The following is a 275,047-nucleotide window of genomic DNA, read 5'->3' as shown; positions in this document are numbered from 1 at the left end:
CAATGCTATTTTTTATTTTATGTTGGATGCTATCCTTTGGTAAGGAAAATCAAACTCAAGAAAAAGTGTACATAATTTGTATCATGTATTGATTGTGTCATTAACTGCCTCCTGGAAATTGCAAAAGAGTAAATAAACCTTGAAGATTATCAACACACACAAAAAACAGCATTTGTTACATTTTGTACGAGCCGGGATGTTTCATGTTCAACGGTGGGAACAAAAAGCTTTACGTTTTGATTGGCACAATAATCCTCCCTGCCACGCAAACACCCACTCGGCAGCCAGGATGAAATTCAGATGAAAACATTGGCCGAGCGGTAGAACGTTATGCGAGAGAAAGCCTTGGACCGTCCCCAGCCGTGTCCCCCCCCCCCCGCGACAACAATGGCCTATCTGCATTTTCATACTCGAACCGCGACTCTTTGTTTGCGCGGTCGCTGGCCTGTCTTCGCCACGGTCGGTCTTCCTCGCACCCTGCTGGAAAAGAAAGAAAAACTTCCATCCAGAAAAAGGGAGTGGAAGGAAGGAAGGAAGGAGAGAGCGAGAGAGAAATGAAGGTCAAAGCCTGTCATGGCTGCAGGTGGCTGGTTTATACCTCCCCTTTCTTCCTCCGCCCGCCCGCCCACCCCTCGCTAACCCATTCTCCACACGGAGCCTTCCCACCCAAACTTGCTTCCCCTTCTCTCACGCTCACACGCATCTTACTATCAGCCGCCTTTCTTATTTTGCTTCTTGCCTGACACACACACACACACACACACACACACACACACACACACACACACACACACACTCACTCGCACACGCACACTTGATTCATTTGCGCATGCTCTCGTGCTGTGCGAAAAGATCCACAGGAGGCTCCCAAAAAGTTCAGGCCGGGACACGTCGTCGAGGGAAAAACGTACGTCAATGGCACTTTAAAATCACGACGGGTGGCTAAATAAAGGTGCAATTGTTTTCGAAACTCGGTGACACAGACTGGTGGTTACTATCTCAAGCGAGAGCATTTATTGAGGCACGCAAACAGCCGCTTCATTCTATATAACCTTTTCTTTCCGCTCAGCAGCACAATTGTGGTTGACCTCCATATGGGCTCATTTTTGTTAAGTCCCCCTTTGGACGTTCCATTGTATCCACCTGTTAAAACCAACTAAAGGCCCGGCCGGGAACCCCCCCCCCCCCCCCCGACGGTGTCATTTACACACATGCTTGGCGGTGGAATCTGCTTCGAGGTGCGCTGTGGTGGAAACATCATTAAAAGTGGTGAAAGACGTAAAAAGGTGAAGAATGGGGATGACATCAGGCCAATTTCACACTTGGCACTCGGACGGCCAGGTCCGAGCCAGGAAGACTTTGGCCTCGCAACGCAGATCAAAGTCCACTGTGGCGAGGTGAAAAGACACCAAACTATGCTAATCCCCAGGACCAATATATTTTAATCTTGTTAGAATACAAGTTAATGCCGCCGCAAGAATGAGAAGCGAACTTGCAAGGCGCCTCCGTCTGGTGCCGAAAAAACAAAACCCCTCAAAAAAGCCTACTGTACAAGCACAAGATGGCGACGAGGTTGTTTGCATTCCAGACGGTAAGGAAAAAAAAAAAAAAAGTGTCGGTGACCGTGCAAAGGAAATGAGTAGTACATTGAGGCCCGGGTTCCGCCAAGCACCTTGGTAACCCTTGATCTCTCAAGTATGGCCAGCCCAGCCAGGCTAGGGCGCTGGTGCCTGCCTGCATGGCTGCCTGCATGGCTGCCTGCATGGCTGCCTGCATGGCTGCCTGCATGGCTGCCTGCATGGCTGCCTGCATGGCTGCCTGCATGGCTGCCTGCATGGCTGCCTGCATGGCTGCCTGCCTGCGTGGCTGCCTGCCTGCGTGGCTGCCTGCCTGCCTGCCTGCGTGGCTGCATGCCTGTGTGGCTGCCTGCGTGGCTGCCTGCCAGCCCAGGTTTGACTGACCGCACAATAGGCCGCGGATGCTTTGGGCAAAAGTCACACCCAGGCAACTCTCATTTCACACAAAGTCTTTGAGTGAGTTGGGGAGGGGTCCATAATTTAACTGGCAGAGGGATGCTTTCCATCCAATCACCATGTTCTGGATTTGTTCGGCACACTTTGCAACACAGCCTCTTGATTTGGAGCACGTTTCTGGTTAAACGCTCTCCCACACGGTCAGTTTCTTGCTTTTGTTTTACAAATGAAAATGTAGAAAAGCCAAGCATGCCGCTTGCGTGAGGGTCAGAGTCGGCTGTCGCTCACCTGGTGCTCGGTGCTGCCGCCGCCGCCGCAACCGTGGCCAGAGCATCGCCACGCAAAAAAAAAAAAGCAGCAGCCCATCCTGTGCATGACATCTTTCTCCAAGGCCTCTACCAGCTAGCTCTGCACTGTGAAAAGGGAAGAAAAAAAAAACCACGTTCATCACGGCAAGGGCCAATGGCAAAGTGTCACTCCGCATGAGTAGGTAGGCCTAAAAATAGATAGTTTGGATGTTTTAAGCCATTGGAAATGGGAACCCAGCTTCCATCGTGAACGTGCACGCAATCAAAGATGGGCGCTTAAGCCAGGCATGTCCAAAGTCCGGCCCGCGGGCCAATTGCGGCCCGTGGTCAAATTTCATCAGGCCCGCAGCCTTTGTGATAAAATCTTTAGTATGTGGCCCGCCGCCATTGTTGACCAGCGCTTTAATACACACGTACCAAAGCTATTTTATATTTATGTCGCAGAAATGTAATCTCGCGCGACCCGGCGTGATTTCACAGCGAGAACATGACTCCAGCTGTCCTGCTATGCGGAGCATGCGCAAGTCAAATGCGGAAATAAACCCGTTGTAAAAAGGGTACGCGCGAACCGGCTGCATGAACCCTGTGTGAAATGTTCATGAGGCGAAAATAATTTTAAACTCATGTAAACTTAAGGTATTTCATACAGTTTGTTCAATGTTATCGTATTTTATGTATTACTTATAACTCCTGTTTAAAATGTTTATGAGGCGAAAATAATTTTAAACTCATGTAAATTTAAGGTATTTCATACAGTTTGTTCAATGTTATCGGACTCTTCAGATATGAATGAAAGGCAGAATTTGTGTTTTTAGAGTTGTTCACATGTGCCTGAGTGGCTTATATTTGGTTATTTTGTCATTTAAAAAATAAAGACAATTGGGAGAATGAAATTTGTTTTATAACAGTGTTTATTTGGATGAAATTGTAGTTAAAAAAATGTCCGAAAAAACTACTGGCCCCCGGGCCCCTTCACTTTATCAAATCTGGCCCTCCTTGCAAAAAGTTTGGACACCCCTGGCTTAAGCGGACAAAGCAAGCTAGCGCAACAACGGGACGTGTGGATACTGAGCGTGTGTTTAGGGCTAAGCACGGGTTCCCATCATGCATCGGGCTAAACCTGATTCAAAAATGGCAGCCGGCCAAAGACGTGGCTTCAAAGACGCACCTTCAAAGACTGCAATCAAGATGTTGCCTGCATTTTGCACACACAGCTGGGCAGGAGAAATATTCACTTTTTCAACAAATCAAAATGGCTGATACACTGTTGGTGTCACGCCTCGTACCCAGCCGTTCCTCCATGTGACTTATGGTTTCGCCCGTGTGCTCGCCCCTCCCCTCCTGTGTGCCCCTGATTGGTTTGATTGTGCTCACCTGCCTCTTGTTACCATGTCATGTATATAAGTCCTGTCTGCCCCCCCCATGCCCCGTCGGATCATTGTCTTTTTCTTGCTGTTGTCTTGTTGTCGTAATGTCTTTACATCTTTTGTCTCACGTCCCTGTCGGTCAGTCATCTTGTTGGTTTTGGTTAGGAAGTCATGTTAGTTTGTTAAGTCATGTCAGTTTTGCCGAGTCTGTTTTTGAGTTCCTCAAATAAACCCTGGTCCAAGCTGCACTTGGTCGCCCTGCTCCATTCCTCAATCCTGACAGAATGATCCGACCAACTTCAGCGACCAGCACATGGACCAACCTCCTCCACCAGCTCCCGTCAGCGACGCCCGATCCACGTCCGTCATCCGAGCTTGTTCCAGCGCGATCGGCTCTGCTGTCGCCGTCGGACTTCACTCCAGCGACACCGGATCCGCGGCCGCCATCGGAGTTCCTTCCGGCCGCCATCGGGCATCGGCACCACGGGATCCGCTCTACGGCCGCTGTCGGACCTCGTTCTAGCGACGCCGGAGCCGCGGCCGTCGCCGGAGCTCCTGCTAGCGGCGCTAGACCCGTAGCCGCCATCGGGCCCCACCGCGGCTGTCGCTGGACCTGCGTCCGTCACCGGACTTTGAGCCAGCCGCGCCGGACCTGCGATCGTCCCTGACCCCACTCCCACAGCTGGGGCGCGTGATGGCTCTTACCGCTGCGCACAGCCTCGCCTTCCGAATGCCGATGATTGCGGTATGGACTTCCAGAGTTGCCGCCGATTGGCGTACGGACTTCCCGAGTTTGCCGCCGATTGCGGTCCATGTCCCCGAGTTTGCCGCCGATTGCGGTCCATGTCCCCGAGTTTGCCGCTGATTGCGGTCCATGTCCCCGAGTTTGCCGCCGATTGCGGTCAATGTCCCCGAGTTTGCCGCCGATTGCGGTTCATGTCCCCGAGTTTGCCGCCGATTGCGGTTCAGGTCGCCAGTGTGTGCCGCGATTGTGGCCCTGGCTCCCTGAACGCCGCCGGTTGCAGTTCATGTCCCCGAGTTTGCCGCTGATTGCGGTTCAGGTTCCCAGTGTGTGCCGCGAGTGTGGCCCTGGCTCCCTGAACGCCCCCGATTGCGGTTCATGTCCCCGAGTTTGCCGCCGATTGCGGTTCAGGTCGCCAGTGTGTGCCGCGATTGTGGCCCTGGCTCCCTGAACGCCGCCGGTTGCAGTTCATGTCCCCGAGTTTGCCGCTGATTGCGGTTCAGGTCGCCAGTGTGTGCCTCGATTGTGGCCCTGGCTCCCTGAACGCCGCCGGTTGCAGTTCATGTCCCCGAGTTTGCCGCTGATTGCGGTTCATGTCCCCGAGTTTGCCGCTGATTGCGGTTCAGGTTCCCAGTGTGTGCCGCGAGTGTGGCCCTGGCTCCCTGAACGCCGCCGGTTGCAGTTCATGTCCCCGGGTAGCTGCCGATTGCGGTTCTGACTGGCCGTTGAGGCCAATTGCACTGGTGCGCTTCCCCCCCGTTTGCTACGTGGGGGTTTTTTTTTTGTTTTTTTTTGGGACGTCGGGGGCCGTCCCCTTGGAGGGGGATACTGTCACGCCTCGTACCCAGCCGTTCCTCCATGTGTCTTATGGTTTCGCCCGTGTGCTCGCCCCTCCCCTCCTGTGTGCCCCTGATTGGTTTGATTGTGCTCACCTGCCTCTTGTTACCATGTCATGTATATAAGTCCTGTCTGCCCCCCCATGCCCCGTCGGATCATTGTCTTTTTCTTGCTGTTGTCTTGTTGTCGTAATGTCTTCACATCTTTTGTCTCACGTCCCTGTCGGTCAGTCATCTTGTTGGTTTTGGTTAGGAAGTCATGTTAGTTTGTTAAGTCATGTCAGTTTTGCCGAGTCTGTTTTTGAGTTCCTCAAATAAACCCTGGTCCAAGCTGCACTTGGTCGCCCTGCTCCATTCCTCAATCCTGACAGTTGGTCCATTAGCTTGCTTTTTTTTTTTTTTTTTTTTAATATAGAGCCAAGTGGCGCAACTCAAGAGAGGTCCATCAAAATAAGCTATGGATATTGAGACTTCCCCCCCCCCAAAAAAAAAAAAAATCGGGCATACCAGCAAAGTCCCAGCTCAGTCGAGCATGCCCAAGCTCAGCGTGGCGGGCGTCTCCCTCCCTCCCCCGCCTTCTCTCACTGGCATTTTAACCGCTGCCGAGGGAGGGCGGGGTCAACGACGGCAATGATGGCGGCGGCACAACACTGAAGAAAGAAAAGACAATACTTGACATTTTGATTATTGAACTCAACTCCAAACTGGTACATAAAGGAGTTGAAAATCTTTGCGGAAATATGATGTTCCATTTGATTTGCTGGTGCTGAATCCAAATAGAACAAGACAGACAGACAGACAGGAAATGTTTCTGAAAACAAAGATTTGCAACTGACCTATAATGTCGAATCAAAAGTCGCTGTCCATGAGAACATTCAATCTCCACTTTTCATTGACTGACATTTAAAAAGTCAAAAAACTAACACACACAAAAAAGCAGCTCTTAAGCAAAATCGAATTGTCTGAAAATCGAATCTTGAAAATTCAAACAATCCTGCGACTCGTGTTTCCGAGCAGGTCAGCGATGACCCGCTCCGCTTGCACCTCGGCCTCTGAAAGAAAAAAAAAAAAGAGAGAGAGAGAGAGCGCGGGAGAGCACAGTGGCTCCTTTCCAACTATATTTGAGGTCAGAGTTCACCATGTCCTCTCGGCAAAGCCGGGGCAACAGGCGAGGGAGTCTAGACAGGTCACGGTATCAAACCGGCTCCCTGCGGTTGCTTCCGGAAGGAAGGAGGGAGGGAGGGCTCAGCCCTAGCTAGCCAAGTGCGGGCAGGGCAGGGTAAACACGGATTCGGGCGCCTCCACCCTCCGCTGATCAAAGAGCGGGGATCTTCCTGGGAGAAGAAGAGGAGGGGGCTGGCTCGGAAGATGAACTCTACGTTTGTGTAATCGAGACGTGTCCGAGGCCCCGATTGTCTCCTTTCACACCCCCAAACGGACCCTTCCGGTGCCACTGATTACATTAGGCAGGACAGACTCTTTTCACAAGGGGCGCTGGGACAAAAGAGGCGCTTCCGCGGCCTTTCGCCATCTGGTCCCCAAATAAGGAAGCTTGAAGAAGGAAAAAAAAAAAAAAAAAAAAAGCCCAGCTAGCGAGAGAAGAAGCTGAATAGAAGGAACGCTATTTCGAATAGACACACGGGACGGGACGGGACAAGACGTTCCGCAATGCGTGGCTTGTTCCTCTTCGCAACGCAAAACCTGGGAGGAAATGAACGGGCTCATTTGTGGCAAAGGTGATGGCGCGCCCTTGATGCTATTGTCAGATGTGAGATGCGCGTACAACAAGGCGCCACATTGGGCCATATTGTCAAGTGGACAATAATGAAATGACAAATGATCTTGTCAAATGCATATTGGTGGCATAAATGCCATTCATTTTCAACGGAATATCCCAATCCAAATACTGGAGTGGCAACATTTCTGAAAAGATTCCAAATGACACCATTGCAGTCTGGTGACCACCATCTTTGGAGTTGTTGAGCCCCGTGAAAAAGTCACACACATGATTACTAAAAGGAAAGTCTACACCCAAATCAAATGGAAACAGATTCATGAATGGGAAAGAGGACAGACAGCTTGGTAGACAGCTTGGCAGGCTCACCTTGTAAAAGCAGATCATATACAGTAGAGTGCCCACGTGATGCCTGCCTGCCTGCCCGCCCGCCCGACCGACCGACCGACTGACCGACCGTCATTAGCCATCGACGCTTCCAGGGGCAGGAAAAACAAAAGGATTTTCCATCCAAATCAGTAGTGCTCAAATCAACTGCTGAGTCATTGCTGTTGACGTCTACACTTGAAATGAACATTTCCATCCAACAACAGAATGAGTGGGACAGGCGGGACCATTCCAGTGGAGTGCGCCGGCCGCTCCCGTACCAATGGCTGTCATGAGTTCTCTATCTTCAGATGATGTATGTCATCAGGGCCTCGCTCATTATTTCGTGGCGCAAACAAGACGGAAAGAAAAATCCGGGAGGAACCTGCTCGCCGTGTGAATCCAAGGAGAACCAACCGAGCGACACGCGGCCGCCGTCTGCTTTCACTCCCACAATGTCGGGACTTGCTACTTATTGAAGCAAATCACAAAATGGACGCTCCCGTGAAATGAAGAACATACTATTCTATTTGGACCATGTAGGTTTGTTTATATTGCTCATGGCTTTGTCCTCACTTGAAAACTTTTGGCAGGAAACGCAGGCGTGATCCCCTAAAAATTCCACCCCTACATTTGGGAGACAGCTCGACTGAGTAGACTCAAGGAAAGGCACAAATGTTATTTAAGTTTGAAGGGACCACCGCATTTGAAATGGTATATACTTGATACCTACCTACATTATTATTATGATTTGAAGAGAACAGCGTGTGGGCGGACGACGGCAGCGGCTTGCCACAAAGGCCAAAATTCAAATAGCACAAGAATGCTTTGCTTCAATCTGGCATTCAAGGTGATTTAAGTCAAGGCACCTGCGGCAAAGGCAACCCAAATGGTCCGACAGAGGCCCATTAGCTAGCAGTTAGCCAAGGAGTCTGGGGCCAGCCATGAAGATGGAGGGATGTCCCGAGGGAAAACGCTACGCTGGTGGAATTTCCGGGGGTCACGTGCTAAGTCCCGTTAAGAGCCTCAAAGCGCTCTTCAGAGTTAAGCACACAAACAAACGTGGCAAAATATCAATTTCACATTTGGCTAAACGCTTTCACACTTGGCGTTCGGAGGAGACAAAACACAGCTCTTGGATAAGGATCATGTTAATGCCTATCAATTAGGATCAAACGAGGATTAAGCGGCACGGTCGCGGCGGACGGGGGGACGGGGGCCCGCGCCCAGCTACTGAAGACCAGGGGTCGCACCCCCCGACTTCATTAGGGCTGACCTTTCCATTGTGTGAACTCGTCCAGGCTGGATGGAGGCTCAAATATGAGCGAGCCTGGCACAATAGGCTCCAAACGTCCGGGGAGAGCCAATAAGGAAGCGCCGCTCGGGCCAGGTGCTTATTAGCCGTCAAGCACGCTTTCGGGAAATCACTTCAGAGAGATGTATGATTTACTCATTAGTCGTGGGGTCAAGCGGCTCCAATTCTGCCCGCCCATCTTAATTGACTCAAAGGTCAAATGGCAAAGAGGGAGGAAGCAGGTATTCCAGGTGGCCAAATAGGAGACATGCACACAAAATGGTGAAAATAGGGGTAAAAAAAATCACTTCATTCAAAAAGAAAAAAAAAATAAAGCCAACGGGAACTCTAAATTGAGGTGAACAACATTTTGCGGCGGCGCCACCGCCGCCGCATCGTTTAGTGAACCACAAATCTCAGCACGTGATATCCGTGGCCATACCATTGAAAAAGGGCCAAAGGAACAGAGAGAGCGTGCGTGGCTGCCTTTATTAGCCGTTAACAATGATTGCAATTGTGCATTTCTGCCACGGCTTTGCTTTTTAGACACAGGTTCAAAACAGCGATTCAGCAAGCGTTGAAAAGAAGAAGGAAGAAGGAAGCTGCTCTACTTTCCTCGAATCCAGAGGTGCTGGAACGTTAACACCCAAAGTTGCCCAAGTTCATCTGAGGCCAAAAGTTTGGGCGTGCAAAGTAAGCGGTGTCAAAACCGAGCCAGGGAGCCAGGGAGCGAGCGAGCGAGGAGTCAAACAACGCTCACTCACTCGTTCAGGCCCGCAGCCGTCTTCTTTGTTGCCGTGTTCTCGATGAGCGCACGGCATTTGCAATGGGGGGCTCAGAGTTTATTTGAAGATGAGAACAGGAAGTAATGCTGCGGCTGTCTGCCGTACGGTGTTCCACGCGCAGCTCCGTCGCAAACAAATATTAGAGTGACTTGAAGTGAAGCTAAGCTTCCCATATGTACAGTACACACACTTTCATTGACAAATTTGGGCAACATTTCATGAGCACAGGTCATTTTTGGCACAGAACTGAAAATCATTGTCTTCCTTTCTGTTTCCACTCTTTCCATTTAAGTCTATTAAAAGCTCTATTCTATCCTATCGGTTTGCTTTCCGCCGATCAATTCAGTCCACTTCGGACTCTTTGAGAACACAAATGCAATACAATTTGCTTTTGAATGACTAAACTAATAACACCTAAATTCTATGGCGATATTTAATATGACCAACATATTACACGTGGCATATATTATCATTCTCCCCATTTTTTGTCTTTGTAATCATATCGAATTGAAAAAAAAAAGTTGGCACATAAAATTTGCTTCTCACGAAGTGATTAAATCAACAACTAAAAGTTTGCAATTTCATACACACATTCTCCCCTGGAAATATGTACAAAAATATTTGTCATGATAGCAGGGATGGAAAACGCGACTATCAAAAGAATCTAAACATAATTGATTGACAAATTGAAACATTTGGTTACACTATGCACACCTTGAACAAGTACAATGTCATTGATGGCTTGTAAAAATAAAAGAACAAATGTATGGATTGTACCAAAAAATAATATCATGCCTCTCCCTGTAGTCATTTATGCAGAAGAGAATTCAAATGGCTCTGCACGACAGCAAAAAAATGCTGTCGTAATGATTGGAATAAAATTTTCAAGTGTGGAATTTATTTAATGTTTTTGACATGCAAAAAAAAAAAATCAAGTTTGAATATTCAGTCAAATGTGCATAAATTAACTATCCACTGATAACGAACGACCTTGCCAAATAACATCTAAATGGTCAGGTTTGAATATTCAGTCAAATCTGTAGAAATAAACAGCACCTTGCCAAATGACATCGAAAATCCAACTGACGGCTAAAATACCAAACGCAGTATTGACACATTTTTTGAAGCAAATTTCAAAATTAAAAATACACACACACACAGGGAGTTTAAGTTTTTATATTAAAAAAAATGAAAGCAATCAGCACTCGGAGTCTTTATTTTAGGGTTGCCGGTCTTTTGTTTTCCCTTCTTGTCCCCAAACTTAAAATGGAGGCCGCCTGTTTCTTTCCCCGCACTATCAACTGACTGCACGGCATAGTCGCACAATACAAAAAGTAAGAGCAACAAATGGCCGCCTGCCGGGTGGGAAACGCCGTAAAATACAGAGCGGGCCTTCATTTCAAATGAGCAACAGCAAAAAAGAAAAAAAAAAAACAAAAACAGTGCCAGAGAGCCCCGCCGTTTACGACAGACAATGGCAGCTGCGGCCGGAAAAAAATAAAAAAAACACTTTGAAATGTGCTCTTGTGCTGTAACTCAGCTGCTTTCATCCAGACGCCATTATGGCATCACACCTCGTGACCGCACCGTGGGCGGGGACTAAAAAGACAGCGGGAGGACTCAGCGCTTTGGACTTGGGACCCCAGTGCAATTGGCAAAAAAGCAAAAACAAAAAGCAACTCAATACAGTCGAAATTCTCGGGTGCAACTGGGAAACAGACACACCTCCAGCAAGGCCAAACACACTAGATACTGAACTGCCATCCATCCATCCATCCATCCACCTCCACATTCCCAAGCAATGTGCTGTCTGTCATCAGGTCCACCAGGGAAATGATCTCATTTCACTTAATTGATCCAAAAATGATACCACCTGTGGTACGCGAGCACCCTCTAGTGGTACGTGAAAGATTTACTGCCTAAATCTAGTACGATTGTATTGCTAACTGCTTGCTAAGTGAGTTGTTGTCATTTCAAACATTCATTTCGGTACACCCCGAGATTTAAGTAGCAGCGTCAAACGAGATCGATTCATCGTCCGGCCCATAATTTTTTTCTTTTACATCGGGGGGGGGGGGGACGACGGACGGACGGACGGACAACAACTGTCGTCGGCCGCTCGAAAAAGTCCAAATAAATAAATCCCAATCCACCAAACGTCATTTTTGCTGCCCGTTTTACATGGTCACACAAAACATCAACGAGAAGAAATACATAACGTCATTTGAGCAATGGGCAACACAATAACATTTATTCATTTTGAAAGTTTGGGAAAGTCTGCAGTGGTGCAGCAACTACCTCCCTCCCTGCCTCCGACAATCATTCCTGGAATTGCTTCTCCCCACTATACATGTAGCCAAAACGGGTCAGCGGAGCTCTTACCAGACGGAGAGCAGGAAGGAAGCCAGGTAGATGCCGAGTGATGCCCGTTCAGGCGAATACGCCGACTTTTCCTAAAGATCAAATGAAAAAACATGAAAGAAACTTTTTACAAACAACACCAATATCTGTGGGTGGAATTGAAAGCCAAATCAATGAATCTGAAGCGGCCACGCCCTTTCTCATCATTTCTGAGCGACAACTTTTCAATAACCCATTGCCGAGGGCTATTAAAAGAATACCACCACGAGTATGCATGCGCGCTAAGTAGGTGATAATCAAGCGATCCTGTCTGTACGAAAATACTAGATGACAAAATAAAATGTCATTGTAATTCAAATAGACCCATTTAAAAACACGCTCCTGCAGTGAACGACATGACCACAGTCCATGTTGGCCACCTGCTGTTCCTCCACATAATGCAAAGAGCAAAGCAGATATTATTTTTAGCCAGACTTGTACAATTTCAATTTTAGTAGTGATGGTATCCCTTTGTTATTTATTGCGCCCCCTTAAAAATAGTACTTTACCGGAAATGAGCAGAGTGAATTGAATAACGTGTCACTAAAAAGTGCCACACAAATGTTGAAGCTAATTTGGTTTGAAAATGTTCTCAAATGAGTTTGACATTTTTCACAACGACGCGGCCGGCGGTGGCAGAAACGACCAGTCAAAATACTTGGCCGCATATTGACCTGCTCGAAAACTGCGTACGCAGAAATCCGAGCGAATGAGACAAAATGACTAGCGACGCGACGTGGATGGCCTTTTGAGCTACAACACAGAGTCGGCCATCTTGGCCCCCTAAAAGGAGGGAAGACTGTGAAGACTGCAGTGGTGGAGCACAAATGTCTAGACAGGCCTGAGGCGGGCGGACACGTTACACTCTTGGATCCTGTTCTGGGCAAAATATTATTATAATAGCTTATTTGTGCCCCGCGGATGGAAATTGAGCATAAAAGCTGTGAAAGGCTCCAACAATTGTCAAACTATACTGATCATTAGGTAACACGCTGGCATCATGGCTTAGTTAGCTAGCTCGCTGAGTTGTTTGCATGCTAGCTTCAACTAAAAACATGAGGAAGAGTCTACGTTGTACTTAGTTGTGGATGCGATGGAAAAGCCATCAAGTCAATTTGAGGACACGTGATATGGAAAATGGATGGATACATAAATGCTGATGAAGTGCATAGACTATGGAAGAAAAATGTGGTTGATGAAAATGTATGCATGTCAACAGAAAAAAAGTGTGGCAATTGAAAGCAATATGAAATGATTAAAAGTGCAATTATGAAGACTTTGGGGACATCTTGTTAATTGCAATAATTAACGTGGAAACGCTTGGAGACTCAACGTGGCAGACTAAATTGTGTATTTGAAGAGAAATACACGATATGCTCTGACTCCAACCAACCAACCAACCAACCAACCAACCATCCATCCATCCATCCATCCATCCATCCATCCATCCAACCTTTTCTCCATGGTTGCTGCAGCGCTGCTCTTTCCATGAACCCTGAACGCAACACGCGGACCCCCTGAGCATACAGAAACAGACAAAAGACACATATACGTTCATCGACAACTCTTCAACACCATGGCCGAGAACACTCGGTGACACAAAGCGTGTTATAATTGCTATGAAGGAAATTTTGGCTTGACGTGAGGAGATCAGAAAAAGTTGAGTGGCGTGGCGTGACGTGACGAGGATTTGCTTGGGACGCAAACTTGCGATCTCGCACCTGGTTCGGGGGAAGTCAATTAGCGCTCATTAAGCGTCGCGTTCGTGCTTTGTTAAAACTCGATTCAAGCGTCGTCCAAAAGAACATTTGCTCCAATGTCACATTCCAGCGGCGCCGTGTTAGTGTGTACGTTAGCTAACTCACCTGTCTGCGCATTCAGCGAAATCTGCTGACGCACCAAACTTTCACGTCTCTTCCTCCTTCACCACCAAAAATACCACAAAACCACAGTCCAGTGGCAGTTAAATCAAATTCCACATTCGGCCAGGTGTCCTCGGTGAAAGGAGTCGAGCTCGAAAAGAGGAAAAGCTCGGGGGGGGGAACAAAAAATCCGTGTCCTATTTTGTCAATTTCAGACACACTCCAGACAGTCTCAGAGCGGCGACGTGCGCGTTCCATCCCGCGCGTGCACGTCGAATGGCGCGGGAAGCGGCGACGACGCTTGATTGACAGCGAGTCGGGCCAGTGGCGGCGCGAGCCACGGCGCGTCGCCCAATCGCGGGGGTGGATGTTCAAGGAAGGGTCTCCGCCCACTCAACCTCCTCGCTGGTGATGAGCTTGAATAAAACAAGCAAAGATGTGGGTCACAGACCATGCAAAGAGGATGAGCTGTACGAGGCGCCATAGATTGTTCGGAAATAATACATGCACATTAAGAAACATAATATCCCCTCCCACCAAAATCAATCAATCAAACTAATTAAACACAGTATTGCTATTTGTCTGTCAGGTTTCTTCAGGCAGTATTCATACAAAATTTTAGGCTTATTTCACAAGTTACCATATTTTTCCTCTCTTGACACTTTTGTTAATAATGCAGTGATACAGATAAAACAACACTAGACCACACACATTTTTGCCACCTGTCTGTCTGTCTGTCTGTCTGTCTGTCTGTCTGTCTGTCTGTGGCATGTTTCTTCAAACAATGAGTATCTTTACTATTTTTACTTTGCTCGCTTTTCCAGAGGTGAACTTGCTTACGATTTTGTGCATGCAACAATTTTGAGCCTGAACTGAATGGATTCACTTTCCTATGGGAAAAAAAAGTGCAATTGTCTCACTCATAAAATCACTTCAAAGACGTTTGGATTTCGTCAGGCATGTTTTTGTCCATCGGGGGAAAATAACAAGTCTTGTCCGCTTTGGCTCTGCACCCCTTTTCTTTTCTTTTTTTTTTGCATTGTTATGGAAAACCAACCGCTGGATTTGGACAGGCCATAATAGAGTGTGACAGCTCTCCCTTTTCACCATTTATTTGGGAGAGAAATAAAAAAATCCTGGGAAAGTGAATCCAGAAAGGAGGGCGATAAATACACTATATTGCTTTCAGGAACAGCTGTATGGAATGAATATGGAATGACCTGACATATGCTATCCATTGCCACGAACAGTCACAAAAAACATTAGCAAAACAACTGATTGTATTGAACGCTGTTTTTCTTGCATTCCATGAATATGCATCATCTGCTCCCTCGATCCCCTCCATCAGCCATCTTTGCAGATATTGACCTGGTGGGTGCCATAAAATGGCTTCCTCCTCACAGCGGGAGCCCATAATGAGGCAATACAATGAGGTTTCACTTCACTGCTCACCTCTCTTTGGTTGTCTCGCACCATCTTTGTTGACCTTTTTCAGCCCGGGAGGAATTTCAAGTGGGGCTAACGAATCGTCTGATGGAAATGATGAATGATGGGGAAGAAGGATGGATATGCACTCTTGTGAATTTTATGACTTGAATTAGCCCAAATATTCCACATCAACATTCGATATATTTATGACCGCTTTGTAGTGCAGGACTCAATCCTTCTACCAATCCATGTTCTATACAGTGCCTATTCTTCAATTGGTACTGTGGCTGAAAAAGTGTGCACACTCTCTTAGAAGTGAGAATAATATGGCTATGTTCATAATTGACTAGCCACGTACATGACATACATTCATCTAAAGTGCCTCTGATTAACAAAGAAATGAAAAGTTGTTTTAATGGGCTTTTTATTAGAGTTGTTATTGATTCATTCCAGCAGAAAACGCGAACTTTGGTTGTGAAAACAGTTGTACTTCCTCACCTCGCCGAGCAAGGTCACTGTTTTTTTCCTAACCCGCAATGAGAACGGAAGCGTGGAGCCCCGCCATGTTTATGCTCGGCTAGTTAGTTAGCAACTTAGCGCGGCGGCGGGCACTGAGCAGCCGCGCGCTTCTTCGTTGCTTAGAAAGCACTACTTGTTCAAATCGCGCATTTTGCCTTTTCGACCTTGTAAACAATACCAAATGTCCCCCCCAGCCCCAGTCTAGTCGCACTCCTCAAACGGAAAGCGCTCGCGCACCATGTCGGCCAATGACGAGGGTAAGCGGCTCTTGCCTTCCTTACGGGTGCTAGGCTGGCTAACTTAGCCGAGCGGCTAACGTGAGTCGTGTTGGCTAGCTGGTTTGGTACCTACACCGAAATGGAGGTTTTCCAATCAAACCTAAGACGGGCGTTACGTTTGGATGGCTTGTATTTGTTTGGATTTTGCTTAGGTGATTTGGTGGATGGCTGAGATTTGGCTTCGTGTAACTCATCTCAATTTGTAGTTTGGCTTAGTTGCGTCGCTCAATGCGTCCCGCGAACGCAATAGCTATCGACCAAAGCGCAATAACATGACTATATGTCAACGTTTTTAGGCAACAAATCCCCACCGACGTCGTTGTTTTTTTACCTCAATGTAGCATGTAATGATCTCGCTCCGGCTTACGACTGAATGGTATTTCATTTGCACTGACACATGTTATTGTTTTCTGAACGCGATGTCACTACTGTTGGCTGTTTTTGTGCTCGTTTCAAAATGCCGTAACATGCTTCTACAGCTTGATCAAAATAGATGAGTAGTACAGTACATGATAAGGAAAATCGCTGTCATTTTTGCAGTCTTTTATTGGCCTGTTTTGTGCTGAGGCATCCCGCCGTTAAAATACTGATGGAGTTGAGGATCTTTATTTAGACTAAAGTAGTTCTTCGCCACCCTCTTGTTGTCTGTCTGCAATTAATGTGCAGTGGTTTCTGTGAGTGATGCTAATTGCTCCAATTCCAAGATCAGATCAAATCGGAAGCCGGTGGATAAGTGGTTGGTTTCCTTTGGATTGTTACGCTTGTGAAATCCTGATTTCCTGAAGGGATATTGCATTCTTTTTTTTTTGTCTCATAGATTATACCTTTGATGAATATGACAAGCCTGGAACAGAGCGCTCACGAAGGAGGAGGGGCGAAGATGATGATTTAGAGAGGTAAGTCATGCTCCCAGTTGAAAAAGACAGTGATACAAATCCAAACCCACCTGAATTTTCTGAGAAGTGTCCAAATACTTGTCTGTTCTCCTCCAAAGCGATTTGGAGGAGGATTTGTTGGAAGAATTTTCACCGTCGGGTAAGAAGGTAAGTCGTCCCCCCAAAAGTCTGACATAGTCACATTTTCTTTCCATGTTTTGACTTTTTCCTGTCACCTCCAGAATCTTTCTGAAGATGAGGACGAAGAGCTGAATGATGCTCTTCTACAGAGCGATGAGGAGGAACACATGAGGTAAGGCAGCTCAGCAATCCCTCTTTTTTTCTTCCTCATGACGTGAAGTGACGTGTGTCCAGTGGTCAGGAAGTGAGCCTCAACGCCACGTACAGATTCAACTACTCGGATGACGCCGTCAATCTGGGCGCCGACGACTACGATGACACGAGCGCGGAGCCGGGCTACCCGCGGGACCACAGGGAATACTCCGACGACTACAACCGGGACACGGTGGCCGAAGACCAAGTAGATTACGCCGCAGACGAAGTGCTCGACATCCAAATCAATGAGCCCATTGATGGAGAATTTCAAGTGAGTCGATAGACTGCATCCATTTCAATTAGTCCGAGATTTGACCCGTGACCTTCACCATCCATCTATTTTCCATGGTCCGCATCCCCCTTGGGGTCTTATGTTTGTATATTAGGATGTCCCGCCGCCCGCCTCTTTAATTAACTTCTAGTTGACCACTTTTGTGTTCTATTGTGTCCGAAAAAGATATCGCTTCCCTTTTGGTGACTGGATTGGAAATCTGTTCAGGGAGGAGGAGATGTAGGTCCCCCACCCCCACCCCTGCTATCGCATAATTTCTCCATCACGCTGACAACGTTTCCGCTGACGGCTTGTTTGGCGGGAGACGACGCTCCGCCAAGCGCCATTGTGACCTTGGTTCTCACTATCTCCGGGCGATTAAGGAGACGCTTTGTGCTGCCACTCGCCGAGGTTAATGCGTGCAGGTTTGGCCGGCCGGCCGGCCGTTTGATGGAGGCTTTTATCCGCCGCATCTGATAACGGCGTCGAGCAGGTGAAAAGATTCTTGACCTTCCTGAGGACAGTCCTATACACGTCCCTGGTGATTGATGGTGAGCTTCTCTTTATTTGCTGGCCTCAACGCTAAGAGGATCAAAGGCAGGCGTCGATCGGTCCGCCAACGTGCACCTGATAGATGTATGGGGGGACACCTGGGCTTCACATGCGTGCGTACTTGTCCGTCCCATCCGACTGATTTTTGTGGCTGGCCCTACACAGTTTGTGGCCCTTTTTGTTTTAATTACAAGCAAGCAAGCCCTACGGCACTCGAATGGCGCCCGCTCATCATTTGCCCCGTGGGGGTGAAACACACATTTTAAAGTGCTTGTCATCTGCTACCGTTGGCATGGCAACACGTTGGACCCGTAAACGCAGCGAGCGCTTACTTTTACACAGCGACGGCACAATCAGATCATTAGATGATCCCTCACTCGTATGAGGTTGGAATAGCTCCTTCTAATAAGGCCAAAAGGTACTTTATTTAAAAAATCTGAGTTTCCCCCTTCGAATCATATCACTTGTCCCTGGAGGCCTCATTTATTTCGTATTGTAATCAATCAGTCTCCTTTATCGAGAATTATCGGCAAATGACGGCATCTTGAGTTCGTCTCCGATTGTCGTATGCAGACTGATGGAGTTTTGCCCTCGGTTCTCTATACTATCATGTCCATCATTTACATCTCATTGACTTTCAAATGCTGTCAGGAATAGTAATGAAGCCATGCTCCCACTGTTATGCTAATTTGCTAGCAGAAGAGGCGGGGGGGGGCACTTGGGCTTTCCCCTCTACACCATTTGTATTTGCCTCTCTGCAATTAGTTCATCTTGTTTTTTTTTAGTATGTAGACTTTTGAAGGACGGAGAGACCTTTTTTCCTTTGCACAAATTCACAACAGTCCCTTTTTCGGCCGCCGGCCAACAGGGCAATGAATATCAAACCTATGAGGCTGAAGAAGGAGTGGAGCAGGAAGTGGCCCCCGAGGAAGAGACTTTGGGGGATGAACAGCAGGTAGCGGCGGAAGCCTCCCAGGGCTTTGAAAGTCAAGAGGTACAGTGCGGGTTATGGGAGCATTCATAGAGCAGAAGCACCTTTCTGCTTGATTCCCTTCCACTGCCAAATGTTTTGATCCCAGGTCGGAAGCGAAGCCATGCCCGAAGAAGCGCCGAAGGAGGATTCCGACGACGACGAGGAAGACGACGGAGACTCCGGTCGTATCCGCTTCAAGTCGGAGAGGAAGGACGCCGTTGTCGTGCGCTTGGCCGATGCCGGCACTAAGCGGAGGAATATCCCCGAAACGCTAGGTAGCAAAAAGGCCTTTTGAAAATGGCCACAAAAGCTTCAATTGAGTGCTTTTATTGTGCAGAATTGTCGGAGAAGGCCAAAAAGGATCTCATAGAGCTGGAGCAGCAAGAACGGTATAAACGGCAAAATCGGTACGGGGGTCGAGGAGGAAGAGGAGGAGGCGGCGGCAGTTATGGCGGATTCGGAATGCACAACGTGAGAGGTGGACACAGAGGACGAATGAATGAGCACAACTTCCACCCAAGGGGCAACATGCGGGTAAAAGTCCAAAATAGCATTTGTATCCCAAATTCTGCCTGAACGCTTTGCTACTAATTGATTGTTTAGTAATGACACAGCTTACGGTCTGGTTCTTTCCTCCTCCATCCCTTCCTAAACATCAGCAGTCCTCTCGAATGCCTCTCCTCCATCTTCCTCACCAACAGCAGCAGCAGCAGCCGCTCCACCTGCTGTCCCGGCCGCGGGGACCCCACCCCTTCCACGAACGCTCGCACGGGCAGCAGCCCCTACAGCCCCTCATCTCCACGCACCGCTCGCCGCTGCAGATGGAGGCGCCGCCGCGACTTTTGGGCTCCCCGCCGGCCACTTTTGGCCATCAACACAACCAACAGCAGCAGCAGCATCATCATCATCATCATCAACACCAGCAGCAGCAGCCGGCGCACCCCAAAAACATCCACATCAACCCCCATTTCAGAGGCTCGGCACCGTCCACTGGGCCAGGTTGGTTCCCCAAAGTGGCAAAATCATGTTTATGCAGGCTTCAGAGCGTGCTGTAAAGATGATACATGACTACATTTCTGCGGCCTGAGCGGGAGCGAAGCAATTCCTCCTTATTATATCGAGCGGCTGCCTCGGGCTCTCTACCACGTTTTGCATTGTAAATGGAGCCCACCGGATCACCTTTTTTTCCTTTTCTCCCCCACGCAATTTGAAATCTGGCTGTCCGCACAAGCTGTCTGGATTCCAATGTCATTTTGTGGGGAAGGCGAGTGACGAGTGAATAGCCCTCGCTACCATTTTTTTTTTCTGGTCTGGTGACAAGCATATTTCATTCCCCGCGATGGGTTTATCTGGCCTGTCTATCCGGCTAAGCTTTGCTCCAACCAAAGCACGTTGGGTTTATTTGATTGATTGATTGATTGATTGATTGATTGATTGATTTGCTCCTTTCGTCGGTGCAATAGTTGTAAGATTCCTTGTAATGATCTGGTCCTTGTCTTCCACCTCTCTGCCGACGGACGGCCCTCCTTTTCACGGCAGCGCCCTTGATGCCTCCTGCTCCGAGCCAGCCTCGGCCTGCGTTGGGCCCTCAAACGTTTCCTGTAAGTAGCAGCCGCACTTTGCCGCCACCGCTGCACACTAGCCAGCTACTCCGTGCAAAAGTATCATCGGTCCGAGCAGCGCTCCCGGAGCCCATTTGTAAACACCGATAGGGGCGGCGTGACTGGAAAGGCGCGATAGGAGCGGCCGGCGGGACTTTCTGAGCGGCTCGCTCGGGCTGGGGCTCAGACCGGCCGTCTCCACGCATAATGGAAGTGGGCTTTAGACTGCCGGTTCAAATTCCCTTTTCTAGAAGTGCTATTTGACTTCACGAAACACGGTCACGGGGCTGGGCGGGCCTCTCGGTCACGTTATTGTTCCTAAGCGCAATTTCACGTGGGCTACCTCGAGTCTTCTTGGCTTGATTTCACTCTCAAAGGATCTGAGCCAGGGACGACTTGAGAGTCATTACGCTTGGGGGACGTAACAGCTCGCCCGCTATAGTCACCGATCGGATAGGCGTCTTTGTGCCTTTTGATACACGTAGCCCAATCCATAAGTATGTTTTTATGTTCATTTGTGCGCCATTGATAGCACAGCAGCTGTTTATTTCTTTTGCCAGTGGTGCTCGCCGGCCGGCAAAAAGGCCTTTTGATAATTCCATTCTCCATGCGCCAATGAAATTGAGGCTGCGATTGCCACGGACACCGTTTGAAATGCACACGCCGGCCGGGAACGTCCCTTTTAGCAGTGGACGTGCGCTCGCTCGTGATTATCATACATTATCATCCCACGGCAGCCGGGCGGGGGCTTTGGCCTCCAGAGTTATTGAACGGAATTTTCATGAGTGCTTTTGAAATTCCTGCTGCTTAATTATTGGGCTCAAATTAGACATTTGCTTCCTGGCCGGCGCCCGAACATCTCCATATGCCGTACATAAGTGATAAAGATCACTACAGGCGTGAATTTCATGCGGCCGAATCCGGTTAATTGACAGCCCGCACGGTCGGTCGCACAAATGCGACGCCACTCCTTAAACGGAGTTCACGTTCACCGTTTGCATTCTTTTTTTGACCTCTCGTTACGATTAGTCCCGGTTCTTCCTGGGCTGCCGAGGGCTCAGCACGGGCGGCGTATCGAACAGCCCCCGAAGCCACTTTATGGAGGATTAGAAGCAAGAGGATGAGCCGCGCTCTTCGAGTCCTTATTGTGAAAGGGTGCCTGTCTTGGACTTTTCAAACACTCTCCCCTCCCTCCTGTCCTTAAGCCTCTTTGATTAACTTTGTGTTAAGCAACTTTTGGGGACTCGCTCGCTCGATGAAGATGGATTAAGCCTCGATAGCATCTTAAGTAATTGACAATGAGCTGGGAGGCGGCGGGCATACCATTTGTGGAAGTGGCACGTGTTGAATAGCAGGTTCATTTTTCAGCAGAGATGAATGTTTGGAAGAACAATGCAGGCGCTTATGAGAGGTAATTGAATTCCAACGAGGGAGGGATTAGACGCTTGTTATCAGCGTCTCCGACCAAGAGAGATACGAGCTGGAAACGTATGCAATGGACAGACACAAGGCTTAAGTGCTTGAAACAATGATGAAGGAGGGCACTTTGAAATCCTCCCGTCCTGTTAGCCTCGACTTTATCAAGGCCCGAGTCGCAATAACGTGGCTTAGACTGATTGGCACGCATGTTCCATCACGAGGCGCGAGCGGCTACCCAAAAGTCCTCGCAGCTTTCTTCAACGGAGGCAAATGATGGCCCCGGGTGCATTTCTTTTCTCATTTCCACAGGACGAGAGTCATGGAAACATTTTCAACAATTAGGCTGACAAACTAATGAGGTCGGGGGGAGGGGAATGTACCATTATGGAGCATGGCAGCAAAGCAGAGTTTTGCGTCGTTCGTTCACACAAAACATTGTTTAGGATCGCCATGGCGTTAAAACTGTGCCGAGCATTTGGATCAGCACGCCCGCCGATACTATTTGTCTGATCCTCGACGCCTTGTTTTGCAAGGCACTGGGAGACTTCCATCATCAGCACATGGCGAATCATTTTGGTCAGCCCCAGCGGCCGCCTCATCACATGGAGCCCTTCAGGAACCAACCGCGTCAAGGCCCCCCGGACAGGGAACCCCTCTTTATGGGAGGTGAGTCAGGTGGCAAGCTCGCACAAAGGTCACCGTGCTTTATTCCCCATCACCGGTGGCGCTCAGGGTGTGCAGCGCTCATGTTAAATGCATGTTAGTCCATATGCTTTGCATTCATAATAATGAGCTGTGGGAAAACGCCAGTCAACACGTATGTACATTACTTTTTATTTACAGTCAATACAGTACTTGTGCTATTTTAGCCTTTCACCTTGATACACCTGCAGAGGGATTTACCTACCCAAGGTTAAAAATTCTGACATCTGTGTTTTCTTGCTTCTGCTTGTCACGCAGGCCCGGAACACGCAGATCCGACTAGCTTTCCAGGGCAGCTCATGTTTGAGCCCAACCCGCTCCTGAACGCCAGCCTGCATCAGCAGCAGCAGCAGCAAATACCCGCTCAGGGTCACATGAGTTTCGGAGCGCCGGCCTTCGGCCAGCGGGGCCCGCTCGGACTGTTCTCCAGAGAGCCGCCGAGACCCGGCCTCCCCCCTCCTCAAGGCCACCAGGGGTTAGTCGGCTTGAATCAACAAGGTCCCCCTCCCAACCAGTCCAGGCCCTTCCTCAGCCCTCGTCAGCCCTTCAGTCAACAGGGAGGCCTCTTTCCTCCGCCGCAAGCCCAATTTGGCATGCAGGTACGAGTGAGAGCGACCGCTTTTTAGAACCAACATTTGTGTGTTGTTTTTTTTTTTGCTCTAATAAGATCCGCTTTTCTTATCGTCAACAAAGAGAGAAATAACAGTTTGTGATAGTCATCTTTCCACTTGATTTATATAACTGATTGCTGTACGTGAGCAGTATTTACACCAGCAATGATATTCAGTGAAAGTGAAGCTAAAGGGAAAGACTCTAGTATTAATTCCACATTTGCAGTCTGTTGAGACTGAGACAAGAGCGCCCTCTAGTGATTGAATCACTCACTATTAACGCTCACGTCACATGGTGGGTCCTAAGGCAAACAATAGATAGATGGATTTGTATTCAAACCAAACTTGTTGGAATGATTTGATGCAGGGCTTGATACCCGGGCCCCCTCCAATTCAGGACTCGCTACCCTCCCATCAGCCCATCCACCAACAGCACCACAGGCAGGAGCTCCTCCACCATCATCATCATAGTCAGCAGCAGCAGCAGCAACGGCTCAACCTCAACGAGCCTCCCCTGCTGCACCACGGACAGAATCTCTTCCAGCAGCAACAGCTGTCGCACGGCGGTCCGAGGCAGGCCAGCCCCCGCCTGCAGAACGTACAACAGCGCAACATGGCCAACAGGCAAAGGATGGTGAGACTTGTGCGTGGCGCTGTTTGCTAACCCCCCTGATGCATAGGAGCAACAAATGTTTGTTGTGGATATTTCTTTTCTCCTTTGTGCAGAACCCACCTGCTTCCAAGCAAATCCACCCTCAGCGCAACAGCAACCTACGGGAGCTCCCCGTAGCACCCGGCAACGCAAACATCGCCTCCCTCGGCGCCGATGTCAGGCCCGTTGCCAAGGCAACGCAGGGGGTGCGTCCCGTGCAGCGTGCCCACGCGCCGCTGCCTGGAGGCGGCAGAGGAAGGGGCCAGGTTGCTGACAACGCCAGCCCGCAGCCCGCGGCCCCCGGCAGGACGGTCATTTGCAAGGAAAGCCCCAGCAGCGCCGAAGCGCAGGTCAGATTTTTCACCCAAAAAGCTATGGACTTGACTTTGATGTGTAGTCGGTCGGTCGGTCGGTCAGTCAGTCAGTCATTTTCCCCACCGAATTTGATTTGAGCATTTCCTCAGTATTCCTGGCCAAACCACTAAATGATTGTGTCAATAATGAGCTCCATTGGCTTTCTTTCCACTCCTGGCGTCAGTCAAACATATTAGCGACTCCCATTCATTCAAAAGCTAATCACATGGTCGCTAATGACAGCAGCCTGGGGAAGCGATCGATACGATCGCTTCATCGTCGGGGGTTTTAACTCTGATTACATTTCAATGTCACGACCTCGCCGATACTCCATGGTAATGTTTGCAATGCGGCGTCCCTCCCCTCGCGACGCAGGACGAGGACGAAGAGACCCGGCAGTACCGTCTGAAGATCGAGGAGCAGAAGCGCCTCCGACAGGAGATCCTGAGGAGGAAGGAGCTGAGGCGGCAGATGCAGGCTGGCGTCAGGAAAAAAGAGCTACTGGACAGGATCAACACGCCAGCGCCAACACAAAGCCAAGCGCCTTCACAGCAAGAAAACCAGCCGGCAGCACCTGCCCCGCAGGTCCTGCTTTTACCGACGTCGCCGCAGCAGCAGCCGCCGGAACAACGTCAGCCTCCGCTGCAGCAGCAGAGACCGCCGCGACCCCAGCAGCCGTTCACTCAGTCGCTCGGTAATCCCAACGGCGCGGCGCCTCGCCCCAATGTCAAGTCACGCTTACAGATGGGAACGGCAAATAGCCAGCAGCCACAAACTCTCCGGCCCGGTCCGGAGCAGCAGTGGAGGCAGCCCCCCCCACAAAGCCCTCTGCAGCAGCAGAGAAGGACGAGCGGGCCGCCGAATGTCAACAAAGCCGGCGCTCCCGACCAGTTTGCTCAGATCCCCTTAAAAAACATTCCCGCGCTGGGGCCTGGCCAGCCCCAGGCTCAAGGACTTAAACCTGGGGCGAAAAGAACGGTGATGCAGCGCGCCAAGCTCGCTGACGGCGAAGGCCAGCAGTTGCCACAAAAAGTCCGAGTGGTCAAACTTTCCGGCGCGGTGAGCAAAGCTTTTCCATTTACTTCCTCCCAATTTCACACACACACACACACACACACACACACACACACACACACACACACACACACAGAGTTATGTCCAGATACAGTAAAGCCCCGCGATTCACGGGGGACAAGGCTAGGTGGGTCTTTTTTACTCAAAAGGTGAGGATGATATTTAGGGCACTGCGTCTTAACGAACAGCCGCTACAGCCACGCGTCAAAGAGAGACTCGTGTGACATTTAGCTGCAAACTTGCGGGACACCTCGTCACGGCTCTTAAAGGTTGACGTCCTCTTATAAGGGCAACGTGTAAAAATTGGGGGGTGGGCGGTGTTCTTGGAGAGCAACAGTAACCCAAAGAAAGCCAAGCAGCATTAGCGCCATTTTCCGCTCGCTCGAGTGCCTTTAATTAGCCAGCAATCTTGATTGAAGACTCGCAAAAGGCCGGCATGTTTAACACTCATAAGCGCTCCGAATCCCCCTCCCCATCGCGGAGGCTGCAGATGAAGATAACTGCGTGTCAGCGCCTTAATGGAAATCCGCGACGCGCCGCATCTTTGGGTGGGGGGGTAACGAGAGATGGAGACGGCGAAAAGATTCTCTCCCTTCCTCATTGTTCCGATGTCATCAACGAGAGCTTGACAGTGTTATCTGTCGCCTTTTCCGCCTCGCCGTCATCCCTCCGACAGCCGCCCCCCTCGTGGAGCCCTCCCTCAGGTGCGAGGCGACAAAGGAACGCCAATCCAAGACCCTTGTAATTAATCTTTGCTGCTCGAAAAAGCAAAGAGAGGGGGGGGGGGGTGAAGCATAATACCTGTGCTAAGCAAGTTGCCACTTTTGAGGATTTGGATGGCTTAGGCAAAGTGATAAGAGGCAAAGTATATTTTCATCAGGGATAATACAAAGCATGGCAAGACACAAAGGAGGAGGCGGCGGTGAAGGGGGGGGGGGGGATGGGCTCCACATCTAGCTGCTGTCGTTCCAGTGTAATGCAGTTTAGGATTTGATGGGCACCATCGTGAGCTGGGATTTCTATAGGGGGGTCTAATCCATTTACTCAAGTCGGGGCGGGTCGCAGATACGGCCTCTTTTCTTCCCGCGTATTGATCTGTCACGTCTCGCCGTAGAGTCCCGCGCAGGAGACGACCTTCAATTCCTCCCCGTGCGCGCGACTTTATTTGCTAATGAGACCATCACCTCGCTCGCCGAGTGGATGGTTACGCAGGAGCGGTGACACGGTGCGGAAAGTCCTCTTCATATTCATTGGATGGGAGCTTTTCACCCTCGTTTTTGTTGCCACCAAATGCCGCCAAGGCCCTGCCCTGTTGGCGTGTGTGTGTGTGTGAAGCGTGATCAAATAGTGCAAGTCAACTTGGAGAAAAATCATCAATTGATTTCAAATAAGCTGAAAGTGACAATGGAATATAAGCAATGATGCGGTTTTGAGAGTTGGCCTTTTTTCCTTGTCCTGTTTGCACTAGGGCTCAGTCCCATCCTGCACCTGCAGCTTGTAAAATCACTGTGTTGTCTGTCACGCATTGCCTTGCAGCCTGGAAAAGGCCCGGAGGCCACGGCTTTCCCAATACAGCAGCCGCCGCCGCCGCCGCCGGCCCCTGGCCAGACAACCCTTTCAGGCAGAGCATCCAAAGGAAGGTCACCATGGGGGGACAACAAGCGCACAGCGCGGGAGGGATGCAACATTTGGGCCGAGGGGGCGTGGGCTACCCGCAGCAGAACAGGGTCTGTATATTGTTCACTTTGCTTTTTGACTCAAACCGATCACTGAAAGCAACCGGCCGGCGCTAGTGGTGAGAGGAGACGGTGTGCCAAGTGTAGTGACAAGTAGAAAGCCGTGTTTCACGGGCCGCATGGGGTCCCCCGGCGGCCTCTCTGCACGCCAGTCAGGCTGCCAGCCTGCCGGCACGCACGCACGCTCGCTCGCTCGCTGGCTGATGCTGACAGGCTGATGCAGCCACCGTAAGCCACCAGCACGCATCTGATGCAATATACCTTTCACTCACGGGCTCGTCGTCGTATGAAGACGCGTGCCGAGGCGTGCGCTGACATTGATGTTCTCTGTAGAAAAGTGATAAGTCAATCACAGCCATGAGTGAGGCGTGCGCGCCCAAGAAAGACTATCTCCTTTCACCGTTGCTCTTCTCCACGTTGTTGGATTCAAGATTGAAACGTCAGCGTGACTGAGAGGGAGGAAAGCGTTTTAAGCTCCCGCGTGCCCGCGTCTGTCGCAGGTGGTCGTGCCGGGCCGAGGAAGAGGGGGCGCCCCCGCGGGTCGAGGAGGTCCCGCAGGTGCCCGACAAGGCCAGAGGGTCGGCGAGAGTCTACGGCGCACCGTCACCATCGAGGGCCTGTCGTCGTCCACCACCGACGTGCAGCTGCAGAGCCTTTTGAGATCTATCGGTCCGATCGAGGTCAGTGATTGGAGACGATGTGTGCTAATTAGGAAGATACTGCGTTGGTTTTTTGTCTGATGAAAATAGAAGAGCTCCTTTTATGTATGGAATAAACAAACCCTCATTGTTTGTGCTTCTGCAACAATCAATCCCAGCTTCCTTCAATCGTTCAGCCATGGCGTTTTCTCGCACAGTCTCACAGCGCCCCCTGTTGCTCGTTTAGTAGCTCGACATACATCCAGCAAGGGATTTCCTTCCCCCCCTTCCGGGGGGTGGGTGAGGTGAATCTCGATCTGACGGCCCGAACTGTTTGTCTCTGTATCTACGGCAGATGTTCCGAATGATACCTCAGCAAAGGAAAGCAATTGCCGTCTTTTCCAGTCCCCAACACGCCGCAAGTTTTCAAATGAGCTTCCATAGGTAATTAGCTTTCTTCCTTTCCTATTATACGAGCGGAACCTCCGCAGTCAGAGTTTGGCCAAATACCTTATTGTGCCTTTCTTAGATTGATAATAACGGAGCCTGTGCTCGTGACTTTTATTTGGAATTGACTAACTTGAGCGTTTGACTGTGGAGGTTCATCTCGCCGCCGTACGTTGCCGTGCAATTGATTTTGTCCGAAGCCCCTAAACGCCATTGTTACGCTCGCCACACAGGCACATGATTGATTTGTCCCACATTGACGTGAAGCTGATTGACGGATGAGGGAAGCGCGCCGCCGCCGCCACCTCAAAGTCAAGGAACGTCAACGTTCTGCCCGCCCACACCCCGCTCCGTGTGCCCCCCTCCCCACCCCCTCGTCGCTGCCGTTTTGGGGGTCAGTTGGCTAGCCGTCTCGTTTGCACGCAGGTGTCGTCCTTGGAACTTGGAACAATCCAACACTACACCGCATGCTTGATTAGCCATTTTTGTATACTAGTAGAGGAATGACGCCCAAGATGAAAGTTTGTGTTGTATGGTACGCGTGGACACTAAGACAGGATAATGGTTGCTCCCCCCCTGAACGTGACCGTTAGGTTATAACATGAAGTTTACATTTAGGAAGAGAGCTCAGCCGGGACGGCTGAGGTTGCGGTAGCTTGGTCTCCGCTCTAGGTGGCAGCATTGCATGGCATCACTTCTGGCTGAGTCAGTGTCTGTCCTGGTGGCCCGCCCTTGAAATTGCGGCCAACATCCGGCCGGCGCTGTTCACTTTGATTCCGATGTAACTGACGTTCCACACAAAGAGAGAGAAAGAGAGAGCGAGCGAGCACCTTTTGCTGCGATGTCAATTTTAGTTCCACAGAAAGTAAGCAAGTGTGATGAATTGGTACTTTTTTAATTGGTTGCTGTGTTTTGGCCAAATGTGTTGAACCCTCCTTGTCTTTGTCAGTTGAAAGTGAAATGGATGAATTCACAAAGGCCTTGGCGAAAGCACTTTTTAACGTTTTCCTTCATGTAAGGCTCAGAATAGCGATGTACGTCACACCTGCTAGCAGCAGCAGTAGTTTTTAACCGCCCTGTAAGGTTCAGAATGATTTCAGGGCAAATGCGTACCATTCAAGCGACCTGAGTTGAGTTTAGTTTTGTTGTGTAGACTTTCCAAAAGGGTCACTCACTTTGAGGGGGCAGCCATTATCCGTGTAGAAATATGACTGACGTGCGGTGCGAGGCATTTTTAGGTCAAATCTCCAGGCGTGGTAAATCTCTCTTACTATGAGTTTGTGTGTGAATGTCAAATGATGAGCGCATTTGTGTTGGTGAGTGGGGAAAAGCAAAAAAGGATTGCTTGAGGGTTCAAAAAAATAAAAAAGATGGCCAATATAACCGTGAGCGAGCGGGTATGTGAAGCCGCTTCAACTTTAGCCTGTGTGACGTCCATGTTTGTCCTGCCTTTGAGCAGGTACCTGCTTGTTCTCTATTTGTGTTCCCTCCCATGCATTTTGTGCCTAACCCTCAACTCTGAGACTGTTTGCCAAATACTACCTCACAAATTGGAAGGGAAGTGCCACTGAATGTTGCAAATTGTAGCCAATGAAATACTAGATTTGTACGTTTCACACAGGAAACAAATGTCACCCGTGAATGTTGCGCACGCAACGCACGGCAATTTCCACGATGTTCCGATTGCTAAGGAAGGATGAGCACGTAGCGACAATTGCCGGCCGGCCGGCCGCCGTTTTCTCTTCTTACTCGGCCGATGATCCGACCTCTCCAAACGATTGTCCCGTTCTGCGGGAAGACTCGAGGTCTTTCCGAGCTAGACGTAAATGTCTTCTGGATTGGGTGTGGCACCGTGCTGGCCGCACGTGCTGGTCGCACGTGCTGGTCTTGGTGCTTCAACTGGTATCTTGCTTGCTATGTGTGTATGTCATTTGGCACTTTGCCCGTACCTGTGTGAACCAACCAACGTACTTTGAGCTATGAAGAATCAATTGGCTTGAACAATTTAGTGGTATTTCCCCTCAGTTACAAAACACACGCACACACACACACCGAAGAGCCTTAATCCAAGGGTACGATGAGCACAATTGATTTGTGGATTGTGCATGCAAAACTTGACTTGTGTATGTTGTACATTTGTTGTCATGAACTGAAACCTTCTGTTTTTTTATTGCGTTTGTTTTGGGTTGAAGTGACATTCTAAAGGTTCTTTTATCCCCCCCTTTGTTCTTCTGTTGAGTGTTTGTGCTAAATCCAGTGGATTTTTCTTTTTCAAGTACTGACCATGCCAGTCGTAATACTTAAGAATAAGTCAGAAACTCGGATTCACATTGAATCTATTTGCACCTTGTTTATTAAGGTATTTTATTTCTTTTTTACACACAATGCACTTTTTCTTTCTCCCCACATGACGCTACCTCATAAGGTTTTTGAAACGCAATGATTCAAACGTTGCACTGTTAACACTTATCCAAAGTGCTTTAACCATTTTTTACAGGGCCATTTGATGATCTGAAATGTTGCTGAACTATTAATCCATATTTTATGTCTTTAGGTGGCTGTCCCGCACAGGTCCGCAGGCTGCTGGTCTTTCAGATAGCGTATTTCCTCAAATAGTGACGTCTCCCTTTAGTGTTCAATTTGTTGCTCATCTTTTTGAAACATGTTAAGTCTCTTGGATGAATTAGTGAGGAGTTACGGTCATCATGAAATGCCTCATTTCAATGTTTTAACAAGGATTGAAACGATGGGTCAATTCTGCAAGGAACACGAGTAGTTTTTTTTCAAATTGACGTCAGAACGCCACCACGTTAAACGTTGCTTTAGGATGCACTAAACTATCAGACGTAATGTTTGTTAAAATGAGATAAATGTTAAAACATTTGTTTGGTGGTTTTTCCTAAATTGACCATGAGTAATTGACGCGCTAAAAATGCTTGGAATTGTCTACATTCTTACGACGAAACAATGTTAAATGAATCACGCGCGCCACATTCAAAAGAAATAGCTTTTAAAAATGACAATGCCATTTGAAATTGCTTACAAATGATTTGGTTTCCCAAAAAGCAATGGAGCCGACCGACACGCTGCTTGCTGGCTGCGTTTACAGCAGCCGCCACTCTCTCTACTAACAACCCAGGCTCAACTTAGTGACATTATAGTGGAGTATTTGAACAAAACTAAAAGCAGATAACGGGATAGTTAGTAGCCCCATCATTTTGCATCTTTTCTCATGATCTCAAAACATCTCTTTTGGATGTGATGTGATGGCATGCATGAAATGTTGACAAGCAAAAAGCTTAGCTTCATGATTGGCAATCATAAGATGTGTTTGCATCCCCCCCCCCCTCCTCACTTGAATTTATCGCCACAGGTGTCGCCGTTTCGTCGTCCTCCGATAATGTGAGCTTTTTCCCCAGGAGCACTTTAGTCACTCAGTTGACAGACAGCAAAGCTTGGCCAGCACCTGGTGTGAATCGACGGTGCATTTTTAATCTTTCACTCTTTCCTTGCTTTTTTTCCCTCCCTCCGTCCCTCCGTCCCTGGCTTGACCGTTGTCCCTGTTCATGAAAGACTTGTATTGAGCAGGGTGGCGAGCCCGCCCCGGACGGCCACACTGGATTTGGAGCAAGCAACTGAGCGAGCGCTTGACGCACGCACGCACGCACTTTTTGATATTCGGCGTTAGGGTGGTTGGATTTTTTTTCTTCTTCTTTTTTGTGAAGCATAACGCACGCGCACACACACCTCACTTTGTGCAAAATCAACTCTGAAGCAACCCGTTGCCAAAGCAGCTTGCCGTCCGTGTATGTTCAAAGTGTGATGTTGTGACATGCAAAACATCAAATCCAATGTACCCATTTTTAACATTTTTTTTATGTGGATGTAGCCAAAGATGTCTATTTTTAAAAAGAGACGTGGAGATGTTCAGTTTGAGATCACAAAGTGGAAACCAAAGAATTAAAAGGCTTTGACACATGAACATCTGCAATCGTGAGTTTTTGTACTTTTTTGTCTTTTCTTACACAATAAATGCAACATGAACATTTTTCTTGCTCAACAGTCCATTTTAATTTCATTCCTAAATCTATTCCAAATGACTTGTTATCAAGTTGACCCGCCGCCGTATCTAAGGAATTTAAAGCATGCACTTTATCATTGATTTGCTTTATTATCAATTGAAAAAGTTGGGCTGTTGCAACGCCAGATAAAAGACACCAGGAGAAACGTGCATCATTGTATTTTTCAGCACAATGTCTTTCCTCCAAAAGAGATGGCCTCAACATGTCTCTCATCCGACCCCGAGCTCGGTATACTGTCGGCAGACGAGCGAAAAGGAGGGAGGACAAAGCGCAAAGGAGCTCTTTTGTGTCCCTTGCAAAAGTCAACATTTGTGACAGTCTCTGGCTCTCAATTTCTTGTTGAGCTGCGAGGCAGACTCCAGGGCCCCCGCCTGGAGGGATTAGACGGGCTGTGTTTACCTGCGCCCAGGAATGCCGCGTACGCTTTTGTATCCGCATGCAGGGGTCACACTTGGCGCTTGAGACGGACCCCCCCCCCCCCCCCCAAAAAAAAAAAACGCCTCACAATATCAACAAATACACACAATCTAGAGCAGGATGTGGAATTTTTGCTCGTGTTGCAACACTTCTCGGTTGAAGGCTTGTCTTGAATCATCTGAGGAATGTTCCTTACATTACTATTAAAGCTGTGGTATCATGGGAATCAAAAGAGTCACAAACTCGAGCAAAGATATTGCTTTTGAAATGTACAGAGCAAATGTACAGAGCGTCACTTGTTTTTTGTTCGCCTTTTACAACGTTTTTTTCCCCACGTTGCACTACCACCATTTTCCACATGGTGTCGCGTTTGGCAAAGCTTTAACCTCATCCGCTCGTCAACGCAACGGCTCTTGAATCCACTTGGCAGCGGCACCGGCAGCGGCACCGGCAGCAGCCTCAATTTCGCCCTAAACTAAACTGGTGACGTTTGAGGTCCTCACGTCGGTTTCAAAGAGCTCGTAAAGCTCCAACGGATCGAACAAACACGCTTTGTGTGTGCCGGGAAGGAGGTTATTTGCAGAGGGCAAAACTCGTCACATTTGACGAGAGCGCTCCACATTTCACAAGCACGCGAAAGGTTTCTCCAAGTGCAATCTGCCCATTTTTGGAAGCCGCACCTTGTTGTTGTTGTTGTTGGCTTCTTTCGTTTATTTCTTCCTTGATTTGCCCTTTCTCACAGACGCTTCAATTTTTTTTTCATCGTTTGCTTTGAACGAATAAGTCCACCGTTCCGACGTCCATTCAAACTGAGACATATAACAACTCCCAAGTTTGAACACGTTTTCTTTATCATCTCTTTGTAATAAACTCTAGATGTTTGTTGTCAACACATTGCCCTGTCATCAAAGTTGTATGCGCTGTCTATATATATATATATATATATATATATATATATATATATATATATATATATATATATATATATATATATATATATATATATATATATATATATATATATATATATATATATTCACACACGCACCATCGCTTGAAAACAATTTCCCTATTATTGAAAATATGGAGGAAAAAAAGAACACTACATTTTAGTACATGTACATGAGTTACTTGTAAATTTATTCAATGAAACAGTACGACTTGTAACTGTTACCGAATTGTCAGAATCTGCATTTAATGTTTTTTCACCAAGGAAAACGAACATGATAAGAATAAAAACAAAAATGGTTGCAACACAAAATAAAGAATGCAGACATGAGGCAGAATATCTGTCCCTCTCTGACAACCCCCCAAAAAAGTATTTTTTTTTTTTTTTTTTTAGTTTTCCAACACTTCCCCAATACTACTGTATTTAAATTAAAATATATTCTCATATCTTTACACTATTTCAAATTCGGTAGCGATCTGTCAAAATCTAATTTACAATTCTGTGTATAAAAATATAATTTATGGAACCCCAGCAAGTTTGTTCTTCCCCCAAAATATAACAGTCAGTGGCGCGAACACACACGCACACACACACGCGCGCGCGCGCGCGCACACACGCACGCACACACACACACACACATATATATATATATATATATATATATATATATATATATATATATATATATATATATATATATATATATATATATATATATATATATATATATATATATATATATATATGAACATTACAACCTGTCAAGAATTAGCTTAATCTTCTGTCTCTTTGCTATTGTTCACTCTTTTTTTTTCTTTTCTTGTTTGTTGGTTTTGCAGTGGACACTTACAAAAATAGATTATGCACTTTTCACCGCAGCCATCAGTTCATGTGAGAATAAATTATTCAAACTTTTTCCTCTCTCTCTCTCTTTTTTTTTAAGGCTCCGTTCGTTCTTTGAAAGGGGGGGGGCGTATCGTCGTCATCATATAGAAAGGTCACAGAAACAATAATAATAATAATAATAATAATAATAATAATAATAAATATGCCATCATCAACTCCACCTGCATGGGGCCTTTGTCGAAGTTTTTTGTTTGTTTGTTTGTTTGTTTTTTCTTCTCTTTTTATCATGATTTAATCTATTGAAGAGTCCTACGTTTATTTTGACTTGTATTTATGTTTTGGTGTGTGGAAAGGTTCTGCTTTCAGCTGGACACGCCGCCGCCGAGTGGATGCAAGGTGCGGGCGTCCAAGAGCCACGTTCCCAAGTGATAGAGCACTTTGGAGTACCAGTGCACGCCGTCCTCGTGCGTCGTGTTCTGGGCCTGCGCGCAGGAGAGCACCGATGACAGCCAATGGGTGAGCCGGAGCGGCGCTAGGGCCCAGTGCGCCAGTTCGTGGCTGTTCACCACCGCGTAGCAGGAAGCGAGCACCCGGTCCACCACCAGCGTGCCCTGCGCGGTCACCGGCGCGTAAGAGCCGACGTGTACCTCGGTGGAAATTCGCGCCACGGTGGCCGCTCGCAGCCGCGCGCCGTCCGGCACCAGCACCTCGTGGCCCGGCCGCACCTGGCTGGCGAACACCGCCGAAGCTCCGCGTGTGGAGTTGTCGACCACGAAGAGGAGATGCGCGGCGGTCAGCGTGATCCGGTGGCCGGCGTCGGTCTCCAGCACCTGGAAGAGTCGCCGCGTGCTCGAGTCTCGGTCGATGAAGGTGAGGAAGTCCGTGAAGAGGAGCTTGCCGTCGGCGTCCGCCGCCAGGACCTTGTCCCCGCTCTGGAGGTCCTTCACCGCCTTGGTGGAGCCGTCCTGGAGGCTCACCGTGGAGGTAGCCGGGAAGCAGCCTCCGGACTTGGCCGCCACCGAGTTTTCTGTCAACGCGCACACCGTTGGACATGACTTGGACGCTATTTGCTGCATTTACTCAACTGCAGATGGAGGAAGGGAGCACTTTGGAAACGACATGATTTATTTAGCGAGTGAAAGCGGAATGTAGCCCGGGCCGGGCCGGGCGGGGCGGGGGGGGGGGGGGGGGGTGGAAGCGCTCATTTACAGCAGAGCGCGCTACTCTTTCCATAGTCGGTACTGCTGTTTTGGTTAGCAAGGAAATAGCTAGCCTCAACACTAAATCTCGATTCCCATTAAGCAGCTCTCTTGGTACTGGTTTGGTGCCAAGAAAAAGGTACTTGGACCTCCTGAAAATGAGCTCTGTTCAATTCAACTTCAATTTGGACATTTTTTTCCCTTGAGGCAGACCCACAAGGTTTTGTGCATAAGTTCCTGAATACATTAAAAAAAAAAGAGCATTCCCTCCGTGCAGGATGCGTATTGGCGACGCTCCACACAGTCTGAGCCCCCAAAAGCCCGGGCTTATCTATTCTTAATTAAAAAAACAAAACAAAAAACAATAAAGAGCAGCCATTGTCATTCAAAATGTTCACGCCCCCTCCCCTTGTATATTTGTTCAGGTGCAGGGACCTCTATGTGACAATTCACACAAACAGGCGACTCACCACTGACTATTTACCCTGCAAGGCTCCCCACTTGTAGATTTGAATTTAAATGAGGGCCCCCGGACTCATGTCCCCCTGCCCGCGCGGCTGCTTTGTGACTCGTCTTGATGACAATCATTTTGGCCTTGCTGGGAGCTCTTCACATACCAGTTTCTAGGAGGAGGAGGGAAAGTGGGGGTCTGGAGTTGTGCTCAGAATTTGGGGGCCTTTTAATCTTCTTTGGAGATTGCCAGACATGAAATAAGGTGACAACCCGCACACCAGATTTGGCCCAAGCCATGGACCATTGTTGGATGGCGAGTCAGTCGCCTGACCCTCAAATGACACGTTGGGCCGGGCCGGGCCCACACTATGATCTCAGAGTGTGTTCTGAATGATTCATCAGGGATCCGTCAGGCAGACTTCAAGTCAATATCGGCCCCTTTCTTTGTTCAGCGCAACCGCACACCATCCTACTAATAACCATAACGGTTTGCTCTGATCACAGACGCGACCTACCTGCTTTGACGGAGCAGTGAATGTGGGCTTTGGATTCGTAGTAGACCCAGTCGAAGCCGGCCTCCACCGCCAGTCTGGACAGCGTGCCGTACTTGCTCTTGTCTCGGTCCGACGTCGTGATGTCCACCGCCCGGCCCTCGTAGTGGAGAGACTCCTCGAAATGGTGGCCGTCCTCGTCCCAGCCCTCGGTGACCCGCAGCTTGACGCCGGGCCACTGGTTCATCACTGAGATGGCCAGCGAGTTCAGCTTGTCTTTGCACCGCTGAGGACGAGACAGAGGATGGCTGGCTGACTTGTCTTTATTAACCTGAACTTTCTGCAAACGTATCGTATTGGATACGGAGGCAAAATAGGCACCTGCCTACCGTAGCGTACCGTAGCGTACCGTAGCGTACCGTAGCGTACCGTAGCGTACCGTAGCGTCCGTCCTTGCAGACTCTGCTAATCCATTTAATCAATCAACACTTGACGTTTACAGCTTGGGAACACACCTTGTAGCTAGCTAGCTAGCTAGCTAGCTAGCCTCTTTGGGGTCTACAGCTTGGGAATGTACTTTGTATTTTTGGCTCCAGAAAAGGGGCTGTTGGTCGCCTTGTCTTGAGATGAGGAACATGCCTGTAACAATTAGGACTGGAAAATGAACGTTGTAGTGGCGAATGGTATCCAAAAGATGTTCCCTTCCTTCTCTGCATGGATGGAGTTGCTGGTGTGATGTTTAAATGTGAGCTTGCATTTTCATTTCTCGGCACGGAGTAGCAGCGTCAGAGGGCACATCTCGGATAAATGGGTGGGGGGGGGGAGCCCACGATGAAATATTGATAAGAGCCCACATTCGCTTCACTGCTCTATAACGTATCGGTCTGCATGAGAAGACCTTTTTTTCTTCTCCATTTCCATGTTTATGTGCCACTAAACACAGCACGGCTCATTTTATAAGGGCAGCAAGTGATAGTCTGGAATAAATCTAAAATCAATAAATAAAGGCGAGGATGCTTCTCCTTCTCCAAGACAACTCTTTTTAGTCCAGCGATATGTCAAATAAAAAGATCACAAAGAGGCTTTTCAGGGACCACTTTTATTCTTCTGGTCCGGCAAAATCGGGGGCGTGACGCGCCTCTTTAAGTCGCCTGCTGACTGACTGACTGACAGCCAGACAGACTTGTGAAATGTCCACAAGGTCCCCTTTTCTCCAACAGTCCACACATCTATCGCCTTTATGTGCATATCCCACTTGTAGAATGCGCTGCATACAAACGCAGAAGGGGGGGGGCATTCTAAGTGAGCCGTAAAGGGCCCCTATTTACGAATTCATCAGGTCGTGTGCCGCAAATCAAGGCAAATTCTGCTCAGCCACCGTAAACCCCCCGTCCCGCCCCGGGACTTTGTGCTTCGGAATGGAGGGGGTTCAAGTTGTCCAACAGCCAAGCCTCTTAATCTGCTTGACAAATGATTTGGTTGGAGGAAACACTTCTCAGCTAGCTGTCAGTGCAAACAGCCGTTTTGACAAGTGATCTCACGCTTAATTAGCCCCTGTCAATGAAGCTCGGCTTGATCATAAAACCAGAAAGCAAACTTCATCCGTACAACGAACACTTGTAGGCTGAAAGGAAGCGACTAATGACTTCATTTCGTGCGCTCTGTTCTGGAAGCTTACGCTGACCGTTCGTTCGGCTCGCGTCAGCGAACACAAAATGCATTGATTCTTCCATTTAAGCTCTCTCCTACGTTCGTGTGTCAAATCCCGTGCATGCCCAAAAGTCCCACCGCGAGCGGCTCCGTGCGTAAAGCCTCGCGCGCAACACCGCCACTGTAGCCGTAATAATCCCCATGTGACCGCGCTTATGCTGCGGACAAACAAAGTAGCTCCTTTTTGCTCTGCACTGGAACTATTTAGCGGGAGAGGCCCACTCGCTTTAGCGGCTTTCTGTTGCAAAAAGCAACAGACATCGCAACCGTGAAATATGCTCAGCGTGGGTGACCTTGGGCTCTTCTCACCAATGATTACACATTGTGGGCCGGCCACAATTTTGCGTCCCCGGGATGCCTGCGTGCGGGCGGGCGTGCGTGTGTGCACGGCTTCTGCGCCGAGGGGAGATGCAATGTTGGGGGGGGGGGGGGGTTGGATCGCGGGAGTGAAACTCGAGCGAGCGAACGAGCGCATGCACGCACGCACGCACGCCCGGCCGGCCGGGGTGAATATTTCATCTCGACTCCTTAGCTCGCGTGTGGCCCTCATCAGGACCACCAGCAATCCCATCAGGACCGCGACGAGCCAAATCGACCTTGTAAATAATTCACCAGCAGGAAAAAACTCGTCCCCCAAAAATGGCCTTTTCTATCAATTTGCGTCTTGATGCATGGTGACCCGGACCCGAGAACCGCCCACTCCCACCCGTTGGAATGACGCCCCCCCCCCCAAAAAAGCCACCTTTAGTCTAAATCCCCGCACAATTCAAGCCAATTTGACTCCAAATTATGCCCACCTTGCTTTTATTTTAATAGGGAGCAGCTGGAGGAGGATACAAATATAGATACGAAGAACAAGGCTTGCGCATGAATATTTTAAATCCACTGTCACCAGGCATGAAGGCCGAGCGTCCCTGACTGTCCGCATGCGCGCTGCCGCGTTGATCCTTTTTTTTTTCAACTCTCTCTCTCTCTCTCTCTCTCTCTCTCTCTCTCTCTCTCTCTCTCTCTCTCTCTCTCTCTCGCTCTCTCTCTCTCTCTCTCTCTCTCTCTCTATATATATATATATATATATATATATATATATAGTATAGTATAGTATATATATATATATAAGTATATAAGTATATATATAAGTATATATATATATATATATATATATATATATATATATATATATATATATATATATATACACACACACACACACACACACACACACACACACACACACACACACACACACACACACATGGGGAATAAAATGAGATAAGATATCAATAAATAAAAAGTGCGGGCTCGGTTTCGGCTGCGCGGAGCCGTGGATAATGCGTAGAGTTCACCAAGGGGCTAAAAAGACTTCACTTTGGAGGTGCGCAATCGGGCTGACAGGGGATGGTGCGTTCGCGGAGCGGGGAAAAAAGGCGGCTCGGTGGCGCCGCGCCGCGTCGCACCGTGCCGCGCCGCGCCGTGCCGTGCCGAGCCGTGCAGCGCTGCAGCGTGCGCGCGTGCACCCGCCTTACCTGAGTCATGAGCCGGTCGGCGCCGGTGTTCTCCTCATCCTTGAAGATGATGTCCGTGTTGTAGTTGGGCGTGAGCTCTTTGAATCGCTCCGAGTTGCGCGTGATTTTGCCCTCGTAGCGGCCGCTCGCCCCCAGGGTCTTCTCGGCCACGTTGGGGATGAACTGCTTGTAGGCGAGAGGTGTCAGCTTCTTGGGGTGCCTCCTGCGGCCGTAGCCCCGGCCCGGTCCGCATCCCATACCGGGGGACACAGCCAAGGACGAGCAGACGACGGCGACCAGGACTATTCTGGTCCACAGCAGCATGTTGATGAACAGGGTGGGGGGTGGGGGGGGAAAGGGAGGAGGGAGAGGGGTGTGTGTGTGTGTCCTTCAGGAGGTGGCCGCCTCTCGGTGCGCCTTTGCCGGCTCTCTCGGTGCCCTTGTCGCTCGCCCCCCTCCGGTTCTCTTCTACGGCAGCAGGTGCGGAAATGAATGACTCGGGAGGGGGAAGAACATCCAAGGAGGCTTTTTTTTTTTTGCCTTCTTCTTCTTCTTCTTCTTTGCTCTTCTAAAGGAGCTAGCTGAAACCAAATGAAATAATGAGAAAAAAAAAAAACCAAACTCGTCGGATGTTCAAGTCGAGCTGCAGCCGCTTGTGTGAGGCGACCCGCTTTTTACTGCTTTGTATTATAGCAGCGATCTATAGCAGGGGAGGGACTTGATTGGCTCGCCCTCTGCATGTTAGCCCACACCAACCCACTCACAAAAAGCAAAGATTCCTTCCTTCCACCTGCGTGTTGCGTCGCTGAGAGGGAGGGAGGCAGGGAGGCAGGGAGAGAGAGGGGTAGGGAAGGAGGGGCTCCTCCATGGGAAAACAGCAATTATAAAAAAAAAAAGCGCCATTTTGCCGCGCTACCCCGTGAACCTTCACGCGCGGCTCTTTTAGGAAAGCCCAAAATGTTCCAAACGTTGCAAAAGTGGCAGAACGGGACAACTCCAAAGCTGCGCGCGCGCGCCCTCGTTGCGCACGTACGCGCGTCAAAGCCACCCAAAAAAGCAACCAAGACTCATTCGCGACCACTTGATTAGTTTGCTTTGAATTCTACTTGCGATCTACACCAAGTCATCATCATCATCATCATCATCATCATCATCATCATCATCATCATTGAATCATTTGGAAGCAGATGAAAAGAAAATTAAGTACGAATAATATGTGCAATTTATAATAATAAAAAAGTCTTTTTTTAAATTGTACGTTTTAAAATTTAAAATGAAACAAATACAGAAGAATGATCTTAGTGCATGTAGTTTTTAAATCAGGCGAAACTTCTATTTGGCGGTGCAACCATGTGACTTCCTTCTCACAGCCAATGCAAACTTCAACATTGAGTAAGAGTTGATCGAAAAGAATGAGAACACGTCTTTGTTTTTCTTTTTATGTCTAAATGTGAGCACGTGACATTTGATTAGCTGGAAGCATATTTGCTTTTTGTGGACCAATGGGCTCCCTCGACCAATGGTCCAGCCAGGTGTGGTCAGTTAGTTAGTTATTGCTTCCTTCTGTCGCTCTCCTGTGGCCTGCTGCAATACAGTGAGTGTTTCTTTTGCTTTCTTCTAAGACAAACATTTTGGATTGACTTGGACTTTGTCCATCGAATATTCCGTGCAAATTGTGTCTTTTTTTGCAAAGACATTCCAACATTTTGCCACCACAAATGTGAAGCAAATGAAATATGGTGGTGTCCAAAAACAACAACACACAGTTAGTGTGTAAAATCATTGACTAGTATATAACAGGAAGCAAAATAATAGTGTGTGCATTATTTGAATGGCAGTCTTTCGTCGCGCTTTGCGTCTCATTAAAGCTCACCCTGGCCGACCTCCATGTTGGCTCGCCGACCAAACTGCCACTCGCCCACGTCGTCCGCCGCCGTCGCCAAAAGATGGCGCGGGCTTGGCGAGCGGTGGCAGAATTTTTGGATTTATGATTCCCCTCCACCCCATTGCAGCGATGATGCCAATTTTGTGGAATAAAAAGATGTTTCAAAATGTTCATTATGTGCTGAATCGATTGGAGTCTTCCTTCTGCCTCGTGGCCAAATTTGACCCTTAATATGAAAGTTAGTGCCGAGTGGAGTAGAACCTTATTTATCATAACGTGTGACGACGTCGAAAAAGTAGCAAAAAGTGCTAGCTCACATTTCACAGGTTTATCTCCTGGATTTGTGTCATTGTTGCCACCTACTGGGCTGGGGTGCAACCCCCACTTTTTTTTTTGTAGGCTGCTTTCCCACAACCACTTGTTGAGGGATTGAGGTGGGATTATTACACCATTGGTCTGAAGGTCGCGTGTGACGGCTAATCCATTTTCGCTTCTTTTCTCCAAACGCATCTCTTTTTAACGAATCAGACAAACATGGTATGAAGTCAACCGATGAACATTTAAGAGGACATGTTATGGAAATTGCTCTTGTCATTTATATCTCTCTCTATATCTATCTATATATACTGTCATGCCCCCCGCACGTCGGGTGAAGGTCCGAAGGCACTTTGGAAATGCAGAAAGGAAATGTGGAGGGAGTCATTGGCTAGCAGCAGTGTTGGCTTCTCATTGCCCAAGGTGAGCTTGCTGACATTTGTTTGGGTTCCGGTCACGGGACTTTGAAGGTAGCGCCGTCGACTTGACTCGAGCGGTCTTCACCTCCTCCTCGGCCACCTCCCCCTGCTCCCTATTAGCACCTTAAAGCCTCCTCGCGTCGGACGGAATGTTTCGTAACATTGTTAGACGGATTATAATGGCGCACAAACATGGAAGTAGTATCAGGCTTTCTGGGTTGTTTGTCAAAGCAGCGGCATTGTGTTGTGAGAAGTAACCAAGTAGAAAAGCCTTTTTTCAGCTAGCTAGCTAGTCGGACTTTTTCCAAATGAGCATTTAGCAAAGCCACGGGTATTCCATTTTTGACAATCAAATGACATCACCTATTTCTTTTGAACATCTGCTATGGCGTTTGAGTTGCCGCTTCTGCTTTCCACTTTGGCCGAACATTCTTTTGCCCCTGGACGGCGGCGGCGGTGCGCTCACAATGGGAATGTCACAATACAGTAAATGTTGGAATCACAGCTATCCGGCATGTGTAAAGGCTTTTTATTTGCTCTCCTCGGGGCCGCTCCCAATACTTAAACATTAAAGGCTAGACAGCCACAGCCACTTTGAACTGAGGTGAAAGAGGGCCAGGGGGTTGGGCTACACAGTGTCTGTCTGTCTGTCAGCCCGTGACTGACACCTGTTACAATTGACAAAAAACTCTCCACTCACTTGAGACAAAAACCATTCCAGAGTGGAATTTTCACCAAATGGTATTTGGCCAGCCAGCGTTTTATTTAGGTAGTCTGTTAGGCTCCGTATGGATGGTCAAAATACTTTCAGAATGTTTTATCTAAGAACATTTCCTGAAATCATCATTTTTACAGTAGAGGGAGGGCAAATAGGACTGGGATACCATCTTCAAAATAAGGACTAACGGTGCTAGCTAGCAAGCTTCAACCACATACTTATAGTGACTTTTTAAAAGGCAAATGCTAGGCTAGCTCACAAACATTAGCCGCTCACCTGCACTTTTCCTACGAGGCTTACCAAACAATGTTTTAGCGACAAAGCAGGAGCAGTCTTTGCAACCTTCCAAGGCGCCCTAACAAAACATTGCTTTTCGTGGCGGGCGCGTCAAAAGGATGTTGACTCGAAATTAGTTGTAACACGCCATCTTGCCAGTGTTTTCGCTTCAGCGTTGCGCTCTGTAAAGCGGCACTAATCCCAAAGCGCCTTTCCTCCAAAACAACACACAACCTTTTGAGAAGTTGGTACAATTCAAACAAGAAATTGCGGCTACGTGAAGGCGCGCTCGCTGGGACGGGGCATGTCGGGGCAAGTCGCCATATTTGTTGGCGTCATCCGCCAGAGGTCAGATACAGCAAATAGGAAGGAAGACGAGGGAGGGCCGCTTCGTCTCGTCTTCAAAGTCACTCTAATGCCGAGCGCTGACACTCGCTTTATGTGATTGATCACGTAGCGACAAGTTGTGATGCTTGCGTTGGAAATCGGCTTGGGTCTCGCTTACGGCCCGTCGCTGCTGGCTGGCAGCAAGCGGGCCGATAAGAAACGCCCGCCCTGTTTCGGACCGGGTGAACGTCTGCTGCAGGTGGGAACCCCCCCACACACACACACACACACATTCCCAACTGCAGGGCAGGCCAGGGAAGTTTAGAAAAGGCAGGCAGAGGACATCAGAAGCCAGACAATCAAAGGCGGCCCAGCCAGCCAGCCAGCCAGCGCATGCAGGTGTTTGACGTCGTGACGTGATCAAAACGTCATTTTTATTCCGCACGTCATTGCGACGTTGCCTGATATAGGATGACGGCCTATAGCGCCGTCCTGCTGGTTCGGCATGCACCGCGCACGTTAGCGTATACTTTTTTTTTTTTTTGAAAAGGTCAAAGGGTTATTTCCCCAAAATCCCCCATTCAGCATTCGGTGCCTTTTTGCGAAAACTCTGGCCACGTCCTCCCCGCAAAGTGACACGGGGGTGCATAAAAGCTCACCCACTTGCTAGACTGGAGGCTGAGCACACAAAAAGCTGTTGAATGTTCTGACTTTGGTGCTTTGAGAGAAAAGTCGTCGGGCGGGGAGGAATGCGGCAAGCCGGTGAAAACGCTGGCTCTGGCGCTAATTGAGTTGCGTGTGGTGATGCCCAGTGGCTCTTATGAAAATCCTATCATCTTGACTTTTTGCCGCAATTGGACTTTCTGCTCGTGTCTTATCTGCTCGTACTCTTTGCTCTGCAGCCCGTAAAAAGGCATTGAGGCCGTCGTCGCTCGTCATTGAAGTGTTGCGTGTTTTTTTTTTTTTCTTCTTCCCGGAATGTTTTTATCGCACGAAACCCTATCATTTTATTGCTGATGTTTAATTTGTCTGTAAAACTGTAACAGTTTGTTGTTCCTATTCTATTTGTTTCATGATTATTTCTCCATTTCTTTTCACATTCAAAGCCGTGATTTTGTTTGGGTTGCTCGCCTATTTTTATTGCAAAAAAGAACAGCAGCGGCGTATTGGTAAGATTGATCCACGATATCTGTGCTCATCTATTTGTAATTTGTGCGCATTTGTTCTTGGAAAAGCCGAAAGATGGGCCGGCCACTAGGGGACATCGTTCCACATGCCGATGTTGTGATGATTTTCATGGAGAGTATGTCTTTGTGTCAAAGGGTGCACGGGGTTCGTGAGGCTTTTTGTCTTTATTGCAGCGTGAATGCTAATTGCGGCTCAGCGTAGCGCACTCAACTATGTTAAGAGCATTAGCGTAGGAGAGGCAATTACCGCAATGATAATATTCAGGCGGTTCACATGGCTGTACAACGTCTACACACCCCTGTTCAAATGTCACCCAATCGGGGGGGGGGGGGGTGTTTCAATATTTCAATTTTGTTTGGAAAATAGACAATCCCTGTTGTTGCCTGCGTGGCTGCGTGGCTACCTGCGTGGCTGCCTGCAGCTCTCTGCAAATCTATCTTCCCGGTTTAGCGTCGAGGCATAAGATGGAAGCAGAAAACCATCAAAGTGCCTTAAAAGACACATGATTTGGGGGGCCTATAGGGGGCACTGGGAGCCCAATTGAATTTTCTGTTGCTCTCGTGCGCCTTTTTTTTCTCCCCGCAATCCAAAAAAAAAAAAGAGGTGAGGACTAGTGAGAGCTGAGAGGTCCGCCTGCCGCCGCCATCAGCCATGTCTAATCACGGCTTGATTGGCACCCCGCGTGGAAAGGGCCTGGCACTTGAGCAGCATGCAGAATAGGAATCACATCATTTGTTCTTTTGCGTGTTTTTTTTTTTTTTTTCCCCTTCTCTTCTCTTCCTGCAGCTTTTTTTTTTGACTCATTTCCCTGTTATTTGCCGCTTAGGTAGTTATCGAAAGCAGAATGACATGGCTTGAGTACGTGTTTGGAAGGCAAAGCTAACTTGATATTCCGTGTCTCCATATGGATAGCGCATGCGTTTGCACAAGAATGGAGCATTGATTTGCCATATGCTAATGTGTGTGTTTTTTTTTTTGTGTGTGCATGGATTTGATTGTGCAACCCTAATATATATGTACATGAGCGTATGTTTTTTTTTTCTCCAGGCTCAGGCCAAAGTAGCCACGCTCCGTACTTAAAAGAAGAAAATCTCATCAAGGCTTTTGAGTGGCTACCGACGATGAGGCGAACTTTGCTCTCGCTGAGCCTCGGCGGCGGCGGCGGCGGAAAGTAACATTGAGCCTTGCGTCTGACTCACGGCACGGGGAGGAAAGAGATGAACAAAGGCCGCTGCCGCTTGTGTGCACGTGTGTGCAGCTAATGTAGCATGCCGCCAGCGAGCGTGACAGAGATGAACGAGCCAACGAAAGAGGAGGGGACGCTTCAACAGCGGCCGACCCTCCGACACCAATTAGCCCATTGATTACGCGCCTGAGAGACGAGCGGACGCGTGTCACTCGGCACCACGCAAGGCGAGCGACAGGAAGGAGGCCCGCCCGGCTTTTTTTTTTCCCCCTCTCCTCCGTGTACCTGGAATGTTAAAGCCGGGGAACAAGAGGCTGCTCCGGGCGAGCCTTACAGAGGCGCTGATCCGTGCGGCGGATGTAGAGCTCCACGCCGACAGTCTGAACGCCAAGAATGGCAGCATACGTGCCTAACGAATCCTGCTTTTCCCAAAATACATCTGGAAGGTGTGAGCACATCTTTTTTTGCCGACCACTCTTTTCGGGCCTCGACGGTGAGCCGTCCAACCCTTTTGCCACCTGGACGAATATCGAAAAGCTCCATGTAGCGTTTTCAAGTTTCCGCGGCTGGAATTGTCTGTCAGACTCGCTCGGGAGAGAGCGCCGTGATTCGATTTGGGGACCATTAGGTGCTGCTTCCGTCCTTCCGTCCGTCCCGAACGCTAAGAGGCTGAGACGGTGACATCATCTCCCGTTGGTTCCGAGTGTGAGCGTGAGAGGGAAGACGCTCGTGGGCGGAAAAGCAAAGAGAGCAATTTGTGAGATTAAAACATTTGTGGCGCGTAATTTCGAAGGTCTGTCGTGTGATGCAGCACACACACACAAACACACACACACGCACACACTGGCGCTGTGACTTTCCTATTGTAGTCTGCAGACAAGGTCAAAAGCTCACCCTTAACGTTCCCACCAGCACCTCCTCCCTCCCTCCCTCCCTCCCGGCTGGCTGGCTGGCGATGATTTGTTTTGCCAAGTCATGACGGAACGCTGAGCAACGTTTCTGATGAGTCACGGCGGCCCGCTTGCGCCTTTTTGCCACTCGAGTCAGACCCAGATCGATCAATTGGAGTTAGTCAGGCATTATTTGTGTTTTTTGCCAGCTGTGGCTAATGATTATGTTTTTTCCCCCCTGCACGTGTAAGCTAGCCTGCAGACACGGCGAGAGGCGCTTTTATCAAATGAAGGCTTCTTCTCATTATTATTATTGAGGATGGATGGCTGAGAAGAAAGTCAGTTTAATTGCAAGGCGCCTGCCTGCGGTCGGGGGATTGCCTGCCGTCGCCAAACACGCCACTCGGCCTCCACGTGTGCTTTCTTCTGGCTGACGTCAGATGGTCATGGCGGATGAATGACGAGCGCGCGCTTTAAGCGGCAGCTCGTCCGAGCGCTCTCTCGACTGCGCTTTCCCGTGATGTTAATTTGTCTTTCCGGAGCTTGAGCATCTTGTGATCATCACCGCTTATGTTTGACTTGAAATTGGAATCTGTAATCTTCCGTGAGGGAGGGCGGGGAGTGGCCCAATTACAGGAGGCCTCCTGCACACCGTCAGCCACACTTTTCTTTTTTTCTTTGAAGGGCCGCTGTGAAGTTTGTGATCATTTTTGAAGCGCCGGTCTTTTGAACACAGGATGCGTTTGGGTTCGCTCGGGGCATTCCAAACTCTCATTGGACAGTAATTTGACAACGTTTGCAGGAATGTATTCTTTATCCTCCATGCGCCATCGCTTTCACCAAGTTGTATTTCTGTATGTGTATTACTGCCCCCTAGCGGCCAAGGTACAAACATCAGCTAGAAAATCACACTACGTCAAATATCATATTTGCCACATTTAATTTGTCATTTGAACATTGTTACCTGGGGTCATTGAAAATGACTCGATTACTCGATAGGGGCCCCCGGACCATCCTTTGGTTTCCCCTGACCTTTGCTGGTTCACTCATGTCCATCCACCTGGCTCGCCCTGATGTAATGCTCATCTTGAGTTTGGATATGACATCATCGCCTCTTAAACCGGAGTGCGCACGCACGCACGCACGCACGCACGCACGCACGCACGCACGCACGCACGCACGCACGCACGCACGCACGCACGCACGCACGCATTTGGTATAATGAAGCATCTCAGCCTCCATTGTTGCAACTCCGCAGCCTTTCACAACTTTTGAATGTGGCGCTAATTTGCTTCACACTCCCAATGAGCATCTTGGGATAGTCTCTTTTTTGCATCAGGCTGCATGCGGGAAAGAAGCAATTACAGAGCGTCTCGGTCTCACACATCTGGCTTCCTGTGGAATTCGCTCAATAATGAATGTTGTGCTTTTTCTTGGGCAGTGGGCTGGGAAATCACGGGAGGTTGCCAATGTTGCCGTCACAAGGAAAGCCTGTGTTTTCATAACACCCGACGTGTCCTCGCACGCCCCCCCCCCCCCCCCTATGACACACGTGGAACATCTTTGATAATTATATATTGGGCTCGCTGTAATTACAGGTTAAGTGCCTCCCCATGATGGCGCGATGTATATATTGACTTGTTTTATTAGCTTTTATCCACCAAGGTTTTACCGTTTGATTGACTGAGCGTTTTTGGTTGCAGGAGGAAATGAAGCCATATGTCATTTGCATGTGTGTATATGGACTCAAATGTCTGGGCACGATTGAAGAGTAATTTGCAAGTAGTGAGAGTCGGCCCGGCCCGGCCCCGTAATATTAGTTGTTGTCACCGGCAATTAGAGATTCCCTCAATGACAGGCCAGCGTTTTACGAGCCTAAAGTGCTGATATTGACGGCGGGATAATGCTAGTTCCCGTCCCTCAGTGTAAATAGCATTTGAGGTAATGAGCTGAGGTAACGCTTGGGAACGGAGAAAGAAAAAAAAAAAAACCCAGTTCAGCATCCAAGCCCTTTGTATAATGATATCATACGAGCGGTCCTCAGGGCTCGATCCCGAGGCCCCTGTATTTCCCATCGTTACAACGATACACAGCAAATGATATTCTGTACACTCTATAAATGCCCTCATTGTTTTCTATTTTGATGTCGTTGAACATTTAATAGTCTTTCCTTTCCAAAGATATCGAACGCTGACTATCAAACAATGCGTTTATGTTTGTCGATAATTCTACCGCGCTCTCCTTTTTGCCCCTCCTCCTCCTCTCTGGCGTACGGCTGATATCTTTCAATCGAGGGCTATGCCGGCCGCGCTCGCAATCACAGCGTCATTGTTCGTCTCATGTTGTGGAAAGCTCCTTTGACAGAGCGCCGTGATGAATCACCTGCGCCGAGGCTTGTGGGAAAACGAGGCCTTCAGATCCCATCGGCCCTCCTTTCCTTTCCTATCCTTCCCTTTCCTCCTCCTTCTTCTGTGGAAAAAACAACAACATTCAATTCATTTGCGCGGCTCTTTCATGTCGTCCTGCGCTCGCGCACACACACGCACTTGTTTTCAAAAGTCCTTTTTCCCTATTGTGGCAAAGCAAATACAAGGCGGCTTTAGCTCCTAAAAGCCAAACGCTTTTACTCGCTTAAGGTGCTGATGGCTTGGCCGCACTGTTGTGCTGGCGGCTTAGAAAAACAAAAACGTATTTCAAAAAAGAAAAAGCGCGGCCGCCAAATGAAGTGGCAAAGGATTCCGATCCCTTTCCCAGCCAGCCGGTGGAAAAACCGATCCCAAAACACCTCCGCCCTCCTCCTCGCCCTTTTTTGTCTTTCAAGTCGCTCGATTTTCTCCCGCCGTCTTACTCGGGGATGGATCCCTTATATCAACTGGAAAGAGGCAAATATAAACTTGCAGACATGTTAGCGTGTGAGCACACGACCTCCTCCGAGATGTTTTGTTCCCGAGCCGCGACACTCCCTACATTAGCATTTGGGTGATAATAGCGGCATGCTATAATTCCACCGACGATAAAAGCAGACAGACGAGGCTCGAAAGCAATGGTGCGGCGGAAGGCTCGCGGCTGTGCGGCCATCACTCAGCCCGGTGCTCCAAAGGCAGACATAACAAGCAGCCTAACACGTCAACAGTCAGACGGTCAAAGCTGCAACAAAACACAAACAACCACACCACATGACTGCACCATTTGCTAGGTCCTAATTGACTTGCCAAATGGTGAGCTTGCATCATGTCACAAAGGAATGAACTATTTCTTCATACTTTACCAGCTAACAAACGGCAAGGACTTATTGGAAGCACTTTGGAAAGTTATAGCAAGCGGCCACACAATAACACGGACACACAGTCGAGCCAGCGAGCCAGCGCTTGGTGAAGGCTTGATAATCCAATGAAATCGTCGTTCATCATGCCATCCAAACGTATTTAAGCGAATTTGCCGCATGTTTTGAACAGTTTGGAAAAGCCTTTTATCCGCCGCCATTGCCGTTAAATAGTGCAGGTGTGCCTAATGAAAAGGCCGCTGAGTGCAGATCTTCCTTTGGTCTTGCACTGAATGCACGCTTTTCCTTTTCTTGCTGCTGCATCACTTGAATGCAGGGGGGCATGTTTCAACATCTCAACAAGGGGCGCCGCTATTTAGTCCCCTGTCCGATGACTTTTTTTGGAATTCTTTTCCCAGCCGCCCTGAATGAAGGAAGGAAGGCGCTGTGTACAATTAAGGCCCTTTTTTTTTTTTTTTACCGTGCGGACAAACCCTGCGCTGTCTGCAGAGCGGGGAGGCCTGACACCTGGGCAAACACGCGTCTGTCATCGGCCGCGGAAGCCGCCGAGCAACCTGCTCGTTCCTTTTTCTTTCTTTTTTTTGTCAGCGCACAAAAGAAAATGCCTGAAATTAATTTAGCACTCAGCATTCATCTTGCGGCGAAGGGCTTAAGGCCTCATTGGGAGCTTGCGAAAGAAGCAGAAAAGGGGGCTTCACGGAAGAATTCGCAGCCGAGCGCGGCTAAGACGTGACATGTCGGCCAAACTATGCGCATCCTGTTAATTCTAATACCTGGGATCTCGGGAGAGGAGCCTCCCTCCTCTGATCTCTCGCCGGCCCACTCAATGCCAGGCCTCTCCAGCCAGCCAGATAATTGTCAGGCCACTGATCCAACACGCGCCGCTTCAGACGCTTCGCCGTGGCGCTTTGGGATGGAGCAAATATTCGGAAAATGTCCCACCAAGCCGTTCCGGCGCGGGTCCGGCACATTACTAGCCGAGCAAAATTGCATTGGGAAAAATGCAATGTACATATATCTATATCTATTCCCTGGTGTTAGCTGAAAATGCTAACTATGCGTACTCCTACGAATGTGTCCAAAATGAGCTTCTAACGTTGAGGCGCTAGCTGAAACAAATGCTGGACGAGAATGCGTGTTAGCCAGCCACTCTCTGAATATATGATCATTATTAGGATAGGAAAATAACAGCGTGAGAAACGGACAATATCTTTTTACAATGGGCATCTTTTTTGGATCGTTCGATTCTCGCTGATATTTTTGTATGCTAATAATGCTCACGTTTTGACATGGAGCTAGCCAACGAAAAGAAGAAAAAAATCCGCAAGGAGACACATGTTAGCCTCTCTATAAAAACATTAGCACGATTAGCATATGAAAATAGCAGCATGAGAAGCCATTGCCATTTGTCGGCTCCAAAAAACGGCGATAGGAAGCTTAGGGAGGATTCACGTCATTGTCCGGGAGGTAATTGACTAATTAAGAATTCTGTCCTTCAATGCGCCACGTCCGGGACCCCCTTTAGCCACCGGGGCAGATTAAGGCCCCCCCCTCGGCGGGCTAATACGCTCCGCTTGTATGGAGCCCACGTCGGGTCGGGCCCGTTGAATGGTGGCTTATGGCGGCTAAAGAGCTGGAGAGGAGGGAATCCTCGGGGGATTACTCTTCACCTTCTCCCTCAAGTGGGAAATCAAAACAGTCTAGAGCGTCTAGGGATCATCCCCAAACACATTCCACAACATCTCAACTTTTGGGCAATATTTGACGCACCCACTGACACTCGGGATTCTTTGTGGACGCTTGCAACAAGGGCCACTCGGAGAGGATTAGCGCCGCTAAATGAAATTGTGGAGCTCTCGGGAGGATTTTGATACAAAAGAGATCCCAATTACTTTGGCTTTTTTCCCTCGGTTGCTCTCCATCGGTGAGAACGGAAACAAGAGCGTGAAAGGGACGCCATTTTCATGTGAAAAAAGTCCAAAGGAAAAGCTTGCAGCTTCTTCACTATTGAGAAAAAAACAAAACACATCAATTTGGTGAACAGGTGGACAGACAGATATTATTATTTTTAATATTCCACTTTTGTGACACTTGCAATTCCACACTGAGCTCCCAGACAACGCTAATATTAAGAAGCATATGAATAGGGTGGATTGGACCTCTGCCTGGCTGCCTGGCTGCCTGGCTGCCTGGCTGCCTGGCTGCCTGGCTGCCTGGCTGCCTGGCTGCCTGGCTGCCTGGCTGCCTGGCTGCCTGGCTGCCTGGCTGCCTCCCTGGCTGCCTCCCTGGCTGCCTCCCTGGCTGCCTCCCTGGATGCCTCCCTGGATGCCTCCCTGGCTGCCTCCCTGGCTGCCTCCCTGGCTCCCTGCCTCCCATTTGACTGTGCTGCGCTCTCCTCAGCAGCGGAACACATCTTGGTGGCATGAATCTGCATCTTCTCTTTGGGATTGCACACACGCATTGAGTGTCACATGTCTTCATCACGGCACTCTGTGTTTGTTGCTTTTATTTGGGTAGGTTTCTCCTTCCTCTCTCTTGCAGCCAGCCAGCCAGAGGTATGTAGGTCTATGGAATGGTCATTTAGGAAAGGTGTTGCTAATGGACTTCCTTCCCACAGTGTCAGCAAGTTGGCGTGGCATTCCGCAGGTGGGCTGGAGCGCCAGCTCCGAGGAATGTGGGCTTAATATTTAACACTTATCAGCACCATAACAAAGTATTTATGGCATGGCGGTCGCATGATTGACGGCTTGCGATCACGCTCACAGAATATGTGTCGACCGAAAACAAACGTTTTTCAATGATCACCAAAGATCATTTTGTGCTTAGAAATGCTTCCCCAAATGTATATGTAATATTTGGGGGGGGAGGGGGGGCAAAGAAGACCTTTTACGATGAAGAAAAAATAGTCGTCCAAACAAAATTGGGATTGAATTGATTCTTCCTATATGAATAAATCTATCAAAGAATAGAAAACACACAAGGTTATGCCAAGCATCTCCGCCCCCGCCAAATATATATGTTCCCGATTCAAAATACGTCACTCTTCCAATGACATCCTGGATCTCCCCTTTCCCTGTTCCCTGTTCAAGATGATTTGACAAAGGAAAAAAAAGCCACAAAAGCGGAAGAAAGGAGGCGAGAGCGAGAGAGCGCTTGCAAACAAACATAAGATTGGGCGACAAAGATGAAAAAGAGGCCTTTTCAAGACTTCTCCCCCAATCCTAATGTTTGCGCTCCGTGTTGCCCCGGGTGCGTGTGAAATGCTCGGCGTGGACAAAGTAGAGCGCGGCCGCTGCCCATGCGCCTTTGTCCCGCCAGGCCGTTAAAGGGCTCTCTTCACGGCTCGGGCAAACACGCTCTCCAGACTCTTGGCATATCTGGGAAGATCCTCCTTTTGTGTGCCAAAACACCAGTCTCTCGAGGAGAAACAAGGCAGGCAGGGCCGCTCCAAAGGCTCAAGTATCTCACGGAACGCACACCTCGATGCCGCCTCCTTGCCCAATGGGCCCTGAGACACTTTTCTCCAATTCAGTGGCCGAGGGTCGCCCTTTGTGCGACGCCCACAAAAGGGAAATGCTCTGTTCATCAGCGTTGTCAGGCGGGCAGGCAGGCAGGCAGGCAGGCAGGCAGGCAGGCAGGCAGGCAGGCAGGCAGGCAGGCAGGCAGGCAGGCAGGCAGGCAGGCAGGCAGGCAGGCAGGCAGGCAGGCAGGCAGGCAGGCAGGCAGGCAGGCAGGCAGGCAGGCAGGCAGGCAGGCAGGCAGGCAGGCGCACCTTCATCAAAAAGACTTAAGCAAACAGAGAAACAGCTCAAATCCAAACACGGCGGAAGGGGCGGGGCACCGGCCGTATAGCTGCGGGCTCTCTCTCGCAAGGGATGATTTTGCAAATGAACATTTGAAATTTCAATTTGGGGTTCTCTCGTTGATCCGACTACCTGTTAGCCACCTCGCATCTCGCTTACGAGCGACGTATCCTGCCACTTTTCAACGTCCGTCTGTACGGGTGCTAATGAGCTAGTCAGCCACCTAGCGTGACTTGCCCAAGTGCAAGTTGCAACAAATACCAGCAACTATTTTGCAACTTTTAATGTTAGCGAAGCAAGCGCGCTGCTAAGGAGCTAGTTAGCCACCTAGCGTTTGTTTGTGCCATTCCCCCAGTGGTCCCCATAATCTCCTTGGAATTTCCCGGCCAGGCGGGCATGTTTGCCTTCCGCAGGGGAAAGCCGGACAGTGGAGTTGAAAGGTCAAGGGGGCCAGTTTGTCCAGGCCCATCTGTCGCACACACAGCCACCTACCTACCTCTGTTTACGCTTTGGTCTTCAAGCTGCAAGATTTCGTTTCATTTGGTGTCATGAAAGACCGTTTGTCTTTCCTCTATTTTCATCCAACATCAAAGCGTCACGCAAATAGATGCGACACGGATTGCGCTAAAAATAGACGACTCCCAGATCCACCACGCACGCTTAGGCGAAACCATTTCAAAGAACGCCAGTTGTTCTCATCCACCACGCCGTCCGTCCGTCCATGATTGCACTCTTTAATAACACCGTGAGAGACAAGATGGCTGCCGGCCGCTGCTGCAGCAGCTTTCACTGAAGTTCAGCCATTTGATATCATAATACTGGGGGGGATTTTTTTTTCTCTCTCTCTCTCTCTCTTCTTTTTGCCTTAACATGTAAGAAAGAAATTACAGCCCTGGCTATGTGTTTAAGTTCATCTTAATGAAAGACCACATTAAAAAAAAAAAGCAGAGATTAGAAGATGAGGCCTGGAAAAGAAAACGTTTGTCACTTTACATATTGAGATGAGTCTACATTTGTTTTCCACAAATGGGAAGGAGCCCACGTTGTCATAAATCTCACTCTGACAGCTTGATGACAAAACGACCATCGTTGCATCTCATCATTAGCCAAGGCGTGAAACTTTGATGAATATCTCAATAGGCGGCCTCGCCTTTTTAAACGGGGCCTTCGGAGTTGCCCGCGCCACCGGCGCCCCCACGTCAAACAATAGCAACTTGTTTGAGTGGAATGATTAAGTCTCAAGCACATTTGTTTGGCTAAAGCGGCTTAAAAGTGAGGAGCGGGCTTAAGAAATACCAAAAGTCTGACTCAACAAACATTGGTCATGAGGCAAAATGGCTTTGATGCAGAAATCAATCTGCTCCGCCGGGCCGGCCGAGCTTCTCCTCGACAACGCCGGCTTATCGACCTAATGTGTCCCTTGGTTCGTCCAGCCAGCATTTGGTAACCTCATCGCGTCGCTGGGCCGTGCCTGTTTACTAAACGGCGGCGAGGGAGGGAGGGAGGCAAGGAGGGCCACGCTGCCGAGTGATCCGGGGCCTGCCCGCTACAAGATGAAAGCTCGGCGAGATGCTCTCATCCAAGCTGGACAGCTAGAGCTGCTCCCATGGTGTGCAAGTTGATTTGCGTTTGATACACTTTGATTCAGCCAAGCGCCGAGTGGTGGGCGATGAGCAGCGACTTGTCAGGGGGCCGCCGTTTCTTTATTAATCACTAGGTTGTGTGAAGTGTCTCTCAGCACGCCAACAGGTATAATTAAGCTTTGAAGGCCACGCCGAGGCGAGGCGAGGCTCGATGTGTCTGTATTTGCTTTTTTTTTTTTATCTCCTTTTGAAGACGTGCGCACTTGAGCGGTACGGCCAAGGCGCCCGTAATCACGCCTGCGTGGTCAGGGGAGAGATTCCGTGAAAAATTTCCCACCTTACGCGACCTTTGAGGTGTCTGCTGACACGCCATCTTGTTTTGGTTTTCTTTTTTTTTCTCATCGCACAAGTGACAGTTCAAATACTTTGCTGCTCGTGTGACGCGTTGCCTTTCACAGCTGAGGCAGCTCACTGTTTTTTTTTTCACTGTCTGCTTCTCGTGTAAAAATACACACCAGAAAAAAATATATGCCTTCTTCTGCTGAGAATAGTTTTCATGTTATGAAAATAGTATCAGCGCGGGGGGGGGGCATGTTGTTTTCATCAAATGAAGCTATTGAAATGCGTTCCACTCGTCTGTCGTCACCTTGATGCGGGTGGGCGCGAGGCAATTAAGTGCTTGACAATTAAACATCACTAAGTTCAAGCTTACACTTAACAAAATGATTTTGCGCCGCGGGACAAAAAAAGAAGCCACATTTGCAGCAACGTCTCATTACCGGGGGGGGGGGCATTTTGACATAAATAGACGGTGGTGGTGGGGGGGTTTACGTATATGGTGTGAATGTTCTGTAATTATTATGACGCGAGGGCTATATGGATTTATTTTTGCAAACAAAATGCCTGACATCTATTTTGTATCTGTATTTTGAAACGATATCCCAACAAGGTTGTTTTTAAAATGAGACACGTACGTAGCTATATGCCGTTGAATCCCACTGCCCTCGGTAGGAGCTTAAAAGGTATGATTGGATTGATGCGAGGCGCATTGTTGCGGAAGCAGCGTGAAGTCGGAATCGCCGGGCAGGCATTAAAAGGAAGTCGCTCTGCGGGTGGGCAACCCACAATTTACGGCCATTACGTGGGCCTATTTCCAGCAATCCTGATGGATTCGGCTCAATTATTGTCCATTACGGAGAAAGATGTCCGCCACGGAGGGAGGGAGGGCGTCCGTGGCGGCGGGCAAAGTAGCGCGTCCGTGGCGGCGGCCCGCTACGCGTTGAGGTGACAAATGTCTGGCTGCCGTCGTGGCCTCGTGACCCCTCCGTCCAAAATGCGTGGGTTGCCTCGTGACCCCTTCATCCGAAATCGACGGGCGCTTGCTTCCATATCTTTCTCCAGTTAGCGACAGCTTCTTTCCGCTTGGCATTTTTCCAAGTGGCGTCAAAGCTGCGCCAGGTGATTTTGTGCTTTTTGCTGACGCACAATGGCGCTTGGCTCCTGGCACGGGCGACACTCACGCAGCGTGGCTCGCTCAGTCGGGTCCGGCAGCAGTCAGCACAAAGCCGACCTAATTGAGTCTGCCCTCCTCCTCCTCCTCGGCTGATATTAATCACGCCGGATCAATAAGTTCTCAAGTGCTAATAAGCGCTGGCACATTTTGTGATATGTGAGGCCCTCCGTCATTTCAAGCCAGCCAGCGCCGATTTATAGGAAATCCATTGTTAGGGCCAACGTATGAGGTAATGTAGCACTTAGTAAATGAAGTCCAAGCCAAAAGCCTGCCGGGTGATTTGTATTTCATTTACAAAAGGACGCGTCTCGTCATCGGGCGGGCGGGACCGAGGGACAGAGGGACGGACGGATGGAGGGATGGAGGGATGGAGGGAGCTCCGTCTCGCCCAGAAGGTGCGCTAATGACCGCGCCACGCGCTTCTTTTATAGACGCAGACTGGAGTCGGGACTCCACGTGAGCCATTAAAGTCATGTTAGGGGAGGCATTATAGGTCAAGTCATAAAATAATTGGATTTACCGATCGGCCGCCTGCTCATCTCTCCGGCTGACATAATTGTTCATTAGCCAGCGTTACAGCCCGCCCCCTCGCATCTATATCTCGGAGCGAAGACTCGCCTGACAACAATGATTGTGGAAAAAGATCAATTGGTTCAAACTACAAACTTTCAAAGTGACATAACTTTGCCTTCAAGTCAGCTAGCTTTGTGCTAGCGTGGGCCGATGAATGAACGAGACATCGTAACTTTGCCTGAACGTTAGCTAGCGCGGGCTAATGAATAGTATCCACGTTGTGCTCTTCTAATGCTTTCTATTTGTCTAAGATGTTTGTGGGGTTTTTTTTTTTCACGTCATCACGTCAAGGTGAGCCGTCTTGAGAAATACCAAAGATCAGGTTAAGACGGGCAGGGCGGGGCGGGGCGGGGCGGGGCTGGGCGGGAAGAAAGTTCAATAAAAAGCCCTTTAAAAACGCTCAAGACAAACACGCTGGCTGTTGAAAATGAAAGCACACACTGAAATCCATTCTGATGACAGTTGTAAGAATGCAGGAGGGGTCTTGAGCCCCATCTTTGTCATATCTTTTAAGCGTGATTATTTACTTAAAACAACAGTCTGGCAGGGTTGGACGTGGAGGCCTTTGATTGAGCCAGCCCTGCCTGGGCTGGAATTCTTTGCTAATAAATTGTTGCGCGCCTTTGTCTGCGGCATTAGCGCCAGTGGTCTCCGTTTTTCTTGCCCTAATCTCAAGAATGCGGCAGCCTCTTGAGAAGCTCGCCGCCGCGTGCGTGCGTGCGTGCGTGCGTGCGTGCGTGCGTGCCTGCCTGCCTGCCTGCCTGCCTGCCTGCCTGCCTGCCTGCCTGCCTGCCTGCCTGCGTGCGTGCCTGCGTGCGTGCCTGCCTGCGTGCCTGCCTGCGTGCGTGCCTGCGTGCGTGCCTGCGTGCGTGCCTGCGTGCGTGCCTGCGTGCGTGCCTGCGTGCGTGCCTGCGTGCGTGCCTGCGTGCGTGCGTGCGTGGCCTCTGGGCTTTTGTTTTCTTAGGACGGCTGCACGGATTGACAGGCAGGCAGGCCTCACCGTTAGCAGCGTCAGTGGAGGCTGGAAAGTGTTTGAAAGAAATGTGGCACACCGCACTCGATATTGAGCAAACTTTTCACGGGTGTGGCCCTACGGCCCTGCTGCTATTTTTATTTTATTTTTTCTCCCCCAACGTGAAGGTGACCTGGGAGGGATCCCTGAGCTCACAGCACAGGTATGAGCAGCTTCGCTTTGTTCTGACGACAGCTGGCCGGCCGGGTGAGTCACAATGACTAGCCAGCCCCCTTTGGTCAGGTTCCAACTATGCTCCCTGACAATAAAATAATCATTAACGAGACCTGGCACCGATCCAAAAATACAATCGCTCGCTCCTTGATATGATGCTGAATTTTGCTCCCTTACAAAGAAGCTTTCTCCAATCCATATTGATGATGAAAATATGGATATAGCCTCCATACTGATTGATTGTATGACACAGGATTGAAATATTTCGATTGTGTGAAAAGTGTCAGTGTTTGACCGTTTGATTCCTGGCTCTTTTATTTTGAAAGTGCTTTCTCTTCGGCTCAGCTAATCGGAAGCGGTGAAAGCGTGACAAAGGGTTACCTAGCAACCGCTCCAAACTCTGCGCTGATAGGATGGCAATGCGAAAGGTTTGGCTTTTACCTCGAAATTACTTTCTAGGGAAAACGAATGAAAAGTTGGAAAAAGTGCTTGAAAAAAGCCGCGCTTGTTTGTGCTTGTGGATTGCTACTAAAACTTTAGCTTTAAACAAATATCTTGGAGACTCTGTACCGCCATGGTTTTTTTTTTCTTCCCGGTGGGGGGGGGCGTCATTTGATGAATACGATGCAATGTGCGTCCAATTTCAGACATGATGCAAATATAATTTGTTTGGAATCTTTCTAAAATATTGAGTGATCCACTTCTTTATTTAGTCATCATTTTCGGTGTGCCTTTCTTCTTTTCTTCAACAATAATCACGTCTTGAAATGTTTGCTATTGAGATAAGCGCTATATCAAACGGGTGGATGGATGAGCTTGCAAATCAATGTTTCTCTATTTGACAGGATTCCAAAGTAAGGAGCAGGTTGGTGATCACCTCGGTGGCCCTTCAAGATCACATCTCCAGGAACCTTCTGGAAGCCAACTTTGCGCTTTTGGACCCGCTGTTGACATTCAGGAGCAAAGCGCACGCAAAAGAGAGAGGGATCCGAAAGGATGCCCCTCGGCACCTCGGAGAAGAGCGAGAGTATGTGCTGGATCCCACGCCGCCGCCTCCGACGTTAGGTAGGTGGCTAGCTAGGAATATACTCTTTTTTTTTTTTAAACTCTACAACTGGAGCTAATGTCTCATTTTTGTGTTGGCCGGCCAGCTCAGAGGATGGGCTTGGTGGCCTTGCCTCCGGAGAGGCTGAGCGAAGACGAGTGGACTCTGGTGAAGGCCAGGTGGCTCCGGCGCCGGGAATCCGAGCAGCCTTGCGCCATATGCAGAGAGGCCTTCTGCCTTCTGCCTCAGGTACTGGGTTGTCTTTATTTCTTTCCCATTTGTACACTTTTTTGGAGCCAGTGTTGGTCCGGTCAGGTGTTGCTCTCGTGCTCGCACGTCTTCCACAAAAGCTGCCTGCGGGCCTTCGAGAGCTTCTCCGGCCGCAAGCGCTGCCCCATGTGCCGCCGGGAACTGTACCAAACGCGAGTCATCCACGACGCGGCGCGCCTCTTCCGAAACCGTTGCGCCACCAGGTGATTCATGTCATCTCGTACGTAGCCGGCGACTTGTACCGATCGTTGCTGATGTGACGTTTTTCTGGATCTATCTTCAGAATTCAAGCGTTCTGGCGAGGCTACGTGGCCCGCAAGCGTTACGGGAGCCTTCGGAGAACCGTCTGCCCGAAAGACAAGCGTCTCCGGCGCAAATTCTTCGAGGCCAAGGTGAGATTTTGAAGACCTCGTCACAATCGTAAAGATTGGACAAATGTTGCATCACAGACTTGTGTTGAAGGCACTCTCTGACCCCAAGTACGCATACACACTCACACACACACACACACACACACACACACACACACACCTTCACCTTCACTCACCTTCTGGAGCCCCTTTGATGCTTTGTGAACTCCTCCATGTTTGTTCGCTAATACCAAGAGAGTTTTTGTGTGTGAACATTCCAGACAAAAGCACAATGCCTCCCTCCCTGCCGCGCTTGTTTGGGTCTGCCGTTCCTTCATCAATGAATGCGTTGTGTGTGTGTGTGTGTGTGTGTGTGTGTGTGTGTGTGTGTGTGTGTTGACTGCAGTGTTTGGATACTTGGCCCGGGGAGCCGCGTGGGGGTCACATTCTGACCCGTGTTGAATGACGGCGTGGCCTTCAAGGTGCCTCGTAGCGACATTGCCACCGAGTGAACTCCTCGGAGGCGCGTACTTCTCCACTGACACGGTGAAGGAAAGTCAGGCCTACTTTCCAGACAGACAGACAGACAGATCCGAGATCTTGGTACGACTCCACCCGTAACCAACAGGGCGCTTGGAAGTAGCAGGCAGACAAAGCGCGAGCGACAGGTGGACGAGGACGGACGCTTTTTAATAACCCTCCCTGGCGTCGCCCTCCGGCATTGACTGAGTCAATTCAGTGGGCCGTGACACATCAGACGGACTCCTCGTCGCTCGTCAGTTGCCCGCCGCCGACCGTTTGAGTGTGTTTCCATGTCTCCCGGCCGGCAACGTCTCCAGCGCTTCCCATTAGTCGTCCTCGTTAGCGGCCCTCGCGGCAATACACGAATCCACGTAATTAGTCTTCGCTGGAACACACGGCGTATGACGATAAAATGCTTTCTTCTCATCAGCTGTGGGAGCTGAGCGACAACTTGGTGCGCCGCTGTCGCATCGACGCCGAAGCTTTTCTCAGCGATATCGACCGCTCGCTGTCGTCGAGCCGCCGGGTGTTCCAGCGGGCGGAGAGAGAAAAGCCTCGGGAGGACGACGACTGGGAGCGCATACAGAGTCGGGTGAGGGGAGAAAGAAAGAAAGAAAGAAAGAAAGAAAGAAAGAAAGAAAGAAAGAAAGAAAGAAGCTCCTCCTATTTCCCAGGTGCCGATGGTTCCTTTAGCCATGCAATGCTTTCAGGTGAGCCAGCGAGGGGCCGGCGACTGCCCCATCTGCCTGACGGCGCTGTGCCACCCGGGAACGGCGCCGGCCGGGTCGTCCGGCTTCCAGCTCCTCCACCCGCGGCGCTCGGTGCTCCTGTCCTGCTCGCACCTCTTCCACCAAGTCTGCCTGGATGCCTTGGAGGCTTTCGTGGCGGAGCGCAGTCCCGCGTGTCCACTCTGCAGGTCCACCTACCGCAAGAAGCTCATCTGAAGCAGGTAGCCACGCCTCGGATCGGGAAGGATGCGCTATCGTTCAATTAGCCTTGCCTAACTCGAGGATCCAAGCGCTATTGAGGTTTCCAACGCAGCCTTCTTTCAAGCAAACGGAGATAAGCTTGAACTTTTATTTGCAAACACAACAAATAAACACACAGAGCTGACTGAGAAACCCTTTTCAAAAAAATACATTCACAAAACACATAACTTTGCATCTGATCATTTCCAAATGGCACAACTCTACTTGACCGGCAAAAGGAGTTCAAAAAGCAGATCTTTGGTCCTCTTTTGCATTTCACATCCAATTTGAGCTGCATATTTAACAAAGTAGTCCCTGCCTCAGACAAATTGCATTACAGTATCCACGGGCGCGCGCACACACACACACAACTTCCATCACGAGTCGTCATGACAACACATCCTTAGTACGTATATGACACCGTAATTGGTCAGCGGCTTTTACAGGCCTGCCGGCTGGCGACCGTTTCTATGACAACATTGACGGCGCAAAGAAAAGGGAGCGCCCGTCGTCGTACGTGGCTAGGATCACAGTGGAAATGTCCAAGAGCGACTCAAAGAAAGAAAAAGAAAGGACGCCACCTTTAACGCTAAGCCCGAAGAGAGGGCGGACTCCTGGTTTAAGGCATTTCCGGTGCTCCCGCGGACCGAGGGTGTCCCATTGACGCCAGTCCGAGCTGCGCGCCGTTTTTGTGCATTTGATTGCTTGCTTGCTTGGAGGCAATGTGCCCGCCACTTCCAAATCATGCAAAAAGAGCTATTCAACATCCAAGTCAATACAGAAACAGACAGTGGCCTTTTTAGAGAGGGGACTTGTGTGTGTGTGTGTGTGTGGGGGGGGGGGGGGGGTCCAAAATGTAGAGCACCGAAAAAGTTCTATCCAATGACATCATCTGGCTCAATTTTGAATCAATCCTTTTTTTTTTTTTTTCCTATGGAAGGCTTGGCTGATGCGCTTTTGTATCTAATATCAGTGGCATAGTTTTGCGACCACCAACGGAATAGTAAAGCTGGTCGTGCACATTTGCATGGTGATTTTTAGCTATCAGAGCCTGTCTGCCATTCAGCTCGTTTCTGGGGGGCCGCTTCATTGGCCCAGACAGCGTTAGGACCCACCTGATCGAAACCTGGCCAAAGCAGAGCTTTTCTCCATCTCTCTCCTCAGCCTCTTCTGGGCTGCGCCCCAACTCCCATAAAGCAGGTGGGGGACGGAATGTCACGAAGCCAAACGGCCCTCCGCTTTCATTGGATGGCGCTCGGGTTCATGGAGTTGCCCGCCGCCGATCCCTATCCCCCCCCCCCACGTCGATGCTTTCACAGAGTCTTCTGATGGCCGTTGGCCGAGAGCTTCCCCGATTCCGGGTCGGTGGGGCTGTGCGACAGTTGCAATTTATCCAGACCTGGCCAGGGATAAGAGATAAGGGATGAGAGACATTGCACGGAGAGGCGGCGGCGCCCGCTCTCCAGCGTAAGGTCTTACCTAAGGCCTTGAGGAGTTCCTCTCGCACGGCCGAGGTGAACTTCCTCACCAGACACAGCGTGGTCACCACGGCAAACAGCATGTTGTACGACAGGACGATGTAGAAGTTTCCCAACCAGTTGAACCTCCCGAAATCTCCCAGCAGATCGAACCTGGTGATGCCTGGCGACAGAAAAGCCCAGTGGGCCCGTGATTAAGAGAAATGGGCGAGTTGGGGGGTGACTAAGCACTGCGGTCATGCAGGAGGACTCATCGCTCCACAAAGAGCTGCTTGGGACTAATGCTCGGTCTCGTTCAAACTTGGCAAAGCTTGATGAGGAAAGCGGGCCCTTCCTCTGGGCTCGTTTGTCTCAATTGGCCGTGACCTTGGACTCGCTTACGAGGCACAACTATCTTTCCTGAGCGGAAGCGCTCCAATGACGTTTCCTCTTGGTCATCTGAATGCAGAAATGAGACTGACTGAGGGAGGGAGGGAGGGAGGGAGTCGTGTGACATCTTCATAGCCTCTCTGGTCAAATGGATTGGCTAATCGATTGGGTGTCTGCAAAGATCTATTTACAGCCACAGTAAGCACTTGGGAGGACCTTTAAGAAAATTGCCTGCCTGCCTGATGATGGGGGACCCCAGCCCATACAGTAGAGCTTAGCGCCCGCCGTTGACTTTCTGATTCTTTTAGCCTGACCGCCAATTCATTTCAACTTGCTGTGGAAATCCAACACAGTCTTTTTTTTTTTTCGACTCAATCTCGGGCAATGGACTTCTTTTGACAAAGCGCAACCTGTTGATATTTTGTGCCGCTTCCAAGTGAGTCACGGCATGCGCTCGCTCGCTCACACACATTATTTGAACAGCTGTGCTTTGCACTCAGCATGTTTATTGGTACCTTTGTCCCGCCTCTGTAAATATTTCTTTCTTTCTTTCTTTGGTTGGCAATGTCACTATGGGAAGCATTAGGAGAATCAAAGTGTGTGCGTAACTCACCTAATGTCCTGGACATCACCGGCAGAGCTGAACTCAGCACCAGGATGGACACGCAGCAGCCGATAATCTACAAAACAGGACAGACAGATGCCGCGTCCAAATCAATTGACAACTCATTCATGTCACTTTGACTCATGGATTTATGCGCTCAGCGGTAGCAAACAAAGCGGGGCGGGCACTAATTGACGTGGCCACACACATGCTCGCTCCCTCTGTCGCAGCACTTGATGCTTAAATGGCCTTGGCATATTGTACAGTTGGTGCCTGTGAAGTTGCTCATTACCAGGTTCTCTGTCCTTTCACCGGAGCCTTGCGGCTAGTTAACAAGCCTCACCACTCCCAAACTCATTAGCAAGTGAATAGGTGGCACTTTGGCCCAAAAGAACCCACATCCTCTTGGAGGAAGAAAGAAAGAAAAAAAAAAAAAACAATTCCCACCCTCTGATGTACAAGAAAGGAGCTTGCACTTTGACAGTGTTTGCGCAGCCCACAAACAAATATTGGAGCCATCGACTAAAGCCATTGAGATGCCTGGAGGAAAACATTTGTGAGCAGCTGGGAGCAGATGAAACAGACCTTTGGAACATTCTCAGCACCCTTGCCCCCACTTCACCCTGACCCCAAGCGAGCCTGCTTTTTACCGTTGTCATGGTCGTATCATCCTTCCTGGGCGTCAGGCCCTCAAACAGGCGCAGGCTGTAGAAGCCAACCACGGAGGAAGCCATCAAATAACTGCCCACAGTCAAGGAGAAACAACAAGGGGAAAAAATGCCCAAATGTTTGGCTGCCCGTAGACAAAACCAATCAGGTTTTTAGAAAAGGTCATGAAGCGAGCGGCAGCCAGGGCTACGGCTGGAAGGATACAACATGAGGATGATCTCCAACACGGCCTGGACCGCGCCAAAAGTGGACAGAGAGGTGTTGCCGATGCCTCCTCGGTCCTAGAAAGAAAGAAGGAAGGAAGAACTGGATCGGTCATTGTGGTCACGCATCAGCAATCAAAAACAGGAGCGCAATTTAGGTGCAATTGACAGAATTGATGTGAATTTCCTTGCATGAAGATAAATCAGACACGGCTGACTGAAAACGTCAACAAAAACGAGAATATGCCACACCGGAAGATTGTGCAAAGTAAACTTGAATCCCGACCCCACTTGAGCGGCGAGCCAATCAAAATCATGAATGGAACAAGATGAAAGAGGTTCCTTTTCAAATGGCGGGCCTGTCGTACAATATGTGAACAGGTGTTTTAACAAAAAAATCTTTTGCTTCAACTGAGCGTTGGGTCGGCTCGAGCGAGCGTGCCAAAAACATAAAAAGAACACAACAAATAATCCAGCGCCGCCGAGGCTTTCAAAAAAAAAAAGAGAGAGAGAGAGAGAGAGAGAGAGAGACTTCCATAGACATGCTCGGCGCATTGCTCCAGTCAGTCACTTGCTAAATATTTGCTTGGCAGCGGCATTTGCTCTTTGGCCAAGCCAGCAATTCACACGCATGAAAAATAGAAATTCACCCCTGACTTATTTTCCACGATCCTTCCGAGTTCTGTTTTCTAGCTTTCTAGAGCGTCATTATCTTGATTTGTTCAGGCAGGCAGGTTCTTTCATGCCTTTCTTTTTATGCAAGTGTCATCCCTCGTGAGCCCACTGCAGAGCCATCCGTGGTGCAGTGCTCTTACACGGGGAATTAGCACACACCGTGTGATGTCATTTATTAATGGAGGGAGGGAGGGAGCGAAGGAAGCTTGTGTGTGTGTGTGTGTGTGTGTGTGTGTGTGTGTGTGTGTGTCAGGCCAAGGACAGCAAAATTTCTTTCACTTCCTTTCAAGCCGTCTTTCGGGCTGATGACGGGGGGTCAATGGGGGTAGGCGGCTTAGGGCGGCCCGTACATCGTCACGTCCACGCGTCAAGGTTCGGGCTGTCGTTATCCATCCGCTTGCTGTGCCATTTACGAGAACGGGAGCCGTTCCAAATGCTCCTCCGCGCCGGGAGAGAAGATTTGTGTTATCTATTCTCAAATGTATGACATTTGATTTCTCTGCCTATTGAATGATGCTATCTAGAATGCTTTGAAATGTGACATTGATCGCTCAATGGTACCGACAGCGCCTCCGTTGGTTTGAGTGACGAGCGCTCGCTGGTTGTCGCATTGTGGAGCTCGGGCCGGCCACGTCGCTATGACGTCAGCAAGCGTGCGAGGGAGGGGAGGGGGGAGGGGAGCCCGCAGCTAATAGTCCACTTAAGGAAATACAGTGTCAAGTGTTGGACTAGCCTGCAGTAAGAATTTTATTAGCTGCTCTTAGTGCTTGTTCATCAGGCTGTAAAACAAGGTGTCCTTTGACAGACTTTCCTCCGCTTCCTCCTCTCGCCCTGCGTCCACCTGCTCGTTCGCTCACTCGCTCGCTCACTTGCTCACTCGCCCTCTGCTTCGTCATCATGGCATTTGGCTGTGTCGCCCGCTCAGCCTGGCGAGGCGAGGCGAGGCAAGGCAAACATTGACAGGGCAATTCCATTGTGCTACAAAACAATCAGCCACATTTGACTTTCCCACAGTCCGGATCTCTTTGACAACGCACTCTCTCTCTCGATGGGCAGATAAACGGGCAAAAGTGTACGGACGCGCCTCTTCACTTGCATCCTTTGTCGGACAAATCTTCCGTGTCACTCAAAAGACAATTCATACTTCCAGATGTTCTTCCAGATGTTTGTCCCTGTCCGTAAAGCGAATAGACATAAAGCGAGACAAGAATGCGACCGCTCGCGCACGCACGCACACACACACACACCTCTGTCGGTGTAGATGAGAGCAGATAAGGGCAGTTTAACACACACGGCATGTTAGGCGGCGATGAAAATCTCCGTCCCTCCCTCCCTCCCGGGCCAGCCAGCCAGCGAGCAAGCGAGCGAGCGCGGCTCTTTCAGCCGTGGCGGACTTGAGACGTGCCGCCGCGTGCGCTGCCTTTTTCTTTTTGCAAGTGCTGCGACGTGACTCTCAATGAGCTTCCAAAACAAAACCGAAAAGAAGTCGGGGCCCCGATTAACATCTGCCTGAGCCTTTTCTTCCGAGCGCGCACCTGAGCATATCCGGAATTTGATTGATGAAGGTGGCGGGTCAGATAGGACTCTTTCTCCATTTTTTTTCCAACATGGCCAAACGAAAATATTGAAAAGTACCGTGGAACCCTTGGGCATGGCCGTCTCGTCCACCAGAAGGTAGAGGATGTTCAGCGCCACCAGAAGAACAGAGATTGTCTGCGGACACACGTAAAAGAACAGGCCTTAGACGACCACGGGCACTGGCCGGGCTTAATCACCCGTCCCTCCCTCCGTGAGTCCGTCCGTGGGCGCACGCGCTCACCGTTCCTGCCAGTAGGATCAGCATGACGATAGGATACAGCAAGTTTTTCTCCCAACCAGACGCTTGCTTTCTTCTCTCTGGAGAAAATGTCAAACCGTCATCAAGGGATTACATCAACGCATCCTCAAAGCTTTTGTAACTATCGTGACTGGATCCCACCCAGTTCCTCAGCGCTGGCTGGGTCGATCATTCATTCATTGATGGACCAAACCTCAAACTTGGTGTATCGTTGGGATCCTGTCTTATCAGCCTGAGCGGGTGGCGCTCATCATCACTTTGTCGTCACTCATATATTCTGCGGGCCGTCGTGGGTCCGGATTGACTGGCCGCGCTCAATTTGCGACCTCGTCGCTCTTTATTCTCCAAGTGTGCAAGTTTGCCAGCTGCCATCTTTCTAAATGAATGACATCACTAAAAGGCTGGCTACAGTATCAAGTTTGCCAATATCCCTAAGTGCCCCCCCCCCCCCCCCCCCCCCGCCAGCCTGCTCCCCAAAAGCCTCATTTATAATATCCGAAAATGGATGCAAAATGATCAGGCAGCTCTGGTCTACGTCCAAAGGAAGGAATTAAAAGCAAACGGAGAGAAAGGGAGTGCCCGTCAGCAATACGGATGTTCCCCCCAAAAAATCCCTCTTTATCACAAAAATACGTACCCAGTTTATTCTTCATGTTTCTGATGCTGTCCAGTTCTTTGGCGAGTTGATGAGCGAAGCCCGCTTGGGTGTACGCGCACGTGGACGACCCTGACCGCCGACACAAAAACACATTGGAGCGCATCATTGACAGTGATATCCACATCTGGACATTTCAAAAGAAGTCATTGTCACGGCCCGTTTGAGGAATCTTCCAGAGTATTATTTGCGTCATCCGCGGCAGATCGGTGCTTCATGTGATAGACGCGATGTCCTTAAAAGCACGCCAACAAAGGGCGCTACGGTCTCGTCCCCAAGCGGTACCGCAGTAGTGACATTCAAGTTAAATGCGTATATCCTGCCGCTGGCAGCATGGACTAGCAGACTGACTTACAGCCAGGCTCAAATGCTGAGCCCGACTCATGCCACCTAACCTCGCTGACCTTCGGGAGAATGACGGGGTTTATGCACGCCGAGGCAAGGTCGTCGCAGAGCAGAGCATCTGTTGTCTGTACGTCACACTTTCAAGGACACTCCATTTCTCCGTGATGTTGAATTTCCAGTGAGACAAAATAAAATTGATTTGCACGCTCGCCACGGCTGGGACGCGCGCGGACGGTCACTAAAAAAAAAACGCTCGGCCCGACGGTGCGTATCCGTCAACACGAAGCGCAGGTGGCGAGACCTGCGCAGTGTGTCACGTGAACTTTCCCCGAACTGCCTTTCCGACCAGAAACGGAGCAAAAATGGACGGACGGACGGACGGAGAGGCTCTTTTGAATAGATCAAACGGCTCCTGATAAGACAGAGAGAGAGATTGCAATTATTCCGCAGTTTGCTTCAAAGCGCGGGTCGGCCGCGCGCGCACAGTGCTCAGGTGGCGGCCGTCGTCCCGTTTGAAAAGAGCCGCTATCGCGCCCGTCCATCTCCCGTACCTCCCTGGCTGGTGTGAAAAGACTCTTGCTTGTACTCTTGGTTTTCACGCTTGACTTGATATTAAAGTTGCTTTTGGAAGGGGGCCAAAACTTCCTGCCTCTTTTCAAGGAATTTGCAAACATAAGAAAAGGAAATGCAGGTGACCGGGCCGGGCCGGGAAGAAAGCACACCTTCCCAAACTTCCTCCACTTTCGCTTTGTAGCTAAGTCGACGAGGGAGGGAGGAAGGGAGCGAGCGAGGGTGCGGAAGGACTTCTTCTTTTATAGATTTTGGTGAAAAGTCAATTCAAACATTTTTTTCTTGGTCCGAGAAGAGGGCCACCAGAGGCGGCTGATTTGCCCTCAGTCTGAGCGGAACACCAGCACGTGCGTGTGTATGTGTGTGTGTCACCGCGCCGTCCTCGCTAATTGATTCCAGCGCAGCGTGCTCCATCATAGCCAATAGGGCCACCCTCCCTCCCTCCCGTTTAATGTGCCAACACGTCTCGGACAGACGTACCGTTTAATCTCCTCTGAAGGGCTTCCTCTTGCAAATGGATGCAGTAAATCTGCTCATCCAGGTCCTCCAGGATCTGAAGAGTGAAGGAGAGGAGATGGAAATGGCTTGTAGTAATTAGGCCCCAAGTGGGACCGGAGAGATGAGCGCCGCTTGCTGATGGATTTGTAAGGAAAGAGAGAGACGCGTAAAATGGGCCGGCCGCGACCTACCGTCGGCTTGACGAGTAACTGGCCCATGACGGCGAACATCCTGGACAATCCCACCGGAGTGCACACTAGGAAGCAAAACAAATGAGAAGCTTCCAAAAGATCAAGTGAGGAGCATTTCAAATGGCTTACTGAGTAAAAGCAGCCCTCCCATCAGTGAAATGCACGAGTACAGGTAGGGTAAGTAGAATTCCCACAGGTCTACGGAGAGAGAGAGAGAGAGAGAGAGAGAGAGAGAGAAAGAGAGAGAAAAACACATCTTCTGATGCTTGACAAGCCATTGAATTTGTGCCGACCGATCGTACCATAGAGCGACTCCATACTGGCCGCGTCGTTGTCGATCAGCGCCGACGCCACCCACACCATGCCCAAGATGAGCAGAGCCAGCAAGAAGAGCATCACGAAGGTCTCCAAAATGCGCGCCCTAATACCCTAAAGTGCACACATAGAGCAAAGGTCAGCTCTTAAAGCAATGGTTTGGAAACGGGCCTGACCTTGACGTCCCATTTCCTCTCGTCACGCCACACACGCGACATAAAGGCTGGCTGGCGGGCTGGCTAGATGGCTGGCTGGCTGGCTGGCTGGCTAGCGGGCGGGCTGGCTGGCTAGATGGCTGGCGGGCTGGCTGGCTGGTGGGCTGGCTAGATGGCTGGCTGGCTGGCTGGCTGGCTGACTCGCTGGCTCGCCCGTGCTCGCGTAAAAGGGCACACGCTCTGCAAACGGGGCACTGGCAGAGGTTGAAATGAAAAAAGAAAGGGGAAGGGTTGGGGGGGGGGTGCCAGGTCAGCTACTGTCTGCGATCCAGAGCAGGCCTCCCTCCCATCTGGGCTCGATTAGGAGCTCCTCGAGCACCGTTGTATCCTGGGCGGCGCAGACAGCGGGATTTTGGGCTAATTTGGCTTTTCCGGGTCACAAACCGCTGAGTGGTTCATAAAGTCTACCTGTTCACACAGAGCCACGCTGTCTAGCGCCGCAAGATAGATGTCAGCTTGGTGGGTAACAAGGGGGGAGCTGGAGGGGGGCAAAATTGGCCGCACATGACCAATTTGTTAGCGGCTAAGAGGGCAGGCAGGCGGGCAGGCGGGCAGGCGCTATGGTAGTGGCTCTCCCTCTGAAAGCGCTCATCCACACTTTGCAAATGAAATGGGGCGGTACCACATCGGCATGTTTCCAAAAGCCGCAGCCAGCGCAATTTGACATCTAGCCTTTCACATCGTCAATGGGCTAAATCGGAGATATAGGTAACAATCTAGGACTGCAAATTCGAAAGGTCTCGCAGAGAGCGCATCTCCCTCCCTGCCTCCCAGGAGAGGTGAGGGAGTGCAATGCGTTCAGGTCCGCTCTTAAGGAGGTCCGCTCTTAAGGAGGTCCGCTCTTAAGGAGGTCCGCTCTTAAGGAGGTCCGCTCTTAACGGGCGCTCCACCTTAAGAGATGCTATCCTGAAGGTGTCTTCCCTTGAGATAGATGGGCGCTCTCAATCATCTATAGGCGGGCGTTCAGATCATTTAGGGCAAAGGCAACGCTCGTCACCTCTCTCGCTCGCTATCATCTCTGCTCTGGTTTATTCTCGTCGCAGAGCTTTGTTCCTTGCGAGTAAGCTTTCATTTTAAACGGCGCTTTATAAATAGGCAGGTCCGATCATAAGAACTGTCAACAATCAAATAAAGAAAGAAATGACACTGAAAGTTTCTATTCTCAACGTTCTAATTGTGTCGCTTTGGGCTAAATATAGGCGCCCTGAAATATTCAGCACGCACCGGTCGGTGCTCGCGCGCCGCTTGGCTCGTGCTTGAACCTGAGCCACGTTCGAGAAACACAAGTCATATATCTGTGACGTGAATGTGTGTGGCTTTAGAAGGCGGGCGGGCGGGTGGTCAGGTGGGGCCTAGCCAGGGAGAATGCAGAGTTGGCGCTCGTGTTAACGAAGAGAGGGCGAAAAGGCCCCCGCCAGATGCCCTTATTAGCACGTGGTTGAATGGCCGCAATGACCGCCGTGTGGGGAGACGCAAAGCAGAGAGGAGAGGACCGAGCCGGGGGACACGCTGGCGGCGGCAGCAATGGCGGCACCTTCTAAGGCATGGAGAATAATCAGCCTCACGTCGTATCGTTCAAACAAATGGTGTTTACGGTGGCCACAAAATGACCGCGAGCGCAACATTTCCATCCGCGCCGTCGAGTCATCAATCAAAGCTAGCGCTTCTAAATGACAAAATACGGCAGGTCGTAAACCGACGACCTCTGTCTTAATGACATCTTAATTAGAAAAAAAAAAGAAGCTACTACACGGTTTAGAAAACAACGTCAATCGAGGAGGGGGGGGGGGGGGAACCTGAGCAACTTGTTTGTTCTTTTTTCAATTCCCGGCTGAAGCTAATATGTTCCCATGGCAACCCTCATTGCAACAGACAGCTTTAGGGAGACATTGTGACCTCAAAGGAAGGTATGCAAACAGCGCTTTCTGTTCCCGGCCCAAAGAAGGCCTGGGAAAAATGTCTGCATGTGCAGGAGATTTGAAATAAATATCCCAGCCCCCATTGTGGAGGCGCAACAAAGAGCACGAGTATCTTAGTAACACCGCGCAGGCTTGGGCTGGGCTGGGCTGGGCGGGGCTGGGCTTTGCTCGCTCACTCGCTGAGATGTTCTCCTGCCCCCCCCCCCAACAATAAACACACTCCTCATCATCAGCTTAGGATGAGATTGATGAGAAGTTTCTTTAACGGCCAGATGAAACCTGTTGGCCCTCTGCTGGGTCAGTCAAGGGGTCAGACTGATTGCAACTAATTTCAGGATCAAACAGGTTTGCACACGGCGGCCAGGCCTTATTTGTAACGCGCCACTTTCTCGCCCTTTAAAAAATCATCAGTCCAGCGGGATGCTATGCTAGTTCAAGAACAACTGAATGATCTTTTCACTCAAATGACAAAGAGCCGAGGTTAGCGCTTCAAAGCTAAACGATGTGCGTGCGTGCGTGCTTGTGCGGGCCTAGCAGCTTGTTTCTAGTAAACATAGCTCCGAGAGATTCCACCCGTCACGTCTGCAAATGAAAGCGTTTGGTTAATTTCGGGAGATAGTAAATACCGAGATGTCGGAACACGCCCGTCGTGCCCTCTTCTGGCGCGAGGTGACCGAAATTCAGTCAAAAGATCAAATTGCGAGTCAGAATTTATTGCGGCCATAAATCTTGAAAGCATTTTCCTGAAAAATGACAAACGTGGAATTCTCAGTGGCTGGATGATCATGTGTTATTTAAAAAAAATGAACCCAAGATTGACCTGTGAGTGATGCAGCTCCTCTGCGAGGATTTGAGTACCGGCCGTAAAAGGGGGAGACATTTTACAGCGGCAAATAAAGCTCGGATCATAACATCACAAGTCAGGACCCTTAAGCCGCTCCGATTCATCCACAATTTGGACAATTTGTTACACTATGAATCACCGGGCTGACACCGCCACCCGACAACGAGCTGAACAGTTAAATCTGGAAAAAAAAGGAAAGAAAACTTCCGCATTTCCATCTTTTTCTCGCTGCCGCGTCTTTTAGTGTGTCGTCAAAGGCCGGCGCGGCGCGGCGCGGCCACATGAAAAGGCGGGCCCGGCCCGCGACATTAGCCGCTAATCTCATCGCTGGATTCATTTCCGCACTCAGAAGGGAGCTGCTGCTGCTGCTGCTGCTGCTGCCATTATTTCTGCTTCCAATGGTGGTCGCAGAAAAGGGTCCTGCACAGGCAAATCGCTTTCATCGCACCTGTGAATTGTATTCTTCCTCCTCTTTAAAAATCGGAAAAAAAAAACAAGCATGACTTTGACTTTTGGGGCCTCGATATATATTATACGGACGATGCGGTAGCGAGAAAGCCGAAGGAAAAGGCAAAGAGGCCCTCCGTCCTCTGGCCTGGCCTGGCGGCTGGCATGGCATGGCATGGCATGGTGGCTGGCATGGCGGCTGGGCTGGCCTGGCAGCTGGCGGCTACAGTACGTAGCCATTTTTATGTGCTTTTTGGCCAGGCAGGCAGGAGAGACATAGCGCAGGGGCCTTTCAAACGGGATGGAGGTATATTAAAAGTCAACCTTCCATTTGGCGAGCTACTATTGTGCTGTGGTGCGTGTCGCTGCCACTTTATGGACGCTTGGAACACGAGCCCCCGGCCGCCCCTCCACCCACCAGGGTGGGGTGTAATCAATTAAACTAGGAAGTTCGCCGAGCCTTACAACTCGATTATTAGCCTCTCCTTTTGAAGTTTTATTTTAGGGGGTTAGCGGGGGGGGGGGGCGCAGAGGAATCAGGCTTTAAATCAGTGGGGCCGAAGCGGCGGCGTTGAAGCGGCCTTATTGCGAGGCCTTGTCAGGATGTGGCGCGGGGCAAAGACCAGATTCCCACTTTCATGGTTAATGAGCTTTGGGTCAGCGGCTGGAGTCAGCGAGAGGGCACGCAACGAGGCACCTGCTGCTGCCGCCGCCGTCGACTGTACGTGCAGAAATGTGGTTGTTGGTTGTTTTGTTTTTTTTCTTTCCCCCTACCTTTTTAGATCCAGCAAAGCCCTCCGACTCCAGGAAGAAATAGGCGAAGGGCATCAGGACAAAGAGGCAAAGGTTGGAAAAGAGCGACACCAGATTCCACAGACCTGGAGAAAGTCAAGTGACGTCAAATTGATTCTTCACACAAGTATCTCTATAGAATCCCAATGTAGTTTGACCTCTGTGGATTGCAAAATTTACACTCCCCTTTCAGTGAATGACACCCAATAGCGAAAATTGACGATGAGCCTTGACGGCAGCCTGAGACGGGTGGCATATGTAATGGACTCACACGCCCCCTGGTGGGTGGCCATTGCAGCCAGCACAGAGCCGATGACATGACCCAGCTGGCCCTCCGAGTTCGGGTCGGTCAGTTTGAGAGGCCAGTTGGAAGGTGTTTGTCAAGCAGATGCCATGCACACTGACCGTGGATGAGGGAGCCGTTAAGCCACTGGATGTAGTAGTTCTTGGGAAAGGACAGCAAGATCTCGTTGCTGATGATGGAGAAGGGCAGCAGGAAGACGGCGCCGCCCGACACGGCCAGGGTGAACGTGCACAAGTACAATCTGCAAGGGCGGGGGGGGGGGGGGGATTCTTCAGACTGTGTGTTACAATTCCCACTTCCCATCCTTTCTTTTGCACGATTCTAGCGTAACATCCTCAGACACCCTTCTGCTTGAAATTCGCTCCTTCCTACATTTGGATCATATGTACACAATGAAAGACTCACGATATTCTGTTGACAACAGCATCTTCGTCCTCGTGGTCATCTAGAAAACGAGAGAGCATTTTCACACATTTCACACTTTTCCTTTGTTTTATGGTAGTGTCACGCTGCCACACGCCGGTCAGTCTTGGTACTACAACAGGTTTTCCACTGAATTGTGGGTTTTCCACTCACGTATGGGGAAAACGGGTCACGATCACAAATGGGTGCTCACACTTACCCGTCTTCCTTCTGTATCGGGTGATGATGAAGTAGGAGACAATGTAAAGTACCGCAAACAGGAGGAAGCATACCTGAAACGGCAACGTGAAGAAGATTGATTAGTGGTGGGTGGCCGCTTCGTAAATAAGCGCGTCGACCCGTGTAAAAGTACAAACAAGCTATTCGTTTCAAAGCTCGCGTGGCTCGCAAGGGTGTTTATTTACTCCGCTGCAAAAAGTACCTGGCGGTAAATGAGGGTCATGTGTTTAGCAGAAGTCTGCCTCTTTAGTTCGGAGAGAAGACTTTTTGAAAGTTACTTTCATCAGTTTTGACTCAATTTCAAACGCTCATCATATCCTATTGACGAAAGGGGAAACAAATCTTTATGACATGAATTAGGCCAACACACATGCTGTGTTTGTCCAGTCTAAATATGCCGACGGACGAGATCCCGTTCCACATTCCCTCCTCCTCCTGTGACAGAGAGCGAGACGCCACTAATAGAAAGTTGAGAAGCTGCGACTTCAGCGCTCGGCGCTGTGTCAGCATCCCGACATGACTCAGCCTGTGCAGGGCTGATAAAGCTGAAAGAAGAAAAAAAAAAAGGACAACACCCAGGCCTGGAGGAGATAACGCAGAGGGCAGTCTACATGCAGGATCGTCTGTCCCACACAGCGACACAGTATTTCACACCTTGGAGTGGGAGGGGGGGCATGGAGTCGTAATGGAAGTGTCCATGTGCAGATACACTTTTAGCTTTTCCGCACCGGTGCCAATACGAGCCGTTTTGTTAAGTCACTTTCCACACGGAACAATACTTGAATTTTGTGCTCTCATCAGTTGATGGGATCCACATTGATTTTGCATTGAAGGACAGGGATCGCCATCCTCACATTCTACTGGAGTATCTGTGACTCAGTGTAAGGATTGTACAGTAACATCAGTTCTTGTGCATAGCAGTGACAACCTGATGGAAGGCAATTTCTGTCACGGGAAAGAAAGTTCTACATCTCATGTGTGCAGTGCAGTGCAGTGCAGTGCAGTGCAGTGCAGTGCAGTGCAGTGCAGTGCAGTGCAGTGCAGTGCAGTGCAGTGCAACCCTCGCTTCAAATAAAATTGCTGTCATTCATTCCTAAATGATGAATTCCTGATTAATTAGCCGTTGACTTGTGTATCTTACAACCAACACCTTTGCCAATTCTTCTTTGTTGCGCTTCGCATTACATCGTACGTATTTTCCTGTTATTACCAAGCTATTACATTAACAATGAAGACAGGTTCTTCCATTCCATTGCGAGCGCCTGCTGGAATGTGAACGTCACCGCCCAAAAATGATGTAGCGAGTGAACAGGTTGGAATTGGGTAATGAAGGCCGCTCTATGTGACAGTTCCAGCTATTTAGCATTAGCCATGTGTTAGTTGTTTCTTTCTTTTGATTATGAGGACGTCGCTAGCCGCCTAGCGGTGGCTTGGCCGCTTGCTTCCGTACTCACAATGTACTCTCGGACTTGACTGTGGAAATTCTGCTCCCTGATAGTAACATCGTCTGCTTCCATTCTTCATATTGCAAAATTTCCAGAGGGGCTCCAGACTCCACTACATCCTAGCCCAAAGTGCTCACGCTCTCCTACGCCTTTCTTTCTCTTAACCCGCCGTGACTGGATCAAAAGAAGCTTAACGTCGGCGGAGTAGGGAAGGGAGCCCGCTTGGAGGTGAGAGAGAGAGAGAGAGAGAGAGAGAGAGAGAGAGAGAGAGAGAGAGAGAGAGAGAGAGAGACAGAGACAGAGACAGAGAGAGAGAGAGAGAGAGACAGAGAGAGAGAGAGAGAGAGAGAGAGACAGAGAGAGAGAGAGAGAGAGACAGAGACAGAGACAGAGAGAGAGACAGAGACAGAGACAGACAGAGACAGACAGAGACAGAGACAGAGACAGAGACAGACAGAGACAGAGACAGAGACAGAGACAGAGAGAGAGAGAGAGAGAGAGAGAGAGAGAGAGAGAAAAAAAAATCCAAAATAATCGACGTCATCACTAAGCGCCCATCACCCTGCCTGCACCGGACGCACAACATCACGTGATACTGTAGGCACCTCCACGGGCATCTCACGTGTACGCCTTCCCTGCTTTTCTTCGCCGTCATTTGGTTCGATTTTATTTTTTTTGCCTTCCTAACATCATCGTCAGGGAATGTTAGCTTTTTGGAATAGATGCTAGGTCGAGCACGTATGTAAACATTAGCACGTCGGTGCCATGAAAGGCAAATGGAAGTCGCGGCGCAATGCCAAAAACAAAGGCGGCAGCACCGTGTTGCAGAAGTACATGGTGGCGTTGGACGAGTTCGTCAAGAGCAAAAGTGGCGCCGAGGGAACAGAAGATGACGCCGGCTTGAGGTCGCTCAATCGCAAAAGCAGGAAGGAGCTGCGCAAGGAGAAGCGAAAGTTGAAGAAAGCCAGGATGAAAAATCACTACGAAGGCCAAAAGAAAAATCTGCCGAGTGCTGAACACCCTGAAAGGGCTCCTGAACACCCTGAAAGGGCTCCTGAACACAGCAAGGCGACGGGTGGCAACACGAAGCTCAGAAAAGTGCCCAAATCGAGTGCAAAGAAAGCGGAAAAGCCCAAAGTGCCACCGAAGAAAAGCAACAAGCTTCAAGAGTCAAGGAAGAAGGCGCTTTTGGAGGCCAATGAACAAGAGGAGCGTGAAATCAAGAAACTAGAGCGCTATTTGAAATTGAACAAGAGGAAAAACAAGAAAAGCATACCTCAGTCATTTGTGGCTGACGGGCTGGACTACATCCTGGGTGCTCTCGACTCGGCCAACTTGGCCACGGGGGGGATGTACGACAGCGACGACAACGTGGACCTCCTGGCCAAGGACGACTTTGAACGGCTGGACGAGTACAATTCAGATGAGGACTCGGCGAGCCAAGGACAAGCTTTAAAAGATGACGGGGGAGGAGCTGAAGAAGAAGAAGAGGAGGGGGAGGAAGGAGAGGACAAAGTACCGAGCGAAGAAGAAGAAGAGGCCATGGATGAGGACCCGGAGAACGAGAATGACCCACATGACAGCGATGAGCAAACAGAAGAAATAGCACAGCCCGCTTCCAACGTTGTGAGTTCACAGTGCGTGTTAACGTCATCATGTTATGGAAATTCTTCATTTCTGTTATTTAGGCAGAGGGCAATTGCGTGCCTCCTCACCTGCGTGATGCCGGAGGAGACCAGCGCAAAGCAGAGTTGGAAAAACTGAAGAAGAATGTTAAGGGCCTTGTCAACAGGTAACAGCCAAGATGCTACAAAACTTCAGTGATGAAAATGCACGCGCTCACTGAATTAAAGACGACCAAGAATCCACCGGATGGCGCCAAAGTAAAAATGTCATGCCTTTGGCCTGAGCACAAAAACAGAAAGTACTGTAGATGTGATCATATCAGAGGGTAGCTGCCGCTGCTGCTACTTGCGCCGCCGCCGCTCCTCGATGACGTTTCAGCCATACGTTCTGGGTTGAAAATTTGGGGGAAATTGCTATCCGTTGAGTGATTTTGGTTTCAGGCTGAGCGAGCCCAACATCGCGTTCGTCGGCGGCCAACTGGACGCGCTCTACATGAGCCGCAGCAGGAAGGACATGAACGAGACCTTGACGGAGGTGCTGCTGGCCGCCTGCGTCACGCCGGCGCTGATGCCCGACCGGCTGCTGATGGAGCACGTCCTGCTGCTCAGCATCCTCCATCACACCGTGGGTTTGGAGGTAGGCGGCACAAAAACAACTTCTGAACTGCTTTGTAAAGGCGGCGGGCGCTCAGGAAACACCCCAACGTTACAGGTCGGAGCCCATTTCCTGGAGACGGTCGTACGCCTTTTCGACCACGCCTACGAGCGGCCGAGCGAGGGCAAGGAGTGCGACAACCTGCTGGCCGTGGTGGCGCACCTCTACAACTTCCAGGTGGTGCACTCGCTGCTCATCTTCGACATCCTGCGCCGCCTGCTGGCGGCCTTCTCCGAGAAGGACATTGAACTGGCGCTGTTGGTGCTGCGTAACGTGGGCTTCTCGCTGCGGAAGGACGACCCCCTGGCTCTCAAGGAGCTCATCGCCGAAGCCCAGCGCAAGGCGGCCGACGTCGGGAAGAAATTCCACAATCGAACCAGGGTGTGTATGTGGCCGACCGAAGCCGAGTGTATTTTCCTCAAGTCGTGGCGGCGGAAGCCGACCGAGTCGGTTGCCGGCTGCGTTATCCGTCCACTTAACGCGTCGGCATTTGTAGGTGCGTTTCATGTTGGAAACCATGCTGGCCTTGAAGAACAATGACATGCGCAAGATTCCGGGCTACGATCCCGAGCCTGTCGAGAAGCTCAAGAAGCTGCAAAGAACTTTGGTGGGTATCCTTGACAGTGATTCATTCCACGTGGCTGGCGTTCTACCATCACAGATACATCCAATCACGTTGTCGTGTGTATGTAGTTGACTCTTTGGCCACCAGGTGGCCGCAAAGTACCTGCAAAGTGGCCGGCGTGCTTGATTCCAAAATCCCTCTCCCTCACGATGACTAGCTACTTTTAAGCGCCAAACGTTTACAGATCCAACGTAACGCAGCAGGCAGCGACCTGAAACTGCGGGTGTCCCTGGACAACCTGCTGTCGGCCGAGCAGGTGGGCCGCTGGTGGATTGTAGGCTCGTCGTGGAGCGGAGCGCCCATGATTAGCAAGCGAGCCCATAAAAGCCTCGGTGAAGGACAGGTGAGTGAATTCCTGATTGAATTGGGGAGAAAAAACAGGTCAGCCGCCCTTCTCACTTGTTTTTGTATCCTTAAAATGTTTCAGTTCACCGCAAAAGTTCTGGAACTGGCCCGAAAGCAGCGGATGAACACAGAGGTCCGAAGGAACATCTTCTGCGTGCTCATGACCAGCGAGGACTATTTGGATGCCTTTGACAAGCTGCTGAGGTGCGTCGGAAGGCGGCTTCGGTCTTACGAGCTTGTCTGGACGTTGAAAGTTCTTTGCGTCCCGTGAAGGATGGGGCTGAAAGACAAACAGGAGCGGGAAATCGTCCACGTGCTGATGGACTGCTGCCTGCAGGAGAAAACCTTCAACGACTTCTACGTCGTGCTGGGAGAGAAGTTCATCGCTCACGACCGCTGCTTCCAGGTGGCCGAGACGTAGCTTAGCAAAAGCTCGCATTGAGGTCCCGTGTGATCGCGTCGCTTTCCTGGCCCTCAAAGAGGCGAGCCATTGAGTGCTAATCGCTCTGCGTGCAAATCGTACTCATCTCCTTCCTCTGTGCGATCTTCAGGCACCTTCTCCCCATCAAACTGTGACTTGGGCCACCGCCGCTTTATTGTCCTTCTGAAATAGCGCGCCGGCTCCTTAACTTTCTCCTCATTGGTTTTGCCGTGTTTTTCCACAGATGACCTTTCAGTTCAGCCTGTGGGATAAATTCCGGGAGCTTTCCAACCTTCCCGCCAGGTCATTTAACCATTTGATCCAGCTCGTGACGCGCTTCCTCCAGAACAAGTGCTTCTCGCTCTCGCTGTTCAAAGTAAGGAAGCTGGAGGGAAGTTTTTAGATCTACACAAATGCGTCAAGTGTGTTTGCTTCAAGCTTTATTGTATTTCAAGCAACCCACGTAGCTTCATGCGAAATATGGCAAAACTAGCATCGTTCCATTGCAATGCCAATTGTGTGCTAATGGGTCAAGACTCAGCGGGGCGGGCTCTGCACTCTACTGGCTCCCGTGTTCACACAGGTGTGCTTTTGGTGTTGTAGGTGATCGAGTTCGGAGAGCTGGACAAGCCCAGGGTGCGCTTCCTGCGCCGAGTCCTGACTCGGCTGCTCACGGACACCGAGCCTGAGGATCTTGCCGGCATTTTTTCAAGGTGAGAGAGAGCTTGCTGCTTTGCTAACTTAAACAGCAGCAGCACCGGCCAAGTCAAAAGTCAGGGACTTGTTACTATAGTCAAGCATGAAGCATTCTTTCATTTTACTGGCGGGATGGTTGTGCGATGAATAATGCTGGAGCGAATCATCAAAGCCCCCCCCCCCCTCATTTGTTGCCCACCTGCCAGGATTTCTGGAATTCCCCAACTGGGAGTGCTGCGTGAGGGCCTGAAGCTTTTCATCAGCCACTTCCTGCTGAAAAGCGCCGGGCCGCAGGACATCGCCGCGCTGACGGAGCGCGCTCGCATCGCCGCCAAGGCCATGGAGGCCAAAGAGGCCAAAGTCAAACTGTAACTCCAAACAAAACAAGGAATAAAAAAAAAAAAAAAAAAAAAAAAATCACCATGTCGACGTACGAGGTTGTGGCTGAGACATTATAGGGGTGTGGAAAATTTGTCATCAAATCCAAACCTTTTTTTATTCATTAGGGCTGTAAATGATGAAGCGCAGTGTGAATGCGTGACACGGCGTGACTAAGCGCCTCCACCGACGTGTATACAGTGGGATCAATGGGCTCACTGTGTGCACGCCACACAACGACTGACCTTTACCTGCCCGCTCGGCTCGGGTCTGACCGAGGCCTGAACTCGTAGCCGCCGAGGCAAACACGGCGAGAAGATAAACGCAGGCCGGGTCCCTCGCTAAACAGCCTGTGAAAAAATCATCCAATTGACCCAACTTTCCTGGATGGAAAAAGTCTGCACACCCCTCTGTAGTCATCTGTTTGTCGTTGCGATTCTCAAATCAAATGGTTTGATTGATGACATGACCCCCCAAAAAATCTGCGGTTATGTTGATCTATTTTCCCAATTCCAATGGTCAATTGAAAGTGGTTTTTTTTTTTTTTTTTTTCAATGCAAGTCCATTGGTGGTGTGGCGCGAAATGTTTCTTCTTCTTGCTGTTTGCTCACACGGCACGTTTGCACACATCCGACAGCGCCATTAACAGTCATTCCCATGACCCCGGGCTGTCAACGAACAAGGCTGCATGTGTCCTGCCTGCCGGCGCTATAAATCAAACCGTCGCTCCAACTCACACACGCACGGATTTGAAAAAAATCACAATATTTATTGGACACCGTTTGGGCCACAATTTAGCATGCGTTGTTTTCTTTTATAAATACAGCACAGTATAGAAAAATAAACTGAACTTTCTTTTAATATAAGAAGGCGTAACATAAATCAAGATTATTGCTGATGAAATGAAAAGCTCATTTTTGCATAGACATTAAAAGTGGGACAATGCGTATAAATGAGATCAGTTTTTGTTTCTTTATCTTAATAGGAAAGAAAGAAATACATCCCATACGCATGCCTAATTTGTTTGAGATAAGTTGTTTTTTCTTTATCTTAATAGGAAAGAAAGAAATACATCCCATACGTATGCCTAATTTGTTTGCCCTTTAAGTTCCGAATATATGGTGACCGTTTTATTCCAGTATCGCATTGTTGTCGTATTATGTTGGCAAAGAATTACAGGTTACCTGGCAAGTGACACACTTAATTGCTTGGTTGGACTTGATAGAACATATTTTGGGCTTTTGAGTTCATCACAAAGTCGCCTGTGTTGGCAAAGTACAGTGTTAAATTGCTTCTGTATTTTTGTCATCATGTATCCCCCCCATGATAAAAAGTCTCTCCATGCAAAGTCCTCCCTCCGCGCACTCAAATTTGCGGGCTGAGCTCGCCGCTCCGATTGCGCTCGTCTTCCGAGGAACACTCGGAGGAGTTGTAGAGGAAGCAGTTGCCCTCGTCGTCGTCGCTGTCCTTCAAGTCTCGTATCCTGCCGTTTTTGCCCATCGTCGTCTTGCCGCCCTCATAATCCGACTGATCGCCGTCTCGCTTGTCGCCGCCGTGCGCGCCCTTCAGCTTCTCGGCCTCCTGCGCCGCTTGTTCCTTGGCCTTCTTGCTCCGCTTCCACTTCATGCGACGATTCTGGAACCAGATTTTCACCTTGGGGGCCAGGAACATCGTTACAATTAGAAGCTTTTTTTTTTTTTTCAAAAGCAACCCCAGCGGACAGACGGACACTTGGCTTGATGAACAGACAGAAAGCTATCCGGTATCCACTTGTGGCCCGGGGGCTATTTGAGGCCAGCAGGATCTTGCTTTGCGGCCCCAAACTTGAGGCCAAAGTTGATTGTTAAGACGGTTATTTGTTTGCCATAATTCATTTTGACGTGGGAAAAGAGAAAGGCGAGATGTGCGCTAGCTACCTGCGTTTCGGTGAGCATGAGGGAGGTGGCCACCTCAAAGCGTTTGGGTCGAGACAGGTACTTGTTGAGTTTGAACTGGTGCTCCAGCTCCAGCAGCTGTTGACTGGTGAACGCTGTCCTCGGCCGCCTGCACTTGCCCAGCAGGTTGGATTGCGCTTGGGCTGCTTACAAACACACACACACACAAACGCTCTCACTTTCCATTCTAGGATGAAATATCTTTTTTTTTTTTTATTATGATTATTGTGTAATAAAAGCCTTTGTGTAGGTCAAATGTATCCCAGGCAAGGGTGAAAATGTCCGGATAGAAGATGAACTCTGCCTGCCGGCCGGCCGACCGGCCATGCGGCCGACCGGCTCGTTTTTTTTTTTTTTTTTGCCCCAAATCTGTTAGAAACAAGCGTGGACAAAAAGGGCAGTGTGCGCGCTGAGCAAGTAGCACATCCCCTGTGGCTTTCACAGCCCACCGACACTTTCCCACTGTCCATTATCTGTCCATTTTAGTTCCTCTCCCAAAAATCATCCATCTGTGTCACCTTGTATGTAGTATGCACGCCGTCGTTCGCTTCCACTGTACAAACATATCCACATTTTTTCTAAAGCACCGCATCAAAAATACATATATATATTTATACAACAGTCTGCTTAGTTGTTGTTCGATTCCAGTTCTAATATCATTGGGAAAATTCATCATGATCACGGCCAATAGTCCAAAGCCAAATTTGATGACATATTTTCTAAATCCAAAACATAGTGTTAATCTTAACCTTTTGTCCAAGTCTGTTGTCTTGAAATTTCACTCAACTTTGTTTTACATTATTATTATTATTATCATCATCAAATTTCAACTCCAAAAACAAGTCTGTTTTAACATCAACAGTGATTATTAATGCAGGGCAAATAAAAAAGGAAATGATTATTTCTGATCAAAATGTGGAACAAGTTACATGAGTCATTTTTACCATTGAGTGAACAGCACATTGTATTAGGTGGTTGAACCGACCAATTCAAAGTAAAATCTTCAAGCATTTAGCTTGGAGCTTCAAGCTCCATTCAAACGTTTAGTTTAATATTGTATTATTATCCAAAGCGTGCCCCCAACATATTTGATAACTATATACGCATTCTTTTTTTTTTGTTGTTTTAGGGCAACGGCAGCGTGCCTTGCTGGACCAATTATAAAAAGATAAGGACATTATTTTTGGATGGAACCCAGACAAAAAACTCAAGTGTGATGAAAGTATACGATTTCTTTTCGAAAGAGCGTATTGACAAGATTAGTCGCAAATGCCAGTTCCATTTTCGAAGTGCAGGGAAACAGCCATTTTTAGACACGATACATGAATATTGTAGTTGGGAGCTAAAAGTGGCCTCATTCCATAGAATCAAGTCAAATAAATGAGCTTTTTTCTTATTGTGCTAGAATAGAAACAAATAAGGGACTTCATTCCAAACAATAATGTCTACTCACAGTTAAAGTCTGCCATTTTGGGCAGCAGCATCCCGGCGGTGGACACCCGCAGCCAGTGGTCCAGCTGGAAGGTGCTGGCCGTCAGTTTGATGGGGTCGTGCTGATGGTGATGGTGGTGGTGGTGCTGCTGCTGCTGCTGATGATGATGATGCTGCTGGTGGCCGTGCGGCGGCGGGTATGACGCGTAGGACAAGGCCGCCGGATGCTGAGCGCTCAGCGCGGCCGCCGAGTACGCGTACATGGGGTGGCCGTAGAGCGCTTGAGCCGGGATGCCTCCGCCGCCGCTGCCGCCGTGAGGGCCGCTCAGGAAGCCGGCCTTTGGGATGAGGCCGTGGGCGGAGATCCGCGGAGGGGACGGCGTCTCAGCGCGCAGAGCCTCCCCGGGGTTGAGCTCGGAGGATGCGTTGCTGCTGGCCGCTCCGCTTCCCGGCGACGTGACCAGGGCCAGCGGGGAAGTCTGCACTTTCGGGGTGTCCGCCGCCAACAGCGCGTCGATGCAAAACTTTTTCGACTTCTCCATCTTGGAGGGACAGAGCTAGGACCGACCGCGACGAAACTTGAGAGTGGGAGCAGCGACGAGCTCGGCGGAACACTTAATGCTCGTCCCGTGGAGATGATTGGCCGCGGGAGGAGAAGTGCCATGACCCCTCCTCCGCTGCTCATTTCCATTAGCGCTCTCTCTCTCGCTGGCTGGCTGGCTGGTCCGCTGGCCGGCCGGCCGGCTGGCTCGCGAGCAGTCACGCACCTTCCACCCAAAAGACGCAACATCGTCAAGTCATTCTAACGAGGCGCCGTATTTTACACGAACAGCTTCGTCGTTAATATTCGTTTAAGGAATGAAAGTGCAGCACACTGGAAGGATTTCACACCCCTCAAGGTCACCCGAGGCGCCTTTTTCAAGACACATATTAGTATTATAGTCATTATTCATATTATTTTAAATAGGGATGCTTTGGAATATTAAAAAGAAGCACACAGAAATGGCAGTACAGTTTGGGGTTTTATATTCATCAAACATATTTGGATGCGCAGGACTTCCTTCCAATGGTTTTGTTTTCAGTTTATCAAATGAGTTGAAATCCTCCAGCGGCTGAGCCCAATTCTTGTTTTATTTCGATGATTTAACATTTGAATGATTTGATTTGGTTACAAAGTTAAAAAACAACAACAACATTACTTCCTGGAGCGTGATATGAAATACATTTTAATGCCGTTTTGCAGCCAACATATGAGGCTTATTTTGATCACTGATTATGGATTAACACATGCCTAACAAATGTTGCTGTTTTGTATGTGCTCGGTTGTGATTTTAAGACATTCTAATTTTGAATATATGGACTATTAAAACGTTCAACTAGTGCTTTATACTGACGACCTCGTTTTCATTTCTCGGATTTTCGTATTTGAAGTGGTTGAAACAATTTTCTATTCCAACCTGAATTGTGAAGGACGAAAAAACTACAAACGACTGAAAATAGGAATTGCATTTTCAACGTGCTTTAAAATGGGTGACGGAAAAATGGAGGTGGCAAATGATTATTAGAGACTGGTTTAATGTTCAAATAATCCTTTTCAAAACGGAATGAAGAATGTTGCTTCAAAGGTGAGCTGCCCCAATGGGATTTAGATGACAAATGAAATAAAAGTGCTCCCACGGGGTAATTCGGCAATTATTCTTATCATCCTAATAATAACCGTCAGCCGGTGGCACGCGCGAACATGCCAATTATGGTGACGTGGGAGGCCGAATGCATGGGGAAATAAATTCAAGTCCCCATGCGGACTGCTCGTGCATGGTGACATTTGGATGTGCTTAACAACATGTTGAAAAGAGAAACAATTGAGCCAAGCCAGCGTCAAAATGTGTCCGATTCCAATGGCGAGCGATTCTGCTGCATGCGCTTGGAATGGAGCGTGCAAGGTCTAATAAGCCACTTAAAGTTAATGGAAGAGGGAGGTCACCGCGAGAATTATCGACACCCCCGTTGGCCTTAACCTGTCTACCAATAAAGCTGATTAGTTTTGCACCATTCGTCAGCACCACGGCCGACGTTTTATTTGCTCGGGGGAAATCAACAAGTCAGCGGCCGCTTTGCAGCTAAAGGATCGCCATTTAATTGCGCACCTCCATGATAAGCGGCAGCTATAGGACGACGACGACTACGACGAGAAAGCTGACATGGATGATGGATGGATGGATGGATGGATGGATGGATGGATGGATGGATGAATCAGAGAGAGAGAGATAGATATATAGAGAGAGAGAGCAGAGGCAAAAGAATATGAGTCGTTTTTGCAGAATATCTTCATTCAAATGTTTGGAGCAGATAACCAAACAAAACCAACTTGGGAAATTGGTTTTCATTTCATCAAACCTACTCGAATATTCGACCGCACCTATATCTATCGAAAGTATCGAAGCTCTTTGTGAGTCTGATGTTGAGGATTTTTTCTTTTTTGTTACTTTGAAAATTCATTTTCTCTAGAATCTCTGTCTAGTTTTTACGATTGTCATTTTTATTTGAAAAAAAACCCTAATAGTATTTACTAAGGTGATCCATTTGGCATTGTTGTTCTACTTATGTATTTAGGTGTTTAAAATAGCCATTGATAGAATTGGTTTTAGTCTGTTTTCATGATTGTTTTTTAATAATCAGATCTAGCTGCGCGTGAGCCGTCTGCATGCGCCTAGCTGCTTTAATTTGATTAAAAGCACTATGAATATTTCAATTAAGGCTGCGGTGAAATATGGAGCCATTTTCAATTGGCCCTTACAGATTTATAACCCCTACAACAGCCACTCCTCTTTTTTTTTCTTTCTTTTTTTACCCATCACATCCAAGAAGAAGAGAAAGGGGGTTGTCCCAAGCCCCTCGTCATCCTTGAGAGCTGTTAATATAGCCCCTTAATGACTTGGACAATTAGATACGATACAAATCAACGTGACATATAGGCATAGTTTAGAATGCATTAATTCCAATATGTGCTCATTTTGTCAAGCCAATTCACGCGGTGTCTTTTATTGGCATTTTCCCATTTGACGCCACAGTTAAATCATCATTTGGAGTTTGGTGATGCTCCAATAATTCTCGGAATTTCATATTTGTACATTCACTGCATACACCCACGTTTTCGATCAAATTTTAACTTCATTCAACTTCAATTTTTAGATGATTAAAATCCATAAAAGGTACATTTAGTCAAAGGCACATTTAATGACAAAAATAGGAAAAACGTTCATATTCCAGTCATATAATCATGCACTATCCATGTAGAGTAATAAAAACTAAATGAGAAATATTCAGTTTGATGTTAGATTTCAACTGAATGAACGGTCAAATGGAATGATCTTGACTGTATTTGATCCCTCTTCCTCGATGAGAGCGCGCTTCCGTGGGTGGCCCGGTGATGCATTCGGCGTACCTCGAAAATGTTCTACTTCCTGTCTTTGCAATCGTTTCAGAGTAGCAGTGAAGCTCACACACATGTTCGTTTGGATATTATAAAACTATGCTATGATCTTTTGGATCAAAGGAATGATAAGGTTGGTCCGGTTGGATTGTTTTGTTTGTATTACTGCACTCCATTCACTATTTGCAGTTTAAAACTCCGATTTGAACTGTTACGTCTGACGTAGTATTGACGTTGCTTTCGTCCAATTGGCTTCGCAGACGTACAGGAAGCAGAAGTAATCGGGTCTCCTCTCCGCTTTCTCCCAGTGGTGTGTTGACTTCTTGCGGACACAGTCGTCCGGATTCAGCTCTAAAACAGCTCACTGCCCCCACGCAGTTCACACGCCAAAGGTAACCAACCATTCCGCATGCTGCCAATGGGCCACCAAGAATTCCGCTCCGTTGCGTCTAACCATAAAAGATGTCTAAAAGGGGCAGCCACCCTGCCACCCACCCCACCGTGCTGGTAGCCCTTATCAGCGCTAGCTTCTTCGCTAGCAATTTAGCTCAGTCGCTAACGTCAGCAAAGTAGTATTACGCCAACACGGGTGTCGAAGAGCTTGAAACGTTGCGCCAATAAGCTCATATCCCTCTCAATTTCTGCTCCATTTCACGATTACAACGTAGACGGTTGCGTTCCAAGCCTGCTTGCTGAGTCATTTGCTAGCTAAGGAAGCCGGTCGAAGCCGAATCATAACAAATGACGTTTGACATTTCAATACGACTGCAATTCAACGCTCAAGTTCTGTGTGATTTAGTAGCGTCCTGTATTGTTTCTTACTTACAACTGTCAAGCATATTTTTGACAGCTCTCCCACCAGTTTTTGATTACACCTTGATCTTGCTTTTTTTTTCTCTTGGGGGCAGGAGTAAGTGTCAATATCGCCATCAGTCAATGGGAAAGAGGTGAAGATGTTTAGCTTCGAGGGTGATTTCAAGACGAGACCTAAGGTGTCACTCGGAGGAGCAAGTAAAAAGGTAAGGTGTGGTTGTTGGATCTATCCCCAAATGACAAGGTCAGCCATATTTTGTATACTTTTCCCAGGAAGCGAAAGCATCCCTTCTGCATCGTACTCAAGAAGAAAGAAGAAAAAGAGAGGTGACTAATACACCGTGGAGTTTTTTTGGTTTACACACTTTAGAAAAGATTGATTCTATTAACCAGATAAATGACCATATTGTTAGAAATGTTTTTTTCTACAGTAAGACTGTTTCCTCACTTTTTTTTTTTTGTCATGCCTCACTCAGGATGATAGAAAACGGCTGAAGAATGCCATCCTCATTCAGTCCTATGTACGTGGCTACCAAGACTTGAAGCGACAGGTCGGTTTTTAAAGAAAAAAAACAAAACGAATTCTTGTAATATCACAGCTTTCATCTCAAAATGCTACAACTTTAATAAATAGTTAAATAACCTTTGATTAGTGTATCTTGGAAATAGTCAACTTATTCCCACTTCAATATACTACAATTGAATCTTAAATCTCAGTGATTTTTGTCTTTGTAAAATGGATTTTTTTTCTTCAGTACGCAATCCAGAGGGCCAATTTTGACGACTGCGCCAACCAGACACAGCCCGTTTTGGAAGCCCCGACCCTAAGTCTGCTTTCGAGGCAGCTCATCTTTTTCTACCGACAGAGCGTGGATGCGCACCGATTAGTGAGAGGACAGCTTTGATTATACTCGTCTGGCTTTGTCTCTCTACTCCAATGTCATTTTTGTGTGTGTTTGATTGAAGATATGGCTGTGCCAGAACCTGGTGAAACACAACTGTCAGTTTGTCAAGCTGCTCGTGGGTCAACACAGGCAGACGTGTATGTTTCAGATCAAGAGGCTATTGGGTTTTTGCTGCAGGTACTTTGGCATACTCATGAGGAGCTTTGCACTTAATGCCGTGGACTAGTGCTTACTAAGTTTGACATTCTGGTTTTGAATCTCTGCTCTGTGTTTTTTTCCCCCAAATAAATATGCAACTTGGAAAAAAGTCGATAAAATCTCCAATTTGTTCCCCACCAGACTCCTGCAGAACTGCGGTGACGACAGCTTAAATGTGGCCGTTCCCATGCGGATGTTGGAAATCTTCTCCTCGGAGAGAGTCTACTTGCCGGTCTTGGCCGACGCCAAGCGTGTGGCGTCAACGGTGGAGCAGATTTTGCACTATATGATCCAGAAAGGTAAGCAAGCGGCGGCGGTCCCGTCAAAAACCCGAAAAGAAATATTTGTGAAAGTCTCATTTGTTGTCGTCCTTTTTCAGGATATTACAGGTCGCTGTACATTTTGGTGACTCACCGACTCCCTCCGAGTCTGGAGTACAGCGACTCTCCTTCTATTCCCTTGGCAAGCACACTATTGGAGCACATCCTCAAACCATTGCACTTTAGCTACTCCTCCTGCACAGCGGGCGCCAGGTACGACAAGCTGGGTCTCATATTCTTTTCCTCCCGCCCGGAGTCAACACTCAAGTCGATTTACAACAAGCAGTAAAATCCTCAAGTGGTCTCGCGACTGTTTGCCTCGAGTCGGTCGGCGACTCATTCTTATGAGCAAACGTCCAGGGTTGTCCTTTTCTTCTCGAAGAAAAGCAAGGCGGGAGTGAATGGAACTTGTGTACACACGCGCAGTCCGACAGCTCACGACGTGACTCGGGGGGGAGTGAGGGGGGCTCGCCACACAAAGCAGCTCCGTTTGCTGACACAATAGCCCAGCGCTCACTTAGCAGAGTGATCAACCTGGGCCGCACATCATAAAGTCCGGCCCTCATTTTCATTCCTAATTGGTTCTTTTTTTTTTGTGTCCAAGCAACTTTTTAAAGCGGAGCTCATCTGTCATTGTCTTGCAGGCATTTTGTCTTTGCCGCCTTCACCGAGGAGTTCATTTCGGCGCCCTTCACGGAGCAGATCTTTCACTTCTTCATCCCGGCCCTGTCAGACCCCCGGCTGGCCTTCCCCTTTGAGGCCTTCCTGGGCTCCCTCCGGAACACCGTCACCTCTTCCCCCATCGCCCAGAATCGAGCACCCTGGATATTTTACTTTGTCCTCTCTGCAGGAGAGAACTGCCTGGGTGCGTAGCCATCGAGTGTCATGGATGGATTCCGTCAGCCGTCGTCACATCTCTCCCTTTACCCACGTCCGACTGCCACCGTTGGTTTTGGCAGGTTCGCTCTCCGAGGAAGGCCTGCTGCTGTATCTAAGTGCTCTGCGGACTTTGCTGCCTCTGTTGCCCGTGACCGAGAGCTGCAACCGGCCCGAGGTGGGCAGCGACTCCGAGGACGACTCCGACGCCGATATCCATCCGCTGCCCGTGAAGGTACCGTAAGCGCACGGTGTGGGTGTGGCACGCGTGTGGACAACCTTCATCAACTTAACCGGAACAAACTCCCTCTCGGCCCATTAGGATGACAGTCGCATCTCCGTGCAGCTGATCACCGAGGAATGCGTGCGCAAGCTGGACACCAAACAGCAGACCAACACGCTACTCAACCTGGTGTGGAGGGACTCGGCCAGTGAGGAAGTGTTCACCATGATGGCGTCCATCTGTCACACGCTCATGGTGCAGCATCGCCTCCTGGTTCCCAAAGTCAGGTGAGTGAATTTGCACTATCCCACAAAATGGACATCTGTGCGTTATATTTTTTCCAACCTGTAACTGAATGGTCAATATTTTCATTTTTTTTTTTTTTTTCCCAATATTAAGAAACACTTAATTGCCAGTATAAAATTTACATTTGTACAATTAGCAAAAGTGCACCGTCACACGTTTCGGCGGTCGTTTAAGAGAGCAAAAGGTAGGGCATCCGTTCGCTGGCCGTCTTCAAAGAGAGCAGAAGGTAGGGCGTCCGTCCGCTGGCCGTCTGCAAAGAGAGCAGAAGGTAGGGTGTCCGTCCGCTGGCCGTCTGCAAAGAGAGCAGAAGGTAGGGCGTCCGTCCGCTGGCCGTGCGCATCTCGCTGGCATTTACAAGCGGCGACAGGAAGCAGAAGATGTCCGTCAAGCTGTCAGGGCTGGATGAGGGCAATTACCTCTTCTCGGGAGGCTGATTACATTAGGGCCAGGATGTCAGAGGTGCTGATTGCCGAAAGCCTGCGTTTGAGGCTTTGTGCTTGGTCAACCTGCACCAGTTAATCATTAGTAAAAGCCCCAAGATTTGTAGGTGTGTGCTTTACTTAAACTGTGCGCACTTAGTCGAAACCAAGTGAGGAGGATAAGTGTGCAGGTTCGGAGAATTTGAAAGAGGAAAAAAATAAATAAATAAATAAATAAATAAATATATATATATATATATATATATACACACACACACACACACACACACACACACACACACACACACACACACACACACATTTATATTGAGAATATAAATGAACTGGGGGAAAAAACGTTTTTAATTGACAGTAGCAGAACCTGACTCAAAATGGAGGCCTGGAAAAAGTAGCCTCCGCCACTCAAAATAGATGCTGTTTTATTTTTCTTACATTCCATCGGTATGTTGAGGCTATGGAGATACTGAAAACGATTATGACAACGATCGTATTATGTGTCGGCGCTTAAAATTTACAACTCGAGCAAAACGGTTGACTCCTAATTGTAGATTTTGCCTCTCCGGGAGAATTTCAAGTGCGCTCCGTTAATGCCCTTAATTTTTTCACGACGTCCCTCCCTTTTTCCTGCCACTTTTGCCATAAATCCCGCCCTTAGTCTTTCATCATTATTGGGTATCTGTACAAAATAATTAGCTGGCCGAAGAAGATGAATCACTTGGAGAGTGGACGGGATAGCTTTACAAGAGGCTAAGGGGAGCAAATTGCATCCCGTTCTTGATTTACTGTGCTGATCCACTAAAGGAGGAGAAAGAGGAGGAGGAGAAGGGGCGAGTGGCTTCCTGAATTTGTCTTGCCAACCTTGCGTTTTTCATAAATATGCGCAAAGTCAGAGCGCGATTAAAAGCCGATAATAGATTGGAATTGCTTTTCTAATGATCCCCTCGCCCGTTCTCTAATGCCATTTTGATGGTTAGCATTGGATATGAACCGCTTTGAAAGCCAGAGCGGAGAGAAAAACACACGTGGCTTGGCGGGCACTTCAGACCTCTGGAATAAAATGATCCCTCCCGCGGTGATTTATCAGGCTGTTTTTTTTTTTTTTCTTTTTTCCTTTCTCCTTCCCCCTCCCCAACCCTTTTTTGACTTTGTTTATTAGTGGTTCATTCCGTGATTGAGAAGGGGCTTTGGGGGTTCGCGCAGGCTGTAAATCAGCACGTCAGCTGGCATTTAGTGCTTTGTTTCCCATTTCAATCAAACACTCGCGCCGGCTTGTTATGTGCCCCCCGAGTTTCTCTCCAGAGCCTTGTAGCGTAGACAGATGGCGCGTGGCGGGCCGCGGACCATTTTTCAAGCATCGGGGTCAGCTCCGAGCGGCCATTGAATGGCTTGATGGGAGAGGCGGAGTTTGAGCGGCGTCATTTCGATCAACACCTGTTCCATGTCCTGTCAAAAAAACATAAGCATCCTTAGCGAGATGCAGCCCTGTTTAAATTCCTCCATTGTTGCCTCCACAAATGGAATGATTGATTGTTTTTTGGGCCTTTTACTTTTACAGTCTGAGCACGCAATGAGGAGGAGAATAATCCAAGTTATGGAACGCAAGTATTTGACAGCTGACTGAGAGGCACAGCTCTTAAATTTGGCCTACTTAGCACAATGTCGTCACCTGCTCTCGCAGTTTAGGAGCGTACACACGCACGCCGTGAACAATGAGCCGCTTCGCACCTCGGCGCGTGAGGTATGCGGGGGCCCTCCCCTGTGTTATCATGTCATTCTTGGCGAGCACGTTTGGCACCGTGAGGGAGGTCACGTCGAGGACCTCCATTGTCTCCAATTGATCTCCTCCCCCCGTAGGCCACTAAGTTAAATGGGGCTCCAGCAGGAAGCCGCAGAGGCTGTTTATGACCCTCAGCAGCAACTAGTTTACTAATGGAAGGTGGCTCGCCTAAATAAAGCTTCATGGCTCATTTAATTTCCTTTTGGAGAGGGGAGGCCGAGAAGATTCCACGATAGCGAGCAATGTCATTTATTTCTCGGGTAAGCGAGGCTCTCTTTACGGTTGTTCTGGCCGGCTTGTTAAAGGATGAATAATGTTGGCGTTGAACGCTTGAACAACCCCCCCGCCTTTCTTTTGCTCTCCCGCAGGCTTCTGTACAGTTTGGCCTTCAACGCACGGTTCCTACGGCATCTCTGGCACCTGATCACCTCCATGACGACCAAAATGATTACCGGGTGAGCTTTGGTAGCGGCCCTCAAATCCCAGCGGAATTGTAGCAAACTGAGACGTCTGTCCATCTTCACCAGCTCCATGGTTCCGCTGCTGCAGCTGATCTCCAGAGGCTCGCCCATGTCCTACGAAGACTCCAACCGCATCATTCCGCTCTTCTACCTCTTCAGCTCCCTCTTCAGCCACTCGCTCATCTCCGTGCACGACAGCGAGTTTTTGGAGCACGAAGCGGAAGGTGCTTGTTCTCCGAGCCGCCGCATTCTCCACTATCGCTATGTCTGGTGTAATATTCTCACGATTGGCAAAACGGAACAGGTCAGACCCAGTCGTCCACGATGCCTTTCACACTTTTGGAGCTGGTGACTCTGTCCCGCTGCCTGAGGGACGCGTGCCTGGGCATCATCAAGCTGGCCTACCCGGAGACCAAGACGGAGCACCGCGAGGAGTACATGGCGGCCTTCCGCAGCGTGGGCGTCAAGACCAACGCCGAGGTGCAGCAGCGCATCCAGGCCGAGCAGAAACGCTGGGTGCAGCTCTTTAAGGTATCGGCGGCACATTTGCACCATAAAGCAATGAATGGAGGAGCGGCTGACTATTTACCTCGAGCAAATGAGATGGAAAATATGCCCTCCCCTTTCCGCCTCGCTCACTCTAATGACGTGATTACGCGACCTTGCCGCTGGCTGGCTCGGAAGGAAGGAAGGTGGGCGAATACCTGAGAAGGGGCTTGATTTTCATAAAAGATCTGCTCAAAGGGCTCTTGTCAGCTAAAAGGACCCATTAAAAAAGTGCATTTTCCAAATTGAGCGCTGGGATTTACAGTGGCTTTACCGCCGCCGACCCCTAACACGCTAATGTTTGCTTGGTGTCATCGGCCGTTCCTCCCTCCCTCCCTCCCTCCCTCCCTCCCTCCCTCCCTTCCCATCTTTTATCGCACCCATTGTCGAGCTATCTATTTAATTGAAAGAAGCTAATTGAATGAAAATGATCAACTAAGCTTGTATTAATATTGCTAATGGAACTTTCTTCTTGGCCATGTTTGGAGAAGCGTGTCATGAAGGAGTTTGGGAAAGGCCCATTAAGGCTGGCACTTAACCCGATGGGCTGATTAAGGAATGCTTATTCATTGTGGGAGTCAGGGGCGAACCACGGCGCGCTCCATCGACAGCGTTTTGCACTTTGCACGCTGTACCATTGATTGAAAATGACGCTCTTTAGGGGAGAACTCTTCCATTTACGTTCTGTGGAAACGTAACTTACGGCGGGACGAAAGAACTCGTTAAAGGGGCCTGAGGTTAAACTGCGGTTGTGGTCACCTCGAGTTCCAGGAACCTTTAGTTCGCCGTACTTCCCTCTTTGCTGTGGAACCAAATTCCAAACGAAACAAAGCGAATGAATGACAAAGCACACAACTTTGACTCATCCAATGTTTTCCAACGCTCATCTTTCTTTGGATGCACTCAACCAGGTCATCACAAACTTGGTGAAGATGTTGAAGGCTCGCGACATCCGCCGACCCTTCTGCCCAACGGAACACTGGCTCTCTCAGGAGGTCAACATCCGAGCCGATAAGGTAGCCTCGCTTCGGTCAAGAGTCATTTCCTTCATTGAGTTTGAGAAAATCCCGGCAACGGTCACGCTCATTTCCACGCTCAGGTCACTCAGCTCTACGTGCCGTCTGCTCGACACGTGTGGAGAACCAGAAGGATGGGCCGCATCGGACCGCTCCAATCAACACTGGACGGTACTATCGTTTTTTCATTTGATACACCAAACCTATCCTTTTAGGCCCACCCTTTAACGTAAGTAGCAGACTTGGAATTGGCAGCTGAGGGAGAGGATTCATTGAATGCCAATCCAATGTGTGCGTTGCAATGCAATAAGCATTATCGCCACCGAGAGGCCTGGAGTGGAACAGCAGAAGCGGTTCTTTATAAAGCATTTCCCTAATGCCAATCCAATGTGTGCGTTGCAATGCAATAAGCATTATCGCCACCGAGAGGCCTGGAGTGGAACAGCAGAAGCGCTTCTTTATAAAGCATTTCCCTAATGCCAATCCAATGTGTGCGTTGCAATGCAATAAGCATTATCGCCACCGAGAGGCCTGGAGTGGAACAGCAGAAGCGCTTCTTTATAAAGCATTTCCCTAATGCCAATCCAATGTGTGCGCTGCAATGCAATAAGCATTATCGCCACCGAGAGGCCTGGAGTGGAACAGCAGAAGCGGTTCTTTATAAAGGATTTCCCTTTCCAGAATGTTATCAGTAAAAATATATGAATTATTTGAATGGATCGTATTGAGTCTTGTCTGGTTACATAGGGTCACGACAACATAGCCAGGCCTCTCTAATAGTAAGAAAAGTGCCCAGGTGTGTGTGTGTGTGTGTGTGTGTGTGTGTGTGTGACTGCATTGTGTGAAAACAAGCTGATAACAATGTGTGTGTGTGTATGAGCTGCCTAATGTCACTCCCAGGCTGTATGGCCTCCATTCAATTAGCCCGAAAGTACCTGCTGAACTCGACCACATCTGCTCCTGCTGTTTGCTCGCTCCTTTTCTCATTTTCTCAAATGGATCCCCCCCCCACACACACACACACACACACACACACACACACACAGGTGCGCACACACTTTGTCGTCCTCCCCCGAGCTGATGTACGAGCGATGTATCGAGCGCCCCGACGGAGGCGGTATTTCTACTCAGACGGAAAATGCAGATCAGACTGACTAATTGAGCCGGAGTGGAGTTTTGCTCTTTTGGCTTAACAGTGGAAATGTGGAGGTCACTTTAATTAATGGATAAGTGGCGGATGGACAGCTCCATTGAATGATTTTGTGTGCACTTTGCAGTGGGCTCTGAGCCTCCACAGCTGTCCGTGTCGGAGGAGAGACATCTGGCTATCCTCACCGAGCTCCCTTTTGTCGTTCCCTTCGAGGAGCGAGTCAAGGTAACGGCTATGCCGTATATAGTCCGTACGGCAGACGAGAAAAACAATCCAACCGACCCGGTGTTGCGCGTTAGATCTTCCAGAGGTTAATCTATGCCGACAAGCGGGACGTCCAGGGGGACGGGCCCTTCTCCAACGGCATCGTCGTCACCATTCGACGCAACTACATCTACGAAGACGCCTACGACAAACTCTCGCCAGAGAACGGTAGGGCAAGCTCTGTCAACATTCCCACTCATTTTCAAACTTTTCTTCGGCCCCCTATAAAATCTTTATATGGAGGTAAAAATGAAGGTTAGCTCCTCCTCTCGCCCACGCTGCCACGTGCGTAATGGCGCTTGCGATTATTCTAATGGAAGGCATAAAAGGCGGAATCAATTATTTTAAGTCACCTCTTTTGTGTTTTTAATTGAAAAGGCCACTCGAGCTGGGCCCCAGCACTCTGATTAAAACGAGTAGTAGGCTCGAGACATGATCTATAGCATTTATGTGCCTATCTAGAAGGTAGAGCTGACTGATTTAGCGCCGTGCCTTGCCGCGCCTTGCCTTGCGCGCCTTGCCTTGTGCGCCTTGCGTTCATTATTCTGACCTTTTATGGAGGTTGATTCGAATGTATCCAAAACTATTGCTTTGGATTATTTACTCGCACAGAGCCAGACTTAAAGAAAAGAATCCGGGTGCACCTGCTGAACGCCCACGGCCTGGACGAGGCGGGCATCGACGGCGGGGGCATCTTCCGCGAGTTCCTCAACGAGCTCCTCAAGTCGGGGTTCAACCCCAACCAGGGCATGTTCAAGACCACCAACGAAGGCCTGCTGTACCCCAACCCCGCCGCTGAGACGCTGGTGGGGGAGTCCTTTGCGCGACACTACTACTTTCTGGGCAGGATTCTGGGGAAGGTGAGCGGCCGGCCCGAGCTCGTCCCAAATTGGAGCCTTTGCCCACCGACTTGAATCGGATGGCTCTTAGCCGATCGCTTGACCTGAGCGTTCATTCCAACGAGTTTGTGTATTCGCTCATCCGCCGACGCTAATGGTGGTGGAAATAAATGTGAGTTTGACTTTCAATTAACCCTACCTCCACTTCCTCCCTCTCGCCATAAAAATGGACGTTTGAGCGGCCATTTTGCACGGCCCCGCCGGTATTTGTTTAGTGGGCAAAGCCTTTATATAGATTGAGATTGCATCACCAGCGGGCGGGCGGGCGGGGGCGAGGCTCAAAGGACACGGGAGATTAATATAGTCAATTAATGTAGGAGGCGTTCCATTGTTGCGCTGATGCATTACGGCCGCGGCGAGTGCTGCGGGTACTCACCCAAATGGGATTGACCGTCACCGGCGGCAGCAGCAGCGGCGGCGGCAGCAGCGGCGGTGGCAGCCGCTCCTCATCCTTCTTCCTCACTTGAAGATTTAAGGCGCAAACATGGAAACAGGTTTTGGCGGAAGCCCCGTGATTGCGGAGGATACATTTCAAATCGACCCACAATAGGTGAAAAAAACAATCCAGCATCTGTCTTTCTCTATTATTGCATAACAGCACTTGGGGAACTACACGGGACACAGAATTCGGGGGTTTTTTTTTTTTTTTGCTCCCTCCTAACTATGAAGGTGAGCGCAGTGAGCTGAATAGATCCTCCCACCTTTGATAGATGCTGATGCCTTTTAAAGGCATTCTAATTTTATTGATGGCCATTTATTTGGCAGCCAACAGAATGCACCTACAATGTTGCTGGCATTTATTCCACCTGATGGCGCCTCGATCTGCTTTAATTGCGCTGCCACTGCACTCACTTATATTAAAACGTCCGAGGGCCATAATAATTAATTCTTAACGTCCCCAAGTCATTTTGGCACAATTTCTGGCAATAAACACTCATAAATAAAGTAAGTGGCGTTTTTGAGAGAAAAGAAATGGGAGGGCCCCCCCCCCCCTCTTCCCCCATCCATAAACGTAGCCTCTTCCCGGCACCAGCGTTATTGATAGGTTTCCAGGGGGCCAGGCGGCACATATGGTCCCCAACGAGCGCTGGCCACCCGCCGGCGAAATACTAAGTGGATTATTTTGCATCAAAAATAGACCATGTTTGAAGTTGCGCAATTAAGCCGTGTTTAGAAAATAGGCGTGATTTACGAGTCAGCGCGTGTGTGTTTAAGATGCACGCATTATGGAAATCCTGGAGATTTATAATCCATTTAGCTGATGCGCTCAGGGATTTTAGCGCTATCATTTCTAAAGAGCTGCATATTTAGGGCTTCTTTTTCCGACGATTCTAGGACATTAGCTTTGGAGTTTTATGAGTCATCTGCCTGCCTGCTGCCTGCTGCCGCTGCCACTGCTTCTTAATAGCGTCTCAGGCAGGTCAAGGTGAGACTTGGCATTTAGAAAAGTTTGAGATGGATTGACTTTTGCGCTCAGTCGCGCCAGCGTATTTACAATCTTATCATTGACAAAATGGACGGACCATCTCGTTCCGTTTTGGTAGTTTGAAGCGTCAAGCGCGCACCTGACTAGACCTGGATTTGGTTTTTTACGAGAACACGCTGGCGGAGTTTCCATTTGCCACTGACTAGACCCGGATTTGGTTCCCCAGGCTCTTTACGAGAACATGCTGGTGGAGTTGCCATTTGCCAGTTTCTTCCTGTCCAAGTTGCTGGGCACCAGCGCCGACGTGGACATCCACCATCTGGCCTCTCTGGACCCAGAGATGTACCGGAACCTTCTCTTCCTCAAGAGCTATGAGGGCGACGTGGAGGAGCTGGGTCTCAACTTTACGGTGGTCAACAATGATCTGGGAGAGGCTCAGGTGAAACATTTCCTCCATCCAAAAATGACCGAAGCGAGCGGCATCCAAGCTAAGAGTCGGAGCCCGAGCTGGGCTGTTTACTCAACGCGTCTTATTGGCTCTGGTCAAACAGCGCCTGAAAAGCGGCCAAGTCGCGACACGGCCTCGGCAAACACGATAGGGAGGGAGGAGGGGGGGGCCATTTGCGGAAGATTAGGCACACACCCGGCCAACTTGCCTGCCCTCCGTTTGCCCCCCTGCGAGATAGCGGAGAGCCAGATAAGAGCCGTAATTCTCGTACATTAGCACATAATGGCACTGTCTGCCAGAAGAAAAATTTGAGCAGCAACTTTCATTCTGACTCAACGGTCTTGGGAAGCTTATCACCATCCGCTTTTTGTTGGAGCCACGGCACGGCGTCAGAGAGGCCGTGGTGTAATGTCTCAGCGGTGAGTAAACAACCTGTCTGTCCAAAGTGGCTCCCGAGAGAAATAAGAAATCACCATCGGCACAAGTGCCAAAGTTGGCGTTTAGCGGCCGGCCGTTCTTGTCCTCCCGCAGACATTGTGATGTCATCATAAAGCCGCCTTTATGAACCGCCATGAGCACATTTTATCAAGCGCTAACTGCTCTAAAGCTAATGAAAAGAGAGCCCGGGGCCAAATTGCATTGGAGCAGATGTTCATTGGCCGCCGCGCTATATTTAGCCGAGCGAGCACTTAACGGCGGGCACTCGACGGGACACATCAGAGTGCTAGGTTTTAATGACCTGCCTGCCTGCCTGTGATTGAGTTCCATCCACCTGGCACCCCTGCCTATTTGTAGGAGTTCACGGTTGCAGTTTTTGTGCCCAAACTTGGCTGATAGCAAAGTCGTCCCTCATCAAGGATGTAATTCCGCTATTTGGGCTCTTTGCTTTGTAACTGATGCAATGTCCCGAAACGTGCGTCCCGGGTAGGTGGTGGAACTGAAGCTCGGCGGGAAGGACATTCCCGTCACCACGGCCAACCGCATCGCGTACATCCACCTGGTGGCCGACTACCGGCTCAACAAGCAGATCCGGCCGCACTGCCTGGCCTTCAGGCAGGGGCTGGCCAACGTGGTCAACCTGGAGTGGCTGCGCATGTTTGACCAGCAGGAGATCCAGGTGAGCGAAACTTGAGAGGAGGATGCCTGCCTTGCGTTCAAACAAACAAACAAACAAACCGACTTTTACTTTTCAAACAGGTGCTGATATCCGGCGCTCACGTGCCAATTTGTCTCGACGACCTGAAAAAGTTTACAAACTACTCCGGTAGGTGGTGGAATCAAAGTGCACTACTTGGCTGAAACCAGCAGAGGTGCTGTCCAGCCAGTCAACAAAATGCAGTCGCTCTAAAAAATGGTTGAGAAAAATGACTCCCGCTCCATCTTTGCCACGTCCTTAGGTGGCTACACGGCCACGCACCCCGTCATCCAGATCTTCTGGGAGGTGGTGGAAGGCTTTACAGACGAAGAGAAGCGCAAGCTTCTCAAGTTCGTCACCAGCTGCTCCAGACCTCCTCTGCTCGGCTTCAAGGTTGGACCCTCCCTCGCAAATTTTGTGTCAGACTATGTGAAAGGCAGCAGCAGCACCGTGCTGGCTATTAAACCCAAACGTGGCTTTGATGTGTTTGGGATGCAAACGTAGGTAGGTAGGTAGGTAGGTAGGTAGGTAGGTGGGTAGGTGGATAGATGGATAGATGGATAGATGACTTGAAAACAGCCACCGAGCGACCGACCGGAGCGATAAGGCCGCTCTGATAAGCCATTAAGTGTTATCAGGCCCCGCCAGTTCACGACCCTGCTTTTCTCGCTCTGGACAAATATTGTCGTATTTAGTCAAGAGTTTGTAGCCAGCTGAACTTTTGACGCATCATTTCCCCGCAATGTTGCTGAATCCCAGATTCTTCGGAGAGTCTCATTTGGAAAGCGGCTTACAAGAAAGCCAAGTCATCGATGTATCATGTGACATTTTTGGTGCTGTGCTTTCAATTCAACGTCGAATTAAGTGCCCGCGGTCTAATAAAACGTGTTAAGCGCTTTACATGAGCGCATTTCTAATTGGGGCTAAAAAGGTTTGGGAAGTATCAACGATGTCCATTGGGATTGTATCTTTTTATTAGCCTCATTAGCTTTCTCCAACTTTATGGCTGTCCCGCCCGTGCTAGCGTCGAGGATCCAAACTCTTGACAAATCCCCGCTGTTACCTCCTCTCGCCACCTCCTTTTTTTAATCCATTTGACTTTGGCCAGCCAGCCCGCGCGGGCGGGCGGGCGGTTCTCCCTCCCTCCCTCCCTCCCGCCGTCCCTGTCCGGACGTTAATTTGTGGTCGGCCGGGGCAGCCCCCCTGACACGGCCCCCCGGCTGGAGCCAGCTCCGCCTTAATTAGCTGTCGTGAAAGGAGCCCGCCCGCCCGGGATTCATTAGCGGAGATATAGGTGCTGTCAAGCAGAGCCATTTAAAAATGATGATGGAAACTGCACTTTTTTTTTTCCACCTCCCCGACACGTTCTAAAGAAGCAACGATAGTTTAATACGGTAATTGTGGGAAAAATGGGGTCGTTGCGGCTGAGACCCCCAAGAGCCATTTAATCGGGATGATGGGCTATTTGCTGACTTGGAATAGCGGAGAGGAAATGGAGGCTGCTCGTGACGGAAAGGCTCAATGTCACAGTCGGTAGGATAGATGACGTGAAATGAGTGCTCCCTGCCAGGTCAAAGTGCGGCTTGCTTTCTAAGCGGATCCTTGCACAGGCTGGACATTTTTTGAATTTGTATTTTTTTTTTTCTTCTCTTTTCCTCAATGAACGTGCTGAACTGATGGACACCCCCCCCCCCAGGAGTTATACCCAGCCTTCTGCGTCCACAACGGCGGCACCGACCTGGACAGGCTGCCCACGGCCAGCACCTGCATGAACTTGCTCAAGCTGCCCGAGTTCTACAGCCAGCATCAGATGAGGAACAAGCTGCTCTACGCCATCGAGTCGTCGTCCGGCTTTGAGCTGAGCTGAGCTGAAGCTACGGCCTGCACTGACTTTTCCTGCTTTTTGTGCGCGTGTGTGCCGAATGCGTGTTGAGCGCCAGGGGACGGACGACGGGCTTCACGTTAAGAGGCCGTAGCCTCTATTTTAAACACGTTTTTTTTCCCAGTTCATTTAAAGAAACAAAACCGACCATTTTTCCACTGCACACTATTTTTGTTTCGTGCAGTAAAGTCGTCATTACATTTCTGATTTTTTTTAGGAAAAGACAGGGTAGCAAACTAGGCCATAGATATAAAACAATCAAATATCTAAGACAGTCATGAACCAAGTATTCCCTCCCTGGATTAGAATTGTCCACCAGATGACGCTGCTTCACCCACCCAGTAATTTTTTTTTCCAATCAAGTCATACTTCCTTCAGCCCAAATAGACACAAAAAGAAGATAGATTTTGGTGTGGAAGACTAACCTACTTTTTCCCCTTTAAGCATTGAATATTTGAACACAAACAGTGGCGATGGGATATGAACAGTCAAGATAATGGCGGTTGTAGTCGTCTATCCTCTGCGAGGACCCTAAAGGAGCTGCCATCTTGACTGCATAGACTGCAAGAATGTTCTTATACTGCCTCCTGGTGGCCAAGGTGGATCATTATTTTATTGGTGCAGTTTGCCCAAAGTAATGTGGTGGAAAAGTGACTAGTGAGCCCCAAACCAAGACGATCAGTGCTGAGCAGTGGAAAAAGCGACATTAGCGCTTCTATCTTTTTTTCTTTGTTTTCCCCCACCCCACCAAAGATAATATGGCAATACAAGTCAAGTGTGCGGCATTCATTTTGGGATTCCGTCAAATAGTCCTAGCGTGTCAACGCCGTGGGTGGAGACCGACGCGTGCGTGCAACGTTTTTGTCAATGCGGATTTATTCAGCAGTGCGATGGATTTGTGAATATGTACATGTTTCTCTTGAACGATTCATTATTTCTTCAGTATTTGTACAGGTTTTCCTCCCCGTGTGTGTATGTGTGTGGTGGTGTGGGGCGAGAATGCGTCATGTGGTTGCAATAGTTCCGTGTAGCAACAATCGAGTGTATGGAAATAAATCCACGTTTCTTTTTTCAGCCTTCTTTTCTTGTTGGTCATTTCAAGTAACGGCGACGAAAAGTCCTGGCTCTTTATGGCCTCTGACATATAATGAAAGAAACATCTAGTTAAGAAACACTGAGCAGAACTATTCTGGCCTTGAGGTGCATTACCGGAGCGGGCGCAAATGAAGCTTGTGTGCGTTTGTCATAAATCCACTATTCGTGGCTGTTTTTGGAGCCAAGCCATCTCATCTCCTCTCCTCTCGGCAACATCTCAGCAGCCCCCAAACCTTACCGCGTGCGACTTCAAGTAGTAATTGGGTCTTAAAAAAGCCGACTTGTCATTGAAATGAGGGATTCATCTCAATTATCCCGAGATTTATTCAGGACTATTACTCGGTGATGGATTAGAAGTGACAGCGTTAATGCGGGATGCTGTGAATCATCAGCGGCCGGCAGCCACGCAGGCATCTAATAATAATCATAATTGACTTTAGCCCGCCGAGGTAAGCATTTGAACGGCAAAATAAAATGTTTGTGTTGAAGCAAAACTCGGCACAAATCTTTTTCTAAATCCACAGCGCTTCATCCTTCCTACCAGGATCAAATCAAAGCAGCCACAAAAAAGTACGACATTTTTTCATAGGTTTTTTGACAAGTTCATCTTTCCCAAAAGCAAACAGCAAAAAAATCAAAAGGCCTGAGAATCCCATCAGAGGAGGTTCTTTTCTTGGGGTGTGCTACCCTCTAGCGGCCATGCTTTTTCTATTTTTTTGGTGTGCCCTCGGGTGAGTATTTCCCTCAATGCTCCACAGGTGGCGCAGGTACATTTTTCAACCACCTGGAGATGCAGGAGCATGGAACTCATGCTGTTTTGTAGCTTAGATATTGCGTTTCCTTTGATTTTTACTTGTTGCTACGTTTGGACGTTAAATGCAATCTAATTGCGTCATGCGTCATCGCTGATCATCAAAAAGCTCGGTCGACGCTGCAAGGCGTGTTACCTTCGCGTACCCCTCGTAATAAATGGTCTTGTCAGATATGCTTCAAGGTGGTGACATCGTGTGTCAAAAAAAAAAAAAAAAAAAAAAGAAACTCAGAGTTGTTCATTTCTAAATCGATTCCTTTCCCTAGCTATTGACTGTCTACGACAGAGAGAAGCCACCTTCGCTGTGCCTTTCCGTCAATTCTCCGACGGTTAGTGAACGCAACCGCAGCAGCACATTTCCTGTAGGTAGGAGAGCGGAGCACCAGGCAGGCCACCAGCACCACCAACACCAGTAACAGGCAGGCCACCAGCACCAGTAACTGGCTGGCCACCAGCAGCAGTACCAGTAACAGGCAGGCCACCAGAACCACCAGCAGCAGCAGCCGAGCGGTGTCATCTACTGCTGATCGCCGTCCGTCAAAAGAAAGCGGCCACAGGAGTTTCGTCGGCTCCAGACAGCTTCCATCAACCAAGCAAGCAAGTGAGTGGATGTTTAACGACAACTGCCGCTACTTTTGCTTTTATGGCCAATCCATGCCGCAAACTTTTTGATTGAAAACCCCAAAAAATGTTCTCAACCTAAGACATTATTGTTGGTGCATTTTTCCCATGCATGCGCGTGGAGATAACGCTGCAAAAATGAACCAAGGAAGTTTGACACAGCCAAACAGTTTTTCATTTGTTAAACAAAATGTAGCACAGGAAGTTTTTTTCATATTCAACACTCATAACGTCACAATTTCTCGTGACGTTTGCAGCCGTTAGGTTTTCCACGAATAATTGTCAATACTAAAGTAGTCCTTCGGCTTTCTGAAGACTTTTATATGTACATTTGAATGTTATTGAGTTCCAGTGAGTGCAAAATGGGTGGTATGAGGAAAAAAACAATTAGTAATTTTCATTTAAAAAGAGTCGTAATTCGATGAGAATAGATCTTTTTTTTTAATAAAAAGTTTAGAACGGCATGAAAGAAAATGTATTTTTTTTTTACAATTTATTCGAACACAACAAAAAGTTAAAAGTTGCACACTTATTAAGAATATATTTCCATGAAATAGTCACTTCTTTACAATAAAAACATATCTAGTGTGTATAATGAGGGTTATAATTTTTCTTTGAACATGTTGCTCACTAATATTGACCGCAATGTTATGAGTCAACAGAGAACAAGGCTTGATAAGATAACTGCTTAAGCAGCAGCCATTTTGTTTCAAGCAACTCGCTCGACGGTCACGTGACCTTCCCAATGAGGCCATTCTGTTTTTATTTGTGTGTTGTGTACAAGTAAGCAAGTACAACGATGGCCGTTTCATGCTGCAAATGAAACGTTGTTGGAGCCGCATCTTTTTGGAGCACACTGAGCAAAGCAGAAAGCTTGCAACAGTGTGTGTGTGGAGAATGAATGCTATGTCCTCAAGTGGAATGCAATTGTGTTGTGTGATTACGTAGCGGTGGGGAATTTCAAATTCAAAAATCCCCCCCCATGCCCCATGCTCATAACACAAGCGCAAAGGCCACAGATATAAATAGGCAGCAAAACGGGGCCCGACAAGCGTTTCAAGTGTAAACAGTCCTACCTTGTGTTTTCTTTCACTATGACAACCGCTGGCGTGTGTGTCTTAACGGTCATTTGGGGAGGAAGATGTTGTGCTATTTCCATAAGGTCAGACGCGAGCGAGGCTTGGTATCGCATGACATGTTTGCTCAACACGTGTGCTCATGTCTTTTCTGCCCTGTGCAATGCCAAATCGTTTGAACGATAAGAAGGCTTGAAACCAACATACAAAGCTTTTTTTATTTTCGGCTCTTACTAGAGGCCGCTCCCTCTAGCCGACGAGAAGAAGCTTGTTACAGCATACTGCGCCAGACATTTACGGTCAGATGTTAAAGCGCCCGCCCAAGTTTTGGTTTCAATCCAAGTGTTTGTATTTTTCAATCCTGGTCTGTGAAAGAGCAGGGTGCACCATCCAGTATGTTTGTTTCACAAAAAGCACTGAGTCAAACGTGTCACAACACGCTCCATTCTTGGGTGCTCGCTCGCCCAATATGATTTCTTCATTGACAGCCTGAGGGTGAGCTTTAGCGTTGAAAGAAGAGTGAATGGCCGTTGTGTTCCCGCTTGAACACGCCTCGCCCTCTGGTCTCCCCGCCAGCCCAGGAGCCTCTCGTGCTGAGCCATGGTGGAGTACTACCAGACACTCGGAGTCCGCAGAGACGCCACGCAAGCGGACATCAAGAAAGCGTAAGTGTGCTCTGACAGCTCTCCTCTCATGCTTTCCTGTCCGTTAGACGGAGGAACTTGACTGACTTTACTCAGCTAAATGTCTGCCAAAGCTCCTAAAAAAAGTCACTTTATGATATGAAATGTGTCCAAGAACAAGTCTGCCATTTTGAGTCCGCTTTTTTTGTTGCAGCTACAGAAAACAGGCACTCAAGTGGCATCCGGACAAGAACCCCGACAACAAGGAGGAGGCTGAGAAAAGGTTCAAAGAGCTGGCCGAAGCTTACGAGGTGCTCTCGGACGGTGAGAAAGACGTCCGAGCCAACGTCCCTGCGGGACGGACGGACGCAATCTTTGCTCAAACCTTTGTGTTTGTCTGTCTGTCTGTCTGCCTGCCTGTCTGTCTGTCTGTCTGTCTGTCTGTCTGTCTGTCTGTCTGTCTGCCTGTCTGCCTGCCTGCCTGCCTGCCTGCCTGCTCATAGAAAACAAGAGGAATATTTATGACAAATATGGCAAACAAGGGCTGTCTGCGGCAGGAGGAGGCGGCGGCGGCGGAAGAGGAGGAGGAGGTAAGCAGCTGAACACTGCCTCACTGTCCACATACATCAATCAAATGAGCTACTATATTCAGATACAATTGACATTACATTTTGTAAGAACATCCCAAAAATGGCTTGCTTTCTTTTTTGCTGTTCTGTCGCGCAGGAGGCCATAACAATCACTTTGGCCACGGCTTCACATTCCGAAAGCCTGAGGATGTCTTCCGGGAATTCTTTGGCCGAGATCCCTTTGCGGATTTTTTCGGTAAGTGATGCGAAGGATCTTTTGGTCTTTCAACGCTAAAATCAAAAAGCGCCCTATTAAATTGGCTGAAAATAATGGCAGCAGCATCCATTTGATTCGTGGATGTGACGGCTGATGGCTTTGGCAGCCTTCCCAACTCAACTCTGGGACCTGTCGTGAGGATGCTTCCAAAGTATCTTCTCTGGATGGAGCGCCTACGCAGGACGGCCGATGACGTCACAAGCTGCGTATTGAACTTGGGATAGAGGGAGGCTGCCGCTCCAGGGGCCGCCTCGCTCGCTCGCACGCATGTCTGTCGCAGCTCTAAATATGGAGCTGAATGCGAGCGTCCACATCAGCCGGCTGGAATGCTGTCCAAAATAGCCACCCGTAGTCCAGTGCGCGCAATCGTGGCGGCACGTGGGTGGGGAGAAGAAAAAAAATCAATCAAAACGTGTTGAGAAGAAATGACAAGGAGCAGTTAAAAGTGTGTGGCGCCCTCCAAAGGTTAATACAGCTGTCTGCAGGTCTTTTTTGTTTTGAGAGGTGTCTTTGGCCTTCCATTTGCGTGCCTTGTTTCCTTGAAAACTAGCCCAATTCCAAATGTCAACACTACTGTAGAGTTTGTCACGTGACTTTCTGTTTGTTTTTCAGACGACGACCCTTTCGACGACTTTATCGGGCACAATTGCCACTTGGGGGCTCCCCGTTCCCGGACAAGAGGCGGCGGCGGCCCCTTTGGTTTCAGGGGCTTGTCGGGTGCGTGCGTATATCCCAGCGGTGCGGTAGGTCGACTCCCTTTGAATGTTTTAACGTCTCCGTGCCCCGCCCCCGTGTCGTGCCAAGGTTTTAACGCATTCGGCGACATGGGCAGCGGCGGCTTCGCCTCCTTCTCCTCGTCGTTTGGCGGCGGAGGAGGAATGGGCAACTTCAAATCCTTGTCCACTTCGACAAAGTTCATCAACGGCAAAAAAATCACCACCAAGCGGTACGTCCCGTATTCCCTCTGCTTTTGTTTTTTGCTTGGTGCGACGCGAGCCGAAATGGCGTGCTGGTGTACAGGACGGTGGAGAACGGACAGGAGCGCGTGGAGGTGGAGGAGGACGGCCAGCTCAAGTTGCTAACGGTTAACGGTGAGGAGCAAGACAGACTAAGACTGAATAACAAGTAAAGTTTGCTTTAGCAGGCGCCCCCCCCCCCCCCCCCCCAAAAAAAAAGCAGTGCCTGCCACTCACTCAGCCGCCGTGTATTGTGACGTCTATTTCCATCTCGGCATGTCGAGAGCTTCAACGCATTAAGTCAGAGTTGGGCAACCTGTGGTGGGCGGGGACATCCAAAACCTCAGAGTTACTGTCTACGCCCCCCCGTAGAAACCCCCAAATTCGAGCCTCCCCACAAATGGTTCCTCAGCACTGTCTTAAGTCTTCTAACTCCACCTGGCTAAGCCGTTAGCCGACATCATGTGGCGTGTGATGACGTTCTATTTTCTTTTTCATGATAAACACGGCCGGCGCATGTTGAAATTCCGCTTGTACCTGGAACTGGGTTGATTAACCTAACAGCAGGACCAGAAAGTTCAATAAAGCTTCATTTTATGCTTGTGTAGAAGGTTGTCGCTGGTTGCACTGTGTGTCTGTGTTTCTTACTTCTCACACTTTGGTTTTGTGCTTGAAAAGGACACTCATGGTTTGGTTCTAATGCTCATCATCAGCGTGTGCACAACATAACTCATTTGTTCATCTCACTGGAGGTGACTCACCTTCACCGCTTGGCCACAACTTTGACTGCCTGCGCTTTCTTTCTATCCCACCCAACAGCCACTTTATTAGGTACACGGCTGTCCAACAAACTAGTTGGAAATCAATTTGTTCATTCATCACTCGTCAATTTGATCCTTGAGGAGCAGAAATGGGTCTCCACACTGACGCCTAGTGGCGATTTATAGGTCAAGCTGGGTTTATTCAAGTGCGCTCGCTCTCTTCTCTCGGTCGGTCAACAAAGCTTCGTAAAAAGCACCGTCCCCCGCTAAGTGTTTCAAGTAATTCAAGAAATAATTGATCGCTTTTACCCTCCCACGAAAACGAGCGCCATTGTCCTGCATTGTTGTGCGTGCAGGTCAGCCTGGCTCAGGTGTGTCACATACTAGGCAGCGCTTTAGTTTGCAGTCACGCATGCGCAGTGCTGTTCTAAACGACGCTGCAGCCCTCCCTGCAAAAAGTCGTTCTTTTTCGAAATCATCATCTGGAATCGTGATTTATTTCATTTGATCTTCTTTTTGTTTGCCCGCGTTAATGATGGACCACGATGGATTGCTGTCGAAGGCCATCCATCTCCTTACCCGGATAAACACATTGTGATCAAGAATATAAAGCGAGAGATAAAAAACTCCTCCCTAAAATTGCAGCAATTGTCCAAAGTGCCTGCCTTTTGTGTTCCCCTCGCTTCCTTTGCGAGATTGGCCTGTCATCTGGTCCATAATTCAATGGAAATGACCTGCAAATAAGCAAATGGCATTTTATTGATCACAATCAACTCAGCCATGTTTCATATGAATAGACATGTAGGAGCTTCCAAAGAAAAGTATGCTCAGGTGTCGCCCACATTGCGGGCATCAAGATCCATCCGTCCATCAATCATCACGAAAGATGACCGAACGAAGGTCTTTGGGGGGCTTTGTTGTTCCAAAACAGATGTCCCAACGGGCGACGACGACGACGAGCATCGCCGCCGCAGACACAATCTTCCCGTCGCCTGCTCACACCACCAGCGATACCTGAGGAGCTTCGCCCAGAACCCGGCTGGCGATGACGACCAGGACGACGAGGAAGGAGAGTACGGCCTTAGCAGAGGTGACAAACGTGTAACTTGCTTGCTTGCCTGCAAATGGGGGTTGGAGGTGTGCGCGTGTGGGTTTTGGGGGTCCGATTTTGGCCTGGGACATTCAAACCAGATTGTTTGACGTTTTTTTTTTGTGTCAAATTTGAAAAAGCCAAATGACCGCGGCTTGTCTGGCTCCCCAGGTCACGCGGACCCCAAGAGGAAGAAACTTTGGCTGAGGGAATCGAGACGAAGAAGAGCGCCACCATCACGACTCTTCTTCCCCACTTTCGGAGGCTTTGGTCCTTTTTTCTAAAGTCACAAACGGTCATGACTTTGAACTTGACGTGCTGTCCAGTACGGATCGCATTTTTCCATATTTTGCAGCACAAATCCCCCCCCCCCCCCAAAAGTGATGAAGACAAACCATGTATTTGACCTCTTTCCCCCCTCATGAACATAGGGATGCGTTAGAAAAAAATCTGTTATTTTTATGAACTTTTATGAAACAATAAATGCACAAAAACGACTGCCTATCATGTGTTTTTCAGACTCCATGTGTATGAGCCATTTTTGCACACGTTCTCGTTCGTTGTCTGGACAGATTAAGAAAAAGCCAAAATGAAAAGTGCCACACCCGCCCTCACCCCCACTTTCTGATTGGTTGTTTGATCTGTGACGTCACTCGGACACTCCGTTAGGTACACCGCCATTTTCAGGTGTACCTAATCACAGGCCACTTCATTAGGGAAAAGTCATGGTCAAACCTTCAATGAAAGGGAAAAGTGCCACACCCGCCCTCACCCCCACTTTCTGATTGGCTGTTTGATTTGTGACGTCACTCGGACACTATTAGGTACACCGCCATTTTCAGGTGTACCTAATCACAGGCCACTTCATTAGGGAAAAATTATGGTCAAAGCTTAAGTGAAAGGGAAAAGTGCCACACCCGCCCTCACCCCCACTTTCTGATTGGCTGGTTGATCTGTAACGTCACACTGACACAGGTGTACCTAATCACTTCATTAGGGAAAAAGTTTAAGTGAAAGTGAAAAGTGCCACACCCGCCCTCACCCCCACTTTCTGATTGGTTGTTTGATCTGTGACGTCACTTGGACACTCCATTAGGTACACCGTCATTTTCAGGTGTACCTAATCACAGGCCACTTCATTAGGGAAAAATCACGGTCAAAGCTTAAGTGAAAGGGAAAAGTGCCACACCCGCCCTCACCCCCACTTTCTGATTGGCTGGTTGATCTGTGACGTCACACTGACACAGGTGTACCTAATCACTTCATTAGGGAAAAAGTTTAAGTGAAAGTGAAAAGTGCCACACCCGCCCTCACCCCCACTTTCTGATTGGTTGTTTGATCCGGGACGTCACTCGGACACTCCATTAGGTACACCGCCATTTTCAGGTGTACCTAATCACAGGCCACTTCATTAGGGAAAAAAATCATGGTCAAAGCTTAAGTGAAAGGGAAAAGTGCCACACCCGCCCTCACCCCGACTTTCTGATTGGCTGGTTGATCTGTGACGTCACTTGGACACGTGTACGTAATCACGTCATTAGGGAAAAAGTTTAAGTGAAAGTGAAAAGTGCCACACCCGCCCACAGCCCCACTTTCTGATTGGCTGGTTGATCTGTGACGTCACTCGTACACTCCATTAGGTACAGCGCCATTTTCAAGTGTACCTAATAACAGGCTACTTCATTAGGGAGAATGTGTTTTTTTTTTTTTTTTTTCTTTCCTGGCAAGTGTTTGAAGGGCTGCAGAGAAATACAATTCGCTCGTATACCTTTCTGGTGCTTTGAATGACTGGAAATTATGCAGATTGGGTCATTGTTGCCCATTCTTCCTTGCAGTTGACAAGTGCAATCTAATTGTTGTTGTCACTTGCTGTGACTAAAAATAAATTACAATAATAGAACTCTTAAGTCTGTTTCAATTTTTGGACTTCTTTTAATTGTCACTGAACAGTTGGAATGCAAGCATTCATATTTTGCGTTTTAGTCGCAAACCGTTGCTTGGAAAGATTGATTTTCAATTTTTATTTCTAACCAAAAATATAATACAGCACGACAGATACAAATCAAGAAACGGCTCGTATATTTGTTTTGGATTCCCGGAATTTATCAACGGGAGCATTTGTCATACTGACCAGCAGAGGGCGACACACGGTACACTTTTGCAATCTTATGGTCAAATTCAGGGAATCCGTCGTTGTATTTTTATTTGATTCTCGCTATACATTCTATTTTTCTTTTAGAATAAAAACAATAAAATTAAACCGCTCTTTTACGTTTTTTAACATATATTTAACGATATGATGTAAGGGTAGGCTAATCTTAGTTTTTTTTTCATCACTCATTCTTCTTGGCATAGAAACAAGTGGATGGTTGGAACCCAGCTCTGTCCGAGTCACGTGCCGCATTGCCTCCAGGCCGTCATTTTAAAGCAGAAAGTGTTGTCAACCGACCCAGCTGGTCCAAAAACAAAAAACTGCGCTTAGTGCGCAGGTGTGGAAAGATAGCCAGCCCTTTTCAACACACGAGCAAACGTTTTTCCTGGTGAGCCAGCCTCTGACATGGCAACGGTCCTAGTAACAGTTGCCGAGCAACAACAAGCACCGCTCCCACAGCCAATCAGCTAAAAGGTGACGACATTGTCATCCCTTTTCCAGCCTCGTTCTCGTCTGAGCCCGCGTCGCCCGCCGATTGCAGGCCGACCGACCGCAAAGCCGGCACGACGCGTTTATCGGCAACCACCACGCAATAAAGCGTCGCACCCTCGGCCGAGCAAAAGAAATCAATCGGGCTTTGCATTTGCGAGGCCTCGCAGCGACAAAGTCATAGCTAACAATTGAAGCCTCGTGTTTAACACAGTAAGAGCAAGGAGAAAATGAATGAGCATTTTGGAAATGTATCACTCTGCGTTTTCCTGCATTGGGACTGGAGAACGTCGAAAAAAAGACGGGACGCTTTTGGGCTTTTAATTGACCTTTATTATCAATGAAGGTTAGCGCGAGAGCTTCAAAGTCATATCATTGTCATGTTGCACAGCATAGCACAATGCATCCGGAATACAGAAATACAACAAGCACGTTGCTAGCAGAGCACTTCCTAGCCAGAACAGGACAAGACGCTACTTCTCGTTCTTATTGGCGGTCACGCGCTGTCGACCGGCGATGAACGGATGCGGTAGTATTGCGAGTCGACTTTTTAGCACGTCGCTATTCACGCCGACGCTCGGCAAGGACTGGTCTCATCAGCGTAAAATCATTTGAAAAATAAAGCCGTAATACACGAGGAGAGCAGAAGAGTCGCAGATGTGTTCTTCTTTGTCGCTTGCCTGCTAATCGCTTGCTGGAATTGTTCCAAAATTCGGACGCTCAACTCTACTTAACCGTACAAGTGTATATGTTGGATTCTTTTGAAATATATATACGTATATAGGTATATTTCTCCACATCTGTTCACTCGACAAAAGCTGGCCAGTGGCAGGCACGCAAAGGGTGCATTCAGGTCCGTACCGTTGATTCATCGACTTACTCGAGCATCCCCTGCGAGCCACCGCTCGTACCTAAACGCAATCTTTGGCCACTGGAAGAGGTTTCCTCTATATCTATATGTATTGATGAATGGAGATCTAAAGAGAGACAGCTTGAGGAAGCAGATGAATAAGGGGAGAGGCGAGGCGAGGAGAGGAGAGGCGAGGCGAGGTACGCAGTCAACTCATTGAGGCATGGCTTTGAGGATGGCGTTCACCTCCTCGGCCACGGCCGTCAGCGCAAACTCAAACTGCTCCTGGGTGGGGATGGAAGACAAGAGGCCGCAGCATATGTCAAGAAAGAAAGTATTTGTAGCCACGCAGGTGAGCTAGCCCGGCTTCACTTTTCTTTGTCTTTTGTTGCTTTTCCCCCTCGAGAGCAAAGCAACGGTGTGATTGATGTTGACCCCCTCCCCACAGAGCCGCCGCCGCCGCCGCTGTTTTGCACTCTTTCAGGCTCAGGGGGGAGGAGAACCAGCAGCGTAGGAGTGCGGAGGCCTTTAGATGTGTCAACACACAGCGAGGCCCAAAGGGAGACTCTGTGGATCGATATGCGGCGGCGGCATCACATTTGTCTATTTTTGAAATTGTCAGAAATATCAAGCCATCTGTCTCTCTCTCTCTCTGCCTAGGTTTTGGGTGGCGGGCGATCTTTTAGGGCTAGGCTAGTTGGGCTGGCAGTTCAGCCCTCCCCATCGTCGCTCGGACATGGGGAGCACCCTGAAACGCTGGCCTCCAACCAAAATGGCCAACCTCAGCTTGTTGAGATGCTCATCTCATGAAAGCAAAGCGGCCACGGATGGCCAGCGGCTTCAGTGCAAAAGGGCTTTAAGGTCAGACTTTTGGTGGGATGGATCTCGTCAACTTTACTTGGAAAATAACTTCAAAGCTATTTGCACATTGCCATATAAGAGTAAAAGCAACTTTTTGGGCTTATTCGCTCACTGTTAGAGCCCCCCCCCAAATTCTTGCTGGCATCCAATATCGCTTTCTTTGTATCAGACAATAGAGACGTGTTTTCTTTTCATCTGCCCCCCCCCTCCCTCCCCACTAGCACTTGAGCTCAAAGGCTTGGAAGAGGCGGGCCGGGCCGGGGGTCTTACCTTTGTGTGGACCATTCCGGCTCTCTGGTCCCTCAAGTGCTCCAGGGTAGCGGCAATATCAATCTCTTTAGCACCTGCAACGCACACGCACAACATTGGAGGCGCTTGAAAGCAAGCGGGCTAATCCAGCTCGCATCTGTCCGTCTCCTCTTTTTACAATTGTAAATGATTGCATTCATCGCACAAAAGTTTTGGACGGCGGCCCGCCGACGCGCGCGTCTTGATCAAATATGCAGGGGGGGGGAAGGGGGGGGGGCGCCATGCTGTCTGCACGACTCGTCGAGCGCCTTTCATCGCCACCGACTACGAGGGACACTCCAAAATCCAGCTGTGGACGTGACCTCTTCTAATGAGCGGCCATTTTGTGGTTGGGGAGAGGGCAAAATTGAGGAGTCAGAGGGCAAGCGCAGCCACGGGGGGGTGTCATGGGGGATTGACCTTTGGGGGCCGGCCGACATCCACAATGGAAGCAAAATCCATTTTGAATGTCATGTCACCATTTTGACAAGGCGCCTCTTCGATCATATTACTGCAGTACTGCCCCCTGGTGTTTGTTTTCTCTAGAGTGCAATATTTTGTACAAAATTATGCCCAGAATTTTTTTCTTGCTGCTTATGGATGTCAACTGTATTAGCAACCAGGACAAACTAAAATGTGGACTATTTAAAAAAATATATATAATCATCTTTTCACCAACAATACTATGTCATCAATCATGTTTCATCCAAGTTGTTTTTCATCAAAAGGTTACGAGTTTAATCTGATGTATTTTTTAGGATATCAATTTAGACTCAGCAATGAAGACTTCTCAGTTGTAATTGCAATTACGAATTCCATTTTTGCCGCCAAGGCTCGGCCCTCGGTCCGTGGAAATGGCAACCCTAAGACAATAACGCGGCTGCTGAAAAATCAAGGGGGAAAAAAAAAGAAGAATAATCCAATGAACACATTGCTTTTATGAAACATTGATGTTGAGAGCGCAAACGAATTCACTTTCATTGGCATGCATGCGCCATCTAAATTCATGCGGCAATTGTGATGCAGGTCGATACGGCGTGACAGCGGCACAAATGACTACTAAATTACTCATGTTCAAATAGCTTGGGTTTTTTTGTCCCCTTGATTTCTCATTTGCGAACCGGGCAAGGGGGGGGGGGGGCTTTTGTTCCCCCTCCGACGCATCACCGAGAGCGAGCCTCTATGGAAAAAAAGCAAAGTGTTGCCATGGCAACGTGAGCAGGGAGTGTAAAAAGCCAAGCGTTTACCTTTTGCCATCCGGTTGAGGACCATGTCAATCAGAATGTAAGTGCCGCTCCTGCCAGCGCCGTCGCTGCGGTGAGACAAACACAAGGAAGGAGGACACACACTTGATTCAGAGACAAACAGATGGACGACGGACACATCCAATGCGTGAATATCATGCTTCAAATTTTTGCCCCATTTTTTTTTTTTGCCTTCATAATCTTGCATGTGTGGTCTGGGAAGGCAATGTCAAAGGGGGGGAGGTGGGGGAGTGTGTGTGTGTGTGTGTATGAGGGGGGGGGGGGAGGCTCTCCACCAGAGGACAAAGGCTTTTAAAATGGTGCACCTCGGGAGCACAGGAGAAGGTTGAGAGACCAGGGGCGGTTTGAAGAACGAGAGAGAGAGAGAGAGAGATAGTGTGTTGAAAAGCCTCCCTTTGTGCCCCCTGGCCATTCAGCGGCGCTGCATGTTAATTGCAAACAAGGCGTGCACGTCTCTTCCAAAAAGGCGCAGGCCAACGGAACAGTTGGGGGGGGCTTCAATAATCCACATTGGGCCGCTACGCATGCATGACTTCACAGCGTAAAAGTGCTCAGGCGGGACATTGGGACAACTTTTTAAGCCTGCCGTGCACTGTCAACATAAGAAACACAAAAGTGGAATTTCCCCATGAATGTTTGTGTCTTTGATGTATGATGAATACTTGCCTGCAGTGAACAATAATCGGGCAAGATCGACCTCGGTAGCACTTGTTAACCTTTCTGGAATAGAAGAAGAGAAAGGGAAAAAAAAAAGAAAGTAGGTTATTGAACAATGATTAAGCGTTAGTGGCTATGAAATATTTTCATTCTTCACAATGATGATCAGGTCTTGACAATCCAGCCAGACATTCTATATTTATTCTTGAAAAAAAAAAAAAAAAAGAATTCACATGATAACATGTGATGACAAAGAGTGCAGCACAAGGATGGCCCAAACGTCCCATGCAAATAAAGCCAGAGGGTCGAGACAGCAAGGAGAGGGGGGCGAGCGAGCGAGCGAGAAGGAGAGAGAGAGTCAGGTTGTGCACAGGCCTGGCTGAGGAGACACAGTTTCCAATGATCACTTTTGTGACTATGCAACTGGGCTCATATTACTAGCTGCAACATCACAAAAATGACACTGGCAACCGCAAAATACGGCCCAAACCTCAACAAAAATACACACACACACACACACACACACACACACACACACACACACACACACACACACACACACACACACACACACACACAGATGGGGGGAAAAAAAAAAAGGCATACAAGCTAATTGGAAGGAGGGCCATAGATAGATCCCCTCCACCTTGCACTAACAAGCACGGGGGGGGGGGGGGGGAGACACACATTTCCATCCCCAAATCTAATGCATCCATTCTCATTTGTTGTCCCTCGGGCGAGGTTATCCGCTCGCTAACAAACGCCAAGCATTTTTAGTCAGGCGCCACTCGTTTAATTGGCTCTTTGAATGAGGTGTTTTCTTCCCAAGCCAAGCCAGGCAGTGCGGGGCTGTTAAATGCTGCTGCATCCAAGGGGGTGGGGGCGCGGGGATAGCAAGGTTATTCGCTTCAAAAGAAAAAATGGAAAAAGAAAGCATCTTCGTTTCATAAAAATCACGTAAAATTAATAATAATAAAAAATCTGTTCAAAATAATGACACACCCCAAACTAGGGGGGATAGAAGAGAAACCAGCAAATGGGAAAAAAGAAGGGAGGGAGGGAGGGAGGGGGTGAATGAGCTGAACGGCCAAGGGGTCAAAGGTGGCCGCGCTACAGTACCTGCGGAAGTCCAAGAGGGTACGCGCCGAGCTGGGGACGCCGCGATCCATCCAGGAGAGGAAATGGAACTGCGTGACGGTGCGCGTCTCGTTGGTGTGCAAGTTCTTCAGGTAGAAGCTCCGGACCAGGAAGTCCTCGCACCAGATGTGCTCGGAAACCAGGTTGACCTGCGTGCGTGCGCGCGCGCGCCGGCCGACGTTAACGCCGCGAGGACAAGGGCGCGCTGAAGTTGAAAAAGACGTACCTCGTAGAAGTGGTAGACGTCGGAGCCCTCGTCCGGCCAGTAGCGGTGACACTGCTTGACGCCGTTCTCCGAGACGGGGGTGAGCATGAGCACCACCACGCAGCCGCTCTCCCACACCATCTGCAGCGGGAGGGAGGGAGGGAGACGCCATTGTTCAAGGCTGACAATATTCCCCATCAAATGGATTTTTTAATCCGGGTCGAGGAGGCATGGTGCAGAAGTGTCATGCGCGCTCGGGAGAAACACGCCCATTCGCCCGCCCATTCGCCCGCCCATTCGCCCGCCCATTCGCCCGCCCATTCGCCCGCCCATTCGCCCGCCCGCCCACGGCGACCGTTAAGGAAAAGAGCACACTACCTTCTTGTTAATGTTTTGAAGCTGGAATAACTCTTTAGAGGCCAAGGAGTCACTGTCTGACATGAATGATTTGCTCCGTTGCCGTATTAGCAGCACATGATTGACTTGTTTTTGCTCAGAAGTGAGAAAAGCCCATTTTCCCACCCTCGGGTTCATGGCCGAGCATCTATAATAGAATGGCAACTGGTACGGAAAAGGAACAAAACAAATACGAAACAATTATCAGGGTTTGATTAGAGCCGCTCAACACCTTTGAATGGAGAAAGAGGGGCGGCTGGGTGGATGCACTTTGCAGTTAAAAGCTAGCAAGCGATTGTCTTGTTAATTAACTGCGAGCCGATTGTCGGCCATGAAAAGTCCCCAAGTTGAGAAAACTTTGACGTCGGACGGCAAAAGGGGCCCGCTGCCGCTGGCTGGCTGGCACCGTGACGGGAGCGTCACGCAACGCTCCGGCTAATGACTACAGTGGGCACACGGGGACGCCGTTTGGCCAGCATTTAGCGCGCAAGCGGACGGAAGGACGGCTGTGTTTAACAGCGGCTCGTGATTGACGGTGCTCCGGGAAAGCCACGGGAATACATTGGCCTGGTTATTTGCAAAGTGCGTTTGTCACTTTGCATCTGCTGCGTCTGCCTTGCCCACCTGACCCGAGGACGCCATTTGTTTCTTTTCAGCGCGGCTGGTTTGGCTAGCGCCAACAATAGGTTCGGCAATTTGTTTGGACGCTTGAGGTTGAATAACGGAGGATTATCTTTCAAATGATAAAGATCATTTATCAAATGAAGTGACTCGATCGTCTGAGAGGATGTCTAGGCGCTACTGTTTTGGTTAGCGACCGAGTCACACATTTGTGGTACAAAGGCGAGATTTGGTTTCCAAAAAACGTGCGGAAGCCAGACTGTTTGTCACTTTGAGAAGCGTGTTCAGCATTATTTAAAGCACGGCGCTCGCTTGATAAAAATACAGTTGAGTCAATATTTCTTTGTAGCGGGAATAATACACGAGAGGCGCGAAGCGGGGCTTGCCGTAAGCCAGATGTCTCCGCCCCGCCACGCCCCACCTGGTTTACGGCTGAAGAAACAAATCAGTTTGAGTGATGGGAAGAGACTCACCTGCCAGAAGTCGGCCACGGTGGAGGGAAGCGGGCCCTGCGAGGCGATGTAAGTGGGGTTGCGAGGGTCATGGTCCATCTGGGAGGGAGAAAAGGCAGTGTCACGCCGTGTTTGGGCTTCAAAGCGCTCACTTTTGAAAGCTTTCCTTGCATCCAAATGAGGCCTCCATACAGGCAGCATCAGTTATGAAAAGAACAAAACAAATCTTGTACACGTCCTTAAACAGAAGAAGGAACATTGTTGTACTTTAGCAAAACGTGTTTGTTTTTTTTCCCATGCTTTCTGGTTAAGATTGCTCCCATGGTTTTTGCTTAGAGGAAGACCGGGGAGGGGCGCCTCCCCCTCGCTGAAATGAAAGGCGAATGCGAGCGCCGCTGTTTGGTTTTGCCAATCTCAAGGACACAGACAGGCTGCTGCCGCTGCTGCCGCCGCTTGAATACTAAAAGGCAAACATGAAAGAGCGGTCCTGCGTTTGCTGCCGTTGTTACGAGGCGATTATGACAAGCGCGAGCGCGCCGGACGGAGGTGGTTCTCTTTCGGCGGGCGCCTTTGACACGATGGATTGGCCCGACGCCTTTCTATCACAAAGAAGTCACCTCACTTGCCTGACTTTGGTGTCGCAGCAAAGTTGCGTGCGCTCGCTCCTTAACTTAACTTCTATGAAGTAGCCGGATTGTTTTTGCCTAATGAAGAGGAAGAAGCCACATTGACAGACATCATTCTCGGTTTTGTCCCTATTGTGGAGTAATTACCCTCCTTTCATCCGCCCTCTCCTCCCTCCCTCCATCCCTGCCGCCCGTGTCCTGCCGCTTCCTCGCCCACTTGCAAAATGTTGCGACGCGCCTCCAACATGAGAGCACCTACAGCATGCATGATTGTTTGTTTGAGAGGGGGATTGAGCTTTTAGCGCAGCTCCCCGGTTTATCTGTTGGTTGGGAAAATTGCGGCTGGGCTGGCTAGTGTATTTGAAATGCATAGCTTCCAGTTGCTTTTGATGCAGGAGCCTCGGGGGAAATCACAAATGTGCTGGAGGTGGGGGAAAGGAAAAAAAAATTAAAATAAAAAAATTAAATAAAATAGCCTCAGCTCTCTCCCGGATACTTTCGGATATATCCAGAGATGTATTTGCTTTTATCTTTTGTTACTTTTGTACAGAAGAAGGGGGAAAAAAAAAAAAAAGGTGATCTCAAAGCACCGATGGATCCACGAGTTGTGCAAAAAAACAAGAAAAAAAACAAGATCAATGCTTTCTCTTAAATCGATGACAAAGCAAACGCAGACAGAGCAGATAGGAGCTGGAAAACACAACGATTGAACCGTACTCACGATCGGACTGGCGTTGATGTAATCGGAGCCGCTGTGGTTATTCTCAGCTTTCAAGGTGATCCTGGAATGATCATCTGTAACAAGGACGCATCATTCATTAGCGGATTTCCCCACACGTCCGAATGGCAAAATGAAATGGAGGAGGAGAAGAAGAAGAGCGCTTTCATCACTCTTTCAGCATCACACGCAAACCTGTCCACCTCCAATAAGAGAAGGTCCCTCAAGCCCTTTATATCGCTGCAAAAATCCAGCACTGGCTGTTCCCGTTTAACGCGTCGCCTTGAGTGACGGCGCCCAAGCTTCTAATCTCGGCCGTTCCGGTCGAGAGTGGGTGTTTGTGTCATGGGTGATTGACAGTTACTCCCCAAAAAAAAAAAAAAAATCAAGCCAACTGCTACTTGGCATCAAGTAATTGGCCCCAACATTTTGGAACACGCCGCAGTAGGAAAATAGACAGATTACAATTGCTAAGGACTCTTTTGTTTGGAGCCACCAACCACCTGAGGCTGACCGAAGGTAAAGAAGCTAGCACTCACACGCTAGCACGGCATGTGAGCGGTTCTTCCTGGCGCTCTGCTCGCTCCGCGCCACGCTGCAGGTGCCTGGTTCCGCCTGGTACGAGCACAGGGCCTCCCACTCGCGCTCCAGACGGTTCTTGTTCTTCAAGTGGTCCTCCATGTACGACTGAAGAGAAAACAACATTTTCAGCTCGGAAGGAGTCGGCAGGTGGCGGCTGATATTTTGAAGGCCAAGAACACAATTAAGAGAGGTTTGTCGGCTGTGGAAATACTCCAGGCGTGTTTCACTGAGGCCTTTACCGCTTGCGCCGCCACTGATAAGATTGTGTGCTTTTAAGCCCTTGCTCCCTCGCTCCCTCGCAGAGGACAAAATTGAATTCGCTTGAGAGACAAAGATGGTAAAAAGAAAAAAAGTGTGTGTGTGTGTGTGTGTGTGTGTGTATACTCCCAAATCAGGGCAAGTCTTGGGGAGCTTAGAGGATGTAGCTGGCAAGGCGAGGCTTTTTTTTCTGCCCCCCTCCCCCTTCTCCCAACGGGGGTTAAATGGTTTAGGCCGCTATTGTGCGGGGCGGAAGATTACAGACTCATAAAGTGATGTCGGGGATCAGCTGGCTGGTACAATGAAAGTGATAGCCACACGCGCTGTCGCTTTATCCCATATTAAAAAGTGCTAAGATGAGCGCCTTAATTGTTTGAGTATGCGCTGTCTGTCAAATGCGAAAGCAGGAATAAAAAGAAACAAAAAAAAAAAACGAACAAACGTCGCATCGATGCTAATCGCAGAGAGGCACAATGGCTAATTAGCCTTACAAATGGAACTAATGATGGGAATCAAAGTTTATTATTAGCTATGCAAACTAGTGCCACCGAGGTCCTAAAATCAAGCGCTGTGATTAATGTCGGGACAGCACAGTGTGTTCCACCTCCACCTTTAATGGCAGTCTCCTAAAATCGAATTGCTCTTCGTGTTGCCCGGAGCTTTTCTTTCACGCAGGAAAAGAATCCATATTTTCTCAGTATTTGCATGTTGTTGAGAAAACCACACGTGTGTGTGTGTGTGTCACGCTTTTTACCCCTCCAAGAACATTTGCAAGAGACATGTAATTCTACTATATTTGGCCACTAGCGGGCAGCACACAATTGTCTTAAACGTTGTGTGTACATTTGAAAGAAAACGAGGAAGCAAGAAGTTTTTTTTTTTTTTTTTGTCTCCCTCCTGCCTGCCTTCGGAATGGTAAAGTACTTCTTTACATGAGTAAAAAAAAATAAAAAAACAAGAAAAAAAAAAAATGGAGCCCTTTTTCCATCACTGCCTGCCTGTCAACTGTCATGTTGTATCCTCTATGCAGCATCACATCTTCCCCCAAGTCCATCTCATTCCATTCAAACGACATCCTGAATTGATTCATATTTCTGCCGGGCTGGGCCGGGCCGGGCCCCCTTATCAAGGCGGCGAGCTCCCGGCGAGAGCGCGGCTTATTCCGCAGACAAGCTTTAGCGAATGAGGGGAGGATTAGGCGTGCCAATCAGGAAGATTTGGGATGGGGGAGGCCCAGATGTCAGGGAAACAATGTCTAATCCCATAAGCAGCTTCGGCCGCTGGGTGAAACAGGGATGAAGGCGGACGGCACTCAACAGGTAACACCAAATTCAAAGATTTATCACGTGATAAAGCACAAGTGGGAAAAGTAGCGCTCTTCTGTGTGACCACGCAAGTGAATCCGGTCATATTTGTTGAATGCAATGAGCTCCAATAATTGCTTAATGGCACCTTGGAGCTGGTGCCGCGCTAAAGGCTGGCTCTTTGGCTGGCGCTGTCCGCGGTGCTGAACCGAGGTACTGAGGTCCTTTCTGAAACTGTGTGGATTTTTTTTTTTTTAACCAAACTTGCAAATGAAAGTAGCAGTGTACATTTTAAACACTTCAAAAAGCAAGAATTAGGATTGTTTTTTGAAAGTGGAGGGAAAACTAGACAGCCATTGTGGCTATTGGGACTGACTCTAGGATGCAAAATAGCAAAGGGTGTGTTGAAGTAGTTCCAAATAAACAACAAGCTGATGACTCAGCACAAAGAGGCTTCCAATTTCACTTTTTTTTTTTTGCAGTGCGAGTGTGAGTTTTGGAACGCTGCGTATTCATCACCAGCCCTCTCCACACGCTCCAAATAGCGACGCCGAGATGAGATGAGATGAGAGGGGCAAATATAAGAAGGCAATCACACACATGGTTTGACGGGAGATGATGGCGGAATGTTAAGGAGAGAGAGACCCTTCCTTGTGAGAGCCAAAACCCAGACATCCCCAAACAATTGGCCTTTCAAAATCAACAGCGCACCCACATAAAAATCCATCATACCAAGTCAATTCTCCATACCACGCAGCGTATGAGAAATTCACGCGCGCTGTGCTCTTTAAAAAAAACAACAACTTTTTTTTATCATTGCTTAACCTACAGCGGGGCTCCCGATATGGACTTTTGAACGAAAGGACAGATGGAGAAGATTAGGCTAATAGTAATAAGAGCGCACCTTGCTCGCTCGCTGGCCTCCAAATGATTCACTGTTGTCGCCGCGTTCAAAGGGGAGACTTGACGAGTGGAAGAAAAGCGGCGGCGCTACAAGCCATTACTCATATTCCTTCTCGCTCATTACAGGCTTCCCCCGCTATATACGCGCGTGTGTGTGTGTGTGTGTGTGTGTGTGTGTATATACGTAATAGGCCGACGTGGCGCGTGATGAATGCGCCCGCCATTAATGGAAACACTGCCAGGCATCCATCCGCCTCTTTATCAAGCTTGTCTCCGACGAGTGACGGGCCGCAAAATTAAAACAATCCATTGTGTGGGAAGGAAATGCTTCTTTCCACCCCAAAAGAAGAATTACAGTCAGCCCAATGAGAAAAGGATATCGAGCACTTCGATGGTCCGCTAAAGCGAAGGAACCACTTTTGCAACATTGTGACACTTGAAAGATCTCATGGCTCACCAGTATCATGTGACCGGTGGAGATGTCCATGTTGGACAGCACGGGCTCCTCGCACCAGGAGGAGGTGCTGCTGCGCGTGGACGGGCTGCCGGCCCCGGGGCCGTCGCTGAACTGGGACGACACGCTGTTGAGGCGCGAGTGGCGGAGGGTCTCCGGACGCTCCGGCGCCCGGACGGCCATACGCTGGCGACACAGCTCCTATCCCAGCACAAACCAAAAAAAAGGCCTGTCACCTAGTACGTACGTACGTACGTACTTTTGTCTTTCATGTGGACGCTACTTAGCCATTTGCACCTGCGTGCAATATGACCGCTTGATGCATTATGCAAGATATTTGCGGATGACGGATTATTTGATGTTATTAGTCTGTACTTTGCTGCCGGAAAAGTGCAACGGCGTAACAAGCAGGGTGCGGTGCTGATTGCGGGATTCTTCAAAAAGAAAAACAATATGGCACTTTTGTCAAACAAATCAGACATTTGAAAGATGGATGAAGGAACCTTTCCCCCAAAACAAAGCAGTGGAGATTATCCATCATTCAAATAACTAGTCAGGAGTGACTGCGATGCATTCATGCACGATATACTGATGGATAGATAGATAGATAGATAGATAGATAGATAGATAGATAGATAGATAGATAGATAGATAGATAGATAGATAGATAGATAGATAGATAGATAGATAGATATCTTTGCTGTGTGTGTGCTTCCCCCTACTTTTATCAAGATTACAACTTTTCAAGTGACTCAGCTTTTTTTTTTTTTTTAGGATCGTGCAGTCAAAATAGGAAGACAGGCCATTTTGAAGATCTATTTGTCAAATTTTTTGTTATTAGTATTCTTGTGTGCCTTCACTCACCATATAATAAAATAAAAAAAAACCAACAACGTAATTTCCCCATTGCCCGAGTAATAAAAGCTTATTCGATTTTATTCTATGTCTGAAACGACGTGTCATTTATCTGTTCAAGTCGCCGCAATCTCTAAAAAGCATCATGTAGCGTTTGGGCCAGACACTTCCTTTCGAATTCATTTCCATGCTGAATAAGAGCTTGGCCTCAGAAAAGGCAGCCAGCACGCGCTATCTACTGCTCTATCAAGGTGATATTTCCCCCATATTTCCGGCACCCTCCTTCCGACACCGTCAAGACTTTACTGATTAGAGTCATGAAGCGGCGCCCCGAGCCTTGGCCTTGGGGCAACATCCGAGTCCACCTCATCGTTTATTCCACTGCCACAGTGTGGGAAGACGAGCCCTTGAATGCAGAGGGGAGATACGAGGGGGGTTTTATGACAACCGGAGAAAACGAGAATCCACACTTACAGCATTTTGGCCACATTTGGACATGGCTTTGCCTGAGCAAGGAAGGTCTGATGGCCAATCCCAAATGCCAGCGACATGCTAACAGTTAGCAACACAGACAAATAAGAAATCTAAAAAAAGAACGGTTACTTTCTTCGATGATTTTATCGGGATGTGGTGTATGACCACGCCAAAATAGCAACAATTAATCGTGGAGAAGAGCAATTGCAAACCCCCAAAATCATCCTTAAATATTGAAACGTCAACTAACACGTTAAATGTGCCCAGCTGAGCCCCACCCTCAATGGTTTCTCTGGCCGCCAAAGGCCTAGGTCACAGTGGCGTCTAACACCTTGGGACAATCCACACTTTTCTCTTTCTTTGACTGATTTATGCTAAGAGTCATTCTCTCTTGTGAAGGTTCAATGATGGAAAGCAGACATTTTCATGCACAACTCAAGGACAATTTAGTGTGATTTCATTTTGAAGTTTAATACATTTGCTTTGAAGAACTTAAGCAGATTTTCTTGCTTTTCTTCTTTTTCAATCTGACCATGACTCCAAAAGAAGTGAATTGAATCGACCTAGTCACGTGTTTTGAGTAGAAAAGGGAATTCAATTGAAAATTGTGGACAAAAATCAGGCTGAGCGTGTGTGTGTGTGTGTGTCTCCAATGGCAGATTAGAGGTGGAAAACGGCGGCTCCCGATTGGCCGACAACCAGCGCAAGAGTGGGCGTCTCCAAACCTGATAGGTTGCCGTGGCATCGCTGCTGGTGTCAGTGGCCAAACCGGAGAGTTTCTCCTTCATGCGCAGGTGGGAGCGCTGGCGCACGCAGAAGAAGATGGCCGACGCGGCCAGCGCCACCAGGATGAAGAGCACGCACAGCACCGACAGAACCACCGGCTGACCCGACTCCACCCGGGTCTCTTTCACCACCGGGATGTGGTTCAGGCTGCCCCTCTGCCGTGGACGCACAAGGGGGGGCAGGGGGTCAAAACAGCACAGCACAGCACAGCACAGCACAGCACAGCACAACACAGCACAACACAACACAACACAGGTAGACAACCTGTGGCCCATTCCAAAAACCTTCTTGGTAGCCAAGATTTCAAGCAGGGGTGGGCACGCAACTGCTTCATATTTAGCCAAATAAAAGCATTTTGCTTGCATTTAAAAAAATAAAGTCGCATTTAACCCGGACATGTCATTATCATTTTCATCCTTCTCTTTTGGAACAAAACTGAGGTTGTCCGGCCGGCTCGGTCCATCAACCTCATTAGCCAGCTCATAATGTGCATTCAGACAAGCCCCCCCAGCCTAGTCCACTAGTGCCTCCCACTACAGATATTCCCAATCCCATTTAGAGCTGGCAAGGCCAGGTCAGGCCGGGCCAGATGCATAGAGGGAGGTCGGCAGCCTAAAGGCTTGCGAGCTTAATTAGCTCCTGGCTGGATTAGCTTGTTGAAGCAAGCAGAAGTATGGATTAAAAAAAAAAGAAAAGATTGTTTAGCCAGGGATTGTGCTTTTTTTCTCGACTAAAAACAGAAGGCAAGTGCACGAGGTTTTAAGATGAACACCGCAGCTGCTTTCATGCCAGTAGCTCGTCATTGTAAACATACAATGCTCGGTGATTTTTGAAAAGGTTAAATAGGCACAGAGCAGACTCAGAGTCAGAATGGACGGACGGACGGGGCAGACGCTTCTGCAAAGTTTACGTGCAAAAAGAAGGCCAGATGCAGCCAGCGAGCGCAGCGCAAGTAACACACAAATAAGAGTGAGCACAAACATACAATTGTACACAATTGTTTCACTGAAACTCCTTTTGGGGAATTTTAAAAATGGAGCAAAATTGGTCCACTCTTTTGCCTGGATGATAAATAGATAATAATAATTATTAAGCACGCATGAAATAGAATGGAGAGTGTTCTGATTGGTTTCAAACTCTCTCTGACATCATCACAAATACACAGATGATTGTGGAAAATAAAAGCTATTTCCCCAAAACAAAATAGAGCAAGACCTCCTATTATTTTGGACTAAAAGCAAGCAGCTGAAATGGAAATTCTAATTTGGAAGAATAGCCTAAAAGAGGCATCCTCAACAAATGAATGGCTTCATTTCGGAGGGGGTGCGCGGCTAAAAATGACATTATGCTTTCATATTCCAGATTTTGGGGGCTCTGGATGAGGTCTTAAAATGTTGATTTTGCTTGGTTGGATTTTCTTCCCTAAAGGGGTTGTGCTGCTTCACATTTTTGGGGGAATGATTTCCAAATATCGATTTTTTTTTTTCACCATCGAATAATATTTGTTGATTAAAACCGGATTAGATTGAACGTCTTCGGCTTCTGTTTTCTTTTTTGGAAGGGGCTGCGCCGACCGGATGTCAAAGAGGATGCACGGCTGAAAAGCTCGCAAAGTTCAGGAAGCCTGACCACGTCGCCCGTGTAAAAACACAATCAAATGGAGAAAAGCACATCCCTCTCTCGTTCGTGCCCGTCCCTAGCTTGGCCGTGTTAAATTAGTCAATTGAGAGGGAAAAAGATCCGGGCCAGATGGATTTTTTTTTAGGGGGGGGGGGTTGCTTTAGATTATTCAAAGAAGGGAGAGGAAAGGTCAGGCTGTGGTGTGTTGACTCACGCCAACATGTTGGTGGGTTTTTTTGTGTGGAAAAAAATTGCTCTACAGCAATGTCGCACATAGCAATCGAATACTCTGGAAAGTTATTTTTATTTACGACGGAGTGAATTTGGATCCAGCAATGGAGTTGGAGTCCCGGCGATGCGGATTTGTTATTCAAAAAAGAATGCTTGCGTTTTTCACAAGGCAAAATAAATTGTGGTGGGGGTGGGGGGTGGGGGGCAGGGCAGGGATGATCACCAGGAATGGCACCAACACGTGACGTTCACAAGTTTTTCAGCACCGTTCCTCTGCCGGATGCAAGATTTCACCCACGACATTCGGAATACACGAAAGGATGAAAAATAATTACCCAAACGCATCTCGGCGGGCAGGACGGACGACGCCGGCGTCTTCTTGTATTCCAGAGGCGCGCGCTTACTACACACTGACACCGGTGGCGGCTACGAGGTGCGTTTATGCGTCCCCGGGCCGCCCACTCCCTAACCCCCACCGGTGGGTGGGTGGCAAAAAAAAAAAAAAGTTCCCCAGTGAGGGTCTCAACAAAGGAGCGAGAAAAGAAGGGGGGTGGGGGGTATTCGAAAAAGGGGAGAAGAATGCGGGATATGCCCGCCTGATTTTCCGAGCCGCGGAAGAATGCGCAGAAGCCCCCGAAGAGTGAGTCCATTCAGCACCGCCGCCGTCCTGGTGAAAAGAGACTGGGAGGTGCTGAGCTCCCTCTTCTCTATCTTTTTTTTTTTCTTTTTCTAGTTAAGGCTGAGCCCCTCCTTATATTCAGCCCCCACTCTGTCGCTCGCACATGTCATATGCAGCGGTCGCCATGGTGACGCCTCCACATGTTGTCGAGGTGAATGTCGGAGGAGCGATGCCTGGCTAATAGGCTTGCGGGCCGAGTAGGGGAGAGCGGGGTGAATGGACACGGGGGCTCGCTCGTCTCTCATTTGTTGAGCGAGCGGGGGTCTGTGCGCTGTTTTCTCAGGCTTCTCCTCTCCTTGGTTTTTTTGGTCGGGGAAGCGCTGGATTCCTCAAAAGTGGCGCCTTTTTTTCCATTTTGGGGGATTTGAGGCGTTCAAAGTACCCACCGACCGGGCGGGCGGGGTGCTATACTCCCGTTCCGTAAGGAAAAAGATGAAAAATGGCATTTTTCCTTTCTATAAAATTGTAAAAATGATATCAGACGGCACATCGCTAGCTAAAGGTTGGATGATGTGAAAAAATATCACTGAGCTAGCTAATTTAGTGGTTTTTCACATGAGAAGCATCACCACAAATGATTGTTAGCCAACATCTAACACTACCTCCTATGTTACACTTTGGTCCGTTTGACATTTTCCCCAAATCTATACTATTGGTCAGTGCACACATTTTTTAGACAATTTTCTAACCATGCTGACATCGTCCATGTCGCCATTGAACGATGTAATGTTAATGGTTGAACAAATGCGTCATTCAAATTGTTGGAGAAAAGTACAGGCGCCATTTGAAAATAAATCCACTAAAGTACTGCTAAAGTTGCTTCGTTCTGTCCCAGCACACTTGAAGCCCGCTAGCCCTCCTTTGTCAATGCACCTCCAACATCTGCCTACAAGGAAAAAGTGCACATTTGCAGCTAAAATGCTATCCTAATTAGCAATCGGTGTGTTTAAAAAAAAAAAAAAAAGAGCTCTCCAATGAGGAGCAACAGCTGCACTTAGCAGAGAGAGGAGAGCGAGAGAGCGAGAGAGCGAGAGAGAGAGAGAGGGGGATTATGGAGAGTACAGAGAAAGAAAAGGGGCGGTGAAGAGAGGAGAACAGGGGTCCTGTCAAATGCAGATGACGAGTCTTTGGGGAGGGGGGAGGAGGTGGCGCTTGGAGTGGGAAGGGGGGGGGGGGCTCTCCAGTTTATTTTTTCCATTCAGAGAGCACCCCCACCTCTCCTCTATTGTCCCTCTGTGTGACAGCTGGAGGTGGCAATGTGAAGAGGAGAACAAAAAAAAGAGGGGGGAAAAAACAAAAAACAAAAAAGAAACCTGCGCTCGCTGACCAGGCCGCAGTGTCCGAAATGTCAGGCAGAAAAAAAAAATGGCACGCAACAACTTTGGAGAACATAGCAAACATTGGAGGATTCCCAAAGTGAGCACCCCAATGCGACTCGGAAGTCTGAATCGACCGCATATTTGCCACATCAATTCAAAAAAAGGTTTGGAGTTCAACCAAAAGAGCAAACGGAGTGATTCTGAGAGGGCGCGGCCTAGCAAAGGGCCAATTAAAATTTGGCGGAAAGATGTTCACAAGCCGAGGATCCGACACAGCGTGCCGTCGCCGAGCTTCGGCGCTAATGGCTCTCACGCCGGCAGCCTTTGACGTGCGTGGATATGTTCTGACAAAAACCCCGGCGAGAAGCCACTGAAAGTCTCCTACGCTCAGCGCTTGTAAAAATATAGATCCATATATTTGCGGCCGCTTGATCCGGCCGGCACTAAGTACTTTTTCAAGGTGCCGCCTGTTCCGACAGTGGCAGAGAATCCGGAGAGGCTTATCTGCCTCGACACTCCGCGCCGGTGTTTGCCTCCCTCCGTGACACGTTTCATATTTCTAATCATGAAAAAGAGGAAGAAGACAGATGGAGAAGCAGGTGGACATGTTCAAACAATAGTGAGGGAAAAAAAATGAATGTTAAACAAATGTCAGGATCAAGTGCACTTCCTGGGATGCTGGCGCTGGCCACTGAGAGGGAGGGCAGGGATCAGCAGACAATAACAATTTGGATTGTTTGCTTTCACCGCCCGACGTGAACAAACGCGTGCGTGGCCCTTACGTGTTGGACATCGGGGCCATTTATATCTTGAAAAGTATATCCTGGAAATGGCCGCCGGCAAACAATATGGAAGGAATATGGTTGTTATTCTACGTCGGCCGGCGGCTCCTTCAAACGTCACGGACGTGACAACCGTAGATGGGATTTACGTGTGCCACTTTGAACCGCTTGGCACGACGACAAGACGCCCGTCGACGATATGTTTGAGAGAAAAATAGCAAAGTGACACGCACAAACATTCCAGCGAGCGAGCGACGTTGCGGTTCCTTTTGGAGGTGTTTGATCACCTCCTGTTTGGAAACACGCACAACGCATTCAGGGCATTCTATTCCTATTTTTTTTTGCTGATGATTGCATCTAATGGCTCAGCGATGTCATTTTTTTGCATTTGATCTGTGTGTAAGTTATGCTTCGGCACCGCAAGGCGAGCGATATTACATCAGTGGCGTGCACATCGGAATAGTTTCAAATGAGCAACTCGCTTGAAAATAGATTTCAAGCCCAGAAGGCGCACGTGAGCATTAATATCACTTGAACACTACCAGCTGATGGATATGGCTGAGGAAAAAAATAAAATCCAAATCTATTTCTTTACCACACTTTAGTTCAAAGCCAAATCCTCCATCACCTTTCCAAACGGAGGGAGCCGAGCTCGGCGCTGGTGGTGCTTTTTTTGGGGGGGGATGAATCATTTATTGGAGCCAGTTGCTGAATGGCAACTATTTTGGGTTGCAGGTTTGATTGTTGGCCTGGCCTGATTATTAAAACATGAGCCAATCCAAAAGGACATTTTGGTTCATGATTAATTCTATTGTATTACAGATAAAAGAGGCGCTCGTCCAGAGTAAAACACGGACAGCAAAACAGGGAGCCTTTAATTGTTTTGTTTGAATAAAATCCACGCTACTTTTAAACTATTATGTTCTCGGCAGGCTCGGGGAGAGATAAAACTGCAATTAATTTTAAAAGGGACGCAAACAGCGAGACAATACATCAAGTCGTGGAGGAGTGGCGGTGGCGGCGGGCTGTAGAGGAAGGTAGCGAGGAAAAGGGTGATACCGAGTGCGGGCGGGCGAGCGAGCGAGCGAACGAGCAAGCGAGTGAGCGAGCGCTTTTTGGCTATTCTCGGCAAGTAAACACATGTCTGGAAATACTGATTGAACTTGATTGACTGCCTTGGTCCCTCCCTGTTCCTGCACTCGAGACATATTGCGAGCACGCGTCTTGGTGATCAGCCGGCGACGTCACGGATGTCCAAACACAGGGGGACGTAAGGGTCGGGTCGCGTCCTCCCTCGAGATTCTGTTCTTCCCCTGGTTATCGCCATGGCGACAGCAACATAGGGCTCGCTCAGCGGGTAAAATTGACTGCCAATTCATTGTCTTTTATATCGAAATTGGCGTTTTCTTTTTTTTTTTTTTTTTTTTTGAAAATTTTCAACATACTGCGCATGACTTTTAGAGAGCTCGAAGAATTGGCAACTTTGGTGCTGGAATTTGGGCCGAAAATGAAAAGCGAGCTCATCCTAAAAAAAAGCCAATCAATCCCCTCAAGAGCGCAGCTCCAGCCGCCGCAAGCAAAACGTAGGGCTGATCGCAAACACAATTAATTATGACTTACGTCAGTTTTTTTTTTTTCCCCCTCGATAGCTATGCAACGCGGCGATGGATTGACGGCTCATTGTTGCAAAGGCATACAATCAATCTGGCCTATTTTCACCCACGAGCATAATTACAGCGCGAGGGAGCGAGCGCAACGAGCCAGGCCTGGGCGCCGCCGCCGAAGCCTTCCCACTCCCTCTTCAACGTAATGAACTGTGACTGGCGTGTGATTGCATGCATTCAAGGACGCCACTTTCCAAGATCAACAAGCAAGCGGCAATTAAATACAATCCTTTCTTCTTGTTCTGGATATTGAGCGGAGCCTAAGTACGACATTTTGCGTCCACAACGGGACACAAAATCAATATTTCAACGGGTTGATGCCGGCCAGCCAGCCGGCCGGCGTCGACTTTGGCTAACGAACAGATCATCCCATTTGTCGGTACAGTGAAGGCCGGATTTCACTGGGCGCGAGAAATTCAAAGCGCTCCTTTTAAAAGAAAGTTGAGTATTGATTGATTCGAATGATTAGAATCAAATAAGGAAGAGAAGCGGTATGAGCATTTGAGTCGACGGTTTGCGTCTGAATCGGCAATTAGGCTCGTCGGCATAAATAAAAAATGAAAAGACATTTGATTATATTCAATTGACGGCCTAAGCGAGCCATAATTAAAGCTCCCGCTCGGCGTCCGCCGCTAATCCAAAATGTGCAATTCCGACAGTTAGGTGTTCACTTAGGCGCTAATTTTAACTTCCGGGCAGACTTAAATGTTTTCATTAAATCGCCGACGTTGTTGTAATTCAATTGACGTTAGAAATGTAAAGCGGATGGAGCCGTTTGCCATTTTGCGGCATGGGCCCGCGGCGAGGGCTTTTCCACCGCGCTAGCTAGCGGTAGGTAGCTGAGTGCCAGATGTGCTAGGCCGGTAGCCGCATGACAAATGGCAGCGGGTGAGCCCCCTGCTCTGTCTGCCCTCGGCATGCGGAGCAGGGGGCCAAATGGCATCCCGGCTGACATTTAAATCCTCTGTCGTGCTAGCCCAGCTGTGGACACCGCAGGTTGTCCCCGTGGCCCCAGCCTCCTTCCCTCCCTTTCCGAGTTCAAAGGAGACGCTGGCCTTTTTTTTCTCACGTGAATTAATGCTGATCCCGAGCGAGCGAGCAAAGCTGAATGAGAGGAGGAAAAGTCCATTTGACATCAATCTCAAGATGGAGGAAGCCTCGGGCCACCGGAGGGAGGCTTGATACCATAGCGGAAAACATTCCAGCTCGACAATTTCTGGACCGAAGTGAAGAGCTTGCGATGGCGTACAGTCAATTGTCAGTTTCCAATCAATTGGCCAACGCGATCTCCATGTCAATGAAAGCGCCGAGAAACCGACGTTGTTTGAAAGTGCCATTAGCGAGCGCGGCGGATGTGAAATGTCAGCGGCGAGCAGCCCCGCTGCGCCCTCCCTCAGCTCCGCCCGACTCAGCCGACCGACCTCTTTGGCTGCCTCCCCGCTGATGAAAGCCCGAGCGGCGGTGGTGGTGGCGGCGGCGGCTCTGCTTCCCGGCAACCTTTTCGCATCACGTGACCTTTTGCTTTTGCCATGGAGCAAACCCGTGCGTTTTCAATGAGCGTGCCTTCCAAATCAAAGCCACTCGGTGTTTTCTACGGACGGCTTTTGGACCTTTTCAAGACGGCCTGGCCCGGCCTGCTCGCTCAACAGCGGACTGAGTGTTTTTAATGGCATTGCTTTATGGTTATCGCCTACGAGTGTTTTTCATACCCAGATTTACTGTCATGTGACATTTGGAGGTTACGAACAGTTTGCAGGAAGCGCAAGCATGAAATGAACGGAATTGCTTTCAGCTTCCGGCTGTGAGCAGTTTTCGCTTCATCATTTGTGTTGACGTTAAAGCACCATAACAATACCGCTACACCATGCGTTAGCACTACGCTAGCAGCAAGTCGAATGGTCTGTGTTGTCTTTAGTTGGACTCAAATTCCATATCACTAGCATTGTGCAACCGCTGAGCTAAATCGTAATACTTCCAAATTTGACAATCATCTTCTCACCACCGCTTTCGTATTGACTCTCAAAAAGTGTAAGGGGAGTCATTTTTGCCCTCACTCCAAATCACAAGTAGGAACACCCGCAGAGCTGGCCGACCTGCCGTATACGATTTACATGGGAGCGCTGGAATGGCCGCTTGACATGCAGCTGGGGGGGAATTTGCCACTTAATGAGAGCCTCTTAACATAAGCAGTATGCCAGAGTTATCTCCCGACACCAAGCCCGCTGTCAAAATGTCAACGGATCTCAATTCAGCCACCGACGGGAACGCTCACGCCGGCGGGGGGCCCCAAAGCCGATCCGGGGGTGCAAATGCAAAGGGGGCAAGTAGGAACCCGTGCCCTTTTCCAAGTTCAAGGGAGAAACTCTTTTGAAAAACATGACTAGAAACAACAAGAGGATTTCAACTCATTTGTTGAATTTGTGGCCCGCAGCCATCACTCACATTTGAAAATTAGGACCTCTTGCACATCTGGAAATCAGATTTCAAGCAACGAGATCAAATCAACAGAGCGACTATCGGCAGATGTGCCACGGTTGTTTCCTCCGATGGTCTCCGGGGCTTCTCGCCGTTGTGCGTGCGTTTGTGGAGTGTGGCGCTTCCGAGCGTCGCCAAAGCCTCCTGGAAATCCTCTGAACATCACACGGCTCCCCTTTCAAAAATAGCCTTCTGAGTAGCCCTTTTATTCTGCTCACCTCTCCACACCAGAGAAAGTAGCCTCCCTCCCTCCCTCCCTCCCTCCCTCCCTCCCTCCCTCCCTCCCTCCCTCCCTCCCTCCCTCCCTCCCTCACACCCACACACCCACTTTCCAGGTCTCTGGGGAGGAGGTTAGTGGGAAGAGAGATGCTTTTCTAGTGATTATATATATATACATACACTGTATGTACGTTATATACTTCTTTGACATCAATTCCTATAAAGACAGGGCTTTGGCGCCACCTAGTGGCACCTTATTGGCAAGAGAAGAACATTTTGAATAGCGTGCCAAATAGATGGCTAATTGATCGTAATGGGAGGCTTATATTTATATTATATATAACGACGAGGCGTGTCCCAAACGTGTCCCCTTATTGACCGGCAGGAATTTGGCATCCCCCCCCCCCCCACCTCTTGCCAGACGACCTCCATTCGCTATTTGGGTGTGCCCGCTCGTTCCCACTCGGGACTTGGCTGTTATTCACGGCGATGCCCCCCACTTCAGTTGCCATTTTTGGTTGCATTTTCTCGTTAGGGGTGCGCACGTCGCCGGGATCCGGAACGGACTGGATATTGCTCGGCCTATTGATGGATGTCTCCTTCCCCCCGCTCTGACATTTGCTTATCCTCGTCCGCATCTAGCGCTATTGACGTGCGCTCTATCCGGACATCTTTGCTAAGCTGTTTTGTCATTTGTCACCTCTTCAATAGAAATGAAAGAAGAGGAAGGTTGGCGGCGTTAAGACTTAATGACACCCACCACAGCGCCGGCTTGTGGAAGAATGCTGTCCACACTAATACTTAATGTGTCCCTCTTAGGCATTCTCCGAGCAATTGAAGCGGCATATCTTTTTTTCTGGGCGTTAATCGGTGGAAAGAAAAGCCCACTCTGCACGCTCCTCACCTGCAGTTGCTCACAACTGTCAATTTAGAGGACATTTTGCCAAAGCAGGCTTTTGCTTTAACACCTTTTCAACTTAATGCATTTGAAGAGGCCACTTTACAGCCTCTCCTGTTCAAATCGACTATTTTGCCCAACTTCTTCTCGACACGCCGGTGACATCATCGAACCCCCATCCTATTCCAGAGAAAGTAGCAAACGACAACTTTTTGTGTGGGATGGAAAACGCGACACTTCCTCGACAAACACAAGTCAAGGCACATATTTTCTCCCCATGGGGTGGAAGGCAGTCGCCCCCCCCCCGCACACACACCCCTTCCTCTCTCCTGCAGAGGGACTATTATTGTAGCTAATTATCTACAAATAACCCCGATATGACAAACACAGCCCCCGCTACTAAGTGCACCAAATCAGTCAGTGCGGCTATAAATGAATGAAAGGGAAGCCAGGCTAGGAACAAGATAAAAGTCACTCTGATGAAAAAAAAAAAAAAAAAAAAAAGAGGATGGAATCAGATGAATCTGATATAATTGAGGAGAATATCAAGAGACAATGTGGAGTAAGATGAGGCATAGAAAAGCCAGACAGATGGGCAAAGAAACGGAGCAAAAGCGGTCTCCGCGACGGCTGTTGCCAATGGCAACCGTCCTATCCATCCATCCACTCATCCATCCACATCCATCCATCCATCCACTCATCCATCCACATCCATCCATCCATCCATCCATCCATCCATCCATCCATCCATCCATCCATCCATCCACTCATCCCAGCGTGATCAGGCCAGCTGAGGGCTCGACGAGGCTGTCTGTCTCATTTGCGCACAGAAAGTCATTTAGTGAGGCAGCTATGACGCATCAATGAGCGCTTGATTAGATCCTTACCTCTGACACATATGAATATTTATCAGCGTGGGGTGAATACACATTTACTCTTCCTTTCATCTAGATCACTCTTGAGGGTCCTCCGGTTCCCCTCTTAATTTTTGTCCAATGAATATGTCACGGGTGCATCGCCAGGGACCCTCCAGATAATCTGGACGCAGCGGCGGCGCATGGAGCCGCTCGGCAAAAGGCCTTTGGCTTTTTTTTTTTTTTTTTGTGTTTTATTTGTCATGGCGACAAAAGCTCTCAGGGCCACCTAAAGGAAATGAACGCGGTGAAGGGATGGCAATCGAGGCAAAAACACTTAAGCGGGCGGGTATGCGGCGGACGGGAGGGAGGGAGGGACGGTTTAAGCCGATGCCGAGCGGCTGCACAAATGAAGCTGCTTGTGTCAAACACATATATAGTACCTACATGTATGTGGTTTTCATATTTCTTATATCTATTGATTTTGTTGCTATATCTATCTATACGTATGTTTTTAATAGTCTTGATATTTGCTTATTTTTTGACTTGCTATGATATTTTTAACTTACGTCACTGACTCCAGCCTCCACTATCTTCAGGCCCGTTTCCTTCTCCAGCTGCTTCTTCCCTCGGACTGCACAGGAGACACAAGCGGAGGCGTGGGTGAGTGTGAGCAGAGAATGACAAAGTAGCACTTTTTTGGGCTTTGTTTTATTCCCACATAGCAGAGTGGAACGAGTCGCTCGCTCGCTCGGTCAGCGATACCGAGAGCCATGCGACGGATGAGACGGCGTGAGTCAGATGTCAAAATGATCGCAGGCATGGATGGATGGATGGAGTCACCCACGCAGGAATAAAAGTGGCAAAGTCTACCGCTGTCTCTGGCGCTTTCAATCATTTCACGGAGAAAAATGACTTGAGACGAGACCAGGCTGTGGATAAATGTGTCACTCATCAGACTTAGCATTTTACGGAGGCAAAAAAATCAAATACAAAAAAAAAAGCATACATAGCCCGAAAGAAAGCGCTCAAAGTCCAAGCTAGCACCGAGCTAGGATGAGCTCAGAGGCTCCATTTCATTCAGGCGGCAACAGTGTAACGACGCAAAACATTTGGGAGGGAGGGAGGGCGACCGGACCGAGTGAAGCTGAAGTGTGTCGGCTAATAACTTAAGCCCCCCCCCCCTCGCCTCCCCTTCTTTTGTCCTTCCAATAATTAATACGCGGCGCATCTCGCCATCTCATCAAACACGCCGAAGCATTTCCAGCGGCTGCTGGCTCCGTCAGACATATTCTCATGTAAATCCATCCATCACTTCCTACCTTTGAAGCAAAGATTGAAAAAGAAAAATCAAAGGGAGGAAGGAAACAATGCGCGCAAAATGCCGCATCCGTTTGTTAGCATGTTAATGGCGCTTACAGCGAGTGGCTCCTTTAAAATCCCATTCCCCCACCCCCCCCAGATGAAGGCGATGCAAATGATTGTTCACCTCGCACTCCACATCGGGCGAGGGCCTCTTTTAATTAGTATTTTAATCTATCCCGGTGATTCCGCAATGTATGCGGCATTCCATCTAATTAGGCTCGCTACTTTTAGGATAATCATCCATCTCGTCTGGCCGGCTCCGGGAGGAGCATCCATTGATCATCCTATCATCTCGTCAATGTGACGCCGTATGTATTTTAGGCGTGGAGGATGAGAAATGGGGCTCGGGAAAGGTCGCGTGTGGGCCAGGGGTTTCAATGTGCTTTCAGAAAGTCCCAAAAAATCGAATGCGATACAGCGGGGGTGCCAATGATGACTCATGATGACGGAGGGCCTGAGCAATTCATCAAACAGCGCACTTTAGGCCTTTTCCACAAACTAATAACAATTGACCGGGATTTTTTCCATCTAAGACCCATATCCGGCTCGGGATGAGTTTTCTCCCCAAACGTGACAGTATATGTATTTGCGATGCTTTGGTCTGCCCGTTATTCATACCCAAAACAAAACGAATCCTCTCGTCCGACATTTTCTGCTAAAAATCAGAATGGCCACGGGATCGGATAGTTCGGAGGGAATGGGACTGTTCCGTTTATAAACTCATTCCATTCAAAACAGAACTAATGGCCAGTCAGCTTTTTTCTTTTTGGGGACACGTTCAAAGCGCTAAAAGTCAGAATGCCACCTCAAGTCAAGAAAATGAGCCATTAGCGAGAGTCTACAACCTACGCCTGCGTCTGAGATGAAGCTCATTCTTGTTATGTATTTAGTCGTCTGGCAGCCAGGGCAGGGCGGTGAGATACTACCTGGGCGCTGTTGGGGGGCGAGGGGGGGGGGGGCAATGATAGAGGTAATTGGGCCCAGCTGGGCGAGGGCGTAGGTGGCGGGAAGGAGCGAACACACTCAAAAGGTCACGCAAGGTTTGCCCGCTAATGAGGACCCCGACGGCGGCAAACGGCCAAAAGATTAGCCCGGCGTCAACACGTGAGCGCCGGCTCGCTGACTGACACGTGCTCGTGGGCCCAAGCGGGTCGCTATTGGCCGGCCGATCCGGGCGAAGGCCAAACGGGCCCATTTGAAATGAATGGAAAGACAATCTACGGACAGAGCTCATTAGGCTGCCGGCAACAGCTCATTGCTTTTGCTTCCAGCTAACGCCGCGTCGCTCTCGGCAGGCCAAACAACACAGCCGGCCGGGAATGCAATTAAGAGAAGCAGCGACAAAGGCCAAATACTCCGTTACTGTACTCAAGTGCGCGTTTACTCAGCGGACACTATCGCTCCGTTTGCAACAAGCGTTAGTGTCTTCACAACGGCTGAAAAAAAATAGCACTCGTTTGCCAGCTGACTAGCGTAGCGTCCTTTCCATTTATGTCAGCGCTGCATTTGAATTGTTTTTCTTTCGACACTTACTAATGGAGCAAAAACATGAATGAACCGTATTAAAAGTGATTAGTACTTTGAAAAGAGCACAGCTGTGTCCTGTGCGAGTTGGCACGCACGCACGCACGCACGCACGCACGCACGCACGCACGCACCCTCCCGCCCGGCGCTTTCGTGAGCCACCAAATATTCCTGACAGACTGTGGAAAAGACACGTCGGGTCTCATTTGAGAGAAACTCCTCCAGAGATTCTTAATGGGCATTGTCCGAGCCTATCTTTGCTCATCTTTGATTTCCTTTTTTTTATCTTTGCGGCTTTCCCAGTGATGCTGAAAAACAGCATGCGCTCCATTTTGATCAGCTTTCAATCAAATGAGATTTTTGGGCGCAGACATGCGAGTTCCACGTTGCGATAGTGAGGCCTGATTTCAGTGTCTCCAAATAAAAGCAAAAGCTGGCTCCCTCCCTCTCTCCCTCCCTCTCAAGGCTATGTCGGATCATGGTCGCGATTCAGGTTTGAAGCCGGCGACGTCACTTCAAATAATAATTAAGCACTTGTCATCACCATAACAACCGTGATTCAAACGTCGGCGTGGGAAGAGCTGGAGAACACTTCAAAAGTTCATCAAGGACTAGAGGAAGAAAAAGGCCATTTCAATCACTTGGAAGCCATTGGCAATCCTTGACGTGCGCAAGGAGGAGCAGAAATAAATACGGTGCGCCGGCCAGACTTTACGTGACCTTTATGCACTCGACATCATTATCAGCCGTTGAATATAATTGGATTAAAATGCGCCGCTTCTCCGCCATATGCTGATGATGATTATGGCAAAGTCATCGGAGCTTAACGTCATGAATACGTATATACGCTCATTTCTGCGACACATGACATGTGGTTGTTGTTATTGTCGGAAGCCAGAGAAATGCGGCGCGGCGAGACCAGACCAGACGAGACTGATGGATGGATGGCTGGCTTCCCCCCAACTATTCCGACGGGAGTTGGCGTATTTCAGCCTGGCCCTGCTGATTGATCTGTTAATACGCAGATAAGTCCCTCCACCCTCCCTATCGGGATGGGCGCTCCTGACTCCTTCTATACGTCAATCCCGTTGAAAACAAAATGAAAGTGTTTATTGCGAAGGGGCGCTCACACCTCGCTCACGCCTCGCTGACACCCCGCCGCAGCCGTTAGCCTTATCAGTAAGCAATTGCTTGGATATTAAAGCCGCCATTCTGCACATCACCCCACCAAATAACCACAGGGGGAGGGGAAAAAGGACAAGGGTACACCTGATCTCCCAGCAGATTGCTCACCATCCATATCTCACTCAAAAACAATAATATGACTCACCGGCCGGCTCGGAGTATGAAGCCCAACCCGGCGAGCGATAACTCACACGGGACTCCGCCCCCATCCTGAGATCTGACTTCTACTTGTCGAAATGGCAGCAGTGATTGAAGCAGAAAGAAAAACCATCAAATTGGCGCAGATGGACATTGAGCAAATTTCACAGGGGAAACGAAGTTTTGTAAACCGCTGTAATGACAAACAAATCCCTGTAGATGGCGCTGTTGCATTTCAAAGCTTTAGAGTAGAAGCTAAAGATGAACGGGTGAGCGTGAGCTAGCTAGTATCTCGAACCCCGACTGAAGCTCGCTGGACATAACTGGGCCGAGGAGTCGGATCGGCGGCGGTGCCGACGGATTGGCAGCAGGGTTGCGCGGCCTGGCGCTACCCTTCTGTTTATTCAGCCCTCGATCGATGGCAGAAAAGCTCGACAAAGAGCCTAAAATCCACACCATTTGTAAGCTTTGCTAGAAAAAAAAAATCTCGTTTGATTCAGACTGACAATTACAAATGATGTGGAAGGTAATAAAGTGCGCCCGCCGCCGCCGGTGGCCCCGGTTTGGGCTCGGTAATGGCGGCGGCATAATTAGCATGCGCCGAGGGTCCGCCAAAGACCCTGCCTCTGATATCAAACACATTACAGGCTCCTTCCTTCCTTCCTTTTTCTAACAGAACCCACATGACACTTTTATAATTGCGTCCCTTCTTTTTCTTATGAGGAGGCTTTTTGTGAAGATGGCTCAATAATAAAGTCCTTGCTGCTGCATGTATGTAGCTCAAAGAGTCGCTGTGCTTCTAATAAAGCTATTAGCAAAAGGCACCTCTGGGGGTGCGCGCACATCTGGGGGGGCTAAAATGGTGGCACGCATTTAGATTGCATGTGATGAATAAGTAACGTACTGTATCTGCACGTATGGTATCGCTTTCTTGCTTGCTCCGCTTGATAAATAGATTGTGGCTGTTGTGACACTGGCCGGGCGCAGAACGCCCCTTTCGGCTTTGATAGGCGCTGACACCGATTGGTCACGGACGACGGCGGGAAGAGCCAGCAAATGATTCACGTTTTGCCGCCGCCGCCTCCAGATGTGACAGAAAGCCCATGGCGTGTCAATCAATGACAATCCCTGGCAAATGATAAGACGGAGGGAGGGCTGAGAATGACTGTCGCGGGAAAACGGCACGTCGGAGTGATTTTTAACACCTGAATCCATTTTTTTAAATGGGAGAGAACACACACACACACGGCAAACTATGACCACTAAAAAATTCTCCTTCTGCACTTGTGACAAGAATAAAAGTAGCAAAACCTTGATGAAAAAAATTTCACTAAGCTTTGTTAAACGTGACATCTTAAGATGCGCAGGTGAGTGACAGGGGATGAAAAATTTCATACACTCTGAATAGAGCCTACTGGGGGTAGCGCTTATTGGAGGAAGGGATGCGCGCACACACACACGCACAGGCGAGTACTTCCCCACTGAGGCACCGATGACAGAGGCAGCTCTACCTGTCAGTGTGGCGCCAATTATCCTACGGGCTCTCTCCACGGACCGACTCTCCGCATTACTAACCACATCACTGAGGGCATACGTAGGCGCTGCGGTGCGCGCACGCACGCACGCACGCACGCACGGCTGGGCAAAATGTGTACATGCTCGCACTGACGCACGCACAAATGCGCTTTTCATCCGCCGTTCGTTCGCTCTCGACAAGCTAATGGCCTGAGCCCGCTCAAGCCGCATTCAAATCACGGTCGAGGGCCTGGTGCGAGCGCGGCTTCAAAAGTGACTGACCGATGACTTCAATGCAAATATATGCCTCCCGTCAGCAACACCATGCCAATTACTTATTGACTTCAATAAAAATGCCTCCCTCAATTAGACACTTCCCTTTTTTGGACCAGGTGTGTGTGTGTGTGTGTGTGTGTGTGTGTGTGTGTGTGTGTGTGTGTGTGTGTGTGTGTGTGTGTGTGGCTTTCGTTTGACACAATTGGAAAGGTGCTTTTCTTTTCAGTTAAGCCAGTTAAAGACGGTCCGCCGACGTCAAGGTTGGAGACGAGTCAGGCTTGTGTTAACGCGGACAGGAGGGCAGGATGTGCGCTCCGGTGAGTCAGGACATCATATCAAAAAAAGGCTTTTCATTTTGGCTGCAGGGAGCTCTCGCAGAGGAAGGAATTGATCCGTTCCTCGTCAGCTAGTGTTCAGGAACAGCTTGACTGTACAGACAAGCGCTGTGAAGGGTGATTTTTGGGATTTGATTTTAAGGGTAAGGACAACCCATGTGACCTCATTACTGAAAATTTGTTCCGACTGTCATTAGCAATCACAGACGCCATCACTCATCAAGACGGAGGGCGGGGGGGGGGGGGCACCCGGGTGTCTGCGGGGCTTATGTCAATTATCACATGGTGTTTGATAACTAAATGCAGACTGGGTGTTGAAGGATTCTACATGTTCAATGCCTGATAGCCAAGGAACAGAAAAGAAAAATGAAAACGGAAGTAGGGACGTTTCTGCCAGTAGGGGGAGCGACACTAGAAATCACGGCATGGCAGAAATGAACAGCAACCTTGTACGAGGCAATTTTTGCCATGGGTTGCCAAGCAAAAAGCCCTGAAAACCAAACGAAGCCTGAAGCGCCCGCCCACCCGCCCGCTGACGAGCATCCTGGCAACAACGTCGTCATCTGCGTGTGCAGCTGTGAAGTGCCGGTGGGCGTAAAAAGAAGACCACGACGACGCAACACGAGCGCCTCGCTTAGCTGTCAGCATGACAAACTTGACATTTCCCCGTCAGGGACGTTACTAAGACTGATATTATTACGTAGTCCGCCTTTTTTTGTTTCAGGAACAAAATGACAAGGAGTTTTTTTTTTGGGAGGCGGTAAAAGTGTTTCATGAACACCTTCACAAATGACTATTGTGTATTCGTATTTTTCTTGCCCCATGTCTTGCCTCCAGCACCATAAAAAAACCCAAAAAGGATAATCATCACAAGACGAGAAGAAGGTAAAACAAGAAAAAAATAAAAATAAATCCCCATTGTATTCTGTTATTTCAATCTTCGGGCACAGTTACCACCCCCAGAACTTGCAGCGTGACATTTCAATCCATACGCGGATGGGACGCGTTCCCTAAATGGCCGCTACTACATATGTGGGCAAAAGCCTTCTGCGATTGAAGCGGTGAGACTTTTTTAAGGACACCTGTCGGGTCGCTACGGCTCATCTCCTCCTCATTTGGCCGTGTGTCAGGCCTCCGTGGGGCTGATTACAGGCCAGATCTGATTCCGCTTCTAATTAGGGCCCCTGGCAGGTGACTCCAAGAAAGTTGCCCGCTGACGAGCGACTGTCAAGGCGCGCTGCCAATGAGTATTTGGCGCGTGGTTCGGGCAAAAGGCTGCGCTTAGCTCACCAAAGGATCTCACTAATTCACGTATCTCTGTTTTGAGGAAGAAGAAGAAGAAGAAAAAAGGGTTGATCGTCATCGTCAACAGTCATTAACTGGGAGGCGGCGGCGCTTTAATAAGTAGCTGCAGAAGATAAATGGCCGCAAAGGACAGGAAACGGCGGGTGAAAGGGGAAAAAAACCTGAGACGGCGGGAATTGATGGAGGATTTTACAGAAGGTAGTGTACGGGTTCCCGCTAAAAGGTCAGGAGTGTGCTGTTGGCACATCCAGGTGCTAATGTAACACCTCTCACACCTTTCACGCTTGCCCGCATCTGCGGCTGCCTGGCGGGCTTAGTGGACAGACTGTTGTTTTCTCCGCAACACTAATCCTCGCCTCGTTCACGTGTTGCCTTAACACGGGGATCTGGTGTGAGGACGCCACTGGCGACGGTCGTGCGTGCCTTCGTGCGTGCGCGCGCATCTGTCAACTACTACGCTTTGATTTGAAAGCCGCACAGACGGGTAGCTAAACTATTCAAGGCCGCTAGCTTGAAGCTAACACGCGAGGCAAAATGCCATACGAGGGTGAACAAAAGTAGCATTGCCGTTGATGGCAATTTTCCATATGGGTTTTCCATACCGCCTCCCATTCAAAGGTGATCCAGAAAGCATCTCAATTAAAGCACGTCTTGATAAACGAGCACTTAGGCCGAAATCCCATTCCGAGTCAATCTGAGGCGGATATTGGAGTGGAATTGAAAGGGCTTGGGTGTCCTTTCGAGAGAAGCCGGAGATAGAGACGAGTTATCACCTCGGCGGAGAGACAAGGGGGGCCTGACCTCATGTATACAGGCCGCTGACCCGTGACAGTCAGCCAGCCGCTATCGATTTAAGATGAGGACAGAGGGGGAGCCAGGAGGGACCGACCGACATATCCATAATTTAGTGCTGTCTTGCAGATGACGCAATGGCTGATGTGAAAACGGAACCTTCAAGGAAAGTGGTGTTAAATGCAGGCCTAGGGAAACTACGGCATTACAGTACTAATGGCAGCGGAAAAGAAGTGAAAAAAAAAGAAGAAGAAAGTCTCTTCTTAAAATAAAGATTCAACCCTTCAATTAGAAGACGCACAATAGAATATATACGTATCCCAAAAAATAAGATGGTTAGCTTAGCTAGCTTTGGCTATTACAATCGCTGCAAGTCCAAATAGATCCATGTATTTTTAATCATTTGTTTCTACAGAAATGTGAATACGACTTTGGATTCCCAGCCCCGCCCGGTCCGTCATGGCGGCGAGGCTTTCGTCAACTTCCGACAAGTTCAACGCGGGCACCCATCGGTCGTGGCCGTGACTTTGTATGCCAAATTACCGCAGTGATGTCCTTTGCGTAGAAGAATAATCAAATCGAAAAATGGACGTTCAAAGTACACTGGAGAAGGGGGCGCAAAACGCACAAAGGAAGCGGAAATTGAACATCTGCCAAAGAAAGATGCTGTCGCACCTGCTCATGAATTATAGACACCGGGGGGCGAGGGGGCGCAAGTAAGTGTGTGTATGTGTTTGCAGGTGAATGAAAATGAGGAAAGGGGGGGGGGGGGGGGGGCACGCCACGCGTCTCTCGGCCATCTGGAGACCGTCGCTCGGGTTCTGTTGGATCTGTAGCAATGGTCGAGTAATCTCCACCTATCCATTTTGCCCTCATTATATAGGCTTTTGCTGTTTGTCTTTTGATTGGTGTGCACCAAGAGCACCCACGCTATCTATATGCAGCGATATGAGAACACATACAAAAGAAAATCCTGAAATAAATACAATTCAGGCATAATGGGCTTCAAAGCAGACGGCACACTGAACAAGTGAACATCCTCTATTGAAAATGTTCTGAAAGGGAATCCAAATTGTACACTGTGATTGCAGACAGCTGTAATCCTTTGCTTAAAAAAAAAAAATCCTACACCCTCCAAATAAAAAAATTAAAAAAGAGAAAGTACAAAAGCAAAATCATAAAAAAAATAAAAATAAAATAGGGCTTTGAAGATGGGAAAGGCAGGAAATGTCACCATCGTGCTTTGAAGCTCGCCGGCTCCCTTTTGTTTCTCTACACTTGTGATGCACTAAAACCACTGGCAGAGCAGAGCAGAGCAGAGCAGAGCAGGGCAGCGCATACGGGGGCCAATTAAGTGCACACAGGCACCATTAGTAGGCAAAGAACATCAACAAATAAAAACACCTGCATGCCCACCCACACCTGCGGCCATCATCTTTTCTTCCATAATCAACATAATGACGTGGTTTTGATGGAACACAAAAGTAGCCACTGATATTCTGTACGTGCTAAAGGAGGATCTGGTCTATCTAAACTTGCACTCAAAATCAGTGGGGGCAGACAGCCATTGATGAGATACTAAAAGAAAATCAGCTCGTATTATCCTCGACTGTACAAGACCATGACCATAATTCTGAAAAATGGAAAGGGTCATAAAATGGTACTTTTCTAGAAGGAGTAATTAGCTAATATGGTCACGATTGAAAATGTTTCCGTAGCGACTCCTCCTCGTCGCTGGACCCGGAGGGTGAGATTCCTTTTATTTTATTTTATTTTTTTTCCTTCCGACATGATGTTGTACTTTGTATACTGGTGGGTGTCGTCCCTCCCCCCCCCAGACACGATGTTATACTTTGTATACCGGTGGGCGTCGTTAATGATTTACAGCGAGTTCACGTCATTTTGTCTCTTGCCGAGATGGACAGGGGGGCGTGATTGAATCAGCGCGACGTGAAGCCTTTTTGTGAACTCCTCCACAAGATCATCTTCACAGCTTCTTTCAATTGAGCATAATGGGGGGTTGTGCATTTTTGGATATCATTACATGATGAGTCATGGCAGGAAGATGGGGTGATGCTCGTTTACTGGGCTGTTTGTGCGAGCTGCTTCACAATGCTCAAAAACAAAACAAAATAAAAAAGACGGTGTACAAGAACCCGCTGCTCTCCACATGGTAAGAGGCGGCGTTCCATGCGGGAAGATGAAGGACGGAGAGAACAGAAGAGATGAAGGCTGAGAGGGTCGGCGCGGAGCGGAGCGAGGGAAAAAGAAGAAGGAGGAAAAGGTGGGAGCCGGTGTGTGTGTGGGGGGGGGGGGGGTTGGGGGGGCGCCGCCGCTGAAGAGAAACTTGGATTTTCTGCTCAACATGGTGCTTTAATCCCACCGTCTCTCTTCTGCTCCTCCAATCTATGGAGCCGTGACAAAAACTCAAGGAGACTACTAAACATGCATCAAGCCTTCAAGTAACGCTGGAAATTGATGGCGTCCGTCGCATTGTAAATAATCATATTTCAGAAAAAGCAAGGACATTGCAGTAAATAGATGGTAAAAACAACAGTCGCAGCTAGCTAGCCTTGTTAGCTTAGTTGACTAAAGTCCAGTCGACACGATAGCGTCTTAGCCAAGATGGAAAGAAGGTGTGGCCTTAGCATGTTAGCCTAGCATTCCTTTAGCAGAGAAGATAGTTGACTTGGGGCAGAAATCAAGCTTAAATTGCTCTGCTGTGGAAAGAAACCCCCAAATGTTTCCATTGTGAAAATGAATACGAGGAGTGTGACCAAAATCATAAAGCAAGCCATTAGGCGGCCTGCTATGGCCAGCCAGCGTGGCTCAGCTGCATGGAAAGGAGATCAGCACACAGTCCCGTTTTTATTTCTTTTTTCAAGCGCCAACTCTGGCTCCCATCCAAAGGAGCTCAATTACAAGCCCGGGTGTCGCGTAACGCCGAGTCCCGGCAAACGGGAACACTTTGCACCAAATAAAGGAGCTTGATAATTAGCTTTGCTTACGCAGTCTCGCTGAGTGTCAATCTTTTGAGACGTTTGCGTCCACAAGCCGGCTGTCCGTCCAGTATTTGAGACACTTTGTAATACGTACCTCACCTATTCTTTTCTCCGGCCCAATTCACTTTTTGGGGTCGGCTTCAATTTGCGTCGCAGCGCTTTTCTCATTCATCTCCCGCCATTTGCCGATAGCTCGGTTTGATCCACTAGAAATGTCTTTCAATTATTCATGACCGTTTCCCGACAAATACCTATTAGTAAACAAACAATGCCAGGCGACACTAATCCCCGCCGACGGGTGAAGATCCTTGAATGCACCGGAGATGCGGCTGGCTGTCGACAGGCACCTGTTACTGTCTCGAGCTTCTTCTTTGCCACAGTAAACATGTTTACAAGAGCAACGCTGAGGTGAACGCTCGAGCGTGGTGGAGCAGGAGAGCACGGAGGAGCGCCAAAGGAAAGGGGAAGACCGTGACCGACTAGGATAAACGGGGAGCTAAAGACACTGCCCGAGCGAATCGTTAATGGTCCGGAACCTTCTTGGCTTCTTCTTACAATAGAAATGTTTCCACATGACAACTTTGGTGGAAGAAGCGCTCAGTGAAAGAGAGCGAGCGAGCGAGCGGAGAGTTTAAAAAGGCAGGATTCCCAAAGAGGGGCTTGCTTCTTTAATAACTCTCAGAAACAACTCCCTGCACGGCGAGCGGTCGGTCGCTCGGGAGAAGAAAAGGACAATCCGCCGTCTCGGCCTTGGGAGCCTTTTCGCACCTTCAGCTGGCTTACTCCAGTCTCAATTCATTGATGGCTGGCGCTTTGGCTCTATACTGCCCGAAAAAGGAAATAAGACAACTAAAAAGCAGATATAGATTTCTTTTTGGGGGGCCGGCTACAAGCAAGTAAGCAAGCAGCAACACGTGTTCTTCCCTTCTTATGGAAACGCATTCATCAACTCGTCAGTGCATAAACGTTCGTAAAATGCGGCGCGCGTCGTATCGCATTAGCGTCAGCGTCCGTCAACGTGCGCAACGTCTGTCCGTCAACGTGCGCTAACGTGTCCTCCGGCAGACGATGCAAAAGAGGACGGTGTGTGTACGACACGCACGCTTGCTCGCCTCTATCCAACGCACGCACTCGCAGAGCCGGCGGCAATGGAGGAGAAGAGACCGAGGAAGACTTTGATCACCCAACTGAGCGCATTGGAGCACTCAAGCTAGCTAGCCAGCGATATGAGAGTGTGAGAGTGTGAGAGTGTGAGAGAGAGAGAGAGAGTGTGAGAGCGTGAGTGTGAGAGAGCGAGAGAGAGCGTGTGTGTGAGAGAGCGAGAGAGAGCGTGTGTGTGAGAGAGCGAGAGAGAGCGAGAGAGAGAAAGCGGGGATGGATGAAGCTCACTGATACAGATGTTCAGGGAGCAGAGACTATTGTTTATTTTGATTAAAAAAACAACAACTCTATTTGGCCACAGCACGTGACGGACGGAGGCGAGAAAATGTAATTCTCACTTCTTTTTTCAAAGCCTCTGGTTGTTTGTTGGTTCAGAGCGAGGGGAAAAGGAATGGCGGTCGGCAGCTCAGATGTGCCGCAACAAGCGGTCCCAACACGGGCGGCTTGTAAAGCTCCGCAGATGAAGCGCCGGCCGGCTATCCGGCCGAAGAGAGCAGGTAATTATCATTGGCATTTTGACAAGTGTTCGCAGCAGTGAAGGTCAACTCTGTCTGCGTGGGAGATCTATGCTAATATGCTCAGCTGGAAAGAGGACTAGCACTCAAAAAAACAGGCTGCCACTGTGCATGGGCGCATTCACTGGCAGATCAGAGCTGGAGAATTGCCAGTCCAACTTAAAACGGGGCCGTCCATTGTGCTGGCAAACGGAGGGATCCGCTGTCGTTGTGCTCGGGCAAAAGCCATGTTCTCAGGGGCAAGGACCTGCGTTGAAGTGACGCGAGTCGCTTCAGGCCAATAGAATCAAGTGAAATATCACATTTTAGGAGGACTTGCAAAAAGCCACAAATCCCAGACCGGACCCAAACGGTTCAGCTCATTGACATATGTACATATTGAGCTTTAGGATCCGTGTGTTCTAATCACAGAGAGACTGCCTGACTGTAGTTAAGTCAGTGCCGCGAGGACGTTCCCTTTTGTCTGGCCTGTCACGCCCGGGTGACCTGGGAGGCCACAAAGGCCACAGCGCAGCAATGAGTCTGCAAGCCCCCGGGCCGTGAGAACGCCGGCCCTCGCTCAATGAAGGCCGTGAGGGAGGGAGGGAGAGAGGCAGGGGACCCTGAGAGCCAGTGGCTGAGCCATCTGGAGCCAGCCAGCCAGCCGGCCAGCCAGCGAGCAGGAGACCCTGACGCACGGCTGTCACCCTAGGAGGCAGCCAGAGACATGCACGCAGACAATGTTGCTTCCTCACACTTCAGTGATGACAGAAAGGAGATGTGGGAGACTGAGCTTATTATTCAAACAGCCACTAACACGTGATGGATGGATGGATGGATGGATGGATGGATGGATGGATGGATGGATGGATGGATGGATGGATGGATGGATGGATGGATGGAAAGTCCACTGACCAATGAGAGAAGAAAAAGGTGATAGATACGATGAACCCGTGTGTCAAAGTCATCCTCAATCGTAGCCGATGCCACGCAAGTAGTCATTGGTGTCAAGAAAACCTGTTGAATTGATTGACAGTAATCCCCCGCCTTCACCTTGGAAGCAAAGTCCAGTATGGAATTTCTTAAAGGATCCCAGAGTTGAACGCTCGCACGCTCGCTCGCTCGCTTTTCGTGGCACAGTATGAACACAGCTGCAGAAAAGCAGAGATCTCACGCAAATAAAACGCGCGCGCGCGCGCACACACACACACACACCGAGCGAGACACACAAGGAAGGCCTCGTGGTTTCGATAAAGCGGCAGCTTTCCCTTTTGTTTTGCAGGCGAGCAGGGATTAGGCGACGCGCGTCTTTGTCCTGCGGTTTTCCAGTTGAGCAGAACACAAGAGCCTCTACCTCGGCTAATACAGTCAGACCTCCCAGCAGGCCTTTCACCCACGCTGCCGCTAAGAACCTGCTGCCCAAAAGATGCTTTTCAATGACTTATCAAATCTCTTCAATACTGTCCGTGCCTTTCAACCGAGTCTCTTTGTCTCGTCCTTTCAATGGGGCATTGAGCACATCAAATGGAAAGTGATGGGCAGATAGATGGACAGCCGCCGCCGCCATATTAACCTCCGGCAGACAATGTCGGGTACAGTCAAGGTAGCGCCCCGTGGAGCTTTGCCCAAAAGCCCTCGTTCCATGTGTTTCTCGATCAGGACGTACGGACACTCACGCACAACTGCAGAAAACTGGCCAAGTATGAAGACAAGAAACATAGAAGCGTATCTTCGTAGAGGATAAAGAATACATGGCCCTCAATTTAGCACTGTTTATGTTCAAATAGAAGTTGCTTTAAGGCTTACGTATGAGGTTTTTTTCAGTAGCTGTTCGCATTAGCACTGATCCGATCACAAAATCCAAACATTTATTTCTATATTTATTGATTTTTTTCTATATTTATTGATTTCTATATTCATTTTTTTTCCCTCAGATTTTAGCGGTAGGTATCCGTGTTTGCCTCTGCGAAGAGGAGACTACACTCGGGGCTCGGTGAGCGCAACGGCGTATGCTGCGCGGGCTCCCGGCGGCGGGTTGAGTCCAGAACGCAGCGTGGCGTTTTGATGAGTTCATTAGGAGGCCACGTCATTTATGCACAGTGACACATAAGGCAAAGGTCAGCCGGGATTACCCAGGTGGCCGCTGCATGTGGGCGTCACTTTGATTTTCAGACTCCATTTCAAGAACGCTGTTGCTTCACAACGTGGTGCCCAACATAAAAAAAAAACACACACACACACACACACACACACACACACACACACACACACACACACACACACACACACACTGCAGTCATGTTGCGTTCGAGTCATCGTCGAGGAGCTATTCAGGGCGCTGATGCAATCGAACGGGATTTGAAGTGTGTAATCACTGCATCGGCGATGGTCAATTTTCGCACGGTGATGGCGAGGCGCTAGCTAAGCTAGTCAGCAAGCCAAGCTCTGGCTGGGACGGTTGGATCATAAAGGTCAGACGGGGGTTGCCGTTTAATATTTCATCCTCGTGGAGGCTTTGCGTCTGTTGCCAATAACCAACGACAACCAATTAGAAGCGGGACTGAGCTGGAATGGTTAGCCATTGCTATTCGGGGAGGCTGAGATTCATAATTCATCAGACGAACGATTATGTTGACTTAACATTTGGGCTGACATTTCAGCCTCGCTCACGCCTTTCATTAGCGCTCGCTACACGCCATCTCATCAAAGTCCGTCAAACTCGAATGGTGGGGGGCGAAAATTTAAGGAAAAAGGCTAACGTGACCCTCGCTGCTTTTCCGCTGGCTTGCTAAAAAAACGTTAGTCAAGATGATGATTTAAATATAGAAATATAAAATACTGTTCATTTTTTCACAAGGCTGGCTGGGAAAGATTAGTCCCGAAATGACATCCCGGCCCTCGGCAGGATTTAATCCCTTTGTTAAACAAACACAAACACTGCAAACCATGACGGGTGACGGTGAGCGTGCAGTGCGATTGGAAAGTCCATTTCCCCACAAACCCGCTGAGAAGATGAATGGACTGTACCTGCAATTGTCACTAGGTCCGCTGTGGTTACATTGGCGGAGTTTGGACCCACCCGGAAAGTCAACGCTGGGCCGAGAACACTGCGGTAAGAGAAAATGAGGCGTCAATGGAATATCAATAAAATGTCTTTCTCTTGGGAGCACTGCATTGGAACTTCAGCAAAGTCACCGTACGCTTTGGGCACTTACTGGCCGCTGTACGGTCGGGAGTCGGCGGCTGATTTGCTCTCCCTGGAGCGGAAGAAATGTTTAAAGGTCCCCGAGCTTGGCCGTCAACTTAAAGCTCTCGGAGTGGAACTACTCCCAGCGGCGCACGGGGAAATTGCGTTTTACTTTGTTCATAAAAAATTGCTGCATGGCCAATTTCTGCCTACAAGTCAAAGCAACTCGTAAGTTGGGTCACTCTTATCTCAAGGCACCGCTGTCAGACCAACGGCTGGTCTCCAGCCACACAAACTCACTTGGCTGGCACTCTTGCAAAATATGAGCCAATCTTACAGACAGATGGAGCCAGCCATGCAATGATTTGTGAACACCATCCCTCCATCACGCAGGCACAGTTCTTCGCCCTTCTCTAATGCTTCACCTGGGTTCTGTTTGCTCTGGTAAATGCAGACGGCTAGTGAAATTGCGTGTGACCCACTCCCCCTAGTGTCTCGGCTGGATACAGCCCTTACGTCATCTCAATAGAAGCTCATATTTCCCTCTCAGACAATCATCTGGAAAAGAAGAGAAAAAAGATCACCACATGCCTGCCTGACTATCTTAAAACTCCAGCCCCCTTCATCAAAATGTCCGCCTCGCCTGTTTGTCACATCTCAGCATCTCTCCCGCCGGCCGACTCCTTATCGCGCAGTCTTCAAGAAAAAGAGCTGGCACGGAAGGAAAAGCGGGGCGGTGCGCTCTGACCCAGCTTCCGAGCATATTCAGACAAGGGGGACGTTTTGAAACGCTCACCTGCCGCGGTCTCACGGCACAATGGGCTGGCTGGCTCGCGTCCTCTGCCTGGGCTATTTCCACTTTCATTAGAGAGCAACAAAGAGGGACATTTTCTCCATTTATCTTTTGTATGGAAGCAAGTCCGCTTATACGCCATCCTTAATAGGCTGTGGACGAAACATATATGAAGCCATCAAATCCACCAGTGGGAAGGAATGAGCTATAGTGGTGCCTTGAGATACAAGCAAATGCGATTTACGAGCGTCAGTCAGTCGTGGAACTGTATACTGCCCTCCGGTGGCCTTGGCAGGCATACCATTCGGAGCAGCACAATGGCCATTGAATTGAAGGAATGGCGTGTTTAGATCAGAAGTGTTTACTTCTGTATGTTCTATTTAATTATGCCATAAGTGCCTACTTTTAGGAAGTAAAATATGGGGGTTCATACATTTTAACAAGAAATTGAAATGCCATCAATCTGTTCCAAGTCGACCAAAAACCACCCAATTTTGTTCCATATTCTAATCAATGAAATACAATAAAAGCACCATATTGTTTTGAAAAAGACATTTCAAATTGTAAATTGGTTTTACAAAAATATTGCTATCATTTTATGTCATACTTTGTAAGAATTTGAATGTGTATTTTTATTTATTTTGCGTTTGGACTTTTTCTCGGGCACAGGGTGTTTACTTGAGCTACATCTGTCTGGCCGTATCGGCGGCTCCTCATCTGTATCCAGCTAGCGCGTTAGCATCAGGGTTGATTAGCGCTGATGTGATATGGCAGCTGTAATAACAGGATTAACTCAATCAGTGCCGGCCTGATGACATGTCCCGGTGTTCCTGCTCGTCACAAATAAATTGGAAGCCAAAAGATTGAGAATCTCCTTGGCGGACTTTCTTTGGAGGTCACGATTTGGCGGGCGTGCACGGTATACAGAGCGCTTTATCGCATCTCGGGCTGTTTCATGAGAGCAAAATCCTTGAGGGAGGGGTGAAGTCCGATAGATATCCCCCCCGCCGCCGCCGCTGTAGATTGGTGAAGAGACACTGTACTCCACAGTCGTGCGCACAGTCGTTACTTTGACGAAGCGTACGGAGACAGAGGGGGTATACATTCCGGAGGTGATTAGGGCCGCCGGAGAAGTCAAACGCTCGGCGGAAAGGTCAGGTAAACAACAAACGCCTGCCTGCCTGCCTGCGTTCACTGGGGCCACGGCAAAGTTTTGCCAGATTTTTTTCAAGGTTGAACAATCAGACATTGTCATTATGGTCTCCACTTTGAACAAGGCCATTTACGGAGCTGATTTGGCGTCACCGCGGAGCCGTCCGGAAATGCCTTGAGTGAGGACGACGGGCACTTACGATAGCTGCGTGAGGTCTGCGGCGTGAAGGTGCAGCTCCCGGGTGAGCCGTTCCATCAAGTCCACGGCCTGCTCTGAGGTGAGGGAGCTGAAAGTACACACACGCAGCCAAGCGAGGGTCAAATAGGCTCCGCACAAACGGGCCATTTGCACGCGAGCATAAATACTGGACAATCTACTTAAGTTCAGTGAGGAACTATTTGTACAAGAATCACACAAAGAATGTGGCTGGCTAGAGAGGGAGGGAAAGGCGAGCTTGCTAAATCACCTGCTTTTGTCCCCGCCCGCAATGAGACAAACAATCAGGTGCAAATGGAACCTGCATGAGGTGTAATGGCTGCATCATATGGATGCGCCTCTCCGCCATTTCCCTCCTCCTCTCATCTTTCTTGCTCTTTGCGCACCATTCTCTCTCTCTCCTCACGCCCAGAGTGAGAGTACACAAACGCGGCGGGCAGGAACACGCGCCCCTCGCCGCCCCTCGCCGCCAGACGAGAATAATAAGGTGCAAATGGAATGGAGGTGAAGTATAATGGCGCTCTGATAAAGCCATGCCTCATCTCAGCTCAGCTCAGTCCACGTCTTCTCGCTCTTGCAGACTAAATGGCTGAGGAAATAGACCAAACAAAAGGTCATTTGCAGGAGGGGGGCCAAAATAAATACACAAGAAAGCGCCTCGGTTTCTGTGGATTTTGACGAGAATGCGCCGAGAGGCGGCCAGGTCAACAAACAGCCGGGGATGGCATTGAGACAGATTCACTGAATGAAAACGATTCAAACTCCAAGAATATTTCTTTGCTTGAATGGCTATTTTGTTGGATGGCCATTAGTTACACGTTCAGAATCGCAGTATCGAGGTGACCAAAAAAGGGCCTTTTTGGGCAAGCTCGCCACCTACAGCGGCGGAGTGGAAATGCACCGCCTTGAAGGAGTTATTTCAGATTGGCCGAAGGGAAGGCGTTCCAGCGGAGAGCTCCACCACCGTCAAACGCGGCGACGGCAGCAGTCTGTCAGATAAGCTCACCTTTTAAGTGACTCAAAAGAAAAGCCTTTTGGCCTGGAACATCGGCGCCCACGCGCGGCGGCGTGGCGACTTTACAGGTGAACGACACAACACTCGATAAGGCCATAAAGGGATTTGAAAGAGGGCCGGAAGGGATGTAATAATAATGACTGAGGCCGCCAGAGCCCGCCAGAGCCCGCCCACTTTCACATGCAGTCATACATAGTGTGCAGCAACACACATTTGTTTTGTGCACATTGACGTCGGTGGCCATTGGGGCCACACAAAGAAGGAAGTACACTACCGCTAGCTAACGTTCATTTAGAGTCAGAAAGCCACTCACTCAGAGCCGGTTATGATGTATCCAAAATGTCTGTCCTTCCCTCTGCTGGAAAACTCCTTGACTCCGACGTGGACCAGCTGAGTTTTCACTTTGATGTCATTGCCGGCAGGCTTCTGCATCCACGCTTCCATTTGGGAGTGCAAAGCGTCAGGCAGGGCCGCGCCGCCGGTCAAACGTGAGGCGGAGCCTTGGCCGGCAGCTGACGCTTTGCTTTTTTCCGCGCCTTGGGACTGCGTGGTCCGGCTCCGGACGCTCTCCAGGCCCGCCGCTTTTTCAGCGGGAGCGGGTTGGACCTCAGAGGAGTCACCCATCTTGTCCAGGTAGTCGAGGAGCTTGGAGAAAATGGCCGTATGCTGGCATATGAGGAAGAATCATTGAAGAGAATAAAGTCATACCGTTTGAATAGATCATTATCATGTTATCAAGTTAAAAATGTCATACCGTTTGAATAGATCATTATATAATTATCAAGTTAAAAATGTATATTTTTATCAATTGATTTATGGCCCAAAAATGGTGACTTTTACAAATACAGAATAAGCCTCCTCGCTCGAGTCCGAACGTGCAGTTCATTGAGTGCAATTTGTTTCTGCGTGCGCCTCCCCATCAATTTCACATGTTTGAGTTTTGGATTAGACATGTCTCCTCCTCATTCGGCAAATTCATTTGTGAATTGCGGCGACCGAGAAAACGGAATTCACCTCGTCGACGGGGTTCTCGTTGGCTGTGGCATCTTCTCGTTGGCCTGGAAACAACATGCAATAGAGAAGTCACCCGAGTAAATCTTAAAATGGCGACAAATCCTGCTTTCCACTACCTTGTCCAAATTTCAAAGGGTCTTTCTGATTGACTTTCTCCGCTTTTACGCTCGAGACTCGGTCGGGTTCCACGTCGGCCCTAAGCTCGGCGTCTCCCTCCTGGGGTTGCCCCGCCTGGGCTCCCCGCAGAGCGCCGCTGATGATGCTGGCCAGCTGCTCCAGGTCTTTGGCCATCCAAGGCTCCATGTTTAAACTGTGCCCTCCCAAACGGTTGACCATATCTTGGATCATAAGATCTGGGAGAGAAGAAAAGACGAGAAATGATACATTGATAGAGCTAAAGGTTAGCCTTTAGCATCAGGCACATGAGTCTATGTGAGAATGTCAATGCTAGATGTCAAGCAGGTTGTTACCGTTGGTGAAATGAGGCGGCTTCTCGGCCGTCGGTCGGTCGGACCCGCTCCTGAACAACAGTCCATCCAGCTTGGCTTTCGGAGATTTGGGACTAAAGGCCAGGTGGACCTCATCTGGCGGCGGACGCACGTAGCCGAGGTAACGGAGCTTCCCTTTGGACCCTGTTGGTCCGCCTTGTGTGAGGAGCTGCCCCAGGTGGTTGGAGAGGGGCCTGTAGGGGGCGCTAAGCTCGGGGTGCCTGCCCTCGCCGCTCTGAGAGAAGATCTTGGTGATTGGAGGTTGGTCGGCTGCCTTCTGGAGACTGTAGACGCTGGTCTCCCTCCAAGCCGACTTTGGCGGACCGCGCTCGTCATAAGCGCTTACGCCTTCGTTCTAGAGAAGAAAAAAATCAATCAATCAATCTGTTGGTCATTTGTTGCTAGGCAGAATGAGCACTGTGCAAAATCATCTGGAAGAGCTTCTGACCCGTGTACTGGCCGCCTCTTGTTGGACTCCAGGCTGCAGCCGTGGCAGAAAACGCGAACCTTTCAGGAAGCCCTGAAGGTTCCGACTCAACTCGGCCTCTGCGGGCCTGGCTTTCCTCCCCGCCGTCCCGCCGTAGGAGCCGAGGGGCACTTGCGATGCTTCCCGATGGCCGAGGGCGCCGCCGCTCCTCAGCTTGGAGAGCTCTCCGGAGACGGCCTGCTGGGTGATGTCGTCCTGCCAAGCAAGACCTGCGGGAGAGCAAAGGTGCCAATCGGCTCGTATCCACTGACTGATTATCACGCCCCCCCCCCCCCCGCCCGCCTCTGAGAAGCACAAACGGCTGGCTTAATTAACACCGCAGCATTCAAAGAATTGCCCGTCTGGGCCTTCGAAGAATTTCAGACACTCAAACATTCCCCCGTGGTCTCATCTGGTGTCTTTTGGAACGAGGCGATTCTAATTAGTTTTGTTTGATTTCTTAAGGACACGAATAGAAGAAGAATTTGCTATTGCGCACGGGCAAAAATGAAAGTGGAGGAACCTACCTTTCACGGCAATACAGTGATGGCATTTAACAAAAATAAAAAAGTTGAGAAGCTTTTCTTTGTAACTTAGTAGAAATGAAAGGAAGGACACTCCAGCCCACTTTACAGCAGATCAAAATATTAAATGTGATCATAATAGCAAATGCTGATTGTGTTTGGTGGCTGCGGCCGAGAGTTAAAATGCTTTTATTGCCCACCACCACACACAACCTAATTCTAAGTAAGACATGCTGCAAAATGTATAGAAATAGCACAGCAGATATTGTTCAACAAAAGCTCAATTTGTGTCATTTTTGACAACCTTCAAAGCCTCATTCTAGTCTTTGTCGGGCAAAGGCTAAGCTAATATGCATCAGGAGCTCCCCGCTTGAGTCATTTGGTATTGTAGTGGTGGCGGGAACCTTGACAAGCCGCATACAAACACAATTAATTTGTTCACGCTAAAAGCAGGTTACTTTCAAATGCCCCTGAAGCCTACGCCTCGCACTCACGCCGACTGAATGCTAACATTAAAGCGGGTGCTCCCTGCGCCACGTCGCACCGCTTTGTACTTTCACGGTCACGTACATTTTCATCAGGGGTTTTTTCAGGAAACTTGATTTGTTCGCTGGAAAAAAACCTAGACAATGCCTTTGATGTTTTCAGAGGTCATGGAAAAATAGTGTGGATATAGTGCGCACAAATACTATTGCGCTATTCTGATGCCTCTTTTTCCCCTCGTTTGAACAAAGCTCCATTCCCATTGATGTGAGTGACATGCCATTTTTGAGATAAGGGGGATTTTCAATCAATTCCATTGACGTTCCTCGCCAACTTCGCACCCCGGAACAACTCCATTCTCGGCAATTTCACCCGCGCGACACAATGCTGTCGACAAAGCCGACACCGCCGAGACGATGCGCCGCCGATGACATAAATAAATAAATGAATGGCTGCAGTGCATTGTGGGGCAGATACAATTCAAAATGATGACATCACTACCTCAAGGTCGGAGTTTAAACGGCAGGCCCTCCGCATTTATTCATTTCACGCACCCCCCCTTTTACACTTTTTATTTGACCCCCCCCCCTTCCCCCGGCTGACTGTTAATGGTTCACGCCTGTTACAAGATATTAAGCTCAGAGTGGCCTGCAAAAGCCAATTATGTTTGCACTGGGTGGGTAGGGGACTTAATCCGCCTCATGTTTGTGCGGAAGGCATCTACTGCCCCCAGGTGGGTCAGCGTGGCAACTACAATTTGCTCAGTTTGGACTAAATGACTCATACATGGACACGATGTAAAATGATTGTCAGTCTAGCTTCATGTTTTTCCCCCCTGCGAAGGCATATTGAGCGCCATTCGTCATTTACAGTGACATTCGTCTACAGGGAAGGATTTAAAATCCTCATCAATCACTTTCTCCACTCAGGTGGCCATCTTGCTATATCTGAGCACACTAATTTTTTTGGGGTGTGTGTGTTAGCAGTTGAGCGTGTACCTCGATGAGCCAGTTTTTGCAAGAGAGTCCTGAGACGCAGTAAGCCGGAGGAAGACACGTCATACGTATTCAGGTCTGCGCCGGCCAACTCCTGACACCTCCCGAATACTCCATCTGCACATCAGGAGAAGAAGAGCGACCATGAAGAAACAGCATTTGGAAGCAAGACACCCCCGATTGGCATCTCTTTTGGCGATAGCAAAGACTATCAAGAGAGTGGAAAGTGGTGTGTGTGTGTGTGGGGGGGGGGGGGTGTTACACTGCAAATGGAGCACAGCAGCCTAGCTCCATTCAGGTCGCTAGGCAACCGGAGCCAACCAGTTGTAACGGACGAGCGGCCGGGACCTCTGGAGGAGACTGAAATGTAATAAAGACGCAGATAATTCCATCCATCTGACTGGCTAGAAATGGCGCAATCCAAAGGCGTCATCAGTGCACAAGCAGCGCAACTTTTAGTGTTGAAAATGGGGAGCCACGTCGGAGAGTACAGAAAAAAAAAATTTCATTTGCTGTGACTAGCTTACTGCTTTTATATTCTGTGTGTTAGCTCCCCCGCTCCTAAGAGACAATTAACCAGCCCCACCGCTAGTGGGTGTTTTATTGATTTTGCGGTCAACTCCCCCACCGGTTACATTTGAATTCATATTGATCACACCGTATGCACTTTAAAGGGAAACGTGCATGTTTTGCACGACTTGAGGGCACGGCGTTTGTCATATTGGCGTTTTAGCAAAGGTCATTAGCAATGTGGAAGCATGAACGGATTTGGGTGTTCCTTGCTGCTGCTGTATTGACAATAAGTGTAATGACAAGCTGGAGACAAGAGTCCGATGAGATAAGCGCAGCACTTCATCAATCACACGCTTGACGGCTCTGTTTATCTGCACTGGACATCGAACCCTGACTGGACATATCGATTAGCGCCGCCAATCGCACCCCGTCTAAATGTGTCCCAATAAGTCATCACTTGTCTCCTCCCTCCGTCTTGGCATAATTACGCACGTAGCTATCTCCTTCACACTTTAGATGGCAGCCAGCAGTGTGTGGGTTGCGGGATCTGGATTTATGCTTCTTAAAAAAAAATAAAAATAAATAAAAAAAAATTCTCTCTTTATAACTTCAACATGAACCGAGACGCGGCGAACAGAATGAAAGATGAATTTATTGTAGGTGCTTTATAATTACGGTCTGATTTCACAATGTAGAATAGAAATAGGTTTGCAGGAAGACACAAGGAAGAGAGAAAAAAAAAAAAAAAAAAAAGAATAAAAATGGAGTCAGTGCCTTTCCTTGACAATCCCAGAAGGGAATTGCATTAATAGAGGCCTGTTGCCATGGAAACCGACTCGCGATGCTGCACATCAAACAGTACGCAAAGCCGGCATGTCATGGCCAGTTTGCTTTCCTTCCTTACGTCATAATCGAAACCCATCCGTTACTTTTGTTATGATGCGCAGTGCTCCGTGAGGGACCGGGCTTGGAGTAAAGCAGGTTCGCACGACAGGGAGGAAGTGAAGTGGCCGACCCCGGCACCGCACTTTCTGCTACTCATCGCTAGCGATGCCAGGTTGCTAAGCAACCAAACCAGACAGCGATATTTCCATACCGTCTGTGGTGACCAATCTGGAAACTCGGTTTATATGGAAATGAAGGCATTCTCAGCTTTTTCAAATAGATGATTTAGAGGAAACTCAGTATTAAGTAGACAACAAAGTAAAAACAATTCAAAAGTAGTCTTACCGTTGACACAGAACTCGTAAGCTTGGCAAAGGTCATCTTCAAACAGGCAACCTAAAGAAAACATGCATGGGGAAAATACAATCAAAATTCAATGCGTGTTTAAAACAAGAAAAGGAAATGCTCTATAATGAAAAGCTGGAGGCTGAGTTTTTAACCATAAGAGAATAAAAAAGGTTTGAATGAGAAGTGTTCCTTGGAGTGAAAACAATGCCCAGTGGCCTTTTTGAGCATGCAATTTGCAGGCTTACTTTACCTCCTCATCACTTTTTTGCCTTCATTTATTTAATCAGGAAGCGTGTCAGCTCTCAATATTAATTAGGACCTTCCATTAAATCAAGCATGCAGCTGAGCGTGCGCCTGCGCTCGATAAAAGCGGCATCCTCTTCCTTCCACCGCCGTGGCGGAGATGATTAAAAATGACGCCTTTTAATTAAAATGTAATCTCCGTTGATGCAGCTGATTAGCGATTAAGAGTGTAGGTGGAACAACAATGATCCAGTCTCAATGGCAAAACCAAAGTCCACGAGCTAATTGGTCAAACTTTGAATTGGCTCCAAATTCTATGCTTTTCATTGAGAATACATTTTTACATGAAAAAGAAATTGCCATTTTTGTTGAAAATCGATCGATCAACTCATGACTCATTTGAGATTCCGGCAAACGAACCGAGGGAGCAGGTGCGAGCGGGCCTAACACAGAATTCCCATGCAGGTCGCTCTCTGCCAGTTGTCCGCCCGGCAACGGCCCAGGCCATGAATTAAAGATGGCTGCGTGGCCATGGCAACAACCACAAATGGGCGAGTTTGACCTGGCGTCTGGCCTGAATCGAATGATGTCCCTCGGCCGTTCACGAACCAGCGCTCGCTCGGCCTTTCTTCTTCCGTTTGGACATACTTTACGGTCTGTGTTTTGACCTTTTCCTGCCCGTTCTCTTCATTAGGAGCCCATGACTCATCCTCTTATTACATGAAGCCATTTTCACAGCCCCCGGGAGGCCAGATGTGTGCTTCGTCACAAGCGACGAGAGCGCCGCCGGCCAGCCGGGCGTTGTTTTGCCAACGGCTTCTCTCTCCGAAGGAGGCTACGCTAGCCGCTATAATTGAAGTCTTCTTCACACTCCTTCTGTTATCACACCAGCCAGCCAGCCAGCACAGGAAGGATCACACTGAAAGTGTGCTGCCATCCCACCTATCTAACCACACTTTTGTATACTGTAGCTAATTACGCGATATAAAGCAGATAGAGCTTAATGGATTATCAAATGAATCAACGTCATCGTTTCGAGCCATTCTTTAAGTTCAGCTTGTCCAAAACCTCAAGAGCAGGTAAACATTCTCCCATTTCTAGGTGGCTACAGACTTCCAGGAATGCGATTTGGACGTGTGCCTGCCAGACGGCAGCGTCACGGCAACCAACGTATGGCAGAGCAACAAATCAACTGCCACGTGGCAATAAAAACCCATACATCGTAATCACGTGACGCCGGTTGTCAGCGCCCCCCCCCCCGGCGTGATTCATTGTCACGCTCCACTAAAATGTCGCGGCTCGCGCGCAACACCCGTCAAAAGCCATAGACATCAGCAATATGGAATTTTGAAAAGCAGTCATACTTTCCTACTTTGCCTGCACAAATGAATACAAATGCCTCCAAGTGAATTTATAAAGGCATCATCCCAATCCATTCATATGCTATCATCTTCAAGCATTTGCACAAATGCATACAAATGCCTCCAAGTGAATTTATAAAGGCATCATCCCAATCCATTCATATGCTATCATCCTAAAGCATTTGATGGCTGCCGATACAGTTGATGGTGAAGTTTGTCTCCCACGCTGCGCTGCTGACGTACACGCACGTGATGCTTCCAAATATACACGCCATGTTCAATATTAAACAGCCTGTATGAATCATCCCTCAAATTCACACTGTGGCTCCCATAACATAAGAATGGGAGGCAATGGACGTTAATAACCATTTCTAAATGTCCTGAGCATTTGCTGTTTTATATATTCATGCTCAAGCATTGGTCACTGAATGATCCTTCCAGCCAATCACTGAAGATGATCATCATTACAAAGTCAGAGCACCAAAGATGCATGTCGTTATTTGGAATACCATTTCAAAAGAATCTTTCAGTCAAATATCTATGAATACCTGAAAACTTCCCATCATCTTCTAATATTGTGACCAGTAGGAGTAAATCAAGATGCAAAGTGGGCCTTGTTGTCAATGATGTAACCTTCCTACGGGGATGTATGGATTTCACCTTGCAACTCAAAACTATTATTAGAACACTTTGTTGTTGTTTTGGGGGAAGATGAGGTAAACATGCAGCCCAATGCATGAGTAGAACTTAATACGAGGGATGTCAACTTTTCGATACATTCGACATTTGGACCCGTATCGTCACAATTCAAATAGAACATTTCAAAACAAGAGAGAGGCCTGCTCACCAAAGCTTCCGTCGGCTCGGGTAGGTGCGAAGCAGCACAGGCAGCCGGCCAAGGCGAAGACGAGCACGGGACACCGCAGAGACTCCATCCCGCCGCTTGGCTCAATCCATGACTGCGGCCGACCGACACCAGATGGGAGCGGCCCCGGAGGAATCGCCGGAGCTAGAAGAGCATGCTGTTCGCTTGATTCGGCCGGGGGAGGCTGGCGAAGGAGGAACCTAAAATGGCTGCAAAATAAAAGCAGAGCAGAGCGGAGCGGAGCAGAGCGCGGCCGTGGTTTTCAGCACCGAGAACAGCGACAGAGTCAGATGGATGAGCCCCTCCTAAATGTGACGTCACGGAGACGTGTGGGGGGGGGACGTGCGCGAGAAGAATGGGCAGGGATGCGTCGATGCAATGGGAGATTGAGAGGGAAGGACACCAGAGTGGCAATAAAGGGGGAATTCCTTTTACTATAGCTCTTCTGCTTACCTAGTATTAAAACATAATAATAATAATTGAGGGGAAAAAAAAAAAAAACAACACAGTGCTCGGCACGAGTTTCACAAATCAACACCAAATTTGGCAGACATCTTAACGTGACTGGACGCACAAAGTGTCAAAGAACCCATGCACTAAAGTGAACAGGATGTCAGCCATTTTATCCTGGACAGTAGAATAGTGAGACATCATACCTGAAAACAATGAAATAGTATGTCGTGTAGTCTTAACCACCAAACCAACATCACTCTTGCCTGCAAAACAAATACAGAAATATGACAAATACAGAAAAATAACAACTCTAAAGTGCCATTTTTTCATAAATGCATATGACAAATACAGAAAAAGAACAACTCTCAAGTGCCACTTTTTTCATAAATGCTTTTAATATGACAAATACAGAAAAAGTCCCTTTTTTTATAAACGCTTTTAGTATGACAAATACAGAAGAACTTCTTTCATAAATGCTTTTAAGATGAAAAATATAGAAAACAAACAACTCTTCAGTACCATTTTTTTTTTTTTTTTTTTTTTTTTCAAACTTCCCATTGTGTCAAGATCTCATTCAGCGTCGTCACAGAAGATTGATAAATGGCCCTGCAAAGACAAAATGATGTTTGCTTTACAAACCAAATATTATTTTGTAAATTGCTCTCATTTGATGTGAGCCCACCCTTGGACATCGTGCTCTGCATTCGCATGCGCCTGTATCTGCTGCTGCACAACAATGGCAATTTTCTTCAAGCACTCATTGGGCCGCATCGCTGCAAAAAGATGAAATGTTAAATATTCTTCAACGAGGCGGTATCGACGGGGCGATTGGGCCCACCGTGTCGCAGGACGGCCAGGAGGTGCACGGCAGCGGCCAGCTCAGTCAGACTGAAGTAGGTGTCAGAGTACAGTGAGGAGAACATTTCAGCCCAAAAGGCCCTGAAGGCAACACGCAAGCCGAGTTGGATACAGACACAAACTTGATCATTCCATTTTTTTTCCCTACCCGCTGACAGGCGACAAATTGAGAAGGACCGACAGAATGGTGCCGGAGAGAATAGGCAGGTCGTCCACTTTCTCTGGAGTTGTCACCTCTTCGGGGTGCGTCATCTAAGGGGTTTGAGGGAGTCACACCATAATGTGCCATCTTTATGACCTTCCTTAGTGGTATCTACTTCACTGATCCTACACTACGGTGATCAGGGGCTTCGACAAGACCAGAGCGCTGACCGCTTCACTTACCTTCTGAAGAGCATAGCTCGTTTCCACCACGACAATGGCAAAAAGGGTGTCAAAGATCGCGCTGATTTTTGAGGCTTGGGCCACTCGAAGGAAGTCCTGGAGCCCGCTGACAGCCGACTGGCACAGCTAAGACACAACAACAAAGTGGCAGTGTGGAAAATTGTGGCACATTACAAAATAACAACAACAACAAAAAATGAAGTCAAGAGTGCAAATGTCTTCGTACCCGTTTACCCTCTTCGGGCTCTTTCTTAAGTCGGCCAGCCAAGAGCTCTATAATCTTCTGGAATAAGTTTGCTACCACCGACAGACACTTGGTGGCAGCGTCCCGCTCGTCTCCAGGTGCTTTGCGCTCAACCGGGGAGTAACTCGCCATGAGCTGCTTCAGAAGCTGCAGCATGGCGGGAATGCACAAGTAGCTCGCGGCTAGAAGGCAGAGGGAGATGCGTCCGCACGCACACAAGCACGCAGAGCGAGAGAGAGAGACGCAGCGAGACAATAAGACGCACAAAGTCAGGGACACGCACATTTATGCAGCGTATTTTGAAAACTCCACCCACCATTAGTTGGGAGTACGAGGAGCGAGCAGAGGTGCAGGACGTGAGCCTTGAAGGCGTCGTCGTCCAAACAGAGCACCACGTCGCTGCATATGGTCAGGAAGGCCTGATGGATGGATGGATGGATGGATGGGTGGAAAAAGCCTTCAAACGCTTCCACTGGAGGAAATATCACAATTGGAGCGCCCGCACAACGCTCACCTTGATTAGCTCAGCTGCCAACGCTCTGGAACTGTCCGCCTCCCCTTGGTCGTCTCCCAGATGAGTTTTGGCCAGGACGGGCAGCACCCTCTCGCCAAGCCACGCTGCCGTGTACTCCAGAGATTGCAGGTACTCGCGGCCCTCCGCCAGCTAGAGGGTTAGGGGCTCGTTTATTTCCAAAAGACGGCTTTTCCTTTTCCTGGCTTAAAACTCACATGGTGTTGCAGGTGCACGCTGAGGCGGCCGTGATAGGTGAAGGCCTTAAGGGCCAGCTCTGCGTCAGCTGGGCCCTCAGAGGAAGAGTTGAGGTGAGCGTACAGCACTGACTGTGGAGAAGACGGAAAATAGCCACCGTGAAGAAAAATGCAAAAGATGGTGGGGGAAAACCAAACAGTCAGGCCCCTTGCAACACACCTTGCAGTTGCCTAGAAGAGTGTAGAGACGCTTCAGTGGACCCTGACTGAGAGCCAGGACTTTGTTTCTTGTGGACGGGTAAAGGAGCAGGTAGTCCAAGTAGGCCAGCGCCAGGTCCGGCTTAGCCTCCTCCGTCACCTGGATGGTCACCTTCCGCTTGGTGTTGACCCGATGGGGCGAAGTGGCTTGAGTGCTGCCATTGCCACGACGACAGACAGACAGACCGAGCGAGGAACAAACCCCTTGATTCTCGGGCAGGGCTTCGCTAAGCCATTCCATGATGAGCTCCAGGACGCTGGCGGTCTTGCCCCAACTGCACATGCAGTCCAACAGCTGGCCGTAAACGGAGGGCGGGGCTTCGGGTTCCATCTTCTTCAGGCGGGACAGCACGCTGAAGCTGGCACAAGACATCAGAGTAAGAAGAGGCAGATGGATGCACTTGTTGGAGCCACTCACCTAAATGTTGCCACTGTGGAGAAAGGCATGAAGGAGGCCATCTGCATGAGGGCACCTTGGCAGCGCTCATCCTGAAGAAAAGATGAGATGAGACATCAAGCATAAGAGATGGAACGGCAGCAAATTAAAAGGCAAGAAACGAGTCAAAGGTCATCTATGAGCGAGTACCGTGAATTGGCTCAAGTATTTGCTCACGACTTGACCGAACTGGGCGTGCACGTGCGTCTGGGTTTCCTCGTTTTGCTCGAGGGACCTGCTGATGTTCTTCCACAAGATGACCACCACTTCAAGCAGAGTGGCCACCACGTCCTTCTCCAGTGTGAAAGGTTTTCCGCCCTGAGACCGAGGAGAATGACACACAGGCATCTCGGCGTGGGGCTCAAAGACTTGACGACAAGCCGGTGGCGTCACACGGGCCGATGGAACAAATGTCGGCGTGTTCTTCTCACCGCTCCGTTTTCCTCGTCGCTGTCATCGAGATTGGTGTCGTTGCAGTCGTCGCGCCGGATGCTCAAGTTCAGGACTTGGCGGACGGCTAGCATGAACTTCACTGATTGCGAACATACAGCTGCGTTTCATCTCCAAGCGCTAATGACCTCATGGCGCGGGAAAGTTTTACCTATGTTATTGGGGGCCGTGTGCAAGTGGGCGTACAGGTAGAACTTTCGAGCCGCCGCGGGGCTCATCTGGATGAGGGTGACGCAGCGGTTGCACCGGTCCCTGTCGCTGCCTTTGGCGGGGAAAAAGGAGTCCATGAGCAGTTCGGCAAGCCGCTTGGACACGTGCGGTGTGTCGCGGGCCAGGCGGGCCACCAGGTGGTCCAGGCTGCACACGTCCCAGAACTGCAGTCATTGAATTCATGAAGATGGGGTCGCTCATGAAACCATCGCAGACGGCGCCCGGGAATACCTTGGCCGCGCGGACCGCCTTGACCTTGAGGAGCATGTCGACAAAAGCCACGCGGACCTTCACCGAGGTATCGTGGAGGCTGTTCTTCCACTTGGGCATCAGCTTCTCCAGCACGGGGTGGCTGAGCACGTTGTCCAAGACAATGCACAGATACTGAGAACCAAAGGCTCATTCAAGACTTTTTCCAAAACAACAAATCTCATTTTTGTCAAGAGGAAGTCACACCGCAAAGACGGCGCAGCGGACGTTATCGGAGCTGCCGTCGGCCGCCAACTCTTCCAATTTCTTCAGGAAGTCCACGATAACGACGGACGGGAGCAACTCCCAGCACCTGGCGAGGACCTTGCAGACGCCCTGGATGGCATTGCAGCGCACCACGTCGTGCATGTCGAACAGCAGGACCTTCAAACGGAGAGACGCAGCCTAACAGTGAACACGCTAGATTGGCCAGAATAAATCAAATAAAAACAAGCCTACCTTGAGTTTGTCCAGTTGCTTTTGAAGGGCCTCTTCGATTTCCGTATCGGGGTCAACGATGGGCAAGGCGTCTGCGAACAGCACTGTGGCGTTGGTGCGGACCTCAAAATTAGGAACCTGTGGGCAGCAGACGTTGTGAACAGACCTCAAGAAAGGGCAACAAGGTGGCTAGTACGCACATTGAGATACTTCCAAAGAATGGGCTTGTAGAGGACGCTGAGCATTTGGCCCACTAAGGGGCAGACATTCTTCTTGTGAAAATAGAAGATGATCTGTCGGAAGGAGGGAAAGAAAGAGACAGAGAACATTTAATGCCCTTAACATGTAACCATTGAAAGGAATTTTGTCCATTTTTTTTACCTGTCGGACTTTGCGGCAAAGAGGTGACGACCTCTGCAACAGTATGGCGCACTTCATCAAGTCCTGTATGCACTCGCTTTCTATCTTCTCCAGGAAGTTGCCGCTGGCCTTTTTCCAGGCACGGAAGTAGATCTCGGCGACGTCCTCCGTGGTCGCCCTGAAACGAGACCGTGACGTTGTGAGTCAGAACCTTAAAACCAATTAAGAGGACCTTAATAAACCCTCTCAATTTCCCCAAAATCACTCAAATATTCACTTTCCCCCATACAATCCATCAATACCGCCCCCCCCTACTTTAGACAAGTCAATCTTTTAAAAAAGTGTTTCTCAAACATTTTTTGAAATAAAGACATTGAAGTTAAAATCACTGCCAATTAAAAAAAAAAAAAAGGTGTCACCTGGTGGACAAAAAGAAAAACACTGAAAGTATAGCAGTCTAAAAAGGTAAAGGGCGGCCCTCTCACGTGTTAAAGAACTTCAGCTGATTTTTGATGGTTTCGTGGATGAGCGGGATGAAATCGACGTGCCAGCTGAAGAGAAACACCATGAACCGCTTGCCCTGTGGTGACACACACACACACACACACACACACACACACACACACACACACACACACACACACACACACACACACACACACACACACACACACACACACACACACACACACACACACACACACACACACACACACACACACACACACACACACACACACACACACACACACACACACACACACACACACACACACACACACACACGCTGGTTGATACTCTCAGCTTGCTGGCTGGCATGTGGCGCGAGCGAACCCTTCTGCGCTCACGTCGTCATTACGGATGAAGCCGGTACTGCGGAAACATTGCACCAGCTGCACGCTCAGCTGCTGGCCGTCGTCAGAGGCGTAGTTCACATTGGAGACCACCTTGTGCAGGCTCCATGCTCTTTGGAGCTCAGTGTTCTGACAAGATAGGTTGAAAATGACCTATGCAACAATATTGTCATTGCATGTCTGCATTTCATCCCCCTTCAATTTCTCACCATTTTCTTGGAATATAAGATCTTGTTCAAAGCGATGACCAAAGCGGTGCGGCCAAACTTGTCTTTGTTCAGCAGGTCTTTCTTCCACCAGGCCTCGCACAGCGTTTGGATGTGGAGCAGCACGTTATCCTCTGTCCTGGGATGCGACGACACCAGAACATCTGGATGTGAAAAAGAAAAATGTTCAGTTCAAAACAACTTTCCAAAGAGACATTTGCAAAGGGGTGGCAGACAAACCGTGAAGCTGGTGGGTAATGTTAAGAAGCCCATTGTAGGTGTCGCCGTTTTGCAGGACCTTCAGAGATACGGTGGCCACCAGAGTCACGCCAGCCACGACGCGTTTCTGGAGAAACGAGGCAAATGAGTTAAACGCTCCCCACCAAAAAAGAAAGTAAAAGATAATCAAATCAACACACGGGATCCACCGCAGACTCGGCATCCGTGACCTCATCCCAGCGTTCCGGGGGCAATTCCAGAAGGACATCACGAAGGAGAGAGGCTAGTTTTCCCCACACCGCCTCACGCTGATCCCTTGACATCTCCTCCATCACCTCTTCAAGGTCAAAAGGATCCGTTCTGTCCTTCTGCTCAGCAAAAGTGTGTGTGTGTGTGTGTGTGTGTGTGTGTGTGTGTGTGTGTGTGTGTGTGTGTGTGTGTGTACGTGATGTTGTTACATTTCTACACACTTTTTGTTTCATCAAACTTTTTTTCAAATACAGTGTCGCACATTCATTCATTTTGTTGTTTGAAGTAACAAATACCAGCACAACATTCGTATGACGTATCAATTTGCAGTATGCGGGACATTCAAGTGTACGCTTTACGATGACTTACGTGAAGTTGGACGAGCTGAAGGAAGTCGTCCACATTTTCCTTACAAGCGGCTTTAATGAAAGCCGCACGCTTCGACATGTTGTCGCTTTTATTCGAGAAGAAAGTTTAGTCGAACAGAAAAGCGGTGCGGGGAAATGGACACAGGTGTCAGTAACAAAAAAGCGGCCTTAACGAAGGCGTTATTTAGAAAGGTAAACTGTCAAACTGTCACCGACAATAATGTTGTATTGTAGTCGTAATACATTTAAACACGAAAGTGGAGCTATAATCGTCTTTTATTACCTTTGGCAGCGACTATTCGGGAAGCAAGCTAGCTAGCTCATCGTCCTCCCCACCGCTCGGCAACCCGCGCAAATTCATACGCCATGTTACGTCATGACGTAAAGCGTCATTTGTGACGCCTATGACATGCATTTTTTTATTTTTAGCCACTGGATGGCGACATCGTATCATATACGTATGTTTTACATAGGCCGTGCAATGCAGGGACAGTTTTGGTTGACGACCAATTAAATAATCACACCATTTTCCGAAAGGAAACCATTTATTCATTAAAAAGCCACACATCATTCAAAATGAATCACTTTTAAGAAGGCGGAAGTTACACGGTGGTGAGGTTTTTTCTTTTTTTAAGGCACGTGATAGATTAAAAAGCTCCAACAAACACAAACTGTTCTAACCGCATGGCAAAAAAGAGATATAAACCTTTGTTTTAACATTTTTACAGTTTGCTGTCAGCCCTGCATATTCAAAAAAACCACGAGTTGTCTCTCGTCGAGTTTCTTGGCTCAAATCTGAATCCCCTCCAAAGCCCAAATTCAAGTAAGTATATCTACTTTTCCTACATCTTTTGCAGCCCTATAAAATGCCCACAAAAGGACCATGCATGTCCAAAAGAGAAAAACAATATTGCACAAAGCATTCAAGTTTGATGTGCATTCCATGTTTGAAATCAAACGAAATAAATAACAAAAGTCAAAAGCATCCACGGCAGAACAAAATATCAACACGACTTGCGGGACTCATTCTGCTCCTTTGATAAGAATTTGTCACATTCTTTTCTGTTTTTTTTTGTTTTTTTTAAATGCCCTGCTGAGTTACGAACGAGCAATATCACAAACAGCGACGAGACCTTTCATAATGATGACGATATGGGCCGACAACGGTCAGTATGGGAAAAGCCATGCTGACAAAAATGTACAGTACGGAAATGAAACGCTTCTTAAATTCAGCAAATCACGATGTAAATGTCTCCTCGATGCTCCTTTGAGACGGCAAACCGTCTTCGCTCAGCTCATGCCTACAAGAGAAAGTCATTTCAAATACATCGATTGCATATGATTGATTTGAACATATTGCCACTTTACCATTGCGTCCATCCTTTGGCTATATCTTCTCCGCTTAAATGGACCAGCACCTGAAATTGTACACGAAAAGCTGCTCACTGAAAACGAGGATGACTCTCGTTGTCAAAATTCAAACAACCAAAATAGGAAATGCACGTTACTTTTCCCAAGAGGCCTTTGTGTTTGGACAAGATGTTCCCTCTGTTCTTCACGGCGACATCTAGCGTTCTCCTGTGGAGCTCCACCATGGACACGCTGAATTCAAACCTACAAGTGGACCAATCAATCCTTCGAACTCAGGTCTCGTGCTGACGCGTACCACATGGTCCGAATAGACAAAACTCACGTTTGATCGTAAACAGGGTTGAGGCTCCTTTTCACCGTGCCGGTCTTCCTCCTGCCCGCGCGACTCTTGTCTGGCAGCAGGTAGAGGCGGATGAAAGGATCCGAGGCGTCTTTAGAGAAAGCCATCAAATTTCTGAGGAAACACGCACACGCGACAAACGTTGCATCGTGGCTCCAGAAATTGTGCGACTCCACACTGACTTTGTGTGCCTTGTCGTGAGTTGGTGCAATGCCTTTATGTGAACGAAAAAATAGATACGGGAAGTCCTTGAGCGCATGACGCAGCGACAACTACGGAAATCCTTTTCACCGTTTTGCCGCAAGCTTACCGGCACGCGTGAACCACCACGATGAGCTTGTTGCGTTGGGCGCTGTGCCGAATGGTCAGGTGGACCTCACCCAGGAAGAACTGGCTGGAGGTAGAGCCGCTGGAGGCACATCAAAGCACATCAAATCAATAGGGCTGCTTCAATTTGCTTGCTCAAAATGGACACCTTGGTCAGTGAGTCAAGAGCCTTGTTTGGCAATATAGCAACAGGTAAATAATTGATGAGTCATTTTACTTGTGCAGCCGCCCTAGCCTCTGCTGGAGCTCCAAAGCGGCGAAGGGCAGCGAGATGTCCGAGGCCAGGCTGGGCGTGGACTCGTTGTGGGCCAGGTGCTTCTGGGAGGCCGAGATGCCCACGCACAAGCTGGAGACGCTGCGCGGCGGCGGGATGGCGGCGTACGGCTCGCCGTCCCGGCGATGCAGCGTCAGGGAGGAGGCGTGCGCCGGAGGGGGCGCCGGGGAGGGCGAACGAGGCGGCGGCGAGTACGAGGCGCTCGCTCTGGTCGAGGCGGCCGCTAGGGGTACGCTGGACTTGCGGACCCGGACTGAAGAAGGTTGGTCTGATGAGACCTGCTTCTCCAGTGACAGGATCTAACCAAATTTCACACGCAAGTCAATTTTTTGAGCTGTGTCATTACACGAAAGAAAGGCCATACAATGACGGGATACGGCACTGCGATAACTGTCGTTGCGTGCGTCGCCCCTCTGCTCATGGCGAGAGCGAGAGAGAGACAGAGAGAGAGAGAGAGAGAGAGAGAGAGAAAGACATGGCTCCTGATGCGAGAACCTTCCTCGGCATTCATTATTCAGAAGAAGGAAGCGGCGCACGCGAGAATCCAAACTATGACGGGAGAATTCTAAAAGCAGCTTTTACCACCCACCCGCAAGGCCATTTTGAATCTGATGCTGGAGCTGGGACCCGAGTTGTTGAGCGCGAAGCACCGCGTCAGCGTCATGTCCTCTTCGGCCAGGAGGCCGCTCAGCGGCACGCTCAGATTGCCCAGGGTGCATTTGCTCTTTTCGTCTTTCACCTGCCCGATAGATAGATCCGTGGTTGGTAGATGAGCGCAACAAACAAAATGGTGCTTTTTACCTCCACCTCCAGCTCCTGCCTCCTCGGATTGTGAACCAGAAATGAGAAGGAATCCTCCCACAAAGGCTCCTTGGTCTTGTAGCAAATCTTTGACAACGGACGGCAAGACGAGGAGGATGATACGCCTTACAATGGCATCCATAAAAGCCGGTCTGGAGGCGAGCCCCACCTTGCTCTCTTGCGTCTTGTGCCCGACGGTTAATTGGACGTAAGGGCTGGGTTCGCTGCTGCTCTTCTTGGCCGACTGAAAAGCATCCCAGACAGACAGACAGACATCGATTGATCTTCCGGACATTTAGTAAATACATTACACGTGCCAGACGACAGCGGCGTATTTTCATGCAAGCTTTTCCCATGAATAATAGATGGCCCGCGAGCCTGGCGCATTTGATATTCCGCCTCATCTTAATGCAAATGAAAAGGTACTTACTGCACGAGACAACTCAACAGAACATGCAACAAGAGCGTCACAGCATGCAAGATGGCAGCCATCACACGTGCACTACTCTACGTTACCTTCAAGGCTTTCAAGACCTGCTTCAACCCGTCGCAGGTGAAATCCGACAGGTTACTCTTTGAAAGCCAAAGAGGAGATTTGAAAGAGGGGGGGGATAGCAACATCACACCCGACAGTTAGCAGGTCGCAAAAAGATGAGATGACTTTGTGGAGGCGGGGGGGGGGGGGGGGGGGGGGGGTATACTTTCTGGAACAATCTGGTCTTGCTGACAGCCAGTATAAATAAGAAAGCCGTATGACGACTTCTTCGATGTTTTGTTTCGATTGGTGCCCATTGTTTGCGTTCACGCCAAAGCAAGCCATTAGTCACCAGGCCGTGGCGTGGCGTGCAGCGCAGCCCATGCTCGAGTGAAAGCACTCACGCCGATGGTGCGATACTCGGAGCTGTTGCTCTCGCAAAACACCAGGCCGGACGCTCGTCTCTCGCTTAAATTGCCGCAGCCTAAGCTGCCGCTGAAGAGGCTCTTGGAGGGGGCCGGGTGGATACAATGAGGATGAAGAAGAAACAAAACAAAAAAACCAGCAGTCACTCGTAAGGGTCGCTCGGCTCCAAGCTAAAGTACACCCATACGATTAGGAGCTTGATCGTAAAGAAAGGTCTGGACGTGGAGTTCTGTCGTCACGGAAAGCAAAGAACACAGCCAGCAAAGTTAAGCCTCGCAGTAGGCTTTTCTTACCGGCAGGTTCTTGGCCGAGTCCAAATAGACGACCAGCAGCGCCGATGACAGGCCGTCGTTGGCCAGGCTCCTGTCTGCTCGCACGCTTCGCAGCACCTGAGTGGCCCCGAACCAGGAGTCAGACGCCGGGCGACCCGAGACCAGTCGGGTGGGGTCAGGGCGGGGTACCTGCTCCAACTTCTCCGACGTGGACAGCAGAGACAGCCACTCCAGTTTCAAGTGGAGCTTGCCGGTCGGCGCCTCCTCCAGGTCGAACCACTGCAGAGCGCACGTTTGAGTTAGTCTCGCTGACGACCCGGGCTAAACTTAACGCACTTAGCTCCGGTGGTCCGAACAAACAATTCTTAGCTCAGAAATGGACTCATCTACTGCGCAGACTTGAGGTGGATTTAGCGGCCTCATTACTCCCTACTCAAAGCCAACTGGCTTTACCTAAATGCTCAGCGCACACATTTGCTGACGTGGTGAAACGGAGCCTTTAAAAGCGCTCACCTCGTCCACCTTCTGTTCTTTGTGCAGCTCCGTCATGTCGATCATCAGACTGCCGACCAAAAAAAAAAACAGATCAATCGGGAGGTAAACCATGAGCAAGCCCCCCGCCCCGACGCACCTCCCCAAGAAATCGTCTTTGTCGGGATCCTCGTCGAACAACTCGATCTCGAGGTGCTGACCCGAGTGCTCGTAAACCAAAGCCTGTCGAGGACGACCACGGTTTAGCGCGGGAGCAAACGGCCCGCCGGCCGTGCGTTTTGTCACCTCGTAAACTTCGTTCCATTTGGGGTGAAGGCTCTCCTTGACGGTCTTGCTCTGGAAGAGTTGATTGGCGATCTGCAGGATGCCGTACGGGTCCGACTTGCCCTTGATCAGCCCGCCCAAGAATTTATCCTTGCCCTCCAGATCCTGAGCTTCCAAGAAGTGAATCCGAAGCACTCCCTGAAAACAGTTCAGATGAGCTGGTCACCCAAACAAAAAAAGCAAGCGTCCCAATCGAGGGCGTTGCTGACTTGTGGTGGTGGTGACCTTGCTTGACACATTGTGTCGCCGCTGCATGGAAATATTGCCTGCCATTTTCTTCTTTTGCCCTCTGTCACTTTGTGTGACAAGTTGCGAGAAACACAAACAAATTCCATCCGTACCTTGGGCATGGGGAAGCGAAGCTGGGCCAGTTCCACGTCTCCAACCAGCGGGATTGTAATCCGGTTGGGCGAGACCACATAGGACGAGATGATATCTTGAATCAGACTGTCAGAAAGTCCGCTGTGAGGAAAGCAAAGAAAAAGCACGACCATTGGGCTTCCCATCTCATTTTAGCCATGATTTTCCATTGAGCTGAAAAAGAACGTCTGCAGACTCAAATGGCTGACCCACCACCAGCCATTAATGTCAGTCCGGGAGCCTTCAAATCCGTTGCTCGGTTGACCCCAAGGGAGCTCTTTGTGAATGCCAGCAATTTCAAGTGGCTTGGAGCTGGCCCTTCCTTATCTGTAGCACCTAATGAAAGGAGTCCGTCCAAAACAACTAGCCTGGACCAATAAAAGGCGCACCGAATAGATATAAAACTAAAAAAAACGCTGACTGGCCAATTTGCCATTCCTTGGATTTAGGGAGACTGGAATTTCCATTTGATGGAGAAATCACTTAGTAGCTTCTTCTTCTCTTCAGTGGGCTCATCCAAAAATCCTATAACCGTGTCTCTGATGGATTGAAGAAAGAAGCAAAGGTTGAAATGTGAAAGCGGCAAAATGCCAACACTTAGCCTTGACTCTCGCATCAGTGGCAAAAGGTGGCAAGATCAACTCCATCCTATTGACTGTTGCCGAGGCAAGGCCAGCTTTTTGGCAAATTCTGCCTAGCAACAGCAAGAAATTCCGTTGGCCGAGGCTGCAACTATTTCAGAGAGAATTTCGCTGGCTACTATTTGGCGATTTGTGATCGATTTAGAAGAATAGCTTCTATTGACTTGATCTTTTTGGGCCTCACGCACTGTTACAGGATGAAGGAACGTGTTGCATAATAACATTACGACCACGTGTTGTGCAGCCAGTTGATCCCGTCAGTCTAATTTCGCCACTGCAACCTCTCCTTCACCGGCCCACACCTCCTTTCATACCACAACTAAACACACACACACACAGGCGAGTATTGTATTGCACAAGCTCCGTTGATCTTTTTCACCTCCACAAAGGACAGCAAAAACATGTGGCAAAAGTACTCAGAGGAGGGGAAAAGAATCCATCTTCAGCTTTATGGGAGGCAAACAGCCTTTTTACAGCAGATTTAAGAACTCTCCTTGGCTATATGTGACCCCAAGGAGTGGGAAATATGGCCTCAATATTCGATCGCTGTAATAAGCTTCTTTCCGAGAAATGATTGCATTGAAGTTTACTCCTTCATTGACATCCACTGACTTCCCCCAAATCCACTTACGTGAGCCCGGGAATGTCAAGCACGTTGGTGAGGCCCGTCCAGTTGATGTCGAGAAGCTGCCATAAAAAAAACAACAACAGAGAGAGCCTGTTCATTGTTACCCATTCACAACTGGACTCCAGCCCGCTGGATCGACAGAATGATGAAGAGCGAGCGCAACCACGCGTCTTATGAGGCAGCGCAGAAAAAGCAATGAGCTTGGCACAAATGATATTTTATGGCCTCCCATCATATCGCAGCCACTCCATTAGGGACACCTAGGCTATCCAATGCTATGCCGACAGTGGAGACTTCGACCGACACTTTTCTTTGAAGACAAGTAAATAAATATTGCCAGTACAATGATTCGGAGTACTATTCTTACAACCTGCATAAAAGATGAGACGAAACTTACAGGCTTCTTGAGGAAGAACAGAGAAAGCGCTCCGACCAGAGGCACGTCGCCCAGCAACGGCTCCATCAGCACACGCAACACGCCGTGAATCTGAGGGATTACCACAGGAACACGTTAAGACGCTCACACAAATGACGTTCCTTCCCCCTGTAGGCTGGAAACACAATCCCGGCCGGCGCAATCACCTTCTCATTCATAACCTATTAAGATCATTATGAAAGGACTGGCGTTTCGTTCGAGGACGCCAACTGCTGTCATTGACACCAAGCGACAGGAGATTGCTTTTTTTCTTTGAACTTTCTCACTGTTAGAAATGGCCGTTTGCGCCGTGGTGGGGGTTAACGGTGTTGATTCCCAGCTCATCAAAGTAGCACCTCCTTTTGCTCTGGTCTACAGAAAGAGACATATTAGCGCTCATACCGTTAGCCTGAATTGCAATGAAACCCCAATTTTGCCTTCCGATTGAAGCAACTCCTGTTTGCAGTCGTGCCGCTAGTCAGACAGCGTTGCTAACGAGCTACGGAGTCTCTGTTGATTACATCCCAAGTGGAAAGGACGCAGCGGAACTCTGAGGAGACGCGTGAAGGTCACGCGTGAGCCACTTGGCTCCCTTCGCCGAGACGACATACGGGCACAGGTGGTCACCTGAATGCTTTGGATTCCCGCTTTGCAGTAGTAGCGCTTGATGTCCACGTCGATCTCTGTGTTACCTACGAAGCTAGCAAAAGCGTAAACAACGAGCCATCTGTCAATGAAAAGCGGCGAGTCGTCGGGCCTTAGCTGGCAAACTTTTGACGGTACCTGATTTGGAGATCCATGACGATCTGCCGTCGGTCCACGTTCTCCGAATAAACCTTCACGCCGTTGACCCTCGGAGGCTACGGCGTGGGGTGAAACTTTCATTTTGCATTTGGCGGCACTTAATGGCCGCAAAGGTAGTGAGAGCAGGTTTTTATGTCTACATCTAGCCATTAAGGAAGCTCACTTTGTCTCCCATGTCGATCCTGCTGAAGCGAAAGGTGCTGAGGTGGGCGTTGGACTCCTTAACGGCCGGCTCCACCGTGTCTCGGAACAGCTTCTCCACATACTTGCAGATGTAGGGCCACATCTGCTTCACTGTCTGACAATACGAACGACGAGCGACGGTGAGCGTTTTAAAAGGCCAGCACCGTGGCCGTCGCCCGTCTTTGCTACGTGCAAGAAATGAAAGTTGGGCCATGCTTTTTTTTTTTTTAATCAAGGCAGGCCTTTGGAATGTACTGTACGGCCACTCCAGTCCAGCCAATAATGCCAACAGACGGCGAGCCGGCTTCTTTTACCTTGTTTAGCCACTCCACTCTCTCCACGTCCGGGAAATGGACCTGCGGGAGCAGCAGACAAATCCCACAGTGAGCCTGATGAATGCGCAAATGTCTTTAAAGGTCAACTACAAAGACGCAGACGCGTAATATGCGGCCACGCTTGAAAGGACAACAACAAATTGGGCCAAACAATTTATGATGTAAATTGTCTAAGGACAGACAGACAGACAGGACATACATCCGAGGCAAATACAGAACGGCCCAACTGAGCCCAACTTTCACTCCAAATGTTGAAACTGCATACAAGCAACAAGTCAGTCAATAAATAAAAGTACTTTGCTGGAGAAAAACAAAACAAAACAAAACCAAACAGGATGAAGCAGAGTTGGAATCACACATCTAATATAATACTTGAATAGTGTGCATGTTATTTCTCAACGTACTAATCCCCTTGAGTGATTTCATGATGGAAATACTTTGTTGAAGGTGAAAACTGCCTGACTAAAACAAAAGTCAGTGCTGATGAAAAGGAGAAAGCGTTGACACAGTATAGTCAATCAAAACCTGGAGACACAATGTTGCGCATAAATAAAGGTTGCGCCGCCAGCAGATGGAATTAAGCCCAATTGGATCCGGACAGCCACGCCCTTTTGATTTGTTGTTTTTTCACCGTTCAAATCAAACCGATATTGCATCCATGTCAATCAGCGGCAAAAATTCAATCCACGGTCAACATCGCTCACACCTTTTCAGCGAGATCGGCTCTAACCGTCGATGAGGGATCGATTGAACGCGGGCCAAAGGAGACGCCAAAGGTCGATGCGACTCAGCCCCTCCCCCCCGTACACAGACACCCCGCCCCCACCTCAAAATGCAGCAGCGTGACTTATGGCATGCAGTCAAGCAGTCAGAACACAGTGCCATTCCCACCGGAGCCCCTGCCAAAGTGCTTATGCGGCAGGAACATCAAGTCCTACTTAGTATTGGGATGTCAAGAGAGGGTTAAGGCAGCAACCACCTGGATGAGGAAGCTGTGGATGGAACTGCACGTGAGAGGCACACAGACGACACACAAACTGCAGCCGTTGTGCTGGGGGGCGCTAGACCACGTGGGGAACAATGGATGTTGGTTGGTGCAGAATGAACAAGTATTAAAAGCTTGTGAGATAGCTTTCCCCGCCCCAAGCAACTTTGCAAGTAGGTGGAAGTGAGGCGAGTAAATGGGGAAGTCCAACAACCAATCATGCGTCATAGTGTCTCTCTCTTTCTTCAATTAAAGCTTCAGAGGAGATGCTGCGTTTGCGCCATGCTCCCCCCCCCCCCCCCCCCCCCATAATTGGGACGCTCTTTGCATAAAGCAGCACAAAGTCATCTTGCAACTTTATTTGTGGTGTTTTTACGATGTATAGTGAGCAAGCGGCAACTGCGAGATGAGGTCATGTCGGGATCATGTCCAGGCAGGCAGGCAGGCAGGCAGGCAGGCAGGCGGGCAGGCGGGCGGGCGGGCGGGCAGGCGGGCGGGCAGGCAGGCGGGCAGGCAGGCAGGCAGGCAGACAGACAGACAGACAGACAGACAGACAGACAGACAGACAGACAGACAGACAGGCAGGCAGACAGGCAGCTGTGCCAGAACAGGACAGGACTCTGCACGATACTGTATCCATATGGACAGAAAATTCCTAATAGTAGCAAATAAGACACACAAAAATATGGTGGCACAAAATGTGGGTTTGCAAAGTGCCAGTAGCGGCATTGTATTCACTACCTGATAGCAAATCTTGAACACAACCTGTTACACCCATCCAAAGTACTAAGTGGATCAGAGAGAGTGATGAGGCTCCATCCCAAAATAACAAGGTGTCTGGTTAACCATTGTACCCTGCTGTATTTAGCTCGGGCTGCATGGGGCTATGGATCGAACGTCACTGCCTTACGTTGGACAGCTGGTCCAACACTCACGGCTTTACACCTCCAGTCAGCTGAGCTGGCAGGCAAAGTTAGAGTCCTACACACTCTCGTACAGACTCTCGTACAGAGCCGTCTTACCCAGGGAGGCAGGTCCGAGGTGCTCAGACCCGTCGCAAGGCTCCTCTCCTCCCTCTCAAGGAAAGCCAAAGCCCGACTCAGGCGACTCCGCTTCCCTAAGGCATTTCTCCTCCACCAGAAATAAAGCACCAGTCCGATCAGCATCCAGCTGAAGCTGAACTCATAGTAGCCCAGTGCATAAATTGGGAAAATGAGCACGAAGGTCTTGGCGAATTGCGCCCACATCTGCGTCAGCTCGCTGGTGGCTGTCACGGGGCTGTCATCGGCGGGCGCGGAGGGGCGATGGAAGCGGGCACCAGGCGGAGCGGGCTTCGGCGCGGCGTAGCCGTTCTCTTTGGGCGACGCCGCCGCCGCTGCGGTGGTGGCGCTGCTGCTGCTGCTGGTGGTGGTGGTGCTGCTGCTGCTGGTGCTACTGGTGCCTCCACCGTGGGCTCCTCGCACGGCCGTCATGCTGTCTCTGGACATGTCTCCGTGTTCCCAGTGTCCAAAAGGGGAGGTGCGGTTGTTTTCACATGCACGCCGCCGTTGAGCCCTAACTAACCCTCACGGAGAGCCAGCCAGCCAGCCAGCCCTAACAAGCCATTCCTCCCTCTCGTTGCTTGCTGCACAGCCTCGCTACTCCGGAGTGGGAATGAACATTCCCAAAACGTGCACAGGGGGTCATGCGCTCCAGTGTGTGCGTGTGTGTGTGCCTGTTCATTTCATTCGACTCGAGCTCAAAAACAGCACCATCTACAGGTATTTGGAAGGAACCGCATTTCGGTCGAATTGCTGTAACAGGCTCTTGTATTTTTTCAATGCTATTTTTTACCTGCCGGTTAATTAGATGCACCTGTGGCAAGAGCGATACCTGCACCAACTAAGCAGTACTTCCGGTTAGTGCTCTTACTGTGACACCAAATTGTCGCCATTTCCGGTATTGGCGACATGTTAACTTAACGAACACTACGCAGTAACGCGGGTTTGGACATGTAAAACGTTGCCTAAAACACTAGCAAAAGTTTGAACAATGTGCTCACAGACACATAAATAATGACACAACTTAATGCTCGACAACCCACACAACTCAAACTTTGCACACGTTAAGCAACTTGTGGCCCGCCCGTGTACTATTTCACCTTACCAAAAGATGACGCTGCAGGCTAAGAAATCATGAAAATCAGCTCATTAGGTACACCACCAGCACAACTAGAATAAAAGACCGGCCTTTACGGTGATAAAATCACGGTACTTGGTTTTTAAACCTTTATTTTTATTATTTCAAATGTATTCAACCCCAAAATATAACCACAAGAATGAGATTGGTGCATAATAAGTAACCAATTGACTGTATGGAGGTTGCGCTCCACACAGGATCATCAAAACAAAATAACGTTTTCAAAAGGACAATTGTTTAATTTGAACATTAAAACGCGTTACATTGCACATATTTGTCAGTAGAATCTCAGTATAGCGTTGGGCTAATTTCTGAAATGTGCGGTAAAAATATATACACGTAGCCAGAAGTTGATGTGTGAAAAGACAGACTGGAATAGTTTCACGCAATAGAAAAGGACACTTGTAAAAATAGTTTCCCCAATACAGCAAATGTGAGCCACGATTTACCTGAATCTGCAAATGTTTTGGCCGTATCGTATTGTACTGGATATTTCATGTCTGATGAGACCGTAGTGCATTCACGCTGGCAAGGAAATCGACACAAAGAAAAACAATCCAAACGGGAATCAAAAGCAATGCGTTCATTTGACTAATCAATGAACAATTCATATGTGCTCAGGCAGCTGGTGGAAAGCCAACTACGATTAAAAACCCTTCTTTTTTGTCCTTATGTTTTTCCAGTCGCACACACAATAAGAAAATAGATTGCTCATACACACTCACAAGCGCCTGTCTTGTCGTTTTGCATTAGTACCACAAAAAAAAGAAGAAAAAAAGTGCAAACGTCTCAGATACAAAACGGCATGGGAGCAAACCAATGTAAAATGAAAAAAAAAAGGTGCATAAATACAATTGTATCCATTGGATTGGCCTGTTCAAAAGCTACAAAAGTGCATTGGAACCGGAAGTCTTATTTTGTGAGGCAGAAGTTGCAAAATGACAAGGAAAAATGACAGTATTTGGGGGGGGGGGGGTCCTACCGAAATCTTATGAGTTTTGAATGATGTGCTTGAAATCAAAAATGATGAACGCAAATCAAATGCAGCCAACTTTTCTGGACTAGATGAGGTTCAGTTGGCTTAAGAACATTGTAGAAAAGTTAAAAAGCAGTTGCGCGTGGTGGTGGAGGGGAAAAAAAAAAAGCATGCGAAAACACGCCGTGTGAGGAAAAAGCAAAGACAGAACCAGATGGACATTCCAAGGCTATACTGTAGAACCCCAGCAACAATCAAGAAAAAATCCATTCACACAGGTTTTGAAAGCATCATTCATTCTCTCCTGATACCATCTAGGATGCATGCAGTCAAGGTAGCCAGCCACGTTGTCCTTCCGTTGGCTCGCTCGCCATAACAAGTCCGTTCTCCAGATCCGACGTCTGGGGATTGGCTCCTCAGCATTGCTCGGACACGATGAAGCCCTCCTTCTCGTGGCCCGCCGGCTCCACCTCGGCGTAGGACGGGTGGCCCGAGCCGCGGCGGAACTTCATGGCCGGCCACCTGCTGGGCCGTCTCTGCGGCGGGGAGGGACACGCACAAATGAGATGACTTCCAAAGCTTTATTCGTCATTTGAAAGCCCACCTCCATCAGGAAGAGGCTGGCGGCTGACGTTGGGTGATGGTAGATGTAGACGGTGACCGTCACCCCCGCCACCATGATGAGCATGACCAGCAGGACGCCCAGGATCAAACCCGTGTGCAGAGGGTGCGCGCCCGTCGAGCGGTCCGCCGCCGCCGCCGCGCCGTCCGCTGGCATCACTGCAAACGCACAAAAGTAAGTACTAGGTTTTGCTGTGCTCCTGCCAGCCAGCAGGGAGCGCTCAGCTTCCAATTGTACCTACACTTGATTGAGCGCATTAAAAGCCCCCCCCCCTATTGATTGTACATCTTCTTTGTGATGACTGAACTTGTCTTCTTTGTTTAAAAAGGTCATCGAGGGTGCTCGGCTTAATGCAAACACGAGCTTCTCTCCTCTCCTCTCTCTTTTTAGCCATTCATGAGCTGCAGCGCTTCAAGCAAGAATTAATGGCAAGTCAAGGACAAGGCGATACATGGCACACAAAAGGAGCAAGAGGAGGTGGCTGGCGCTCATCAGACTGACCGCTAAAACGTCTCTTTGCTTTTTAATTGCCCTCGTAATGTTAAAAAAGTGCCGGTGAAAGGCAAGTAAATACCATTTTCATTTCTCCTCCTATTATGTTTTCAATTAGCAGTATCTCCCGCTCTCATTGGTTTCCAGCGCACGCACTTCCCTTCCCCATCAACCCTGGGAAATTTAAAAGCCCAACACCACGCTGCAGGCAGGCGGGCAGGCTGTTAGCGGCTGATGGAATTCCAACCACAGAGCAGCTGTAGAACCCGTAGGAGGTCAAAGCCGTGCTCTGTTTGTTTCCGTAAAAACTGCCGCATTTCTAGTGGCGGGCGCCTCGCCCTCTGTCCACACTCTCAATTATTACGAATCAAGGAAGACGACGGAAAGTCATCACAAACATTTTCCACATTTTATAGCGACACACAGGAACATCACGCGTTTGTGTTCTACAAATTCTGCCAGATTAATTTTGCACGGTAAATGCTGGTGGGCTCAAATGAATCCAATAAAAGCAGTGGTGCGGCGCCATCTTTTAAAGATGTGTGACGTGTGGCCGGTCATAACTTCAGCATGATCCGATGATTAAAACTACAGTCGGCCGAATCTTTTTCCAGATGACTATTTCAAGTATTGATCCTACCCACTCGGGTATCCTGGCCAAAATGCTTCCAAATAAACTGCCGACTAAGGTCAAAAGAAAAAGCCGCGGTGACAAGTCGAAGCACATACCTTGATTTTCTCGGAGGTGCAGAGCAATCTTGGTATCATCTGCAAGAGAGCAAACAACCGACAGAATCAATATTTCTCCGTGTAGCTTGTTTTGTGCTCCCGCAAGCTCTTCCTCTTTTCCTCTTGGAATTTGTCACACTCCATTCCAAATGGACACCAATTGTGAAGTATGGAAATGCAGCGTGACCCACGTGAGGATTGGCCGTATGCAAATGTCTTTAAGTCAACTAACTAGTTAGTTTGTGTGTGAAAATGAGGGGGCTTCGGAAGGCGCCAGGTGGAACAGCCAGCTGCGTACCTTCAGTCGGGGCGCTGGTCGGGGGCTGCAGGGTGGACGGCGGGGCCTCTTTGCTTGTGGGTGTGCTCCTGGCGCCAAGCGGTGTGGTGAATGGGGAGAGATACGTGGCGTCAATGATGTCGCACAGCTTGTCCTTTGTCTGCACATACATAGGTTTATTGATGACTGACACCTGTTGGCTTAGGTTCATATGGCTCCTGTTCTCTGACCTCATCCGGACAGCTGTTGTCCACCCAGTCCTGCCGATGGCGGTCAAATCCACTGGAGCATCTAAGTGAATGGGACAACGTAGGTAGCAGCTCAACTTGTGCAATAGATGACATTGAATCAGACAAGGTGGATCGCGTCCAAAGTCAGACAGTATTGGAGGCTGTTAGGGTTGAATAGATTAGGTTGATCATATTATGTTGGAATGTAATCAGTAATAATTAACCTAAGCTTGTCCTGTCTTAACAAAGTAGTAGAACAAAGTGCTAAGATCCTTTGCACTGATTGACCAACTGTAGAAGACGCAATCAAAGTTGTTCTGTCTACTCAACATCGTAAAACAACCCCTGCTATGATGTGATCAGAGGCCAGGGGTTTCACCCCCACCTTGGCCACCACACATGTAAATTGTCACCCCCACCTTGGCCACTCTCACCCCCACCCTTCTTCTCTCAATAAATACTGTCTTGCATGAATGCAACGGCAGACTTTGTTCGGACATTGCTGTATCTACAGTAACGAACAAATTCTCCACTTGCAAGTGATCAAAGGGCATACTGTCTCCCGTGTGGTTCTTGCATAATAAGTTAGAGTCGGAACATCCCTAACAGAGGCGGCAGCTTCAAATCCTCCCGCGGTTCCAATAGAATCCATCCATCCCACCCTGAAACCCCGCTGACACCCCATCCCCTGTATTATGAGGTCTCCCAGCTCCTGCTTTAATCATGGATTGTCAACCTGGTCAGCTCAATCAGGCAAGACAGATTTCTCCAGACTGCCAGATCACATGAAGCGGAACGCAGCTTTTGTTAGGTCTCGACGTCATTCCTCATATCCATAAGGCTTTGGATGTGATGAAACTCAAAATGGGCAGCACTTTGAATGGACAACCCACCTGTTGAGTCGATGGCACCAGCTGCAGTTGAAGTTCACCTGGGAGGACGTGCACGTGGCGCAGGTGTTGAACTGGAGACACGCTGGAGAAGAGGAGACATTCTTTCAAATCCAAAACATGGCAGAGGGGAGAGCAAAAGTCTCCTACTGGGCAATGGTGTAAATTCCACGGCGGAGGAGTTGGTGATCCTCGTCTTGGTCAGCTCCACCCGGTGGTACTCGTAGATGGTCCGCCGTCTCACGTCTACATTTTGGACGAAGAGAGACAAGAAAAATGGGGATGAAATGAGAAAGAGAAAAAAAAATGGGGACAAACACCTCCTCTGAAGGCGGAATGAGGTCACACGGGGGAGGCCCATTTTTCTTGCAGCTGGTTATTTTCTGCCGCGTAAATCAGAGCGCCGCTTGACGGCCATTGGCTCCGCCGGCCGGCCGGCCTGCCAGCCAGCGAGGAGTCATAAGGCGCACGACATCCATCAGCGCCCCTAATTACTCATAAGCTCAGGCCCATCTCTGCCTGAAAATATCTTGCCACCAGATCAAAGCGGTGATGAAATTGAAAATCAAGCATTCTACAAAAGAGTGATTGATTGAGACGTTGTGATGACAGCTGAAGACTCACTGGGTATCTGCTGGATTTTGTGCACCACCACAAAAGCGTCCGAGAGGCCCACCTTCACCGGGTGGTTCATGGGGCTGATCTGCGACAGTTCCACGGGAATCTGGAAGAACAGGAGCCGGCGCGTTTGGATTCCTTCTCGTCCTTCTCTTTACGCTACCGACCTCTTTGTAAGCAAAGACGATGCGCCCGGTGTCGTGCAGCGTGGCCTGGAAGGTGAAGCTGCCCAGGTTGTAGTTGTCCTGCAGGTGGACGTGGTCCCACTGCACCACCAGAGCTGTACCTGAAGCCGGGCGTCAATAACACACACCATCGATCATGTTTTCCTTTCACCCCTAGCAGACACACGGACGTACGTCATCAAATGTCATACGAGCCGGGACTCCCTGTAAATAACAAGTCCACGAGACCCCAGCCGCTGCGCTAACTGGGCCGAGAGGAGGGGGGGGGGGGAGGGGCACGTTGGCCTGGTTTCTATTTCCACTTACCAGCTCAGCAGGCTGCACAAGCTCCAAACAAACAAAAGCAATTCCACAAACTACCGCAAGCTCATTTGAGTGAAATTAGCCGTGGCCGGTCGGCGTTTCAATGACATCAGCTTACTAAGAAGACACAAGTCTCACTTTCTTCCACTTTCCAAATCCTTTTCAACGTCTTTGGATAGATAGCTCCAAATACACGGTGGACAATAGCTTGCCATTATTTCTTTCAAATAGCAAAACAAAAATCCTTACCGTTGTCAAAGTAGATGACAGTTGAGTTTCTGGACACGCTGGGGTCAAAGTTGGCCATCAAGGGGGCTATGTACTGCGTCGCTGTTAGCATCCGGTGCACCACGTCGCCTGTGTAGATGAACCCTGAAGGAAGGAGATGACAACAATGTCGTTCGTACCTGCAGCTAGCTCATGAACGAACCCAAAACTAACAAGCAAACAAATGAAGCCAGCACCACACAAGTTGAACCATTTCGCTGGCTGGTAGCATTGAATTAGCGGTAGCATCCTTTATCAGAAACAGAAGAAGCGAGTTGCACAAATATACGCCGAGTGACTCATGCATCGTCATGAAGTCACGGGGCGAGACGAACACACACAAGATGACAGCAAAACAAACACGTGGCAACTTTTGATGGGGCGTGCTCCGAGCCACACGCAAATGGATTTCTCCTCACACGTGGACCGAGCTCGACGCAAACCAGATCTGGCCCACTTAGCGGCCTGTAAACACGATTATTTATGGACTCCAGCGCAAAACAGCCATGATTCATCGTAAGCAAACGGATTTTTTTTCCCATTCAATAAGAAAGCTTAAGATCAGGGCATGCGCTTTGAGAATGATTGTCAATTGGTTTGGAAGATGTATGTAAACAGTATTTGGTTGATGGAGATGAGAAATCTCATTGAGACTAGGGCTAGCGACTCTTATTTTATGTCTTGGAGCTGGGAGCCCTACAAACACACATCAATCACAGAAGGAGTAGAAGATGTGTGTGGGGGGGGGGGGGGGGGGGGGATCAATCTTTCCCTCAAGACCTCCATGTTGAGCAGAGTCAGCAAAGGGTACATGACAGGGCTGGCTGGTATGAGGACCACCAGACTCTATTTTGTGGTGTCCAACTCTACCGACGTGCTTACGTTTGGTGTATTTAACATTTGTGCAAATCACACAAATGAGCAACGACAAACGCGGCGGCTTCTGGAAGGAAAAGAAATCCGGCCCTTGAATGCAAATGAAAGCAGACGGCGAGATCATTGGAGCGCTTCTATCCAAGCGGCGGAGCATAAATCAAGGAAGAAGTGCAAAAGCTGCACATTTGAGGAATCCACATTCAGATTTCATCGCCAGGATTCAGTTAGGAACCTCAGCAATCATTTCAACTATGCGCCGGCCGTTTAGGATGTCAGTCGAGTTTAGCCATGTGCCAATAGCAGGATACGCTTCCATTCACTTGCTCCCAATCCAACCTTGGACCAAATGCGTAAACAACTAAAAGACAGAGATAAAAAGCTTCACTAAGCTTTTCCAGTTATTTTTCTTGGAGAATCCCAGTTTCAAGTGCGCTTGAAATCGGCCCATCAAGTCAAATAACGGCGCTTCACAGCCAGATCGCAAGGAGCTGCTTTTGGCCACGGCTCACACTGGGCCGCTCACGCACAAACGACCCAACTCCATATTCAAACAGTTTGAAAGAAACTGCCACACTCGCACTTTTTCAATCATTTGTGTGTGTTTGTTTGAGAACCTGGAAATGAGAACAAACAAGGCGATCGGTCGGCCTGCCGGCATTTTTCCACTCTTGAGTCTTGACGGCAAAAACCACAACCGCCCGGCCGACAATTATCACATCAAAGACAACTGTTGGCCAAATACTCCGGAGATGCTCCGTAACATGCGAGCGAGTGGAACAACTTTGAAAAGACACATCCCACGCATCTCTTATCATGATTAGCGCTCGCTGTTTTCCTTCGCCAATGGCCGTGTCAAGGTGGCGTCTTTGAAATTTGGGTGGCGGCGGCGGCGAGCCAGCCGATAGATAAGAAGGCATTCCTCCAGACACATGGAAGGAAGGAAAGAAGGAGAGCGAGGAAGAGAAGAAAAGAGAAGGAGGTGGAGGAGGCAGCAGCTATCTTGCGCCTGCAGGCCCTCTCAGGCTTTGACTTCTCATTTCCTTCCTTCCTTCCTTCCTTTCATTTGAGCATCTGTAACTAATGTGTGAATATATTGAGTAGCAGTTTACGACATTAGCATCTTAAACGCTTCTTAAAAGTCTCCAAGGTGATGAGGTTATGATTACGCTCCACTTAATGTGCTCCATCATTTACGCTTGGAAAACACTCTTTGGCTTTTCTAGCAATTAGTAATGAAAGACAGCTTGAGTCAACAAAAAGTGTTGGACGGGCGTGCCGTCACTCTCCGCCGATGCCATCGACGCCGACTATCGGGCGGAGAAGAACAAAAAGAGCTTGTGTCAACACCAATAAAGTGAAGCTCCACTTCAGTCTCGCTTGATGTTTTCTTTGGCGTTTTCCGAAATGCAGCTTGTGGAAGGGAAGGGAAGGAGGGATGATTCGGCTTGCCTACACGTTGTGAACTTTTCTTATTTTCAAGGAGGTACGTACGCACAGGTGTCGAACATGTGCTGGCAGTTGGCAGAAGAACAATCCGGTTCAGTGTTACTTTGTGGCTAACTACTGGTAGAGCAAGAGTATTGCGGTGCTTTCGGCTCGTTTTCACGTCATTATGAATGGAAAAAAGAAAAAAAAAAGATTCCCATGCGGAACACTTAGACACACAAACACAGCCGCCGCCGCCGCCGCCTTATCAATGAGGGCGAAGTCACTTGGCAGAGCCTGGCTTGTTTCTAGGCCAAAGCCGACGGCTGCTTTCCCTATACCCCCCTCCCTCCCTCGGGAGGGGAGGGTTGTTTTGAGCCACTTTTGCCTTCCCGCCGCCGAGGTGTGAGCTGCAAATGGTCATGTGTCATTCCAATTGGATGAGATGGAGCGGAGGGAGGGAGGGAGGGAGGGAGGGAGGATCTGTCAGCGAGGCTTTTGCAGTCAGACGCTTTTCGGCTACCACGTCGCCGTGCGCGTATACACAAAGGCCGTCCATTTTTGAAATACCTCGGCACTTTATGAATCCTGAGCGCCAAACCGCAGCGCAGGCAGTCAAAAAATGTGTCTACGCGCACCCTGCTAGCACAGACGGCGTATCCAATAACAAGATGTTAGTGACTGATGTTGACTTACCGCCGGTCGCCACCGTGATCTCGCGCAGCAAATGTCCATAGAAGGGGAAGTCGAAGGACAGGTTGACTCTCTGGGAGGACGAGGAAGAATAGGCGTCAATGTTGTTTCAATTTGTCATTGATTGCTTTCCTTTTTGCTATTTTAAAGGCAGTTTGAGAAGCTGGCTTATTTGGAATGAAGGCACTTCATCTCAGGCTGGCTGGCTGGCTGGCTGGCTGGGGACAGATGCGCTTATCGATTTTCCCCCCCGGACAAAAGGCAAAGTCAGAGCGCTCTGCTCCAGGGAAGAGAATCAGCTCAAAGCCAGTCCCCGTTGTACCCACGCCAGTCCAGTCCAGGCCAGTCCAGTCTAGGCCTGGCCAGTCTAGTCCAGGCCAGGCCAGCCTCAATCCATCATCAGCTGAAGGAGAACCGGTCGAATGCACAATGCAGAACGCTTTTTTTTTTTTTTTCTCTCTCCGACTCTGCAGCCTGCCATGGAAAATTCCCAAAACAGGCTGCTACACGTCTTTGCGTGAAGTAGCACGGGGCCTGGTCGTCCAAGTTTATTTGAGAGCACAGTAATTGTTTTTGTGATGAAAGCCGATCTCTGCTGCTGCTACTATTTTTTGGGAATTTGATATTAGCATTGCACCACAAACACCAAATTGCATTAATGATGACTTCTTTCATTTTGTAGATCATAGTTGAGGGCGCAGATGGAAAGTCAGGATGATTCTTTCCAGCTATTGCTTGCTTTGTTACTTTATGGACTCATCGAAAGGCTAAATGGGGTCCGATTGCTTTTGTATTTCCTGTCCAGGGCCCAAACTCAAAAGCGTGACTCGGCCGTGGCTTACCGCCGCTTGTCGGTGCGTGTTGGACAGAATCCCGTGAATCTTCACTTTCTCCTTGTCCATCTGCTCGATGTTTACCCACAAGGCCTTGCCGGCGGCATCGGCCGGGCTGTACGTTTTGGATGTGTAGTAGTTGTGATGGGCGTCCTCCTGCCAAGGGGGAGAAGAAACATCAGCGATCTGTGCATCAAGTGCTTTACAAGAGCAGCAGCAGACGGAGGACTCGTCATAAAGCAGAAATGTCTCATCTCCACTGCTGGATGACTATTAGCATTGATTTAAGGCCAGCGCCTGGACAGGTCAGAGGGGGGGAATCAAATAAAAATGGTTAGCAACTCCATCATTGCGGCAAAGTTGGGTGAGTCACCCAAACAGTTGTGTCTGACCGCCCCACCTTGCTTTCTCGACTAGCTGAGGCTGAGCGTCGCTCGCGCCGGGAATACGAGCTGTGGCAATACGAGCTGTGGGAATCCCCCCCATTCAAAAGCAGACATGAAACCTCGGCGGTCGCCGTGCAGCACGCCCCACACCACCGCACATTAGAAGCAGCAGCCGCCACCCAATCAGGTTCTGGTCGGACCCCACGTACTCCCGTTTGCTTTTGCTGGCCTCAAGACAGCCCGTGCGTTGTGTAAATATGAGCAGCAGGGTGTGAAAAGGAGCCCGCGGAATGCTTTGGTTGGGAGCAATACGTCTGTCTGTCTGAGCGGGGGCAGTAGCAGGGGGCAGCCCATCTCGCCACCAATGGGGGTTTGTGACCTGGAGGCTCCACAGCGTCTGTTGTCACGGGGGCCACCGCTGTTCCAAACTCACATTTCCAGGTGGCCGGGTGGCACCGCTTAACCCAAACACAGCCATGAAAAAAGATGGCCGCCAAAAGTGGAAGAAGTGATTGTCAGCAGGTCCAAACAAAGTGCTAGGCAAAAGTTAGCTCCATTCACAAGGATGCTTTGAACGGACTGCTTTTTCACCTTCTTTCAAGTGGAGGGACGGCCTTTGTTTACACGGCGCGTACAGTTTCAGTGACTTATGTGTGTTTGGACATTTATAGCCGACGATCAAAGCTCCCTCTCCCTCCCTTGTTGGGAGGCACGGGCTTGTGAACCCATCAAGATTAGAAGCCCTTGACGGGAAAAAAACAACAACCAAAAACATAACGAGGCGCTTCGACCCCCCCGGAGGGATGCCGGCGTCATTACCGGCTGAACGCGCTGCGGCGGCTGCTACCTTTAATTGGCATGGTCCCATAAACGGACCCCCCCCCCCCCGCCATTCATCTCCAGTAGCTTCAGCAACTTCTTGTGCCTGCCTCACTGGCTTCATTTCCTGCTCTGCGGTCTGTTTCCAATTTTGAAAGCCCCCCCCCCCTCCCCAGCTTTGCACAAATTTAGTCCCCCTAATCTTAATTTGCTACACACACACTTCATTTGCATCACCTGGAGCGATATTTGGCCGCTGTTGCTAGCCCTGACGGCCGAGTACTTTTCGCAGCGGACTTTATGGATTCATTTTCCATAAACGCCAGGGACCGCGCTGAGCCTTTTTTATGGAAGTTGCTCTGCGAGAGGGCAGTTGTTAAATTCCATAGTAGCTTTCCTGCGTTTGCAGAGGAGATGCGGCTTCATTCTAAATGCGTCAAGATATCGAAATCCCATTTATGTCATCAATATCAAATGATCTTTGGAGAAGAGAGATCGATCCAATGAAATGAAATGAAACGCATACGGACAGCCAACCTCAATTTGCGAGCCGTTGCCGACGTCCTCGGCTGACATCAGGCCGGGGAAGAGCTCGGCCCGGTCCTCCTCCGGGCGTTCCTGCTCCTGACTGGCCCTGTTGCTGTCCATGTGACGCGGGCTGTTGGGAAGCCATCTCCTCCAACGCTGCTCGCGCGTCCTCACCACCACCACCACGTTGTCATCCGCCGCTCGCACGTAGGAGTAAGGGACCCCTGAGGACGAGGCGACGACAATCAGATGCGATACATGTGAACATGTGGAAGGGAGGGAGTCGTGATGATTGATGAAGGAGTCAGCCTGGACAAAGGAGACAACCTGTGTGTCATTGGTCATGGCTGGAAGAGCGCCCGCCACCTTGGAGGCCATAACGTGTCAGCCTGCCGCCCTGCCGCCCTGCCAGCCCGCTTTGGAGCTCAGCTGGAAAGCAAATGTTTCCCTTCTGACGTCTCCCTCTGTCTGGCCTGGGCTCTAAACGCCAGCGCTTCACACCCAGCGGCCCCACTTAAAAGCTTTCAAGGACATTTAGCAGGTCATAAAGCGGCAGAATGGAGGTCTCGTCCCCCCTTTTTTTTTCCCCACCTGACTCACCAGAAATAAGAAAGGAACGCCGTGCCGTTGCGGCATTGGCTCCAAAGAGAAAAAAGCTTTTGTCAGCGACCAAATACAAATGAGGCTGATGTAAGGCCTCTTGCTCTTTGCCTCTTTTGCTTTCTTTCGACACTGAATACGAACGACGCTTGGGCGGTTCGCGGCGATGCTACCTTGACGCTACCGTTCAAAGCAATTACGCCACAAAACATTGACACACTCACACACACGGTATGATGCTTGGAAGAAATGTGAATTTCCCGAGTGAACGCAGAGGCACTTGAAATTTCTGGTGGTCTCCACACCACGGTTTCTGCTTTCATGGATGATTAGTCCCGTTTTGTCCCAGTCAAAACACTCGGCCACAGAGCTCCTCGGGGCTTCAGATTGGCTGCAGACACTTGCCGAGATGATCAATTGGATGCAAACAACATATGGATGGATACAAATTGTGTCCTGTTCAACCATGATTTATGGAGCGCACTGTTGCTGTAAAACTCTGCTCCAATGATTTCAAATGATGACTCTGGCCAGTGATTTCTAATTAGGACTCTGGCTTGAGTGGTGATATTTAAACTGGATTAGCAAATCAAGTAGCTCATTTCAGAAGAATGGGGATGCTGTCCATTCCATTCAACGTTGGCTACACTCAATTCAGCCCCTAGGCAAAGCTCTTCAAACAATCAAACTGTATCAACCCCCCCAGAGGAAAACCTGAACGGGGGGTAACATGGAAATATTTGACATCAAACAGCGAGCAGGGAAAAACAACGACTTGTGTTCCCGCTCGGGCAAATCGATTCCAGCAGCGTGAAGCTTTCAAATAGATCACAAAGGATTTGTGTGTCGGCCGCATGATTTATGACAATGTCGAGCAGTTTGCTCAAACAAGCCAAGATGCTGGACCAAAACTGCGGGCCGGCTCAAAAGCCCACTGTCACCGCTGCGGCTTTCCACGTGTAATTGGTGGTTAGCCGCGTGCGTGGTCAGTGCAGCCACCTGAAAATGTTCGGGGGGTGGGGGGGGGGGCATCAAACAAGACGGGGAGGCCTTTTTCGGATTCCACTCAGACACGCCATCTTTCTCTTATTTGAGAAGATTGAGTGATTGATTGACTGCAGGAGCACCAAGCCTTACCGTTGCCACGGTCGGCTCCATTTTGAGTCGTACCATTAAGCGATGCATCAATCGGTTGACTCGCTGGACTGGCTCCAAAAGCCATTATTCTTCCCGTAGTCCAGAAACCCATATGATTCTTTTCTTGAAGGTCGCAGGCTAAGCGAGCTCTTAAAATGGAATTGGGCGAGGACAGGGGGTGGCTGTAGCTCAGTCCCACTGAAATCTCTCTCTCACACACACGCTTGCTCGCTCAGAGTTCCCACAGTCTGCTCAACAGAGCTGAAAATTGGAAATGGTCCGGAGGATGCGTCTTGTGGAGAATATACAGTGCTCAAAACGTCAATCAACAGACTTTGGTCAACAGAAACAGGGACAAGCTTGCTCATGGCCAGCAGGTGGTGATTGATTGACAAGATTGTCGGCTTATCCATCAGCAGCATCCATCAGCATCCGGCCGGCTCTGAGGACCGTCAGTGCCGATGAGAGTTAGCCGCTCCTTGGATGACCAAGGAGTGAAAGAGGAGCGAGCTTTGTTGGCATTGGCGCAGGGGCATTGATGGCGCTTGGCAGTCTCAGCCCCCACTTAAACATTTTCCCATGGGGGGAGGGGAGACGAGCGAGGACCGAAGACTACGGCTGCCTTTGCATTGGCTCCGAATCAACGCGGACCCCTTCGACGGCCTGTTAAAGCTTCACACTGGAGGGGGCCCAAAGATTTAGAGCGACGATATAACGGAAGGAGATAAAGGGCATTCTGTTGCCATAAAAGCAAACAAAGGTGTCAAAATGGACAACTGTGAGGAAAGCCCAAAACACACAAAGCTGTTTGTTACCTCATTCAATGCCAGCCCCATTAAAATGGATGACTTAGTGCCACAACTGTAACTTTGGCAGGTAGAAGATGTTGAATCAAGGCAACTGGACTTAGCCAACTTTTTTTTTTTTTTTGCTATCATTCAGTTGGCATCAAATTCAGGATAATGCTCGGCCGAGACTCGTCCCCATCGCACACCTGCGGCTCCTTTGCCGGAGTCTGCGAAGACACACGAGTCGTGTGCTCCGCTGTCGTCCCCTCTCATCAATCTCTGCCGCGCCGCGCTGTGTTTATGACGCCGTCTGCCGTGGCTTCGCGTTCCCCCCCCAAAAAAAACTTGCTCCGACATGCTCCTTGGTCTTGCAACCTTGACTAGCCAAAGGTGGCCTTCAAGATGTTTGAGTGGCGGCCTTACAACGGCTATCATAAATCCAAGGCGCTAAAGAGTGGATGATGGACCGGCTAGAAAAGGCACAAACTCTGTCCTTGCGAGGTCATCGGCAGACACACTTAAGCAGAAAGGCAAATCATTGACTGTCGACAGACAGATTCAAGGAGCCGTATATACCGTGCACTCGCTGGGTGCCGAGCGCTGAGCCACTTTGGAAGGGGCGAAAAATGCCTTTCAAAGGAGAGCGTGAAAAGGAAGACCGGACTCAGGGCAAAAAAACTAAAGGACGAACAAAAGCTCGCAATTCCCGATCGGGCCAGAGCACGAGAAGCCATCATCTTTCCGGGATTTCACAAGAGGCGGCGTGATAAACGTAGATTGATTTTGGTGCAATAACAATCTCCACGCAGCTTGATGGCTAACTTATCTCACATCCCAGATGTGTGATATGACCCGGGCTGCCTGGCCTGAGCTAAAAAAGATCAAGTAGGGAGGAGGAAGCACACTTGTTGCCTGTGCGCTCGCGAGAGATCCCACGCATTTTTGCTTTTCCCAATTTGTGTCCACTTGGCATTTGAGGATCCTGCTGTTATCCAAAGTGCAGCTGTCCACCCGGCAACGGCTCTCCGTTCTCCCCTTTTGCGCATTGTCTTGTTGACAAGGCCGGAGCTGTTGACGTCTTCGGGACAGAATGTGAAGTCCCACACGCTATTCCCATTGCTGGTTCTTCTCGTTCCGTTACTTCGCAGCCGGCCAGAAAAGACGTCCGCCAGAAATCCAATCTCCAGCAAATGCTTCATTTACTAAAAGCTCAAATGGAGGAATTGAGATGAAGCTACTTAGCGTGCAGAGTTCTTGCTTTTACAGCGGCTGCTAGATAGAAGAAGAAAAATGTCCTCCCGGGCGTTAATTGCGCGTTTGCTTCCGTCCTTACTGGCCCGTGCCTGTCTCGGCCTTTTGTGCCGGGCTTCCTGGCAAGTGGCGTCTTTTGGCAGTCGGCCCGCCGGCACCTTCTGCGCCGATGTGTTTAGCGCCCTTGTGCAGCCACTTCTATAGTTCAGGATAATGGCTCGGAACTCATTCACTGGCAGCCCAGCCCAGTTAAAAAGGAATGCGAATGAGTTAACACAGCTCCGACGCAACAGAGGGAACTTTGATTGCATTGCACATGTCCAATTAGAGCCAGGTGACTGTTTGTTTATGTTTGGAATGAGCGCAATTGGCAGTGTGCAAGCATCCTATGTAACAATGTAACAGGCCTTTTGGGTCAACGCTGAGCTAAGCTGAGCTGAGCTGAGCTGGCAAGACATTTCATCGATAGATAGTTCCACACGGCTGCACACCAGTGGAATTCAATCATCTCTTCCAAAATAAGCCAAAATGATTCAATGCCCTGTCAATAATGATGCAAAAGTTCCTCTCAGCTGCCAACAAATAAGCTATTCCATGACCAACAAAGGCCATTTGTCACATGACTTGGACGGCGTCGGGGTCATCATTTTCATCAGCAACTGGATCCTGGTGCAGGCACGCATTCCACTTTTCTACAGTGCACTGTTCCCTTCCTGACCAGAGCCTCCTCTTTACTCAAATTGATTTAAGACCGAGTGTTGTCCCCCATAAGTCAATTAGGATGGGCTGCAAAGAAATGGATGGAACTGCTAAGACTCCAAGAATGTCTCCAAAAAGGTGAATCATTAGGGAGTGGGAGGACGGCGATGCACTTTTTCATAGCAAATAGCCGCCGTTGCCGGAGATGCCACATGCGGCCGGGCCCAGCCCGGCCCGGCCCGGGCTTGCCAAATGACAACTCGGCTCTGCCAGACCGCAAACGTGATCTATGGCGCTCATTAAAATGATGTGAGCCCCCTGAATCACAGCGAGCACAAGGCCGCTGAGATCACCTAGCAAGAGGAAAACAACAACATGGACAGACTTGTGGCAAGACACTTCCCCTCTTTGAATCATTTAGGGATGAAAGGTCCTCAAAAAGCAACAATATCAAAGAGACAAAAAATTGGGGAAAAAAAACACGCTCACACCAAGTGCAATTTGCGCCACCGGCCGCTCTTATGGGCAAACAAAATTCTAAAAAACTGCTGGAACATGTCAAATAAGAGGCAATGATGCGAAACCCAGATGGAGTGATCTCACGCTGGATACTCGCTCGACCTGTCGCAGACGTGCCGCGCCAAGTATTTTATGTCCGAAGGGAGCGAGAGCCAGATGGATGGGCCTTCCTAAATCACTTGCAGACGTTCGAAAGGAAGCGGTGGCAGGCAACAGGAGAAATGACACTAACATCAACTCTCATCCAGTGTGCTAAGATAGCCGAGGACCTGCGCAGTCGGAAGCCCGAACCTGATTCCAAACAATGGCGTGGCTGCAAACGCTAGCTCAAAGCATGGCTTCATGTGCCTGGAATCAGAAGGGGAACCAAGTGCTCCATGTCTTGTTGCCACGAAACGGAGGGAGGCATGCAGGGACTTGACTTGACTTGATTGCTGCTGGAGCGGTGTACCCCAACGATGATGATGATCATCTGGAGCTTCAGCAGGCGCTTTCCAATCATTTGTGGAGGGGAAGGGGGAAAAAAATAAATAAATTGCTCGTCATCTCTCACCAAACTTTTATCCGTCACGAGGCTTGTGAGCTTTTCAAGCGGGATCTGAGGGAGGATCCGGCCGAGCCAAAGTTGAAGAGAGGCTTAACGCGTTTAATTAACTAGCGGCCTCTCGTCTCTTTGTCCGGGGCGCTGGAAATCCGCCCCCCGCTCGTGAGCTTCTTCCCACAGCGGGCCGAGGTTCCAGGGCGTGACTAATGCGCCGGCCCGGTGCTGCCGTTGCCTGCTGGTACGGGTGACGACCCCGCTTTTTGGCTGCTGTGGTGGCACAATGGAGCCACCCTCCCCCTTCCCGCGCATCCCCCGCCCACTCTCAAACAAGTCACACGGTATTGGGGTGCGCTCCGAGCCGTGGCGCTTTGAGCACATGAACCAGCACCAGCGCAGGCATTTAAACACAACATCATTCCAGCGACATGTCTCCAATCCAAAAAGGCCACCACGGCTCTCACGCACACTCTCTGCATATGCCGGCGCATTCCAGGCCCGAGAGGAACATCTCTTTTTCCACTCGGGGTGCAAATTATCTGGGAAATCGGCCTCAATTTGGTGTGCCAGTGCTGAAAAAAAAAATGCTTGCAGGATGTTGCGTAATTTGGCCCAGATGTTCACCACAGTTTCCAACAAGAGGTAGTGTTTGATATGATGCTTTGTTTTTGTCAAAGCTCGCCATTTTTTGCTTTGGGCACCAAACTCACTGGTGTAGTGTCCTACATCCAAACAAGGACAAGTCACAGACGGAAGTGTTTCTGTTGAACTGGGTCCATCTCCCTCCTGCAAGGACCTTCAAACGCGCTCCACATGACTGAAGTGACTGAAGCGTCAAAACCACGCTGGCTGGCGCAGAAATAGGACACACGTGCCACCCGATAGATAGCGTCACTTACGGAAAAAGCAAAGGCTGGCGCTGACAAAAGGGTCGCTGTCAGCAGCTGAGCATATTCAGCCAACCTGATGAAAATGCACCGGCAGCAATAAAAGACTGGGCTTGTCGAGGCGTGCTAACGTCAACTGGGACGGCGACTTTTCTCCTAAGAATACAACCGACGTGACCTCTCTGTCTCGGTCCGAGAGGACGTGGAGAGACTTGCGAGAGCAGGGAAGGATTCAAACCCAGAACCTCCCACACTAGCCGCTGTGCTGCCGCCTTGTGAGCTCATAACATCCCAATTAAAATGTGGCCAGCCCCCTGGTTAATTGCTTAGTGCGCGCTCAGGGTGATCGTGTTATGATTATTGGAGCCATATTTTGTGTGTGTGTGTGTGTGTGTGTGTGTGGGTTAACATCCATCTTGGCTCCACATTGTATTTATGTTCCAGATCCCACTCAAATATGGGATGCAAAATCTTTCTAGTAGGTTTCAAATCACAACAATGCTAAGAATGTGACAGACAGACAGACAGACAGACAGACAGACAGACAGACAGACAGACAGACAGACAGACAGACGGACGGACGGACGGACGGACAGACAGCCATATGAAGGTGCATGTTTGGCTCCTACCGGTCTGGGCTCCGGCGTCGTACACGCACTGCACAAGCAGGACAAGTCCGAGTCCGAGTCCGAGTACGAGTCGCAGGTCCAGTTTCCTGTCTAGCGCCATGTCCACAGATATCCGTGCAGTGTAAGCCGCCCCGCTCCTCCGAGGCGGCAGAAGCCCGCAACTCTCTCGTTCAAGGAGTCTTCCCGGAGGGAAACGGACGGACTGCTGCTTTGTCCTCCCTCCACCGCCGCCCCCACCTCACAATGGCGCGTCCAGCACCTCTTCAAAGTGAAACAAAAAGAACACAAATCAAAGCTTCAAATGTGACAAGCGGGAGAAGTTGAAGGCATCCGAGCGCTCCCGGTGTGCTTCGTTGGCTGAGCGTGTGTGAGGTCCGATGTTGCGCTCCTGCCTGGAGGAAAAGAAAGTGCGTGCGCGTGTGACGTCACAGCCTGCTGGCAGCCAATCAGATGGCGTCGTTTTGGATGTTGCGAGTACACGCTTGGAAGACATTTGACGACTATTTAGGCGAGAAAAATTGGCAAATGAAGGAAAATATCGATTGCTAATCGATCTTACTTGCGAATCAAATTGGCTCGCTCATCCATCAGAAAGTGAAAGTAGGCTGCACATGCTCATTCCCAATATGAACCATGAAGTCATTGTCTCATTTTGTCCATTCTTGAAGTTAGGGTCTGGTACAAGTGGCACAGTGTTGTCACCATGACATCACCATGTGTGTTTTCCTCCCAGACATGGGAAGGGGGTGGGAGTTGGGTGTTGGAGGACTTTGCAATTACGACTCTACTCGCTGAGGGAATTTCAGGAGTGCTCACGGAAAAGCTGAAAAAAAAATCAAGGAGCGCTTTTACGGATCACTCGGCTGCTGCCATCAAATATTAACGCTCGAGAGCTGCGCCTTAAAATATCCTCACCGCCAAAAAAAAGGTCATCTTGCCCCAGAACAGCTAGAAAAATACATTCGATCATTTTTTTTCCCTTCACATTTTTTGAAATGAACATCCCCGAGTAAATTTCAAGTGAGTCAACTTTTACCAAGCATTTGCAGTGACCATGAATCTCTGGAGTTTTTTTTTTGTTCCATCATAGGCTTTGTCGCGTAAAATCTCAGAGCTGGATTTGATCAGCGCCCTGCTCGTGGCAGAAAGCTATCTGCGCCGAGAACAATGACGGCAAAGCGTGTGATGTATTTACCTCACAGGACGGTCTCATCACTCAAGCTTCTTGCGTCTTCCTCGCAATCCGTTCGGTCTCAGCGTTCCCATCTCGTCCATTCGCCATCAATTCATCTTCTTCGATTGAGGCAATCAGAGCCCCAAGTGCACTTGAGCTCATTTGGCCGTGAGCGAGCACTTGCGCAAGGTCGTCCGCTCCGTGTATTTAGATGTGTGCCAGTGGGGATCAAACTGGAGTGAAATATATTCTGAAAGTATGACTTAGTCCTGCTTTTATGCAACTTGGATGAAAACCTCCACTTTCCATATGAACTGGAGAAAAAATCTGAAGTGGTCATGTCATTTTCCCAACAACTCGCAAAACAAGCGATCTATTTCCAATTGGGTTTAATTGTTTGGACAAACGGGGTGAGCTGACAACATCAAAACAGGCGGCGCTCGCGCTCGAGCTACATGCCATTCAGCGGCAGGAATACCGAATGTACCAGACAACAACAAAAGCAAAAACAAAGCCCACCAGTGTGCAAGCTTGGCATAAAGGTGCATAAAAGCGCTATTGTCGTGGCTTCCAGTGTCACTGGGTTGGTTGGTTGGTTGGTTGGTTGGTTGGTTGGTTGGTTGGTTGGTTGGTTGGTTGGTTGGTTGGTTGGTTGGTTGGTTGCACTGAGCTGAGTTTGGGCTTTTTTGGTTGGTGGAAAATGTTGTCCACACCTGTTGCAAAGCAGTCACCCTGCACTTGTGCTATCTTAACTTTTTTCCACGAGAATCAGATCACAATCAAAACAAAGTGACGAATGTCAATTAAATACACAACAAATTATATCGTAAACACAAGGTTTATCATAAATTGACAGTCAAGGGCCAAATGTTCATGTGCAAGGCTACACTATTTCACAAGCAAATAAACAAGGGATGAGCAGCATTGCTATTGCTATTGCTATTGCTATTGCTATTGCTATTGCTAGTGCTAGTGCTTGTGCTCTGTGCATTCTGCCGAGCAACAAGCGACAAGGAAAACTTGACCTGAGAAATTCTGGTTTTCTACTCACCAAGTGTTGGTATTCCCGGAGCCTCGTTTCAAATGATTAGCACATACGTACATCAATTTTCTTTCATGGGCCTTTGGGGGCACTTATGGTCAAGCCCTGGGAATTCGGCCTAGCAACACGTGACCAAGGAGAAGAAAATCTGCACAATTTTAATGATCTTTGCATGTGTTCACTTTCCCTGAGGGAAAAAAAAAATCAAGGTATCTACAGTACATTATGTTTTTATCTTACGCCCGAGAGCTCCTATATTCATCAGGGATCACGTGATGATGATTGTACAACGGGTTGGCAAAGGACAGCCTGGCGTCCCTCCTGGACGAGCTCTGCCGAGTGAGGGAGATGAAATTTGTGCATCCATTTGATATTTGCCAATTTGAGAAAAAAATCAAAAGGCTCACCTCGCTCTCCCTCCTCCAAGGGTACACGCTGATGGAGAGACCCCCGCCGTCGTTGCTGCGCCTGATTGCGCGGCGCTCAAACTGAAATCACGCATGAATGAGAACCCATTTAAATGTCCGTGAAGACTTGACATCACATTGGTGAAATGAAAGCAAATGAAGAATAAGCCGTTCATTTTGATCACGATTTTGGGAATCCCATGTTTCGCGGTACGTTCGCCAATTCAATGATGTCGGCCTAAGTAAACATCAGCGGGGATGACGAATCACCGGAGATTACTGTCTTGTCTATTTGTACGACCGTGAACACTAACGATGCCCCAGAAAAATTGCCAAATGATGGATCAGACATCACCTCTGCCTTCCAGTCAAAGGCGAGGGGGCCGTCCATCATCCCGTAGTCCGTCCGGCTGCGCTTCCTGCGGAAGAGGCGGCGTTATCATTATCGGGAGGCATATAAAAAAAAAAAAAAAAAAGCATCATTACGGGCGACGACTCACATGGCACGACATCGCTTACTGCACAGAGCCAGGACGCAGATGGCCACGCCGGCCACCAGCAGCAGCATCCCGACGGCAATGCCGGCGTATACCGCGTCTGACAACCACCATTTGTTATTTCCTAATTGGACCGTGCCCATGCAAATGTCAAAACCTTACCTAGCTGCGTGGCCTCGAGCCCGTGTGGCGTCGGAGTGGAGAGCGGCGGCTTGGCCCTCACGTGACAGCGGTTGCCGGTCCAGCCCGGGTTACACCTGAGGGAGGACGGGGAAACAAACGCTAACATCTAGCATGCTAACTAACGTCTTGGGCCTGTAATGTTGGTTTAGGAGCTTCTGGTGCCTAAATGCCAAAGGCAACCTTTTGAATGTAGCAGACAAAACAATGGCATTTTGTGCTGGTGGAAATTCCACAGCTGGACACAAAGAGAGAGAGAGAGACAAGCTGCGAACCATTTGGCCCTGTTGCTGTGCGGAGAGAGTGTCCTCGCAAGATGTTCGTCCAAATCCACATCTGTTCAGTATCAGCTGGCTTTTCGGCGCTTCAAATGTGGAACACACATCTATCGGGATGTCCTTATCATCTAACGTGTGAACGTGGGCGGGCGGGCAGGCATTTTTTGTTGGACACGCTGCTTTCAAAGCTGTGCGTAGCTAAAATGATTTGGAAAAAAAAGACTGCTCAAAATGTATTCAAGAGGTTTTGATTTGTGTGCAGTCGGGGGGGGGCGACTTTGTCAGGTTGCTGAAGGGGGTGTGGCCAAAAACTTTGAGATGACTTTTTTTACAGGTGCGGGTAGGTAAAAAAGCTGCTCTCTTTCTTACACACAGCACATCTTAGATACTTGGTCGCTACGCTAAATCTGTCAAAAATATTGAAGGAGTTCAAGGTGGAATTTGAGATTGACATCCCAAACTAAATGTAACCACACAGAATCACCAATCACCATCTTCCCGGATTGTCTCAAAGCGCCAACCAGACGGATGCTTGGTGTTTAAATATTGACGATTCCGTCGCGCCTGCGGTGAGAAACCGCTCACCCTGGCGGAGGAAGAAAGCCAGCGTAATTTACAGGTTGCTTACACGTTTCACGGAGCGAGACGGATGGAATTTTGATGTCTGACGTCTCACCAGGCGAGATAAGCGCCAGTGTGCGGGAGTGAGTGAGTGAGTGAGTGAGTGAGTGAGTGAGTGAGTGAGTGAGTGAGTGAGTGAGTGAGTGAGTGAGTGAGTGAGTGAGTGAGTGAGTGAGTGAGTGAGTGTGTTGTGAGCGGCTTACATGCAAACAGGTCCGTGCTCCTCCACGTGGCACACACCTCGTCCAAGGCAGAACATGGCAGGACAATCTGCATCATAAATCAAATCAAATCAATAAATGAGAGTGACAACCCGGTCGTATGAATCATTCACATTTACAACATTAGCATATGCCGAGCCTGTCTCGCTGAAATGCCCCCCCCCCCCGCCGCCTATACCGAATGACAATGAGCCTCCAGTACGCAGTTTCTGTTGCCGTGGAAACGGCATCACATTAGTGTTGAAATAGACAATTGTGTTTGTTAGGAGTGGCCAATATGACATTAAAATCTGTTCTTTTTTTCCACAAGTTAGGTTTCAATCCAGCCATTTTATGTGATTAGCAACAATAGAAATACTGGTGCCGTCATCACAAGCGTGCAAATGTCGTTATTTGAAGGTCCAATTGGCAGGCACGCGCAATTAAGGGCAAGTTTGCACCCTGGAGATGAACCCATTTTCAGAAAATGAGCACTTCTGGAAGATTCTGACAAGAAAACAGAAGACAAGCTCACAGAGATACAGTGCCGAGTGCGAGGGAGGCCCTCTTTTGGTGGCACGGCTTCACTCAGAGAGAAAAAGCGACCGACCCAAGTGGGTGTTTACCGTCACAACTGGACTCATCTACGTGGAAAGGCAAACAGTCTGCAAAGCGGTCGCAACGCTTCTCCACGGGAATGCAAGAGGACAAGGCGTCGCACAGTAGCTCTCCCGGCTGGCACCGCAGCAAAGCTGGACAGACGGGACCCTTTTCAGAAGGCATCCAAAAAGACCAGTCATCGGCGACACTTACGACAGTCGTGCTCGTCCTCGCCGCGGCCGCAGTCGGCCACGCCGTCGCAGCGCAGGATGGCCGGGAGGCAGATGTCGTCGGAGCACCGGAAGCGAGCGGCGGGGCAGCCGCCCTGCGGGGGGAGGGTGCCCGCTACGGCCGTGGGGCAACGCTCTTCGTCCGACCGGTCCGAGCAGTCGGGCTCGCCGTCGCAGCGCCAGCTTCCGGGGATGCACTGGAAGGAGAAGACGCACTGGAAGTGCTCGGAGCTGCAGGTGAGAGGCTGCGGAGTCACGGGACCTGCGGATGAGAGAGAGAGAGAAGCCAGGTTAGGTGGCTTCAGCGAGAAACTTCATGAAATACATAGATCGATGCCCCTCACCTCCGGTCACGCACTCTGCCGTGTATGTGATGTCATCCAGGGCCACGTCGGTCCACATGTCTCCGCCCGCCTCCGCCTGGAAGCTCACTCGAAAAGGCGCCCGGTTGGACAGGATGACGCTGGCGTACGTCCAGCCCTCAGCTTGGTTCCCGGCCAAGGCCCACATCAGCAGCGGCGTGCCGCTCGCTCCCACCGTGAACACCTACGAAGCAATTGTGTCTTTCATTCTCACGTGCACGCGGGGGGGGGTCTTTTTCAAAAGGGCACCTTGAGCGTTCCCATCCTCTCCGAGCCGTGCATGTGGTACCAGAAGCGCAGGTGACACAGCCCCACGCTGGCGGGGAAGGCGCGAACGGTGGTCACCCTGGCAACGTCGCCGTTTTGCTGAGCGCCCGAGTGGATGTAGAGGAAGCTCCCCGCGCCGCCTTTGGGAGACAAACGCAGCATGTACCACTACGGTTGAGAAGAATCTCAAAACTCTGTAGGTTGCTCGGAGAGCCCCCTCGCTGACCTGGACTGCGGTCAGAAGCGGGTCCAATTCCCGCTCTTGCGCCGCCGATCCGCCAATCAAAGTCGTCGTCGGTGTCCTGCGCGAGCTGGCACCTCTCCTCCCATTGGCCGTCGTCCGCCTCGAAATTACACGCCCCCGGCACGGCGAGTACGCCGCCTAAAGGGTTGTGTACAAAGATCAAATGGATTGACTGGGCGCCCCAAACGGAATGGCTCACCCACCGCAGTCCGACTCGTCCGATCGGTCGGCGCAATCGGGCTTGCCGTCGCACACCAGGCGGGACTCCACGCAGCGGCCGCCGTCGCACACAAAATCGCTGATGGCGGGACAGCTCGGTGGCTCAGCGAGACCTGCTCGCAAGTATTCGCTGTTGACTACTTGAATCGGATGGGATGAACATCCAAAATGCACAGATGACATCAAGGTGCTTTTGGCCTTCCACTTTTGTGCAATGGACATAAAACACACGTTACTCAAACAAAGCACGCAAAGATGCGAGCGGCCCACCATGGAATGTCGAGAGCGCGCCGAGGGAAAGTCAAGTTTCAATTTGGACATCGCCATTGCACTCACTCGGGGCGCAGTCTTTGAACTCCAGGTCGTCCAAGGCGGCGCCCCCGCTGACGTCGCGCCACCTCACGCCCTCGAATATCAGCCGGAAGTTCCTCAGCCTCCTCAGCGCCACCTGGGCCCGCTTCCAGCCGTTCCCCTGGTGGCCCGTTCTGTTCCACGCCTCCCACATGGCGTTCTCCGTCTGATCATTCGCCGGACACATCGACAAGACTCATTTGCCAGCGTCATTTGTGGCTTTTCGGACTGTGTCTCCAGTTATCGCTCTCACTCACGCCGCACATGGAATCTATTAAAAGAGAGGGAGGCCAAGTATGTAATTCCTCCGCAAGTCTTTTCCCATGGCAGCAGCCAGGCATCACATGGTGACTAATGCGCCGTTCAAACCAGCCATGCGACACCAGAGCGGAGCGGAGCGACATCGGCCGGCCGCGCGCGCACGTCACGCCTCGTCTAGCCGCTTCCAGCGTCACCTCCAGAGTTATTAGAAAGATGTGTCATTAATTATGCTCTATCAATGCAGCAATCAACTTCTCTGTGACAAGCAGTCGCATTTCCCGCTCTAGCCCGGATATGGGTAAAAAGGCAACATACATGTATGAGCATGGCTTTTTAGTTTGGCTTTGAAAGCACCAGTTTAGAAGCCTACAAAGGAGAACTCCTCCTGGAAATTGTGACTACGCATAACAAATAACACAAAGCAAGGAGGGGGGAAAAAAGCAGGAAGGAGCTCACAGAGGATGGAAGTCGACACGCTTTGCTTTGCTTTGCTTTGCTTTGCTTTGCTTTACCTTGACCAGCAGGCGGATGCTTCCCGAGGCCTTGTGAGAAATGTAGTACCAGAATGAGAGCTTGCAGATGGAGCTGGACTCCTTCCACTGAGAACTGCTGATGTGAGCCTTGTCACCTTTCAGTCCCACCGGTGTGGCTTCCAGATACAAGAAGTGACCTGCGGAAGTGCGGCGTCACCTCGACGTTCCCAAAAATGAGCCATAGGCGGACGGACAACAAACCGCTCTCATTGTTTAGCGTGTGGTCGTACGGCGGCCGTACGCCCTGCGCCGAGCCGCTTCCCAGAGACCAGTCGAAATTGTCCGCCTGCGAGTTCTTCCAGCCGCACGGGCCGTCCTCAAAGGAGCAGGACGTGCCGCAGCGCTCCTCGTCCGAGCCGTCGCCGCAGTCGTCTCGGAAGTCGCAGCTCCGCTCGGGGGAGAAGCAGCGGCCGTTGGCGCACGGAAGGAAGCCCGGAGCGCAGCCGCCTGGAAAGGACAAACTCAAATGCACCTGGCCTCCCTTTTGGAAAACCACCTCTGCCGGGCACAAGTACCTTCAGGAGGAGGAGGAGGAGAAGGAGAAGCGGCGGCTTGGTCCGAGGAAGCCAGCAGGCACCCTGACGAAAAGGTGACGTCGTCCAGGCAGATGTCCCCCGTGGGATTGCGGCCCACCCGTCCTTCCAACGTGACTCGGAAGTCCTCGGGGTGGCTCAGCGGGACCTCGGTCATCTGCCAGTAGTTGCCCTGGTCGCCCGTCAAATTGAGGAGGAGGTGGAGTCCCCCGCGGCGGCTCTGCCGGAACACGGCCAGCGTCCCGATGCCGTCTCCGTACATGTGGTAGAAGAAGCGCATCTGAAGGGGGATGTCACAATGATGTTTGTTTTGCCTTTTGTTTCAATGCTGCGACGGCCGGTTTCACTCAAGAGGTGTCTCCGTCATGCCCGACTCGTTGGCTGAACCCTGCCGCTAATTTAGCCGCGAGCGCGATTGACGTCAGACGACAGAGGAGCGGGGCGGTCGATTACAGCTGCCGTTTTTATGAAACGCCGTATCTCATTTCTAACATGAAAAGACGACGTATTCTCGGGTATCTGTTGACAAACGCGAGCAATAATTGTTGATCTTCTTCTCCAAATGATGCTTGTTACAACATACAGCAGTTAGGGAATTGGTGTGTGCCAGACCTTGCACCGGGAGCTCCTGCGGCTCAGCAACGGCCCCGAAACGCGGGCGCTATTTCCGGCCGCCTGAGGGAAAGAGCTCTCCAGGTAGAGGTAGTGGCCGGAGGGGTCCCTCAGGGTGTGGTCGGTGGACGGGCCCATACCGAGGGTGGGGGTGCCGCCGGCTTTGATCTGCCAATCAAAATCGTCGTCCGAGCTCTGGCGCCAGGAGCACAGGTCGAACTCAAAATCACAACGGCCGTTGAAGGCTTCTGAGAAACACAAATGGAGAGAGTGAAAATCCATGCGTTCCCACCACAATGTCAGGCCCGCTCGCCGCATGCACACTAACTGCAGATGTAAGGTTCCTCGTCGGAGTCGTCCCCACAGTGGTCGATGAAGTCGCACAGGTTGTCGCGGGGGACGCAGCGGCCGTTGGCGCAGGCGTAGCGCTCGGGGCCGCAGGGCGCTCCCGAGGCCTTCGGAGGGGGGGCGCAGTCCACAAAGGACACGTCGTCGATCACCACGTCGCCCATGTAGCTGATGCCGCGCTTGGCTCGGAACACCACCTGACGGGCAACAACATTTTCCATTTCATACTTATATGACTGATGACACCCAGTGAGCAGCACAATTTAGGTATAGATGCTCCAAATGAATAGCAAAGCAGTTCCACACCTGAAAGTCATTGGACAGCCCCAAGAACACTTCACCTCGTCTCCACTTGTTGCCTTGGTTACCGCTCTGAGACCAAACCCCATGCGTGACGTTACCACGCTTCAGCAAAAGCTGCAAAAGAGTTCAAGGCCATGCTAAGCAGGCGCAAGAAGCGATTCCTGCAGCGCTCTTCCGTCTCACTTGCAGGGAGCCCACGGTGAATCCGCCCATGTAGTACCAGAAGACCAGCCTACAATGCGGCCCGGTGGCTGCGATGACTGGCGTCTGGAGGTCGCTGGCTTGGCCGTAGCCGCCGTTGGAACTGTCGGCACACATGTACCAACCCTCGGGGCTGCCCCTGGGAACGGACGTCAGTCCAGTCAGAGAAAGAATCTCTTTGTCATTATTATGACACCGTCTCTTCCTCACAGGGTGTGGTCGGTGACGGGACGATGGTACTGCTCTCCGGCGTGAATGCTCTCCCCTTGGTCAGGTGACCAGCGGAATGCGTGCATGGGGGGCGGGGCAATAGTCTCCCAACCGCAGGTTTTGCCACCTTCAAAATCGCACACCTCGGCCACTGCGGGAAAAAATAATCAATTCATCAAGTTTAGAACAATAGGTTTTCCAAGAGCATCTTTTTATTTTACCACACTGGTTTTCATCGGAACCGTCCGAGCAGTCCCGCCTGAAGTCGCACACCTCGCCACGGGCGACGCACTGGCCGAGCGAAGCGCAAGCAAACTCCCCCTGGGGGCAACGGTGGGGCTGAACCGAGGGGGCCGGCGTGGTCACCGCCGGGATGCTGGCGTTGGCCTCGGGGAGCTGGCCTTCCTCGGCAAAGGACGCGTAGCTTTAACGCTCCGACGGAAGGCCTCGCCGGGCCGACGGGCGTACGTAGGTACGTACGTACGTACGTACCTTGGTGCGGGACGCAGCCCAGGAAGGAGAGGTCATCGATGGCGATGTCCCCGTTGAAATCATCTCCGACCGTGCCTTCAATTACGATCTAGCCGCAGGCAAATAAAAGCACTCTTCTTTGACTCTGAAACTGGTCGCAGCCGGCGGCATACCTGGAAGGGTCGAGCGCTGGTGAGGTAAAGAGTCTTCCTGTGCCAAATGTTGCCCTGGTCCCCGTAGCCCACCCACAGCAATTGGCCGCGACCCGTCGAGGTGGTCCTCAGATAGATGGCGAGGCAGAAGACGTGCGAGCCAAACATGTGGTAGTGGAAGCGGAAGACGCACGGGCTGCGGGAGTCAAAGGGGTCCTCGCCGCGCCGGTGGGTGGGCTGGAAGGCCGGGCTCAGCAGCACCGCCGTGTCTTTGAACTCTTGGGGGACGGAAGACTCCATGTAGAGGTAGTGGCCGTAGCTGGTACCCAGCGTGTGGTCCTTCCAGGGCCCGGTGTTGAAAGACGGGGTGGGTCCTCGGGTGCGGGTCCAGTCGAAAACGTCGCCGTTTCGCTCTTGTTTCCAGCTGCACAGGCCCTCCTCGAAGTTGCACTGCAGCTCGGGGGCTGCGGAAGGGGAATCCTTCTTCATGATCTACTCCGATGTACGCACGGCGAAAAACACTCACAGCAGCCCTCTTCGTCGGAAGCGTCCCCGCAGTCGTCCACCAAGTCGCAGCGCAACAGCTGATCAACGCACGCTCTGGTGCGCGTGCAGTGGAAATGGGTGTGCGGCGGGCACTCGGCGGCGGCAGCCGGCATGGAGCAGTTGTGGAAGGACACGTCGTCCAGCGCCGAAATGCCGTCAAACACGCCCATGCTGATTTTAGCCAGGGCGATTTGGAAGGGCCGCGTGATGCGACCCAGCTGGACGCTGACCCGGTTCCAGCGGCTGCCCTGCTCGTACAAAGTCCTCCATATGATGGTGTTGTTTTGGACCCCTCGGATGCGGAGGTACATGTCGGCGGCCCCCACGGATATGCCCGAGTTGTAATGCCTAGACGGAGGAAATAGGTCGCCAAATGTGGCAATCCAGCAAAATCGCACCGGCGGGCCTCACCAGAAGGTCATGGTGCACCCGGAGGCCGACTGCCGGAACCACGGTCCTCTGAGGACCGCCCTCGGATAAAGACTGCTGCTGTTCTTCAGTATGAACATAAAGTGACCTGCAATGGAGCGACAATTCAGCTTCCAAAGAGACCCGCGGATTCCTTGACGCGACACTGCTACTTGAATTCCGTGTCATATTTCATGATATGGTTGCTGTCTTGCTACACTCGGGACCAAAATCAAACAACAGAGCACACGGCGACAAAAAGCATTTCCTATTCAGGGATCTGCTCGTACCCTCCTCCGTGCTGTTACTGGAGTGGTCCGGAGGAGGCGGCCGACCGTAGTACTCGGGCGGGACATCGGCGGACGAGCCCCTGACCCAGTCAAAACCGTCACCGGGGGTGAGCTCGTACCAGCCGCAGGAGCCGCCTTCAAAGTCGCATTCCGAAGCTGGAGGAAGACAGACGTGGCGTGGACAGACGCTATGGCCCTTTTTCATTATTTTGGGGCAATTGCAAAGTAAATTTGATTGTTTTCAACCAAAGCGCTTACGGCAGTCGCTTTCGTCGTCACCGTGCGGGCACTGGCGGGTGAAGTCGCACACTTTGTCCGCCTCGATGCACGGCCCACCGCCCTGGCAAGCGTACCAGGATGGCGGGCAAGCAATGGTAGGTGGGGGCACACTCGGAAGCGAGACTTGAAAAAAACCAACAACATGTTTGAAGGCTTTTTTCCATGTGAATTCCAGAAATGTCTGGAGACATGTCAGTACCTGGCTCACAGTGGGGACTAAAGGAAATGTCATCGATGGCCAGCACCTCTGCTGCATCACTGTCCTCTGTTAGACTCCCTGCAATTACCACCTGGTGGACAAGACAAAATATGGATTTCTTTCTTTCTTTTGCGACATCCCCTGAGGTTTGCCGTGGGTGCAGGCAGTGACAAAGTCCGCAAGGCGTCTTTATCTGTGACTTTGGATCTTTATTACTTGTCGTATATGGCGTGTGGGGGAGGAGAGAGAAAGTGGAAGAAGCTTGGATTGAAAAGTTTGCCTTTGAAACTTTTCTTCCAAATGCAACAATACGTACAATACATAAAGTTGTATTGTATTTGATGACAAAAACAAGAATGATAAACATTTTGAACCATGAGAATCATTCAAACAATATCAAAGAAAACAAGACGAAGAAGATCTAAATCCTACACACCCTAAAAGTGCTGTTGCTGGAAAAGCGGACAACAGCTCGCTGCCACGCTTCGGCTGGAGTGGACCGCTTCCACAGCACAGTGGCGTGAGCCTGCGGACCGCTCTCCGTCAGAACCCGAAGCGCTCCGTGTCGGGCCGAGACGTAATGGTAGAAGCTCATCTGATAAGAACAGATGCCATTGCACAAACAATTTGGCTCACGCTTTGGGGGGGTCGGAAAAGGAAGGATCCCTATGTACCTGGCAGGTGGCGGCAGGCCCAAACTGAGGACTTATTAGCTGTGCGCTGGTAGTGTCGCCTCTTTCAGGCACAAGGGACAGGAAATAGGCTGAAGAACAGAAGTGTATTGATTTAGCCTTGATCTAGCGAGCGTAGAGAGCGACCCAAGGTCTCAAACCTGATTGGTTGCCCGTGTGGTCGCCTCGGATGAGCCCAACCGCCGTGCTTCTCTTCCATTGAGAAAGCGTTTGGGATGACGGCTGCATCAGGTCACAGAAGCCTTCGCTAAAGTCACATCTCTTATAGTTGAAACCTGTGAGACAGACAGAAAATGTTAGGGAGGCATCCATTTTGTTAATTTACCAACTATTGTCATATCAACAGATCAGTAGCGTGCTAGATTGACTTACAGCGTCGCCGGTCGACTCCGTCGTCTGTGAAGTCGCACACACAATCCTCAGGTACATATGAGCCATTAGCGCAGGTAGAGTGCAAAATCAAACAAGGCGCAGTAAAGAAGGCCAAAGTCAAGGCCACCAGTGACAATGGGCAAAGTTTCCACATCACGGACGTCTACTACATGACTTTGTACAGTATGGCGAGCGAGGCTCAGTTTGACTGTGCGCTCCGGCGAGTCGTCATAAATGCCTTTTATGGCTCTTACTCAATACGCTTGCCCGCTTGCTTGCTTGATTTGAGTCTCCATATTGAACCAATGGGAATGGCGCTCATCCATAATAATGCCCTCCCTCCATCCATCCGTTCACACAGGAAGGCTGCGTCGGAATGGAACCCACAACCTCTGAAACACGCTTAGGAACGCCACAAGTTCGAGTTCACTTGAGCTGTTGAAAAGAGCAAAAGGCATTTTGTTTGGCATGAACTAAAGTCACAAAAAATGATCACAATATTCTACACAAGAAGAAAAGCGCATATTATGAGTTCAATGTGCATGTGGATTGACGCAAAAAGATTGAGATTTTGCTGCTACCTAGCGGTCATTCACACACCACGTCAGATTAGAATGTGACTGTCAATTTTTTTTATTTTTTTTTTAGTTCAACAAACACATGACGTATTGAATAGACAGCAACAGCAGCAATGTATACATGTTCTCATGTACGTTTTGATGCTCAATTCTCATTATTAGTTTATAGACACATAACTGCTCAATCACAACACGAATACAACACACATTAACACACACTCACACGCAAGGGGGTGACGCCCCCCCCCCCCCCCCCCTCAGGTAGCAAATGGTCATGTGACAAGTTCCCGCCTTTCTGGGGAGTATAAAAGAAGCTGACCTGAAACAGGAAGTTGTCGTTTCATATGCCGCCGGCCTGGCTGCCATTAATCAAGCCAAGGTCTTGCCAACGAAGACCCAACTCTCTGCCTCAACATTGGACATCGCTCACAATACGCCCATCAACTCCAAGAAAATGCCGCAGCTTCCTCACGTTCAAGGCTTGTAGCAGACACGCTTGCCGTCCCTCCCTTCATCGACTGGCTCCTCGTCTCAATCGCGCCGTCCGTCAGTGGCAAAGCCGCAAGTCTTCTCGCCCTTCCCGTGCGTCAAGCTGCCCAGGAAGTCGGCGGCGGCGGCGGCTCGAGACCTGGGCCTGTACGCCGGCCGGTGTTCCATGGCAAGTTGCTCCCATGTTATCTCGAGTTACGTCTGTTGAGGTAAGGCGATTGCGCAGTTTTGTGTTTTGCGACTGCAGATTCGTCACAAGCGACTTGGAACTTCCCTGATTGTAGAACTGTTGAAATTTTCAATAAAGACACTGAACTAAACGTCTCGTTTGCATTTCCGACTGGCTGCAAAAAAATAGCAAACAACAAAAAATTAAAGTCATCAAAAAGATTTGAACCCGTGACTCAATGAAATAAGAATAGTTTACTTGGCAAAGCCTTTACCGCTGCGCTGTCGTGACATCATCAATCCCTCAAACTAATGTTCAATATAGCCAACAACACTAGATTACGCGTTGATCTGACCCGCCCATGTTAACTGGCTTGATGGGAGCTCAGCACCAGTTGTCATGCGAAGTTTGGAAGCATTAAGGTAAGCAAGTCTAGCAGAGAAGAGTGCGCACTGAGGTTTTCTTTTTGTTGGAATGACTTTAAAACTGCATAAAAGATATACACTTGCATACAACATCGCCCTACAGGGTCATAACTGACATATAATGCTTTGCGCCTGCAGACATGAAAGATTTTAATGAATACTAACGCCGACCAATCTGTAGCGCACATGCAGAAATGAGGACCCTCTCGATTTTGTTCCATCAGTATGGTGAAGAATTGAACTGCAAACTCATCCAAAATGAAAAACCATGTCACGAGTGTAGTTGAGTTAAGGCTGATGCCTTTGAGTTCAAAAGGTTTTTGGTCTATCCGCTTGAGCTGCTCCATTAAACCATATGCAACCGCGTGCTGAAATATGCCGACGACACGACTGTGGTGGGTCTGATCACCGGTGCCGACGGGACTCACTACAGATCGGAGGTTGACCTTTTGGCCGCTTGGTGCAGGGACAACCTTCTGCTGAACGTTGTTAGGATACGGATTTTAGCTATTGATCTGACTCCAAATTACGATCAACACTTAACACAAGTTTCTATGTCCTAATCCACACACTGGCGCACCTAACAATTTTGCGAGTTCGTTCTGTCAAAGAGAAGACCAGTAGATCAATCAGACCAAATTTACCAAATGTTTATTCCTAACAAAGCGCACTAATACAGGCCTGGGTCCCGGGTCCCTCACACTAAAACTCGTGCGTTTTTGTGACCACCAAAAGACGACACATTCTTCCGGGTTGCCCAGTTTTAAAGAAACACAATATGAATATTAAAGCATGCAAAATATTGTGTGATGATTGGTCGATGGTCATCTCCTCCCCGTCGAGGTGTCATCACTGTGGTCAGGAGTTGGGGATTTTCCTTTCGAAGCCCAACCACCTGGACGTGGTATTGTTCTTTGTTCTCGTTCCTCACCGACCTCGAGGTGTTATCGTCTGGTACTCCCTTCGTTCCGTGCCATCTCGTACTGCCTGTCTGGTACTCCCTTCCTGGGCCTGTTCCATAACTCTTAGAAGAAAACAAGTTCATGCAGTGTGCCTACACATTCCTCACCCCCCACCAATCCACACAAGCACTCCAATACTAGATATTATATTGATATGATTATATGTTTCACACAACCTTAAAAAAAAATATATGTTTGCAAACCGCTGAAAGCACATTTCCCTTTATTCCCTCTCATGACCTCATTTATGAGGTCATCACCCGCTACTCTAGCAAATAGCTACCAGCGCGCTATCGGTCCTTCCTTCCTCCCGCGGCTCATGTTGAGCCACCAGGGTATATTGGCCCATCGGTGCCAACGGGCCAACGGTTTTCTCGATCAACCGGACAGTGAGTGATCTAATACATGGAACACAACAACAACCGCATAACATCATAATTGTAGTAAAAATAGCCACAGCAACAAGCACAGACATGATGAGCCCTTTCCAGTTTCCAAACGTTTTCATCCAATCAAACCAAATATCGGTGTGTACACCTGAATGATCTTTCATCTTTTTATTCAGTGTCCTGAGTCCTTCCAACGCCTTGGTCAGTCGTCCCCCTGGTGCCGTGTTGTTTGGGATGAAAGTACAACATGCATCACCAAACATTCCACACACACCATGTTCCTTAGCCAATAGCATGTCCAACGCAATTCTATTTTGGAACGCCATTAATGACGTTGCGGCCAATTGTTCATGAACTGCGGCAAATGATTCAGCTGTATAATTACCCAGTCGTTGGACATTGTAATGAACGTAATTAATACGGTCTACATTTTTATTGGGGGTGATCCATAGGAAGATACTTTCGAATCCCAAGGCCACTTGATTAACGAGTTTATACTCATCTGGTACACCTCGGGGCACTCCTATAGCGTCAATATATGTTGGATCGTCGTCACTCAACCACGGGGGCAAAACGTCTCTTTTGGCTCGCTTCAGGAGCTCCGCCAATGGGGACTCCAGGTCCCAATTGAGATTCTGTATTTCAATGGGGACAACCACCACAGGCATTATCAAAGACACGAGGGCACAGATACCTGATGCATTCTTTGGCAAGCGATCATATAATTTGTCATCACCACACCACAACCAGATGTCTGCACGAGAGAGAGGAGAGGTTACAGTCAGTGACAAATTTTTGAATTTGAAATTGAATTTCCACCATGTGGAATCTATTGTCCCAATACTTATGCCGGTCCCCTTTAACTTTAAACATGTCATATTTTGTTGAGTCACATGGTTGTCAAAAACGGGCTTTCTTTTTTAGTGAATAATTGTATGCCGTGACTCTCCAATGCCCTCTCAACCGAGGACAAACCAAACTCATTCCCTAAGCATTGAAAAACCATAAATAAAATAAAACAACCACATTTTTCCATATTGTTAACTTCTTTTGTCCATGACATGAAGCAACTACAAACCGTCCATCCTCTTTACATTGGTGAATACATGTCCCTTCTCTGTCTGGTGGGGCTAAATCCAATATTTCCCTTACCTTTTCAATTTGCTTCCTCCACACCCTTCTCTGGTACTTTTCCAGTTTGTCCTGTAACGTTTGGTTTGTCTCTGTCCAATTAAACAACGTGACATGCATTTGCCAATTTCCGCTGTCACATCTCTGTCTCAAACCTCCCTGTTCTTCTCGTGAGAGCTCTTCTGTTGTGTTCACCTCAGCCTCAAAAACTACTTCTCCTTTGCATCGGTATTGTTTATAAGTGGGTAAAATTTGAATCTGGGACGTTTTCTGCTGGATAGTCTCATCAATTGTCATCAATGTCCACACAAAAAGACAACCTACTAAAAATAGCACTACTAAAATTCAGTCAGTCAGTCATTTTCTGAACCGCTTTGTCCCCACGGGGGTCGCGGGCGTGCTGGAGCCTATCCCAGCCGTCATCGGGCAGTAGGCGGGGGACACCCTGAATCGGTTGCCAGCCAATCGCAGGGCACACAGAGACGAACAACCATCCGCACTCGCACTCATACCTAGGGACAATTTAGAGTCCAATCGGCCTACCAAGCATGTTTTTGGGATGTGGGAGGAAACCGGAGTGCCCAGAGAAAACCCACGCGGGCTCGGGGAGAACATGCAAACTCCACACAGGGAGGGCCGGAGGTGGAATCGAACCCGCACCCTCCTAACTGTGAGGCGGACGTGCTACCCACCGCTCCACCGAACCGCCACTACTAAAATTAATTCTGAAAAATCCGAAAAACCTTTCGAGCCCTCTCCTTTTCCGTATTGCTGCTCCTTCTCCTTCTGTCTCCCCCCTTTGGCCGGGTCCGGGACACGGCCAAACAAGAATACCTTCATCCTGACGGAACAAACTCTGGGGCCGGACGTAGGTGTGAGTAGTGATACCACCGACGTCCTTTGAAGTCGAGCTAGGCCATGTGAGAGGTCCTGGCCAAGACACGAAAGGGGCCCTTCCACCTGGGCTCCGTCCACTTTCTGGAGATGACTCTGACGTAGACGTGTACATGTGAGCTGTTTCTCCACCGACACGCCTTCCTCCGCCGCAGCCGTTTTCTCTCCAATCTGTGCAGAAACACTGGACACCAAAGCAGACAAATAGGACCCTTATGCTGTATGAGACCAATTTGGTACCGTAACATCCTCCGGTGGGACGAGCGTCGTTGCTGGTCCCGGCATTAGACGACCTGTCATCAATTCAAACGGTGCAAATCCAGTGTGCCTGTTAACAGATTGCCGCACAGACAACAAGGCAAGCGGAATCGCTTGGAGCCAATTCATTCTCATTTGAGCAATAATTTTGGCCAGTTTTTTCCTTCAACGTCCGGTTCATTCGTTCAACTTTGCCCTGGCTCTGAGGATGGTAGACACAGCCGAATCGATGCTTCAAACGCAAAATTGATTCCACCTTGGCCAAGGCTTTGTTGTTAAAGTGTGTACCATTGTCAGAGCGGATCAGGGCGGGAAAACCATGCGTGGGGATGTAATGGGTGATCAAAGCCTTGATCACAGCAGCAGAATCTTCTTTCGAGCACGGATATGCCTCAGGCCAGCCTGAGTAAGCGTCAACCAACACAAGCAAAAAGCGTTTCCCATTCACTCTTGTATACATGTCGGTGAAATCAATGATCACCTCTGCTCCCAGCCACGGGGTCGGCTGAAACAGGCCGGGCTTAGGCTTCAACGTAGGACGCAAACAGGAGTCTGGGTGTTCCCCGTCCAGATTACTGGACCGCGGAACACCAACATCATCTCCAGCAATCCTGTCTGCCATGGGTTGTTTAATTTGGTATGCATGCTGAGACCTAGACCAGTACAAATTAGGAATGTGAGTTTTCCGCCAATCGGTCTGTTGCAACAACTGCTTGACCATTGAGCCCAATTGTCTGGCCTTGTGTCCTGGGGCAATAGCTAGGGAAATGTGTGGCACCCCTTTCTCTGTCATTTTGAACCACTGCATTTGTTCATGTGTCAGTTCAGTTGCCGCTGCAACTCCCTCTTTACCAATCAAAATGCGTGATGAAGTTAAATCCCACATGTGCAATATTTTCAAACAAATCCCGATATACATCATCACTTTTTCGGTCATAATATAGAGTGCAATGCAAAGGATCAACAGGTGGGTGGTATGGCGTCAGTGAGCAGATCCAGGGTTTCCACAGTAGGTAGGTCGAGAACACACCACCACCAGCAGGGGTCTCTGGCTCCAGCCATGTTGTTGTATTTGTTGTGAGCACTGGATGCTGACGCCATCTGGAAATTGAATAATCACTCCCTCTGGCCCAACAGCTGACAACAAGTCCTCCCCATCAAATTGATCGGAGTGTCTGTGGAATGGATGTATTTGTGCCACAGTCTACACCCCGTCCGGGTGATCACAGTTTCAAGTGGTTTGGTAAAAGGCAGAGTTTGTGGTTTTCCCGAGAAGCCGACTAAAGTCGTTGTTTTCTTTGACAGTGAGGATACAGGAAGGGCAGTGTTTATTGATGAATAAGCTGCTCCTGTGTCCACCAGCATCTGCACAGGTTTTCCCTCCACTGTCACATGAAGCATTGACTCCGCTGGGCCACTGCTTCTCTTGCTCCCCGGGCTGCCCTATTCAAATTGTCCACACCAGAGATCATCATGTTGGTAGTACTGACCTCCGTGTGTTTGTGGCTGTTGCCAGGGCCGTTCACCAGACGGAGCTGTTCCTGCTTGTTGCATCGGCGCCTCAGGTTGATGTGTCGGGCCTCCGGCTGGGCGGGCGGCTCCGTGCGGTCGATACTGCGGGCATTCTCTTGCCCAGTGATCGGTTAACGTCAACAAGACCAAGGAGATTATCATTGACTTCCGGAAGGGTCACGCCCACCACCTGCCGCTGACCGTCGACGGAGCTGTGGTGGAGAGAGTGAGTAGCACCAGATTCCTGGGGGTGCACATCAGTGAGGACCTCTCCTGGACCACCAACACTGCGTCGCTGGCGAAGAAGGCTCAGCGCCGCCTGTACTTTCTGCGGAAACTCAGGCGGGCAAGTGCTCCTCCCGCCGTCATGACCACATTCTACCGTGGCACCATTGAGAGCGTCCTCTCCAGCTGCATCGCTGTGTGGGGTGGTGGCTGCTCTGAGTACAACATGAAGGCCCTGCAGCGCATAGTGACCACTGCGAGTAAAATCATCGGGGCTCCACTCCCCTCCCTGAAGGAAGTTTACGCCTCCCGTCTCACCCGCAAAGCGGCTGCGATTGTGTGTGATGAGAGTCACTCTTTGTTTGTACTTCTGCCCTCTAGGAAGAGATACAGATGCCTGCGCTCCCGCACCACCAGACTCAGGGACAGCTTCGTGCTCCAAGCTGTCCGGATCCTGAATTCCCTCCCCCCTCCACCCTCTGCTACATGACGTCCTGTTCTTTTGCGCTATGATCTGGCTGTCTGCTATTAGCGCGCTTGCTCCATTTTGCTGGTCTAATTTGTCTATTTATTTATTTGTTTATCATTTGGGTTATTTGCTTATTTGTTGCTCTTGTCTGTTCGTTTTTACTCTTTGTGCTGTTTGATGTGAGTGTTGTGTACTGTCTAGTCACCGTGGGACGGTGGGAAACGTAATTTCGATCTCTTTGTGTGCCTGGCATGTGAAGAAATTGACAATAAAGCGGACTTAGACTTTGATATACTGTACGTACCTTCCACGTAATTCAATCCAGGCATCTATAGTGTAAGTGGTTAGTGCTCTGGACGATCGGCCCAGCGATCAGAGTTCAGTATTTTATCATGGAAAATTTACACAACACAGGGTTAGGGTTTAGGATTATGGCTAGGGTTAGATTTTGAGCCAGGGTTTGGGTTAGATCTGGGGTTAGGGCCGGGGTTGGAGATAGGGTTAGAAGTGGATTTACAACTAGGGCTAGCCTAGTTGCTGTGTGTCACGTAAGCACAGCGGTTAAGGCAATGCAGAGTAAACTGATCCTGTTTCTTTGCGTGACGGGTTCAAATCCCGTTGATGACTTTTTTTTTTTCTTAGTGTTTGCTATTTTTTGCAGCCAGTCGGAAATGCAAACGAGACGTTTCGTTCAGCGTTTTTATTGAGAATTTGAACAGTTTTGGATTCAGGGAAGTTCCAAGTCGCTGTGACGAATCTGCAGTCGCAAAACACAAAACTGTGCAACTCTCCTTACAATAACAGTCGTAACTCGAGCAAGATAATATGGGAGCAACTTGACATGTAACACCGGACCCACCACCAGGTCGCCCGCCGTCTGCTTCCCCAAGATGAGCCGCAACTGTAACAGCGACGCCGGCCACCAGGAGGCGCTGAGAACCTTTGGCCATCAGTCAGTGACACCGTGACATGGCTTGGAGATCACAAATCTGTGCCGTGCTTCCTGGACACTGCATTAGGTACACCATAACTGGCCACACCTAATAACAGGCATTTGTAAATGTTGGCAAAATTGTGAAAATATTAAAGTTTGAAACTCAATATCTGTTGCGTCAGTGACAAATAAAAACAAGGACCTTTGGCAAGAATGCGCTTGGTTTTATTTGAATTGAGCTTTCTCGTTTACCGTAGTAATGTGCATTCCAGTTCTTTTAAGTGAACAGAATTTTTAGAATCGGTTCACTAAAAAGATTCGTACAAACGAATCGTTCAACAAATTGTCCCCCCCACCACACACACACACACTCACACTGATCCTTTTTATTATTTTTTTATCTTTATAAATCAAATAATCAAAAATCATGGTCAAAGCTTCACGGAAAATGAAAAGTGCCACACCCGCCCTCACCCCCACTTTCTGATTGGCTGTTTGATTTGTGACGTCACTCGGACAGTCCATTAGGTACACCACCATTACCAGGTGTACCTGATCACAGGCCACTTCATTAGGGAAAAGTCATGGTCATGCCACACCCGCTGTCACCCCCACTTCCTGATTGGCTGTTGAATCTTTGACGTCACTTGGACACTCCATTAGGTACACCGCCATTTTCAGCTGTACCTAATCACAGGCCACTTCATTAGGGAAAAATCATGGTCAAAGCTTAAATGAAAGTGAAAATGCCACACCCGCCCTCACCCCCACTTTGTGATTGGCTGGTTGATCTGTGACGTCACATGGACACAGGTGTACCTAATCACTTTATTAGGGAAAAAGTTTAAGTGAAAGTGAAAAATGCCACACCCGCCCTCACTCCCACTTTCTGATTGGCTGTTTGATCTGTGACGTCATTAGGACACTATTAGGTACACCGCCATTTTCAGGTGTACCTAATCACAGGCCACTTCATTAGGGAAAAATCATGGTCAAAGCTTAAGTGAAAGTGAAAAGTGCCACACCCGCCCTCACCCCCACTTTGTGATTGGCTGGTTGATCTGTGACGTCACAAGGACACAGGTGTACCTAATCACTTCATTAGGGAAAAAGTTTAAGTGAAAGTGAAAAGTGCCACACCCGCCCTCACCCCCACTTTCTGATTGGCTGGTTGATCTGTGACGTCATTAGGACACTCTATTAAGTACACCACCATTTTCAGGTGTACCTAATCACAGGCCACTTCATTAGGGAAAAATCATGGTCAAAGCTAAAGTGAAAGTGAAAAGTGCCACACCCGCCCTCACCCCCACTTTCTGATTGGCTGGTTGATCTGTGACGTCACATGGACACAGGTGTACCTAATCACTTCAATAGGGAAAAAGTTTAAGTGAAAGTCAAAAGTGCCACACCCGCCCTCACCCCCACTTTCTGATTGGCTGGTTGATCTGTGACGTCACACTGACACAGGTGTACCTAATCACGTCATTAGGGAAAAAGTTTAAGTGAAAGTGAAAAGTGCCACACCCGCCCTCACCCCCACTTTCTGATTGGCTGTTGGATCTATTACGTCACTCGGACACTCCATTAGGTACGCCGCCATTTTTTCAGGTTCGTTCGCGAAGATTCATGAGTGAGTGACAGACAGCGTTGCTGCTATGCCAGCCGACACACATTATGCCGAGATTGATGTTTTAACTTTGTATTTGTTGGATTGTAGTGATGGTGTTATTATACCGAATGTGTTTGTGCTTGAATAAAAGGTTGAAAAAAAATCCGTTATGCCGACATTTGTTATTTTTGGGGGACACCAACTCATATAACAACGTCAAACACATACGTATTGACATATAAAGCAGTTAACCAAATGTGTGATTTTTATATTTTGATTGGCGAATATAAAAACAAGGAATAAAACACCAGACAAGTTATCACATAGATGTTTATTAAAATAATAATAGTACGTCTCAAACCAGCAATCTAATGCGCAACTGCAGTCGATATATTGGATAACAATATTTAGGCATATATATATGCATACACGTTATTTCAAACCTACTATAAGTTAATCGTAAATCAACATTCTGGCTTCCATAGTTCACGCCGGCCAGGAGGGAGACAGACGCAACACAATCACGGACTGATGCGATGATGCATGCACGGGAAGGAAGGAAAGCAGTACACCCACTGAGTCGTCTGTTGGCGAATGGGAAAGTCAGGCAGGATTCGTTCCCTCACTGATCCGCTCCGTTCTCGCGATGAACTGGAAATGCAAATCACTCACTCACTGATTCGTTCGCTCACAGATCGGTTCGGTGGGTGAACGGGAAATGCAATTACGTCATTTTCTTCTTCTTTTTGTTTTACGGCGAGGTGGCATCAGTTCAATGCGCATTATCGACACCTACTGGTCGAAGTCATATGAACTGAAAAAAGAACGAATCACTTTAGGAATGAACGGGAAGTTACGTCATTTTCTTCGTTTTGTTTTACGGCGAGGTGGCACCAGCTTCAATGCACATTACCGACACCTACTGGTCGAAGTCATATGAACTGAAAAAAGAACGATTTCATTTTGATTGTGATTCGTTCACTGAAAGGATTCGTTCTTATGAACGAAGCGTTCACTCACGAGCCAATGCTAGCCAGTTCACTCACTCGATCGCAAAGATGAAGGACCGAACACCAGCTTCCTGGTCATTGTTAACGTGCTGCTGATAAGTGTTGTCGTCAACGTCGAATGTCTTCTCTACGATGGCGCTTTCCTTGTTGAGCCTGTGCGCGAAGGAGGTGGTGAGCGATCATAGCTCGTCGCCTCACTGGCTGCGCTGGGTGCCCCGCGAACTGTACGGGCCGCTACTGGAGGCCTCGTTCGCCGGATGCAGACCGCTCGCCGTCGGGGAACTGGTGCAGAAGTGGCCCGAGCGACGGCTGCGAGTCGGCGGGCGCAGGAACCGAGGGCAGCGGCCCCCTAGTCGCCTCTGTGTGCAGGCTCTGTTGCTCGCCGTCGTTCGGGGACTCTCCGATCAGAGGTTGGTGATGGATGCTGACTGCTGCACAGTCAACAGTGGTTTTGTAAAGCCACTCCCTCCCGTACAATCAGAAAGAACATTTTGTTTTAAATATAAGCGGCCACAAGCTGCCCTCAACACATTTAGTCTGATTTGGATGAAATATTAACAAATACATTTTCTTACTCAATCGTTTCAATTCAATAAAAGTGCGTCTGTTACATTTTTGTATCATAAACATTGCGATTTTTTGCACTTCAATTGGATGCATGGTTGATGTTTGATTTTCCCCCCCTTGCAATTAGATCTGCCCTGCGAGTACTGGACCTTTGCGGACTGCAAGGGGACGAGGGTCCGACAGTGGACTCTATGGGGGGATGGTCCCTGACCGTAGCGCTGTGCACCATGGTGGTCCAGGCCCGAGCCGGAGAAAGGAAGAGGCTCTGCGCTCTGGAACGAGACAGTGACGTGAAACGAGAGAGGGGCCCGCGCAAGAGAGTCAAGGAGGCGACCGGTGACATGAGCAATTGCATGAGAGGCTCTGTTGGAGTTTCAGGGGAAGCGAGGCAGACAGAGAAGAGGCGCGAGAGCTCAACGACGGAAAGCGGCACGCCGCTGCAAGTCAGGGCGGACCTTTTCGTCAACGCCCGCTCTTGGGAGCGCGTGTGCGCCGCCCTGAGCGCGGCGGGACCCCTGGAGCTACAGTGTCGGTACCTGCACGTGGAGGAGGTCTTGGTGTCCAGCATCGGGACCCTGCTGGACTTGCTGCCGCCTCGGGGCCTGCTGGGGGTAGACGTGCGCTACAGCAACCTGGGCGTAGCGGGTCTGGCTCAGCTGCTGCCCGGGCTGGCCGCCTTCCCCAACTTGAGCTCCCTTTGCTTGCACTACTGCAATTTGGACCTTCGGCGGGACCAGCCGGGGCAGGAGGAGGCGCTCCGAGACCTCTCCCAGGGTCTGGCGCAGCTCCGGGGACTGCGACGCCTCAGCCTCACGGCGCTGCGTTTGCCGGGACAACTTCAAGTGCTGCTCAGGTATACTACATGAAAGCATTTCTTCCTTTGGTGTTCGTTGTTGAATGTCTCCTTCCTTCAGTTCCCTGTCTCAGCCCTTGGAGGTGCTGGAGCTGCCTTACTTGAGCCTGAGCGCGGGCGATCTGTCCTACCTGTCGTGCAGCCGGCACGCCTCCTCCCTGCAGCAGCTGGACCTGAGCGAAAACCGTCTGGACGCCCGCTCGCTGCCCTCCGTGCGACGGCTCCTGTCGCAAGCCTCGAGCAGCCTCCGCCACCTGTCGCTGAGCGGCTGCGGCCTCAGCGACGAGCTGCTGGGCTCGCTGCTGCCTTCCCTGGGCTGCTGCTCGTCCCTGCGGAGCCTGGCCCTCGCCCTCAACCCGCTGTCCACCGCCGGCCTGGTCAAGGCGGTGAGGACGGCGGCGAGGGTGGCCTCCATGCGCCAGCTGCTCTACCCCAACCCCTTGGAGGACTACCAACCGGGACTCCCCGAGCTGCCTTCCAGCGCTCAGCTCCTGGATTGGCCTCTGGACGAGTCGACGGACACGGACGCCACCGGCAACCTCCTCAAAAAAGTGCTGAAGGACTGCGGACGCTCGGACATTGTGCTCACTTGCGACCTGCTCAATTATGATAAAGACTCAGCGGAATGATGGACATGAACGGCCTATACGCTTTTCATATCTTTTTATACTCAACAGAATGTCATCATGGTGAGCAGCGACACAAGTTGTCATACTTCATTTCTTAAATAACAAACGTTGGTTTCCAACTCATTTTGTGTCCCGTGTACTAAATCGCTACTTTGTCGATAGGCAGCTTTTGCCCTGCTGCAATTAAAAAAAAATGGAGCAATCAGTACAAAAAAAAGAAAATCCATTCATGCACTTAGCATCCTGATTTTTTTTTTTTTTTTTTTTTTACAATATGTACACGTATTTCTCAAATAAATGACCAGTGAAGTCAAAAAGGAAATACGGCGCTCGTGCATTTTTGTTCTTGATGTTCAAAACCTGTTCTCAACTGTTTTTTTTTTTTTTCCTACTCCCAACATATTTTGCTGGATTAGGATGGCGGTAGTAAATATGAAACACAAAGCTGCACAAAGCAACAAAACCTCACCATATATATAATATATAAACTATACACGAGTGACAAAAAAACGTACACCATCGACCAAGGTGTTTCAAAGAGATTCTACAATCTTTGCTTCTAAGGCTTTTTCTTCTTCACAACTTTGCACGGTGAACTCCCTTGTGAAATAGTGCATTTCAATTTTACCCGAATGGTGTGCCATCGCTATTCCAGAGTACACGTTCTGTTGTCCCGGATCTCCAAATGCGGCCATGGCCGTCAGCCTGAGAAAGTCAAATTGATTTTCACAATTTGCGGCGGGGCTCGGTTCCTCCCCAAAACGTGTCAAAAATCACCTGTCCGCCGCGTCCAGGCGCTCGGTGACAACAGGCGCTTTGTCGCTCTTCAGCAGGTCCCAGATGTGAAGGCGAGATGCGGCGTCCAACACCCAGAAGAGCGCAGGCCTAGTTTGGCTCCACTGCAGCGAGAGCACCGCCTCGCCGAGCGTGCCGTCCGTCCACTCGTCCAGCGGTTTGTCGCGGCTGACCTCGTGTAACCGTACGCTGCCGTCCCCGCAGCCCACCTGGCGGGTCAACGTAAAAAGCCTCGCTTGAATTACAGAGCGGTCATTGTGAATACATTCCATTTGATTACCAAAAACAAGTTTGGGCTGAAAGGAGAAAAGTGGACGGCGGTGACGTCAACGAGCCGGGTGGCCGACTCGTGCGAGGTGTAGCGCTGGGGCAGGGCCTTCAAACCCTGAGTGGTGCCGTGACTGACCAGACCCTTGAGTGGAAGAAACGTGTCCTTTTAAGACCTCTTCCGACTTTTATTTCTGAATTTTGGCCCGTGCTCACCAAATTGGTGCCAATGAAGAAATGACTGGGGTCAGTGGGAAGAAATTTTAGATGAAGGGACTGCGGCGGCCCTGTTTTGTCCACGTGCGACGCTGACACCCTGCGAGGTAGACAAAGGTCAGGGGTTAGAAGATTCCTATCCAAAAAGCACTGGCGCGCAGATCAAACGCTGAGGTGATAAAATTAACAGCGTAACCAACAAGATCGTGCGACCTGCCCCCTCCCGCTCCCCTTAAATCCATTGCGCCGGCCGGCCTCTTTCGCCCGGCATGGACAAACCATCATCCCACGCTGTTCATCATAGCTCACCCCTCGGCCGTCACGCAGGCGGAGCTGTGCAGCAGCTTCACTTTTCCACCCGGCCTCAGACCTGCAAAACCACATGCCCAGGTCAGCCCAGGTCAGCCCAGGCCAGCCCAGGCCAGCCCTGGACATTCTTTCCCCTCTCAGACTGATATTTACAGAGGGTGATTTGGATGTTTTGAATCCCAGCAGAGCTATTAGCGAAGAACTAAATGTGTCAACGTATTGATGTGCTTATTTTCAGAGCATTTGCACTCAAATGTGTACGTTTCCTGTATCAGGAAAAGAAAAGATGAACTTGCCGAGATCTGTCTGGGAGCCTGCCTCGTTGCCTTTGGGGAGTTGCACTACCACCTACAGGCGGCAGACAGAACAACCTTTAATACTTTGCCTTCAAAAGAAACAAAAAGAGCTACCCTACCCAAAGATTCAAGAGCCCGCTCTCATCCAAAGAGGCCAACCGGAAGGACAAGCCCAACAATTCTGGATATGAGAGATGTTTCTCATTAGGACACTTTGAACACATTCCTCCTCCTCCTCGGCAGACGCTCGCTCCCTCCCTTCCTCCCTCCACCTTCTTCGGATGCTAAAAAGACGACTCCCGCGTTGGTGGGAACGACCTCCACCGACGTCACCGGCAGGGAATGGGCCGAGGGCACGGCATCTGCGCGCAAAAAGGCTTTAAGCGGCCGCAACCTCCCGACAACAGGGAACTCCTATTTGGCAAAGGTGACGACCTACCGGTAGAGAAGGTAGGCCGTCTGAAGGTCCACTCGTCGCCGTCCACCTTCAGCCGTCGGTGGTGGTCGTCGGGCTCTCGTAGGTCCCACAGCGCCACGGAGCCCACGGACGTGCCGGAGAAGACCAGCGTGGCCTTTCCCGGGCTGAAACAGCAGCACTGCACCTGAGAGAAGACGGGCAGGAGTGGCCGCTGGAAACATACGCGCGAGCCCACTTGGCGATAAATGGAGAGAGAGCCACCTCTGAATCACAGAGCAGGATCTTCTGCGGTCTGGATGGCTCCCACATGTTCCACACGCAGATGACGGTGCAGTCGGGATGCTGCTCGGCATCATCGGGCGAAGCTGGCGGCTTGTGAACGGACAGGAGCCTGTGTCTCTGCGCCTGAGAGAAAAGCACCTGGCTGACGGCGCGACCTGGATTACAAGACACATATGGTCGATTCAAGCCGGCGTGATGGCACCCGCGCACCGCACCGCACTGCACTGCAATGCACCGCACCGCGGAGAAAAGGCAAGTCCACGTTGAGCCGCAGACTTCCGTCGCTGAAAGACAGGGTGTCCGATTGTGTCGTCCGGCCCTTTAAGGAACTCCTCTCGGTGTGATCCTCCTCCAGCAACACCGCCATGACCTGTCATCGACCGGGTGCAAAAGTGACAAGGGGCCATCCCGCTAGCAAATATAGAAAATGCACCTGGGAGGCGGCACGCAAGAAGACGGCCAAACGTCTTGAATCCAACTTTGTTCCGTTCACGTTTCCACTTTCATGTGACCGCTTTGGATCTTCGGGACAAAAAGGCAAGAAATTGTTGAAAGAAATCCTTGGGGGTTATATTGGCACACTGGCTCTCTCTAGAAAATGCGAACTTAAACAAATGAGTGGCTTTTTTAATTTTTTTTATTCAATATGTAGTACCTACATTTGTTGCAATTGACACGTTATCGTTTTGTGTTTATGGAGAGACAGTTATTTATCATTTGTTTGTGTCCTACCGCCACAGGCGCCGCTGTGCTCTGCGGGATGCTGCGTCCACTTGTCACTCAAGTCCACCTCCTCGGTCTGGACGTCCTGCTCGGCATTTTCCTCATTACACTGGACATAAGCCTGGAGGGGGATTGGCCGGACGCATCATCATCATCAGCACAGAATGTGACGACGTGTCACACAAACTGACCTGCTTTGTGTTTGCGGCTCCAAAGTTCCTGATGTACATGTCATATTCGCTAACGGGAGGCAGATCCAGAAGGGAGAAGGTGGTGGAGAAATCCAGATCCATTAAACGAAGCAGCTCTGCGCTGCGTTTCCTGCAAAATGGAGTGAATTGAAGAAAAAAGAAGAAAAAAAGGACAAATCCAGTTAGGATATCTTCCGAGCCTACTTTTGTTTCATGGCCACTTTCTTGCCGACTTCTCGCTGCTTCGCCGCCACAAAGTCGATAAACTTCCCTCGCTGGGAGCCTCTGCTGCTCCTCTCATCTGAGCTATTCACTGACAGTGAAAGATTCATTTTCAGTCCACATGCACTGATTTGATTGGAAATGGTACATCAGAACAACCTCTGGACAATTGGGGCTTTTCCTCTCCTCCGTCTTTGCTAAGAATAGAAATGGAGGCTCGGACACGTTCGTTCTCTTCGCCCATGGCTTTTTGGATGGCTTCAACCTCCTCGCCCGGCGGCTCCAGTTTCTCGGCCTCTGCGTCCTCGTCCAGTTCCTCGAAATCCTCTTCGTAATCCTGCCGGAGTGACACTCGAATGAATGGTGAGAAAAATGATGACGAGTTTAAAAAGCCCAAATTCCTTACCGCTTTCTTGTTAAGCAAACCAATGAGAGCATGCAAATGTTAACAAATGACAGGTACATAAAAATGAATGACTAAGAAATGCGAGTGGGCGGAGTCATATTACCTCAAAGTCATCTTCGTAGTCCGGCGAAGGCTCATGCTTGGCTACCTGCACAAAAATATCAAACAGCAAGCAATCTAAAGTCTATGCTGTAAAAAAAAAAAAAAGGCGAGTGGGACTTGGAATGTTACCGCGTTGCCAGCATCTTTAGCTTCCACGTTCCCTGAACGCATCACGTCCTCCTGGATCAAGTAGACAAACGACGTCACGTATCTCGGTTTCAAAGGATGAGGCAGCTACTGACCTCAGCTTTTCTCGTCTTGGTCTCACGGCTGTGACTCGGTCTGGAGTCCTTGGAGCTGCTGTGATGTCTCTCAGCGTCGCCTCTGTGCCGCCTCTCTTTGCGTCTTTCCCTCTCTTCCTCGGTCCCCTCTTCTCGCCTCAGCTTTTCATCCTGAAGGACGGCGAGGAATCGTCAAACTAGCGCCGGGTAAAATGTCCATCCGTACGTAACATCGGAAAGGCTTACGTGATATGCTTTCTCTTTGTGTCTCCTTTCTCGCTCTTCTTTTTGTTTTCGGTATTGTTCTGTGGGGATGCCATGACGCGGGCTTAACTCTGGAAAGGTGAGTGACATAATGGGGAAGGTTTACCTCTTTCTTCCCTCGATGGCTTCCTGTCCTGGCGCCTCTCTCGTCCGTCTCGGTCGTCCCGTCTCTCTTCGTGTCTCCTCCTGTCCCGTTCTTTATCCCGCTCCTCCTTCCGCCTCTCCTTGTCCTTTCTTCCCTTGAGTGTGTCTTCCCTCTCCTCCTCCTCCTCATGTCCCTTCCTCGGCCTCCATTTATCCCGCTTGTCTCTGTCCTCTCTGGAGCCGCGTGCACGTCTGGTCGTGTCCTCCAACCTGTCTCGCTCCGGCCTTCTGTCCCGGTCACCCCTTCTCTCCTCTGCGTACGAGTCCCGTCTGGCTCCGTGATGGTCTCTGTCAGGGATGGGAAGCAACATCGTCACCTCAGACTTTTCAGGGGGTTTTTTTGTGTTTGAGATGACTGAGTGACGGGCCAGAATCTTGACTTATTTAAAAGAAATATAACGTTTAAGTCTTGTATTATTTCGCGACCTGTGGTCTCTGTCCCCTCGGGAGTCCCGAGAACGTCTCTCCGCGGATTCCCCACCGCGGTGCTGCTTTCTGTCGTGCTCTTGCTCCTTCGTCCTGGAAAGTAGTCTTTTCAGCTCGGCAGCAGACCAGGTGTCTTCCATGCTTCTTTTCTGAGGAAAATAGAACATTCGAGGGCATTGTGGCTGTTTAAAGCGCTTCAAACGAGCAACATGGTCGTGAGAAACCGAACGCCGACATGCTGACGCTATGGATTAGCTAAACGAACGACCCGACGCACAAAATGAAAGCGTGAAATATCAATCATGTACCTTTTCGTTATGCATGCTGCCGTCGGGGTTCGGAAAAGAAAGCTCACATGTTTGCTAGGACGCCATAGTGACTTTTCAGCTCCGGGTCCTGCGCATGCGCAGCTCTCCGAAACTAAGGAAAAGGCGTCCCTTTCAACTTGACGACAGACTTGTTAATCGATAGCAGAGTGCACAATTAAAGCAAAGGCATAGTTTTTATTCCAAAACATCTTTTGCGCAATTAAATCCTATTGTAAAACAAATGCATAGTTTTTAATACAAAAACCCATTTTTACCACACTACGTTATCCCTCCCAATAAAAAGTTCATGTTGGCTTTTAAGGACTTGAGACACAAAGCAGAATGAAAATGGAACTTTTATTAGGAATTATTTTCAATGAGGACTACAAAAACAGAAAATGACAGCATGAATTAATGGCGGACTATTGTCATCACACTCATATCAAATTCTTTTGAGTGTTGTTTTGTGGGCTGCACGCACGCACACACACATGTACACATACACACATACACGCACATTTTTTGTACAATATAAAACAAAAAGGAGACTCCCGGCCCGCCCATGCACGCGCGTGCGCACGCTTCATTGTCTTTATATTACAACGGCCCCATGTGACACAGTGGCGGCGGCTCTGCTTCTTAAAGGTTATCAGTGTTTGCTCTTCTTGGACTTTTTGTGAGATCGGCTATGCGGGGACCGAGACTTGGAGCGGGACTTCTTGCTGGACTTCTTGGGCGTCCGGGAGCGCGACCGCCGCGAGCACTTGGGTGTGCGAGGTGATGACGGAGATCTGGGAGGACACAAGGATGCCAAATGAAGAGCGTCTGAATTTACAATTGAGCTAGCGCACGTTTCCATTTTAAAAATACGGCACGATCGCGACCATCCATTTTGCGTGTGCTACCTCTTTGAAGACTTCTTAACCAAAGAGCGCGGGGAGTCCTTGTGAGAAGAGCGCGAGGACGTATCCTTTGAGTAGGAACGCTCCGAGCGGGGGGACGGCGAGCGGGCCCGTCTGCTGCTGCCGCCGCCACGCGAGGGGCTGGGGGAGTTGCTGTGTCGTCGCTTCCTCTCGACGGCCGGGGACGAGTACCTGTCCGGACGGGAAGGAGGTGAGCGCACGTTACAGAGAAGGAACTTGGAGAGGAACCGCGAGTGCAAGTTTGACTCACTTGTCCTTCCTGGTGGGCGTGTCTTCCTTGTCCTTCTTTAAGTCTTTCAACCTGCTGTCCGCTTTCTCTTTGTCCCTCTTCTCTCGCTCTTTTTCCCGCTCTTGTTTCTCCTTCTCCTTCTCCTGCAGCGGCACAAGGGGAAACTTGGTAGGAAAATTCCAGAGTCACAATTGCACTTTTTTTTTTTTTTTTTTTACCTTCTGCAGTAGTTTGTCCCTGTAATGTTCCACCTGCTCCTGAAAGCTCTGACCGGGTTTCTTGGGCCTCTTCCCCGATTCTAGCTCGTCTTGGAACTTCATGACTTTCACCTTGTTGGGAATGTTGACAAACATTTTGCTGTGACTAATATAAAAAATGTCATTTCCCTTTTATGATGGTGCGATTGATTGGTTGTGCCTCCACACTGGTCACGAAAGGTTTTCTTTCGTCCCTCACCTCTATCTCTCGGAGCTTGCTCCGCTTCTCCTCGTTCAGTTTGGCCTTCAGATCGGCGTCGTCCCTGGCGGGGTTGGAGTAGCTCGGCGTGGGCGCTGCCGAGCGGGGACTCCGCTCCTCGTCGCTGTTCTCCGCATACCTTCCGACACGCCCGCCCGTTAAGAAACAACACAGGCCGGCCACGGGCCGGCCACAGGCCGGCCACAGGCCGGCCACAGGCCGGCCACAGGCTGCCCATGCTGCAAAACAATCGCAGCTCACCTTTTCGGATCTTCGGGCTGCTCAAACGCTTCCCATTTTGACGTGGTCACAGCTAAAGGCCCAAAAATCAATCAATCAAAGGGGGGCGTTTAGAGACACAGCTTACGACTGACTGCATGTGAAAATAAAACGCTCGACGCCTCTCACTTACCTTGAGATTCCAGCTCCGACTCATCCACGGCTTCCCATTTTGAGGGCGCCACCTTGAAAGTGGCCTCCTTGGACTGGTCGACTTGAAAAGAGAAGACAAGAGTCATTTCAACATAACTTGTGGACACTCATCTGACGTGACGTTTTTGACTCACAAGGTATTCCGTCAATGTCCTCCTCCAAAGGCTTGATGGGAACGCCGTCCAGGTCGTCCAGCGGGGCTCCGTCGATGGTGGCTCCGTCGATGGGCCCGCCGTCGATGGGCATCCCGTCCACGTCCTCCATGGGCGAGCCCTCCGCGAACTCTCCTATCGGAGCGCCGTCGATGTCCTCCGCGGGCTCGGACTGCAGATATCACGATCGTTCAGACACATTTTTCTTTTCTTCCTTTGAACTTTGCGCCAATCCATATTTGAGCGTGATTAAATGTATTTTTCTTCAAAATACACCTCGACGGGAATCCCCACAGGCTCCTTGTCGGGCGCCAGGTTGACGAGCCCCAGGAATATGTTCTGCAACTTGATGAGAAAGGGGTCGGGATACACGGCCCAGTCCTCCCACGCTCGGAAGCATGACATCACGCGTTGCTGGAAGCCAAGAGACGAGATGGCTGAAAAGCGCCGTCCGCGGGAATTTCCCCCCCACTCCCCGCGCATACCTTAAAGTTTTCACTCTGAAGGTGACCTTGGATGGTTTTGTACGTGGCGTTGAGGTCTGCAAAAATCTGGCAGAGCTTGACTTCAAAACTGTCAAGGGGAAAGAAGAAAATGGCCGGCTCAATGTTGGCTGCCAATAGCTAGCTTGAATTCTACTGATCTAATTCGAAGCAAAAAGCCACTTTTTGTCCATTTGTCTCCACGTATGTAAGCGGGCACTCACTATTTTCTGTAGTAGGAGGCGTTGGCCACTTTGGCAGAGGAGTTGTACAGCACGTCGGACACCAGATATAACCGTGCTATCTGCAAAAGTGTGAGCGGAGCAGAGTGAAAAGAATGATCCATCATTCCTGGCGTCTGTGTGTGTGCTTGCCTTCTTGGGCAGAGGCGTCTTGAGGATGGAGAGGGACTCTGCGACGCATTCCACAATCTCTTCGGCGGCCTCGGCGTGCGTGAGACAGAACAACATGGCTTCTGCCACGTCGCCCCGCCTGGGCGTCAAGGCGCGGAGCATCTCCTCCAGCTTGTCCCGCTCGCTGCAAAACGTCAAATATATCATATCATTTGGCAACAATTTGGAGCTTTGTTCTTTTCCTGCGTCTTACTCTTCTTTTAAGCAGCCTTTCTTGAGTGAGTCCTCCTCTTCCTCCTCCTCGTCGCCTTCGTCGTACGGGCCGTGGAGGTAAGGATTGAGAGGCGGGGGGCGCCACAGGGATCCGTTCTTGAACATCCTAAAGTCGTCCGTTCGCCATTTGACCGGCGCTTCGCCCTGGAAAGGTCATGGGTGAAAATCCAATCCGAATGGGATGCACGCGCTTGACTGGGTGGGCTGGCTACAAACCTGCAGTATGGTGTAGAGCTTCCACCTGTAGTAAACATGCGCTGGGCTCTGATTCTCAAAAAGAAACCTTCGGGGTTGAAGACAAAGCCAAATGTGAAAACGGCACCGGAGGACAACAAGGGGTGAGCGGGGGCGGCGGCCTGCTGACCTGTACATGGGGTTGTTGATTTCCCGGTTCATGATCATGGCTTCAAACATTGGGCCTTCGCGTACCACAAACTCGATCATTCGGTGGATGAGAGAGAGTAAATTCCTACAAGAAAGACACAGTTAAAGCAAACAGATTCAGACCGGCTGGCAAGTCTAAGCGGCTACGCTAAACACTTCCATTTATGCTCGGCAGTTTGGAAACGCTTTGAATAGTTGCCTCCCCAACGGACTTTGTGACTTTGAAATTACTGCCATGTTAGAGTCACTTTGTTTTAGCTCTGGTTGGTTCTCAAGTGTTGATTGGAGTAAATAAACCCATTAAAGCCGCCGCCATTTTCAAGTTCTATATTAGAAACAATAGATTTTTCAAAACAGCATTGGTTATTGCCAAAGATTTTGGAATCAAACTAGCCACGAGGAACGAGCGCTAAATATAGACTAAACTGCGTCTTAAGAGAAGAAAGGCAACGTTCAAAACGCGTCATGTGACCATGCATAAATTGCAAACAATCAATCTATCACTTTGCCTACTTCAATGTGAAGGACAAATATCAATTTGTGTGAATGCCCAGATGTAGTGCAGTTGATTTTCAAACTACTACTCAGACTCTTTCAAAGACAACGTGTGACACACTGAGAGGACGCCGCTTACGCGTGGCCTCTCGGCATGTCACTCTGCCCCGCTGGCTGCTGTCATGTCATGTGTGCCAAAGAGCATCCACCAGTTAGCGGTGATGCCGAGTGGATCGCTGGCGATTGGCGCTGATATCTTTTTCTTTTCTTAGGAGGTAGTGGCCCAATTGGACTTGATGGATTCATTAATTCATGATGTCAACACAGATCACAATTACTTGGTATTGGAGCCGATCGTACCAATGGCGGGGTACAATCCCGTATACTTTCCCAATCCATCCCATGACGCCTTTTTCGGGTCCCGCGCTGCCGCAGACAGTTCAACGTGTGCTGCTCACCAAGGCCATTGTCAAAGGTCATGGCTAGTCTAAGTCAGAGTGGCTCGTTTGGATTTGGCAGAGGGGCCGGCCGGATTGGCTCGAGGCAGCCACGAGGGGAGGGCGGCGAACGTGAGCAATGGTCAGATGGCGGGTGTGCATGGCATGGCACGGCCGAGATTCCAAAAAATGGGGGACGTTGAAAACAAGCATTTGGAACATTTAGCGTCATGACAATCTCTTAACGAGGGGAAGCGGGCAATTTCTTTCTATCGTCGCCGCCATTGAAGATTGAACCCCCCCCCCCATAATTAAGCATCACGCAACTTCATCATCGACTTAATAGAAATGTTCCGATACTTAAGACAACACTAATCGGGGCTTTATTTGGATAATAGTCAGGCATGCGGTGGTACTATTTTCAAACAGTGCACTCTAGTGTTCAGACTGAGACACTCGCGAGTGTTACTTTAAAAGAACATGCAATTGAATGTGGAAATGTGTCGTTGCGCTACTGATATTATATTTGGACGAAACGAACCATGGTCCACAGAAGTCACTGTCTTTGAATTTCCCCAAATTTGGACCGTCGTTGATTCTTTGTGACTTTGAATGCGAATAGGCACGTGTGTGTGTGTGTGTGTGTGTGTGTGTGTGTGTGTGTGTGTGTGTGTGTGTGTGTGTGTGTGTGTGTGTGTGTGTGGAAGCGCGTCGCGACTTGAACCATTGCTCAAACACACTGACCAGCCCCCCTGTAGCATGCAGTGATCAAATGATCATTATGGGATGTTGTCTGTTTTGTTTGGGTTTCTGAGTTGGTGCACCAATTTAGAGGGGTAAAAAAAGGAAAAAAAGCATGTACCTTTCTGTTGGGATAACCACTTTGACTATGGCTTGCGACAGAGTCTGTATATGAAGTCACATCAGATAATAGACATAGAACGTGAGTATTGTTAACAAGGCAACATGGGAAATATAAAAAAAAAAAAAAAAGAAAAAAGAATGCATTTGAATAGTGACACTGGCCTAGTCAACACAACATTCTGTCTAAGCTAACTGATTTAAGCAACAATGATGGCTAACAGCAGCTACCTTTCACTCATGATACACTAACATTTAAGAACAAAACTTATTTTGAAAAAAAAGAGAGAAAACACACCAAAAAAGCTGGTTACCTTCTCAAAGTCCTCCTTGTTTTTGGGTGGAGGGATTAGGGGTGCATTGGGGTTCTTCAGCCTCTCGCGGGGCTGCGCGTTGAAGGGAAGGCCCGAGGGAGGCGGCGGCAGGGTGTGCTCCATCATGGACGGAGGGATGTAGATGGGGTGGGGTGGAATGGGCACGCCTTTGCCCCACCCCAGTTTCATCTCAAAGTTCATGATCGACTTCCCTGCGCCGGTTGGACATATTCAAGGCCGTGGCGCGCTTTCAAAACACTACGTTTCAATCAAAGAACATCCATACCGTTGAGGTTTTTCAGAGCCCGTTCGGCATCCCTCCTGTTCATGAAGGCCACAAAGCCGCAGTTCCTCTCCCGTGCCCTCTCCTCGTCCGTCCGGGGCCACATGATCTTCACGCTGGCCAGTGGTCCGTAGCGGCCGAATTCTTGACAAAGCATCTCTTCGTTCATCTAAAACAGAGAGCAGGGCACGCAAGTGACGCCGCTTCGTACACGTATGACGGTGCGCAAGACTGAATGATCCATCATACCTGCGGATTGATGTTTCCCAGATACAAGTTAGTGGTGGACGGGTCGCCGACGTCGTGGGAACCGGGCGCGCAGTCGTCCAAAACTACACACGCCGTTTCAAATGAAAAAACACACACAGTGGAGCAAGCAGCTTTCTAGGGACACTTACACGAACGTCTTCCTTCCGTGCCACTCAGTGGTTCAAAACGACTAACTCGCCCCTTCATCTTGTGCCTTTCATCCCTCTCCTCCTGGATTCTGAATGGAAATTGAAGAGGAAGAAAACAGATCACAATTCCTTCTATATTAGTCAAGGCATCCGGACTGCCCCTGATGATAGTAAATGTCGGGACATACTGTTTCAGCTCTTCTTTAAATAGCTCCAGGTTGCTCTTCTTCTTTTCCTTTTCATTGGTCTTCTTGGCAAACTGCAAAGCGGCAGCAAAAAATAAGGATGACAATCACGCGGATGCGTGTTTAGCATCTTTAAACCCAAAGCAATCCTCACGTGTCGTTTGTCTACTGGTAAAAACTGAGCCGGGGTTTCCAAGGGCAGGATGCTTTTGGACTGGCTCTCAAAGCGCGATTTGGGCTTGTACAGTTTGCCTTTCTTCTCGTCCGTTGCTGCCTCCTCTGTTAGGAAACACCAACAGCATTTGAGACATTCAGAAAAAAATACCAGCCAGCAGCTGTGTATTTTCATTTCAAATGCAGGAATATCGTACCCTTTGTGGCATTTGCTATCCCGCCGCGAACAAAAGCTTTGATCTTCCCCTCGCCGCCGCCTTCAAACGCCGCGAGGAACTCCTCGTAGATCTCCGCCGCAGCACGTTCATCCTCCTATTGGCAGGAATGGCAAGAATAATACACAGGATTTAGTCGTACCCTTGTGACCCTGACATTTCCCTCGTTACATCGGTCACTCACTTTCTTCTTGATCTCATCCTGCTCCTTCTTGCTGAGGGTTCGCTTGGCCACGGACAGTTTGCCAATGCTGAAAGACTTCAGTTTGCTCTCGAGCAGCGCCTTTGGATGCAAAGTACAACTGAGAGGTTGTTGTTGACTCACGTGGCATTGTCATCATCAGCTTCATGTGCTTAACTATTAGCTACTGGCAGTAGCACTGCTTGGACTGTGTACTTCAGTATGGATCACGTTGTTTTGACATGCTTATTGCAAAGCTCACGTTAAATTCCGTATGTTAGCAGTTCATTAGCATCAATAAAGTGGCCTTCACCACTGGCACGAGAAAGGCCAAATGCCTCTTGGATAAACGTTCAAAGAGGTTTCACCGTAACAACACTAGAGGTAAACATTCCCATTCCGTGCAGTGTAATATGCATCGAAGTCGAGATTTAAGCGGCCGTCGGGATTGCGACCGGGAACTGCTAGACTTGCTAAGCTAACGCAGTAGCAAGTGTGGCCGCACAAGCGAAGGTTAGCAGGCGGAAGGTTAGCATGTTAGCACAGTGGCGTACACGCTAGACGCGGGCGATCGTTCACATTTTTGCCGCCGGTCAGCCAATATTAATACGACTTTTGTTTACACATGACACTAATATGCCGGAGTGCTTCCAAACAGAAAGCGTAAATTCACCTTAGCGCTAGCCTTTTGAGAACCTCCTGGCGGTCGGTCCGCCATTTTTCCGTGTGGGACTCAAACACAATCGATCACCGACAAATGGATCATATGAGGCCAATGTGAAAGCTAGGCTACGTATTTGTAATCGAGTACCGATCACGCCATGTTACCTAATGACTGAAAAAAAGTCCTTATTACAACGAACAAGAAGGAAGCCTTTCTTTAGTTCATGTTAAAAATAAACATTGTGAGTTGGATTTTTTTTTTAACTCAGAAAAAACATTTCAAACAATCAAACTAATAGATTCCAAATCATATTGATGATACAATATGAATATGTCAGGGAAAACGGAAGGCATATTAATGATGCTATAAAATGTGGTTACTATTTATTTTCTTTCTGTCGAGAATATGTAGTTCGACGCTATTTTTGTGTTATGACAATAATAATTAAATTGTGTCCAGTCTTACGTTTAGCAATGGGGGAAAATGTATATATTTATATTCTTGTGTGCATACTGTTAATGTTCCATATAATGTGCATATGATAAATAATGTTTTGGTAGGAAAAAAAAAAGTCCTCCTTCTCCCTCCTCTTCTCCCCTCCTCCTCCTCCTCCTCCATCGAGACAAACGGTGCATTCATCTTTTCCAGACTGCTGCTGCGGGAACTTCCACTTTACTTTGGAGCAGCAGGCAGGCGAGCAGACCGCCCCGCTCCGCTCCGCTCCAGTCTGACCGACAATGTGGAGAGTGTCCGGGCTGGTTTGCGCGTGGTGTCTCGCCCTCCTCGCCCAAGTCTGTAACGGGCAGTCCGAGAGAAGGTAAACTGAGTGCATGCCTTTCTTCACTATTGAGCAGATTGTGTACGTCTTCTGCTTTTGTTTCCCCTAGGCCCTCTTTTACATGTGGAGGAAACATCACTGGACAATCTGGAATAATCGGGAGTCAGGGGTACCCAGGAGTTTACCCCCCAAATACTAAATGCGTGTGGAGGATCACAGTAAGCAAGCAAGCAAGCAAGCAAGCAAGCAAGCAAGCAAGCAAGCAAGCAAGCAAGCAAGCAAGCAAGCAAGCAAGCAAGCAAGCAAGCAAGCAAGCAAGCAAGCAAGCAAGCAAGCAATTGATTGATTGATCTATTCATCTATTTCTATGGATTCAAATTGTACTCTAATTATTAGCGTGTGCTTTCCAATCAGAATTGACAAAGAACTGAAAAGAAAGATACGTAGTAGCAGTGAATCACATAAGAGATGACAAAGCTCTGACAACCAAGGTAGCCCGAGTGGCGTAGTTTGTCACTAAGATACGCGAAGGCAATACATGGTATTTTTCACATTCCCGATCAACAACTTCATTTCACGATCTCGGTCGTTTTGAAATTTCACATCCCAGCCCACTGTGTATATAACAATTGTCCCCTGTCACCCACACTGCCCCCTGTAGGTCCCGGAGGGCAAAGTGGTGGTGCTGTCGTTCCGCTCCCTCGACTTGGAGAACGACAGTCTGTGTCGCTACGACTACGTGGACGTGTACAGCGGTCACGTCAACGGGCAGCGACTGGGACGTTTCTGCGGCACGTTCAAACCGGGGGCGCTGGTTTCCAGCGGCAACAAGATGACGCTGCAGATGGTGTCGGACGCCAACACAGCCGGCAGCGGCTTCCTGTCCGTTTTCTCCGCCGCGCAGCCGCACGAGAGAGGTAGCCCCCCCCCTTGTTGGAAAACATCTTCTCTAAGCCGGCCGGATGTGAAATTTTGCTGGCATTTACCCCCCGGGGGCAAAGAACAACACATGGTCAGACAGCCTTTTCCTTTCTGCAGGCTGGCTTGGTCTGCTTTGCTCTTCAAGAGGAATTTTAATTGCCAGAGCAAGTGTAGGACAGGCAGCTGGCTTGGCTGGAACATGTTGCCTGCCGTACGACAAAACACCATCGCGGGGCTCACTCACTTATGACTAGTTTGTTTTCCAACATGTTTTGTAGCTTCTTATTGAGCAAGTGAACAATACACGAAAGGCTTTGCTGCTCTGTCTCCAGTTTCCTAAGATGTCACTTTGTAAGAAAGTCATTGGTGTCAAGGACGTCTGTGGAAGTGGGACTCCGGGGTCCACGTAGTGCTGATAGCGTAGCATAGCAGAGCATAGCATTCATGTGACGTGGGATACTAAGATCTGTCCAAGTCCTTTGACATAGTCCCATAAGTAACAATGTCTCAACAGGGGATCAGTACTGTGGGGGCAGACTGGACAAACCTTCCGGAACCTTCAAAACTCCCAACTGGCCCGACAGGGACTACCCAGCCGGTGTCACCTGCTCCTGGCACATAGTGGCACCAAAGAACCAGGTAAAGAGCTAAACAAAATCATCACAAGCCTTTTTTGAGAGGCTGGAATGTGAGATGGTTTTGCGTCATCCCACAAACTGCACTGGTACCCTTTAATCATGGTGTTTGAAGCGGCCGCATGATGGAAGACTCCCGTTTCCCCCACCCACCCCCCTCGCTCGCAGATCATCGAAGTCAAGTTCGAGAAGTTCGACGTGGAGCGTGATAACTACTGCCGCTACGACCACGTGTCCATTTTCAACGGCGGCGAGATCAACGACGCCAGGAGGATCGGGAAGTACTGCGGAGACAGCCCCCCGGCGTAGGTCACACGCCTCCCTCGCTCGTTCTGTCGCGACCCGTCTCATCCCAGCGTGTCGTACGGCTCGGCAGACCCGTGTTGTCCAAGGAGAACCGGCTCCTCGTCCAGTTCCTGTCAGATCTCAGCCTGACCGCCGACGGCTTCATCGCCCACTACAAGTTCCGGCCCAAGAAGTTCTCTGTCACCACGCCGCCGCCGCCCACAAGCACACAGCCGGTCACGAGCAGGCCCATACGTAGGTAGCAACATTCATCCTACATCTCGGCGGATATGACGACGACGCTCTTTTTTCCCCCTCCGCTCATGTAACCTTGTTAGTTTGCCATTAGGGTATTGCGTGCGCTCGGCTAATCATGATCAATATTGGCGGAAAGTCAAAACGGGGCTCATCCTAAGCTATTGTATCGGTGTGCCTTAAAAGGGGGCATACGCCATGGCCATTTCTGCAACAGACAAATTGATATCTTGCTCAGGAAAATGTATTGCTACGTATTATTGACACGCGCATTTGTTTGCAGCACTCACGTATTCGGCGGCCTTGTGCCGGCAGAAGTGCAAAAGACGAGGCACACTGGAGAGCAACTTTTGCTCCAGCAACTTTGGTGAGGCTGTCTGCAATTGATCCTTTCTATTTCAAACGTTTATTGACAATTATTCGGTTCTTGAAGTCAAGTGCCTCTAGATAGGCGCCTCAAAGGCGTCCTTGAGAGGGAGGCCAGGCAAGGCAAGGCAAGGCCAGACCAGCGTACAGTACGGATACAGTGAAAGCGCTCCTGTGGCGTTAAGCCTCCATAAATGACGAGTATTCACCCGCCGGTGTTTACCTCTGCGGGATGTTTACCGCATGACTTGGTTTGCTTGGCAGTCCTAAAAAGAGGAGGAGCGGCATCGGCGCCGTGTTTGGTGTGGGCACCTCAGGCTCGGGTGGAAACCCAAAATATTATAGGCGTAATTCTGGAAAATGTAGTACTTCTGAAATTGCTTGTGGTCAAATAGTTGAGGCTATGCCGTACCTGCCTGCCAATCGAGTGTGAAATCGGTGAAAGAAAATACATCTATCTTTGAGTGAGGCAGCCAGCCAGTTGTGACGTCACAATTTGTCTTCTTTCATCTGCTGTCTGTGACAGTGATTAGCGGCACGGTCATTTCGGCAGTGGCGCGTGGCGGCAGCGTCCACGCCACTGTGTCCATCATTAACGTGTACAAAGAAGGCAACCTGGCCATTCAGCAGGCGGGGAAGACCATGAGCACCAAGATTGTCATCCTGTGCAAGAAGTGCCCATTGGTCAGGAGAGGTGAGGACCACCGTACCTGCGTGGAAGTGGCGCACATTCTCACGCGTGGCTTCCTCCCCTCCCCTCCGTCGTTCCGCCGCCGCCGCATTCAGGCTCTGTGTGTGTGACCTCACCAGGCTTGAACTACGTCTTCATGGGCCACGTGGACGAGGAGGGCCGCGGCAAGGTGAGCCCCCAGCACTTCGTGATGGCCTTCAAGACCAAGAACCAAAAGGATCTCGGCGTCCTGAAGAACAAGCGCTGCTGAGGGCCGGGCGGGGCCACGTAAAACTATGGCTAGCTACCTGAGCAAATGACTTCTTTCAATGAAATCAAGAGTTAATATAAATGCTTTTTTAAAACTGGAGTTCAAGTATGAAAGTATTTACCAGGAGCTTAGTCAGCACAATGACCTCCACGATGTGACAAAAAGTGATGCTTTAACAAACAATGCTGGGATGGATGGTTGAGAGTTTTTTTATTGTCATGGCTTTCCAGCAACCAGCATCTGCCCGCTCGGGCGCACGCACGCACCGCGCCTTACAATCCAAACCAATGTGCAAAAATGAATGTCACTGATTGAAATTAGGGTCTGAAAATCCATTTTGATTGTTATTATTTAGGACTAATGGGACATGAATCTTCCAAACCCCCCCACACACACACGCACACACGTACGTACACACGCTCACACAATTTCAAGTGTTTAAATGTGTTTACAATGTAAATATGTCAACATTTTATGAGCTAAACCAGTGGAAAACAAACCAACAACAACAACAACAACAACAAAAATCGCTTGTACCGTAGCATCCGACATATTTCAAAAAAAGGGAAATCATTTAAAAAAGTTCCAAAGTGCATTGGGGAGCGTTGTTTTTTTTCCACGCACTCACACTCCTTAAAAACAAAATGCATGGAATTATTCCATTTCAATCCCAACACTTAGCTGCATTAAGGCTTTTATCTAAATATATATATATATATATATATATAATTTTTTTTCTTGAAAGAAATCATAACACTGTCAGCTAATAATAAATTTAATGATAATGTAAAAAAATACCTTTGAAAGTCATTATGCAAGTCTGAATGACTGACGTGTCAGTCATGTGTCTGGTCAGAGTTGCGGATCACTTGCTTGAGGCAGAGAGCCGCTGCCCTCCAAAACCAACGCGAGGGGCGGCGCTGCGGCGCCCCGACTCGGCGGGCCGGGCCGGTCTCGGGGGCTTCCGGGAGTGCCGGACCTCGCGTTGGGCCGCAGAGGGAGGAAGCCTTGGTCCTGGAAAATGTCACCCTCGTCGTTAGTGGCGTCCACATGGGTGGGGTGGAGTTCTCGGGTGTCGTGAGCACCCAGGATAGCGTCGTGCCGTGTGTTCAGCTCGCTCGGGCCCTCACCGCTAAACATGTCCCCGTCCAGCTCCTCCAGCTGGGGCACCGGAACCCGAGGCCGCTCCCTTTGCCTCTTGGCCACAGGATCTGGTTTCTCGTCAAGCGTGGGAGCAGACGAGGGCGTCGGCGTGACAACCTGGGGCCACGACCTCGGCGCCCGGAGCGAGTCTGTCTGCCTCTCGGTAAGGTCGTTGAGAACGGGGTTCTGTTTCTTTGGCGGGGAGGATGCTGGCGTCGAGCTGGGGCCGGGAATGACCACGCCCCCCGGAGTAACGCACTGGGGTCGCCGCCCCGTCTCCCGCTGCCTCTTCAACGGGTCGTCGATGACGGGATTTGGCTCGGGTATCGCCAATAGGATGGAAGTGGGTAAGGTGTCCCCCTGGGATTGGACTAGGTTCCTCTCGGGTAAGTCGTTGACAACGGGATCTGGTTTGTTCTCTAGTGACGGCGTAGGGCTGAGCGTGACGACCCTGGGAAGGTCTCTCCGAAACCAGACGTCCTGGCCTGGCCAGACATCCCCAGCCTCCTCTCCGCTGCCCGCGCCCCCAGAGCCCAGCTCGTCGTCCAGCGTGGGGCGGGATTGGTTAAAAAGAACGGGCGGTTGCAGGAGGCGGTCCACGTCCTTGCGGAAGTTGGCCCAGTCGTCCGCTCCCGGGCTGTAGTTGGGCCTCTGGTCGTAAAGGCTTTCGTTGACGCTATACAGATCCTCCAGTCCCTGCCAGTTGACGTCCTCGTCCGTCAGGTTGGGCAGTTTAACCCTGTCGTCCGTCCCAGAGTGCCCTGAAGGAGGAATGCAAAGACATTTCAGGATCTATATGAGAGGGACAGAACCGGGAGGATGCAGCTCCATCCAGCGTCATGCATTCGGTCAAGCAGTGCAAACGCATGCCGCCGCCGAGAAGCGCAGAGGAAACGTTGCGACGACAATCCGCCGCAAAAACAAAGCCACACATGGGAAGTGAAAAGAAGCGCGCTCGCTCTGCAACCTGGAATCAAAACCAAAAAGCCAAAGAAATCTGCAAATAAAGCACCAGCAGCAGAATGCAAAATAGAAAGCAAAAAAATGAATGCTTCCTGGGATGCTAAATAAACACGTGTTTTGTTTTGCGTGTGTTGTCGTGAGACCCGTGTGACTAGTCGACTCACAGGAAGGAAAGGATCGGTCTCCTCTTTGAGCGCTTTCCGTGCTGCTGTCGCCTGGTAAGCGACAAACACACGTCAAATTGAGATTCTCGTCACGGATGAGATGAGATGATCATGACGATGATGGTGGACATTGATGGAATAGTTTGACATTTCCCTTTGCTTCTCCAGCCTCGAAGCTGTTCCGTCAGCCAAGTGGAGACTGCGGAGCTCTTACAATGCTTAAGGTCACAAATGTTTATTTTTTTTCTCATGACCTGACTGATTTCACGTCAGAGCAGCGTGCAAGCTGCAAGAACTCTGGAATGTAATATTTGAATCGTCCAGGGCAAGTTAACATGAGTGCGTCGTGTGTTTGTTTTTTCCTTTTTAGTTTCCCGGTTAAGCAAACGTTTGAGCGTTCCCAGAGTAAGCTGGAATAAGCACACTGTGGAGTCCAATACTTTGTTACATAAAGTATGTTCATTTGTCAAACTATCCCCGAAGGTAATGAATGTATGATGTCATGCATGTCGTGGACGTGCACTAGAATGGCCGACACAGACTGTGATCATGCGTTTCCAAAAAGAGGTCGAGAGTGCTCGCCGCGCTGTAAAGAAAACGACCGCAACCCGACCTGACAAACGAAGCTGCGTCAACAGGGGGGGAATATTCGGGCCGGCTCGCGTCAAATGTTAGCGCCTTCCCCATGCAGACTGGCAAACGTCATGGATGGATTAGTGCAAAGGAGGGGCCCATGCAGGTGTTAACGTGACCGAAGAAGAGGCAAAAAAATCAAAAAGCCATGGAAATGAAAAACAAATATGTGGATACCTGTGTGGCTCAAAGCTGCCTCCATCTTTACCCCCTGATCAGGAACATAAAAGCAATCCATTGTTAATCATCTGATTCAAAGGAAACGCCTAAAAGATGGGGAAAAAGATTCTTTCACACTGAACCAAAGCTGATCGTGCGTGCGGCAAAAGAAGGAAGGGAATTATGTTTAGCCGCTGCTCTTCCTTCTGGTGCCCACCTTGGCCACCAGGGGGCAGTAAAACACAGTAAATCTGGTTCTTTGCAGAGGAAAAAGATGTCAGGCCTGTTTGTGTTCAAATGCATATAATAACCATCATTATAGATGCAAGTATTGTTAGCACGCCTATGGCGTTTGGCATGAAGCCAACAGAAGCTCTCGAGGCCAAGTTATGTGCTTGCTGACATTCCATAAAGTGTCATTCTCTTGGTTTAGCTGGATGGTTGACTTCAACTCATGAACTCACTTATGTTCGACACCACTTCAGTCAGGCACACAAAGAAGAGGAGGAGGAAGAAGAAGAAGGTCGGGTGTGTGTGCGCGCGCGAGTCAAATCAAACATCACATCACACATTCACGAGCATCTCCGTGACCACCGTTTGGCTACGTTGGCGTTGGTCGCTCATCATTCCCAGTACAATCATGCGCCATGCCGATACGTGCGTTGGCCCTTTTCTCTTGACGCGGGCGGGGTCAAGTGTCATCATAAGGAGCGTGCGTGCGTGCGTGCGTGCGCGTGCGCCGACGTACCCGCGTCCGAGCCTTTGGGTCTGGGGTTGCACTGCTTGTAGCCCTGGCAGCTCCTCATCTCCATCAGTTGGCCGTGAAGAGAGTTCAACACGTCGCGATCCACCTCGTACACGCCGTTGGTCAGCTGACAACGACAGAGGCTGGTTTAGTTGGTATTTGGCTAAATAGGAGCATTTGTGAGTGAGTCCCGTTCTGCCCCTCTATTGCCATGGTGTTGGGCGCTTTTTCTTTTGCATCATTTCATCATTTGTGCTTTCATTGACCGTTTGACAATCCCACCTGGTAGGGATCGCTGTTGAGGTCAAAATACTCCAGGAAGCCAGTGGAGAACTCGCAGAAGAGTGTGTTGTGCGTCTCGTTGATGGTCCTCAGGCACCAGTAGGTGTTGTTGTTGGAGCTGGTGCACGCGCAGAAGCCGCCCACTGTAGCAAAAATGTTGACACCATTTGGAGAAACCCTATTTGAGCGGAATTGCCCGTAAAAGACAGACGTGACGTGACGTACGTGTCCAGAAGGGGGCGGTCTGCCAGTGGTCGTCGTTGTGCGTGAAGCAGGTGAGGCCCGGCAGGCTGCAGTCGTCGCCCTTCTTCAGACGCTTCTTCTCCTTGCGCTCCTTTTTGCGCCGGCGGATCTCGTTGTACAGTTGCGTCTTGCCGTCCGGATCGTGCGCCGACTCCCTGGGAGGCAAAAACCAAACCACGCGCTCTGTCACATGGCTGCGGCCTCACAATGATATCAATGCTAAACGTCGGCGTGTCTATGATGACGTGCAAAGTCGTATGGATTGCTTCTACTTTTTTCCACCTTTGGTGACGCGTGGTCCATTCTCATTCCAGCCTAGCGACTGACTTCACAACAGCTGCTTTGTGTCTGTTGCAAGATTTTGGGTGAATCATCACGTCTTTGCATGCAACCTGATCACTTCCAGACGCAATAGGATTTTGATTTCTCATAATGCTAACAAAACAAAACAAGGGTCTAGATGATAGGCTTGTCGACAAATTTAATAGTTGCCAACATGAGACGTGATTTGGATTTTTCCTGATTTGATTACGCTTTCCTTCTCCCGTTGCTTGTCATTTTTTTGCTGCTTGTAGCAGACACAAATGTGGCCTCATAAATGTTTCTGCTTACAAAGTCATCTGTTTTCCTGCTAGTAAAAAAAAAAAAAAAAATAGCTGTGTTTAGAGGCTGCCTATCTTGACAGTAATCCAAATTGGAAATTAGGACAAAGTTGAGACTTTTTAAAGCCACTTGAATCAAGTTGAAGACAAATGGGGTTTCAAAACTGAGGAATCCAAACCAGGGGCAAGCAGGCAGGCAAGGTTTAAAAGCGCGACGCTCGCCTCACTCACCTAAAGGGATGCAGCTGATCACTCCTATGCTTCAACCTCTCGGCCTTGCTTCTCTCCCCTTTGCTGTAAAAACTGCTGGAGAGACACAAACACACAGTCTGACTACAGCGGCGCTAACAGTCAGTCAATAATTCCACTTCAACATCCATATCATAACGTAAACAACACTCCTACCTTTTCTTTCCGCAGTCACATTCATCTGGCCGCGTCCTCTTCAGATGGCCTCGGACTTCCCGTAGATTTTTGATTTTGTCTTGAAGGGCTTCGATCTGCCGACATTTTGCGTTGTGAAATGTCCGCACGGTACATTTTAAGGGCGCTTTGAACGCACCTCTTGGTCCACGTAGCTCTTGTGGTCTTTCCAGGCTCTGGAGGACTGGTAGATTTCCCTCTCGCAGTGGACCGAGTCGTTCATCAGGATGTAACACTTGTGGGTGACCTTCAGGGACTTAGGGTACCCGACGACCGCGTTGGTGTCGTCCGCCAGCATCTCCTCGGAGCCGTCGTCCGAACCCGAGTCCGTCTCGTCCTCGGGCGCGTGGTGGCGCTTGGTGAGGGCGCGGCGGCGTACGGCGCTCCGGTCGTCGGCCTGCAGGTCCACGTCGTAGATCTGCCCCTCGAATTCCACCGAGAGAGACCTGGCGGGCCGCGTGTGGACGAAACGCGGCCGATAACCTGGCAAAACATCCGCAAACGACTTACGCTCGCTCGTTTGATTGGTTGCTGACTTTGAAGCGGTGGCCAATTTTCTGATTTGCACTCACGTTGTCCGGGGGAAGTCTGGCGGTGTGAGCGCCGTTCCAACCTGGAGGCCTTGTAGAGCGCGTCGGAGCAGTGGCAGCCCCTCTCCTGGGCGTCGTAGCTGCTGCGGGGCCTCAGGCTGCGGGCCCTCTTGCGGGGGACCTCCTTGGAGCCGACCTCCTTGGAGCCGACCTCCTTGGAGCCGACCTCCTTGGAGCCGACCTCCTTGGAGCCGACCTCCTTGGAGCCGACCTCCTTGGAGCCGACCTCCTTGGAGCCGACCTCCTTGGAGCCGCCCTCCTTGGAGCCGCCCTCCTTGGAGCCGCCCTCCTTGGAGCCGCCCTCCTTGGAGCCGCCCTCCTTGGAGCCGCCCTCCTTGGAGCCGCCCTTGCATTTCTGGATCCTCCACTTGCCCGTCATCTCCTCCACGCAGTGCCACTTCTAGATGGACGCGTCAGAAGGAATGAGCTCATCTCCTGGCGCTCGTCAAACATCACGACCGCACAAAATGAATCGGATGTGTCAGGGGAGTCCCCGCTTCTTTTTTTTTTAATTTTGTTTTCGCATGCCGATCGCACTCGCCGGTCGGGTCCGCTCCAAAATGCGTCAGCGTATAATTACACACCGACGCCCTTTCTCTCGCACATCCTCTGTCTTTCTCTAAGGGCGTGATGAAGTCAGTTCAGCGGAGGAATTAAGTAAAAAAAAAAAAGTGGCAAGTGGAAGAGAGACATCTGTAGTGTGGGAACGAGGGCGCACATACACATTCCTCTTGGAAGAGCAGAACGGCCGGCGCTCGGGGGTCCAACGAAAGAACGAGCCCAGGATGAAAACAATCTGTTTTGTTTTACGCTTCCACCGAACCTTCACGCCGGAGGTTCAGGAGAGCAAACAAACGGGAAGAGGAGTGGAGGGAGGGAGGGAAGGGTGAGCTGGACCACGTTGACCTCACACAGTTGCCGTAAAGTTGTTGGAAGTCAAATCATGTATACTTTTGCTTCAAGACCCAATCCTTATCTTGTACTCCACAAACCTACATGAAACAAGATTTGATTTGGTACCTGTCCCGGCTGCTCGCACGGCGTCTGGAACTCGGCTTGCTGGCACGTCTCCTTCACTTTCATGTACTTGGGCAGGCTGTTGGTGTGCTGGGTGCTGGCCGAGTCGTCCTTCTTCCTCAGGATCTTCCTGTAAGCGGCGAGAACCTCGTCATCCCGGGTCGAGCTCATTTAACAAATAATCGACATTTCTCCACAGCTTTGACCTCGGCTTGGCATCGGCCCCGCAGCCGCCGCCACGAGACCTGGCTGAGGCACCGCTCGGGCCGGCCCATGCCAACCAAACTTTCCTCCCCCTCTTCTCACACCCCTTCCTCCTCTCCCGTTGCCAACTCGGGCCTCACGCGCAAGCCACAGACAGAGTGACGGCAACACATGAGCAAGTGAATAAGCTGCCCCTTTGCGATGGCCATCTGGAGCGCTTGGGGGTGTGACGCCAAGGCTCGGCACGGCGTCCTTCAACAGCCGTCTTGCCGCTGATAACTCAATTAGGAAGGTCAGTCTATTCTCTACGCGTACCTCGCCAACAGTTGGTCAAGTCAGAAACACCGGGCGAGGGAAAAGCCAGGGCCGCTGCCAAACGAGCCAAAGTGTGTGCGCCGGCAGATGTTTTGCTGGTAAACGAGTGGAAAAAAACAAAGCCAGAGCCAAGCCAGAGCCAGGCCAGGCCAGGCCAGGCCAGACCAGAGCAGGCAATTTGGGGCAAAAAAAGATATTAGGAGAATGAAGACGTCAGCTCGTGCCGCCTTTTTCCACCTAATGTGTTTGTGGGAGGTTGTCTTGTCTAGAGTGCAGTTCGTAAACAAATCAAATTTCTCAGTTATGGGCCATTTTCGCTGTAATAATAAAGGATAATAAATCGTATGAACTCTGGCCGCTCCAGTTTCGAAAGAACACTGCGAGTTTGATAGATTTTGTACTTCTAGCCTAAAAAAAAAAAAAAGTCTTGCTTGACCCCTCACAGACTTTCGAAACCGTCTGTCAGATCACACATCACCTGGAAAACCACATTGGAGGTTCACAGAAGTGCTTGGATGATATGGATGTGGTGAAAAAGGAAGAAAAAGCTCCGGTTTACCCTCGCTCCACAAGGAATGTGTCCCTCCAGACTTTGGGTTTCCGGTTGGGTTTGAATCTAGGAAAACAAAGAAGCGGATAGTAAGGCCGGGGGAATGGAAGGCATGCCGCTTACAAATACTCAATTATTACAATCATTCACAAAGCTGAAGCTAAAACCATTCACCGTCATTTGGGTTTGGACCAATTAAAAGCTGAAATATGCTTGTGATACTGTCAACTTTTTTGTTTTTTTCATCTGGCTTTTGTTTGTTTGTTTTCCATCATGCCACAAACTAAACTCCGCAGTTTCCACTCGGCCCTCCCCTTGCGGTGTGGAGAAAAACAATAAATTGCAGCGGAGCGACCTCAAGCACGTCTCTCGCCGAGCTTCCAATTGGCTGACGCAAAGCAGCCACGGGCGGCAGCGGGGGTCATTTTTGGACAAAATAAAACCAATGTCAAAGATTAAAATACGGCAATTACAACCGGACTTTTTTGCAGACCACTGGAGGGTGCTGACGCACCGCATTTTGAACGTTAGCTACTAATATTCCTTCTGTCCACACCAACCTATTGCCGGTCCTTTCCTGCTCCAGCAGCTTAAGGATGGACTTTCCGTCCATGTCCGGGGGCGTGTCTAGTCCGGCGATGTGGAGGATGGTCGGCGCGAGGTCGATATTGAGCACCAGGTGAGGATTTCTAAAATACAACAGTGTTCAAAAACAATGGCGTCGATTGTTCCCAGCCAGCGGTTGCCTTACACTGCGCCGGGCTCCACGTTGGGCCCTCTCAGGAAGAACGGCACGCGAATGTCAAAGTCGTACGGCATGGACTTGCCCTTGACCAGCCCGAACTGACCGATGTGGTAGCCGTGGTCGGCGGTGTAGATGACGTACGTGTTGTCCAGCTCGCCCGTCTCCTCCAGCATGTCGTAAACCTGCGGCACAATGTGAGAGTGTGAGAAAAGAGCGACAGAATAAGTGAAAAAAAAAATGCTGTATCAGCGGCAGGTACCTTTTGTACGGAGTCGTCGACCGACATGAGGGTCTGCAGCCGCTTGCGGTGGAGGAAATTGGTGAACTCCATGTGGATGGGCTTCATGGGGCCCGTGTACTGCATGATCCAGTGCTTGTCCATGTTGGGGGCGTAGTTGTAACTGGGCGTGCTGGTGGGAAACCGACCGGTGAGTGAGTGAGTGAGTTAAGACCAAAAACAAATTCAAATTCATTTAAACACAAATGGTGTCGCAACACGCGTAGACTGATAATATAGCAACAATGCTCACAGGGTTATTGTTTATCCTCTATGACTCCAGCATGTTATATGTGTATACGTTTCCAAAGCCTAATGTGGCTATAAAATCCATGTGCATATTGTGAAAGATCCCTCTTGTAGCAATGTTTGCACGCAAGGCTGTGAGAGGCCGTCTGTGGCGGCTGGCTAACAGGTGCCACGCTCGTCCGCCACGCTTGACAGGCGTCAATAGCGCCTGTGTTCACCCTGGGAAAAGGTCTCGACAGTGCAGTGCCAGTGCAGTGCCAGCGCCCCGCACCGGCCGGCCGGGACCGGCCTCTCGCACAGAGACCAGACTCAGCAGCCGCACCGCCGCACCGCTCTTGGCTCCGAGGAGGACTGCTGACAGACGGCTCTCACCTGTCTGCGTGGCTCGCGAGACCACGTTCAGTCTGTCAGACTGCAAATACAAAGCAGCAGTAGTAGCCGGTCTTCGCTAAGGATAAACAATACGTGCCTTGATACCTTTTGGATACTTGCAAAAGCTTTTCTTCCAGGAATTAATGGACCAAATGTTCCTGGTAGTGCCGCCGCACCAATTTCCCCCGCAAATGGAACGGGCCGCATTCCACTCACGGAAGCCTTAATGAGGAGCTGCTAGGAGAGCCGCGTTGCTTTTGTGAGCAAGCGTGAACTCTTCAGTCGACCGACCGACCGGGCCCCAACAAAAGGCACCTGTCTCCGGTGAAATGGGCGCTGCGGAGGTCACACGAGGTACTTGGATAACACCAAGGCTCGCTTCTGGAAGAAATATCTCCTTACTGACATTCCCTTGAGCAATACTCAATGTTCTTACACTGTCGGGAAACCCACATCACATCCACAGCGGTTAAACCTACAGGAATGTTAATCGCATTAATAAAACACATCCCCGGCAAGCGTCGCTGTCCAAAGTACAGACTGCGCTTATGATTTACGAGGCGCTGCCGCCGCCCACGCCTACTCCTGCCACCTCGCCACTTGATGCAGTCAGAGTTATGGCTGCTTAATGGTGGCTAATGCCAGCGAGAGCTTCTTCCCACGACAACACCGCTCACAACACAAACGAATATGCACATTATTTTTTACGACCAGAATTTTGTGGCTTCACCGTGTGTGGCTCTTTCAATGGAATTGAAGATCAAAGTTTTATGAAACGCTGTCTAATAGGAAAGAAGTCGTTATAAGCATAAATATTGGTCATGGTTTTTTTTGTGTTTTTTTTAATAAGAAAAATAGCACTCTAATATTTTTACAAAAACGGAAAGAAATACACACTTCTGTCAAGACACCACTGTCGTGTTTTTCTTGCTTAGTGACAGCAATTGCACTTGTATTATTATTTTTTTTTAGTTCTTTTCAAATCAACAAGAACTTTTCTCGGTGACGGTTGTGAACCGTGACACGACTATGCTTTGCTCTGCACCGACTAAAGATGGAGTCTGTGAAAAGCAAATCCATTCCAATGTGTAAGCGCCACCAAAACATCCCCTTTGGTCATCCTAAATATAAATGAATATTGCCACAAAGGGTGTTCTCCACACTACACAATGCATTCCTCTGGTCCCTGGGATGCACGGGGAGAGAGAAAGTACTGATTGATATGGACAGGGTCAGGAAGTCCCATGTGAGGGAGGGGAGGGCACAAAACTAAGAAAGAAACAGAGGGAGGGGATGAATGGAGCGACACAGCAAACAGGCGGGAGGGAGGGAGGGAGGGAATGTTAAGTGGGCTAAGTGACGGTGAAAGCGGGGCGCTGGGAAAGTCACAACACAACAAAACTTTTTGCTTGGAAAGTGTGTTACGGGGACCCGAAGGGAGCCAACGTGAGCTGCCCAGACTCACGATTGTCACGGCAACCTGCAAGTGCACTCTTTGTGACTTCCACTGACAGCCCAGGCTCGACTTTTGACTTTCAGTTGAATGGTCTGACATTTCCTTGGACCAATGACTAGACTCATCTTGTTTTGAAAAAGCGCAAAAATAGGTATATTTGTCTGAAAATAGTAGCTTTTGGACTGTATGGAGGAGTACTCACATGTGCTGAGAGGCATTGGGGAAAAACTCGGCGTACTGCGGGGCCGAGTCTTCCGGGCCGTGGGGGGCCGCGTGGCTGATGACCATCATCACCGGACGGTGCGGGTACATCTTCTTGGACATGCGGAAGAAGTTAATGCTGTCGTTGGTGATCAGGTCGGTGAAGTAGTCCTGAAAGAGAAAAAGCACGCAAGAGAAGGCTGTGAAGCGGGTTCAGCGAGTACACGATCACCAGCACCGGCACCGATCTGTTGAGTCAACAGCTGGCAATCCGCCTGAGTCCGTACGTTACAGAGTAAGGGTTGTTCCCTCGCTCGGGTTTCCCTGCACTTTCGGACGCGACTCTGCCGGATGCCGAACAGTCTGCTGCTGGTTTTTTTTTTTCACTCGTTTGGGGTTTTTTTCTGGGAAAAAAATAAATAAAACTTTTATTGTGGACACAGTGTCTTCTGCTTTTCAATATGCCAAGTTTCCAAGAGCCTGCCGCGTACGCCGCGTGCTCAGAATGAGGGGGGTGAAAAAGGTAGATTGTCACAAATAGGCTTTTATGAATAAGCCGAGCTGTTGCAGGGCAGGGCAGGGCATGGGCGTCGGCCACCGCACGTGCCTGAAACATGTCAATTGGTGTGCATGGATGTTAGACAAGTCACACTGTCACTTTGGAAAAGCTGTTTTCTTCTCTACGATATTGTGAAGATTTCCTCTCCAGCTATTTTAGTCGTGGTTCATAAAAATGGGGCTAGACGAGTCGTTCTATTTGTTCGTTTAATTTAGCACAGCGCTGAGCTAAAAGACCAAAAGGTATTTCCCCAATTCCCAGATTCTGGTTGAGGGTGCTTCTGAGTTCACCAGACTCTCATCAGATCCTAATGTTTGAAGAACGTCCTAACAGCGTCTAAAAGGGAGACGGACGGGCTGGGCTGCTTGTCGTGCTGGTGCGAGTCCGCTTTTTTATTTTTCCTCACCAAATAGGAAATAGAGTGTCCATTTGCTTGAAAAACCACAAACTGCTGACCACGTCGGATCCTTGTAAACACCCCATGTGCCTCCCTCCCGCCGCCGTTCAAACATTTGTTTGGCCCGTCCCTCCCTCCGTCATGAAAGGTTGACATGCTATAAATCTCCGGCAATTGTGGAAAGATGTTGGCACACCACCGCCAACGCTCACTGACAGCTCTTAGGAAAAGACGGAGGCCAGACGGCCGCAAAAACGGACAGGAGTGACCGCCGGCGGGTTCATCTTCGTTCAGCTGCTGGCCAAATTCCTTCAGAGGTAGCAAAAGTACTCACAGTCTGTACTTAACAGTACAAAGACTAAAGATAGAACTACCGATTTACCTCCAAGAGGTGCTAGTCTGTTAGCTAGCAATTAAAAACAATAAAGCAATTGCGCCGGATAGTAACGAGCCTGTTTCAAGAGAAAGAAGAGCAATCTGTTTCCGAGTAAAAAGCCGTCAGAAGAATAGTCAAGTGACGAAAAATCTACCCAATTGCTGTACGAGAGGTTTTTATGACTTCCCACCCAGGCATTCCTGATGTAGCTTGAGCCCAAAGCGGTGTTTCTCCCCACCCCCGCCGACTTATCATTTGGCTGCCTAAATGTTGCTGTCTGATGCCTGGCGAGTCATAATAAAGTCACCCCCTTTAATTCCACCAGAATTCCTGCGTAGCAATGTGATAAGAGAAGCCGCGTCTGTGTTTATAAGGAGGAGATCTAACCTGTCATTTTCTGGGAAACAATTGCGTGAGAGGGATCCACTGTCTCTAGTTTTATTGCAGGATTTCACGGGAAGACATACCTTGGCGTAATTCGCGCCGTGTTTCTCCTTGTAACCGTTCCGACAGACGGTGTAATTGTAGAAGCGGGAATTTTTGACGAGTCCGACCCACTCGCGCCACCCAGGCGGGATGTAGCTGCCGTTGTACTCGTTGAGGTACTTGCCGAAAAAGGCTAGCAGAAGACAAGAGCCAGGGGAATAAAAAAAAAAAATTTCAAGCATGACGGCGGGTGCATTGAGTGCTAACCAAAAGAGCAGCAACTAAACCACGGGTGTAAATGAAAGGCCCACCTGTCCTGTAGCCGGTGTTGTTGAGGTAGACGGCAAAGGAGCGCGGCTCGTGCTGAGCCTGCCAGGAGGGCGACGAGCAGTTCTCGTTGTTGGTGTAGGTGTTGTGGTTGTGGACGTACTTGCCCGTCAGCATGGAGGAGCGTGACGGGCAGCACATGGGCGTGGTGACAAAGGCGTTGGTAAAGGAGGTGCCGCCGTCCTCCATGATCTTGCGGGTTTTGTTCATGACCTGCAGAGAGCCTGGAGGGAGAAGAAGAGGACGAGAGGGGCCGGGTCAAAGCTGACCTTTGGAAGAATGGCGGTGAACCTTCTGCTGCAGATGACATTTTCTCTCCATTATTACAATGTGCACAGATAATGGGACAGATGGCCATTTGAGGGGGCCGTGTTTAATATTTCATGTGAGGAAGCAAATCCGCCCAAATTCAGCCCAAATATGCAAATTCAGAGATTTTGCATCCACCTTACCTAGTTCCACATCCTGGTCATCAGTCATAATGAGGATGATGTTGGGCCGGATGTTGCGGCGGTCCCTCTGGATGCGGCCCCTGAGGCTCTGGGCCCTGGTGGTGGCGTAGGCCGAGACCCCGGCAGCCCGGGCCAAACACGAGAGGAGGGCCAGGCAGGACAGCCACCGCGGCAGCATTGTGGTCCCGGATGGATGTTTGGGGGGGAGCGCTTGGTCGGGTCGATGGTCTGCCCGGGCCGCTCAGTCGCGCCCGACTGTGCTCAACTGTGAAGAAGCACCGAGAGAATAGAATCAGAAAAAAAACAGAGGAGCCCGCCGCTCTCTCGCTCTTGTCCCTTCCAATCACCAGCTCACATCGCGTTCCCTCGTCGAAGCGGCGCACGTGGAAAGGACTCCATCCCTACCGAGCCCGCCCGCGCCATTGGCCGCTCGGGCTTACGAGCGCTCGCCTGCGTGGGCCAATTGCGGAGCGCTTACTGCCCATCACTCAACCCTCCCCCCTCCTTTCTCCCACGCGATGAGTCAAGCGTGACACAGTAGGGAGGATGAGACCACACTAGGGGAGGAGGCGGAGGCTGAGGCATTTAGGGGGCAGTGAGAGGGTTCCGCCACATTAACCTCGCCGCCGCAGTCGCCAATCACAGATAACCAGCGGCGCTTCGCAGCCGCTCGCCATGTCAAGGGCCCTATAGCCCGCCCGTAGAACAAAGCCCAGTATAAAAATGAACCATTTCCAAACATTCATCCTAATAAAAAGACCAGAATTGGATTGCACATCAAGAGAAATAGCTTTTGGCAAACGGCTTTCTATTCACAATTCATGATCTCGACATTACCTGAGCCTTGTTAAGTTCTGCTGGATGGCTCCGCCCCATTTCAATTCTTCTCAAGTCATTTGTGGGCCATATTAAATTGATGACCTTGAAGTTGAAATGGTTATTGTTATGACGCTTGGCACCGGGTGAAATTGCAAATGAATTTCGCCGCGCCAGATGTAATCCACCCAGGCCGTAGTCACGTCTTCCAAATGCGTCAACAAATCCACTTTGTGACGAAAGGCGCAGGTTGTTGCTTGCGTCTGCTTCTCGTCCGGCGATATGACAACAAGTGCGATAATCGGCCCTTTAAGAGCACTTTGTGCGCTCGCCGTTGCAGATGAGACAGCCAGAGCCAGTCATTGTGACAGCCCTGTACAAACATTGGCGCCGTGTGGACAAACACACAACCTCACATTGAATCTCTCGCGCACACAAAAAGAGACTTTCTCCCAATAAAACACGTATTCCTGCGGTGAGGGTCTGACTGCAACGCTTCCCAGAAACAATGACTCTGCACAAAAAAAGAAATGTCACGTCTATTTCTGTCAAACTGTGAAAAACTTGAAACCAACTGTCAGCCAGGCATTCAACGTAAAAGAAAAAATGACTGTGAGACTCCACTAAACCAACCACATTTGTAACCTAAATTCTATATTTTAATACGTGTCTTAACTCATTTCGTACCATTTCTCTTGGATACTGTGAGAACCAATCAGATCTCTCTATGTGTTGCCTGGAGGAAAATGCACGAGTGGTCGTCACCAGAATCACGTGACGCCAATTAAAGCGAGGACAAGAAAGGTCATTGTGGAATTTGCCACAAATCTCATGTTAGCGATACGCTCGGCTAAAACGCTATCAATAGCTCCGCTGTCCGGAACGGGCCAAGCGGCGGTCACGCAGCTGCCGGGCGGCGTCCGCTCCAACTGCGCGTCACCCCCGATCTTCGGCTCCGCTTGCTCTCATGCGCGTCTATCGGCGCTAACGAACCCCAGCCAATGTTTGCTAATGGTGCTACTAGGTCACTGGATTGATTCGGTGGGATCCTCCGACTCAAATGGCGTTCTCATGCGGACACAACGCCTCTCTAGTGAAGAAGGAAATCATTACATGCTGCCTTGTAAATCACACTTTATAACAAAGCTCTCGAAAAATAGGATTAAAAACACTTGCGGCTGAATCCACCAAAAAAAACTTTGATGTCATTTTCAGAAATTCTTTGTCATTAAAGTAGACAATAAAAAAGAAAACACTAGATGAGCAGCTTCAAAATTCAGCCCCCGAGCCAGTTTTACTTTGCAACATGAAATTTGGTAGAGACGTCTTTCACGAGTAAAGCCCCCAAAAAGCCTCAAGAACCCGTCCCCGAAAAGACCCACGAGGCGTACTATTTTGCTTTCAAGTGGCCCCTTTCGAGTAGTATTAGCAATTTTTAAGAGTCCACAAAAACATAACCCCGGGACCAGTTTTGTTTCAAAATCTAAAATGAAATTGCATGTCTATTACGAGCAGAGCCACAAAAAAAGGAACACAAAGTTTGGCATTTTGTCTGGAAGCACACATTTGTGGCTCTTTCCAAAAGTCTTTGCGTCCAAAACCTCACCTCACCTCACCTTTCTTTTCCCAAGACATTTTTGTGCAACTCAGGATGGCGCAAGCAGCTTTCCTGCCGGTTATTTAGTATGACAGCGGTGCGCTTTGTGCGCCCAACATAATAGAGGAACTCGCTCGCTTGTGTAACCAAGCAGGCCAGCGGTGCTGTCAGACTGGCTTGGTTTTGGGGCCCTCCAGCCACATGCTGACCGTGCCCTGACCCAAGTGGTCATGTGGCTTTGATGGCGGCTTGTTGAAGGCAACCTCAGCAACCTGAGGCTACCCGCACGTACTCTGTGGGTTACAAAGGAATGGGGGGGGGGGGGGTAACCTAGGTAACCAAAGTCACATCAGAGACTGGTTGAGATTGGCTCGGGTATTTATTTCAACAATGGCCAAGAGGCTGCATCTGGCTCGGGTTCTGTTCGCTGTGAACATTTATCAGCTGTCACTGAAAAACAGCAGACGCGCCGAGGAGACAAATAAGCCGATGCTTTTGCTCCGACACACGGCGGAAAATGGATCCAGGTATTTCCACTCTCCACTTTAAGTATCCACAAAGTCTGGCCAAAAGGCTGGATCTTGTTCACGTTAACATGAAGAGGGCGGGAGAGGTGAGGAGGTTCACATTCCCACAACAAGATGCGAGTCAAAACCCAAACCAGATGCCACGCCGCTCAGAAATAAATCAGTCAACCGGCCAGCGAGAACAATGGCCATTTCGGAGCACCTAAAAATCCCTCAATACTTATTCCGGTCCGTCCGTCTACGGGACAAAACGCCGGGACGTACCGCGCCGTGTTCTGACCCCCCCCTCGCTCTCAGAGGGGGAAAATGATTATGGGAAGGCCTTATGTTAACATTGAGGCTTGTCCAAATATTTCTGTAATCCCAGAATTTGGCTGGTCAGCTGCCACGAGGACTGACGAGGGCCTTTTTACACTGAGGAGCGCCTGTGTCGGGGTCCGCCGCCAACACCGGGCCAAGGCTAACGGCGTCCCGCACAGCTCCCGCTAAGGCCTCCCCATTAAAGGTGCTGAGCACCCTGAAGGAGAGCTCTGTCCTGACGCTGGCTGCGGGTCTTCACCCATGTGTGTTCAGACCCTTAAATCTGATGATTTGCTTGACTGAAATCCAGCACTGGGAAAAATGTGTACTTTGACACTGTGCCTTAATGGGGACTTTGGAATAAAAAAAAAAAAACTTATTCAAAACAACAGCAATGTTAGCCTAATGCTAAGGCAGAATGGGAACCACCATGAACAGGAACGTGGTAGCGTTGCTGCATTTAAAAACTACTTTCTATCAACATGACAAGTTGAAGGAAAACAACCTTGCCTTAGCCAAACATCAACCTTGACTATGATACTGAACTCTTTCACCCCCCTCCAAGCACGTTTTTATCCCCGACTTGGTAAGAGACCCTTTATATCGCCAAGGTTGCCAGGCCATACCCTCCCAAACTCCATCACTCATGTGTAATTAAATGAATCCTGATCCAAGAATGTTTTCCAAATCACGAGGTGGTCGGCAGAATTTTGAGGCAGCTAAGAGGGGAAAATGGTTTTAAAGCACACCCAGCCAAGGTCGTACCGGCAGACTGCCTCGTTTGGAGCAGGGGTGGGCAACATATGGCCTAGGGGCCACAAAGGGCCCACCGAGCATTCAATGAAAACCGATTTATGCCAAGTTGCATGAGTGAGCTTTCGATGAATAAAATACAACACGTTTGTAATTCTCCAGCCACTTTGGCCGCACTCTCTCTTCCCCCATCAGAAACACTCCATCAGGCCGCAGGAGCTCTGGAGAGAGTCGAGAGAACGATCAGACGAGCGGCTCTAACGGGTGGCGCCCGTGTCTTTTTACCAACACGTCAAATATGTCCCGATAGAAACGATCGCCCCCTTCCGACCGCAAACGAGAGCGAGGGCTAATTGCTTGAAAGAGCTTTCCGCTGAGGTAATTGGCGAGAATACGGCGGCGGGCTCGCGTTTCCATGAATCGTTTTTAGAGCCTACAGAAGCCGCGCTCTAATTCACTTTGATGTGTGAAACAGAAAGTTGAAGAGCAAAAGTCGCTTCTTAAATGTCTAACCGCTTCCAAATGAGGGCTGAATGATGCTAATTGGGATTGCTGCGCGCACTCAATAACAAAAATTCTTGTAACACTGCTGTACCGAGAAGCACACAAAAGAGCTGAGTTTTCAGTGTTGTGTGGACGCTAGGGTGGTTAAGAAGGACCTCATCTCCACTAATAGCTGAACTGAAAGTCACCGATAAAGTCTTCACAGTATTGGAGTAAACGTCAAGCCGGGGAGGATGATGATTTAAGGCCATAATAACACCGTTGACTTAACATTCCATCTCCTCCAGGCCATTGCTGGCAAATAAATTCATCGACAAGAAATTCAAGATTTTATCTCAAACTACTCGCGATAAAATCATCGATTTTATTTGAGCAGCTTGTGAGTGAAACTTAATCCCCGGACTTTGCATGCATTGCGGGCGTATTCTTGTTTAAAAGACGAGAAGCTGCCAGCGTGACCCGGCGCGCCGTAAACAACAAATACGTCTCGCTCCCCTACGTGACGGCGTTCGTAAAAAAACGATTCGCCCAATTGCACCTGTGCCAGTTCTGCGTCCCCCCCGTGGGCATTCACGAGTGAGCGGATACGGGGGAGGCGATCGTATGCCGTGCGGGTCGCGTTGAAGATTAGTCAGAGTTAAACAGACGCAGACATGAAAACCTGTAGGAGCTCGCGTTTCCATAGCCCGCGGCTTTCCGAGGCATGCCGTAACCTCATTTGTTAACTTTGTTGCCTAGGAGACGCTCAGGTGGCCAGCCGGGGGTACCTTACGTCCGTCCACGCGACGCTGGCCGGAGGCTAGCGAGCGAGCGGCACGGAGCCAAGTTGGTCCGCACGGGTAGAGGAGGGGCGCGCTGGCTGGCGGAGGCTGAATAGGTTCAGCGGCTCCAGGGGTGAAGCGAAGAAAAGAAGCAGGCGAGCTGAAACAAACTCGAGCTTCTATTAGTGGAAGTGCTGGACTGGAGGGGCGAGGAGTTCATTCATTTGCAACTCCCCCTCTCGCCCCTTTCTCCATCCATGCCCTTCACTCCGACCCTCCCACCCCATTATCTCTTTTCTGGAAAAGCGGCTGATGAAAGGAAAGTGCCCCCCCACACACACACACACCGAAAAGAGTAAGAATTCCGACAGGCTCGCTTAATTGTACACAAGGCCCTTTCTCTTTCCTGTCTAAAACAGATTGCTTCTCTGCGGGGAGGGGATTATTAGACAAGGGGGTGACAAAGCAGGGACAGTGCGGCCCTCTGGGGGGTAGCACATAAAGCCTGCACATGGTGTGCGCGTGTGTACACGTTCTGCGATGTTTCTTTTATTCACGCGGGAAGATTACGCTCGTGCCTCCCAATCACTTGTCGGGCCCTTTCACGCTGCCAATCAAAGGTGGCTATTTATCTCTACTGTGCGAATGGTACCGATTGTCTGACAACAGAGCAAAACGATCAATTCTTATGGATTTTGCTAGCGTTTTATTTTTAGTGGCTTTGGTAACCCGCCTTGGTCAGACGCAGTGAGCAAAAGGCTAATTTAGCAAAGCAATGCATGAGAATTCTTTCCAGTGATGACGAGGAGTCGAATGTTTGCCTGCTCTGACCTTCGCTGCTCAAATGAGAGGCTGAACAAACACATGGTGGGGGAGGCTGGGGACAGGGGGACCTTCATTGTGAGCTTTAAAATAGTTCAATGCTGCATGGCGTGTTACCCCTGGAGATAGATACCTTCTAAAAATAGATAGAAATAACCACACGAAAGCTCTGAAATGGCTTGACGACGGCTAATCGTTGAAGCGTAAATAGGTTCGACATTGATCTCGTTTGTGATCATGTCAATGATAGCCTTTCTCTTGAATCAATCAAAACTCTTTGTTTGGCCACCCACTCCAAACAATGTGTAAATGAGTTCAATGGTGAAGTCACCAGCAGAGGGCGCTTTTAAGAGATCCGTGAGATATGCGGTCACCCGCTCCCCCTTAGCAACTAAAACTAATTAAGAAAACGGAGCGCAAGCAGATCTCCTGATACGACACATAGCTGGCTGCTAGCGTTCCAAAACGAGCCGCAAGAATTTGTCCCGCCAATTAGTCATTCGATAAGCTCAGTGACGGGAATGACAATTTTGTGACTCGGAAGATGGTAGAGTCGCTACTGGAATCATGTTTGAGTTAGCCAGAGACAAACCCTAACCCTCCTCCTGATCATTTGCAGCAGCTGCCGCTCACTCCTGTTATTGTTTGTAGCGGGCTGAAGCTTTAAATTGATCACCCTTGCAGTCTAAACACCACACAGTCAAAGGAAGAACAAACTGCTTCAGTCAAGTGTGAACGCTATCAACCCAAGCCCACAAAAGAAGTGGACTTAGACAGCTTCTAGGATGTGTTCACACGAGTGTGGATTGAGACCAATTCACACTGAAACAGAATCTGGAACACTGTGCTGTCTTGACACGTCAGGTTTGGCAAAAGTCAACTCCAGCCTTTTGTCCAAGTGAAGACTATCATCAGAACCCTGGTGCACAGCAAACAAGTGGACCAAGAACAATTCCAGGCTGTGTTTGGTCAAATGTGAATGAACCCTGTCAGCGGTGGATTCACAAGAAAACTGTTGTGCGTCACTACATTTGACAAGTTTTTGCGACGCATCAGCCGGTGGGAATGCCCTAACGCGTTCCGATAGAAATATTTGAGTTTTGACGTTTTGTTTTTACTGGTCAACTTTCAATCTGATCATTTCACACTCGGGAGAACGTCAACCCAACGTCTCACAATCAAGATCTGTTATACTACTTTCATACTTGGCCTCATTTTTCACCCCGGCAAAAGCGTCTGATTTAAAAAGCCGCAACGATCACAACCTAGCGGGGGTTAAGTACTTCAAGTAGCGGGCAGGAAGCGCAGCTACGGCTGGTTTACCAGGGTCAACACCGGCTCGGCTCGCACAACAGCGGCTTTCACTCGCGCTACCCGCCGCTGCGTCCCGTCCCGTGCGCCTTCTTACAGCTCAGGCGCAGCGGCGCACAGAGACCCCGTCGCCGGATATAGATACTGGAACTCTTATTCCCATTTGGTTTCTCGCTCGAGGTAAAGTTACACACAGTGGCAGAAGAGAGGTGCCGAGAAGCGCCAAGACTTGACGGCTCCTCCGCAAGCAGCTCGTCCATTCCGATTTAACATGGACACCATTGATAAATATTTGATGTCCTGGACATTCAGAGTCTTTGTAAGTTTCCGCTGGGTCGTGTCCCTGACGGAACACGGACATTTGTCATTTTCCTACGTGGGCAAAAAAGACTGATGGGGGAAATTTGGGATTCTCGCTCTCCATACAGGAGACTTTCAGACAAGAGGTGGTGAAACAAAACGACATTAATGGAATGTGCCGCAGACTAATCTCTTGAGACGGAGGAATTTGCCACAGAGGGAATTCCTGTCATCCCGAGTTGTAAAAGTGAGGTCCTAATGCAGCACCGCTACCAGAATATTTGGAAACGTACCTGGCAGAGCGGGGCAGGGCAGGGCAGGGCAGGCTGGCAGCGTGCAGCAAAAGGAGTCTTGCCAGTGTTCCGTGCGCTCATAGAGGACTTGATGGCGCTGAGGAGGGAGGACTGAGGGGGGACCACACAGCTCCTGGAAGACAACCTCTCTCCTCTAATCCCCTCTCCGATGTGATGACACCCTCCAACCTCGACCATCTGTTGAAACACGTCCCGCAGCAGTCAGTTCACCCGCCGCCGTGTCAAGAGAGAGACCCCCCCCGTCCCTCCCTCCTGCGGTGCCACCTCCCACCCCGTGCTAGCCTGCCCCAATCACAGGCCGGCTGCTGGGTGGCTCCTCGCAAACCGGGAGGCAGGGACAAGGACACGGCGCGGGACACACAATCGCAAGTTGGGAAGCAAGAAAAGCCCTGGTACTGGTAACCTGAGAGACTCAAGAGAGAGAGAGGAGAGGAGGGAGGGAGGGAGGGAGGGAGGGAGGGAGGGAGGGAGGGAGGGAGGGAGGGAGGGAGGGAGGGAGGGAGGGAGGGATGGGGAAGCAAAATAAGTGTGTGAGTGAGTGCGTGTCAGAGACAAAGTCGAGGAGGGAGATGGAGATGAATGGTGGCATATCGTTCATAAATATGGCCTCAAACATGAAATGATGACAGACGGGTATCTGCAGGTTTGATGAAAACTGCTCAAATACGTTTGAAGGTCTCTCTCTGATTGAATTTAAGACAAATGGCACCACAATACTTGGTGCACAATTTATTATAGTCTATACTTAACATGTTGGACTTTTTGATTTACTTTATAGTTTGATCAATTGTGGTGTTATTAAGTTCATATTTAATTATGATATGGGGCTTCATTTTAGAGAATCAGATTTATGCATTTTTAGGAATTCCCATATTGTGGGTACCCTCAAGAAAGAAATGCTTTATATTGAAACCAAAAATTGACATTTTGAAAGGATTAGCAGATGAGAAACCCCAAAAAAACGTAATTGCTTTCAAAAGGGGCTGAGAATGTCGCAAACTCTGGAATTTATTGTTGGGTTCAGTTGAATTTCTATTTCACAGGCTTTTCTTTCCCAACGCTTTATAACGTGAATTGAATAATTTGGAGCTTAAAAAGACAAACTAAAGGCCAACGGGACAGTAGAAAAAAAAATATCAATTTTGAGAAAAAGGGTCAACGGCCTCCGTTTGACGTCCTGCCTGCTCAAACTGCAAAGCCGTAAAACAAGGCATTGGTTGACCCCATGGTGGGAATGCCGCCGGCACTCAACTGTTACATCTGCACACGGTCGAAGCTGGAGCGCCGCAGCGCCGCGGCCCTCACACCTCCGTGCGATAAATCCTTATAGTTCCACGGGCCGCATTCCTGGCCCTCACCACCTTCTTGCCTCCAGTTAAAAAAGGAGGGGCAGGGGGGTAACTTACAAAACTCAAAAAGACGACGTAAGAAGTGAAGAGACTTGGGGAATAATCAAATACAATTCCATGGAAGATGGTGTTCGCTCGGGCCTTGGAGGACCAGACGCCTCACCGCTGGAGAACAGTGACTCCTTTCTGAAATGAATCAGGCAATTTTCCACTCGTTCGTGCACAAAAAAAAAAAAGGCTGTCATTTTGTTGAACCACTCACAGGGCCATTAAAAAGGGATTACGAGACCCTGATGATGGCCGGCCGGGAGTGACTTCAAAGGGGATGGCCCTAATGAGTTAATGCCCACTTGATATCCAACGACATCACAGTGAGTTAATCAGAGGTGCGAAACGGCAAGTTTGGGGGGGCGCGGGGGTGGAGCGCCCCATTTGCATCCTGTGGACAGCCTTTGCAAAACACAATGAGCTCAAACACGTCGACGCGGAGCTCTGAGGCATGCATTCTTGTTAGCATCCCCCCCAAAAAACAGGAAAACAGTCAAAACAATGCCCAGTGATAGCCAAAACTGAAACGCAAACATGATCAACATGTCAAATTTAAACAACCCAATTATGAAGTCATTGAATTGAGCAATAATTCATTATGAATCAACATCCCACTTTGATCCCACTTTATTTTCTTGACGACACGTAAAAAGATGACAAAATGACAAGCAGAGATTTTTTAAATTCATAAATGTGAGCTAATTTTTTACTTTTACAGTGCAAAATAACCAAATCTTTTCATTATACATATTGCCTCTCAATTGGATAAAGAGCATTTTTATTTTTTTGTGTGTGTGTGACAAAAAAACTCTTACAGATTTAACAGTTGTGTTTCCACCATTTTCCACTTTTGGAACCCTAATGAATATGAAACCCGTTGATGCGCTTGACGAGTGTATCGGCTTCATCTTTTGAACGTCACATTTTCAGGTGGTGCTTCCACTTACTACTGTGACTCCTATGAGGATATTGGATCAAACCCAGCAAATCCCATTTTCACCCTAATGCGTGAAACTTAGTCCATCTTGTTCTGATGTTTGAAAGGGGGAGGGGGCAGAAGGTGGGGGCAAGGAAGTCTCTTCCAGGAGAGAAAGACTTGGTGTTGTGAGGGTCTCAAATTAGATTAACTAAATTCACAAAAGCGGATGGAGAGTGGGGAGCAGGCAGGGGGGGGGGGGCAACCCCACCACACCCCACTGCATGAACTCCCCACATCCCCTGCACACAACTCCAACACCCCCTTCGCCCCATTCCCACGGCCGAGGGGTTTCCAAAGCCCCTTCATTCGGGGGCCGGGGGGTGGCCAAATCCCTACACTCTTTACTGGATTAAAGATGGCTGCCCCCCGCTTGAGGGCTGGGGAGAGCAGGACTGTTTTTCCAGGAGCTGAGCACATCTGTAAATATCATAAATCCACCGGGACAAGAAACTGTTATCGCACCCAGAAACATGGCAGAAATGAGAGATGTGAAAACCCGTTCTAGAAAATGCACTCCAGTTAGAAGAAAGCAGTTCTTGATTGCAGGAGGAATAATCCCAATGGACTAACGCTATCATCAAGTGGATGCCCTTTGCCAGGCAAGCCCGCCCGGCCCGCAGGTGCAAAGAGAGGCCAGTGTCTGCGGTTGGGTGGCTAAGTCCTCGCTTCACTAGCCCTTTTCTCTGAGACATCAATGAGGGTGTCATACTGGCAAGAACGGCATCTGCTCGGGGATAGACAGCGGCCTTCTGAGATGGCCGGTCCGGCAGATAGGGTAGGCCAAAAAATGGCTGTGACTCAATGTCAGGGCGTCCCTCCCGCTGGTATCCAAAACTCATGACAATTGGTGTCTGTCGACTTCCTGCCGGCTGAGGTATAGGCTGGAGGCCGGGAGGGGGCACGCACAGTTAATCGTGAATGGGACGAGCGAAGAATATGGCAAAGGCAAGACAGACGGGAGGGAGGCATGAATACTGTAGGCGAGCCGGGTTCGGAAATAAGCGGGGAAAATACGTCCCGTCCCGCTGTGCCACGCAGCTGCTCTTGTCAAATGAAAGGAATGAAAAGTTTCAAAATGTTTGGAGATAATAACTGAAGCCGCTAGTAGGCTAAGAGAATACGCTAGCCCGTAATGAGGTCGTTAACAGGAAACCGAGATCAAGCAGCGGGTCATGACGACGGGATTTACAGGTCTGTAAAAATGTGACACGGCTTGTAGATCTATATGGTGATACCTCGTGAAAGCCGTTGACTTCACCCTACATTCGCTTTCCTCTAAATCAGAATAGCAGAATCCTTAAGGGAATCGTCGTCTGTTTGTCGAGCATGTAATGTTCTTATCCTTTGGCCTACGCCCCAGTCCCACTCTTTGCCGAGCTTGCACAGCTGCCAAATTTGACGCATAAAAAGAAGAAAAAAGATAAGCTGATCTGCACCGAAATGTAATAGGTTCAGCAAAAGTTCAGAAACTGTCTTTGCTAGAGCAGGACAAACAAGAGGACGAGGCAACAATAAGAACATAATCTCCTCGGCTGTCGGAATGATCAACAGGTGCAAACGCTTAGTTGAGTCCGCAGTTCACATTCAACTGTATCTGGATTTTACTGGCCCCAAAAAGTACATCCAGATTTTTCACCAATAACAACAACCGTCACAAGATGCCGGAAATACTTCACACACAGTTGTCGAGCTAGCGTTCACTTGATTTCTTCACCGTTGGGCACTTGTCACAGATCACCGAGAGGGAATCATCTTTAAAACAGGATTAGACCAGCTAGGAGACAAACCGAGAATTGATAACATGAGAGAGAGAAAGCCACCCTAAAAGCACCAAACACTGCGGTCGGGCTCGCGAGCAGCAAAACAATCTGCTCCACCGGTGTTTGTTTTTCCTTTTCAATTCTCTACTCAGTTCAAAGTGACTGCGGTAATTGTGGTCATAACCTCCATCTCCTTCCCGTCTTGCACACATCGTCACCAAATTCCAGGTTCCTGCAAGTCCGACTCGTCCTAATCCCGTTCGGGTGAGAAGGTGAAAAGCTTCCCCTGGGAAGGAAAGGCTGGATGGAGTACTCGGCAATGTTCGAAATAATCCCACAAAGCAGGAATAAGGATTTGCCTCAGGTACAAAGGCCATTTATTGATCTTCTCAGAGGCTTTATTTTTGGCCCTTGTCCACGATAAGAGCAGAGATCTGATTGCTCCGTCAGGATGATCCATCACAAGCTAAATGAACAGTTTCGATGGCCACACAACCAAAGTCAATTGCAATCAGCAAATAGGAGCAGGCAGCCAAGCCAAAGGAGAGCTAACACGGAATCTGCAGTGGTAGCGTTTTAGGATTTTGGCTTCATTTGAAAGCACTACATGTGAGGACATTCCTGCAGAGGCAAAGAAACAGATGAGCTATTAAAGAGTGTGAAAGCAAAGTAGATGGTTGCGTTGGCAGGGCCAAAAAGTTGCACCACAATAGACCTCGGCCAGTACTCAACTGGCAACTGATTCTGCCCGCTACATCTTTCTGATTACTACGACCGACTTAAATAAATAAACGTACACCCAAATGAATACGTCCTCTCAAAACCGGACACTCTGATTGTTTCTCCCGACGACCTACCTCTGCCACAGATTGGACACGCTTAGTCAACCAGAGAAGCCACTGACAAGCGGCGGCGACGACTGCCAAGGCGACGGACTGACCGCAACGACGAAGGCCACATTGCACTTGCCAGACCCTGACAGACAGACCAGGCTTTTTTTATGTGTGTGTCAGTCGCTTCCAATGAAAATTTATAAACACCGTTCGTCTCAGAGAAAAAAAAAAAAGTAGCTACTGTTTGAGAGATTTTGGTTAAGGTAAAAACTCTGGCGAGCACACACCCAAAAAAAAAAAAAAGTCTCAGGAGCAGGTCCAAATTCCTGTAATGCCATTGTCTTGAGTTTAGGATATCTTTGCGGGCTATTAACCCGAGCCAAGTTGCTCCACCTGCTCTTATATCGGCTTCATTGTTTTCAAATGTCTGCGTAGAAGAAACAGTAGGCCACGAGCACAAATATGCCAGACATTTCCAGCTTTTAAGGTTAGCTAGGATTGCATTTAGTACAATGAAAGTATACCATCTGTCAATATGCAGTGTAAAAAGACTTTTTCAGTCAATGGCTGAGGATGGATTTCACAGGAAAGAAAAAGAAAATAAAGTAAAAAGACAATAAATGGCTGAGGAGGGATTCCACAGGAAAGAAAAAGAAAATAAATTCAAATACTCAGTTGTGTGGCTGGCTGGCTGGCTGGCTGGCTGGCTGGCTGGCTGGCTGGCTGAGCACTCATTTGAAGAAAACCCCAATAATCCAATTAAGCACATCATTTCCTTTCATACGCGCGAATGGAATCAACTGTACGACGGCAGCCAAGTCAGGGAAAGTGAAAAGACAAAAGGACGCGCAGAGAAAGGGGAATACAAAAAGGCCTTTTTTTTTTTGCGTGTGTGTACTATTTGGCTGCCATGGGGAAGAGAGAGAGACAGAAAAAAAAAAAGCTTTAGGCCTCCTGTGCATCACTTTGTTAACGTCTTGCTTGGCTGGCAGTCAACATCTCTCGGGGCCAAGACAGGACAGCATGCTTTATGAAAGAGCCAAGCTTGCTTTCACAGCATGAGTCAGTTTGTGTGTACACCGGCATGAATATGCATGATGGAGACTTTTTTGTCTGTAAAGCAATAAGCAGAAACCATCACCCACACAGGGAAAAAAATAAAAATAAAAAATAGCGTGACAAAATCTACTGCCATCATATTTTCCTCTCGTCTGAAGAAATAAACTACAGAGGACAGCGGGGACGCAGGCGAAAAC

The 275,047-nt window shown here is 49.4% G+C and overlaps 18 protein-coding genes and 2 long non-coding RNA genes across 37 annotated transcripts in view; 7 read left to right on the top strand and 13 right to left on the bottom strand.

Annotated features, from left to right (window-relative positions):
* Nucleotides 1-13,997, bottom strand: part of LOC147041960 (uncharacterized) — a 14,094-nt gene extending 97 nt beyond the window's left edge. The window contains exons 1-6 of the long non-coding RNA XR_015069168.1: nt 13,672-13,997; nt 13,260-13,323; nt 11,789-11,859; nt 5,734-5,876; nt 2,262-2,386; nt 1-498 (exon numbers count right to left, since the gene is read on the bottom strand). The exon at nt 1-498 is cut by the window's left edge and continues 97 nt beyond it. This is a non-coding gene — a long non-coding RNA (uncharacterized LOC147041960). The remainder of the gene's footprint in view (nt 499-2,261; nt 2,387-5,733; nt 5,877-11,788; nt 11,860-13,259; nt 13,324-13,671) is intronic.
* A 1,650-nt stretch (nt 13,998-15,647) lies between these two features.
* Nucleotides 15,648-29,555, top strand: rbm33a (RNA binding motif protein 33a). The gene is given in 20 exon segments (XM_085939122.1): nt 15,648-15,872; nt 16,711-16,789; nt 16,888-16,936; nt 17,011-17,081; nt 17,144-17,375; nt 18,796-18,921; nt 19,007-19,175; nt 19,238-19,434; nt 19,560-19,899; nt 20,440-20,501; nt 22,454-22,586; nt 22,881-23,221; nt 23,601-23,867; nt 23,960-24,235; nt 24,615-25,298; nt 26,850-26,891; nt 26,894-27,040; nt 27,550-27,729; nt 28,043-28,131; nt 28,368-29,555. Coding segments are annotated over 20 exon segments (3,552 nt in total). The 5' UTR covers nt 15,648-15,853; the 3' UTR covers nt 28,417-29,555.
* Nucleotides 29,556-34,341: 4,786 nt separating this feature from the next.
* On the bottom strand, nt 34,342-40,107 carry shha (sonic hedgehog signaling molecule a). The gene is made up of 3 exons (XM_085939557.1): nt 39,805-40,107; nt 36,596-36,857; nt 34,342-35,455 (listed from the first exon to the last, which is right to left on the bottom strand). Exons 1-3 carry the CDS (start codon nt 40,105-40,107, stop codon nt 34,791-34,793), a joined length of 1,230 nt encoding a protein of 409 aa, XP_085795683.1. The 3' UTR covers nt 34,342-34,790.
* Nucleotides 40,108-58,742: 18,635 nt separating this feature from the next.
* On the top strand, nt 58,743-62,966 carry rnf32 (ring finger protein 32). Its single transcript, XM_085938836.1, has 8 exons — nt 58,743-58,917; nt 59,255-59,356; nt 59,774-59,993; nt 60,080-60,222; nt 60,289-60,446; nt 60,527-60,635; nt 61,546-61,707; nt 61,826-62,966. The coding sequence occupies exons 2-8, from the start codon at nt 59,342-59,344 to the stop codon at nt 62,057-62,059; spliced, it is 1,041 nt and encodes a 346-aa protein (XP_085794962.1). The 5' UTR covers nt 58,743-58,917; nt 59,255-59,341; the 3' UTR covers nt 62,060-62,966.
* lmbr1 (limb development membrane protein 1) lies at nt 62,141-77,644 on the bottom strand. 3 transcript variants are annotated; one of them, XM_085938834.1, is made up of 17 exons: nt 75,858-75,996; nt 75,636-75,708; nt 75,419-75,458; nt 75,115-75,254; nt 74,692-74,795; nt 70,480-70,606; nt 70,307-70,375; nt 70,178-70,242; nt 69,969-70,041; nt 68,556-68,645; nt 67,901-67,977; nt 67,717-67,794; nt 65,408-65,484; nt 65,185-65,275; nt 64,544-64,610; nt 63,563-63,724; nt 62,141-63,482 (listed from the first exon to the last, which is right to left on the bottom strand). In XM_085938834.1, the coding sequence occupies exons 1-17, from the start codon at nt 75,876-75,878 to the stop codon at nt 63,397-63,399; spliced, it is 1,440 nt and encodes a 479-aa protein (XP_085794960.1). In that variant the 5' UTR covers nt 75,879-75,996; the 3' UTR covers nt 62,141-63,396. The 3 variants fall into 3 exon arrangements, with proteins under 3 accessions (XP_085794960.1, XP_085794961.1, XP_085794958.1); XM_085938832.1 differs by lacking the exon at nt 75,858-75,996 and adding an exon at nt 77,110-77,643 and having other exon boundaries at nt 62,142-63,482; XM_085938835.1 differs by lacking the exons at nt 70,307-70,375; nt 75,858-75,996 and adding an exon at nt 77,110-77,644.
* nom1 (nucleolar protein with MIF4G domain 1) lies at nt 76,993-81,884 on the top strand. Its single transcript, XM_085938831.1, has 11 exons — nt 76,993-78,726; nt 78,789-78,892; nt 79,167-79,362; nt 79,438-79,761; nt 79,877-79,987; nt 80,190-80,348; nt 80,433-80,554; nt 80,624-80,756; nt 81,016-81,147; nt 81,375-81,484; nt 81,674-81,884. Exons 1-11 carry the CDS (start codon nt 77,866-77,868, stop codon nt 81,837-81,839), a joined length of 2,418 nt encoding a protein of 805 aa, XP_085794957.1. The 5' UTR covers nt 76,993-77,865; the 3' UTR covers nt 81,840-81,884.
* Nucleotides 81,885-82,639: 755 nt separating this feature from the next.
* Nucleotides 82,640-85,752, bottom strand: mnx1 (motor neuron and pancreas homeobox 1). Its single transcript, XM_085938837.1, has 3 exons — nt 85,233-85,752; nt 83,762-83,922; nt 82,640-83,498 (listed from the first exon to the last, which is right to left on the bottom strand). The coding sequence occupies exons 1-3, from the start codon at nt 85,750-85,752 to the stop codon at nt 83,211-83,213; spliced, it is 969 nt and encodes a 322-aa protein (XP_085794963.1). The 3' UTR covers nt 82,640-83,210.
* Nucleotides 85,753-88,695: 2,943 nt separating this feature from the next.
* Nucleotides 88,696-104,808, top strand: ube3c (ubiquitin protein ligase E3C). The gene is made up of 25 exons (XM_085939444.1): nt 88,696-88,776; nt 88,904-89,035; nt 89,552-89,662; nt 89,730-89,783; nt 89,933-90,007; nt 90,212-90,343; nt 90,423-90,538; nt 90,701-90,858; nt 90,939-91,092; nt 91,524-91,744; nt 91,839-91,990; nt 92,078-92,265; nt 94,870-94,956; nt 95,029-95,186; nt 95,267-95,493; nt 96,420-96,524; nt 96,608-96,695; nt 97,802-97,899; nt 97,974-98,106; nt 98,551-98,798; nt 100,490-100,702; nt 101,640-101,828; nt 101,909-101,975; nt 102,109-102,239; nt 103,543-104,808. The coding sequence occupies exons 3-25, from the start codon at nt 89,597-89,599 to the stop codon at nt 103,711-103,713; spliced, it is 3,231 nt and encodes a 1,076-aa protein (XP_085795570.1). The 5' UTR covers nt 88,696-88,776; nt 88,904-89,035; nt 89,552-89,596; the 3' UTR covers nt 103,714-104,808.
* Nucleotides 104,809-105,667: 859 nt separating this feature from the next.
* dnajb6b (DnaJ heat shock protein family (Hsp40) member B6b) lies at nt 105,668-112,104 on the top strand. 4 transcript variants are annotated; one of them, XM_085939584.1, is made up of 10 exons: nt 105,678-106,235; nt 107,908-107,996; nt 108,169-108,278; nt 108,458-108,544; nt 108,681-108,779; nt 109,413-109,517; nt 109,605-109,746; nt 109,821-109,891; nt 111,449-111,607; nt 111,779-112,104. In XM_085939584.1, exons 2-10 carry the CDS (start codon nt 107,932-107,934, stop codon nt 111,889-111,891), a joined length of 951 nt encoding a protein of 316 aa, XP_085795710.1. In that variant the 5' UTR covers nt 105,678-106,235; nt 107,908-107,931; the 3' UTR covers nt 111,892-112,104. The 4 variants fall into 4 exon arrangements, with proteins under 4 accessions (XP_085795708.1, XP_085795709.1, XP_085795707.1 ...); XM_085939582.1 differs by having other exon boundaries at nt 105,668-106,235; nt 107,913-107,996; nt 109,413-109,746; XM_085939583.1 differs by having other exon boundaries at nt 105,668-106,235; nt 107,820-107,996; nt 109,413-109,746.
* A 2,413-nt stretch (nt 112,105-114,517) lies between these two features.
* ptprn2 (protein tyrosine phosphatase receptor type N2) lies at nt 114,518-167,044 on the bottom strand. The gene is made up of 22 exons (XM_085938961.1): nt 166,305-167,044; nt 163,851-163,901; nt 162,111-162,224; nt 160,088-160,335; nt 159,622-159,994; nt 159,268-159,504; nt 159,152-159,195; nt 158,451-158,803; nt 157,106-157,192; nt 154,801-154,880; nt 139,251-139,315; nt 127,880-128,095; nt 125,829-126,026; nt 122,864-123,011; nt 122,328-122,401; nt 121,002-121,079; nt 119,533-119,652; nt 119,289-119,455; nt 118,179-118,232; nt 117,495-117,559; nt 116,230-116,303; nt 114,518-115,383 (listed from the first exon to the last, which is right to left on the bottom strand). The coding sequence occupies exons 1-22, from the start codon at nt 166,390-166,392 to the stop codon at nt 115,312-115,314; spliced, it is 3,006 nt and encodes a 1,001-aa protein (XP_085795087.1). The 5' UTR covers nt 166,393-167,044; the 3' UTR covers nt 114,518-115,311.
* A 101-nt stretch (nt 167,045-167,145) lies between these two features.
* ncapg2 (non-SMC condensin II complex, subunit G2) lies at nt 167,146-173,645 on the bottom strand. 3 transcript variants are annotated; one of them, XM_085938958.1, is made up of 26 exons: nt 173,550-173,645; nt 173,268-173,352; nt 172,850-173,017; nt 172,671-172,776; nt 172,434-172,594; nt 172,219-172,353; nt 171,856-171,950; nt 171,392-171,548; nt 171,211-171,303; nt 171,032-171,148; nt 170,780-170,956; nt 170,555-170,707; nt 170,265-170,487; nt 170,095-170,195; nt 169,814-169,981; nt 169,646-169,716; nt 169,190-169,586; nt 168,991-169,101; nt 168,776-168,925; nt 168,578-168,680; nt 168,244-168,443; nt 168,018-168,143; nt 167,782-167,885; nt 167,614-167,714; nt 167,458-167,548; nt 167,146-167,381 (listed from the first exon to the last, which is right to left on the bottom strand). In XM_085938958.1, the coding sequence occupies exons 2-26, from the start codon at nt 173,343-173,345 to the stop codon at nt 167,321-167,323; spliced, it is 3,447 nt and encodes a 1,148-aa protein (XP_085795084.1). In that variant the 5' UTR covers nt 173,346-173,352; nt 173,550-173,645; the 3' UTR covers nt 167,146-167,320. The 3 variants fall into 3 exon arrangements, with proteins under 3 accessions (XP_085795084.1, XP_085795085.1, XP_085795083.1); XM_085938959.1 differs by having other exon boundaries at nt 169,190-169,345; nt 169,430-169,586; nt 173,268-173,627; XM_085938957.1 differs by having other exon boundaries at nt 173,268-173,627.
* Nucleotides 173,646-173,819: 174 nt separating this feature from the next.
* On the bottom strand, nt 173,820-184,509 carry esyt2b (extended synaptotagmin-like protein 2b). 2 transcript variants are annotated; one of them, XM_085938962.1, is made up of 22 exons: nt 183,742-184,509; nt 181,714-181,755; nt 181,380-181,514; nt 181,196-181,272; nt 181,040-181,112; nt 180,395-180,484; nt 180,001-180,056; nt 178,710-178,830; nt 178,330-178,506; nt 178,184-178,266; nt 178,066-178,114; nt 177,742-177,831; nt 177,574-177,669; nt 176,549-176,623; nt 176,380-176,466; nt 176,168-176,317; nt 175,522-175,877; nt 175,288-175,386; nt 174,960-175,091; nt 174,775-174,880; nt 174,635-174,684; nt 173,820-174,567 (listed from the first exon to the last, which is right to left on the bottom strand). In XM_085938962.1, the coding sequence occupies exons 1-22, from the start codon at nt 184,204-184,206 to the stop codon at nt 174,504-174,506; spliced, it is 2,673 nt and encodes an 890-aa protein (XP_085795088.1). In that variant the 5' UTR covers nt 184,207-184,509; the 3' UTR covers nt 173,820-174,503. The 2 variants fall into 2 exon arrangements, with proteins under 2 accessions (XP_085795088.1, XP_085795089.1); XM_085938963.1 differs by lacking the exon at nt 173,820-174,567 and having other exon boundaries at nt 174,631-174,684.
* Nucleotides 184,510-184,997: 488 nt separating this feature from the next.
* Nucleotides 184,998-203,449, bottom strand: plxdc2b (plexin domain containing 2b). Its single transcript, XM_085939119.1, has 14 exons — nt 203,098-203,449; nt 196,056-196,270; nt 194,323-194,469; nt 193,484-193,553; nt 190,469-190,591; nt 189,899-190,017; nt 189,738-189,837; nt 189,264-189,359; nt 189,117-189,198; nt 188,224-188,284; nt 188,015-188,153; nt 187,717-187,755; nt 186,478-186,653; nt 184,998-186,409 (listed from the first exon to the last, which is right to left on the bottom strand). Exons 1-14 carry the CDS (start codon nt 203,195-203,197, stop codon nt 186,290-186,292), a joined length of 1,587 nt encoding a protein of 528 aa, XP_085795245.1. The 5' UTR covers nt 203,198-203,449; the 3' UTR covers nt 184,998-186,289.
* Nucleotides 203,450-204,647: 1,198 nt separating this feature from the next.
* On the bottom strand, nt 204,648-217,853 carry malrd1 (MAM and LDL receptor class A domain containing 1). Of its 6 annotated transcripts, none has more exons than XR_015069190.1 (37): nt 217,077-217,853; nt 216,180-216,614; nt 215,948-216,082; nt 215,790-215,878; nt 215,552-215,710; nt 215,116-215,206; nt 214,896-215,039; nt 214,638-214,793; nt 214,351-214,456; nt 213,920-214,287; nt 213,415-213,857; nt 213,263-213,350; nt 212,992-213,171; nt 212,771-212,921; nt 212,543-212,699; nt 212,363-212,473; nt 212,037-212,253; nt 211,709-211,956; nt 211,079-211,376; nt 210,765-211,010; nt 210,543-210,700; nt 210,027-210,224; nt 209,755-209,935; nt 209,403-209,531; nt 209,182-209,337; nt 208,938-209,095; nt 208,671-208,872; nt 208,310-208,588; nt 208,123-208,248; nt 207,500-207,566; nt 206,380-206,474; nt 206,221-206,317; nt 206,076-206,139; nt 205,721-205,801; nt 205,554-205,645; nt 205,323-205,431; nt 204,648-205,023 (listed from the first exon to the last, which is right to left on the bottom strand). XR_015069190.1 is itself a non-coding variant. In XM_085939564.1 (37 exons), exons 3-37 carry the CDS (start codon nt 216,331-216,333, stop codon nt 205,386-205,388), a joined length of 5,670 nt encoding a protein of 1,889 aa, XP_085795690.1. In that variant the 5' UTR covers nt 216,334-216,614; nt 217,077-217,590; nt 217,674-217,853; the 3' UTR covers nt 204,648-205,385. The 6 variants fall into 6 exon arrangements, 4 of the variants coding, with proteins under 4 accessions (XP_085795690.1, XP_085795689.1, XP_085795691.1 ...); XR_015069191.1 differs by having other exon boundaries at nt 204,648-204,984; XM_085939564.1 differs by having other exon boundaries at nt 204,648-205,431; nt 217,077-217,590; nt 217,674-217,853.
* An 8,753-nt stretch (nt 217,854-226,606) lies between these two features.
* LOC147041946 (uncharacterized) lies at nt 226,607-227,517 on the bottom strand. The gene is made up of 3 exons (XR_015069201.1): nt 227,273-227,517; nt 226,955-227,040; nt 226,607-226,877 (listed from the first exon to the last, which is right to left on the bottom strand). It is a non-coding gene; the product is annotated as an uncharacterized LOC147041946 (long non-coding RNA).
* LOC147041945 (leucine-rich repeat-containing protein 14) lies at nt 227,108-229,573 on the top strand. The gene is made up of 3 exons (XM_085939659.1): nt 227,108-227,646; nt 227,931-228,656; nt 228,718-229,573. The coding sequence occupies exons 1-3, from the start codon at nt 227,369-227,371 to the stop codon at nt 229,283-229,285; spliced, it is 1,572 nt and encodes a 523-aa protein (XP_085795785.1). The 5' UTR covers nt 227,108-227,368; the 3' UTR covers nt 229,286-229,573.
* Nucleotides 229,308-234,998, bottom strand: dync2i1 (dynein 2 intermediate chain 1). The gene is made up of 23 exons (XM_085939658.1): nt 234,876-234,998; nt 234,568-234,716; nt 234,104-234,429; nt 233,980-234,038; nt 233,755-233,904; nt 233,642-233,692; nt 233,514-233,558; nt 233,164-233,341; nt 232,987-233,095; nt 232,783-232,912; nt 232,601-232,712; nt 232,302-232,390; nt 232,109-232,238; nt 231,848-232,023; nt 231,608-231,770; nt 231,441-231,530; nt 231,288-231,349; nt 231,169-231,220; nt 230,873-230,933; nt 230,564-230,663; nt 230,361-230,492; nt 230,063-230,289; nt 229,308-229,990 (listed from the first exon to the last, which is right to left on the bottom strand). The coding sequence occupies exons 1-23, from the start codon at nt 234,888-234,890 to the stop codon at nt 229,819-229,821; spliced, it is 2,778 nt and encodes a 925-aa protein (XP_085795784.1). The 5' UTR covers nt 234,891-234,998; the 3' UTR covers nt 229,308-229,818.
* A 220-nt stretch (nt 234,999-235,218) lies between these two features.
* Nucleotides 235,219-242,870, bottom strand: u2surp (U2 snRNP-associated SURP domain containing). Its single transcript, XM_085939657.1, has 25 exons — nt 242,776-242,870; nt 242,106-242,204; nt 241,904-242,018; nt 241,687-241,811; nt 241,536-241,606; nt 241,348-241,436; nt 241,199-241,281; nt 240,953-241,118; nt 240,667-240,878; nt 240,354-240,397; nt 238,540-238,644; nt 238,392-238,458; nt 238,156-238,319; nt 237,924-238,086; nt 237,774-237,853; nt 237,553-237,640; nt 237,344-237,481; nt 237,050-237,239; nt 236,896-236,976; nt 236,745-236,796; nt 236,484-236,622; nt 236,246-236,356; nt 236,049-236,170; nt 235,781-235,969; nt 235,219-235,666 (listed from the first exon to the last, which is right to left on the bottom strand). Exons 1-25 carry the CDS (start codon nt 242,818-242,820, stop codon nt 235,525-235,527), a joined length of 2,880 nt encoding a protein of 959 aa, XP_085795783.1. The 5' UTR covers nt 242,821-242,870; the 3' UTR covers nt 235,219-235,524.
* Nucleotides 242,871-243,393: 523 nt separating this feature from the next.
* Nucleotides 243,394-247,633, top strand: pcolce2b (procollagen C-endopeptidase enhancer 2b). Its single transcript, XM_085939660.1, has 9 exons — nt 243,394-243,583; nt 243,654-243,762; nt 244,206-244,461; nt 244,980-245,104; nt 245,269-245,405; nt 245,477-245,640; nt 245,924-246,007; nt 246,533-246,700; nt 246,817-247,633. The coding sequence occupies exons 1-9, from the start codon at nt 243,504-243,506 to the stop codon at nt 246,945-246,947; spliced, it is 1,254 nt and encodes a 417-aa protein (XP_085795786.1). The 5' UTR covers nt 243,394-243,503; the 3' UTR covers nt 246,948-247,633.
* The window catches only part of sulf1 (sulfatase 1), a 44,800-nt gene continuing 16,891 nt past the window's right edge, over nt 247,139-275,047 (bottom strand). For 3 of the 5 annotated variants that reach the window (XM_085939654.1, XM_085939652.1, XM_085939653.1), the window contains 18 exons: nt 268,802-268,999; nt 260,818-261,082; nt 260,350-260,589; nt 260,080-260,231; nt 258,282-258,451; nt 255,985-256,135; nt 255,732-255,907; nt 255,541-255,669; nt 254,990-255,046; nt 253,915-254,041; nt 252,877-253,294; nt 252,444-252,787; nt 252,287-252,381; nt 252,113-252,187; nt 251,262-251,434; nt 251,037-251,179; nt 250,758-250,881; nt 247,139-248,851 (listed from right to left, as the gene is read on the bottom strand). In XM_085939654.1, coding sequence (XP_085795780.1) covers nt 247,800-248,851; nt 250,758-250,881; nt 251,037-251,179; nt 251,262-251,434; nt 252,113-252,187; nt 252,287-252,381; nt 252,444-252,787; nt 252,877-253,294; nt 253,915-254,041; nt 254,990-255,046; nt 255,541-255,669; nt 255,732-255,907; nt 255,985-256,135; nt 258,282-258,451; nt 260,080-260,231; nt 260,350-260,589; nt 260,818-260,995 — 3,804 coding nt within the window. In that variant the 5' untranslated portion in view covers nt 260,996-261,082; nt 268,802-268,999 and the 3' untranslated portion in view covers nt 247,139-247,799. Of the gene's footprint in view, nt 248,852-250,757; nt 250,882-251,036; nt 251,180-251,261; nt 251,435-252,112; nt 252,188-252,286; nt 252,382-252,443; nt 252,788-252,876; nt 253,295-253,914; nt 254,042-254,989; nt 255,047-255,540; nt 255,670-255,731; nt 255,908-255,984; nt 256,136-258,281; nt 258,452-260,079; nt 260,232-260,349; nt 260,590-260,817; nt 261,083-268,801; nt 269,000-269,093; nt 269,239-275,047 lie in introns of those variants that run through there. The other 2 variants (XM_085939655.1, XM_085939656.1) reach the window with 2 other exon arrangements.

This window comes from Syngnathus leptorhynchus, chromosome 19, assembly GCF_054491065.1.
Source record: "Syngnathus leptorhynchus isolate UIUO chromosome 19, UIUO_Slep, whole genome shotgun sequence".
Taxonomy (NCBI): domain Eukaryota; kingdom Metazoa; phylum Chordata; class Actinopteri; order Syngnathiformes; family Syngnathidae; genus Syngnathus; species Syngnathus leptorhynchus.
The sequence above is the reverse complement of the archived record's forward strand: the minus strand, read 5'-3'. Positions and strand labels throughout refer to the sequence as shown.

Coding starts and splice junctions, on each gene's coding strand:
- u2surp (XM_085939657.1), bottom strand. CDS start 242,820: ATGGCGGACCGACCGCCAGGAGGTTCTCAAAAGGCTAGCGCTAAG. Junction 236,797..236,895: donor GTCGGAGCTGGAATCTCAAG/GTAAGTGAGAGG, acceptor TTGGGCCTTTAG/CTGTGACCACGTCAAAATGG. Junction 236,171..236,245: donor GGGACAAACTACTGCAGAAG/GTAAAAAAAAAA, acceptor GTGCCGCTGCAG/GAGAAGGAGAAGGAGAAACA.
- lmbr1 (XM_085938832.1), bottom strand. CDS start 77,172: ATGGAAGCAGACGATGTTACTATCAGGGAGCAGAATTTCCACAGTCAA. Junction 75,255..75,418: donor GCTGTTGTCAACAGAATATC/GTGAGTCTTTCA, acceptor CCGCCCTTGCAG/ATTGTACTTGTGCACGTTCA. Junction 65,276..65,407: donor TTGGAGATCATCCTCATGTT/GTATCCTTCCAG, acceptor GACTGTGGGCAG/TTATTTGATGGCTTCCTCCG.
- plxdc2b (XM_085939119.1), bottom strand. CDS start 203,197: ATGGCGCTAGACAGGAAACTGGACCTGCGACTCGTACTCGGACTCGGA. Junction 190,018..190,468: donor TGTCATCTACTTTGACAACG/GTAAGGATTTTT, acceptor GCCCGGCTTCAG/GTACAGCTCTGGTGGTGCAG. Junction 188,285..189,116: donor TGGTGCCATCGACTCAACAG/GTGGGTTGTCCA, acceptor CCATTCACTTAG/ATGCTCCAGTGGATTTGACC.
- ptprn2 (XM_085938961.1), bottom strand. CDS start 166,392: ATGGAGTCTCTGCGGTGTCCCGTGCTCGTCTTCGCCTTGGCCGGCTGC. Junction 121,080..122,327: donor ACATCAACGCCAGTCCGATC/GTGAGTACGGTT, acceptor TCTCCCTCCCAG/ATGGACCATGACCCTCGCAA. Junction 119,653..121,001: donor CCGTGGCCGACTTCTGGCAG/GTGAGTCTCTTC, acceptor CTCCCGCTGCAG/ATGGTGTGGGAGAGCGGCTG.
- ube3c (XM_085939444.1), top strand. CDS start 89,597: ATGTTTAGCTTCGAGGGTGATTTCAAGACGAGACCTAAGGTGTCACTC. Junction 91,745..91,838: donor TGCAGGAGAGAACTGCCTGG/GTGCGTAGCCAT, acceptor TGGTTTTGGCAG/GTTCGCTCTCCGAGGAAGGC. Junction 91,991..92,077: donor TCCATCCGCTGCCCGTGAAG/GTACCGTAAGCG, acceptor TCGGCCCATTAG/GATGACAGTCGCATCTCCGT.
- rnf32 (XM_085938836.1), top strand. Junction 60,636..61,545: donor GCAAATTCTTCGAGGCCAAG/GTGAGATTTTGA, acceptor TCTTCTCATCAG/CTGTGGGAGCTGAGCGACAA. Junction 61,708..61,825: donor GGGAGCGCATACAGAGTCGG/GTGAGGGGAGAA, acceptor CAATGCTTTCAG/GTGAGCCAGCGAGGGGCCGG.
- dync2i1 (XM_085939658.1), bottom strand. Junction 234,039..234,103: donor GCCATCGAGGGAAGAAAGAG/GTAAACCTTCCC, acceptor GCATCCCCACAG/AACAATACCGAAAACAAAAA. Junction 231,221..231,287: donor GCGGGCTCTTGAATCTTTGG/GTAGGGTAGCTC, acceptor TGCCGCCTGTAG/GTGGTAGTGCAACTCCCCAA.
- esyt2b (XM_085938962.1), bottom strand. CDS start 184,206: ATGTCCAGAGACAGCATGACGGCCGTGCGAGGAGCCCACGGTGGAGGC. Junction 181,515..181,713: donor GAGTGGAGTGGCTAAACAAG/GTAAAAGAAGCC, acceptor TCGTATTGTCAG/ACAGTGAAGCAGATGTGGCC. Junction 177,832..178,065: donor AAGAACAGAAGGTGGACGAG/GTGAGCGCTTTT, acceptor TGCGCTCTGCAG/TGGTTCGACCTGGAGGAGGC.
- nom1 (XM_085938831.1), top strand. CDS start 77,866: ATGAAAGGCAAATGGAAGTCGCGGCGCAATGCCAAAAACAAAGGCGGC. Junction 80,349..80,432: donor AAAGCCTCGGTGAAGGACAG/GTGAGTGAATTC, acceptor AAAATGTTTCAG/TTCACCGCAAAAGTTCTGGA. Junction 80,757..81,015: donor CTCACGACCGCTGCTTCCAG/GTGGCCGAGACG, acceptor GTTTTTCCACAG/ATGACCTTTCAGTTCAGCCT.
- pcolce2b (XM_085939660.1), top strand. CDS start 243,504: ATGTGGAGAGTGTCCGGGCTGGTTTGCGCGTGGTGTCTCGCCCTCCTC. Junction 245,641..245,923: donor GGTCACGAGCAGGCCCATAC/GTAGGTAGCAAC, acceptor ATTTGTTTGCAG/CACTCACGTATTCGGCGGCC. Junction 246,701..246,816: donor GTGCCCATTGGTCAGGAGAG/GTGAGGACCACC, acceptor TGACCTCACCAG/GCTTGAACTACGTCTTCATG.
- LOC147041945 (XM_085939659.1), top strand. CDS start 227,369: ATGGCGCTTTCCTTGTTGAGCCTGTGCGCGAAGGAGGTGGTGAGCGAT. Junction 227,647..227,930: donor CGGGGACTCTCCGATCAGAG/GTTGGTGATGGA, acceptor CCTTGCAATTAG/ATCTGCCCTGCGAGTACTGG. Junction 228,657..228,717: donor CAACTTCAAGTGCTGCTCAG/GTATACTACATG, acceptor TCCTTCCTTCAG/TTCCCTGTCTCAGCCCTTGG.
- shha (XM_085939557.1), bottom strand. CDS start 40,107: ATGCTGCTGTGGACCAGAATAGTCCTGGTCGCCGTCGTCTGCTCGTCC. Junction 36,858..39,804: donor CCGACCGGCTCATGACTCAG/GTAAGGCGGGTG, acceptor TCTCGTCCTCAG/CGGTGCAAAGACAAGCTGAA. Junction 35,456..36,595: donor TCACTGCTCCGTCAAAGCAG/GTAGGTCGCGTC, acceptor GCGCGTTGACAG/AAAACTCGGTGGCGGCCAAG.
- mnx1 (XM_085938837.1), bottom strand. CDS start 85,752: ATGGAGAAGTCGAAAAAGTTTTGCATCGACGCGCTGTTGGCGGCGGAC. Junction 83,923..85,232: donor CAAAATGGCAGACTTTAACT/GTGAGTAGACAT, acceptor GTTTGTAAGCAG/CCCAAGCGCAATCCAACCTG. Junction 83,499..83,761: donor TCATGCTCACCGAAACGCAG/GTAGCTAGCGCA, acceptor CTGGCCCCCAAG/GTGAAAATCTGGTTCCAGAA.
- dnajb6b (XM_085939582.1), top strand. CDS start 107,932: ATGGTGGAGTACTACCAGACACTCGGAGTCCGCAGAGACGCCACGCAA. Junction 108,279..108,457: donor TTACGAGGTGCTCTCGGACG/GTGAGAAAGACG, acceptor GCCTGCTCATAG/AAAACAAGAGGAATATTTAT. Junction 109,747..109,820: donor AAAAAAATCACCACCAAGCG/GTACGTCCCGTA, acceptor GCTGGTGTACAG/GACGGTGGAGAACGGACAGG.
- malrd1 (XM_085939563.1), bottom strand. CDS start 216,333: ATGTGGAAACTTTGCCCATTGTCACTGGTGGCCTTGACTTTGGCCTTC. Junction 211,011..211,078: donor TCCTCCTCCTCCTCCTGAAG/GTACTTGTGCCC, acceptor TGTCCTTTCCAG/GCGGCTGCGCTCCGGGCTTC. Junction 209,096..209,181: donor CGCTTCTGACCGCAGTCCAG/GTCAGCGAGGGG, acceptor TGTCTCCCAAAG/GCGGCGCGGGGAGCTTCCTC.
- ncapg2 (XM_085938958.1), bottom strand. CDS start 173,345: ATGTCGAAGCGTGCGGCTTTCATTAAAGCCGCTTGTAAGGAAAATGTG. Junction 173,018..173,267: donor TTCAGCTCGTCCAACTTCAC/GTAAGTCATCGT, acceptor TTTGCTGAGCAG/AAGGACAGAACGGATCCTTT. Junction 171,951..172,218: donor GCTTCATCCGTAATGACGAC/GTGAGCGCAGAA, acceptor GTGTCACCACAG/GGCAAGCGGTTCATGGTGTT.